The sequence below is a fragment of the Rhinoderma darwinii genome, chromosome 2, assembly GCF_050947455.1.
Source record: "Rhinoderma darwinii isolate aRhiDar2 chromosome 2, aRhiDar2.hap1, whole genome shotgun sequence".
NCBI classification, from domain to species: Eukaryota; Metazoa; Chordata; class Amphibia; order Anura; family Rhinodermatidae; genus Rhinoderma; species Rhinoderma darwinii.
In genome coordinates, this window is record NC_134688.1 from 301610880 (window position 1) to 301899237 (window position 288358).

Genomic DNA, 288358 nt, shown 5'->3' on the forward strand with positions numbered 1-288358 from the left:
CAATACAATGTCCCGCACAAGGGTACCTGGATAGTCCAGACAGTGGCCGCAGCTCTGGTACAGATGGAGATTGGTTCAGCAGGTAATGCCAAACGTGGCGGATGACACTGTTGCCGCAGGTTGCGCCAGACGTCCCGAATTCCTCCGGACGTAGCAGATTACACAGGACATGACGGATTCCTCCGGACGTGGCAGATGACACAGGACGTGGCGCATTCCTCCAGACGTGGCAGGTGACACAAGACATGACATGACTCCGACACTAATAGGCACAGGAACAAGAACAACACGGGATACAGGGACAGGTAACAAGGCACGGGCAACAACTGGAACGGGAAACACTAAGGGTCCATTTGCAAGACAGACTGGGAAAACTAACAACGCTCAGGCAAGGATCAGAAGGCCTAGAGCCTTCTTATAGACCAGGAAATCGTGGCAGTTGATGATGATGACGATTTCCTTTGTGCGCGCGCTGGCCCTTTAAGGCCAGGCACGAGTGTGCGCGCGCACCCTTCGGGACACAGCCGACCAGAGCGGAAGTAACCGCTGGCGTCTCCTAGGAAGGAGATGGGGATCCATGGCTGCGGGCGTCGGGAGGTGAGTAAACCCGACGGCCCGTGGCCATGGACGCTACACACACTGGACAAAACCACATCCATCCATACCGACTTACTGTTGTACAAACTCAAGAATTCCTCCCACACAGCCAAATCAGCCCGCACATCCGCAGACAAGTGAATCAAATGATGAGGAACTGCCACCCCCAGCGTAGCTGAGGTCAGCCGGCGACAGAACACTTGTACCCATGGGCATTATCCGGCACGCAAAATTCAACTTCCCTAACAGTGAATGCACCTGTCGAAGCTGTGCCTTACCAGCCCCCCACGCCTGAGCCACTGTACTCTATTCGGTCTGTATCAACAACAACACCCAAAAATGTCACCTCCATCTTCTCAGTGACAATGGGACCCCAAACAAACCCGCTACGCGCTCCATCGTATGTAAAAATATGGAGCAAATATTAGATCCCGTAGGACCCACAAACAAGAAATCGTGCAAGTAGTGAAGTACAGAACACCATCCTCCTGCTTCACTACCCACTCCAAGAAGGTGCTGAACATCTCGAAATATGCGCAAGAGATAGAACAGCCCATAGGAAGGCAACAGTCTACGTAAAATGCCACGTCCCAACAAAACAACGGAAAACTAGCCGGATGAACTGGTAGCAACCGAAACGCCGCTTCAATGTCGGTCTTAGCCAACAGGACCCCCTTACTAAATTTTCTAGCCCAATAAACCGTGGCATCAAACCACGTATAAGACACTGAACATAGCTCGGTGTCAATGCCATCATTAACCAACTCACCTGCTGGGTATGACAAGTGGTGAATGAGGCGAAATTTATTAGGTTCCTTCTTCGGAACGAGTCCCAATGGATAAACCCGCATATCCACCCAAGTGGAATCACGAAATGGGTCTGCTATTCTCCCGAGGTCAACTTCCTTAACAAAAATTCTGCCACCACCCCCAGCCTAGCCAGGGCCGAAGCCAGGATCCTATGAATAGATAATTTCCCCGTCTGTCGACACGGGATATGGAAACTTTCCATGAACACAGCCCGCAAGAAATCCGCCGCCGACCTATCTGGATACCTCCTTAGGTAAGGCAGCATCTCGGTTACTCTCCCTGGAGTCACTCCTCTTCTGCCCTTCCCTTTTCCCCGCTTAAAACATCTGGACAAGCTATGTGCGCCACCACAGCCGGAGCACTCATGCTTGTAACAGCATTCGGACAGGAACTTACAATGTCCTTTCTCGAACTGCCAACAACTGCCCTTTTGTGTCCCAGCCAAGGACCCCAAAGTTGAGGCACCCCTGGCTCCCCGCCGAACGTCGTCTGAAGGGAAGGGGGGGAGCCGCCGAGTCCCGCCATGATAACATATTCCTCCCAACTGCAGACCCGCCGGAGCAGGGCGTCTCCGGGTGGCTGTGGCTGAAAGGTGCCGTAGGGACTCCTTAAACGGTGCCGGACGCTGGGGGTAGCCCCAGGGCTGAGGCGTTCTCGCGACCTAGAACGACGAGCCTGAGCTTGGGTCCCTGGTTCTGCCACACAGTCCCCTGTAAATAATGCCACACAGCCCCCTGTAGATAATGCCACACACACCCCTTGTAGATAAAGCCACACACACCTCCTTGTAATTAGTGCCACAGCGCTACAGCTCCCTCCCTGTATATAGCACCATTGGGGCTCACTCTAGCATTTGGAATCCCCAGCCAGAGCGTTACCAACACTCTGGCTGGGGATTCTAGTCCCAGAGGAGCAGATGATGTCATTGTTCATATATGGACAGTGATGTCAGGGTCTCCTCTAGGAGAAGAATTTCTGGCCAGACCATCGGCAACGCTCTTGGGGATTCCGTTCCTAGACAGGGCTCTCTCTAGGAGTAGCATCCCCGGCCTGGAGGAGCCATGACGGCAGCATAAGTAAGCACCCGGCAGCCAAGTGAGCCCCCCAAAGAGCAGCGGGTGCTGATGCCGGCCCTGAGTCTGAGCCTCTGACTGACTGCTGAGGGCTTTATAGGGAAAAATTATACTGCAAGGGTTTGGGTCTGACTCTGACTGCTAAGTCCTGAGCAGTCATAGATGCTCAGATACCCCTCTTGCAGTATAATAACTACTGAGGGCTCTATGGGGGGTAATCCCCCCTATAGAGTCCTTTGCAGGCAGTGAGTTGCTCAGAACACTCAAACAGCCAACATGCTTAGACCCATCCCCCAATCCCTAGCGTCAGCCGGTGATTACTTTTTTTTAGTTAAAAACAGGCAGGAGGCTGAGCGCAGTGAGCGACAGTGCTCTAAAAATATGGAGAATGGCCCTAAAAGTTTACTGGGGGACCAGTCCGGGGGGCACATGCACCCCTGTCCAGCCCGCCCCTGATGGCAGTGTTAGCACCCGGCAGCTGAGTGGGCCCCCACAAGGGTAGTGGGCCCCGGCACTTGCCGTCGGCCCTGGTGTTAACTCTCTGTGTACAGATAATGTAGTATATGTTACCTGCAGTCCTATGAAACACCACAGATAACACACAGTGCTAATTCTCTGAGTGCAGAAAATGTAGTAGATGTTACCTGCAGTCCTATGTAACACCACAGATAATACACAGTGATAACTATTTAAGTACAGAAATTTAGTAGATGTTACCTGCAGTCCTATGTACACCACAGATAACACACAGGGATAACTCTCTGAGTACAGATAATGTAATAGATGTTACCTGCAGTCCTATGTAACACCACATATAACACAGTGATTACTCCCTGAGTACATGTTACCTGCAGTCCTATGTAACACCATAGATATCACACTTTGATAGCTATACTGTGAAGGATTTGCCTGACACAGCTTCTGTGTCGACGCCCGTGGTTAATCAGCCTGCATCTGTTCCTAGGTCTGCTAGTCTGCATTTGTCAGCTCATATCTATTCACTGGGACCTCAGTGAGCTTTATATGGCTGTGTGGTTACTATCTGGCAGTCTGTTATTAGGATGCTTTATGTGCCTCTGCACGACATTACTGAAGAAGAGATACAGTGTAATTTTACACAGGGGGGGGCGGACACTAGCCTTAACCTCATCGTGATGTCTTCTGTGCTGGTCAGAGGGGATGGCTAGCTACGTCCCTCCCCTCTGCGTACCTGATTCATTGGGAAATTTTAATGAACCCTGCACAATCGTGCAGTGAATATCTAACTGTTTGCTCTTTATTGTGCTGCTGGATACATGCAGTATGTAGTTTATTGAAAATACGAGAAGTTTTGATACGTGGGAACACACGGGGGGCAGACACATGTCTCGGCTCCGCCGCTATCTCTTCCTAATTGGCTGCCTCTAGCATTCGTCAGAGGGGAGGGGAGTTATGTCCCTCCCCATCACGCATTATTGGACAGAGGCATTACGTTCTTCCCATTGGCCATCGGTGATATTCACCGATTGGTTTGCCGTGGTGTCAATCAGGCCGTCCTGGGGGCCTGGCCGCAATGACGGCATGTGATTGGGTGGCCTGATTCTCCAGCTGTTCCTCCCGGACAGCTTAAAATAACTCTGTGTTTTCGGCGCGCTGCCAGTAAGCCCCTGAACCCCTGAGGACGCTGTATAGCACAGCGAAACATGTCGGTGGGGCTCTGATACCACCAATTTTTAATCTAATATGTGCCTCCGTTGCTCTCCACATATGTTAGGTGTTTGACTCGCTGGTCTGCAGCCACGAGCAACACTGAATACAATATACACACGTGGTTTAATGTGCACAGTCAGTTCTAACCTAAACGGAGGTGATGTTATTTATTTTAATCAATCAGCGTAGTCAGTCTTTTGCTCTATAGTAGCACAATAAAACTTATTTTTTTTTTGTTCATTTACCTAGTTATTGGCAGTTGGATTTAAAGGAATTATTCTGCTGGTAGCAGTTTTTTGTAAATATAGGTGTGCTAGAGTGACTCGATCTGCTACCACTCAGGCTGGTAGGCTGAGGAGTGGGAGAGCCTGGCCAGACGGTTCTAGCTCCCGCCCTTGGTCTACTTATACCTTCATTTGCTGCTTGTCCTTTACCTGTGATTCTCTTGTTTCCTGGCTCTGCTGTTCCTGCTGTTACCATTGACCTCTGCTTCATATTGAGCCTGGCTTGACTGTCTATTCTCCTGCTCTGCATTTGTTACCACGTACACTCCTGGTTTGACTCGGCTCGTCCACTTCCCTGTTGTTCACGGTGTTGCCGTGGGCAACTGCCCCACTTTCCTTTGCTTTTGTGTACCCTTGTCTTGTTTGTCTGTCGTTCACATATTGAGCGTAGGGACCGTCGCCCAATTGTACGCCGTCGCCTTGGACGGGCTGTGCAAGTAGGCAAGGACTGAGTGGCGGGTGGATTAGGGCTCACCTGTCTGTCTCCCTATCCTGACATTACATAATCACAGGCCCATATACCTTTTCTACCCTGGTCCCTGACACACTATGGACCCCCTTGAGGCCCTGGCTCAGCAAATGCAGGGTCTCTCCCTACAGGTCCAAGACCTGGCTCAGAGGTGCAACCAGCGTGATGCTACCCAGGTAGTGCCCTCCACCCCACCTCTTGAACCTCACCTCAAGTTGCCTGACCGGTTCTCAGTGGACCGGAAGACTTTTTTCTCCTTTCGGGAAAGTTGTAGGCTCTATTTCCGTTTAAGGCCCCACTCCTAAGGTTCTGAGAGCCAGCGAGTGGGTATAATTATGTCCCGGCTCCAGGACGGCCCCCAGGAATGGGCCTTCCCGTTGGCCCCTGACGCCCCTGAACTCTCTTCTGTTGACCTTTATTTTTCGGCTCTCGGACTCATCTATGACGAGACTGACAAGACTGCCTTTAGCGAGAGTCAGCTGGTGACCTTACGTCAGGGTAAGAGACCCGTTGAGGAGTACAGTTCTGACTTTAGGAAGTGGTGTGTAGCTTCTTGGTGGAATGACCCTGCCTTGAGGTGCCAGTTTAGATTGGGTCTGTCAAACGCTCTGAAAGACCTGTTAGTTAGTTATCCCTCTTCTGGCTCTCTAGATCAGGTTATGGCTTTAGCGGTACGTCTTAACCGACGTCTCAGGGAACGGCGACTTGAACGTTTTTGTGCATTCTCCTCTGGCTCCCCTATGATGTCCCCCGAGGTTCCGTTGCTTCGTTCTTCCACGGAGAAATCAGATGAACAAATGCAACTCGGGGCCTCCGTGTCTCCCCAAGAACGTAGAGAGTTCCGCAGGAAGAATTGTCTCTGCTTCTACTGTGGGGATAGCAAGCATCAAGTGAACGACTGTCCTAGACGTAAGAATAAGCAGCCGGAAAACTTCCGCGCCTAAGTGGCCATCGGGGAGGTCGCTTGGGCGCACAGGTATTTCCCGTATACATGAAAACTAATAAGATCTTGCTTCCCTTTCAGGTCTCTTTATACGGTAGGTCTGCCACCGCCAGTGCCTTCGTGGATTCAGGGTCTTCTGCTAATATTATGTCTGTGGAATTTGCTATGTCTCTAGACATGTCATTGATTGATTTGCCTAAACCTGTCCCGGTAGTGGGTATCGACTCCACCCCAATTGCTAATGGTTATTTTACGCAGCATACCTCTGTTTTTGAACTCATTGTGGGCTCCATTCATTCGGAGCAGTGTTCTGTGTTGGTGATGCAGGGATTATCGTCCGATTTGGTTTTAGGCCTTCATTGGTTGCAGATGCATAATCCCACGTGTAACTGGAATACCGGGGATCTTACTAAATGGGGTAATGAATGCATGACGTCCTATTTTTCTATTAATTTGCTTTCTCTCGCTGAGGAGGTGAACACTCTACCTGAGTTTATTCAGGATTTCGCTGATGTTTTTTCTAAAAAAGCTTCCGAGGAGTTACCTCCTCATAGAGAGTACGGTTGCGCTATCGATTTGGTACCAGGAGCTAAGATTCCTAAAGGTAGGATATTTAATCTCTCTTGTCCCGAACGTGAGGCCATGAGAGAATATATCCAGGAAAGCCTGGCCAATGGTTACATTCGTCCCTCTACTTCTCCGGTAGCTGCTGGCTTCTTCTTCGTAGGGAAGAAGGGTGGTGGTCTTAGGCCGTGCATCGATTACCGATACTTGAATAAGGTCACTGTAAGGAACCAATATCCCCTTCCTCTGATTCCTGATCTCTTCAATCAGGTTCAGGGGGCCCAATGGTTCTCTAAGTTTAATCTTCGGGGGGCTTACAACCTTATCCGAATCAGAGAAGGGGATCAGTGAAAGACTGAGTTTAACACGCGGGAAGGTCATTTCGAATACCTCGTAATGCCCTTTGGGTTGTGTAATGCTCCCGCGGTCTTCCAGAATTTCATAAATGAGATTTTAAGAGACTACCTGGGGTATTTCTTGTACTGTACCTTGATGATATACTTGTGTTTTCCAAGGACTGGTCCTCCCACATTGAGCATGTCACGAAGGTGCTCCAGGCCCTTCGGGAAAACAAACTCTTTGCTAAAACCGAAAAATGTGTGTTTCGGGTGCAGGAGATACCATTTTTGGTTCAAATCCTCACTCATAACTAATTCCGCATGGACCCTGCCAAGGTTCAGGCTGTGGCTGAATGGGTCTGACCTGCCTTGCTGAAGGCGTTACAGTGCTTCCTGGAGTTTGCTAATTATTACACGAGATTTATTGCTAACTTCTCGGTCATCGCTAAGCCTCTTACGGACCTTACTCGCAAAGGTGCCAATCTCCTCCACTGGCCTCCGGAGGCGGTCCAGGCTTTTGAGGTCCTTAAGAGGTGCTTTATCTCGGCCCCAGTGCTGATTCAGCCTAACCAAATGGAGCCGTTCATCGTGGAGGTTGACGCCTCCGAGGTGGGAGTGGGTGCTGTCTTGTCCCAGGGTACTAGGTTTCTCACCCATCTCCGTCCCTGTGCCTACTTCTCCAGGAAGTTCTCCCCCACTGAGAATAACTATGACGTTGGCAACCGCGAACTCTTAGCCATTAAATGGGCATTTGAAGAGTGGTGCCACTTCCTGGAGGGGGCTAGGCACCAGGTAACGGTCCTTACCGACCACAAGAATTTGGTTTTCTAGAATCTGCCTGGAGGTTAAACCCGAGACAAGCTCGATGGGCGTTGTTTTTTTTACTAGATTCAACTTTGTGGTCCCCTATAGGGCTGGGTCTAAAAATATTAAAGCTGATGCGCTGTCGCGTAGCTTCATGGCCAGCCCTCCTCCGGAGGAGGATCCTGCTTGTGTTTTGCCCCAGGTATAATCATATCCTCTATTGATTCTGACTTAGTCTCCGAAATTGCGGCTGATCAAGGATCAGCTCCCGAGAACCTTTCTGAGAACAAGCTATTTGTTCCCCTGCAATTCCGGCTAAGGTTGCTCAGGGAGAATCATGACTCTGCACTATCTGGTCATCCAGGCATCCTGGGTACCAAGCACCTCATTTCTAGAACCTATTGGTGGCCTGGGTTGCCTAAAGACGTTAAAGCCAACGTCGCCGCTTGTGAAATTTGTGCTAGGTCCAAGACTCCCAGGTCCCGACCAGTGGGCTTACTATGTTCTTTGCCCATTCCCCAGAGACCTTGGACCCATATCTCCATGGATTTTAACACCGATCTGCCTCCATCCCAAGGCAAGCCGGTGGTGTGGGTTGTAGTAGACCGCTTCAGTAAGATGTGCCACTTTGTGCCCCTCAAGAAACTACCCAATGCCAAGACGTTAGCTACCTTGTTTGTCAAACACATCCTGCGTCTCCATGGGGTTCCTGTCAATATTGTTTCTGACAGAGGGGTACAGTTTGTTTCATTGTTTTGGAGGGCTTTCTGTAAGAAGTTGGAGAGTTGGAGATTGATCTGTCCTTCTCCTAGGCCTTCCATCCTGAAACTAATGGCCAAACTGAGAGGACTAATCAGTCTCTAGAACAATATTTAAGGTGTTTTATCTCTGACTGCCAAGATGATTCGGTCTCCGTCATTCCCCTCGCCGAATTTTCCATCAGTAACCGGGTCAGTAACTCGTCAGGGGTCTCCCCCTTTTTCTGTAATTTTGGATTTAATCCACGGTTCTCCTCCGTTTCACCTGGTTGTTCCAACAATCCCAAGGTAGATGTCGTTCATCGGGAACTGTGCACAGTCTGGGCCCAGGTTCAGAAGAACCTTGAGGCGTCCCAGAGCATACAAAAGACTCAGGCAGATAAAAGATTTTCTGCTAACCCCTTGTTTGTGGTCGGGGATCTGGTGTGGCTCTCTTCAAAAAATTTGCGCCCAAAAGTTCCATCCAAAAAATTTGCTCCCCGGTATATAGGGCCGTACAAGGTCATTGAGGTCCTTAACCCTGTCTCCTTCCGGCTGGAGTTACCCCGTCTTTTCAAATACACAACGTGTTTCATGCCTCCCTCCTGAAACGCTGCTCCCCGTCCTTGGCTACCTCGAGGAAACCTCCGGTTCCTGTTCTTACCCCTGAAGGGGTAGAATTCGAGGTGGCCAAGATTGTGGACAGCAGGATGGTCGAAGGCTCCCTCCAGTACCTGGTCCATTGGAGAGGATACGGGCCTGAGGAGCGGACTTGGGTACCCGCCCGGGATGTTCATGCCGGGTTATTGCTCTGGAAGTTCCCTCTTCCGTTCCCCAACAAGCCAGGTCCACCTAGGAAGGGTCCAGTGGCCCCTCATAATAGGGGGGGGTACTGTGAAGGATTTGCCTGACACAGCTTCTGTGTCGACGCCCATGGTTAATCAGCCTGCATCTGTTCCTAGGTCTGCTAGAGTGACTCGATCTGCTACCACTCAGGCTGGTAGGCTGAGGAGTGGGAGAGCCTATCGCAGCCTGGCCAGACGGTTCTAGCTCCCGCCCTTGGTCTACTCATACCTTCATTTGCTGCTTGTCCTTTGCCTGTGATTCTCTCTTGTTTCCTGGCTCTGCTGTTCCTGCTGTTACCATTGACCTCTGCTTCATATTGACCCTGGCTTGACTGACTATTCTCCTGCTCTGCATTTGTTACCTTGTACACTCCTGGTTTGACTCGGCTCGTTCACTACTCTGTTGCTCACGGAGTCGCCGTGGGCAGCTGCCCCACATCCCTTGCTTTTGTGTTCCCTTGTCTTGCTTGTCTGTCGTGCACAGATTGAGCGTAGGGACCATCGCCCAGTTTTACGCCGTCGCCTAGGACGGGCTGTGCAAGTAGGCAGGGAATGAGTTGAGGGTAGATTAGGGCTCACCTGTCTGTCTCCCTATCCTGACATTACATATAATGTGTGTAAATATGCCCCAGTACTGCAAATTACAATCTGAGGTGTTTTATGTGGAGTTATGAGGTGAAGGTCACTGGTTGTTGTTGTTACTCATAAGTAAGAAGTACATGGCAGCAATGAGAGCCCTGAAATTATTTTACCTGGGTGTCTCTAGGTTTGAGAAAGATGCTGCCCACCACCTGTTATATCTGCAGGGGCAAAAGGTCCCATTAGGACAGTAAGTGACAATGCAACACAATTATGACCAATAAATGTACCGTGGCAGGAGAAGTTTGTATTATTGCTAACATTAGTAGGTTTAGCAGTAAAGAATGTTCATAATATAGATTAAGTGACTGATAGATTTGACAATGTTACAGACTATGTATTTGATCTTTTGATAGCTGCCCAAGGGGTCATGTGCATGTGCCAAGTAGTTGGCCCAGCCTGTTGGCATTATATAGACCTTTTTGGTATTATGCAGGTCAAGTATGGCATAGATAAAGCTAAGAGAATAAAGAAACACTTCAGGAAAAACTTTTGCAATGCTTTGCAGCAAAGGATAAGTGCGTACCTTACAAGTGAAATGAGTATGGGAAGGAATTTTGTTGACATGCCGGGGAGATAAGATGAAAAGGCTAGGTAAGCCCGCAAGGGGGGGATAATCCCTCTTTTAAGTACCAGGTTTGGATGAAAAATGTCCTTAAATAAACAAAATGTGGGAAATGTGAAAGTGATTAGAATATGTTTAAAAGATGACATTTTGCATAGACTCCATCTTGTATGGCTGGCGTCCATTTTTATATTGTTGGAATCCATATTGTGGCCTGAAGGAGCCATTTTGAGATTGATAAGCTTCAAGGGGCTCTATGTGGAGCAGTATGCATGGGGGCACTATCTACAAGGGGCTCTATGTGGGGCACTGTCTACAGGGGGCTCTATGTGGGGCACTGTCTACAGGGGACTGTATGTGGGGGGCTGTATGTGGGGTACTATCTACAGTGGGCTCTATGGGGGGGCACTATTTACAATAGGCACTGTGTGCACGTGGGATACAATGTATTGTGCTATTATATTTAGGGACGTAGTGTGTGGCACCATGAGAATTTTATCTTCGATTATAGTTGCGGAAATGTTTGAAAAGTAAGAAGCTGAAGACATCTGAGTGCCAAACAGCAGAAATGGACCATGGACGGGAGAAGTCAGCCTAGAGGTCTGGATCGGAAGGAGAAGAAAAAAGAAAAAGAACGTCAAGAATTGGAGAAGACGTCACCTGTGAGTCACTCAATGTAAATTTTTATTCGGCCTCTAATCAGTACTGTAGTCACTATATGATCTGCAGCAAGATGATCGGGGGTATGATTTACTTTTTTTTAAACAGTAACTCCCAGCAGTAGTTTTACACCGTACCAACTGATGGGGCAGGGGTTAAACTCAATTTGCAAATGATCTCTGTACTGAGCTGTATTTGTTCTGGTACTGTATATATGTAACATTTCATTGTAGTATCCAAATACTTTTATCCACTTGTACAAAATGAAATATCCCTGAAATACCCCTCGGTTACTTATTGATGTGGACTGAATTTGAGGGATAGGCTAGTCAAGAGTCATCTTTCAATACCTCTGTCAGCCAACACATGGCTTGGTAGAACTAATATAGTAGATACACATATATGTGAAGGCTGTAGGAAAAAGTTCGGAAGTGTCACATCAGGGGTTTTACATGATAATAAGGATTTTATCAATTGTAGATCGTCAGGCATTGTCTATATGGTTAGCTGCCTGTGCCCCCTAAATTATGTAGATAAAACCATCCGCTAGTTCATAAGACGTATTTTGGAACATGTAGGAAATGTGATAAGGGAAGAGGATACTCCAGTTGCAAAACATGTCTGGACTCATAATGGGGGGGAGGGGTATCCAAGATGCCTTAAATTTCAGGGCTTTGAGAGAATACATCCAACTATACGTAGGGGTGATTTTGATAAAAGAATCTCAATGGATCTTTAGGCTTAGAACAATTAGAACCGAATGGTCTAAATTAATCTCTTTCCTTTATGCCATTTATCTAAACCCTGGCCTATTATATTTTGGCCTCTGGTAGTGAGGTTAGGTAAATATTACTCTAGGGGCAGTGTCAGGCGAATTTATTATATCTATATCCACTCTGATATAACTTATATGCTCTACTGTGTGAAAACTAGGTTAGGTATATTGGATACTATTTTTATATATACGATACCTACACTGTGGAACATACTGGTTTACTCCCTCTAATATGGTCTGGATAATCTGTATATGGCCATTTTTTTAATTTATCTGGGACTGATTTATTTTATTTTGATATCAGTCTTCCCTTATCTTTATGGTCAATAAGATGTTTTGGAGGGGTGAGACAATTTTCTGGAGTTCTAATCCTAGGAACTGACTGAATATGATAACCTATATTCTTTTGACAGGGCTGGAGTATACACTCCTTATGTCATATAACTATGTTATGGGTTTCACTGGATAAATACCAATGGGAATTTTTTGGTTAGAGCCTAACCTTTAATGTGAGATTTATTTCACTTTTTAGCAATTTAAGATAATGATACAATTGTATCCATAAAGTTCGTTCACTAGTGCTTGCATTGACATATGTAATAAATTTGGATAGGACAAGGATGAGATTTAAATGGTTAATACCATCACACTCTAGTATTTATATTTTATTTTAGAATTTTCCTGGTTTTTATTTATTTTTATATTTTTATATATTTTTTTTTGCACAGAGATCTCTATAGCAGCAGTAGCTGAAATACAAGAGATTCATATAGAGGAACTCCTAGAGCAGCTGCTCATGTTGCATCAGTTCCTGGCACACACCTTGTGACAAGGAGGGTACCGGTCCCAACTTGGAACTAAAATATTTAAATATAATATTTATTTATTTTTATTTAAAAAAAATATATATATATATAAAAATATAAAAATATAAAAATAAATAAAAACCAGGAAAATTCTAAAATAAAATATAAATACTAGAGTGTGATGGTATTAACCATTTAAATCTCATCCTTGTCCTATCCGAATTTATTACATATGTCAATGTAAAGTGCGCAAGCACTAGTGAACGAACATTATGGATACAATTGTATCATTATCTTAAATTGCTAAAAAGTGAAATAAATCTCACAGTAAAGGTTAGGCTCTAACAAAAAAATTCCCATTGGTATTTATCCAGTGAAACACATATATTACTCAAAGGAAAAACCACGTATATTTACTATTGCACAGTGAATAATTTAATTAACTCTTAAAAGTGTGTATTACTTAACATGGCAGGCTTTCTATCAAGAGATATAAATACAGAACAATGGCTAACTGATGCAAGGGAGGTGTTTTCAGATAAGACTAGTTTAACTGTCACTAGTACCCCAACTCGAAAAACAGCATTCAATTTACTATCAAACACCTATAAGGACAACATTAGATCTTGGTGGGAGGTTCAGAGCCTAGAGAACTACATACAACATAATATAGTTTCAAAGGGTCTCAGAATCAACATTATCCCAGCCAGAAGAGCTAGGACACCTGAGCTATTAGAAAAATGGACAGCTGAAGCAACAGTGAGTTCCATACGCTTTATGCGAATTTTGCTGGAACAAGAAAATAAGACTCTGGAAAAATCGTCCTCATCCCTTAAGGAACAAATTGAGAAAATAAAAATTTTCAAAAATGACACAGCGTTTGAACATCAAGAAGCTCTGTTACAACAAACAATTGAGAAATTACAATCATCTATTAAAGGAACAGTGTCATCACAAATTATTTTTTTATATGTTAAAGATGTTAGTGCTTTATTAAAAACGTTTATATTCATTTGTGTGTTTGTGTTTTACTTTTTCTTATTTTTACACTTTTTCTTCCCTATGGGGGCTGCCATTTTTTGTTCCATTTCTGTGTGTGTCGATTAACGACACATACAGACATGGAATACGGCAGCCACAGTCCCATAGGGACTGCGAACGGCTCCCGTCCCATTGACTGCAGTGTACGGCGTCTGTGTGGGAACTGCGCATGCGCCGCTCCCACACAGTCCTATTCGAAATTGGCGCCGTCCGGCGCCATTTTCCTGTGGACCGGAAGTCGCGGCCGGACAGTAATATTACTACTTCCGGTCGCGGCTTCCGGATTTGTGCACTTGCACCAGCGGCAGCAAACGGAGCGGACGGGCCGGAGGGAGCCGCGGCGGCAGGAGCAGGTAAGAGATTTCAATGTATGTTCGTGTTTGTGTGTGTTTACTACTGTATGTAAACCTACTACACTGTGGGTTAGCTCAAAAAATGGCGACACACAGTGTAGGAGGTTACATCGTTCAAACCCCTCGTTTATCCCGGCACTAGCCAGGATAAAGGAGGGGGGGATGCTGAGAGCTCACTAGAGCGAGGGCTTTTAACCCAATGTTGCAATGCTGCAATTTTGGGAACAGCTCCATCTAGTGACCAAAAATGGGTAGTATTATAAATTAGAAATAATTTATAATATTACCTGGACTCGTGCAAAAAAATAAAAAAAATTTGAACAGTGTTTAATCACCCACACACTAAATGTTTAATTTTTAAAAAAAAAACATGTTTTTCTGGCAACACATTCCCTTTAAAGAGAGAAAACACTCTCAGTTCACAAGGGACCAAGAGGCTTTTAAAGAAAGCAGAGCCTACAACTTTAGTGGTCCTACACAAAAAACTGACTCTAACTCTGAAATATCATCCTCAGATATAGAGCCCTCTGACTCTGATGGGTCTGCCAAACAACAGTCAGGCTCAAGTTATAACAACTCCAGAATGGGACAAACCTATAGAGGATCACAACGTAATACAGGGCGACGATCTAGAAGGGGAAATCCTGGCAATAGGGATTTTTTAGGGACAAACTACCCCATAACCAATTACACACTACGGACCAGATCTACACAGCATTAAAAAGCGCTCCTATAGGGGGTGGAAAAGAGGGGGAAAGGCATAGTGACAAGATGCAGATCATTAATATCTCTCATAAAATCTTGACAGAGGAAGAAACTAGGTTACTAACTAAGGGACTAACGTATGTTCCCACCACTAGATTTAATACATTTGATTGGGTCAGAGACTTGAACTTATTTGCGAGAAAATTGAAATGGACCAAGTTCTACAAGAACCATGATCTACAACAATGTAGGGAACTAGGAATTGAGGAGACAGACTATTCCGATTTTCTGAATTTAATGGAACTATGGCAGGAAAGTGAGGGGACCCCGGGGGAAGGCCCTTTCACAAAACTTAGAAATAAGAGTACAAAATCGGCGCCGTTTGGAGAAACACATAATATTGATCTGTTTGTGCAATTGGTTACCAAAGAGATTGAACAACTGGGTTCTCCTATGGAAATAAACCAGTATAGGAGCAATTTAACATCTGAAGAGACAGCTACACTGCTGAGACTTGAAAGAGATAAGTCAATAATTCTGAAACCCGCAGACAAGGGGGAGAATCTAGTGATAATGGACGTGGTAACCTACAAGATGATGTGCCAACGCATATTAAATGACCAAGCAAATTATCGAAAGCTTAACGAAAACCCTTTGGCTGAAGACATAGAACAACTTAAGGTTATCTTACTTCAAGCGCTGAAAGACAAACTCATCAATAAATATGAATTTGAATTCATGAGTCCAAAATATCCACAGATTCCGACCTTTTACAGTGTGCCAAAAGTACATAAAGGCTTAAATCCCCTTAAAGGACGACCGATTGTCTCAGGGATAGACAGCTTATCCCAAAACATCAGTATTTATGTGGATAATATACTACGGGACTTTGTTATGGGTCTTCCCTCATATGTAAGAGACACCACGGACATCCTTAAGAGACTTGAGGGGATAGAGCTCCCAGCTGGAGCACTACTGGCAAGCCTGGATGTTGAGGCACTGTACAGCTCCAAACCCCATAAACAGGTATGTGGGGCTGTACGGAGCTTTCTCGAAACACGAGGCGTCCAATTCAAAGAGCATAATGAACTGGTCTTGACCCTATTGAACTTCGTCCTCACCAAAAACAATTTTTTATTTGGGGGACAACTCTTCCACCAGCTCAAATGTACGGCCATGGGCAGCCCATGTGCCCCCAGCTATGCTAACTTATATCTGGGCTGGTGGGAGGATCAGGTGGTCTTTGCAGAGAACATGGCATCATATACCTCGTCCATCATTCTGTGGGCAAGATTTATAGATGACGTGCTGATACTATGGGATGACTCTATCGACCGTTTTAATCAATTTGTCGACGACCTGAATGTGAACGACTTAGGCCTATATTTCACATCAGAGATAGGGGAAACGTCAATCAACTTTCTGGACATTACGGTGACTAAGAACACAATGGGAAACTTGACCACGAGCCTGTTCCGTAAACCTACGGCCACTAATAACCTACTCGCATGGGATAGCCATCACCCAGTACCTCTTAAAAGGGGGATCCCCAAAGGACAGTATTTAAGACTCAGGCGAAACTGTTCCAGCTTGGGGGACTTCATGGAGAAATCCCAACAACTTCGTAAAAGATTTGGGAGTAGAGGATACCCAGATAGGACATTGAGGGATGCTTATCATCATGCATTATCTGTGAACAGACCAAGCTTATTGGTCCCCAAATCAAAAGAGGTGGAGACACTCCCGCCAATTAGAATAGTAGGTACCTTTGACCACAGACATAGGGAGGTCAAAATCATCCTATGTAAATATTGGGGGATCTTAACGGCCGATCAAGATCTAAATAAAGTAGTACATTCCCATCCACTGATTACTTTCAGGAGGGGAAAAAATCTTCAAGACCGTTTGGTCCATAGTCATTTCAATGAACCTCGCTCCCAATCGACATGGCTCACTAATAGACCATTAGGCACCTTTAAATGCGGCGCCTGCAAGGCGTGCAGATATATCGCTAAAAGTAGCACATTCACCAGTGCAGCGACGGGAAAAATCTATGAAAATAGGGAATTTGCCAATTGCAGAACTAAGGGGGTAATCTACATGGCTACCTGTGCCTGTGAGCAAAACTATATAGGCAAAACCATTCGGGAATTTCGGAGGAGAATCTTGGACCACATCGGCAACATACGTAGGAAAGATGATACTTGCTTAGCAAGACATATGAGAGAAAAACATACAGATAAAGAAGATGAAATTATATTCAAAGTCAAAGAAGTGATCAGACCCTCTATTAGAGGAGGTAACCTAGACAGGTTACTTTTACAGAAGGAATGTAGATGGATTTATCGTTTGAAAACACTACATCCATATGGAATCAATGACTATATGTCATATGTAAGCTTTATCTAAATTTCAGCATAATACATGACATATAATTCCATATCCACCTTAAATACAATAAGATAAGGGACTATGTGCTACTAATAATATAATCCGATATCAGCATCAAAACACAAGGGATGTACTACTAATAATATGATTCGATATCTGCATCATAATACAGGTCAGATAGGGGACTATGTGCTATTAATAACATGATCTGACATCTACATCAAACATAACTAGAAAAGGGATGCGCTGATATATCACTGTATATCACTCCCTGAAATATATACTACACACACCCCCAGTGCATTGGAATATGCCATCTATTATATGTGCTGATAGCCTGACACACGCTATATATTACCCCATACTGTTATAACACATGCATTGGACAGACAGATTCAGACAGGTCTGGCATCACTCACTATGGATATAGTGAATCCTGGTGCTGTCCCTCTGCTCTAACGTGGAGGAACAGTCTGTACAGCACATTCCAGCAGCTTAGTGTGGAGAGACAGGGCATGCCCATTTCCAACAGGGCTGACTCTGGTACTCGGACCACGCCCCCTCATGACATGAAGGGAGGCTGCAAGGGTGCAGACCATTGATTGGCCAGCACAGCCAAACCCCCAAAAATCGGGGCGGGATTCCAGCAAAGACGTGATGCCAGTTTATTGGCTGAAGATAACAGTGAGCTCATGAGGAGGAGGGTACTCGGTCTTTAAAAGACAGAGCATTTTGCCACTGACTGTGGCTAGCAACTATGTCCACGTTTGATCATAGAATCAGTGCATTGTCTACAACCTCTGGAATGCCAGAGGGTCTAATCTATTAACTCTGTGAGCCCCTGATGAATTACTGCAGAGTTACTTATGAGTAAGGAAATGCGTAGGGCTAGATAACTACAGATAGGCAGGATTGGGCCTCATGCACACGACCGTGTTTTTGCGGCCGCAATTCCCCCGAAAATCCACTAGAGAATTGCGGCCCCATTCTTTTCTATGGGGCCGTGCACACGACCGTAGTTTTTGCGGTCCGTGCACGGCCCGGGAGCCCGGACCGCAGAAAAAACGGGCATGTCTTATTACGGCCCGGTTCTGCGGTCCGGGCTCATTGAAAACAATGGCCGCGGCCATGTGCATGTCCCGCGATTTGCGGGCGGCCTGTGGCTGACAGTCCTCTGACAGTCCGCAGCCGGCCGACCCGAAAATCACGGCCGTGCACACGGCTACGGTCGTGTGCATGAGGCCTTAGTGTTTTGCTAAACACGAGATCCTCACAGTGGAATCCACAGCAGCAGCAGCTAAAGCTGTATCAGCTACTGGCACGTACTGGGCTTGATAAAGCAGCTGATCTGCTAATAAGAGAGCTGCACAGAGATCTCTATAGCAGCAGTAGCTGAAATACAAGAGACTCATATAGAGGAATTCCTAGAGCAGCTGCTCATGTTGCATCAGTTCCTGGCACACACCTTGTGACAAGGAGGGTAGCGGTCCCAACTTGGAACTAAAATATTTAAATATAATATTTTTTTTATTTTATTTAAAAAAAAAATAAATATATAAAAATATATAAATGTATAAAAAACAGGAAAATTCTAAAATAAAATATAAATACTAGAGTGTGATGGTATTAACCATTTAAATCTCATCCTTGTCCTATCCGAATTTATTACATATGTCAATGTAAAGTGCGCAAGCACTAGTGAACGAACTTTATGGATACAATTGTATCATTATCTTAAATTGCTAAAAAGTGAAATAAATCTCACATTAAATGTTAGGCTCTAACCCAAAAATTCCCATTGGTATTTATCCAGTGAAACACATATATTACTCAAGGGAAAAACCACGTATATTTACTATTGCACGGTGAATAAAATAACTATGTTATGGGGTTAATATTTGAGTCTGATGGTCTGAGAGACTTATTGAGGATTGTACCCTTTGTGCATGATAATATCATTGAGTCGATGGTGATATGGTAGACATTGTATACCGGATGTAGACGAACGCTTTATTGACAGCGTAGATGTTATACAGAGTAGTCATTTGCTTGGGGTAGTTACCAGGGCAACAGCTGAGTCACCTGCGACACGTTGTATGATGTGCGCCGTGCCTGTGATCTCATTGGCTGGTGCAGGCGGTGGGAGGGAGACTCAACGTGCGTCATTGTAGGGAGGGCAGAGCTTAGCTCTTATATGTTCGGCGTTCTGGCCGCCGCGTACGTCTTTCATCATGGCCACCAGAGTTTGAATATCATAACTCTGGCGTTCTAATCAGTTTATGCTATAATACACTAATAACAGTCTCCTGATGTGCCAGTAGAATACACTGCAGGCGAAACGCGTTGAGACTTTATTCCTTGTTTCTGTCCATTAGAGACAATAATACATACAGTTAGGTCCAGAATTATTCAGACAGTGACACAATCTTCATGATTTGGTCTCTGCATTCCACCACATTGGAATTGAAATGAAACAACTGAGATGCAATTGAAGTGTAGACTTTCAGGTTTAATTCAAGGGGTTGAAAAAAACTATCCTGTGAAATGTTTAGGAATTGCAACCATTTTTCTACACAGCCTCCTCATTTCAGAGGCTCAAAAGTAATTGGACAAATTAACATTACCATAAATAAAATGCTTTTTTAAAATACTTTGTAGAGAATACTTTGCAGGTAATGCCTGCCTGAAGCCTGGAACCCATGGACATGACCAAACGCTGGGTTTCCTCCTTTGTGATGCTTTGCCAGGCCTTTATTGCAGCTGTCTTCATTTGTTGCTTGTTTGTGGGTCTTTCTGCCTTAAGTTATGTCTTAAGCAAGTGAATTGCATGTTCGATCGGGTTGAAATCTGCTGATTGACTTGGCCATAGCAGAGTATTCCACTTCTTTGCCTTAAAAAAACTCCTGGGTTGCTTTTGCAGTATCTTTTGGGTCATTGTCCATCTGTACTGTGAAGCGATGTCCAATCAACCTTGCTGCATTTTGTTGAATCTGAGCAGAAAGTATATCCCTGAACACTTCAGAATTCATCTGGCTGCTTCTGTCTTTAGTCACATCATCAATAAACACTAGTGACCCAGTGCCATTGGCAGCCATGCATGCCCATGCCATCACACTACCTCCACCATGTTATACAGAGGATGTGGTGTGCTTTGGGTCATGAGCCGTTCCAAGCCTTCGCCATACTTTCTTCCTCCCATCATTCTGGTACAGGTTGATCTTAGTTTCATCTGTCCAAAGAATGTGGTCTGGCTTCTTTAGATGTTGTTTGGCAAAGTCTAATCTGGCCTTTCTATTTTTGAGGCAGATTAATGGTTTGCACCTTGTGGTGAACCCTCTGTATTTGCTCTCATGAAGTCTTCTCTTTATGGTAGACTTAGAAACTGATACACCTACTTCCAGGAGAATGTTCTTCACTTGGGTAGATGTTGTGAAGGGGTTTTTCTTCACCATGGAAAGGATTTTGTGATCAACCACCACTGTTGTCTTCCGTGGACGTCCAGGCATTTTTGAGTTCACGAGATCACCAGTGCGCTATTTTTTTTTTTTTCAAGAATGTACCAAACTGTTGATTTGGCCACTCCTAAAATTTGTGCTATCTCTCTGATGGATTTCTTCATTTTTTTCAGCCTAACTATGGTCTGTTTTACTTGCATTGAGAGCTCCTTTGACCTCATGTTATGGGTTCACAGCAACAGCTTCCAAATGCAAATGTCACACCAGGAATCAACTCCAGATCTTTTACCTGCTTAATTGATGATGGATTAACGACGGAATAGCCCATGCAGCCCATTAAATAGCTTTTGAGAGGGGGCGTGGCCAGATGACCAAGCACATGGGCGCTTAAGACCTCAGCTCTTCACCTCGACCTCTCTGCATCTGGGCACAGCTGTCCTCACACGTATCCCATGGGGAAGAAAAGTGTCCAGAAACCCTCCTCACAACCTTCTGCATCTGTGGGAGGGTTTACTTCCATGGAGACTTACCTGCTGCTGCAGCGAGGAGTCCGCCCTTCGGCACCGATGTCTTCCCACTCGGCGGTGACTGCCCACCATGGCTCCCTACCACGTGACCTGCCTTCTGCACCGCAGACGGCGCAGACTCCATGCTGCGCTTGTCTCCGACGGCATCCACGTCCTCTCTGTCAGAGGATGAATCCTCCAGGCGCACTGCTACAAGAGCCAGGGCACGAGCATTGGCTCTCTCTGCGGGAACAGCAACCTTCCGTCCGGTGGGAGATGACATAGGAGGCCAGGTACACCTTGCTGCTACACCTCCTCCCCTGTCAGCCCATCCTAGTTTTCAGTCGCCATTACAGCCACGCCCAAATGATACTGAGAGGGACATGCCACTAGGCCCTGGTTCTCCTCCCCCCCTTATTGGCCACCATCCAATGGTCGGACTCGCAAGCTGATCTTGGGGCTACGCCATCATTGACCAGGTATATATATGGGGGGATGCATGGACTGCTCCGCCGCTGAACCAGACCCTTGACCCACTATTGCCCTGCCAACTGCCCTCTACACTACCTCCTTGGCTGAGTTTCCTCCATGACTTACCCACGAAGGTGAACTTTGACAATTTAGTGACTAGAGTCACCGAAACTTGTAAAGCTGAAATAGCGATGGTTTTCAAGGATCTCAAACAGCTCACTACCCAGGTAGATGACCTTGAAAAAGCTCATATTGATACTCGTCAGTACATCTCGCATCTTCAAGAAACTGTGCACATTCATGGGATGGAACTTAAAGACACTACCCGTCATCTAGAGGACTTGGACAATAGAGGCTGTAGAAACAAAATCAAATTCAGGGGCCCCCCAGAGGCGGCGGGAGACGAAGATCTGCGGATCACTCTGGAATCCATCTTTAATCTTGTTTTGGGGAACCTACCTCCCACCGTATAAAGTTAGACAGAGCACACCGTGCTCTTAGGCCTAAAGGGACTGCTGTTAACTCCAGAGATGTTATCTGCTGTGTTCCAAGGCCCACAGCCTACATGATTTCGAGTTTCATGGTGCCTCATTGCAGCTGTATCCTGATTTGTCTTGGATTACATTGAACAAATGCAGACATTTGCATCCACTCCTCACTCTGCTACGAAACTCGCAAATTTTATATCGCTGGGGCTTCCCATTTGCTCTAACTGCTCGGAGAAATAGTCATTCAGTGACCCTGAAATCATATGAGGACCTGCCTGCCTTCTGTGCTGATTTTGATATTCCTGTTCCAGATATCTCGGATTGGGAGATTGCTTCTTCGTCACCACCTCCTCCCCCCTGAATGGGTGTCAGGCCAGAGCAAACGACGACGTCCTCCTTCTGTGGGGTCCTCTGAACCATCCCCTGGATTGTCTCCTAAACGCTGACTCTCTTGCCTTGCAGAATGACGAGGCTGTTCTACCACTTTCTAGTAACCATGGGGTTAACTATTGGCTATTATACTTATTTTCTTTCAGGAGGACTTGAAACTCCTTTATTGTGTTTGATGCCCTGTCTAACCTTACTATCTTCTTTCACAGGTTGAGGTTTTTGTTGCTGAGATTTATTTTTTCCTTCTCATTTTATCAGTGTTTCATTGTGCTGTGCATCTGGTACCCCTCCCCACGGAGGAATTTTTTCTATTGTTCCCTCCACGACTGGAGGAGTATTGAATCTTTTGTTCTCTGGTGCTACGCAACCTATATTGTGTGGTTTTATTTTCTTCTTTTTTTTCCTCATCCAGGTACAGAGCCACCTGGTCCACGTGACGAGTGCATTTATCGTCTTCTCTGTGTGTCTAACTTTTTGTCTTGTTCTTGGTCCCGTCTCTACCCTACCCCTCTTGTGACCAATTCCTCTTCATCATCCCTTGAATATTGGTTCTCCAATTATACTGCTCGGCTGCACGTCAAACGTCTACTTCATCCTTCTCTGGATTTGCTCTTCCTTCCTGCTTGTGGAGTGTAGCTGGGTTGAGTACAGTTTTTTCCTTAATTCCTTACACATATTTTCGCCATGTTGAACTGTGTTACATTGAATGTTCGAGGCCTTAATTCCAATGCGAAGAGGCGTCTTGCACTTAATGAGCTCAGGACTCTGAAGGCTGATGTGGCATTCCTTCAGGATACCCACTTTGACGCTATGGGGTCATTTAATTTTGCCAGAAGATACTACCCAACAGCATACTCTGCCACTAATGCCCGAAAAGAGGCGGGCACTGCTATTTTACTATCCTCTACGTGCCCTCTGCAGATTAGCTCCTCCCAACTTGACCCTGAAGGTAAATATGTCATCTTTCAAGGGACACTCTGAGGGTCCCCGATCATCCTCTGTAATCTATACGCACCTAACACATTCCAAATTAGCTTCATTTCTAGACTACTCAATAGGTTAGCTAACATTCCCTCTGCAGCTCTTTTACTAGGGGAAGCTTCAATGTAATATTCTCTGACCATGTTGATCACCTTTCCCTGAGGGTATGTGCACACGATAGCAGGCATTTACATCTGAAATGACAGACTGTTTTTAGGAGAAAACAGCTGCCTCGTTTCAGCCGTAATTGCTCCTCCTCGCATTTTGCGAGGCTTCTCTGACAGCCGTAAATTTTGAGCTGTGCTTCATTGAGTTCAATGAAGAACTGCACTTCTTTTGACGAGGCCGTATTTTTACGCGTCGTCGTTTGACAGCTGTCAAACGACGACGCGTAAATGACAGATTGTCTGCACAGTACGTCGGCAAACCCATTCAAATGAATGGGCAGATGTTTGCCGACGTATTGTAGCCCTATTTTCATAATACGCCTCGTTTACATCTGAAAATAGGTTGTGTGAACCCAGCCTGACAGGTAAGCCCCCACACCCTAATCAATCCCGACTTTCTTCAGACTTCCGAAAACTCATACGTAGATTATCTTTATATGACCTTTGGCGGATTGACAATCCCACTGATAAGTCTTACTCCTTTTTCTCTCCGGTGCATGGCACTCATATGCGTATAGACTACCTCCATGCACTTTTGCGAGATTTTTGACGTCTTTCTGGGTATAAGATTAACACCAGTAAGACTGAGGCCCTTCCATTGCACATCTCCGCTGACTTCTTGCAAAGCCTACAGGCCAATTTTTCATTTCACTGGCAAACTCACTCCCTTAGCTATTTAGGGGTCCAGTTGACGCCCGCTTATCATTCACTGTATGCTTCCAATTTCCCTCCTTTGTACAGGAATATACATGGCTTGAAAGACAAATGGCTAAAATTACCTCTATCTCTCTTTGGCCGTATCTCTGCAGTCAAAATTACTGTGCTACCAAAATTGCTCTATTTATTTATTTTTATACATACATAAAAAATGGTTAAAAAACATATACAACCAATGATCTTTGCAATATATAGAGATAATCTGATCTTATCATAATCGTATACATATATATATATATATATATATATATATATATATACTTCTAAATATTATTCTTTTTATTTAAATACATAATCTCTTTAAAAATAAAATAATAATATATTATGCTAAACAAGCCTATTCACCACCTTTATAATTGGTTAGATTCCAAATATCATCCCATATCCATTATATTGATTTTTATTTATATTTTATTAGTTGTTTTATATTTTCTGTCTCTAATTTTCCACTTAGTCTGATCTGTGGCCAATCTCTAAACCCTCCAGAGCTTCAGTGAGCTGCACTAATCAGAACAATTGTGTTCTGCTGAGACAAGATCCCTTGATATGTGGAATCTAACCAATTATAAAGGTGGTGAATAGGCTTGTTTAGCATAATATATTATTATTTTATTTTTAAAGAGATTGTGTATTTAAATAAAAAGAATAATATTTAGAAGTGTATATATATGTATACGATTATGATGATAAGATCAGATTATCTCTATATATTACAGAGATCATTGGTTGTATATGTTTTTTAACCATTTTTTATGTATGTAAATTTCTATGAATTTAAATGTTATGCGGCTATATAAACTTAATCAGACACGTCACACATGCCCCAGAGGAAGCCGGAAGGGCAAAACCCAGGGTCGGGAGAGAGTGTTTGGCGTGCCGCCTAGAAATTTGAACGATTTTTACCTACCTTAATGCTTTTATTTCTTGTTACTTCTGTAAGTATGGATTAAACTTGGCGTGGAGCAATCTTTTTTCAGAGGGTGTTGCATTATGTGTCTTCCTATTTCCATCTATTAGAGACATAAGATCCTTTTCCTACCAGGAGTTCTTTGAATGTGGAGAGAGACGATAAGAAGCTCGGTGGGAGGGCAGATACAGACGGACGTTGCGTTTTTGCGCGCGCAAACAACGCTGCGTTTTGCGCGCGCAAAAACCATTTGACAGCTGCGTGTGTCATCCGTGTCTGATGCGCGGCTGCGTGATTTTCGCGCAGCCGCCATCATAGAGATGAGGCTAGTCGACGGCCGTCACTGTCCAAGGTGCTGAAAGAGCTAACTCTTTCAGCACCCTCGACAGTGAATGCCGAACACATCCTATCGAAAATGTATGCACAGAAGAAAGAGAAGGAGAATACGAGCCTATATATTAAAATATAACTTTATTGACATAAACATATAATATATTAAAAACAGATACACACAAAGGACTAAAGGACACTGTTACAATTACAGTAGAAAAAGACACTGGGGTCCAGTGCACGCTGTCAGACTGCACTAATAGCCGTTTATGGGTAAGAGATTTGTTTCTATCACTGAACTTCCTATAAACCTCTTTTGGGTTGTTCTTTAAGCTCTGTTTTGTGAGTCACTGCATAGTATACTAGTCCATCTTTGCACACTGTTTTGCCTTTGACCCTTTATTGTTAGGTTCAAGTACTGGTACTATGCATGCTAACATATGGCTGTATTTAGAGCTATATAGCACAACCTCAGTACTCATTTCTCTTGCTCGTTGGCATGATCATTACACAGTCTGAACATATGTGTCTTTTTCTACTGTAATTGTAACAGTGTCCTTTAGTCCTTTGTGTGTATCTGTTTTTAATATATTATATGTTTATGTCAATAAAGTTATATTTTAATATATAGGCTCGTATTCTCCTTCTCTTTCTTCTGTGCATAAATGTCTATATAGGAGTGCCTTTATTGTTACCTGGGGAGCATGCTTTACCGTATAGCAGCTAGCCCCTTCTTTTTTCATTGCTGTAGGAGCTTTTCTGTTTATACATCCTATCGAAAAACCTGTTGAAAAAAAAAGAAAAAGTTCGTACTTACCGAGAACTTCCCGGCCGTTGCCTTGGTGACGCGTCCTTGGTGACGCGTCCTTGGTGACGCGCCTCTCGACATCGGGCCCCACCTCCCTGGATGACGCGCCAGTCCATGTGACTGCTGCAGCCTGTGCTTGGCCTGTGATTGGCTGGAGCTGTCACTTGGACTGAATTGTCATCCCGGGAGGTCAGACTGGAGGAAGAAGCCGGGAGTTAGCGGTAAGTCAGAACTTCGTTTTTTTTTCTACAGGTTCATGTATATTGGGATCGGAAGTCACTGTCCATGGTGCTGAAACAGTTTAACTCTTTCAGCACCATGGACAGTGACTATCTCCTGACGTCGCGTACCGATAATTTTTTTGCCGGGTTCGGCCAAAACGAGTTTGGCCGAACCCGGTGAAGTTCGGTTCGCTTGTCCGGCTTCGCTCATCGCAAAGACACTCCGTTTGGATGGTCGGAAACAGAAAAGCACGTGGTGCTTTTCTGTTTACAGTCATCCTTTTGACAGCTGGTGCGCTGTTTCAGTCGGTTCGCATGGAAGTGCTTCCGTGCAACCTGCGTGGCTTTCACGCACCCATTGACTTCAATGGGTGCGTGATGCGCGAAATATGCAGAGTTATTGAACCTGTCGCGCTTTTTGCGCAGCAGGCAAACGCTGCGCCAAAAGCACGGACTGTCTGTACTGCCACATAGACTTGTATTGGTCCACGCGTGCCGCGTGAAAACCACGCGGCCCGCACGGACCAAATACACGCTCGTGTGAATCCCCCCGAACTACAAGGATAAGAATTACCATCCACAGCCTCATTGGATTGCGGATTGTCCACTGCATTTTTCTGGGACAGAGTGTACATACTGAATGATATTGGACTGTTACCAGTGCCGTCTGAGTGGTAAATTTACCTGTACTTTATATATGTCATTAAGGGTATTTGTTGGATCATACCCAATTTACTTTTGCCTGCTCCGGTCTCAGAGAGATATTGTGTTTGTATTTGAGCCAAGGGAAACCACCAGTATATTTTTTAGGGTACTTTCTATAGGGGTGGGCTATATGTGGGACACTATATACAGGGGTGGGTTACCTGTGGGGCACTAGCAACAGGGTGGCTATATGTAGTGCAGTTTACAGGGGTGGGCTATATGTGGGACACTCTATACAGGGGGAGCTATATGTGAGACACTATGTACCGAGGTGGGCTATACGTGGAACACTATCTATAGGGGAAGCTATATGTAGGGCAGCACGGTGGCTCAGTGGTTAGCACTATTGCCTTGCAGCTCTGGAGTCCATATGTGGGCACTATCTACAGGGGCTTCTATGTAGGACACTATCTACAGAGGCTCTATGGAGGTCACTATCTACAGTGGCTCTATGGGGGTCACTATCTACAGGGGGCTATGGGGGCACTATCTACAGGGGGCATGGTGTGTGTGTGTGACACAGTGTATGGTACTATTATAATCAGGGACACAGTGTATGGCGCTATTATAGTTAGAGGTGCAGTGTATGGTGCTTTATTATATTTAGAGGAGTTGAGAATTTTAACTTTGTTTATAGGTGCAGAAATGTTTTAAAAGTGAGAAGCTGAAGACATCTGAGCGGAAAACTGCAGAAATGGGTCATGGCCGGTAGAAATCCATCATAGATGTCTGGACCGGAGGGAGAAGAAAAGAACTGGAATCTGAGACGTCACCGGTGAGTCACTTAATGTAAATGTTTATTCTGCCTCTAATCAGCACTGTAGTCACTGTATGATCTGCAGCGAGATGATTATATGATTTTTTTTGTGAAACTGTATCTCACAACATATCCTCACCATTGTTTGGGCCATGCTTGGAGCTGCAGTTTTACGCCGTACAAACCTATACGGAAGGGGTTGCACTAACTTGAGCTGTATTTGTCCTGGTGTTGTATATATGTACTGATCTTTGTTCTGATGCTGTATGTAAGTACTGAGCTTGGTTCTGGTGCTGTATATACGTATGAGATTTGTTTTGGTTCTGTGTATATATGTACTGAGCTTGGTTCTGGGGATATATTTATGTATTGAGGTTGATTCTGGTGCTGTAGTTATGTACTGAGGTTGGTTCTGGTGCTGTATATATGTACTGAGCTTTGTTCTAGTGCTGTATATATGGTCTGAGCTTTGTTCTGGTGCTGTATATATGTCAGAGCTTGGTTCTAGTGCTGTATTTATGTACTGAGCTTGGTTGTGGTACTGTATATATGTCAGAACTTGGTTCTGGGTCTGTAGTTTATATAGGATATATTTATAATAACAAAATCGCAGGGCAGATGGAATTGTTCTCAAATTATTGTATATTTAATGGGAATCTGTCAGGTAGTTTTAATCCCTTGAACCACCACCATGTGGTAATACATGACCTGACAATATTTCCAAACATTCCCTTGTATGTTTTTTTTAGATGCAGCAAAATTCTTAAAATCCACTTTTAAAACGACGCACACTATATGCTAATTATTCATTAGAGTATCATGGGGCGGTGCCGCTATACTGAAGATTCACATAGTCCTGCCTCAAAACCCACCTTTCCATGTTCACTATACACAAGGGGGGGCTGTGTGGCACTATACACAAAGGGGGGATCTGTGTGGCACTATACACAAAGGGGGGGCTGTGTGGCACTATACACAAAGGGGGAGCTGTGTGGCACTATACACAAGGGAGAGCTGTGTGGCACTATACACAAGGGGGAGCTCTGTGGCACTATACACAAGGGGAAGCTGTGTGGCACTATACACACGGGGAGCTGTGTGGCACTATACACACGGGGAGCTGTGTGGCACTATACACAAGGGGGAGCTGTGTGGCACTATACACAAGGGGGAGCTGTGTGGCACTATACACATGGGGGAACCGTATGGCATTATTTACAAGGGGGAGGGCTGTGGCTCTATCTACAGGGAGCGGAGTGTGGCGGAATCTACAGGGGTCTGTGTGTGGCATTTTCTACTAAGGCGGGCTGTGCTGCACTTTCTAGTAAGGGAGGGTTGTGTGGCACTGTATACATGGGAGCTGTATAGTGCTATATACAGTGGGGGCTTTATAGCAATATCTATAAGGGGGCTGTATGGCACTATCTACATGGGGGAGGTGGGGGCGCTATCTACGAATGGGGTGTGACACGGTCTATAGGCGAGGCTATATAGCACTGTCTACAGGGGGGCTGTTTGGGACATTCTACAGGGGGCACTATTTATAAGGAGGGCTGCTTGTGGCACCCGGGGAGGGGACCTGGTCAAGAGTTTGCTATGGGGCCCAGTCTTTCCTAGTTATGCCCCTGGTTCCCAGTATGCAGTGGTTAATATCTTCCAAATATAGTCTAAGAAAGGACAGACGGTTAACTGGCAGTAGGGTCATGGGGGACCAAGATTAATATGCTACTGTAGTACAAATTTCTAAATAAATGAATGCTGGCTATGATAAAAAAAAGTGTCAGAGCAAACAGAACACTGTGGCTTGCTGCTTTTGGGGCTGTGTAGCTGCAGACCAGTCAGAGTTCCCATTCTGCCCAATGTCCACCACCGAAGGTATTAACACATTAACACATTATTTGCTAGTGAGCATGAGGACTGGACAATTGCACAATAGAAGGAAGTGGTCTGGTCCTTTTACATCATGTGGATGGCCGGGTGCGTGTGCATCGCTTACCTGGGGAACAGATACACCGTACAGGATGTACTTTGGGAAGAAGGCAAGTCGGTGTAACCAGTGTGATGCTCTGGCCAATGTTCTGCTGGGAAACCTTGGGTCCTGGCGTTCATGTGGATGTTACTTTGACACATACCACCTACCTAGACATTTTTGCAAACCAAGTACACCCCTTGCTGGCAACGGTATTCCCTAATGACAGTGGCCTTTTTCAGCAGATAATATGTCCATGGTAACAGACAGTCTGAACCTGCAGTCATATTCCCTTCCCATCCTGTACTTTATGCTAATCTTTAGTAGGGGACATCTGAAAGAGGGTATGGTTACGGGGTCAGACTACACAGGGTTTGTTTGTTTGTTACCATGGAGACTCATAGGTCTGCATAGGAGAGGCAGACACAAGACGATATGAAACTATTAACAAAAACAATTAACAAAGTGCTTTACTTTTAGACACATTGAAACAAGAAAACAAATGTGATTGCGAAGGTGTATATAGCTTAGAGATGATTTTATTAACACATATAAATATATATTATATATATATATGGGGTCAATACGAAGAACTAGCACATAATTTTTTTCCCCAAGGGCTTTACAAGGGACCAGGGAACATTCATTATGTGTGTAGAAGAGGCATTTCAGACATCAATATAGGAAATAGTTCTTTACACTTAGGCCTTATTCACACGGACGTGTCCGTTTTGCGCGCGCAAAAGCTCCATGTGTCATCAGCATATGGTGCGCGGCTGCGTGATTTTCGCGCAGCCGGCATCTTGATGACACTCTGGTTTATGTTTACAAACAGAGAAGCACGTGGTGCTTTTCTGTTTTCATTCATTTCTTTTACTACTGGAAAGCGCATCACGCGCAGCCGTGTGCCGAGCGTGATTTGCACGCACCCATCGACTTCAATGGGTGCGTGCTGAGCGAAACACGGCCAAATATAGGACATGTCATGAGTTTCACGCAGCGCACATACGCTGCGTGAAATTCACTGACAGTCTGAACGGCCCCATTCATTAACATAGGTCCATGAGACACGCGTGAAAATCACTCGCGTAGCACGGACATATAACACGTTCGTGTGAATAAGGCCTTAAAGTAGTTAAATTATGGAATGGCCTACCCCAAAAGGTAGTGATGGCAAATACTATGACAGAAATTAAAAAGGGCTGGATGCTTGCTTAATGACAAATGGCATTAAGGGTTATAAATAATTTAATAATGAATGATGTATAATTGATCGAAAGGTTGAACTTGACGGATCTGTGCCTTTTTTTTTTTAACCTAGGTAACTACGACTGTAGGTATAAAAAGGATTATTAGGTCACCCTCAAACCAACTTTTTTTTCCAAACTAAATAACCTCAATGTCTATGATTCCGGGTAATGCAGTCCACACAATTGATTTAGTACTATAGTTGCCTTTAGACTCTGTAGTTGCCTCTAGATTATGCAAAATCTTTCTTGTACAGTGTACACAACAAATAGGCTAGCTGCTACAGATAGACATTATGGAGGACAGCCTGTCCCATTTATGTTTCACGATAATATGGTGAGGCAGATGTAAAATTGTGTGACTTATTTTCCTATGTAATAAAAGTTGCAAGCAATCAGTGGCCGGCTCACCAGATTGATGGGGAGTTAAGGCCACCCTCATTTTCCTTATCGGTGGGGACCCCAGAGTTGGGATCCCCACTGATCAGACATTTATGGCTTGTAAATGAATTTGTTTGGTGATAAAACCCCTTTAATTCAATTTGTAACGACCATTCCATAATAAAACTGTGTTCATGAATCGTCCAGAAATATTCATTAGGAATGTGTCTTTTTGAAATATAATAAAACTAGTTTAATAAATAATATAAAATTGAAATATTTGAACAGATATATCTTTATTGCCCAAGTTCTAGCGTCCTTGTAACAGATAAGAATGCTGACTGAGCTGAAACAAACAAGCAAGTAATGTTGTGACAGATGCAGTATATGACTCATTCTCTGGCAGGAACAGTAATCTTGTTCAATCAGATGAACTGAAAAGGTTTTGTTTCTCTTGTAATCATTACATTCAGACTGTGCAGACTCATTTGCTCATTTCTGTGCAGTGTGTTAATGCCTTTTTGGTGGTCATATTCTGATTACAGTTATGATATGGTCATTGTTGTGGTTTCAGGAACACACTTGTGACCAGAGTATTGATATTGCAGTAATTATTGTCGTATATATATTTTAGGTAACTGCTTTACGGCACGTTTGACACGTCATATTTTTGCTAAAATGTGCTACTATTGTGACAAGACAAGTGGGTGGAGTTAGTAAAAATTGGGGTGGGGTCACCAATGCACAAGCAGATTTACTATACTCTATGCTAAAAATTGGTGTCAATTATAGCACAAATCTATGTTTGCTCATGACTGCGTTTTTGTTCAGGCTATTGATTTGTTTGGGTACGTGAACCTATTTATTTGGGTTACTGTGGTATAAAATGTGTGATTTGCTGAGATGAAGCCATCCCAGAAAAAGGCTTTACAGTACTCTGGGGTTGGCCCCATCCCGGTTTGAAATGTTTATGGCACTAAGGAATTTATATACACTATGGTTATTCTTCATAAATGATGATATTGGTTGTACATGGTTAAACTCTGTTACACTCTGATGCGTTTAGTTCCTTGGTCATTTATATCTATTATTTATGTAATGACAAGGGGTATTCGAATATGTGTCTAATTTGCAACTTTTCTTGAACTTTTTTATAATGGTAAATTCACTCTCGCCTATCCCCTTGTTTGTTATATGCACCATGACGGCGTCTCTTAATAAATTTGGTGCATTTTACTCCAGCGAAGTCTAGATTAACTCTGGCATATAAAACACTGGTCTAAGTAAATCTGCCCCTATAGGTTTTATGGACCTGTGTAACCATGTAACAGTACAGATATTAGAAGATACATATAATATGGGTCATTTAGCAGTTAAAAAGAAGTAACCATTCAAGAGAACAATATTTAAATATTTATCTGTGAATTTGCACTTAAAAACATGAAGACAATGCCTTTTGATAAGAAGACGGTGCGCATATGGGCTTATGGACAGGTGTTGTCGTGATAGGGAAAAAACACTTTATTTTATGCATTACACTGTAGTTTTTATAGAACAGTTTGAAAAGATTCCAGAATAGTAATGACTGCTTCAATATGAGGAATGTTCTTGAGGATGCATTCTGCAGTATGTATGAAACATTACAGAGGTAGGCCTCATGCACACAACCGTATTACACATCTGTGTTGTACAGTTCCATAATACGGCGACCATAGCCTGCCATGGGCCCACATTTTTAGGTGAAATTTATGAGAAACAAAATTGTGGTGTGTTCCATCTCATGCTGTATTTTTACAAAGGTTTTCTCCCCTAGAATCATTGCACCGCACCGTACAGGGGTAATTGCCTACTGCTCCACAATATGGAACCGTACGGACTGTCATACAGGTTTCGTACACATGGCATTGCTGTGTGCATGAGACCTTAGTGTCAGCAACCTGAGAAACAGTAAAAGGACAAAAGCTTGAACTTTTAGACTAACAGGTCCACAGCCACTTTGTTAAATACCACTGTGTAAGGCACATTTATTTCTCTTTAGGGTTTTTTTTCAGGGTGACCGTGATCACATAGGCAGCTCACAGTCTTATCATCATGGTTTAGGGGAAAGGCTACAATACTGAGATATATTTCATTCATTTGGTGGCAACTCTTCTGGATTACCAATAAGGTAAATCAAGAAGATATATATTATATTCACTTTAATCTATCAAAACAGTCATTTTCCATAAATGTATAAAATTATACAATCATTATGCGTATCAAATTGTACAATCATTGCTTGATGCAATAAAGAAAAAATAGCAATGCTATTACTTTCCTCTATATTTTCATATTCCACACTTGCACATGGTCACCATCTTTCTTTGAGAAGATGAATTGCCTTATGCTTCACAAGCCATTACAGTGCATGGAGAGAGTTAGAGGACTGTATGGTTCTTACCATATTTTATCCCCTAGGGATATGAAGTGGTGACAGAACTGACTGAAGTTGCTGAGCAATTCTTGGGTACAATTTTACAACTGAGAATTGCATTTGTCTATCTGAAGCAGCATATCCAGATATGGCATATATGAACATTTTATCTAGAATATTGCGTAGTTGGGTGCTGATCTGAGGGGAATTAACAGTCTTCTGCAGAATATGCTGTCCACAGTTGGTGGGCAGTAGAAAGAGGTGTCATGAGAGAAACGCCAATTCTGTGTCTGTTCAAATAAATATGCCAAGGTGATGACACAAGGGTGTGCATTACAGAGACGACATCCCTGCTTTCTACTAGTGGTGGACATGGTAATTTTTTGTTTTTACCTGCTTTCCAGAGTTCAGCATGTGGTGGTGTGGGCAGATAAATTACTTTCAGTAATCCAAGGTTGATGTTAAAACTGGTGACCAAGAACTTGAAAGGAAGGGGGTCCCAGTTTAACTACAACCTCCTTGAAATGATACTTGAATAGTATTTGAGGAGCTACACAATTTATTTTGAAGTTATATTAGGCATAATATTAGTCAGAGGACTACTCACTTCCCCAGCCACAATTGTGGACTGACTGTACTACAGTAGAACGATAAACAGAACAGGTATGATATGCTCATAAGGAACATCACCTGGAAGATTGATAAGGAAAGCCACTTAGGCTTCGTTCACATCTGCACCAGGATCCCGTTCCGACAGAGTTTTCCGTCAGAACGGGACCCTGACTGACACAAACGGAAACCATATGTTTCAATGGTGATGTATCTGGTGCCAATGGTTTCCGTTTATCTCCGTTGTGAATGGGTTCCGTCGTTTTGACAGAAACAATAGCGTAGTCGAAACCTTTGGTTTCCATTTGTGTCAGTCAGCGCTCCGTTCCGACGGAAAGCTCAGACGGAACGTTAGAACAGAGCCCTGATGCAGATGTGAACAAAGTCTTACTTTGGAAAATAAAGCACATTTGTTTTTTTCCAAAATAGGTGCAGGTAAAATCTATGTAATAAAGGGTTACCTCTTCCTCAAGCAAGCATATAGGATCAGCCCCCCATCATGGGTAACTAGAATTTGCAAAGAGCACACTGAATAGAGAGTCCAGGAAAGGGGCAAGGTTACCGGGACAAATAAGGATGAATGCACAGGCGAGAGTAGAGTGAATGAAACCTGTACGCGGGCACACAGAGTCTCTCTGGCTACGTATTATGGTTCATAGTGAAAAGGTTAGTGTGGTCATTAATTAATACATTCCCAGTTCAGCAGCTAAGGTTGAGTACTTCCACTTGAATTTATTCGATCTTTCAAATGTCTACATATCTACAGATAATCTTGCATCCTTTGCAATAATCCAATAATTTTGCATTTCTGTACTAGTCTGTAATAATAAAGAAACGAAGAGAAGATTATAAAAAGGGAAATTTATTAAAACAAGATACATCATAATAATTCACCTTTTATTCCCTGAGACTGTGACGAAAGGAAGTTACAAATTAGGTCTTACTTGTTGATCCAAGTAAAGAGTTGGTATTTAAAATAAAAAATGCCCCCATAGTTGACGTATAAAATCTAGAAAGTCTTTAAGAATTAACCCATAGATCTTATTGGGTTAAACGGAAATTGCTTTATTCACAAACATGAGTCCTCACGGCTGCAGTGATAGACATCATTCATACCATGTGCCCGAATGATGGTGAAACATACTCCAAAACATCTGTAAAGTCCTCAGCGATCAGGTGACGACAAGCGGCGCATCATAAATTGCAGGATCAGAACGACACCCAATGCCATGAGTACATATTTAATGCTGTTATTTGTTAGTGTAAGGACAGCATCCTGGTCAAAATAAGAATAGAATTTAAGAAAAAGATTAGGTATTAGACAATGATGCATAGCAATCTGTGTGGACTAAAACTTATTGAGCTTGGGGTAAATACTACATTACATATCCTCCTCCTCTGCTTGAGAACATGAAAAGTAACTTTTTTGCCATTTTTAAAGGGGTTGTCTGTTTTGAAAAGCCATTTTTATATACCCAATTAAAAGAATTCAGAATTATTACCCTCCAAACAAAAAAATCAATGTCCCCTTTAGTGTACACGAATTATAAAAATCCATTCAGAATTGAATCTTCATTGGATGAAATGCAGTAGTAAGTTAAAGACGGCAGTCTTTGAACAAAAAAATTAAAAGAGGTTGTTCCCTTTGGACAACCCCTTGTTAGAATACTGTTTTATCAAGTTCTATCAACTGTGTAAGTCTGATTGCAGTCGCTCATTTCAAATGGTCACGTTCAGCCAGTGGGAGCCGCTCTCCGCTCTGACCCGTAGAGGGTGTCCTGGACACAGAACCCCTGTCTATGATGCCCATATGCTCTAGTTGGTGGTATTGACTAAATATTACAATATTTTAATATCTGTCTGACCAATGGGAGTCCACACCATACACTAAGATGTTTTGTGTTTATTTAATAAGTACACTAAGAAACGTTTTTCCTCCTTAAACTTTCATGTCTTATAAACTTGATATCCAAAAAATAGAAATCTGGGACAGCATTCACGTGGCAGTAATGTAAGTGTTTATGAACACATCTCCAAGTAGAGTGAACATGCAACTTTTCAACTATCGCACGGGTCTTTGTCAGGCATACATATCATTCGGAAAGTGAAAATATTTAAAAGGATACCATATAAGTGACCATCAATATATGTATATAATATATAAGCTCCTTCCAGTAAAATGTCACTATGATCAAAAAAAAATCCTCCTATGTATCCTATAACAATGTGTAATACATTTATATTATAATATAAGCAATTATTAGTGCCCACCGGCCGGCGTCCTCTCGTGCCCACTGTGCATGCATGAATTGCCTGCCACTTCGAGATTCTGCGGCGCATCATGTAACTATCCTGTAACAGTACCTCCAAATTAAAGGCCAGTAGGAATAACGAGAACAGGATCATTCCCTGGTAAGCAAGGAGATGTTGTACACATCTCCATAACAACTCTCTATTATACGAATCCCTAAAAAGAGAATGGATATTCATGTGAATTATATAGGCTAGCGATTTGCATCTTTTTATTATAGGGATGATAAAATTACCAGATGTGTTGCCATGCGCACATCTTCTTGGCCCCCTCGAATGTAGGTCTTCTATGCATGTTGTGCCGGATGAGGGGAGGACACTCAAGCAGATTTTATGTCCTGTGAACGAGCTGATTTGCTCCATTTAAAACGGGTTAACGATCAGAATGTATGAGGATGAACTATTGTTATTACGATGGTTCGTCCCCAGACATTTGCATCTTGTCTGCAATTACATCCCCTGCTTACCTGGGGAGATGTGCTGGCGACAAGCGACCATTTTTTGGGTTGCATAAAAGATCCGATCAGCCAACAAACAACGGTTTGCATCTTTCATCAGCTAATCCGCTGCCCTGTTTGCATAGGACAATGACTGGGAATTAGCATTCGTACGTACGTTCATCAAATCATTGGCCTGTGTAAAAGGGTCTTTATGGAAAATTTTGATATGGATTCTTCTGCGACAAGCTTTAAGTATAGCCTTCATTCAACACATGACAATCTGAGATGTATTAAAGTTTGTACTTTGATTATTGAGGTTCTCTACCATTCCGGTTATCCGACTGGTGTTGGTCTGCATAGGATAGCCACCAATGACAATGTAGTATTTATATATTTGATTGCCTCTATATATATTGCGCTTGTAATTTTTAAATTCCTATGAAAAAAGATGCAAAACGCTAGCCTGTATAGTTCACATGAATATCCATTTTATTTTTAAGGACTCGTATAATACAAAGCGGTTATTGAGAAGTGTATAACGTCCCCATGGTTACCAGGGGATTATCCCTTTTGCCTGGTAATCTGGAGGTATTGTGCATGCACCACCCATGTGCCACAGAATCTCAAAGTGGTGGGCAATTACAAGTGCACAGTGGGCACAAGAGGATGCTGGTGCATGCACAGTAAGATTGGAGGTCCATGGTCTCGTCTTGCTATTGATCAGCAGCATCATATAAAGGTTTTTTGTAGTACACATTATCATCATAATGATATTTTATTAGGAGAAGCTTATATCTACACATGTATCGAGTGGTCAAAGTTAATTGATACCTTTTTAAATATTTACACTTTCCCTATGAAATGTATGCATGACAAAGACCCCTGCGTGGGTCGAAACCGTTGCATGTTCACTCTGTTTTGAGATGTGTTAATAAACACTTTTTTTTTTTGCCACATTCATGCTACCACAGATTTCTATTTCTGGGGGATGAAAGTCTGAAATTGGGATTTTTGGATATAATAAATCTTGCATCCTGACTATTACCTAGAGTTCGGTGGGTGCTTCTAGCATTTTCTGTATTTTCCATCCATTTTAAAGGAGAGTGATTGCACATGCATGACCACTTTTCTGCTGGGAATGAGGACTGGTATCCCCATTCTTGAGATTGGTGGGGCTTATTGTTCAGAACCCACCAATCAGACTTTTATGGCATTAGAAGTGTATAAAGTATATATCAAGTGAAAGTATATGGTGGGAATTATTGTGTTATATGAATTGAGACAGTACATAACACAGACGCTAAGATATTTGCAGCTGAATCTGTCTGTGTGGTTAATCTATCTGGTTCCTTTATTTTTATATTTTACTTCCAGTTTTGTAAAAAAAAAAACTTTTTTATTCACTTACCCAACCACCTTGTCTGGCTATCCACTGTGAAATGCTACTTTCCACTAGATATTTAGCAAGCCACTGAGCAATTTTCCTTAGAAATCCATGCTGTCCTTTTTTCCAAATGTAGACAGCCATCCGATAACCAAAACCAAGCAGGGTTAAAACACGTCCCCAGTTCACCTCAGTTTCAAAAACACTGAAAAAGAGGTTTGCAGTCATTACTTTATGAAGGGATATCGAAAGCATTTTTTTTAAAAAAGGGTTACATTTTAATCTTTGGATGAAAGTAATTTATTAAAAGGAAGCAAAATAAAATATTATATTTAGTTCTGGCAAATTTTCATAATCCCCCTCCTCTTCAAAAAAACAAACTAATTTACGCCGGCAGGAAATGTGCCAAATTTATTTAGAAGGGCACACCTTTTCACAAATTTGGCGCATCTTTGGCTGTTTGTGCAACAGAAATTCAAATCTAGTTCATAGCAAGTGTAGATTTGCGCCATAACTTGTGTCTTTGACTCTATCTTTAGGTTCCCAGCTCCCTTTTCTCACCACTTTTGGAAAATGGCACGAGAAGTAAAAAGTCTCAAATTTTAGCGCAACTATGGAATGCGCCAGAATGTGCAACTTTCTTACGCCAGAAAACTTTTTAATATATTTCCCCCAATGTTCATAAATGGACTTTGTAATTTGTTAATATTTACATAGATTCTCATAAACATGTTGCAGATTCATGGTCTTGGGTATTCAAACAAGTGTGACATACGAGGATACATGACTTTTAAAGGGTTGTCTAATTTAGAAAACCCAAAGAGGTGATAAAGAGCATCACTCACTCTGGAGGACCTGTCCTGTCCTTCATTACACAGACAACCCATTCATTTCACTGGGCACTGTGTAGTGCTTAATTTTCCCTTTGGCGGTGCTAAACACTTTCTGCCATGTTTCTTCACAGATTACAGCTGATCATTGCGGGTCCCAGCAGGGGGACACTTTGTGATCTGCTTATTTTCAAGGTACCCTTCTAACAAGTATGGACAACCGCTCTAATGTTTCGATGAAAACACTTTCTATTCTAATTTTAGTTCAGAGCAGTCACATAGGCGCCCTAGCCTAAAACTGACCTGTCAGTAAGAACATTTTGCCAGCAGACTATTATAGAACAGGAGGCCCAGCACTACTTTCTACATCCTTAATTTGCTGGGCTCATCAGCCTGCTCATACAAGGCTGTCAATCACTGACCGTCAGTTGGGAGGTGCCCAGTCTTAAGGAAGTGGGGGTGTCTCTGCTAAAGCTCACTCCTTGAACTCACTGCTTGAATCTGCAGTCCGTTTTACACTTCTGCTCTCTCATGTAATCATTGCAGTAGATCTTTATCGCTCTGCTTTGTTATAGATATTTTCCATATTAGCAAGGCAGCGTTCTTGTTTCCTAATCTATTTCATACATACCTTCCTCTTTCTCCTCTCCTTTTTACCACTATTTCTCTATTACCTGCAATGTCCCTGCATTTCTGACTCCATGTGTACTTTGCTCTATGCGATCTAATATTTGTTGCAAAAATCTTTAAATAACTAAAAAGCTGAATGTAAACGCTAATGCTGGGTTATCATGTCATGCAAAAAATGTATGTTTTGCCGCAAACTGCTGCATTTTGACCACTACATAGGAAACCAGCATTAGGCCAGAATCACACACACACAGTTTTGATGCAGTTTTTGGATACTGTTTTGAGCCAAAGGCAGTAGTGGATCCAAAAGGAAGGAAAGGTATAAATAAAACACTTTAAGCATCTCCTTTCTTTTGTGTACACTCCTGTGTTTGGCTAAAAAAAACCTGAGCCAAAAACGGCATAAAAATTGGGTGTGAGATTCTGGCCTTAGCGCATACATGCAACTTTTTAGTGCAAATTTTTTAGTGCAAATATTGCAAGATACTTGCAGCATAGTTCCAAGCCACAGGGTTTGCTGTGTGCATGAAGCCTTAGGCCCAGTTCACATGGCATTTTTGGGCATTGGTTTTGATGCGGAAACCGCATCAGAATAAAAAAAAAACAGCCTCCATTGATTACAATGGGAGATAGAGGCATTTCTTTCCCCGGGCGGTCTTTGACCCAATTCAGGAGTGGGGGAGGGTAAGTGCAAGCATACATACTGCTGGGGCCTTGCATCTAAACCTATCGTGTTTGATACTGACTGCTGGGGCCCTGTATCTAAGCCTATTATGTGTGATACAGTCTGCTGGGGCCCTGTATCTAAGCTTATCATGTATAATTTTGTCTGCTGAGCCGATGTATCTAATCCTATCATGTCTGATACCGTATGCTGAGCCACGGTATCTAAGCCTATCGTGTTATACTGTCTGCTGAGCTGCTGTATCTAATATTATCGCATGTGATACTGTTTGCTGAGCTGCAATATCTAAGCCTATTGTGTGATACTTTCTGCTGAGACAATGTGTCTAATCCTATCCAGTGGTGCAGCTATAGGGGTCGTAATCTTATATGTATTATATTGAAGACAACATATCTATATTTTTTTTTTTTTTTTTTTGGGGGGGGGGGCTGAGGAAACAAATATCTTGGGTCTTGTGCTTCTGATTTTTTTAAGACTCTAGCAACGCCTCTGGCTGCTAGGGCTGCATCGATGGCTCACTTGAGAGACCCATCGATGGAGCTGAAAGTTGCGGGTTGGCCGTGAAGAGAAATTCAGCTACGCCCCTGGAAGTGACGACTAGACATTGCCTTTGTAGAAGTGTCACCAAGATTTTAATGTACCTTATAAATGTTTAAAAAGCCTTTCCTTTCGCTGTCAGTTCTTCTGTGTGGACAGAATTACAAATTAAAACGGCTAATTGTTTTTCATTATGCAGTTGAATCAACACATTACTTTTGCTTGCAGTGTGCTATGCTAGTGTGTTTTTCTGTACAAACATTACTTACAGGAACAGTCCCCCCTGGGTTCTCTATAAATCAACTTCAATACTGTCACAATTAATCCAACTCTGCGCACAGCATGAAAATCAAAAAAATTCTGTACCACTGTGTTCTCATTCTTATTCTGAGGCAATGCTCACGGATATACCACCGCTGACTACATTCTCTTTGTAATTCTACCTTTCAGTGGTCTTAGTGTACTTCACATATAATACCTGGAGCCCTTACAAACAGCAAAGAGCATGTTCTTAAAACATGTCTGTATGAAGATACTTTTTTTTTTCTGTTAAGGGAAATTAGTGGCAAATATGTTATATTAAATAATTAAATAATCATTTTGCTTTTTACATGTAAATGAAAAACCTGGAAGACCAGCAGAAATAATAGTGAGGACAATGCATTTAAAACATTAAATAGGAGAACGCAAATAATGAAAGAAACAGGCAGACAATTTAGTAAGAAATTACCTGAAGATGAATGGAGAATTCTAGCCCATAATGTGGGCTGGGAGGCAGAAGAAAGAATAGAAAGGTTATGCAAGCACACTTAACCCTGATATAATTTACATCCATAACACAGACTACAAAATGCACAGTAAAGTATACTGAAAATAGTTCTAGCTACGTTTTATCTACTCATATTCCATAGATATATTTTAGTATAGGTACATAGACTGCTTACAAAATGCAAAGACGTGTCTGGTCCAACTAACGTGTGCTAGGTATTCCTTAAAAGATAAAATACCACATAAATATTACTCAGAAGTGCTAAAGTCTTGTACCAGTGACATGTCAAATGACATTGTTTATGTAGATGCACTTAGGGCTACCTGTAGTGTGCCGAGTCTTTCTGTTGCGTTAGGATGCAAAATAAATGATGGACTGTTCACCACTTATACAAAAACATTTAACTGGCACTTAGCACTAAAAATTTGTATCTTGTTGCTGGCTATGTACGTGGAGATTTTCTACATGATCAATGGCTCAAGCAACAGGACTAACATTTGAGTTTATTTGGATCTGCTGATTTGCAGAGATGTGTTTAATCCAGTCCACAATGCAGATTCACAACAAATTTTTGTTACCTGGAAGCAATTTTTTTGAAGATGTCGCAAGCATTTTCCATATTGGGGTTCAAGTCTTTAAGGAAATTATCAAAAGTTGTCTCATAGCGCTTATATATGTCATCACCAATCACAGCTAACTGCTTCCCCAAATTGTCCATTTCTCTGTGGAAAGGGAAAAACAGGAAAATTCATTTCTATGAAGGAAGGATTTTTTTGTTGTTGTTGTTGTTGCTCACAAACTAATGCCTGATAATTATTCCTGATTGATTTGTTACTTAAAGGGGTTGTCTCATGACATACACTGGTGGCATATCACTATGATTGTCATATATCATCAATGTCTGATCGGAGGTCTGCTCACTGTGACCCTTACTTTTAGCTCCAGGTTAGGAAGACAAGAAAAAAAAAAAAAAGTGGAGCTCCCTAGTGAAATATTGTGGCGTCAGGTCATGTAATGGTAAAAAAGGGATCAGCATGCACTAACCTGATGGAGTTGTGCTTCCAATAGGCACGACTCTTTGTGAGCTTTGGTTAGTGCAGCATGTCAAGCCGGCCGTGGCACCATCCAGAAGATTCTCATGTTCCTCTCTTTGAATTGGGGATTATACAGGATAAACACTAATAGTCTAGGGTGAGCTTTGACTCCCAACTTGGGCACTGATGGCTCTATTCAGAATTGATGTTCGTTGGAGCAAGTAGCAAGGCGATATGAAGGTAAAGTTTAAAAGTGATGAGTTATTGTAAAATAAACAGCAATGTGTTTCAATCCCACGCTCGGATCTTCATCAGGAATACCAAATACAATTACACAGTTTATTTTTAAACAAATAGGCGGGTTTAAGGTGAAAGTATACAAGTCTAATGTAATTTAGAAACAGCAGAATAGAATAGCTTTTTTACATTTTTTCGAGTAAAAATAAGAAAAATCTCTTTAAAAAAATCAGTGGTGGTTAAAAAAGTTCACTTGTATGTCACCGCACTATGTCTTATTGTGCAACAAATAGGTAAAAACGTTATAGGCTTTTTCTGTTGATAACTCCCGATATGGATCGCCGTCAGTTGAAGACAGAGTATTATAGTTGTATTGTGTTTTGCTATAGTTACTCATCCTTTTGCAACTACAGAAGCCAAGAGAATCGAAAAAGAGAAAATAAACGTGCCAGAAAGGTGAATGGGTGCGGATAACTCCATTAATGGAAAAGATTTTGTTGCAACGTTACTTATAGTGACTTATTTTTCCTGTGGTACCAGGGAGGGTGCGATGTTGAAAACATCAGGGGGACAGAATGGAACTATCTGGTTAACGTTGGTTTGCTCTTTTTATATCCCCTACCCTCATTTGCAAAAGGACAAGTAACTAAAGCAACACAATACAATTATGATACTCAAAGGCGATCCAGCTCAGGAGCTTTCAATAGAGAACGCCTATAACATTTTGACCTATTCATTGCATCATAGGACATAGCACAGTGACATAAAAGCAAACATTTTTTTAACTGAGTTTTTAAAGAGAATATAAGCAAATTATTTATTGATTGCACAATTTTTTTTTTTACTTAGAAAAAATGTAGAAAAGTTATGTTATCCTGTTCTTTTGAAATAGTGACATCAGGCATGTATACTCACCTTTCAACCTTAACCCGCTTTTCTCAATTACCCTCCATAACAGCACCACAGTAGGTAAGGGCTCCGCGTCTAATTTGGACAGGAAAACGAAAGTGTCATGGCGGCGCCCTGTTACTGCCGTCCGCATAGAATGGGCTACAGTTGCAGAGTTTCCAAGAGCAAGCAGAGGAGGAGTGAGCTACCGATTGGTAGTCATCATCACGCTAGTCCCGGTGATCCAGGTAAAAAGGTCACCCGGAAATGAGGCCTCATTCTCTCAGGTAGGACTGTTTGTATCACTCCTATCTTGCCCGCACCATGTTTGATTCTCAGAAGCCTGCCTCCAAGTCTATTATGGTGGAGCCTAGCGTGTTTCCCAACCCAGTAATTGCCACTATCTGTGGGCCGTAGCGGGATAGCAGCTGGCCAACAGAGTACCAAGTCAATATATAAATAGTCCAAGCACAAGGGTACCTGTAGTTTTTCAGACAGTAGCAATGGCTAGGCACAGATGGGACCTTGACAGCAGACGTGGTGTAACAAAGCAGGCGGAACCGGTGGCAGAGCACGACTCCAACTGGTTTAAGGCACAGGAACAAATAGAACCGTATACAGGGTACAGGTAGCAGGGCACGGGAAAGGATAGCAGTAAGGGACCATTTGCAAGACCAACATAGTCAAACACAACGCTCAGGCAATGAGCAAAGGCGCAGGGCCCTTCTCATAGTCCAGGATGATTATGGGCTAATTAACGATAATTCCCATGTGTGCTCGCTGGCCCTTTATGGCAGGGCACAAGCGTGTGCGCGCACCCTACAGGACACAGCGGACCGGAGGGGAAGTGAGTGCTGGCGTCTCCTGGGGATGAGAGGCAGGCCAGCGCTCACAGATCCATAGCTGCGGCCGCCGGGGTGTGAGTAATCCCGACGGTCCGCGGCCATGGACGCTACAGTAAATATTCTGGTTATGGGAATGTTTATATGGGGATTAGTTACCTAACTATTTCCCTCCTTATTGTTGTTTCAGTGTGAGACATCTAGGAAGCCTAAGAGAGAATCCCTATCTCATAAATGTGCCATAAGTCACAAAAAGCTACCATCTAATAACAAAAAAACCCTATGCCATTCCTGTACAGAGAATATCATCAGGGAGGAGCAACCATCATTTATGGAAGAGATTAAGGGAATGGTCAAGCAAGAAATCCAATCTTCTTTGGCCTCCTCTCAGGCATATTTTCCCTCTCAGCCCCCTCCCACACCTAAGAAAAGGAAAATTGTTGTAGAAAAGGATTCAGGGTCTGAAGGGGGTAGTTACCTTCCCTCTCTATCGGGTGATATCCTAGAGGAAGGAGAATTGCTAGCACCTTCTGCTTCCCAAAAACAAGTAAAGTATTACTTTTCAAATTAAAATATGCAAGAACTTCTTAATGCCGAAGGACGGATATATCCGTCCTCTGCAGCTGCTAGTTCGCGAAAGAGGATGGATATATCCGTCCTGTGATGGCGCGGGTACTGCCACTGTACCCACGCGATCAGCGGCAGGAGCACGGCTGTTATACACAGCCTGGCTCCTGCTGCAACTGCCGGAATCGTAGCGCGCTCCGATTCCAGCAGTTTAACCCATTAAATGCCGCTGTCAATAGTGACAGCGACATCTAATGTGTTTGACAGAGGGAGGGAGCTCCCTCTGTCACCCCATCGGCGCCCCCGCAAAGAAATCGCGGGTCGCCGTCGGGTTTCCATGGCAGCCGGGGGCCTAACAAAGACCCCCAGGTCTGCCTTCAGCAAATGCCTGTTAGGCCATGCCGGAGACATGGCCTAATAGATTGCCTGTTAGTTTTACACTGACAGGCAATAATGCTTTGATATACTAAGTATACCAAAGCATTATATATGCGATCAGCAGATCGCATAGTGAAGTCCCCTGGTGGGACTAAAAAAATAAAATGTAAATCAGTTAAATAAAGCTTGTGAAAAAATAAATTAAAAAATCAAAATCAAAATCAAAAATCAAAATCAAATAAAACGACTCTTTTTGCCCAAAAAGTGGTTTTATTTAGTAAAAATGTCAAAACAAATAACACATGCACATATATGGTATCCCCGCGATCATAACAACTTGAACAATAAAATGAACACATTAATTAAACCGCCGGATGAACGGTGTCCAAAAAAAACTAAAAAAACAACGGCAAAATTATCTCTTTTCTCCCATTCCCCCCATAAAAAATTAAATAAAAGTTAATCTATAAGTCCTATGTACGCCAAAATAGTACTAATGAAAACTACACATTGTCCCGCAAAAATCAAGCCCACATATGACCACATTGACGGAAAAAGAAAAAAATTACGGCTCTTGAAATGCGGCGATGAAAAAACAAGTAATTTTTTCCTAAAAGGCTTTTTATTGTGCAAACGTAGGAAAACATGTAAAACCTTTACATATTTGGTATCCCCGTAACCGTACCGACCCATAGAATAAAGGTAACATGTTATTTATGCTGCATAGTAAACGGCGTAAATTTATAACGTGAAAATTAATGCTGGAATAGCTGCTTATTTTCAATTCTCTCCTAAAATAAAGTTAATCAATATATTATAAGCATCTAAAAATGGTACAATTACAAAATACAACTCGTCCCGCAAAAAACAAGCCCTTATACGGCTATGTCGACGGAATAAAAAAAAAGTTACAACTCTTGGAATACGACCGTGAAAAAACTAAAAATAATCCTTGGTCATTAACGTGCAAAATGGCCTGGTTATTAAGGGGTTAATGCAGTGAGAAGCACTATGGGGGTAGAAGAGATATAAGAGACTCATACAATCTAGGACAAAAGATTTGCTGGACTAGGGGTAAAAAATAAACTATGTTATCCCATCCATGAAAATCTTCAAGCACTCATTGAAGATGAATGGAAATTTCATGAAAAACAGGTCTCTTGTCCAGCGGAAATAAAAGAAAGATTCCCACTGGATGAAGACACGTTGAAATGGATGGAAGTTTAAAAAAATTTACATCCAGGTTGCCAAAGTGGGGAAAAATACTATCTTACCCTTTGAAGATTCTACACAGCTAAAGGACCCACTAGATAGAAAGGCTGACAGCCTATTAAAGTCATGTGAAGCTTCTTCAGCCTTATTACAAGTAAATATAGGGGCGACCTGTGTTGCAAGATCCATCTATAGATGGTTAGATCAGTTAGACGTGCACCTAAGAGAAGGGACCCCTAGAGAGGACATAATCACTTCCATCCCGTTACTAGCTAAGGCAACAGGGTTTCTAGCTGACGCTTCAGCTGAATCCATCAGGATTGCTTTTAGAACAGAAGTACTTTCTAATACAACTAGGAGAGCCCTCTGGCTAAAAATATGGACAGGGGACCCTCTGTCAAAAACAAAATTATGCGCTATCCCTTTCCAAGGGGAATATGTGTTTGGGCCGGACCTACATGACATCTTGGAAAAGGCTTCCGATAAAAGGATAAAAGCAGTCCTATGGTCCCTTTCGTGGTCAGATAGAAAATTATAGAGGGAAAGGCAAAAACCTGCACCATTAAGTGCAAAATTTACCTTCGGCATTACCTGCGATTATCTGCGGTTTTGATGTACCAAATTACACATTGTGTGCATGTAGTTTTAGAAAGGTATGCAGCAGAATTTCTAATACATGTATATTAGAAAACGATGATTTCCTATTCTATAAATAAACAAGGGAAAAAATATAAAGCGGACAACCCCTTTGTAGAAATAAATCAGCACAGAATTTGACCTAAATATTACACTTTAAGGATTATACATTCAGGTCCAGAAGTAATTGTACAGTGACACAATTTTCATAATTTAACCTCGCCACCACAAACCAAGCAATCAAGAAGTGATTAAAGTGTAGACTTTCAGCTTCAACCCCTTAAAGAGGCTCTGTCACCACATTATAAGTGCCCTATCTCCTACATAATGAGATGGGCGCGATAATGTAGGTGACAGCAGTGCTTTTTATTTAGAAAAACTATTTTTACTACGTTATTAGCGATTTTAGCTTTATGCCAATTCGTTTCTTAATGAACAACTGGGCGTGTTTTTACTATTGACCAAGTGGGCGTTGTACAGATGAGTGTATGACGCGGACCATAGTAAAAATACGCCCAGTTGTCCATTAAGAAACTAATTAGCATAAAGCTAAAATCGCTAATAACGTAGTAAAAATCGTTTTTTGAAATAAAAAGCACTGCTGTCACCTACATTATAGCGCCGATCTCCTTATGTAGGAGACAGGGCACTTATAATGTGGTGACAGAGCCTCTTTAAGGACACAGCCTGTTTTAGCCTAAGGCCTTTTTCACACGCGCTAAAAAACCCAACGTGTAAACATGTCATATACGCTAGCGTTTCTTGTGAAGCCCTTTTTAAAATACAGACGTTCTTAATGCGTTTTCGGCGTGTTTTTTTTTTAATGCATTTAGTGCACACTTTCTGCTTCTAATTAGGACTCCCTTTGGCTATGGGGAAAAAAAAATTAAAATCTGATGTGTCAGTTTTTGTGGTAATAACTTTGGAACGCTTTTATTTTTTTTAAGCGATTCGGAGATTGTTTATTGTTTTCTCGTGATATATTATATTTTAGGTTACTGGTAAAATTTGGTCGATACATTCAGTGTTTGTGAAAAACACCAAAATTAATAGAAAATTTTAACCCCTTCGCGCACCCAGACGTGCAATTACGTCTAGGTGCGGGGGGGGGGGGTGATGTTTGGAACGGGCTCACGCGCTGAGTGCGCTCCATATGCTGCGGGTGTCGGCTATATTTTACAGCAGACACCCGGGACTAACAGCCTGGAGCAGCGATCGTGCTGTTCCTGGCTGTTTAACTCCTCAAATTCTGCGGTCAATCACGACCACAGCATCTAATGCATTGAAAAAAGAGGGAGTGGCCCCCTCCGACAGCTTATCGCTCCCCGCAGTGAGATCGGGGGGTGACTACGGTTGTTATGGCAGCCCAGGAGCCTAATGAAAGCCCCCAGGGCTGCCTTCACTCTGCCTCGGTCTGTAAAAATGCAGATTTACTGCAATACCTTAGTATTGCAGTATATTGTACTAGCGATCTAACGATCGCTGCTTCAAGTCCCCTAGGGGGGCTAATAAAGTGTGTAAAAAAAAAGTGAAAAAAAAGTTTTTCGTAGTGAAAGAAAATAAAAAATGAAGTTAAAAAAATCCTTTTCCCATTTTCGCCTAAAGTAATGTAAAAGATTAAAAAAAGTAAAAATTGGTATCTCTGCATCCGTAAAAGTCTGAACTATTACAATATAGCTTTATTTCATGCGCACGGCGAACGCCGTAAAATAATGGGAAACGCCAAAATCGTTTTTTGGTCAACTTCGCTCTCTACAAAAAAAAATGTAAGAAAAAAAGTGATCAAAAAGTTCTTCGTACCAAAAAATGGTACCGATAAAAACCACAGCACGTCCAGCAAAAAAAAAAAACCCTTAAAACCGCCCAATTGGTGAAAAAATAAAAACGTTATGGCTCCCAGAAAGTGGCGACACAAAACATTTTTTTTTTTAACAAGATGTTTATCAATAAAAGTAGTAAAAGAAACTATATAAATTTGGTATGAACGTAATCGTATTGAGCCACAGTATAAAGATAAGTTGTCGTTTTTACCGCACGGTGAAAGCCGTAAAAACGAAACCCAAAAAACATTTGAGGAATCGCAGTTTTTTCCAACTTCAACCCGCAAATAATTTTTTTTCAGTTTCCCAGCACATTATATGGAACTATAAATGTTACCAAAAGAAACTATAACTCCTCCTGCAAAAAATAAACCCTCATACCACTCTGTTGACGGAAAAATAAAAATAAAAAGTTATGGCTCTTGGAATTCGGGGAGTGAAAAACTAAAATTAAAAATCAAAAATTGGCTTCGTCCCGTAGGGGTTAAATGTATCTGCTTGTAAGGCAGATAATGTAGTAATAATTCACAAAATAGTTCCTAGTTAACATTTACCATAGGTCTACTTTATGTTGGCATATTTTTTTTTAAAAGTCCTTTTATTTTGCTAGGACGTTACAAGGCTTAGAACTTTAGCAGAAGTTTCTCACATTTTCAAGAAAATTTCCAAAACCTATTTTTTTAGGGACCAGCTAAGTTCTGAAGTGGCTTTAAGGGCCATATATAATTTTTAAAAAACAAAAACTTAAAGCACCCCTTAAAGTATTCAAAACAACATTTAGAAAGCTCCTCAACCCTTTAGGCATTTCACACGAATTATAGCAAAATGGAGGTGAAATTTACAAATGTAATTTTTTTTTTTGCAGAAATTTCATTTTAATAATTTTTTTTTCTGTAACACAGATTTTACCAGAGAAATGCCACTCAATATTTATTGCCCAGATTCTGTAGTTTTTAGCAATATCCCACACGTGGCCACAGAAGCAAAGGAGAATCTAGTGGATTTTTGGGCCTTATTTTTATTAGAATACATTTTTAGACACCATGTCAGGTTTGAAGAGGTCTTCTGGTGCCAAAATAGTGGAAACACCCCCAAAAAGGACACAATTTGGCAAACTACACACTCAAGGAATTTATAGAGTGGTATGAGGAGCATTTTAACCCCACAGGTGTTTTGCTGAATTTATTGAAATTAGGCCGTTAAAATGAAAATCTAATTTTTTTTCTAATAAAACATAGATATTTTTAATTTTTATAAAGAAAAAAAGGAGAAAAAGCACCCAAACATTTGAAAAGCAATTTCTCCCGATTATAGCAATACCCCATATTTTCAATAAGCAAAAAAAAAAAAAAAAAATTGGGCATGTATAAGGCAAAGACAATCAAATTGTGATATACTACACAAAAAAAATTTTTATTTGAAGCAAATTATACCACATATACATTTAAAAATAGCATAGACACGCTAAACACAATACTCCTTGGGGCTGCCACCTTCATAAGTGGTCACAATATAAACTCCCACAAAACTACCAATCCCCTCAACATTCGTAACCTTTACATGAAAAATGCAGAGAAATCCAAATGTTGCGTCCATCAGATGTGCATGTTACCAAGGAGGGGATAGGGGACAAAGTGCCCCATGCGTATTACCGTATTACCATGATTTGGCTTCCTCAGGGGTGATTAGTGATGTGGTGTATCACTGCTTTATAAAGAACTTGTATCAAGTAAAATAGGTATAAGCCGTGTGCTCAACTAGATGCAGTAAGGGTATGGTCACATGCAGTGTTTTCAGACGTAATTCGGGCGTTTTACACCTCGAATTACGCCTGAAAAAATGGCTCCATTACGCCTACAAACATCTAACCATTGCTTGCAATGGGTTTTACGGTGCTCTGTTCCCACAAGGTGTAATTTTACGCGTCACTGTCAAAATACGGCGCATAGAAAAGACGCCCGCGAAAAAGAAGTGCTTGTCACTTCTTGGGACGTTTTTGAAGCAGTTTTTCATTGACTCCATTGAAAAACAGCTCTAATAACGGCCGTAAAATACGCTGCGAAAAACGCGAATTGCTACAATAACGTCTGAAAATCCGCTGTTTTCGCCTGAAAACAGCTCAGTATTTTCAGAAGTTTTTGGTCACTGCGTGTGAACATACCCTTACCCTTCCTACCCGAGGCAGGGGCCATGAAGGCACTCAGAACGGCACCCTTCCATTGCAGTGCAACAGACGATCGGATCGGCGTCTGTCCATATGCAGTGTGCTGCAACAGCCAGTCCAGCCGCCGGAAATATACATAAAATGTAAATAACATACTGATAGGGAACTTAGATTGTGAGCCCCAATGGGGACAGTAAGTGTGGGCATTTGTACAGTTCTGCGGAAATATGTTGGCGCTATATAAGTAATAGAAATAAATAAATTAGTCCCAGTTAGGCCCTGTTCACACAAAGAAAAGATCTGCCTCAAAATTCCTTCAGGAATTTTGGGGCAGATTTTGACCTGCCTGCACTTTCCTGCCGCAGTTTTCGTGACATTTTTCGTCCACGGCTATTGAGCGCCCGCGGGAAAAAGCGCCAGGAAAAATGCTTCTTCTGCCTCCCTTTAATTTCAATGGGAGGTCAGAGACTGAACCGCGGGAAGAAAGAGCATGTCACTTTTTTTCCTTCAAGTAGCTAAAAGCGCGAATGGGAAAAAAAACGCCTATGTCGCTACCACTGCATGTATGGCCCCCTGTTGTACAATTTTTTTTTTTTATTATTTTCACTTTTTTATTTTTTATAAACATTCTGAGCGTCTGCATCCATTGCACTGCGCATATGCAGGGCGCCGCATCGCGTGTGAATGTTGTCCGCCCCGATGCATGCCCACTGCATATGGACAGGCGACGTTCTGAGTGCCTTCATCAGGCTAACCCTGGGAAGGAAAGTCAAGTGCGTCTAATTGAGCACACAGCTTATACCTATTTTACTTGATCCAAGTTCTTTATAAAGCAGTGATACACCACATCACTAAGCACTCCTGAGGAAGCCATATCGTGCCGATAAATGTGGGGCACTTTGTCCCCTTTCCCCTTCTTGGTAACATCGCTACACGCACATCTGATGGTTTGATGCAACATTTGGATTTATCTATGCATTTTTCATGTATTAGTTACGTATGTTATGGGGATTGGTGGTTTTGTGAGGGTTTATATTGCGACCACTTATCAGGGTAGCAGGCCCCAGGAATATTGTGTTTAGCATGTGTATGCGATTTTAAATATTTTGCATATGTGGTGTAATTTGCTTCAAATAAAATCTATTTTTGTGTAATATATCTTAATTTAATTGTTTTTGCCTTATACACACCCAACTGTTTTTTTTGCTTTTTAAACTGCTGTTTGGACACACTGCTGAGCTCAGAAGGGAAGGAGCACCATTGGTCTTTTGGAGTTCAAGTTTTGCTGAATTGGTTTCAGTGCCATGTCTCATTTGCATAGCCCCTGAGGGACCAAAATAGTGGAAACCCCCCAAAAGTGACCCCATGTGGCAAACTACACCCCTCAAGGAATTGATCTAGTGGTATAGTGAGCATTTTTAACCCACAGGTTTTTTACTGAATTTAGTGGATTTAGGCCGTGAAAAAAAATCAACATTTTTTCTGATAAAACGTAGACATTTTTACAAGGAATAAAAGGAGAAAAAAACACTGCAACACTTAAAAAGCAATTTCTCCCGAGTACGGCAAAACCCCATATGTGGTAAAGAACTGCCGTTTGGACAGACGGTAGGGCTCAGAATGGCAGGAGAGCTATTTGGAATGCTTGGTAGATTTTTGGGTCTCATGTCGCATTTGCAAAGTCCCTGAGGTACCAGTACAAGGGAAACCGTTTAAAAGTTACTCCATTTTGGAAACACCCTCAGGTCATTTATCTGGGGGTGTAGTGAGCATTTTGACCCCACAGGTATGTTTCTTTGATTTTATTAGAATAAGGCACTGAAAAAGAAAAATTTTATTTTTTCCAAAAATATGTAGTTCTAACTCCACATTTTTTTTCACAAAGGGAGATGGGAGAAGAACATCACACAATTGGTTTCTTTATTTCTCCCGAGTATGGCAATACCTCATAAGTGTCCCTAAACTGCTGTTTGACACATGGCAGAGCTCAACTTGGAAGAGCCACATTTGGCTTTTAGAGCGCAAATTTTGCTGGAATGGTTTTCGGGCATCATGTCGCATTTGCAGAGCTCCCGTAGGTACCAGAGTACAGTGGAAACTCCCGATAAATGACCCCATTTTGGAAACTACACCCCTCAAGGCATTTATAGTTTGCCTGGACATGTGACAATGCTTAGAAGTGAAAGAGAACTATGTGCATTTGAGGCCTATTTTAGTTATTTTTTGAGCACTGATCAATAATTGCAGGGCTCTGAGGTCAAATAGTAAAACAAACCCCCAAGTAGTGACCCCCATTTTAGAAACTGCACACCTCAAGGAATTTTTTAAGGGGTGTACTGAGCATTTTGACATCACTGGGTTTTTTTTTCTTTAGAAACTAGCTGTTACCTGGCTTCAGTCTATTTGTTTGTTGTTTGTGTGTGGTTAAAGAGACTCTGTCACCGCATTATAAGTGCCCTATCTCCTATATAAGGAGATGGGCGCTGTAATGTAGGTGACAGTAATGATTTTTATTTAAAAAACCGATCTTTTTTCACAACGTTAGGAGCGATTTTAGTTTATGCTAATGAGCTTTCTTAATGCCCAAGTGGGCGTACTTTTACTTTCGACCAAGTGGGCGTTGTACAGAGGAGTGCATGACGCTGACCAATTGGCATCATGCACTCCTCTCCATTCATTTACACTGCACTAGCGATATAGTTATATCACTATGTGCAGCCACATACACAAGCCCTAACATTACTACAGTGTCCTGATAATGAATACACATGACCATCCAGCCTGGACGTCATGTGTACTCAGAATCCTGACACTTCTGACTCTTTTCTGTGAGATTCCAGCAACGGATACGAAATCTCGCGAGATTACGAGGTAAACGAGATTTTGTATCCGTTGCTGTAAATCTCACAGAAAAGATTCAGAAGTGTCAGGATTCTGAGTACACATGACGTCCAGGCTGGATGGTCATGTGTATTCATTATCAGGACACTGTAGTAATGTTAGGGCTTGTGTATGAGGCTGCACATAGTGATATAACTATATCGCTAGTGCAGTGTAAATGAATGGAGAGAAGTGCATGATGCCGATTGGTCAGCGTCATGCACTCCTCTGTACAACGCCCACTTGGTCGAAAGTAAAAGTACGCCCACTTGGGCATTAAGAAAGCTCATTAGCATAAACTAAAATCGCTCCCAACGTTGTGAAAAAAGATCGTTTTTTTAAATAAAAAGCATAAGGCTGGGTTCACACGACCATGTTACGTCCGTAATGGATGGAACGTATTTCGGCCGGAAGACCCGGACCGAATACACTGCAGGGAGCCGGGCTCCTAGCATCATAGTTATGTACGATGCTAGGAGTCCCTGCCTCTCTGCAGGACAACTGTCCCGTACTGTAATCATGTTTTCAGTACGGGACAGTAGTTCCACGGAGAGGCAGGGACTCCTAGCATCGTACATAACTATGATGCTAGGAGCCCGGCCCCCTGCAGTGAGTTCGGTCCGGGTCTTCCGGCCGAAATACGTTCCGTCCATTACGGACGTAACATGGTCGTGTGAACCCAGCCTCACTGTCACCTACATTACAGCGCCCATCTCCTTATGTAGGAGATAGGGCACTTATAAAGAAGAGGCTGGACGCAGCTGCAGGCTTAAGGGAAGCCGACATGACCGTCCTGGTAGGGAAAGGGTTAATGTTACGAGGTCAGGGAAAGTTGAAGGAGCTGAAGGAGGGACGGGGAGGAGTTAAGGGGGGCGGGGGGGGCCGTTACTGTGCTTCCCGCTGTTTCTCGGCATTGAGCCGGAAGCAGCGGGAGGAGTAACACACAGTAAGCAAAGCTCCCCGTTGCCTGGCTCTTTAGTAATGGCAGAGGCCCTGATTTTAGAGCGGCTGCGTGCCGCTGCTGTGCACCACGGTCCCGGATGGCTGGAGGAGACCGTGGCTGCATTAACGCGGATCCCGGACGCCGTTTCGCCACGCCGGGCACGGCGTTCGGGGTCTGTTGTAAGGGACAGGCTCCCCTCCCCCGGCCCCCTTACGAGCATGGCTATGGCGGCGGGGGGGGAGTCGGCAACAACCGCTCCTGCGCTGGGCAGGCAGAGAGCGGTGCCAGGGGTGACGGCGATGCGGGCTGTGTCGACCCGTCCCTCTCGGCGGTCCCGACCTCCAGAGCGCCTTAGTCCGGAGGTAGTCCCGCGGACACGGCGTCGCAGAGGGAGCCCGATCCCGGACGCTGCAGGCCAGGCAGCTGGGAGGACCGCCCCTTCCCAGGCCCTGCGTCCTGGCAGGAATCCCAGGCCGCGACGGGGTCCGGCGGTAAGCAGGGAGTCGCAGGCTGGGCTCCCTGTCACCCCTCCCCCATCAGATGGAAGATGTCGAGAGCAAGGTACGGCCGCCCCGCATGGTGATGTTCCGGCCAGGGGGCAGGCTTCGTCAGGATCGTCTAGACGGACGACTAGATCTGCAGCGACATCGAGGCAACAGGTCCGGTCGGAAGTCTGGGTCCCGGCGGTCGGGCGGCAGGTTGCCGGCCCATCGGTCAGCGCGTCCTCATCCCCTTTCCGAAGATGTCGTTGGGAGGGACAGTCGTCGGCGAGAGAAGAACTGGAGGAAGGTGAACTGGACGTCTATCGTCGAGGTCAGGATGGTCCGGCTGACGGGAACACAGCGCCTGTGCAGCCCGGTGAGTGTATAACTCCATTATTGTCTTATCCAGCGATTTTTATGTCGGGTGTCGGCGGGGGGGCTGCTAGCATAGCATCGGGGGCCGGTAGTGGCGCGGGCGGACGCGACGGAGCGGGTTTGGCAGATTTAGTGGGTTGCTTACGGGAGCTGGTGGGGCGCCTTGATAGGGCCGCGGCGCCGGTAGTAACGGAAGTGTCCCCTGCGGTAGTTTGGGAAGGCCCCAGGGACGTGGGATCGTTGCAGGCGCGTCCTGTGGTGGCGGTTAGAGAGGCGGTCGCGGTGTCGGTGCAGACTGAGGCACAGAAGGACGGCGATCGAGTGCGCATGGACGATCGTGCTCGGGGGGAGGTGTATGTTTGTTTTGAGGGTCCGTTGGGGGCGCATTTAAAGCAGGAGGTGCGGGATCGGATCTGGAAAGATGAATACGTTGAAATTTTTTCTCTCTTGCCGCTGGCTAAATTCAATTTGGATAAGAGCAAGCGGGATGAGAGTAAAAAGGACGAGGAGGAACGGCGGCGGTATAGGCTTATCCCGCAGACGTTCGTTAATTGGTCGCAGGCGTTCGCCATATTGGCTAGTGTGATAGGGGAAAAGGCGCCGGAAAATTGTTCGGCGTTATTTTGTTATTTTGATGCTATTGGGGAGGCTCATAGGGCGTATGGGGGTCAGGCGTGGCTGCGATATGATGAGCAATTCCGTCAGCGGAAGGCGGTTCGGCCGGCGATTCGGTGGGACCAGAAGGATATTGCTCTCTGGTTACGGGTTACGGCTCCGGTTAGGCAGCCCGTTCCCGGGAGCGGTGGCCAGGGAGGCCAGTCTAGTCAGAGTGGACCAAGGGGCGGCGGAAAGGCGGGGTTTTGCTGGCAATTCAATGAAGGCCAGTGCAAGTTTGGGGCCACGTGCAAGTTCAAGCACGTGTGCTCCGAGTGTAATGGTGCATCACACGGGGCGGCAAAATGTCTGCGAAAAAAGAGGTCCGGGAACCAGCACGGGGCTGGTCAAGGGGGTGTCGCCGGTGAGGGTGGAAAGGATGGCCCTTTATCTAAATGAGTATCCGGATAGGGCGGCAGCTAGGTTGCTTTATGAAGGGTTTAGTGTTGGTTTTGTTATTCCTCCGCCTCCTTATGAGGTTCCGGTTACGGGGAGAAATTTAAAATCGGCTTACTTGCATGTGGAAGTCGTGTCGGAAAAGTTGTTAAAAGAAGTTTCGTTGGGGCGCATGTCGGGGCCATTTGTGGAGTCGCCGGTGAAAGATTTAGTTGTGTCCCCTTTGGGTATTGTCCCTAAACGCGAGCCCGGAAAGTTTCGTTTGATTCAACATTTATCGTATCTCAAAGGTTCGTCGGTAAATGACGGGATTGATCACGAGTTGTGCTCCGTAGTTTATACCTCATTCGATAAGGCGGTGGGGTTAGTGCGGGCTGCGGGTCCTGGGGCGCTGCTAGCAAAAACTGACATCGAGGCGGCGTTCAGGTTGTTGCCGGTCCATACAGAAAGCAACGGCTGTTGGGTTGTTTTTGGAATGGGGCCTTTTACGTGGATCAGTGCCTTCCGATGGGGTGTTCCCTTTCTTGTGCATACTTCGAGGCGTTTAGTAGCTTCGTGGAGTGGGTAAAGAGGGGAGTATCCGGGGTCGACTCGTTGATCCATTACTTAGATGATTTGTTATGCGTTGGCCCGGGGGGTTCGCCGGTTTGCGGTAATTTGCTTCATGCTCTACAGAAGGTGGCGAGGGATTTTGGGATTCCTTTGGCGCCGGAAAAAAAAAAAAAAAAAAAAAAAAAAAAAAAAAAAAAACGGAGGGCCCGGTAGCGACGATTTGTTTTTTGGGAATCGAAATAGACTCGGTGGCAATGGAGTGTCGTCTCCCGGCGGATAAGTTGGGTGCTTTGAGGCTGGAGGTTCAACGGGCTTGTAGAATGAAGAAAGTGACGCTGAGGGAGCTTCAGTCGCTGCTGGGGAAGTTGAATTTCGCCTGCCGGATTATGCCGATGGGGAGGGTGTTTGGTAGGAGGTTGGCGGCGGCAACGGTGGGAGTGCGTGCGCCGCATCATTTTGTGCGGCTCAAGGAGGAGTACCGTGCTGATCTTCAGGTTTGGAATGACTTCTTGGGCCAGTTCAATGGTCGCTCGCTATGGATGGCCCCAGCGCAGGATACGAGTGTTTTGAATATTTTCACGGATGCGGCTGGGGCGGGTGGTTTTGGAGCTTACGGGGGAGGTCCGTGGTGCGCAGGTCAATGGCCGGCTAGCTGGGTGTCCAGTGGACTCACGCGGAATCTGGCCCTGCTCGAGCTGTTTCCCATCGGGGTGGCGGCTACCATTTGGGGGGACAGGCTCAGGGATAAGAAGGTCCGTTTTTTACTGCGACAACATGGGGGTGGTGCTTGCCATTAATAACATCACGGCGTCCTTTCCTCCGGTAGTTCAATTGTTGCGACATTTAGTGTTGGTATGTTTGTCGTTGAACGCGTGGGTGGTGGCGGTGCATGTCCCGGGTGTACGGAATTGTATCGCTGATGCTCTTTCTCGCTCGCAGTGGGACCGGTTTCGGCAATTGGCACCGGGAGCGGAACGTCTCGGTTTGGCTTGTCCGCAGCATCTTTGGGATCTGGTCTCGGTCCTGTAGAACAATTGGTACAAAGGTCTTTGGCGCGCACGACGTGGAGTGCTTATGCTGCTTGTTGGAGGCAGTGGGAGGAGTGGGTAAGAGAGTTGGGTGACGTCAATACGGATAGAGACAGGTTGGTGGCACTTTTGTACTGGTTAGGGGACGCCTGGGAGGCGGGGTTTTCAGTGGCGAAGGTGAACCGGTTCATGTCTGCGGTGGCGTTTGGGTTTAAGTTGCGGGGCTTTCAGGATGTATCGAAGGAATTTCTGGTATCGCAGGCTTTGAAGGGGTTGCGCCCCGGGGTCGGTTATGTGCCCAGTAGAGTGCATGCGGGGTTTTACGCCAAACAGGGGGTCTCCAGATTTGCCTTTGTTACGTCATGTGGACGGGTCGTTTTTGTCCAGGTTTCAGTTTGGAGCTGTATTTAAAAAATGTTTGACGGCGGTTGGTGTCGCGGCAGGCTCATATTCATCTCATTCCTTCAGGATTGGCGCAGCAACAGAAGCGGGGCGCTGGGGGTTGGATGATGAGGGGGTGAGGCGTATTGGTCGTTGGGAGTCCAACAGGTTTAAGTCCTATGTCCGCCCCCATATGTTATGAATTTTGCTGTTAACGCTTTACAAATGTTATATGGTGGTGCCTAATTGTTTTTTCAGTTTCAGATTCGCCTCCGTGTTTGGTGTGGTTGATGGGTCATTCTTACGTGCACTGGGGGGCTTTGAGGGCGGACGTCCGCCCGAATGGTCGCCAGTTGCGCATTCCGCGACAGGATGCGGTTGTGCATTGGCTGGGTTTTAGAGGTATGTCGTGGAGCAGGGTGTTGGCGGAATTCCAGACATATGCTCGGCTTGATAGGGTTCCGGAGGTCTTAGTGTTGCACGTGGGTGGGAATGACTTAGGAGTCCGCCCCTTTCGTGAGTTGGTGCGGGATACCAAACATGATATGTTGTGTTTGTGGGTATCTTATCCCAAGTTGGTGATAGTGTGGTCGGACATAGTCCCAAGAAAGCATTGGCGGTTAGCTAGATCTGTGGAGAGAGTCAATAAGGCTCGCATTAAAGTTAATCGGGCGGTGTCCCGTTTTGTGGCAAAAAACGGGGGCATTTGCGTGAGGCATAGGGATTTGGAGTCAGGAGTGGGGAATTTCTGGAGGAGTGACGGGGTTCATCTGACCGAGGTTGGCATTGATCTTTGGAGCTTGGCGATAGCAGAAGGAATAGAAAGGGCGGTGGTGGTGTGGAGGAACTCACAGGCTTAAGGTGGTCAAGGCCTGTTTCGCTGTGGCGGGGGGAGTCCTTGAGGCCAGTCAGTACAAAATGGTGGGGGGGTCGCATCGGGGGTATGCGTCCCCCAAAAAAGGTACATGGTTGAAGACTTCATCGGGTGGTATCCCTTTGAAGTGGTCTTCTGGTAGAAGGTATATCACTTGAAGGCTTCATCGGGTGTTATCCCTTTGAAGTGGACTTCTAGTGGTCGGTATATCACTTGAGGGCTTCATCGGGTGTTATCCCCTTGAAGTGGACTTCTAGTGGTCGGTATATCACTGGAGGGCTTCATCGGGTGTTATCCCCTTGAAGTGGACTTCTAGTGGTTGGAGCCATCTGCAGAGGTGAACGGTGCTTCCGAGCTGGTTTACGGCTGGAGGTAATTGGTGGTTTGCAGATGGCTAATTCGGTGTGTTCTTTAAAAAGGACTATCTGAGGGGGCTTCAAGGACTTCCTCTGCTCGGGTTAATGTTATGACCCATGTTGGGTCATGTGAATTATTAGGAGGAATTCTCTGGTGGATTCCTAACTAGTTATCCGAATGTTTCGGATTTAAATTGTTTTTATAAAACTGTGAAATTAATAAACGGCTGCTGTGGCCATTTCACATCCAACCTCGGTGTCATGTGTCGTTACTAAATGGGGATGGGGGATAGTATGGTTTAAGGTTAACACACGACTCTACCTAGGCAGGTCAAGAAGAGGCTGGACGCAGCTGCAGGCTTAAGGGAAGCCGACATGACCGTCCTGGTAGGGAAAGGGTTAATGTTACGAGGTCAGGGAAAGTTGAAGGAGCTGAAGGAGGGACGGGGAGGAGTTAAGGGGGGCGGGGGGGGCCGTTACTGTGCTTCCCGCTGTTTCTCGGCATTGAGCCGGAAGCAGCGGGAGGAGTAACACACAGTAAGCAAAGCTCCCACCCTCCCACCCTTGTTTTGTTACTCTTTAGGTCTTATGTACGTCTGGCTATGAGCGTTGTGTTTTTATTTTGTGTGCTTATTTAACATGTTTTTCTTTTTTCCGGAGTAGGTTCTGTTGTCATGGCAGCTGGCGGGGGGAGTCCTTGAGGCCAGTCAGTACAAAATGGTGGGGGGGTCGCATCGGGGGTATGCGTCCCCCAAAAAAGGTACATGGTTGAAGACTTCATCGGGTGGTATCCCTTTGAAGTGGTCTTCTGGTAGAAGGTATATCACTTGAAGGCTTCATCGGGTGTTATCCCTTTGAAGTGGACTTCTAGTGGTCGGTATATCACTTGAGGGCTTCATCGGGTGTTATCCCCTTGAAGTGGACTTCTAGTGGTCGGTATATCACTGGAGGGCTTCATCGGGTGTTATCCCCTTGAAGTGGACTTCTAGTGGTTGGAGCCATCTGCAGAGGTGAACGGTGCTTCCGAGCTGGTTTACGGCTGGAGGTAATTGGTGGTTTGCAGATGGCTAATTCGGTGTGTTCTTTAAAAAGGACTATCTGAGGGGGCTTCAAGGACTTCCTCTGCTCGGGTTAATGTTATGACCCATGTTGGGTCATGTGAATTATTAGGAGGAATTCTCTGGTGGATTCCTAACTAGTTATCCGAATGTTTCGGATTTAAATTGTTTTTATAAAACTGTGAAATTAATAAACGGCTGCTGTGGCCATTTCACATCCAACCTCGGTGTCATGTGTCGTTACTAAATGGGGATGGGGGATAGTATGGTTTAAGGTTAACACACGACTCTACCTAGGCAGGTCATGTGGTGACAGAGTCTCTTTAAAAACTTTGTTGGCAGTGACGCATCTTGTCAGACTGGAGACGAGCTTGGGTCTGCTGGGGAGTCTCTACTGCTCGTCTGTCTCGCTGAGACTGCAGTCGTGCCTCAGTCTGCTGGGAAGTTTTAGCAGCTCGCTGTTGGCTGTGACTTTTTTTTGTCAGCCTGGAGACGAGCTTGGGTCTGTTGAGAGGCATCAGAAGCCCGGGCAGCAGCCATGCGCTTTGCTGCAGGAGCCTTTCATGCAAGTGCAGGGTCCCGTTTTGGAGCCATGACTGGTCTGAAAGGGTTTCATTTATGAGAATGCTGAAATCTAGTATAAGTACAATATAGTATAGATACAGTCCGTTCACGGTGGATTTTTATGGAAACCCGGTGTAAAACAAAAATGACTGGGTGGTTATGGGAACCTGGTGTAAAACTGTCAGTGAGGCTAAGAATGAAAAACCTACAAAATTCTATTGGCTAATACGGGTCATCTGATTTTATATGGAGGAGGACCCATATTTGCTGCAAATAATCACTATTTGGTGCCATATTTGCAATTTTCCACTGATATGCCATTTTAGTGCCAAATATGTGCCACTGCTGACAAATACCTCCAACTGTTAAGCTTGTTCTCCCAGGTATGGGTATACCATATATGTCAAAGTAAATTGCTGTTTGGGCACACTGTTGAGCTCAGAAGGGAACGAGCGCCATTTGGCTTTTGGAGCGCAGATTTTGCTTGGTAGTTGTTCTGTTTGGGGTATTACTGGTATTTCAGTTTATAATGTGGGGGATGTGTAATCTGTGCGTAGTACATCATGGCATAATAAGGTGGTATAATAATGCAGTAAATAAATATTAATCCACAGATATGTGGCCAGTGTCGCACTGACAAATGGTGCCCAGATTTATCCCCCTTTTGGAACACACTCTGCACCTTTTGTGTCGTCATATTGTGAGAGCCAGAACTTTTTAAACGTAGCTGTCTGAGGGATTATTTTTTGCGAGACATTCTGTAGTTTTTATTGGTACCATTTTGGGGTACATGTGACCTTTTCATCACTTTTTATTCCTTTTTTTGCCAAGCAAGGTGACCAAAAAACAATTACTCTTTTTTAATGCAGTGTTCACATTTGGATATAAAATGACATTTTTACTTTATTCTACTTGTCGTTACAATTACGACGATACCATATGTATATAGTTTTTTTTATGTTTTACAGTGTTTGCACTTTTTTATTAAATCATTTATTTTTTGTCTGAGAGCCATACGTTTTTTATTTTTCCGTTAAAACAGCTGTGGGAGGTCTTGTTTTTTGTGAGACAGGCTGTAGTTTTTATTTGTACAATTTTGGAATACATGTGACTTTTTTATCACTTTTTATTCTATGTTTTGGGAGGAGTGTTTTTTAATTCTATTTTCTTACAGTGTTTACCAAGAGGCAAAAAAAAGTGATATTTTTAAAGTTTGGGTCGTTATGGGCGTGGCGATACCAAACATGTGTACTTTTTTTTTTAATGTTCTTTACGGTAATAAAAGACTTATTATGGGAAAAAAGGTGGTTATTGTTTAAACTTGAAACTTATTTTTATACTTTTGTACATAATTTTTAGTTTATTTTTTAACTTTTCTTTCATGCCACTAGGGTATGAGGTATAAGTTATGAAGCCCTGATTGATATTCTAATACACTGCACTACCTATATAGTGTATTAGAGTTGTCAGAAATACACTGGCAGCAAGCCTATTAGGCTCCCCCTCCAGACCGGGCCTAAAAGGCTTCCGCACTTGGCAGACCAGGAGGCCATTATTAGACCTCTGATTGCCATAGCAACCATCGGCACCCCGTGATCGCGTCGCGGGGGTGCTGAACGGCTAGAAACCACCAAGATGAAGCGGTCGCTTTTGACCGCTGCATCTAAGGGGTTAAGCGGCTGAATTGGAGGCTAGCTCCAGGCCTCGCCTTACAGCAGGGTGCCAGCTGATGATGGCGTGGGCTCAGCTTCTGAGCTCGCTCCATCACTGCCACGTACAGTTACGTGCTGTTGCGTTAAGTACCTAACTGCAGCAACGTAACTGTATGTGGCATGTCATTAAGAAATTAATTCAAGGGGGTTTAGCAAAAATATAACATAAACCATTTAGAAATGACAGCCATTTTCTACATAGTCCCTCCATTTTTACAGTCTCAAAAGCAATTGGACAAAATAACAATTATAAATATGAGATTAACTTTAAATATTTGGATGCAAATCTTTGGCAGTCAAAGGGCCTCATTTATCAATACTGTTTAACTGATAAAATGGCCGTGTTGTCTATAGCAATGATTGCCTGAAGTCTGGAAACCATGGGCATCACCAAATGCGGAGTTTCCTCCCTTTCTGCCCTTAGTTTTTCTTTCAGTTAGGCTAGATTCACACGAACGTCGGAAACTCAGACGTGAAAAACGGGCCATTTTTTACGTCCGAGGTGCCCTCGTGCGGGTTCCGTTTCCACGGATCCTCAGACTTGAGTCTATGGAGGATTCTGTGAAAACATAACAAAATAGGACATGTTCTATTTTTCAACGGACTCTTCACATGGTCCGTTGAAACAACGGCCCTGTGAACGCCCCATTGAATTACATAGGTCGGTGTGACGGATGTTATTTTAACGCCCATAACACGGATGTCAAATACGCTTGTGTGAATAGGGCCTAAGCGAAAAGCATGCTCAATAGTGTTGAGGTCAGATGACTTACTCGGCCATTGAAGAATATTAAATGTCTTTGTCTTAAGGATGCAGCCTATTTTGGGTTTTCAAGACAGAGGGATTTCTTTCATTTTCTCATCGGAAACATTTCTAAAGCTATAATTTTCTTATTTTTCTGTCGACAAAGCGCTGTGATTTTATATATATATATATACCACTTCAGCTATTTCAGGCCTTCAGAATACAGCAATTTTGCTAGTTTTCTCATCACTGTTTTCATAACTTTTTCTTTTTTCCGTTGACGTTGCCGTATGAGGGCTTGTTTTTTGCGAGACAAGTTGTATACTTAATGGTGTTCTATTTTTTACGAGGCAAGGTAACCAGTTCTGGCATCGTTTTTTATTTTTATTTTATACAGTGTTCACTATGCATTATTAATGACATGTTAACTTTATTCTGCGGGTCAGTATGAATAAAATTGCTTTTATAAAAAGAACGTGTTGTTTCTTTCGCCATGTTCTGAGAATCCTAACTTTTGAATTTCCTCGTCAACGGATCTGTGCGTTTGCTTGGTTTTGCGGAACGAGTTGTATTTTTAATGGTATAATTGTGGTACATATTATGTATTAAAATACTTTTATTAGCTTTTTTTTTTGGGGGGGGGGACGTCTTTTTTTGTTTCGTTTTTTATGGTGTTCACGTGTGCTAAAAATTATATGTTAAATGTATTCTTATTTTTAAGTTTTACTGCTTTTGAACATTAAAAATTCATTTGTTTTTGTGTTGACACATTCTGAGAGCCCTAACTTTGTTTTCTTACCACCAAGAGAGCTGTATGAGGGCTTGGTTTTTGTGGAGCGCCGAAAGCTATGTAGGGCTGGTGCCAGAAGCAGATGGCTCTGACCACTGTACAGCGGCTGTGCTAGGTTACTGCAGCTCTGCTCCTATTCACTTGAATAGTAGCAGATTATATATTTATGTCCTATACTGATGACCTATCCTGTGGATAGGTCATCAGCAGTGGCGTAACTATCGCGGTAGCAGCTGTAGCGGGGCCCGCGGCTTGAGGGGGCCCGTGCCGCCAGCTGACACGCCACCCCCCAATATGCCCGGAGGCACTGCTAGCAGCCGTTATGGCCAGGGCATATTGGGGGGTGGCGTGTCAGCTGGCGGCACGGGCCCCCTCAAGCCGCGGGCCCCGCTACAGCTGCAAGCCGCGGGCCCAGACATCATGACTGTATAGGGCCCATCAGTAACTTCTGGGCCCTATACAGTCATGATGTCTGGGCCCCCCCCCTCCATTAACGGGGGTGGGCAACGGAAAGTGTGGCGCTCACGTTTGTACGTTATTCGCATTAAATGATTTTGGTGCTGATGTCAATTACAGTGAAGGAAACCATGGAGCCGGCAGTGACCGGTTCATGCTCCGGATTTTGATCTATTTAGCTAAAACGTATCCGACTGTATGGCATATAGTGGGATACGTCGCCTGGGGAATGGCCCAGGGGAAACTACTGAAGTCACTGTCCATGAACAGGGCTGGAGCCTTCTACTAGCGCTCGGCCCAGGGACTATGGCGCTGCTCCTGATGTCCATATACATAAAGTGACGTCCGAAGCTGCACAAAGCCTGAGTACACGGCCGGAGCGTCGGCAACATTCTGGCCAGGGATTCTGGCCCTGGAGAATCCCCTGATGTCACTTTACATATATGGACAGTGATGTCAGGAGCTCCCAGGGACAAAGTCCACGGATAGAGCACTTGTGATGCTGCCTGGGGACTCCGGAATAACAAAGTTTACTACGCCATTTCATCCTTCAAAAAGAAGCTAAACCGACATCCACCAGCCCGACGGAGGCTAAAAGGACATAATGGAGCCCTGTGAATTATCGTCTACGTTGTTTATACTGTAAGGTAGGAGATTTCCTGACTACACGATAAACTTAGGGCAACAATACGATGTGAAGGGGCCTTAAAGAGGCTCTGTCACCAGATTTTCCAACCCCTATCTCGTATTGCAGCAGATCGGCGCTGCAATGTAGATACCAGTAAGGTTGTTTTTTTCAAAAACAAGCATTTTTGGCCAAGTTATGAGCATTTTTATATTTATGCAAATGAGCCTTTCTTAAGTACAACTGGGAGTGTTTAAAGTTATGTCCAAGTGGGCGTGTATTGTGTGTGTACATCTGGGCGTTTTTACTTCTTTTACTAGCTGGGCGTTGTGAATGGAAGTGTATGATGCTGACGAATCAGCATCATCCACTTCTCTTCGTTAACACCCAGCTTCTGGCAGTTCACAGACACACAGCATGTCCTCGCTTATCCGACGCAATGAAGTTCCTGTGGGAGGAAGTGAGTGACGTCACAGCCTGATCTCGCGAGGACACGCTGTGTGTCTGTGCACTGCCAGAAGCTGGGTGGTAACGAAGAGAAGTGGATGAGCAAACACGAGTTTGCTTAAAAAACTTCTGAAAATCAGGAGCTGTTTTCCCTTGAATATCTCTGTATTTTCAGACTGTTTTTGCTAATTGTGTGAACATACCCTAAGGACTTATTCACACGACAGTGTCCCGCCGTTTTTCCCGGCCGGTGTGCATTAGTTTTGCATCCGTTCCGGGCCGGGCATATCTGGACAGTGACATCAGGGGCAACTCCTGAAGGGGAATCCCCATGTGGCCGGTGATTCCACTTCAGGAAAAGCCCCTGTCGTCTGTGTCCATTTATGGACACTGAACGTTACTGGCTTCTCCTGGTGTGGAATCCCCGGTCACAGAGTGTTTGGGGATTCTGCTTCAGGAGTTTCCCCTGATGTCACTGCCCAGATATGGACAGAGACATCAAGCGCTCTGTCCAGGAGCGGAATCCCCGAACACACAGGGATTCCACTCCTTCAGGGAGCTAAAGTGGGGCTAGCACATAGCAGAGCAGGGACGAAGCTACAGCAGTAGCAGCCGCAGCAGCTGCTAGCGGCGCCATCGGCCATGGTAGGTGTCGCCGCTAGCAGCCGCTATGGCTGCTATAGCTGTAGCGATGCCTGAACAAGCGCCAGGGCGGAAAGGAGGCTGATTCAATGGGCCAGGGCGATTTGGGAAGGGAGCCAGCGCAGCGCCCCCTTCCACCTGCTGTACACCCAAGCCCTGCCACAAAGTACCCCTGCACATAGCAGAGCAGGGACGTCGCTACAGCAGTACCCCCACAGTGTTAACCTCCAGCATAGAGCGCTTCTTCTGAATGAGATACACTCCTCCTCCTCACATGCACTCTGCGCTGTGAGGAGGAGAGAGCGAGCGACGGTAGACACGGCCATCACTCGGGACACATTCCGGTGATGGCCGTGTATTACCCGGCCCCATAGACTTCTATGGGAGCCGGGCGGCCGGGTAAACGGCCGAAAATAGGGCATGTCCCATTTTTTGACGGCCGGTTTTCCCGGCCCGTCCAAAAATTGGTCGTGTGAATAGTCCTTTAGGGGTCTATTGTTCCTACTGCAGCCGGGTGACGGCCGATTTATGAACGGCCGTCACCCGGCCGGGAAACCCTGTCGTGTGAATAAGGGCTAATAGGCATGCAGCTTATTTAAACCCTTCCCTCCTTAGCCTTTTTTTGGATTTTAACTTTTGTTTTTTCCTCTCCACCTTCCAAAAGCTATAATTTTTTTTACTTGAGGGCTTGTTTTTTGCGGTACAAGTTGTAGTTTTTCATGGCACCATTTATTGTACCGCATAATGTACTGGGAAGCTGAAAAAAAATTATTTGTGGGGTGAAATGCTGCACGTGCATAACGTTCTGACAAACCCCATTCACATGAGTTGGGGCTTATTCAGACTAACGTTTTACTCGTCCGTGTGAAGGACCTTTTTTTAATGGCCGTCACACGGCTGCATGTATTTCTATGGGGCTATTCACCTGGTCGTTGTTCTAACGGATCGTGTGAAGGGCCTGTAAAACAATAGGACATGTCCTATTTTTGTGCGTTTTCACGGATCCCTCAATAGACTCAAGTCTATGAGGGATGTGTGAAAACGGGTCCCGCACGGCTGCAAATCGGCCACAAAAAACGGCCGTTCTTCACGTCTGATTTCACACACGTTGGTCTGAATATCGGCTTAGACTTTATTCACACGAACGTGTCCATTTTGCACGCGCAAAAAACGCTGCATTTTGCCCGAGCAAAAGTTCAGTGTGGCGTCAGCATATGGTGCGCGGCTGCATGATTTTCGCACAGCCGGCATCATTATGACACTCTGTTTTGATGTTACAACACAGTAAAGAAGGGGGGGCTTTTATGTTTCCCTTCACTTCTTTACCTACTGTAGCGCGAATCACGCGCGTCACCCGGAAGTGCTTCCGTGTGCCGTGCACGATTTGCACGCACCCAATGACTTCAATGGGTGTGTGCTGCGCGAAACACGGGAAAGTATAGGACATGTCGTGAGTTTTACACAGCGCACACACGCTGCGTGAAATTCACTGACAGTCTGAACGGCCCCATTTACTAACATAAGTCCGTGCGACCTAATAAGTATCACGGACGTATAACACGTTCGTGTGAATAAGGCCTTATATTGTAATTTGTAGTGAATTTTCAGTGCGCAATCCGCACCAAAAATAGGAGGCAAGTAAGTGGCTTAGGCCTCATTTACACGAACGTATTATACGCGCGTGCGACGCGCGTGCTTTGCACGCATGTCGTACGCACCTATATTAGTCAATGGGGCAGTTTAGACGATGCGTGAATTGCGCTCAGCGCGTGTGCGCAGAAAAAAACTCACGACATGTTCTATAATCGTGCGTTTTTCGCGCACTCACGCACCCATTGAAGTCAATGGGTGCGTGAAAACCACGCATGCCGCACGGAAGCACTTCCGTGCGAACTGCGTGATTCGCGCAAGAGCTGTCAAACTCCTGAATGTAAACAGAAAAGCACCACGTGCTTTTCTGTTTACAAACATCCAAACGGAGTGTCAAATTCGAGATGAGCGCACCGAACTTCACCGGGTTCGGCCAAACTCGTTTTGACCGAAACCGGTAAAAAATGTTCGGGTACGCGACGTCAGGAGACAGTCACTGTCCACGGTGCTGAAAGCGTTAAACTGGTTCAGCACCATGGACAGTGACTTCCGCTCCGAAAATCCATGAACCTGTAAAAAAAAAAAAGACGTTCTGACTTACCGATAACTCCGGTCCGACCTCCCGGGATGACAGTTCAGTCAAAGTGACAGCTGCAGCCAATCACAGGCCAAGCACAGGCTGCAGCCAATCACAGGCCAAGCACAGGCTGCAGCCAATCACAGGCTGCAGCGGTCTCATGGACTGCGGCGTCATCCTGGGAGGTGGGGCCGGATGACAAGAGAGGGACGCGTCACCAAGGCAACGGCCGGGAGCCCGGACTGGGGGAAGCAGGAAGTTCTTGGGAAGTATGAAAGTCTTTTTTTATTCACAGGTTGGTGTATATTGTGTTCGGCATTCACTGTCGAGGGTGCTGAAAGAGTTACTGCCGATCAGTTAGCTCTTTCAGCACCTTGGACAGTGACGGGCGTCGACTAGCCTCATCTCTATGATGGCGGCTGCGCGAAAATCACGCAGCCGCGCATCATACACGGATGACACACGGAGCTGCCAAGTGCCTTTTGCGCGCGCAAAACGCAGCGTTTTTTGCGCGCGCAAAACGCACACGCTCGTGTAAATGAGGCCTTATTCAGATGTCCATGTTCGGTCTGTGATATAAGGACCGTGTATCGGCCATATTTCCCGGACCGACCACAGTTCAGGGAGCCAGGTTTCTAGCATCACAGTTATCTATGATCATAGTCCCTCCGTTCCCGTGGGAATACTGTCCCCGGTCCCGTACTGAAAGCATCATTACAGTATGGGACAGTATTCCCGCAGAGAGGCAGGGACTCCCAGCAACACTGATAACTATGATGCTAGGAGTCCGGCTCCATGAATTGTGGTCAGCCTGTGAGATACAGCCGATACACTCTCCGTATGTCACGGACCGAATGCGGCCGTCTGAATAAGGCCTTAGTCTAGTTACACAGTGCGGTGAAATCCCATTTTTTTGCCACAATTTTTGCAAAAACGTGACTTGACCGCACTGTGAGAATATAGCCTAACAGCACTTTTCATGTTTTGTATCTTTTTTTAATGCAATTTTCGTAATTGCGGCACAAATCACGCGGTTTTGCAGCGATTTTTATATAATTGCGGCAAAACTGCGCCATTTTTGCCGCGATTACGAAAATCGCGGCAAAAAACGCTAGGAAAACGAAAAAATACCAAAAAACTTTTTAACCAACTTTATACAATCTACAAATGGGGTAAGGGGGATGGGAAGCAGGATGGATAGGGGAACATACTCACCAGCCTGCAGGTCCGGTCGGCAGTGTAGAGGAGCTGGGGGGCGGGATCTCCATACGCAGCTTCAGCACATGCTGCATCTTCCCCGTCCAGTGAAGCTACAACAGGTATGCAGGGGCTGCCGCGAGTGTTGCTAGGGGAGTGTCGCTAGGGGAGTGTCGCTAGGGGAGTGTCGCTAGGGGGGGGGGGGTCGCTAAGGGGGGGGTCGCGGGCGTTGCGAGGGGGGGCCGTGAGCGTTGCGAGGGGGGCCTGTGAGCGTTGCGAGGGGGGGGCAACAGTCCGAGGGGGGGGGCGACGGCAGCCTGGCGGGCCCCTTTTCTTCATCCATGTGGCCGGGCCCCTGACGGGAGTACCAGTAATACCCCCCTGATGGCGGCCCTGGTTATGGCTGCTACAGCGGTAGCGCCGCTACTATGGGGCCAGCGCCGCCGAGCCTCCAACAAGTATGGGCCGGGGCGACACAGGCCCTCTCATGCCTGTAGGTGTCGCTAGCACCGGAGGGGGCCCCGGTGCTAGCAACATCCAAATACATGCATTAACACTGAATGGCCGGGCCCGACAATTCAGCGCCTTACAATGACGCTGATTGGCTAGCGGCGCAATCACGTAATCGCGGCCCTTTCCTGCTTGAAAGGCGCTGAGTGACGGGGCAAGTCATTCTGCCCCGCCAATCAGCATCATTGGACGACGCTCGTTCAGCTCCTGCAGACCCGCTCAGAAGAGAGCATGTCTGCATCGCCAGCGAACAGCGTGGGAACAGAATCATGTGAGTATGTCAAGTTTTGTTTTTTTTCTCTCATAAAACTGTGAGTGGCATTATATATAGTGGGGGCTCTATCTACAGGGGGGTCGTATATATGTGGGCCACTATATACAGGGGGGTCTATATGTGGGGATGTGGGCCACTATATACAGGGGGTCTATATGTGGGGATGTGGGACTCTATATACAGGGGGGTCTATATGTGGGGCACTATATACAGGGGGTGTCTATATGTGGGGATGTGGGCCACTATATACAGGGGGGTCTATATGTGGGGATGTGGGCCACTATATACAGGGGGGTCTATATGTGGGACACTATATGTGAGTCACTATACAGGGTTGGGCTATATGTTGAGCACTATATATAGGGGAGCTATTTTTAGTGCACTTTCTATAGGGGTGGGCTATATGTGGGACACTATATATAGGGGGAGCTATATGTGAGACTATCTGCAGAGGTGGGCTATACGTGGAGCACTGTCTATAGGAGAAGCTATATGTAGGGCAGCACGGTGGCTCAGTGGTTAGCACTATTGCCTTGCAGCTCTAGAGTCCATATGTGGGCACTATCTACAGAGGGCTGTATGTGGGACACTATCTACAGTGGCTTCTATGTAGGTCACTATCTACAGGGGGCTATGGGGGCACTATCTACAGGGGTCACGGTGTGTGCGTGTGGGACACAGTGTATGGCGCTATTATAGCTAAAGGTGCAGTGTATGGTGCTTTATGATATTTAGAGGTGTTGAGAATTTTAACTTCGTTTATAGGTGCAGAAATGTTTTAAAAGTGAGAAGCTGAAGACATCTGAGCAGAAAACTGCAGAAGTGGGTCATGGCCGGTAGAAATCCATCATAGATGTCTGGACCGGAAGGTGAAGAAAAAGAACTAGAATCTGAGACGTCACCGGTGAGTCACTTAATGTAAATGTTTATTCTGCCTCTAATCGGTATTGTAATCACTGTATGATCTGCAGCGAGATGATGAGTGGTATGATTTTTTGGGTGAAACAGCATCTCCCAGCATATCCTCACCATTGTTCGGGCCATGCTGGGAGCTGCAGTTTTACGTCGTACAAACCTATACGGCAGGGGTTGCACTAAATTGAGCTGTATTTGTTCTGGTGTTGTATATATGTAATGAGTTTTGTTCTGGTGCTGTATATATGTAATGAGCTTGGTTCTAGTGCTGTATATATGTACTGAGCTTTGTTCTGGTGCTGTATATATGTCAATGCTTGGTTCTAGTGCTGTATTTATGTACGGAGCTTGGTTCTAGTGCTGTATTTATGGACTGAGGTTGGTTCTAGTGCTGTATTTATGTACGGAGCTTGGTTGTGGTACTGTATTTATGTACTGAGCGTGGTTCTGGATCTGTATACTGTATATGTACTAAGCTTTGTTCTGGTGCTGTATATATGTACTGAGCTTGATTGTGGTGCTGTATATATGTCAGAGTTTGGTTCTGGATCTGTAGTTATATAGGATATATTTATAATAACAAAAATGCAGGGCATATGGAATTGTTCTCAATTCATTGTATATTTAATGGGAACCTGTCTGGTAGTTTTAACCCCTTGAACCGCTACCATGCGGTAATACATGACCTGACAATATTTCCAAACATTCCCTTGTATGTTTTTCTCAGATGCACCAAAATCCTTAAAATCCAGTTTTAAAACGGCGCACACTATATGCTAATTACTCATTAGAGGGTCATGGTGCGGTGCCACTATCCTGAAGAGTCACGTAGCCATATACAAAAGGGGGAGCGGTGTGGCACTATACACAAGGGGGCGCTGTGTGGCACTATTTACAAGGGGGAGGGCTGTGGCTCTATCTACAGGGGGCTGAGTGTGGCGTAATCTATGAGGGTCTGTGTGTGGCACTTTCTACTAAGGGGGGGGCTGTGCTGCAATTTCTACTAAGGGGGGCTGTGCTGCAATTTCTACTAAGGGGGGGCTGCGCTGCAATTTCTACTAAGGGGGGGGCTGTGTGGCACTATATACAAGGGAGGGGGGCTGTGTGTACTATATACAGTGGGAACTGTATAGCGCTATATACAGTGGAGGCTTTATGGCGATATCTACAGGGGGACTGTATAGCACTTTCTACAAGGGGGAGGTGGGAGCGCTATCTACAAATGGGGTGTGACACTGTCTATAGGTGGGGCTATATAGCACGGTCTACAGGGGGGCTGTATGGCACATTCTACAGGGGGCACGATTTATAAGGGGGGCTGCTTGTGGCACCCGTGGGGGGCCCGGTCAAGAGTTTGCTATGGGGCCTAGTCTTTCCTAGTTACGCCCCTGGTCGTCAGTATATAAAAATCGCCCCCAGCCTGGACAATTCCTTTAACTTTTATTAACTTTTTTTCCACCATAGTTTTTTTGCTTTTTAAATTTACAACGTTCACTGTGCAGTATAATTAAAGCGTTAGCTTTATGCTATAGATCAGTTCCATTACGGAGATACCAATTATGTATAGTTTTATTTATGTTTTACTACTTTTTCACAATAATAGCACATTTCTTAAAAAAAAAAAAAAAAAAAAAAGTTTTTACATTGCCACATTCTAAGAGCCATACAATTTTTATTTTTCGGCAATATTGCTGTACGTGGGATTGTTTTTTGCGGAAAAAGAAATTTTTTAATAGAACCATTTTTAGGTACATATTTATTGATTAACTTTTAAGAATTTTTTTTTTCTAGGGGGGGAGAGAGAGAGACAAAAAAAAAAAAAAGCAATTCGGCTATTGCTTGTTTTTTTTTACGCCGTTCATAGTTTGGTTTAAATAATGTGTTGACATTTATTATAAGAGTTGTTACGATCGCAGTAATATCATATATGTGTTTTGTTTTTATTTTTAACACATGCTAAATAAAACCGCTTTGGGAAAAAAGCATTTAAAATTATTTTTACTGTGAACACTTTTTTCCTAATAAATTTTATGAAACTTTAACTATTTTATTAGATTCACTAGAAAACTGCAAAGCGCGATCTATTGATCTCTTACATAATGCTTTGGTATACTCAGTATACCAAAGCATTATCGACTGTCCGTCTTAAACTAGCAGCCAATCTATTAGACCATGCCTTAAAGAGGCTCTGTCACCAGATTTTGCAACCCCTATCTGCTATTGCAGCAGATAGGCGCTGCAATGTAGATTACAGTAACGTTTTTATTTTTGTAGTTATGCAAATGAGGCTTGCAAAAGTCCAAGTGGGTGTGTTTAAAAGTAAAAGTCCAAGTGGGCGTGTATTAGGTGCGTACATCGGGGCGTTTTTAATACTTTTACTAGCTGGGCGCTCTGATGAGAAGTATCATCCACTTCTCTTCAGAACGCCCAGCTTCTGGCAGTGCAGACACAGCGTGTTCTCGAGAGATCACGCTGTGACGTCACTCACAGGTCCTGCATCATGTCAGACGAGCGAGGACACCGGCACCAGAGGCTACAGTTGATTCTGCAGCAGCATCAGCGTTTGCAGGTAAGTAGCTACATCGACTTACCTGCTAACGCCGATGCTGCTGCAGAATCAACTGAAGCCTCTGGTGCCGGTGTCCTCGCTCGTCTGACACGATGCAGGACCTGTGTACCAAATTGTTAATTTTCCACTCCTAACGTTTCTGCTATATCTCTGATAGGTTTAGGCTTCGTTCACATCTGCATCAGGGCTCCGTTCCGTCTGAACGGAGCCCTGACAGACACAAACGGAAACCATAGGTTTCCGTTTCCATCAACATTGATTTCAATGGTGACGGATCCGGTGCCAATGGTTTTCATTTATCTCCGTTGTGCAAAGGTTCCATCGTTTTGATGGAACCAATAGCGTAGTCGACTACGGAACGGGACCCTGGCACAGGTGTGAACGAAGCCTTATTTCATTTTTTCAGCCTAACGATGGTCTCCTGCACTTGTACGGACATGAACAACAACTAAATGCATATTTAACAGTTGAAATCCGCACCAGACATTTTATCGGCTTAATTTGTCATGAAATAAGAAGGGAACTGGCCACGCCCGGCAATGAAACTGCTTATCAGCCAATAGTCTGATTACTTTTGAATGTGTAAAAATGGAGGATGTATGTAGAAATGGCTATGATTCCTAAATGCTTAATGCAATATTTTTGTTAAACCCCTTGAATTTAAACTGAAAGTCTACATTTGAATGACATACTTATTGGTTGGGTTCAAATAAATTGTGGTGGTATACAGAGGCTAAATTATAAAAAATGTGTCACTCTCTGCATAATACTGGACCAGGCTGTATGACACTAACCTCTTACAGAATTTGCAAACTAGTAGTTAAATGGGTATTATAGCGGCTGTTTAAAGCATTGGGTTCAATTGAGTAGTGGTCAAGGTTGTGAGTGGCTCTTCTTTTTAAAGTCTACGGAGGTTACCATTACTGTAAAAGCTGAGCATGCAGCGCTTGCCTTATTCCATATCTCCCGTAGTCCACCTCCACTGTGGCCACCTCTCCATTGAAGCTGATGCTGTTTTGCTTTGGCAAACCGTGGTCAGGGGTTTTGGTGGGTAAAATAACTTTAATGTTGCAGCATATTATGCTTGATTTTATTATTTTCATTTGTAAATGCTAAATTGTTAGCAATTCTATACCAGACTGGTACCTGTCTCTTTGCCTTGCGTCTTCTATTTCATCACTAAGTGGTGCAGAATCCCCATTTTCATTCCTCATCTCAGTCATGTGAAATGTGTAACTAAGGAAAACAGCCTCTGCCTGCTGCTCTGTAGAACAAAAACGTAATAAAAAAAATATAAGCTTTCAGTTCAGGAACTGAACTACAAATAATGAAGAAATTAAAGAGTAGTCAACTTGCTTCAGGATATAGTTTACATTTTCGTAAAACAACAAGAGAATTAAACACGTATTCATACAATTTCTCCTCATTAAAAATCTGGTTGAGCTGGATTTAAAAATACAGGTCAAGTAGAAACATGGGAGGTTTGTATTAAAAGGGCTTGCAAATGTGTTTGTGTCTACATCTGATAGAACAGCCTGTGTTATGTTGTCCTGAAAAATGACAAAGTGATTAGTATTCACAGAGAAGATGACACACCAGTGCACATGTATACTGTATTATGTGTTCACCCAGCCATGGTTGTCTTCCTGCCTGCATGGTAAAAATTCACCACTCCCGGAAGAAGCTAATGCGAAACGTGCGTCGGAGGGTGAGGTCGTTTTGACACCACACACACACACACACACACACACACACACACACACACACATATGTATGGGTCAGTACAGTATACTGGCTTTTTGGTATTTCCTTTATGCCTCCATTTTTCATTTGTGGCTATCTATCCATGCAATATAGGTCCTATGTAGATTGTACAGGATATTTTCTATATTTCCACATCTGACATATATGTTCCCTTTACTTGTGCCAGGTACTTTACATTGTACTTACTTCCATACGTATATACTGATGTGTGTGTGATATCTAAAACCACCTCTTTGGGTTACCATTTTTACTTACGTCTTGTGTATGTGTGTCTTTTATATTGTGGGCGTTTTTCTAGCCTAAATTTTTGTAATAGAGCATTTTTGCATTTTTTAAGTACATATGCCTCATGGCTTTTTTTTGTATACCTTCCCATTAGTCTAATTGATGTATTTTGGGTTTCACAATACTTCATTACTTTATGGTTCTACCAAGGGATTTCTCTCTGGCATTGTAGGTTATTCTATGGAAAAGATACATCGGTTTATGTCACCAAATCTCAAAGTATTTTTGTCATCGAACCAGACATGTAGCCCACCCTGATCACCCAAAACATATAGAAAGTCATTTCAACACTTTATTTTAGTGTAAAATTACTGCGTTAAATATTCAGAAAATTAGAAACATTTTATTTTTTATACAATTGACACCTAATAAAAAAAAGAAATAAATATTATCATAAGTGATTATTTATAGAAGTGATATAAAAACAGCCCTATAGGTCACGGAAAAAAATACTAAAAAAATTCTGGCTGTCCAACACCAAAAAAAAAAGCCATGGCTAGGATAGAATACTTGTTTGAATGCTGATCCTGTCAGATTAAACCTTCCTTGGGATCAATAGGGGTAAAACAAAGTTGTATCAGTTCTCCCATCCCTTGGTTGGATTTGATGGAATTATGCATTTTTTCAACTGTGCTAACTATGTAAGGCTGATATACCACAATGTGCGCCAAATCGCTATAAAGGGGATGAATATTGTCGTTTAGGTTTTGTTCACACAGCACAGTTTGATGCAGCTTTTGATGGCTTTCAAGAGTGCATCCAGAAAGGAGGACATTTATAAAAGGAATATTTTGCTTCTTCTCATTTCTGGATCCACGTCTGGTTTACAGTTACATAAAATGTCATGAGGATACATCTCTTTGTGTATAAAATGTAGAAGTATATATGACTAATCTAGGCAAACATTTAAAATGCTTTAAATTTGCTATTTTTCCTACTGGGGATTTATTTTTAAACTATAGGCTTGTATAGTAGCACATGATACTTATTATCACTCACCACCACGACGACTTTGTAGATTTTCAGTTGTCGTAAACCTGTCTTTGAGGTTGACTCATCTCAGTGAAGGCCCATTACATGGGCCAATGATCGGGCAAACAAGCTCGTTTCCTATCATTGCCCTGTGTAAACAGGACAACGATCTGCATCGGATAATCTGTTCATTTATGAGGCATAAAATATTATCGTTGTCGGCAGCACAACTCCCTGTGTAAACACGGAGAAGTGCTGCCAACATGATGGAAATGTATGGGTATGAACGATCATAGTAACATTTACTCGTCCCCATACACAACCAATCATTGCTCCTTGTGAAAGGCGCAACCAGGTGCCAATCAACGAGCTGTATCGTTGATCAGCACTCGTTTTCATGGCCCATATTGACCCGTGTAATAGGACCTTAAAGAGGCTCTGTCACCAGATTTTGCAACCCCTATCTGCTATTGCAGCAGATCGGCGCTGCAATGTAGATTACAGTAACGTTTTTATTTTTAAAAAACAAACATTTTTGGCCAAGTTATGACCATTTTTGTATTCATGCAAATGAGGCTTGCAAAAGTACAACTGGGCGTGTTTAAAAGTAAAAGTACAACTGGGCGTGTATTATGTGCGTACATCGGGGCGTGTTTACTACTTTTACTAGCTGGGCGTTCTGATGAGAAGTATCATCCACTTCTCTACACAACGCCCAGCTTCTGGCAGTGCAGATCTGTGACGTCACTCACAGGTCCTGCATCGTGTCGGCACCAGAGGCTACAGTTGATTCTGCAGCAGCATCAGCGTTTGCAGGTAAGTAGCTACATCGACTTACCTGCAAACACCGATGCTGCTGCAGAATCATCTGTAGCCTCTGGTGCCGGCTCGTCTGACACGATACAGGACCTGTGAGTGACGTCACAGCGTGATCTCTCGAGAACACGCTGTGTCTGCACTGCCAGAAGCTGGGCGTTGTGAAGAGAAGTGGATGATACTTCTCGTCAGAAAGCCCAGCTAGTAAAAGAAGTAAAAACGCCCCGATGTACGCACATAATACACGCCCAGTTGTACTTTTACTTTTCAACATGCCCAGTTGTACTTTTGCAAGCCTCATTTGCATAAATACAAAAATGGCCATAACTTGGCCAAAAAGGCTCGTTTTTTAAAAATAAAAACGTTACTGTAATCTACATTGCAGCGCCGATCTGCTGCAATAGCAGATAGGGGCTGCAAAATCTGGTGACAGAGCCTCTTTAACAGAGATGATGTTCTTGATGTTGGGTGTCTATATTTATGCCTTCTCTGCAAAGGTCCTATTACACAGCCCGATATGGGCCGCTAAAACGAGCGCCGATCAACGAGACAGCTTGTTGATCGGTGCTCGTTTGCTCCTTTCACCGGAGCAATGATTGGTTATGTATGGGGACAAGTGATCATTACTACGATTGTTAGTTTCCATACATTTCCATCATGTCAGCATCTCACACAGTGAGATGTGCTGCTGACAGACAAAGATAATATTTGTTGCTGCATAAACTAGCAGATCAGCCGATGGAGGAGCGTTTACCCGATCATTGGCCCATGTAAAAGGGCCTTTAATTTTCATATTAACCTATGTTTTGATGGATGACTCACCATCTTTCTCAGCGACATCATTAGTGTGTTCTCCACCTCCAGTTGCCATGATTGACAGATGCAACTAGGGAAGGTTCAATATAGTCTAAGGATCCTGCAATACATAAGTCATGTAAGTCACAAATAAAAGTTGTGGATCTGAAAAAAAGCCTTGAGCTATAAACAGATGGCTGTAAATAGAATACAGTCTATTTTCAGTAAATGGAGAATTAACAAACAGGATTAAATTACTTTAAAGATACTGCAAGCTGCACTTAATACTACTATATGACAATTATTCTTTTTTTTATATGCTATTGGAACTAAACTATTCTCAAGAAGAAGTAATTCGAATAGTAAGGATATACAGATAAACCAAATTACCTGCTACTTCATCATCAGCAGAATACAGGTGTATTTGTTGGTAGCTTGCATGAAGTGACACAGACAATAACACTAATAATAAGATTGTATTAGCATATTGTCCAGATTGCAATTTCTTATAATATCTGCATGGAGTTTGTATGTTCTCCCTGAGTTTTCTTAGTTTCTTTCCACACTATAAGAAAGAATGGGTTCCTAATAAAATTGGCCCTAGTCCAGTGTCGGACTGGAGTACTTGGGCCCACCCATCAGATATATAGAAATAATGCGACCACTCTTAATTGTGTAGTAAAATATATGTAGTAAACCAAAGTCCAATATTACCGCCACCTAGTGACCATATAGTGGTAGATAACAGTCCTACACAAGCGCTCTGCAGACAATATAACTGAAAGGAGTTTTCCCATCTTAGACATTTATGGCATATCCATAGGAAATGGCAAAAATGTCTGATAGATAGGGTCCCACACCTATATCTAGAACTGGCAGCAGAATCCAGCTGGAGACCAGTGGGGAGAGGGTCACGCATGCGCGCAGCTCTCTCCATTCTGTTCAATGGGCGTTATGGGAAACAGCCGAGCAAAAGCAGTTTCCATGACAGCCATACAACAGAATAGGGAAAGTACACGTGACCCTCTCTCCACTCGTCTCCGCCTGGATTCTGCGGCCAGTTCTAGATATAGGTGCGGACCCCAGAGCTGGGACCCGCATCTATCAGACATTTTTTAGCATTTCCTATGGATATACCATAAATCTCTAATATGGGAAAACTCCTTTTCTTCTTCATCCGGCCCAGATTGCCCTAATGCCTTCTCCCAACTATGAATCGCCTCTGCAAAATTTGAAACACAAACATCTTTGGCTTCTCTCTTTTCTAGCACCTCCCCACCCTCTACAACAACCATTTATAGTACCCAGATGGAAATATTGGCCGCTCGGTGCCACACACTATAATAGTACCCCCTTTACGCCCCACAATAATAATAGTTCCACACACAGCCCCCTGTAGATACTGCTCCCTGTAGATATTACCATGCACTGCTCGCTGTAGAGAATACCACACACTGCTCCCTGTAGATATTGCCACACACTGCTGCCAGTAGATATTGCCACACACTGCTGCCAGTAGATATTGCCACACACTGCTCCCTGTAGATATTACCACGCACTGCTCCCTGAAGACATTACCACACACTGCTCCCTGCAGATAATACCACACACTGCTCGCTGTAGATAATACTACACACTGCTGCCTGTAGATATTGCCACACACGGCTCCCTGTAGATGTTGCCACACACTGCTCCCTGTAGATAATACCACACACTGCTCCCTGTAGATGGTGCCACACACAGCCCCCGCTGCATAGTGCCACACAGCCCTAACCCCTGTATAGTGCCACAAAGCCCTCCCCCAGTATAGTGCTACCCAGCCCTCCCCTGTATAGTGCCACACAGCTCTTCCCCCTGTATAGTGCCACACAGCCCTCCCCCGTATAGTGCCACACAGCCCTCCCCCTGTATATTGCCACACAGCCCTCACTAGTAGATTGTGCCACACAGCCCCTTCAGTAGATAGCATCACACAGTCCCCTCAGTAAATAGCATCACACAGCCCTCCCCCTTAGTAGATATTGCCACATAGCCCCCCAAGTAGATAGTGCCACACAACTCTGTCTGCTGTCTCTAACATCATGTCCTCTCCCTATCTGAAACTGAATCTTTCTAAAACTGAGCTCCTTGTGTTCCCACCATCTACTAACCTCCCTAAATCTGATGTCTCCATCTCAGTATGTGGCACTATCATAACTGCTAAGCAGCACGCCCGCTGTCTCTGGGTTATTTTTGACTCAGATCTTTCCTTTACTCCTCACAATCACTTTCACGCTCCTGTAATTTTCACCTCAAAAAAATCTCCAGAATCCGCTCTTTTCTTACTGAGGAAATTCTCATTGTTGCTCTGATTCACTCTTGTCTTGACTACTGTAACTCATTATTAGTCGGTCTTCCCCTCATTAAACTCTCCCCTCTCCAATCTATCGTGAATTCAGCAGCCAGGCTCCTCTTTATGACCAACCGCTTCACTAACGCCTCTACTCTGTGCCAGTCACTGCACTGGTTGCCCATCCCCTTCAGAATAAAATTCTAACTTATTACTCTCACCCACAAAGCTCTCCACAGTGCTGCACCTCCTTACCTCTCCTCCCTCATCTCTGTCTACCACCCTACTCTGGCTCTATGTTCTGCCAACGACCTTAGATTAAAATTCTCCATAATCCGAACCTCCCACTCCCGTCTCCATGATTTTTCTCGTGCTGCACAAATCCTCTGGAATGTGCTACCACAGACAATCAGATTAATTCCCAATATCCACAGTTTTAAACGTGTCCTGAAAACACATCTTTTTAGACAGGCCTATAACATTCCCTAATCGGATTCCTTCCCATGGCCCCCCTTTGAGATTAGTCATTAGAATAAGATTCCCTCACACTCCTTCTCTTCATGTCCGTCATACACGGATACTGGCAGGTGACCGGCTCATGCAGCTTTATGTGTACCACCCCATGTGTATACAAAAAATGGCTGGACCATTGTACAGAACAAACACTGTTACACTTTGTGTCTCCCTTATTTCCTCATAGATAGTAAGCTCTTGCGAGCAGGGTCCTCACTACTCGGTTTGAATTGTAAATGAGCTTTGTCACTATGTAATGTCTGATATTGTTTGTTTCATGTTCCCTCTAAATTGTAAAGTGCTGCGTAATATGTTGGCGCTATATAAATAAAGATTATTGTTATAACTCTTTGTATATAGCGTTATACAGCGCCCCCAAAAAACAATACTAAAATTGTACGTACCGAGCCTCGTTCCCGCGACGGACAGAGCAACAGGTGGAGTGCTCCACAGTCTCAGACAGCGTAGGCCAGCGTGATGCGATGATGTCATCACACCGGCCTGCGCAGAGACTCCGTCCCAGCATCTTATAGGCTGCAGGCCTAACATCGCCTGTAGCCTATAGTATTCATTTGTATCTGCGTCCGGAGTATGCAAATGCAAGTGAATCTGGCAGTCACTAGCACCGGAGCCCAGGGGCGTAACTAGGAAACGCTGGGCCCATAGCAAACTTTTGACCGGGACCCCCTTCCCTGGGTGCCACACACAGCCCGCCCTTGTAGATAGCGCCATACAGCCCACTCTTGTAGATTGTGTCATACAGCCCCCTGTAGACCGTACTATACAGACCCCCCTGTAGAGTGCTATACAGCCTCCCCATACAGCCCTCCTTGTAGACAGTGCTATACTTTAAAGTATCACAAAGAGGAAAAAACTATGCGGCGCACATCGGCAATATTTTCTTTGCTTTTAAGCCACGCCTCTAATCCCACCCAATCCCCGCTCATAAATACCCAGTTCAGAACACACAGTATCATGTTCCCATAGTGCCCCCATACAGTATAATATAATCATAGTTGCGACCATACATTATAATGCCCCCATATACTATACTGCCCCATAGATGCCCCATACAGTAAAGCCAAAAGAGATGCCCCCATACAGTATAATGCCCACACAGATGCTCCCATGCAGTACAATGCCCAAACCAATTCCCCATGCAGCATAATGCCCCCATAGCTGCCTCCACAGTATAATGCTCCCCATAGCTACACCACACACACCAGTATAATGCTCCCCATAGCTGCACCCCACACAGTATAATGCCCCCATAGCTGCCTCCACAGCATAATGCCCCATAGCAGCCCCCACAGCATAATGCCCTACACAGTATAATGCCCCCCATAGCTGCCTCCACAGTACAATGCCCCCATAGCTGTTCCCACACAGTATAATGCCTCACATAGCTGCCTCCACAGTATAATCCCCCCATAGCTGTCCCCAGAGTATAATGCTCCCCATACAGTATAATGCCCCCCATAGCTTTCCCCACAGTATAATGCCACCCATAGCTGTCCCCACAGTATTATGCCCCCATAGCTGTGCCCACAGCATAATGCCCCCCATAGCTGCCCCCACACAGTATAACGCCCCCATAGCTGTCCCCATAGTATAATGCCCCCCATAGCTGCCCCACAGTATAATGCACCCCATAGCTGCCCCCACACAGTATAATGCCCATCATATAGCAAAATGCTCCTATATCTGCCACCACATCAACTCCCCTTCCCTACCCTAAGAACGCAGACACTATTTAATGTGGCGTCGCTACCGCTGTACAGGCCATAGCCTCCGGGCATTGGGGGGGGGCCCTGTCCAGCTCGCGGCACAGGCCCCTCATGCTGCGGGCCCCGTAGCAGCTGCTATAGTTGGCAGGGGGCCCTAATGCCGGCCCTGCCTACAAAAGTAAGCAGCGAGGCAGGGAGAAAATGTCTCTCTGCTCCACTGCTGGATAAAAGCAGCTCGTTGTCTGGGCCCATCAGAGGATCCTCCTGTCCTCCGATGGGCCAGTCCGATGCTACCCTAGTCTGTGTGTGTCTAAAATAGGGGGAAAAATTGTGAGCCGCATTGTGATGACAATCTTTGTACAGCACTGCAGAATATATTGGTGCAATATAAAATAGCAGAAAATAAATAATTGGTCCGATTGCAATTTTTTTTTATATTACAGCCAGAGACCTAACTGAAAGGAGCAGTTAAACCATTAAGGCCGGATTTATACGAGCGTGTGCGTTTTGCGCGCACAAAAGGTACTTAACAGCTCCATGTGTCAGCCTCGTAGGATGCGTGGTTGCGTGATTTTCGCGCAGCCGCCATCATTATGACACTATGTTTGTATATTCATACTTTTTACTGCTGTTGCGCGAATCACGCGCGTCACACGGAAGTGCTTCTGTGTGCTGCGCATGATTTTCACGCACCCATTGACTTCAATGGGTGCGTGATGCGCGAACAACGCACAAATATCGGACATGTCGTGAGTTTTACGCAATGGACACGCTGCGTGAAACTCACGGACAGTCTGCACGGCCCCATAGACTAACATAGGTCCGTGCGAGGCGCGTGAAAGTCCATTGCACGGACGTATATCACGTTCGTCTAAATAAGCCCTAAGGATGTGGACTAGTTGGCAGGTTCAGGGCGCAGCCACATTTTTCAAATCCGAAATGTGTCACTTTATGTGGTAATAACTTTCGAATGCTTTTACCTATCCAAGCGATTCTTTGATTGTTTTCTCGTGACACATTGGACTTTATGTTACTGGTAAAATTTGGTCGATACATTCAGTATTTAATTGTGAAGAACACCAAAATTTAGCGAAAAATTTCAAATATTTGCATTTTTCTTAATTTAAATGTATCTGCTTGTATGACAAATAGTTATACCACACAAAATAGTTGCTTATTAATATTTCCCATATGTCTACTTTATATTGGCATAGTTTTTTGAACATCCTTTTACTTTTCTAGGACGTTACACGGCTTAGAACTTTAGCAGAAATGTATCATATTTTCAAGAAAATTTCAAAAGGCTATTTTCACAGGGACCACTTCAGTTGTGAAGTGGCTATGAGGGGCCCATACAATACAATCCCCCATAAAATCACCCCATTCTAAAAACTACACCCTCAAAGTATTCAAAACAGCATTTAAAAAGTTTAACCCTTTATTTGTTTTATAAAAATTAAATAAATTTGAAAAGTGAAACGAAATCCCGCGAGATTACGGAGCTAAACGAACTTTCGTTTCATTTGCCGGAATCTCACAAAAAAGATTCAGAAGTGTCAGGATTCTGAGTACACATGACGTCCAGGCTGGATGGTCATGTGTATTCATTATCAGGACACTGTAGTAATGTTAGGGTTTGTGTATGTAGCTGCACATAGTGATATAACTATATCGCTAGTGCAGTGTAAATGAATGGAGAGGAGTGCATGATGCCGATTGGTCAGCATCATGCACTCCTCTGTACAACGCCCACTTGGTCGAAAGTAAAAATACGCCCACTTGGGCATTAAGAAAGCTCATTAGCATAAACCAAAATCGCTCCTAACGTTGTGAAAATAGATCATTTTTTTAAAATAAAAAGCATTACTGTCACCTACATTACAGCGCCGATCTCCTTATGTAGGAGATAGGGCACTTATAATGTGGTGACAGAGTCTCTTTAATTTAAATTAGCCTCAGAACCACAATCTACAAAAGGTTGACCAGAAACACAATTATTATTAAACCATACATTAACAGGCAAAATTACTTTTTTAGAAAATGTGGGAAAAACCTGGACTGCCCAGGTCGCATTCCCGGGGACCATCTAGGCTCGGATGTTTTTCCGGAGCTGGACATTCTGCACACTTGGAACAGTTACGGAGTGTATGACCAGCATCTCCACAATGAAAACACAGCCCCTTGCGGTTCCGAAAAAGTCTCCGTTCTTGAGAAGACATAGTGGAGCCCAAGTGCATGGGCTCTTGTGCATCAGATGAAGGGCTCTCAGCGCAGGGAAGGGGAGCGGCCATCACAGATCTTTCATTTTTGAGCTCACATAGTCGTCGGACAAGATGCACTGCAAGGGTCATGGTATCCTCCAGAGTTAGGGGTGGAGGATAATTTATTAAGAGATCTTTCAAGGTTTCTAAAGGCCTCAGCGGTATTAACAACGGAGTGCAGCATCATTCCACTGTGAAGAAATGGACCATCGTCTAAACTCCGAACACTAATCCTCGACAGGACGCAGTCCTTGCTGGAGAGATAACAGCTTGGCCTCAGAGCCATGGCAGTGACATCTGGTTCTCCATAAATTAAACCCAGGGCCACAAAGAAGGTCTCCACAGAAAAAAATTCCGGGGTCAACAGTTCCAAATGAAAAGGTCTGAGGATCACCTTGCAAAAGTGAAATGACGATACCCACTCACTGTTGCTTAGTCGAAAATACAATTTACAAGTCTCTCGAAAACTAGCAAAGGACTTAAGATCACCAGGGAAACGATCAGGTAAGTTCACTTTAGGTTCCACCAGAGATGCGTCTGGGATGACTCATTGGGCCTGCACAGTTTCATGCGGTTGAATCCTAACAGCCAGACCTCATACCAGCTGAGTCAGATCATGTATTTGTTCCCCCAGGGCCTGCATACGTTCCATCTTGAAAAAATTATATAAATGGGCTTGTGATTATGATATGGAAATGCTGGGAGAGTGATTCCCCAAAGGCTGCTGGAGACTGCTGGGGAGAGAGCGTGCATATAAATCCGCAACCTCAAATCCGCCACCTCAAATCCGCCATAACTTTGATCGAGTCTAAGGCTATTCTATGATATTCACGAGAGCCCACCGTAAGGCGGGAGGGTTTTTGCTGCATAGAACAGAGGTTGCTTCAGCAGAGTTCAATGTTGGACAAGAGGTGCAATGCAGGCAAACCTAAAAAGGAAACCAGACAGCCAGAGGTTAAACAGAAAGTCCAAATCAATATGCAAGTGTATACCAGGTAAAGCAGAGGTCAGAGCCAGTCGGGAGCAAATAATCCAAATCAGCAAACAAAGGGTTAACGAGAGACAAGCCGAGGTCAGTATTCCAAGTCCAAAAGTCAGAGGTATGGGGTTGAGTCAGAAGCTTGATCAAGACACCTAAAAGGTAAGGAAAATCAGAAGCAAAGACTGAGTGAGAAGGACAGGTATAAATACTAAACCAATTCTGTCAGAAAGACAGAAAAGAGATAGGCTCAAGGAAAAACCAGAACAGTAGTCAGAGAGATCATTAAATGAATTAGTGTTTCCGAACACTACCTCCCTTTCTACGAGGGGCCACTGGACCCTTAAACCTCGGCCTAGGTTTTAATGGAAACTTTAAATAAAAGATCTTAACCAACCGACTAGCATGCACTGAATGGGCAGGAACCCAAGTTTGTTCTGGGCGTTTCCTAATATTAACGCAATGACATAATAGTACATCTCAGTTCGCGTTAACAGGCCAACACCCTTGACTTAACAGTACTGCAGTATGCGAGTACACTGCTAATATACATTCCGGTCCCTAATCTGGAACACCTCAATAAGTTTGCCAAGTTTGCGAAAGAAGGGAACATCAGTTCTCCTCTAGCAACCAGGAGAATGTCTGCTCCAATAAGGGGGGGGCCGGAGTATAGGAAAGGATAGTCAGGTTCTGCTAGCGGGAGACTTCATTATTAGGGGGACAGATAGGACAAAGACCAGGAATATCGAACAGTTTGCTGTCTTCCGGGTGCTCAGATTCGGCATATAGCGGATTGGGTTGACAGATTAAAGGGATGGGCTGGTTAAGACCCAGCCGTCATGTATACATTAGCACCAATGACAAAGTTAGAGGTAAGTGGAAGGTCCTAAAACATGATTTCAGGGCTCTGGGCAAGGACCTATTAGTGAGGTGAACAAGTGGCTAAAGAATTGTTGTAGGAAGGAGGCGGTTTGGGTTCTTGGAGAACGGAGACGACTTCCCTGTTGGCTACAGACTCTTTGATAGGGATGGGCTGCACCTAAATAGGGAGGGTGCAGCTGTGTTGGGAGAAAAGATGGCTAGAAGGTTGGAGGAGTTTTTAAACTAGAGAATGGGGGGGGGGCAATTACTGTATAGAAGGGGAGGACAGCCTAGCTAGTGAGCTGGGGCTTATAAATGAACATGGGGTGGAATAGAGGACTAGGTTAGAAAAGTTAAGAGGAATAAGAAGAAAAGGGATACAGATAAACATATAAAGTGCATGTATGCGAATGCCAGATTGAGAAATTAGAGTTGATAATGCTGGATGAGAATTGTGACATAGTGGATATAAGTGAGACATGGCTGGATGATAGCTATGACTGGGCTGTTAATATAAAGGGTTAAAGTCTGTGTAGAAATGATTGTACCAATAAGAAAGGGGGAAGGGTTTGCTTACAATTCCTGCCTAAAACCCAACCTGAATCAGTGATGAGGTCTATGAGGGAAATGATCATGTGGAAATAAGGGGAAGGAGAAAGAATAATAGAATACAGATAGGGATTTGTTACAAGTCTCCAAGTATAATGGAAGAAGCAGAAAATCAACTAATAAAGCAAAAAGATGAGGCAGCAAATCATAATGGAGTCATTATTATGGGGAACTTTTACAACCCTGATATAAAATGGGGGGGGGGGGGGCAGAATCTTGCAGGTCCAACAAAGGGAACAGGTTTTTGACAATAATTAAGGACAATTAATTTTCACAATTGATGCAGGACCCAACAAGAGAACAAGAGGGGGGACCCAACAATTAGACCTAATTTTAAGCAATAGGCCGGACAGAATACCAAAAGTACAGGTTGGGGTTCACCTAGGTAATAGTGACCACATCAGTTTTCATGTATCATTTAATAAGAAGTTTGGTAGAGGAGCTACAAAAACATTAAATTATTATTCAGAACTGCCGATTATCATGGGCTAAGGGATGACCTTAATGGCATAAACTGGTCCTGTGAAAAAAATTATATATATATATATATATATATATATATGTATATATTGTGAGGGTTTAGCATCAGGAGAGGTTGGTACAGCGGTTTCTTTGTAGCCAGAGACAGGGACACCGTGCATTAAAAGTCATAACAGGGCTTTGCCTGTGTTTTTATTCTTGTCAAAGAAACAGCCTCTTGTACAACAAGGCAAAATACAAAATAAATCCTGCTCGTCTGAGCACTAACTAAACAAGATATTATCTAACTATACCGAGTGCCTTCCTACCAGGCACTGGACACAAAGTAACACAGGTCTTTACTCACATAGAATACAGGCTACTCCAGCCTTAGTAGTCTCCAGTCTGAGTCAGGGGTGAGACTCCCACACACTGTGTCTGCACCTTTTTATACACAGGCTACAGGTGCAGCTAATTGAGCAGCAGCCTTGTCCTACAAACAGAGATGAACTAGGGATTGGGGAACCCGCCCTGCTCTTCTCCAATCCAACTCCAGGTCCTTTTTTCCGGCTTTTCCTTAAGCCGAGATTGGAAAACTAGAGCTTTCTATTGCAAGAACTACTCATTCCCTGGAGCCTAGGATACATATGACAGGATTCTAGGGGAAATATACCTTCCCTCAATGACTTTACCTGTCACTGTCTCACATACCCTCTTCCTCTGTTCGAGCCCGTGGGATCGGACACATTTAGCTACAAGGCAGTGTGTCTTAGACAAAGCGTCAGAATTGCCCTGCAGTTTTCCTGCTCTGTGTTCCACAGTATATTTGAAGTTCTGCAAAGTAAGAAACCACCGTGTAACTCTTGCATTTCTCTCTTTAGCTTGACACATCCACGTAAGAGGAGAGTGGTCTGTAACCAACCTAAACCAATAAATAATATCTCAGGGACTCAAGTGACCACTTAATTGCCAAGCACTCCCGTTCAACTATGCTATAGTTTTTCTCAGCCGGGGTAAGTTTTCTGCTCAAATAGGTCACAGGATGTTCCTCACCACCCACCTCTTGTGACAGAACTGCTCCGAGCCCCACATTAGAAGCATCAGTTTGGACAACAAACTCCTTTTTGAAGTCAGGAGTGACTAAGACTGGTTGGTTACACAGGGCCAGTTTCAACTCTTGAAAGGCGCTTTCAGCCTTCGTGTCCCACTTGACCATGACAGACTTACTTCCCTTGGTAAGATCTGTCAGGGGCGCTGCTGTGCTGGCAAAGTTTGGAATGAACCTGCGGTATTAACCTACAATTCCAAGAAAAGCTCTGACCTGTTTTTGGTTGAGGGCTGGGGCCAGTTTTGGATAGCCTCAACTTTGTTGACCTGTGGCTTTATCACCCCTCTCCCAATTATGTACCCCAGATACCGTGTTTCCTCCAAGCCTAAGGAACATTTCTTTGGGTTTGCTGTTAACCCCGCGGCTCTGAGGGAGTTTAGTACTGCTTGTACTTTTGGTAAGTGGCTTTCCCAGTCATCACTAAAGATTATAATGTCGTCCAGATATGCCGAAGCATACCGACGATGGGGTTTGAGGACTATGTCCATTAACCTTTGAAAGGTCGCTGGAGCCCCATGTAGCCCAAATGGTAAACAAATATATTGAAACAGACCATCCGGGGTGATGAACGCAGTTTTCTCTTTGGCGCCCTCCGTGAGGGGTACTTGCCAATAGCCTTTGGTTAAATCAAGTGTTGAAAAATACCTTGAATGGCCCAGTCTCTCTATTAACTCGTCAACTCTTGGCATTGGGTATGCGTCAAACTTTGATATCTCATTTAACTTGCGGAAGTCGTTAAAGAAACGCAATGACCCATCTGGTTTCGGAATCAATACAATGGGACTTGACCATTCACTTTTTGACTCTTCAATAATCCCAAGGTCTAGCATTTTCTTGACCTCCTCAGATATGGCTTGTCTACGAGCTTCATGGACTCTGTAGGGTTTCAAGTGGACCCGAACCTGAGGCTCGGTCACAATGTCATGTTTTATTATACTGGTCTGTCCTGGCAGTTCTGAAAATACGTCTGTGTTTCTCTGCAGAAACTCATTTGTCTCCTGTTTCTGTGGCTTTGCGAGGGATTCTGACAAATACACATCTGGGTTAGGACTATAGGGGGTCCTTACTGCCACGGGGGTCTCTCTTTCTTTCCATGGCTTAATTAAGTTTACATGGTATAACTGCACTGTCTTCCTTTTACCTGGTTGGTAAACTTTATAATTTACATCCCCCACCTTTTCAATTATCTCATACGGCCCTTGCCATCTAGCAAGAAATTTGCTTTCTACGGTTGGCACTAAGACCAACACTCGATCACCAGAGTTAAAATTTCTAACTTTAGCCGTTCGGTTATACACCCTGCTCTGAGCATCCTGAGCTTGCTCCAAGTGTTCCTTAACTATCGGCATGACTGCAGCGATTCGGTCTTGCATCAACGTGACATGCTCAATTACACTCCTATAAAAGGTGTGGACTCTTGCTCCCAGGTTTCCTTGGCTATGTCCAGGAGACCACGGGGTTGTCTGCCGTATACAAGTTCGAAAGGAGAAAACCCTGTGGATGATTGAGGAACTTCACGTACAGCGAACATCAAATAGGGCAGAAGACAGTCCCAATCCTTCCCATCCTTACTAACCACCCTCCTCAACATGCCTTTTAATGTCTTATTGAATCTTTCGACAAGACCATCAGTTTGAGGGTGATATATAGAGGTACGCAGGTGTTTAATTTTCAGCAGTTTACATAATTCCTTGGTGATTTTGGACATAAAGGGAGTTCCCTGATCGGTAAGGATTTCCTTAGGTAAACCAGTACGGGAAAACATGTAAAACAACTCTCTTGCAATGGCTTTTGAAGAGGAATTTCGCAAAGGGACTGCCTCAGGGTAGCGTGTGGCATAGTCCAATACCACTAGGATATATTGATGTCCTCTAGAGGATTTGACTAAAGGGCCGACCAGATCCAGAGCAATTCTTTCAAAAGGGATCCCAATGATAGGCAAAGGCATCAGCGGACTCCTAAAATGTGGCATAGGAGCCGTTATCTGACACTCCGGGCAGGACTCACAATACCTCTGAACTTCCGTATATACCCCCTGCCAGAAGAATCGTTGTAAGATACGCTCTCTGGTCTTTTCGCAACCTAGATGTCCACCCAGCACGTGTTTATGAGCCAGGTCCAACACTGTTCTACGATACGGTTGGGGTATCACCAGCTGTTCAACATCCTCCCCACGTACGTTATCTATCCGATACAGCAAATCCTGGTTAACCGCCATGTGTGGAAACACCTTATCAGCCCCTGGATGTTGAGGCACTCCATTTAATACCTTAGTATTTTCCCTGGCTTTTACCAATGTGGGATCGCTAAGTTGAGCGGTCCCAAAATTGTTACGTGATACATTTAACTCTGGTATCTCAGAAATTTCCTCCTGCTCATCTGTTTCGCCACCAAAAACAGACAGAGGAAATTTATCAGGCTCAGTGGTCACCCCTACTGCTGGCACCTCAGCATCTTCGTTAAAGGGTTCTGGGCTAATCACAGCGCACACATTAATACCATCATTAACATTTACAGTGGAGGTTACATCTTTCTTCCTCCACAAGTCCCAGAACACTGGGAAGTCTCTCCCCAGGATCACACTGTGCATCAGGGACTTGACCACACCCACTTCATGGCAAGCAGTTCCACAGGAAGTCTCTAGAGTGACCAAAGCGGTGGGGTATTCTTTAGTGTCCCCATGTATGCACAGGACCCCTATACTATGTCCGCTGAATGTTCCAGGGTCTATCAGGCTGGCATGCACCAGGGTAACCAGACTCCCAGAATCCAGCAAGGCACTCACAGTACACCCTTCCACTTTTACGACACACATTTGTTGCTCAGTCTCGTAAACAGTCTCAGCAGAAAAAACAGGACGTGCAAACAAGGATATTCGCCTTGCTGCATCACAGTCCATTGGCTCAGTAGTCCTCTCCACTGAGGCCTGAATTTGGTCTGGCAAATAGCGATTAATTTGCTGCTGTTCTTTTAAAGCCAGTCTGTGGGCTTCACCCAGCAGAATATTGGTTTCAGCCTGTGCACGCATGGCTTCCTCATGCACCATTCGCTGAGTCGCGCTGGCTTCTTGCAGAGCTGTGCTTATCTTCCCCTGGTTGATATTAGCCTGAATCAGCTGTTTAAGTATTTCATCCATTTTAACAGTCTCTTTTAGCCCTGTTGCCGCCTTCACCCAAAACATACACTTCCAAGCACTCTCGGGGAGAAAAAATTGTGTTGTTGCCCCTAGCAACGATTTTCCACTTTTTAGCAGCAAAAAGTCCTTTTAAATAGGTGTATGTCTCTTTAAGACCGCGCCCGCATCGGCCACCATATGTGAGGGTTTAGCATCAGGAGAGGTTGGTACAGCGGTTTCTTTGTAGCCAGAGACAGGGACACCGTGCATTAAAAGTCATAACAGGGCTTTGCCTGTGTTTTTATTCTTGTCAAAGAAACAGCCTCTTGTACAACAAGGCAAAATACAAAATAAATCCTGCTCGTCTGAGCACTAACTAAACAAGATATTATCTAACTATACCGAGTGCCTTCCTACCAGGCACTGGACACAAAGTAACACAGGTCTTTACTCACATAGAATACAGGCTACTCCAGCCTTAGTAGTCTCCAGTCTGAGTCAGGGGTGAGACTCCCACACACTGTGTCTGCACCTTTTTATACACAGGCTACAGGTGCAGCTAATTGAGCAGCAGCCTTGTCCTACAAACAGAGATGGACTAGGGATTGGGGAACCCGCCCTGCTCTTCTCCAATCCAACTCCAGGCCCTTTTTTCCGGCTTTTCCTTAAGCCGAGATTGGAAAACTAGAGCTTTCTATTGCAAGAACTACTCAATCCCTGGAGCCTAGGATACATATGACAGGATTCTAGGGGAAATATACCTTCCCTCAATGACTTTACCTGTCACTGTCTCACAATATATATATATATATATATATATATATATATATATATATATATACACACACAGTGAAGGAAATAAGTATTTGATCCCTTGCTGATTTTGTAAGTTTGCCCACTGTCAAAGACATGAACAGTCTAGAATTTTTAGGCTAGGTTAATTTTACCAGTGAGAGATTATATATATAAAAAAAAAAAACAAAAAAAACCAGAAAATCACATAGTCAAAATTATATATATTTATTTGCATTGTGCACAGAGAATTAAGTATTTGATCCCTTTGGCAAACAAATCTTAATACTTGGTGGCAAAACCCTTGTTGGCAAGCACAGCAGTCAGACGTTTTTTGTAGTTGATGAGGTTTGCACACATGTTAGATGGAATTTTGGCCCACTACTTTTTGCAGATCATCTGTAAATCATTAAGATTTCGAGGCTGTCGCTTGGCAACTCGGATCTTCAGCTCCCTCCATAAGTTTTCGATGGGATTAAGGTCTGGAGACTGGCTAGGCCACTCCATGACCTTAATGTGCTTCTTTTTGAGCCACTCCTTTGTTGCCTTGGCTGTATGTTTCGGGCCATTGTCGTGCTGGAAGACCCAGCCACGAGCCATTTTTAATGTCCTGGTGGAGGGAAGGAGGTTGTCACTCAGGATTTGACGGTACATGGCTCCATTAATTCTCCCATTGATGCGGTGAAGTAGTCCTGTGCCCTTAGCAGAGAAACACCCCCAAAACATAATGTTTCCACCTCCATGCTTGACAGTGGGGACGGTGTTCTTTGGGTCATAGGCAGCATTTCTCTTTCAAAAACGGCGAGTTGTGTTAATGCCAAGAGCTCAATTTTAGTCTCATCTGACCACAGCACCTTCTGCCAATCACTCTAAGAATCATCCAGATGTTCATTTGCAAACGTCAGACGGGCCTGTACATGTGCCTTCTTGAGCAGGGGGACCTTGCGGACACTGCAGGATTTTAATCCATTACGGCGTGTGTTACCAATGGTTTTCTTGGTGACTGTGGTCCCAGCTGCCTTGAGATCATTAACAAGTTCCCCCCATGTAGTTTTCGGCTGAGCTCTCACCTTCCTCAGGATCAAGGATACCCCACGAGGTGAGATTTTGCATGGAGCCCCAGATCGATGTCGATTGACAGTCATTTTGTATGTCTTCCATTTTCTTACTATTGCACCAACAGTTGTCTCCTTCTCACCCAGCGTCTTACTTATGGTTTTGTAGCCCATTCCAGCCTTGTGCAGGTCTATGATCTTGTCCCTGACATCCTTAGAAAGCTCTTTGGTCTTGCCCATGTTGTAGAGGTTAGAGTCAGACTGATTAATTGAGTCTGTGGACAGGAGTCTTTTATACAGGTGACCATGTAAGACAGCTGTCTTTAATGCAGGCACCAAGTTGATTTGGAGCGTGTAACTGGTCTGGAGGAGGCTGAACTCTTAATGGTTGGTAGGGGATCAAATACTTATTTCTCTGTGCACAATGCAAATAAATATATATAATTCTGACTATGTGATTTTCTTTTTTTATATATATATAATCTATCTCTCACTGGTAAAATTAACCTAGCCTAAAAATTCTAGACTGTTCATGACTTTGACAGTGGGCAAACTTACAAAATCAGCAAGGGATCAAATACTTATTTCCTTCACTGTATATATATATATATATATATATATATATATATATACACACACACACACCTTATTGGAATAAACAAGCTAGAAAAAGGATAGAAACGGTGTAATTAAATAAAACAGTGAGGGGGACAATAAATGATAAAACACAATAGAGGAGATGGACAAGATTGTTGTCTTTACTTGTGATTTACCTTGTAATGTGTCAGTAAAGGCCCTTTTACACCGGCCGACACTCGGCCGATGCAGCGAGCGCCGGTCAACGTGACATTATTGATCGGCGCTCGTTTGCTCCTGTCACACAGAGCTATGGATGGGGACGAGCGGTCGTTACTCCGATCACTCATCCCCATACATTATCATCATGTCGGCAGCGCATCTCCCTGTTTACCCAGGGAAAAGTGCTGCCGACAACGATAATATTTACGACCAGCAGATGATTGAGCATTTGCTCGTTCATCTGCTGATCATTCCCTTGTTTACATAGGGCAATTATCAGCAACGAGCGTTCTATGAACGCTCGTCTGCCCGATAATTGCCCAGTGTAAAAGCCCAGTAAGGTGTCGTTCACACCTACGTCAGGGTTCCGTTCAGGCATTCCGTCTGAGCTTTCCTTCAGAACGGAACCCTGACTGAAACAAACGGAAACCTATGGTTTCCGTTTGCATCACTACTGATTTCAATGGTGACGGATCCGGTGCAAACGGTTTCCATTTGTATCCATTGTGCAAGGGTTCTGTCATTTTGACGGAAGCAATACCGTAGTCAACATGTTCTTTCACACACTTTATGGCCAAAAGTGTATAAACCCCTGACAATCACACCTATATTAGCTTGCTAGACATCCCATTTTAAAACCATGGGCGTTAAATTGAGTTTACAGCTTAACAGTTTTAACAGCCTTCACCACCCTTCTGGGAAGGCTTTATCCAAGATTTTGGAGTGAGTGTGGGAATTTGTGCCCCTTCAGCCGAAAGATAATTTGTGACTTCATCAACTCAGCAAGCATGGAGAGAGAAAATTAACATTTACAAAAACAAAAAAAACTATATAGTTAAATAAACAGCGGAGGGAAGTAAAAAAAGATCCACAATTCATAATATACAGTTGGGTCCAGGAGTATTTGGATGAGACACAATCTTCATAGTAGCCTCAATCCAAATGGTGTGTAGAAGCAGCACAGTAGTTGGAATACAAATACAGGACGGTGCTAAGCCTTAGAGAGTTCTGACCATAAACTCTTCCAATAAATCCATGCACAAGTCCAAGGAGAAAAAAGAAGGAAAAAAGGCAGCACTTCAAATGAAATGAAGTTTTTCACCCAGTGTGTAGGCAACGTAATATATTCATTGCTTTAAAATGCCTTCAATGAAAAGGTGAAATGTTGCCTACATACTGGGTGAATAAAACATCTTTACATTTCATTTGGAGTGCTGCCATTTTTTTCTTGGTTTTTCCTCCTTGGACTTGTGCATGGATTCATACTAGCCTCTGTACACCAAACCACAATTTATCTGAAACAAAGCAATGAAGATGTAATTGAAGTTTAGACTTTCATCTCTAATTAAAGGGGTTTTACAAAAATATTACATTAACCGTTTAGGATTTACAGCCAAATTTTATATAGTCTCTCCATTTCCACAGGCTCAAAAGTTATTAGACAAAGTAACAATTATAAATTAAAGGTTCATTTTTAGTACCTGGATGAAAATCCTTTCTGGAAGCCCTGAACCCATGAACATCACCATGACTTTCCTCCCTTGAGATACTTTGCGATGCCTTTAATGCAGCCGCCTTCAGTTGTGGCTCGTTTGTCTTTCTGCCTTCAGTTAAATGAAAAGCATGCCCAATCGGGTTGAGGTCAGATGACCATTTATATATCTTAAGAAGTTCTTGAGTTGCTTTTGCGGTATGCTTTGGGTCATTATCCATTTGTGCTATGAAGCACCGTACTTATTTGTTTTTCAGTACTTGACTGAATCTGAGTAGAATGTTTAGTTTTATGAAGTTCAAAAATCATTCTGCTACTTTGATCCGCAGTAACATCATCAATAAACATCAGTGACCCAGGTTTGTTGACAGTCATACGTGCCAATGCCATAACACGGACTCTACCATGTTTGGTATGCTTCGGATCATAAGCTCTTCCTTTCCTCCTCCATACAGTTTACTTTCATTCTGGCACAAGTTTAAACTTGGTTTCATCTGTCCACAGAATCTTGTTCCAGAACTGGGCGTCTCTTTTTTTTTTTTAGATGTTTTCCAGCAAAGTCTAATCTGGCCTTTCTGTTCCCGAGTGCTACCAGTGGTTTCCATCTTGAGATAAACCCTCTGTATGTACATTCATGAAGGCGATTATACACTTTGACAAAGATACGTCTACCGACCTCTAGAATGTTCTAAACTTTAAAATGGATTATTGCAGTTTTTTTTCCTTGGTAAAGGAAAACTCCTTCACATCTTGCAAAGGTCTCCCATTGTCTTCCAGGCTTTTTGGTGTTGCTGAGCTCGTCAGTGCATTCCTTTTGTTTAGGAATGTACCAAATAGTTTATTTTCCACTCCTAACATTTCTGTTATCTCTGATACTGTATCTTCTGATAGGCTTGTCTTGTGTTTTTAGCCTAATGATGGCCTTCATCTGCACGGACACCTTTTTAGACCGCATATTGAGAGTTTCTATGAACAGCAACCAAACGTAAATTCAACACTTGGAATCAATTTCAGAAATTTTATCTGCTTAATTGGTCATTAAATAAATAGGAAATAGGCCACGCCCGGCCATGAAACTGCTTTATAGCCAATTGTCTGACTTCTTTTGAGTCTGTGAAAATGGAGGATATATGTAAAAAATGGCTATAATCCCTAAATGGCAATGTCATATATTTGTTAACCAGTTCAGGACCGGACTATTTTGAGCCTTCAGGATCAGACACCGTTTAGCCATTTTTAGCATGCGTTAGTTAAATGGCTATAACTTTTTTATTTTTTGTGCTAGCAACATGATTTTTGCGATGTTTTTTTCCGTAGACAATGCAGGTTTCTTTTTTATCATTTTTATACACATCCTTTTTGACATTTTTGAATTTTTAGGCTTAAAGTTTGAAAACAATACTAAAAAAATAAGCGGTTTTACTTTTCAGCTATTTTTTTGGGGTAATAACATAGTTTTACCCTAAACTATACCTTTTATTTGTGATAGTCATTGTCTACCATAAATTGTAATATATTACATGTCTATATTAGGGTAATTGGCTCAGGGCTAGCGTTACGACAATGATTGGCGGGGGGGCGACTTTTTTTGGGGTGGGTATTTTATGTGTATTTATTGTTCATTTTTTTGCACTTTACTTTTATTTTTTTATTACTATGGTCTGTCCGTCAAAGGTCAAAAAAGACCCTTGGGGGACTTTACATATTTTTTTTCTTTCTTTTACACCATCTTTTTCCACTGTAACTGGAGCTGCACAGGCTGCTGTAACCATGAGAGGGCTGATCTCCCCTGTAACTGGAGCTGTCCAGTTACAGGGGAGATCAGCCCTCTCATGGTTACTATTGTCACTAATAGGGCTGTGCTGGGTCTAGTAAGACCCAGCAGCAGTCTGCCACTAACGGCACCCAGCGATCATGTGACCAGTCACATGATCACCGGTACCAATAGACACAGCGGCGCGGCCGCTGCCTCTATTCCTATACACAGCGCTCATTGAGAGATCAGGGAAGACAGAAGCAGCTTCTATCTTCTCCTCAGGGTCCCCGGCAGTCACTGACTGCCGGAGACCCGTCATTCAGCTGCCCGATTGCTCGGGCAGCAAGTTAAATCCCGTGCTGTAAATAGTCTATGGCACGGGTTTAAAGACCCTGACCGCTGGCCGTAAATACACAGCCAGCGGTCGGGAACCAGTTAAACCCCCGTGGATTAAAGCTGAAAGTCTACACCTCCATCACATCTTCGTTGTTTTATTTCAAATCTATTGTGGTGGTGTACAGAGGCTGAATGCTGAAAATTGTGTCACTTTCCAAATACTTTCAGACCTAACTATATATTATAATAGGTACACTTTAATTTGTCACAGTCCTTCAATTTAAAATTATACAATTTGATTTGTTTAATCTGCCACAATTTGTGGCAATTTATCCATCTGTCACCTTATCTGTCATATTTCCGATTAGATTCTCCAATGCTTTTGCATAGGTAACCTTAGGCTGGGTTCACACGAGCACATTAACGTCCGTAATGGACGGACGTATTTCGGCAGGAAGTCCCAGACCGAACACAGTGCAGGGAGCCGGGCTCCTAGCATCATAGTTATGTACGATGCTAGGAGTCCCTGCCCCTCCGTGGAACTACTGTCCCGTACTGAAAACATGATTACAGTACGGGACAGTTGTCCTGCAGCGAGGCAGGGACTCCTAGCGTCGTACATAAGTATGATGCTAGGAGCCCGGCTCCCTGCACTTCATCCTTGTATTCAATATTTTCATAAATAAGTATAACTTTGAAAATGTAGAAAAATAATCTCGAAACCGATCTGTTCCTACTACTACCACCTTAAAACAATTGCGTTACTTAAAAAGAACACTGGTGTATAACTTTGTACAGTTTAGAAGTATAGCAGTAGACTACACACGATGGTAGTAGAATATGTCACAGATTTTATTCGTAAATGGAATGATTTTGGACTACAGGAGTAAAGTAAACGGTCTACATAACATTAATAGTGTCAAATATAGATTTAGAGTTATAAGACACAATAACTAGTTTTCCATTAGCAGTGATGCATGTAATTGATTTCCACCAAGCCATGTTCCGTTAGTAATCCATCATAGTTATGTTACAGCCACACCGTATAAAGATCTAATGATAGATCCATTATATCTAAGGTCCCCATAGAAATGTGTGCTCCACAGACATAAACCTATCAACATGAACAGACAAGCTTACAATAACCAATTATTGTTGAAGGTCTAAAGCAGATAAACCTGTTCTATATTGCTGAAGTCATTTCTTTTTATAAATTCAGATTTTATCTGCAAAAACAAAACAATGTATAGGATGCTACACCGTGCAGATGCAGAAAAAGTCAAAGGACACACACATATGAACAGTATTTGCAATATGGCAAAGTGCCAGGCCGTCAGTCGTCACATTCAAGTAGTAGGCATAGATTACAGGTTTTAATATTTAATAAACCTATTTAATTATGTAACAAGTTAGTAGAAATAACCTGCAAAAGGTGTTCTGAAAACAACAGTCATCTGAATTAACACACAGAATTTTTTTTTAGAAACAAGGACATTAGTCATCAATTCTTCATATGCTCATTGTTGCTCAATAATTCTAGAACAAAATGTAAACTGTAGTCACGGTTACATAAGGTAATTGTAGGATGAGTAATTCCTTGATAGAATTCTATTTCTCAGAATCAGTTCCTTTGCAAACAGGAGCTATTCCAACTTTAAGCCAACAGGGCTGCAGGAAATAAAAATACCCTGCAGGTTATGTTAGCAGAATACAAGCACTGTTTATACCGAGCCGTAGATATTCTGGGATATTAATTCCTTTTAGAGGTTGCGAGAAGTTCACCTATGTACTGCTGAAAAAGCCTGCAGGGGAGTGTTGGAATAATTGTTACCCCCAGTCCGGCAGAAATGTTATTGATATAGCTCCCACTTGTGGTGGGTGGGATTCCAATACTAACGTTATAAGGCTAGGTTTACACGTGGCAGAAATCTACCAATAATCCGCTTGCGGATTTCACGGCATATCCATGTCAAGATTGATTTTTCTGTGGAATTTGTTGCGGATTTCACCTCGGTCATTGAAAGGAGTGAAATCTGAAGTGAAAGTCTGCATCAGATATTCCCATAGTTAAAGGGAACCTGCCATCAGCATTTTACCTATTGAACTCTACTCACCCCTCGCTGGCTGCTGCTGGTAAAAGTTCATTGCCATCATCCCCTCTCCTAAACTCCTCCTCCAACCGTAAATAAGGGTCTGCAAACATATTGCGCCTTTTATGGTAATAGACTTTCTCATTCGTTCCACTTCTTATGCCTGCCCACCCCCAAAATCTGACCCGCCCTGAATGCCAAAATCTTGTCTGAGGTAGCACGCATGTGCTTGTCATGCATGGTCCGATACCTTTCCCTTTTCATCCTGGCCTCAAGTCTAGTTACTGCGCATGTGCCGCTATAGTGTCCCGTTGGGTGCATGCACTACAACAGGACATCAATCGGCAAGCATGGGATTTCGTGTGTGCTGGGGGGAGGCGAGGAGCAGTCAGTCAAAAATAAGGGAGGCGGGGTGTCATGTCCATGGCTGCGGGCCGTCAGGTTCACTCACCTCCTGACGGCCGCAGCCATGGATCGGCAAGCGCTCGCCCCAGTCTCCTCCTCAGGAGACGCCAGCACTCAGCTCGGCCGGGTCACGTAGGGTGCGCGCGCACGCTCGTGCCTGCTCTTACAGGACTTTAATGCTAATTAGCCCATGAGCACCCTGGACTATAAGAAGGGCCCAGCCCCTTCCTGAAATACCTGAGCGTTGTTTGTCGTATTCTAGTTTGTCTAAGCAAATGGTCTCCTAGTGTTTTCCAGTTCCCAGTGTTCCCTGTTCCTGTATCCCGTGCTATCCTGGTCAAGTACCGTGCTGAGCTGTAGTCGTGCTGTGCTGTATCTACGCCTGTCCTGCTACTCCACGCCTGACGCCTACCAGCTGCCTAGTCCCAGCCGAGCCTGCCTTGCTTCTATCCGAGCTGCCCAGGTACCCTATACGAACTATAGACTGTGACCTGCGCCCTGTTGGCCAGCTGCCATATCGTCAAGGCGATACGGCCCAGTGCGTCCACGAACCCAACGTGACACAGGGATACTTGAAGAATGTAGATATGACTCTTATGACTCTTATGCTCATTAGCATACGTGTGGGAATACTAAAAAGTGATGGAATACTAAAGGTAGAGAGCCTACTTAGATAATTATAGGTTACATAAAAATTATTTTTTTACTCACTTTCACCTGGTATTGCTGGTTTAATAGGTGAAATGCTGGTGACAGGTTCCATTTAAAGACACAGGCCCATCAAGTTCAACTTTTCAGCGTCTCTGCCTCTTTCTTGCTGAAGACGTCAGAAAATGCAGAATAATGACCATGCAGTCCTGCCAAGGACCGAGGCAAAGGAGGCTAAACCTAACTAATCTGTAACAGGCAACGGTTGAGACACTCGGAGCCCCGCCGGAGAACCTCTCCAGAATTCCAGTGCAGGACTGGGGCATGTAATCGGAGCCAAGGCAAACCCAGCAGCACGGGGTTGACGGCCTTGGGCAGGACAAAGAACGAGAGCAGCTCGGAGTGGAGTGCTCCCACTTGGAGCACCAGCGGCTTGGTCACAGCTATAACTGGGTCTGGCAGAGGTAGTCCATTGACCAATGCAACCATCAATGGCCTCTCAAGAGGGGTAGTGGGCAATTGAAGATCCACCAGGTCTCCACGAATGAAATTAGCAGAGTTCAGATACACAGAGACTCGGTGACTTTTCTCGCCGGACACTATGTCCATTCCTGTGACCAATCTAAACGAACGTCCGTCTTTACCCAAGGTTGTCTCTCCCACCAACCCTAGGCTCTAGCTCTTTTGGGGACACAGATGCACAAGATGGCCTCTGAGGCCACAATATAGACAGAGCCCCGAGCTGCGTGTGCGTTGTCTGTCCTGGGTAGATAGCTTAAACTGGTCCATCCTTACAGACTCCTTAGGAGGATCGGCATGTGAGGACAGCCGGGGTTGCTGCACAGTAGGGACCGGACTAGGGAGTCCTTTCTCCTGACGAGCTTCTAGGAGTCGTTCTTGAATCCTTATATCAATCCGGGCGGCCAGAAGGATGCGGTCATCCAGGGTAGATGGTAGATCTCGGGCGGCAGGCTCGTCCTTAATCCTAGGAGACCGTCCCTGCTAGAATGTAGCCACTAGGGCCTCATTGTTCCACAACAGTTCTCCCGCCACGGTGCGGAGGTGGATGGCATACTCGCCCACGGAGGAGTCACCTTGGCGTAGGTTCAGCAAGGAGGCGGCTGCAGACGAGACTCGTCCAGGCTCGTCAAACACCATGCGAAATGTCCGGAGGAACCCCTGGAAGTCACGGGTCTCTGGTCCTTGTCTCTCCCAGATAGGATATGCCCATGCAAGGGCCCTGCCAGTGAGGAGAGAGATGATTAAAGCGACCCTTGTGCCATCAGATGAGAATGCCCTTGCATACAGGCTGAGGTGGATCTGGCACTGGTTCAAAAATCCACAGCAGGTCCCTGCGTCTCCATCATAGCGGTCAGGGAGTGGCAAAGAAAATCGAGGATCAACACTGCCAGGAGGTGTAGTAGGAGGAACGGCAGCTAGCACCTCCTGCCGATGTGCGATAATGTTCGAGGCCAGGAAGAGTTGGTCCTATCGAGACCGGAGTTCTAGCATATCCGCCCGCATCTCTTGTGACGTCATCTTGGTCTTGGATCAACCAGTGGGGTCCATGGCCTGAGCGTACTGTCACGTTGGGTATGTGGACCCACTGGGCCGTACCGCCTTGACGGTATGGCAGCTGGCCAACAGGACGCAGGTCACAGTCTATAGTTCGTATAGTGTACCTGTGGCAGCCCGGACAGTAGTGAGACAGGCTCAGCTGGGACTAGGCAACAAGCAGTTGTCAGGCGTGGTGTAGCAGGACAGGCATGGTATACAGCACAGCACGACTTCAGCTCAGCTTGGCACTAAATCAGGATAGCACGGGATACAGGAACAGGAAGGGGGAACACTGGGAACTGGGAAACACCAGTAGACCATTTGCTTAGACAAACTTTGGGTACGACAACAACGCTCAGGCATGGGTGGAAGGGGCTGAGCCCTTTTTATAGTCCAGGGTACTCATGGGCTAATTTTGACATGAACTTCAGGTGCGCGGCCTACGGGACCCGGCCGGGAGAAGCGGAAGTGAGCGCTGGTGTCTCCTGAAGAGGAGATGGGGACCAGCGCTCACAGTTCCATGGCTGCGGGCGCCAGGAGGTGAGTGAACCTGATGGCCCGCAGCCATGATCATGACAATAGGGTACTTATAATATGGTGACAGAGCCTCTTTAATGAAATATTTATCAATGCTTCATATTACAAATGTATGTTTTTACTTTCTTTGGGGTAATAGTTGGATGAAACATGCTTTCACCTATTCCGTGTATATATATATATATATATATATATATATATATATATATATTCAGGATCTGCATCAGGCTCACAACACATGATTATCTCAGCAGGAGAGCACTTAGTCTATTTTTAAACCCTAAGGAAAGAAAGAAAACCAAATAACCGCACCAGGAAGTGCTTTTACTCTCAACAGTTTTCTAGACGCAGTTCAAGAATTATTGCCCGATAGCAAATCGGCCAAAACAAAATTGTTTAACATTTTGCCAATAATACTACTGTATTACATTTGTTATTTGCAAGTGATAATGTGTGAGCTAATGTGCATAGTTTCAGACTATATAAGGCTTCATGTCCTATGTCCTATGTGAGGTGCCCCCAAGTTGTTTGGTAAGGTGCAGCTGGCGAGGCAATATTGACAGAAATGATCACAAGCCTCTCTCTTGCCGCATAAATCCTGGGTTTAGACTTAATTTAGATTAAAATTTTATACTAGATTCAGAATAAAAGATAAACTAAGAATTATTTTCATACTTGGCATGAATATTTACCTTTTCTACGGTCATCATCCAGTGGAAAAGGTTGATAAGCTCTTCTCTATAGAGTATCCTGTTTGGGTCTTCAGGGTTATGTTTATGTCATTCATACATTGGGGCAGATTTACTAATGCGGTCTAACATTTAGACAGCGTAAACTTAGACCATGCAGTCAAAAGATCCACCAAATTTATCACAGCAGTGCACACTATATGATCAATTTGGCACATCTTGCTAGACACTTTTCACTTCCTTATACCAACTCTTGGTTTTCTTAGTTTACGTTTGGCGCACGTCGGTGCATACTAAGTCACACCCTTTTTTCCAAGCCACGCCAATTTTCTAGGCACTTGAAAAGTGTTTAGTGAGGCACAAACATCTGTTCTTCTTGATGCATTCGCTTCATAAAAAGTTGATGTGACATTATGAGCCAGAAATGCTCCACATTTTGGCGCATTTTACGACAAAGTCTAGGGCAATCACATTAGTAAATCTGCCCTTTTGGTCATATTTTGAACAGCTTATTTTGGTCAAGACTATTTTCCCTCATTTTGGTTTATGTTTTTTATCCATAGAAATATTGCTATGAGTAAGGGCATGTTTGCCTGGAATATTTAAGTGATCTTCTCTGATGGATTTTATCTGCTAAATAAATATTTTGTACCCAACTTACCTGCCCAATGCTGGATTTTTGTTTTCCTATACTTGTGTAGATTTTTTTTCTAGGTCTTTAAACTCTTAGCGCCAGAGACAGTTTTAGTATTTTTATTTTTTTTCATTTTTGTTTTTTCTGTCCCACCTTCCAAAAGCCATAACTTATTTTCTTTTTCTTTCGGCGTAAAAGGGCTTGTTTTTTTTGTTGGATGAGTTGTAGTTTTTAATTTAAAGTTTTTAATATAACGTACTGGAAAACTGAAAAAGAAACATCTTTGTGATGTGAATTGGAAAAAAAAAAATTCTCAATTTTTTGGGGGTTTCGCTGTTACGGAGTTCACTTTGTGTTAAAATGACATGTTAACTGTATTCTATGGATCAATCGATTATGGTGATACCAAATTTATATATTTTTTCTAATGTACTACTTTTAGCAAGAAAAAACTATTAGTCATAAAAAAAAAAATTGTGTCGCCATATTCTAAAACTCATAACTTTTTTTTGCAGGCCGAGCTATAGTTTTTATTGGTAAAATTTGGGGGTACATAGAGCTTTTTGATCACTTTTTATTCCTTTATTTTGTAAAGTGAAGTGACCAAAAAACAGCAATTTTGGAATTGTGAATTTTTTTTCCTATGGCATCCAGCAGGTTAAATAACGTGATATTGTAATATTTCAGACTTTTACGGACACAGCGATACCAATTAGATTTACTTTTTTACATCACTTTAGAGGAAAAATGGGAAAGAGGGTTTTTGAGCCTTTAAAAAATGACCTGTCAGTTCTTTTGGCATGGTTGTTTAAGTAAAGAATTGTATTGTGCTATTCCTGCCCCTGTCCTTCATTAGGCCCTGAGGTTGCCATGACAAACATCGGCATCCACTTCTTTTTATGGGGCGTCTTTTTACGTGCCATTTTTTGAAAATGAGGCATAACAAAAACACGATGTTTGAACAGAGCGCCGTATTTCCCATTGAAATCAATGGGCAGATGTTTGTAGGCGTTCTGCTTCCGATATTTCAGCCGTTTTTTGGGACGGTTACAGCCCGGAAAACGGCTGAAAATAGCCTGTGTGAACATACCCTTACACTTATGAATGAAAGAGCACAGGGTATAGTAGGATAATGTCAGGTAGCAGTTGCTGGGAATTGCATTTCAGTGCTGCTTATCCCTATTAGGCAACTTTCAAACAGGTGTATAGTGATGAGTGATTTAAGTCAGTTTTTGTGAGACAAAACCAAGAGTGGAATGTAAAAAGCGAGCCCCATCCTCTCAGGTTTTATCAGAAAAATTCATAGAAATCATATAAAAAAATGTTTTCCTTGCAAGATACCGTCTTGACCAGCCAAAATCACAATGCAAGCAGGGTTTTCTTTAGATTTCACCCATCACATTAGAATGGGTGAAATCTGTGGCATTTCTGTAGAAAAAAATCCACAGCAGACACACTATAAAGGAAATTATTAAACGTTCTATGCCAGTTTTCTGGCGTAGAAAAATCACAATTGTAGCAAAAGTTGCAATTTGCTCAGCTCACTGTTCTAGAGAAGTGGAAGGACGGGCCACCAAGAAAGTGGCATAATTTATAGCACAAATTTACTTCATCACACAGAAGAAGTAGATAACGTTTTCTAGCGAACAGATAGCCAAAGATCCGCCTAATTTATTAAGAGGTGTGCGCTTCTTAATAAATTAGACACATCTTTCTCTCTCTTTAGATTAAGACTGGCATATGAAATGCTAATCTTAATAAATTACCTCTGGTTTGCCAAAAGTCGGTGAACACCTGAAAATCACACCGAAGGCTTGTTGGGCATAGTGTTCTAAAATGTAGGCATTAAAGTGGAGTTGGCTACTTTTGCAGCTATAACAGCCTACACAACTCTTCTGGGAAGGCCTTCCACTAGATTCTGGAGTGTGTCTATGGCCATTTGTGCCCATTTAGAAAAAGAGTAAGTAGGTAATACTGTGGATTTTCAAAATCTGCAGAATACCTTCAGATCTACAACAACTTTTTGTACACAATAGTCCATGTTTTCTAATGCTGTCTGTTAGACAACGCAAACCTAAATTTGGTGCATTTTGCGCATACCTAGTCTATCACAGTGGTACATTGCCATGCCCATCACAGGACAGACAGCGGTAGCTCAGGGAGTTAAATGCACAGCTTAAGTCTTGGTGTAGAGGAGAAGGCTTTGGGTTTCTAGAGCACTTGGCTGACTTTTCATTGGGGTACAAACTGTATTCTGCAGAGGATTTGCACCTAAATTCTAGCTGGGGTGGCGGAGTATTTAAACTACGGCTGAGGAGGGGGGGGCAATGTAGAAAATAAAGGGGTAGTCAGGTTAGAGAGGGGTCAGACTATATTGGTGGGGGGAGAAACAGCCTGTGGGGAGAGGACTAGACAACAGGATAGGGAGTTCCTTTTGTTTCAATACAATGAAGATAAAAATGCCCAGATAATGTCAAATAATCAAATTTCTGATAATGAAAGTGAAAAACTGAAAGGAAAGTTAAAGGAACAGTGTCATCACAATTTTTTTTTTAATATGTTAAAGATGTTAGTGCTTTATTAAAAACGTTTATATTTATTTGTGTGTTTGTGTTTTACTTTTTCTTATTTTTACACTTTTTCTTCCCTATGGGGGCTGCCATTTTTTGTTCCATTTCTGTATGTGTCAATTAACGACACATACAGATATGGAATACGGCAGCCACAGTCCCATAGGGACTGCGAATGGGTCCCGTCCCATCCACTTGTGTGTACGCCGTCTGTGTGGGAACTGCACATGCGCCGCTCCCACACAGTCCAATTTGAAATTGGCGCCGTCCGGCGCCATTTTCCTGTGGACCGGAAGTCGCGGCCGGACAGTAATATTACTACTTCCGGTCGCGGCTTCCGGACTTTTGCACTTGGACCAGCGGCAGCAGACGGAGCGGACGGGCCGGAGGGAGCCGCGGCGGCAGGAGCAGGTAAGAGATTTCAATGTATGTTCGTGTTTGTGTACGTTTACTACTGTATGTAAACCTACTACACTGTGTGTTAGCTCAAAAAATGGCGACACACAGTGTAGGAGGTTAGACCGTTCAAACCCCTCGTTTATCCCGGCACTAGCCAGGATAAAGGAGGGGGTGATGCTGAGAGCTCACTAGAGCGAGGGCTTTTTACCCAATTTTGCAATGCTGCAATTTTGGGAATAGCTCCATCTAGTGACCAGCAATGGGAAATATTATAAATTAGAATTAATTTATAATATTTCCTGACTCGTGAAAAAAATAAAAAAAATTAGAACAATGTTTAATCACCTACACACTAAATGTTTAATTAAAAAAAAAAAAAACATGTTTTTCTGGCAACACATTCCCTTTAAAGTGTATGTTCACAAATGCCAGAAGTCTAGCAAACAAAATGGGGGAGCTGGAGGCCTTGGTACTGGCAGAACATATTGATATAGTTGGTGTTGCTGAAACATGGCTAGACTCTTCACATGACAGGGCTGTAAATCTACAACGTTTTACACTGTTTCGGAAAGATAGGACAAATAGGAAAGGCGGTGGTGTATGTCTGTATGTGAGAAGCGATATGAAGGTGAGTGCTGTTAATATATCAGTTAATATACTGAATTGGATGAATGTAGATATGGTGCAAGCTAAATAAAATAAAATAAAATGTACACAAGGCCCCGGGACCAGATGGGTTACACCCTAGAGTTCTTAAGGAGCTTAGTTCAGTTATTTCTGTCCCCCTCTTCATAATATTTAGAGATTCTCTAGTGACTGGTATAGTGCCAAGGGACTGGCGCAGGGCAAATGTGATGCCTATTTTCAAAAAGGGCTCTAGGTCTTCCCCAGGTAATTATAGACCAGTAGGCTTAACATCCAAAATGTTCGAGGGGCTATTGAGGGACTATATACAGGATTATGTGACAAAAAATAGTATTATTAGTGACAGCCAGCAAGGTTTTACTAAGGACAGGAGTTGTCAAACTAACTGGATATGTTTTTATGAAGAGGTGAGCAAAAGCCTAGACAGAGGGGCCGCTGTGGATATAGTGTTTTTAAACTTTGCAAAGGCAGGCATTTGACACTGTCCCTCATAGACGTCTAATGGGTAAATTAAGGACTATAGGTTTAGATAATATAGTTTGTAATTGGATTGAGAATTGGCTCAAGGACCATATCCAGAGAGTTGTGGTCACTGATTGCTACTCTGAATGGTCCCCGGTTATAAATGGTGCACCCCAGGGTTCAGTGCTGGGTCCACTATTATTCAACTTATGTAATAATGATATAGAGCAGGGTTCTCAAGCACGCGGCCCGCGGGCCGCATGCGGCCCCTGGGGCTGTCATCTTCGGCCCGCGGGACACAGAGCCGCTAGTATCGGCTCTGCTCCGAGACTCTGGAATTCCCTGACATCGCTGTCCACATATGAACAGCGATGTCTGGGGCTGTCTGGGACAGTGTATCAGGGTCTTCCCCATAGCGGAGTCCCGGGCAGAGCGCTAGTATAGGCTCTGCTCCGGGACGCTGCGGAATTCCCTGACATATCTGCCCATATATGGACAGTGTGTCAGGGTCTTCCCCAGAGCGGAGTCCCGGGCAGAGCGCTATTATCGGCTCTTCTCCGGGACTCTGGGGAAGCCTCTGACATCGCTGTCCATACATCGACAATGATATCAGGGGCTTCCCCAGAGCAGGAGTCCCAGTGATGTCAGGAGCACAGCTGGAGTCCCAGGAAGTGCCTACTAGTGCTCTGCCTGGGACTCCAGCTCTGGGCAAGCCCCTGACATCACTGGGGCAGCCTCTACAGAGGGCACTGGGGCAGCCTCTACAGAGGGCACTGGGGCAGCCTCTACAGAGGGCACTGGGGCAGCCTCTACAGAGGGCACTGTGGAATTATCTACAAGTGGGTGTGTGACAGTATCTGAAGAGGACACTTGCATTATCTAGGGGTGTGTTGCATTATCTACAGAGGGCACTGTGGCCTTATCTATAGAGGGCACTGTGGCCTTATCTACAGAGGGCACTGTGGCCTTATCTACAGAGGGCACTGTGGCCTTATCTACAGAGGGCACTGTGGCCTTATCTACAGAGGGCACTGTGGCCTTATCTACAGAGGGCACTGTGGCCTTATCTAGGGGTGTGTTGCATTATCCACAGAGGGCACTGCGGCAGCATCCACAGAGGGCACTGCGGCAGCATCCACAGAGGGCACTGCGGCACTATCTAAAAAGGGGCTGCCCAATCTTGACATGTGTGCTAACTGAGCCGCCGGACTGCATTTGGCGACACTTAAACTGGAAAGCTGGATTGTTGAAATAGTGTTATAGTAGTTCAAATAACTAATTGATTAACAATAATTTTGTATTGTATCAAATTTGAAAGTAATGCGGCCCGTCAACTTCCCATTTTTTCTATATGCGGCCCACTTACCCGGCAGAGTTTGAGACCCCTGATATAGAGGATGGGATTAATAGCACTATTTCTATTTTTTGCAGATGACACCAAGCTATGTAGTATAGTTCAGTCTATGGAAGATGTTCGTGAATTGCAAGCGGATTTAAACAAACTGAGTGTTTGGGCATCCAGTTGGCAAATTAAGTTTAATGTAGATAAATGTAAAGTTATGCATCTGGGTACCAACAACCTGCATGCATCATATGTCCCAGGGGGAGCTACACTGGGGGATTCACTTATTGAGAAGGATATGGGTGTACTTGTAAATCATAAACTATATAACAGCATGCAATGTCAATCAGCCGTTTCAAAGGCCAGCAAGATATTGTCGTGTATTAAAAGAGGCATTGACTCGCGGGACAGGGATGTAATATTACCACTTTACAAAGCATTAGTGAGGCCTCATCTAGAATATGCAGTTCAGTTCTGTGCTCCACTTCATAGAAAGGATGCCCTGGAGTTGGAAAAAATACAAAGAAGAGCAACAAAGCTAATAAGGGGCATGGAGAATCTAAGTTATGAGGAAAGATTAAAAGAACTAAACCTATTTAGCCTTGAAAAAAAGACGACTAAGGGGGGGACATGATTAACTTATATAAATATATGAATGCCACATACAAAAAATATTGTGAAATCCTGTTCCATGTAAAACCCCCTAAAAAAAACAAGGGGGCACTCCCTCCGTCGGGAGAAAAAAAGATTCAACCTGCAGAGGAGACAAGTCTTCTTTACTGTGAATTTATGGAATAGTCTACCGCAGGAGCTGGTCACAACAGGGACAGTAGGTGGCTTTAAAAAAGGCTTAGATAATTTCCTAGAACAAAAAAATATTAGCTCCTATGTGTAGAAATTTTTACCTTCACTTTTCCCATTCCTTGGTTGAACTTGATGGACATTTGTCTTTTTTCAACCGTACTATGTTGTCGCATGATAATTTTGGCACATCTTGCATGACCTGTTAGATGCTTTTGAATTGACTTATTTTACGCCAGAATTTTGTGCCAGTTTTTTTGTGCACATTGACATATTTAAGCAGTGCCCCCTTTCCCGGCAAACAACACCTAGTGAAAAAAAGTGTCTTTTGAGGTGTAAACATCAATTTGTGCCAAAATTAGGTACATTTTCCAAAACTTTTTAGGCCCAGACACAATAGTAAAATCTGCCCCAATGTTAATTGATTTTTAAAAGTTTCATTTACAATGTTAAACACATTTTGGTTGCAGAAAGCACGTAGGGGGCCATACACCTGCAGAACATAGGGGCTGACAACCCACTCCATAGCTCACAGGGCCCAAACAAATCATACCTTCCATAGCAACACTACACATGGTCCTGAACCTCTCACTCCTAGCTGCACAGACTGAGTGTATGTTCTCCAGTGGAAATACTGTAAAGGTGCCATTTTAATGTCTGCCCCCACGATCATTACTTCATTGCATATATTTTTAGTTCTAACAACCTTCAGAAACATTAACGAGTACCTTATGACAGTATCAGTCTGTGTAGGGATGGTATCGCCCAGTTGTCAATTTATTCACTTATTTCTAGGAGGAATAACCGAGAAACTGCACAATTCTAACAAACGGTGCTCCAGTATTATTGTTTCAAGGGGAAAACAAGTATAAATTAATGACCTTGTAGAGGGCTTTACAGAGTATAATTTCAATATCTAGGAAAGCTGGAGATGTGAGCAGAGAAATAGCAAATTAAGTTTAATGTGGATGAATGTAAGGTTATGCACTTGGGCCAGGAAACAAATGCTATAATTATGCATTAAATAGTAAAACACTGGATAAAACTGCTACTTAAAAAGACTTATGTGGACAGTTAACTTAACTTTAGCAACCAGTACCAGGCAGCTGCTGCCAAGGCAAATAAAATCATGGAATGCATCAACAGAGGCATAGATGCTCATGACAAGAACATAGTTTTTCCTCTATACAAATCACTAGTCAGACCACATATGAAATATTGTGTACAATTTTGGGCACCTGTGTATAAGAAGGACATAGCTGAACTAGAGTGGTGCACTCTAAAAACAGGGCAACCAAGGTAATTAAAGAAACGGGTGGATCGCAGTAACAAGAAAGGTTATCAAACTTGGGGTTATACAGTTTAGAAAAAAGGCAGCTTAGGGGCCTATTACAATGTACAAATATATAATTGGACAGTACGGAGATATTTCTAATGATCTTTTTACACCTAGGCCTGTTACCGTGACAAGGGGGCATCCTCTACGTCTAGAGGAAAGAAGGTTTTACCATAATCATAGACGGGGATTCCTTACTGTAAAACCAATGAGACTTTGGAAGAAATACCCCACAAGACCTGCTGTGTTAGAGACATTCTCTCATATAGATCTGCTTCCAACTCATCAACTTTAAAGAACGGACTGTACACTTGCTGCCTAATACATCCCACATTTTGACAGGCACCACTGTAACAAGATAATTATCTGACAGGTGTTATTCACTTCACCTGTCAGTTGATTACATTTTATAGCTGATTAACGTGTAAAATGTTATATATATATATATATATATATATATATATATACACTCATACATACACACACACACATATATACATACACACACACACACACACGAGAAAGTAAGAAACCTGTCACAATCTGTGGGTATGTGTCGTTTTTGGCCGACTGGAGATAGGGTGAGCAGCGCCCTCTAGCAGATGTCTCCCCTCCTCTAGGCCAGTAACTCACGATCCCCAATAGAGTAATTGCGCTCTGCGACAGAGAAAAGTCTAGAATAATAGCCACACACTACAGTCTTTCCTTTAAAGCTTCTCTGGAACAGAAGTGCACCTGCACCAACAGAGGAAGCGTCCACCTCCAACAAGAACTGTTGAGACACATCAGGATGATGGAGGATCAAGGCTGAAATTAAGTAATTGTTGAGGTTATTAAACGCCGATTCTGCCTCTGGAGTCCACATATTGGCATTCATACCTTTCTTGGTAAGGGTAGAGGTGGGAGCCATCAGTGATGAGAAATTTGGGATAAACTGCCGGTAGAAGTTAGCGAATCCCAAAAAACGCTGTATGGATCATAGACCCTGAGGATGTGGCTATTCCAGGACAGATTTGACTTTCTCAGGATCCATCTTGAGGCCCTGGTCCGAGATGATGTAGCACAGGAAGGGCAGGGAATTTTTTTCAAAAATGCACTTCTACAACTTAGCATACAGGCAATTCTCTTAGTCGCAACAGAACCTGGCGGACATGCCTCCGATGTGTTGTCGGATCTGGGGAGAAGATCAAAATGTCATCAAGATAGAAAACCACACAGACATAGAGGAGATCTCGGGAGATATTCACAAATTCTTGGAAGACCGCGAGAGCATTACACAGGCCGAAGGGCATCACCAGGTATTTATAGTTCCCGTCTCAAATGTTAAATGCCGTGTTCCACTCGTCACCTTGACGGATTCGGATCAAGTTGTAGGCCCCACGCAAGTCTAGTTTAGAGGAGATCCTGGCTCCTTGTATACAAATCACATAATTCAGAGATCAGTGGCAAAGGGTATTTATTTTTGACCGTGATCTGGTTGAGACCACGGTAGTCAATGCAAGGTCGAAGAGATCCAACTTTTTTCTTTACGAAAAAGAAACTGGCCCCGGCCGGGTAGGAGGATTTTCGTATGAAACCCCTCTCCAGATTCTCCTTGATATAGACCGACATGAGCGGAGTCTCTGGAGAGGAGAGGGCGTATACCAACCCACAGGGAGGTGTAGCGGTGCAGTGGAAGCATCTCATCCTCCTTCTTGCTGAAAACGTCTGCAAACTGCGCATAATAAGTGGGTAATCCCGTTAATGAATGAGACATAGGAGGCAGGACAGAATGGATTTGTAACAGGCAGCGGTGGAGACATTTGGAGCCCCATTGGAGAACTTCTCTGGAATTCCAGTCTAGGACTGGGACATGAAGCCGGAGCCAAGGCAGACCCAGCAACACAGGATTGACGGCTTTGGGCAAGATGAGGAATACAATTTGCTCAGAGTGAAGAGCTCCAACTTGGAGCCTCAGTGGCAAGGTCTCAGACAGGATCGGGGAAAGGAAGTCCATTCACCGAGGCAACAGCCAGTGGTGTTTTCAAGGGAATTGTCGGCAACTGGAGCTGATCCACTAGGTCCTGTTGGATTTAGTTTGCTGTGGACCAGGTAGGCAGAGACCCATTCTGTCTTCTCACCAGACACTATGGTCATGGGAATGGACAGTTTGGGAGAGAGTTTACTATTTAGACCTTTTCCACCTAGGGTTGTCTCTCCAACCAATCCTAGGAGCTGGAGTTTTTTGGCTTTTGGGGACACAGACGCACAAAATAGCCACTGAGGCCGCAATACAGACAGAGTCCCGAAATGTGTCTGCGTTGTTTCTCCTGAACAGACAACTTGAGACGGTCTACTTGCATATGCTCCTCTGGTGGAACAGCTGATGAGGGCAGTCGCGGTTGCTGGAATGTAGGAGCCAGCCTAGGAAATCTTCTGACTCGGCAAACCTCTTGAGACCGTTCCTGGATCCTCATGTCAATCCGGGTGGTTAGAAGAATGAGGGTCATCTAGGGTAGAAGGCAGATCTCGAGCGGCAAGCTCGTCTTTAATATTGGAGGACAGACCCTGCCAGAATGTAGCCACCAAGGCCTCGTTGTTCCAGGTCAGTTCTGCTGCCAGGGTATGGAACTGAATGGCGTACTCGCCCACGGAGGTGTCTCCCTGGCGGAGGGTCAGCAGGGATGCAGCTGCAGAAGAGACTCACCCAGGTTCCTCAAATACAGTGCGGAAAGTCTGTAGGAAAAAATGTAAGTCACAGGTCTCTGACCTTTCCAGATGGGGTTTGCCAGGGCCTTGCCAGTAAGAAGAGAGGCTATGAAGGCGATCCTTGTTTCATCAGAAGGAAATGCTCTGGCATGTAGACTGAAGTGTATCTGACATTGGTTCAGTAATCCCCTGCAGGTCCATGCGTCTCCATCGTAGCGAGGAGGTAGTGGCAGAGAAAATTGGGAATCGGTACTGCCAGGCGGTGTAGTTGGAGGAACAGCAGGAGCCATAGGTGCAGGTGCCGTGAAGGCTGCAGCTTGCGTATCCAGCCGATGTGCAATAGCGCTCACTGCCTGGAAGAGTTGGTCCTGTCGTGACCAAAGGTCTCGCATATCCGCCTGCATGACTTGTGATGTCGTCAAAGGCTTGGTTTTACCAGCGGGGTCCATGAGCGTACTGTCACTATCTGTGGGTATGTGGACCCACTAGGCCGCACCACCGTAGCGGAGTAAAAGCTGGCCAAACAACAGTGTACACAAATCTATACAAAGTCCAAGCACAAGGGTACCTTTAATAGTCCAGACAGTAGAAGCGGCTTAGGCACAGATGGTACTTTGACGGTAGGGGATGCAAAACGTGGCAGGAGGTACCAAGCGTGGCAGATGACACCAGACGTGGTGTACGAGAGCAGGTGGAGAAGATGGCACAACACGACTCCAACAATAGAGAGGGCACAGGAACAAATACAGCACGGGATACAGGATACAGGTAGCAGGGCATGTGAACACTGGGAACAGACTACGACTAAGGGACCATTTGCAAGACTAACATAGAAATACAAACAACGCTCAGGCAAGGAGTAAAAGGGCAGAACCCCTTTTAGAATCCAGAGTGATTAGGGCTAATTAATAACATTTTTCATGTGCGCGCACTGGCCCTTTGGGGCCGGGCACGAGCGGGCGCACCCTAGAGGCCACAGCAGAGCGGAGGTGAGTGCTGGCATCTCCTAGGAAGGAGATGCCGGATGGCACTCGGGAGTCTGCGGTCACGGCCGTCGGGGGTTGAGTAGGAACGACCGGCCGCGGACGTTACAAAACCCTTTGAAATTACCTGAATCTCTGCATTGATTACTAATAAAACATGGTCTGATTGTTATCCCAGTCACAATTATAAACAAACACAATCTAATTAACCCCTTAGTGTCTAAGCCTGTTTTGGCCTTGTGGACACAGCAGATTTTTGCAAATCTGACATGTGTCCTTTTAGGTGGTAATAACTCCAGAATGCTTTTGCCTATCCAAGCGATTCTGAGAATGTTTTCTCGTGAGATGTTGTACTTTATGATACTGAAAAAATTTCGTCGTTAAATTCAATACTTATTTGTCAAAAACACCAAAATTTAGAGAAAATTTGCAAAAATCTGCATTTTTCTAAATTGTAATGTATCTTCTTGTAAAACAGATCGTAATACCACACAAAATACTTACTAGTTTATATTTCCCATAGGTCTACTTTATGTTTGCATCGTTTTTTGAACATTCTTTTATTTTTCTAGGAAGTTACAAGGCTTAGAACTTTAGCTGCAATTTCTCGCATTTTCAAGAAAATTTCAAAAGGCTATCTTTTCAGGGACCAGTTCAGAAGTGGCTTTGAGGGCCTTATATATGAGAAACCCCCAATAAAACACACCATTTTAAAAACTGCACCACTAAAAGTATTCAAAACAGCATTCAGAAATTATTTTAACCCTCTAGGCATTTCACAGGAAATAAAGCTAGAGGTGAAATTTACAAATTTCAATTTTTTTTTACGAAATTCATTTGTAATACAGTTTTTCCTGTAACACAGAAGGTTTTACCAGAGAAATGCCACTCAATATTTATTTCCCAGATTCTGCAATTGTTAGAAATATCCCACATGTGGCCCTAGTGTGGTAATGGACTGAAGCACCGGCCTCAGAACCAAAGGAGCACCTGGTGGATTTTGGGGCCTCCTTTTTTTAGGAATATATTTTAGGCTCCATGTCAGGTTTGAGGAGGTCTTGTGGTGCCAAAACAGTGGAAACCCCCCAAAAGTGACCCCATTTTGGAAACTACACCCCTCAAGGAATTTTTTAAGAGGTATAGTTAGCATTTTTAGCCCACAGGTTTTTTGCTAAATTTATTGGAACTGGTCTGTGAAAATGAAAATCTACTTTTTTTCCTGAAAAAACATATGATGTTTTAGTTTTTACAAGGAATAAAGGAGAAAAAGCCCCCCAACATTTGTAAAGCAATGTCTCCCGATTACGGCAATACCCCATATGTGGTAATAAACTGCTGTTTGGACCCACGGCAGGGCTCAGAAGGGAGGGAGGGCCATTTGGATTTTGGAACGCAGATTTTGCTGGATTGGTTTTCGGTGCCATGTCATGTTTGCAAAGCACTGGAGGGACCATAACATTGGAAACTCCCCAAAAGTGACCCCATTTTGGAAACTACACCCCTCAAGGAATTTTTCTAGTGGTATAGTTAGCATTTTGACCCTACACGGTTTTTCCTGAATTTATGGGAATTATGCCGTGAAATTGAAAATCTACATTTTTTCTAATAATGTCATTTTAGCTCAGATTTTTTCATTTTTACAACAGATAAAGGAAAAAAAACACCCCAATATTTGTAAAGTAAACTCTTCTGAGCACAGCAATACCCCATATGTGGTAATAAACTGCTGTTTGGACACATGGCGGAAGTTAGAAAGGACGGAGCGCCATTTGACTTTTGGAGCTCAAGTTTTGCTGGAATGGTTTGCGGCCTCATGTCACATTTGCAAAGCCACTGAGGGGCCAAAATAGTGCAAACCCGGCAAAAGTGACCCCATTTGGGAAACTATACCCCTCGTGGAATTTATCTAGCGGTATAGTGAGCATTTTGACCCCAGTTTTTTTGCTGAATTATTGGGATTATGCAGTGAAAATGAAAATCTACATTCTTTCCACTAAAATGTTGAATTGTTTTCATTTTCACAAGGAATAAAGGAGAAAAAGCGCCCCAACAAATGTAAAGCAATTTCTCCTGAGTCTGGCAATACCCCATATGTGGTCATAAACTGCTGCTTGGATACACCGCAGGGCTCAGAATGGCAGGAGTGCTAGTTGGCATGTAGATTTTGGTTGATTGTTTTTTGGGCGCCATGTCGCATTTGCAGAGCCCCTGAGGTACCCGTACAGTAGAAACCCCTGAAAAGTGACTCCATTTTGGAAACTTTACCCCTCAGGGTAATCATCTAGGGGTGTACTGAGCATTTTGATCCCACAGGTGTTTCATAGATTGTATTAGAATGAGGCAGCGAAAATGAAAAATTATTTTTTTCCCCAAAAATATGTCGTTTTGCACCCATTTTTTTCCCACGAGGGGTAATAGGAGAAAAAATAACACATAATTTGTTACCCAATTTCTCCCGAGTACAGCAATACCCCATGTGTGGCCCTAAACTGCTGTTTGGGCACATGGCAGAGCTCAAAATGGAAGGAGTGCCGTTGGGCTTTTAGAGCGCAGATTTTGCTGGACTGGTGTACGGGCACCATGTCGCATTTGCAGAGCTCCCTTAGGTACCAGAGTAGAGTGTAAAACCATGAGAAGTGACCTCATTTGGTAAACTACACCAACAAGGCATTTATCATTTGCCTGGACATATGACAGGGTTTAGGAGTGAAAGGCGCATGTGAGGCCTATTTTGGCGATTTTCACAGCATTAGCCCATAATGGCAGAGCTCTGGGGTCAAATAGTAAAACAAACCCCCAAGTAGTGACCCCCATTTTGGAAACTGCACCCCTGAAGGCATTTTGACCACACAGGTTTTTTCTATTAGAAATGAATGCTCAGTGGATGGTGCAAAGTGAAACAGGTATGTGCCATTTTAGTGCACAATATTTTGTGCCCAGTTCGTGCCACTGAAGACAAATACCTCAAACTGTTAAGCGGGTTCTCCCGGGTATGGCGATGCCATATATGTGGACGTACACTGCTGGTTTGGCACGCTGCAGGGCTCAGAAGGGAGGGAGCACCATTTGGCTTTTGAAGCGTGGATTTTGCTCGCTAGTTGTGCTGCTTGGGGTATTACTGGTATTTCAGTTTATGATGTGGGGGTACATGTAATCTGTGCGGAGAACATCAGGTTATAATAAGAGGGTATAATATTTGGGTAAATAAATAATCCGCAGACATGTGGTCGCTGTCGCACTGATAAATGGCGCCCAATCTTATCCGCTTTTGGACACTCTGCACATTTTGCATCGCCATATTCTGAGAGACAGAACTTCTTTATTTTTTCTCCACCGGAGCTGGCTGAGGGCTTATTTGTTACGGTACAATCTGTAGATTTCATTGCTACCATGATAACTTTTTTATTTTTCCGTCAAAAAAACGGTGGGAGGGCTTGTTTTTAATGGTATAATTTTGGGGTACATGCAACTTTTAGATGCCTTTTTTTATTCTGTTTTGCGAGGGGTAGCGACTAACAAACAGCGATTCTGGAATAGTTTATTTAATTTTTTTACGGTGTTCACCGTACGGGTAAAATATGATCTTTTTATAGTTTGGGTCGTTACGGACACGGGGATACCACATATGTGTACTTTTTTAATGTTTTTTGGTTTTTCCTATAATAAAAGTACTTATTATAGGAAAAAAGGCTGTTATAGTGTCTTTTAACATGAAACTTATTTTTTTTTAACATTTTGACAACATTTTTATTAACATGTTTTAACTTTTTCTTTTGTCCCACTAGGGAACTTGAAGGCATGAAGCCCTGATCGCTATTCTAATACACGGCACTACCTACATAGTGCAGTGTATTAAAGCTGTCAGCTATTCACTGACAGCAAGCCTATTAGGCTTCGCCTTCCGGCGGGGCCTAATAGGCTTTCGTACTAGGAAGCGATTGTTAGGCTACGGTTGCCATAGCAACCATCGGAACACCTGCGGGTGCCGATGGTTGTCATTAGCAACCATAGGGTATGATCTAATCACTTAGATGCAGCCAAAGCTGCATCTAAGGGGTTAATAGGCCGGATTGGAGCCTAGCTCCGGTCCTGGCCATTAGGGCACGATGTTAGCTGTGACAAACAGCTGACACCCGCGCCCGTGGCAACCATCGTGGTTGCCGACAGGCTACAAGACACTTCGATGCATCGATCGCGTTGATCGATGCACCGAAGGGGTTAATAGGCCGGATCGGAGCCTAGCTCCAGTCCTGGCCGTTGCAGAGGGGCGTCGGACAGCTAATTACAGGAGGTGATACGTCATGGAGCTGTGATTGGTCAGTCTGCTTTGACTGACCAATCACAGCGATCGCCGGCAGGAGACCGCTGTGAATGGTCCCCTGCCATCTTAATGTGCCGATCAACTGTCATGAACAGTTGACGGCACAGTTCTGTCACCTTGTCCTTTGACAGGGTGACAGTTTTTAGCCAGGACGCACCGGTACGTCCCTGTGCCTTAAAGCACTTCAATGCAGGACATACCTGTGCGTCCTGGTGCGTTAAGGGGTTAAACTAGTAACACGCAAACACGTATGTCTTTTATTGAGCACATTGTAAAGTAAAGGCCTGTTCACACCAGCTTTGGTTTCCGTTCATGAGTTCCATTGCACCTTTCCGTTGGAGGAACCCATGGACAAAATGGCAAACGGAAACCATAGCTTCAGTTTATTACCTTTGATTGTAATGGTAATGCTTGTATTGCAAATAGTTTCCGTTTGTCTCCGTTCCGTAAGGTTTCCGTTTTTTGGGCGGAAACAATAGCGCAGCCGACTGTGCTATTGTTTCTGCCAAAACAACAGAAAGTTTGTGTTTCCCATTGAAATCAAAGGGAAGATATTAGCAGGCGTATTTTAAGGGCACGTTCAGACGTGGCAGAGTTTTTCCGCTGCAAATGTTGGTGCAGATTTGGGGCAATTACGCAATGAATCTGTACCACCATTTGCATATTTGACAGGTAATTCAGACATTGCAGAAAAGACAGCGGACTTGCCACAGATTTCAGGTTTTGCATCGCATAGGCTGAAATACGCAGTGAAGTTCCGCTTCTTTTTCGCAACAGACAGAGCATGCTGCGGACTGAAAATTCCGCACCACAGCCTATGGTCCACAGCTGAGTTTTCCACAACATCTGAACTAACTTGCCTAAAAATGTATTGAAACAAATGTAAAAAACGGCTGCTGGAGAATTCCACTGCGGACTGTCCGCAGTGGAATTCCACAGCAATTCCGACACGTGTGAATGTGCCCTAAGTGTATTATGGAGCATAATATGAGAACTTTACGCTCTGAAATACTCCTAAGAATAAGCCGTCTTAACACGCCCTAAGGACTCTTGCGCACCAAGTTTGTCAAGGTATACTTTTTTAGTGTAAACAAAACGTATCCTGATGTATTGCGCAAAAGCAAATGCCAAAGCCTGGCAGTTTAAGGCTTATTTCAAAGAAAAGTTTCTACAAGTTAAGGCCTTTTTACATGGGCCAATTCATAAATTCATAGAACGCTTGTTATCGATAATTTCCCTGTGTAAACAAAGCAGTGATCAGCAGTTGAACGAACAGATGCTCGTTCATGTGCTGATCGTATAGTTTTAAAAAAGAAAAAAATATTAAATCGCTGTTGTCAGCACATCTCCCTGTGTAAGCAGGAAGACGTGCTGCCGACATGATAATAGTGTATGGGGACGAGCGATCGGAGTAACGAGAATCGGCCCCATACATCGCTACTTGTGAAAGGAGCAAACGAGCGCCGATCAACAAGCGATGTCGTTGATCAGCGCTCGTTTACACGGCCCAGGACGGATGTAAGAAGACCTTAAGTTATGTTTTCTAAAGGTTTAAAAAAAACAAAAACATGGTGTGCATGGTGGCTTAAATCCCTTTCTCACTTTGTACTGAATTCAATTTGCTGGGAAATGTGGATAACCATGAGGGAGTGGTGACAGCCATATTAGTTGTTACCTAGCCTTCCTAGAAACAAATAAAGCTTAAAGAGGCTCTGTCACCAGATTTTGCAACCCCTATCTGCTATTGCAACATATAGGCGCTCCAATGTAGATTACAGTAACGTTTTTATTTTTTAAAAACGAGCATTTTTGGCCAAGTTATGACCATTTTTGTATTTATGCAAATGAGGCTTGCAAAAGTCCAAGTGGGCGTGTTTAAAGTAAAAGTCCAACTGGGCGTGTATTATGTGCGTACATCGGGGCATTTTTACTACTTTTACTAGCTGGGCGTTCTGACGAGAAGTATCATCCACTTCTCTTCAGAACGCCCATCTTCTGGCAGTGCAGATCTGTGACGTCACTCACTTCCTGCCCCAGGTCCTGCATCGTGTCGGCCACATCGGCACCAGAGGCTACAGTTGATTCTGCAGCAGCATCAGCGTTTGCAGGTAAGTAGCTACATCGACTTACCTGCAAACGCTGATGCTGCTGCAGAATCAACTGTAGCCTCTGGTGCCGATGTGTCCTCGCTCGTCCGACACGATGCAGGACCTGTGAGTGACGTCATAGCGTGATCTCTCGAGAACACGCTGTGTGTCTGCACTGCCAGAAGCTGGGCGTTCAGAAGAGAAGTGGATGATACTTCTCGTCAGAACGCCCAGCTAGTAAAAGTAGTAAAAACGCCCCGATGTACGCACATAATACACGCCCAGTTGGACTTTTACTTTAAACACGCCCACTTGGACTTTTGCAAGCCTCATTTGCATAAATACAAAAATGGTCATAACTTGGCCAAAAATGCTAGTTTTTTAAAAATAAAAACGTTACTGTAATCTACATTGCAGCGCCTATCTGCTGCAATAGCAGATAGGGGTTGCAAAATCTGGTGACAGAGCCTCTTTAAAGGCTGAGCTAACCTGCTCTGTGGCTTGAAAAAACAAGTGGGTTGTAGATCAAGTGGAGTTCCAAAAACCGGAGTTGAAAAGAGGAGTTAAAGCCCCAGTAAGTACTCTTCTACTTTTTCTTTTTGATTAACACCTGTTCGCTGTTTTTTTTTGTAACTTCGATAATGGATAGCAAGATTGAAGGTTTTCTTCAGTGCACAGTTTGCCATATGTATGCACGACTGGAGCCGGAGTTCCAGGGTCAATACCTCTGTGGCAGATGTGAGCATGTTGGTCACCTGGAAGCTCGTATTAGAGATCTGGAGGAGCAGAATGCAACACTGAGGAGGATAGACAATCTTGAGCTGAGCTTGCTGCTCACGGAGCATGCAGTTAGTGGGTTAGAACTGGAGGGTAAAGACATGGGTGAGCAGGATCAGGTAAGTAGCTGGGTTAATGTAGTTAGGGGCAGTAGAAAGGGGTCAAAGAAAAGAAAGGCCGATCCGGTTTCTGACATTCCAGGCAAAATTGCCAAGTTGGGTGATGATGCGAGGGTGTCAGTCTCAGAAATGGCAGCCCTAGTGTATACTGATCTCTCTAACAGCCGGGAGAACAGCCCATCTAGTAGTCGGTGGGATGGTAATGCAGGTAAGCCAAGACAATTGATAGTCGTAGGGGATTCTATAATCAGGAAGACGGATAGAATAATTTGTCGCCAAGACCACCTCAACCGAATGGTTTGCTGTCTCCCTGGTGCCAGGGTTCGGCATGTGGTGGAACGGGTGGACAAATTGCTGGGAGGGGCTGGTGATGATCCAGCTGTCGTGGTCCATGTCGGTACCAACGACAGAATAAATGGTAGGTGGAGGAGCCTTAAGAATAATTTTAAAGAACTAGGCTACAAGCTGAAGGGAAGGACCTCCAAAGTAGTATTCTCAGGAATACTGCCTGTGCCATGCGCATCACAGGAAAGACAGCGGGAGCTCAGGGAGTTAAATGCATGGCTGAAGTCTTGGTGTAGAGGAGAAGGATTTGGGTTCCTAGAGCACTGGGCTGACTTTTCATTGGGGTACAAACTGTATTCTGCAGATGATTTGCACCTAAATGGAAGGGGGTCCGCTGTGCTGGGGGAGAGAATTCTAGCTGGGGTGGCGGAGTATTTAAACTAGGGCTGAGGAGGGAGGTCAATGTAGAAAAAAAAGGGGTAGCCAGGTTAGAGAGGGGTCAGACTATATTGGTGGGGGGAGAAACAGAATGTGGGGAGAGGACTAGACAACAAGATAAGGAGATCCTTTCGTTACAAAACATCAGTGTAAATAAAAAGGCCCGATTAATGTCAAATCACATTTCTGATAATAAAAGTGAAAAACTCACAGGCAAGTTAAAGTGTATGTTCACAAATGCCAGAAGTCTAGCAAGCAAAATGCGGGAGCTGGAGGCCTTGATACTGGAAGAAAATATAGATATAGTTGGTGTTGCTGAAACATGGCTGGACTCTTCACATGACTGGGCTGTAAATCTACAGGGTTTTACACTTTTTCGGAAAGACAGGACAAATAGGAAAGGCGGTGGTGTATGTGAGAAATGATATGAAGGCGAGTGTGAAAGAGACAATAGTGGGTGAATACTGTGAGGAGGTTGAAACCTTGTGGGTGGAACTAGAAAGGGAGGTAAACACTGAAAAAATTACTTTTGGTGTAATCTATAGACCCCCCAATATAACTGAGGAGATGGAAGTTCAGCTATATAAACAGATGGAGCGGGCTGCACAGGCGGGTACTGTAGTGATAATGGGAGATTTTAATTTCCGGGATATTAATTGGTGTCATGGTTCGGCTTCAACTGCAAAGGGGAGACATTTCCTCAACCTGTTGCAGGAAAATTTTATGGGCCAGTTTGTGGAAGACCCGACTAGAGGTGAATCTCTGTTGGATCTGGTCATTTCTAATAATGCAGATCTTGTTGGGAATGTCAATGTTCGTGAAAACCTCGGTAACAGTGATCATAATATAGTTATATTTTACCTATACTGTAAAAAACAAACGCAGGCTGGGAGGGCAAAAACATTTAATTTTAAGAAAGCCAATTTCCCCAGGATGAGGGCTGCAATTCAGGATATGGACTGGGAAGAACTAATGTCAAATAATGGAACAAATGATAAATGGGAGATTTTCACATCTACTTTGAGTTATTATAGTGCAAAATTTATTCCTGTAGGTAACAAGTATAAACGACTCAAATTAAATCCCACATGGCTTACACCTTCTGTAAAAGGGGCAATACACGACAAAAAAAGGGCATTTAAAAAATACAAATCTGAGGGTACAGCTGTAGCCTTTGTAAAATATAAAGAGCTTAATAAAATCTGTAAAAATGTAATAAAATTACCAAAAATACAAAATGAAAGGCAGGTGGCCAAGGATAGTAAAACAAATCCCAAAAAATTCTTCAAGTATATAAATGCTAAAAAGCCAAGGTCTAAACATGTAGGACCCCTAGATAATGGTAATGGGGAGTTGATCACAGGGGATCAAGAGAAGGCAGAGTTACTAAATGGGTTCTTTAGCTCTGTATATACAACAGAAGAAAGAGCAGCTGATGTAGCCGGTGCCAGTGCTGTTAATATATCAGTTGATATACTGAATTGGATGAATGTAGATATGGTCCAAGCTAAATTAAATAAAATAAATGTGCACAAGGCCCCGGGACCAGATGGGTTACACCCTAGAATTCTTAAAGAGCTTAGTTCAGTTATTTCTGTCCCCCTTTTCATAATATTCAGAGATTCTCTAGTGACTGGTATAGTGCCAAGGGACTGGCACAGCGCAAATGTGGTGCCTATTTTCAAAAAGGGCTCTAGGTCTTCCCCGGGTAATTATAGACCAGTAAGCTTAACATCCATCGTGGGGAAAATGTTTGAGGGGCTATTGAGGGACTATATACAGGATTATGTGACAATAAATAGCATTATAACTGACAGCCAGCACGGTTTTACGAAGGACAGAAGTTGTCAAACTAACCTAATCTGTTTTTATGAAGAGGTGAGCAGAAGTCTAGACAGAGGGGCCGCTGTGGATTTAGTGTTTTTGGACTTTGCAAAGGCATTTGACACTGTCCCCCATAGACGCCTAATGGGTAAATTAAGGACTATAGGTTTAGAAAATATAGTTTGTAATTGGATTGAGAATTGGCTCAAGGACCGTATCCAGAGGGTTGTGGTCAATGATTCCTACTCTGAATGGTCCCCAGTTATAAGTGGTGTACCCCAGGGTTCAGTGCTGGGACCACTATTATTCAACTTATTTATTAATGATATAGAAGATGGGATTAATAGCACTATTTCTATTTTTGCAGATGACACCAAGCTATGTAATATAGTTCAGTCTATGGAAGATGTTCATGAATTGCAGGCAGATTTAAACAAACTAAGTGTTTGGGCGTCCACTTGGCAGATGAAGTTTAATGTAGATAAATGTAAAGTTATGCATCTGGGTACCAACAACCTGCATGCATCATATGTCCTAGGGGGAGCTACACTGGCGGATTCACTTGTTGAGAAGGATCTGGGTGTACTTGTAAATCATAAACTCAATAACAGCATGCAGTGTCAATCAGCTGCTTCAAAGGCCAGCAGGATATTGTCGTGTATTAAAAGAGGCATGGACTCACAGGAACAGGGATGTAATATTACCACTTTACAAAGCATTAGTGAGGCCTCATCTAGAATATGCAGTTCAGTTCTGGGCTCCAGTTCATAGAAAGGATGCCCTGGAGTTGGAAAAAATACAAAGAAGAGCAACGAAGCTAATTAGGGGCATGGAGAATTTAAGTTATGAGGAAAGATTGAAAGAATTAAACCTATTTAGCCTTGAAAAAAGACGACTAAGGGGGGACATGATTAACTTATATAAATATATTAATGGCACATACAAAAAATATGGTGAAATCCTGTTCCTTGTAAAACCCCCTCAAAAAACAAGGGGGCACTCCCTCCGTCTGGAGAAAAAAAGGTTCAAGCTGCAGAGGCAACAAGGCTTCTTTACCGTGAGAACTGTGAATCTATGGAATAGCCTACCGCAGGAGCTGGTCACAGCAGGGACAGTAGATGGCTTTAAAAAAGGGTTAGATAATTTCCTAGAACAAAAAAATATTAGCTCCTATGTGTAGAAATTTTTCCTTCCCTTTTCCCGTCCCTTGGTTGAACTTGATTGACATGTGTCTTTTTTCAGCCGTACTAACTAACTATGTAACCTTTGAACACTTTTAAAAAAAAATAAAACAATGTTTTATTGTGCTTTAAGCCATTTTGTAATTGTTTTTTAACCCCTTCCCAACATTTGCCGTAATTATACGTCATGGAAAGCTAGTGCTTCCCGCATTTTGCCGTATCAATACGACAAATGGTGGGCACCGGCTCAGAATTTTACAGCTGATGTCCGGCTGTAATGGCAGGGACCGAAATTAGCTTAGATCCCCGCCATTAACCTCTTAAATGCAGCGCTCAAACGTGATCGCTGTATTTAAGCGGTTTGCAGCTCATCGGAACCCCAGCAACCCTAATACTGGCCTAAAACTTCCAGCCTCCACCCGGCAGCGGGGCCTGAAAAGCTTCCGTAGCCGACGGCAAGATGGCGCCGGCTCAGGAGCTGAGCCGGCGTCATCAGATGTGGATGTCAGCTGTATGTTACAACTTGGCGACAGAAAAAATTACAAAAGTAATTTTATTGTGCAAAAAGTTGTAAAACATAAAAAGTTCTATAAATTAGGTATCGCCGGAATCGTACTGAGCCACAGAATAAAGTTAACATGTAGTTTTATAACGCATGGTGAACGCTGTATAAAAAAAAAAAAAAAAAAAAAAACTATGCCAGAATTGCAGTTTTTTGGTCCCTTGCCTCCCAAAGAAAAAGGATAAAAAGTGATCAAAAAGTCGCAAGTACCCCAAAATGGTACCAATAATAACTACAGCTCGTCCCTCAAAAAAACAGCCCACATACCACTAAGTCTATCAAAAAATTTAATAATTTAAGGCTTCCATAAGTCAGGAAATAAAAAATATGCAGTTGTGTCGGCCCGAGGGAAACATTTCTTCTGTTTCAAGAGGCGAATTATCAAGGCCCTAAAATTAGGGAACCAGGAAGAGTAGGGCCCAAACATCTGCTGGAAGCAGGACAACACTTCCCAACAAAATTCCCCAAACTGCAAAGGTGCAGAGTGTGGACCAAAAGGGGGATAAGGAAGGACCTTTATCAGTGCGACACCAGCCTGTGCAGAAAGGATTGAGCACAGCGTAACACACATCTATGGATTATTTTATTGTTTTTTTTTAACCCAATTATTATACCACCTGACTATGCCCCTGATGTACTCTGCCCGGTTTACATGTGCCCTCACATTATAAACGGAAACACCAGCAATATTCAAACAAATCTACTACCAAGCAAATCCACGCTACAAAAGCCATATGGTGTTCCCTACACTCTGAACCCTACAGTGTGCCCAAACAGCAGTTTACTTCCACATATATGGCATCGCTATACCCGGGAAAATCCTTTTAACAATTTTTTTGGGGGGTGTCTCCAGTGGCGCAAGCTGGGCACTACATATTTGCCACTGAAATAGCATATCTAGGGAAACATTTTAATTTTTACTTTGCACCATCCGCAGCGCAATAATTTATGGAAAAGACCTGTGTGGTGAAAATACTCACTACGCCCCTTAATAAATGCCTTGAGGGGTGCAGTTTCCAAAATGGGGTCACTTCTCAGGGTTTTTTTTTTATTATTTCACATCAGAGCTCTGCAATAGTGAACCAATACTTTGTAAATCGCCAAACTAGGCCTCAATTTTACATGGTACATTTTCACTCCTGAGCCCTGTCAAATGTCCAAGAAAAAAGAAGATTAGGGCCACATGTAGGGTGTTTCTAAAACCGGGAAACACAGATTAATAATTAGAGAGCTGTCTTGTTATGGTAGCACAAGCTGGGCACCACAGATTGGCACATCTATGGAAAAAATGCCATTTTCACTCTGCAACATCGAGTGCGCAGTAATTTCTGCAAAACACCTGCGGGGTTATCATGCTCACTACACCCCTAGGTGAATACCTTGAGGGGTGTCGTTTCCAAAATGTGGTCACATCTGGGGGGTTTACACTGCTTTGGTCCCACAGGGGCTTTGCAAATGTGACATAGCGCCCAGAAACCAATCCAGTAAAATCTGCACTATAAAAGCCAAATGGCACTCCTTCCCTTCTGAGCCCTACTGTGTGCCCAAAAAGCAGTTTATTACCAGATGTAGGGTATTGCCGTACTCGGGAGAAACTGCTTAACAAATTTTGCAGTGCTTTTTCTCCTTTAGTCTTTGTGGAAATGAAAAATAGCTAAACCTACATTTTCTTTGAAAAAATGTAGAGATTTTAATTATTACGGCCTAATTCCAATAATTTCTGCAAAAAACCTGTGGGGTCAAAACGCTCACTATACCCCTAGATAATTTTCTCAATGGGTGTAGTTTCCAAAATGGGGTCACTTGTGGGGGTGTTTCCACTGTTTTGTCACCTCAGGGCCTTTACAATTGCGACATGGCCTCCGCAAACCAATCCTGCTAAATTTGAGCACGAAAATCCAAAGAGCGCGCTTTCCCTTCTGAGCCCTGCCGTGCGTCCAAACAGCCGTTTATGACCACATGTGGGGTATTGTTTTACTCGGGAGAAATTGCTTTACTAATTTTGCAGTATTTTTTTCCTTTAGTCCTTGTGGAAATGAAAAAAAAATAGCTAAACCTACATTTTCTTTGAAAAAAACGTAAGATTTTCATTTTTATGGCCTACTTCCAATAATTTCTGCAATAAACCCGTGGGGTCAAAATGCTCACTATACCCCTAGATAATTTCCTTGAAGTGTGTAGTTTCCCAAATGGGGTAACTTTTGGGGGATTTCCACTGTTTTGGCACCGCAAGAGCCCTTCAAACCTGACATGGTGCCTAAAATATATTAAAAAGAAGGCCCCAAAATCCTCTAGGTGCTCTATTTTTCTGAGGCCTGTGCTTCAGTCTATTACCACACTAGGGCATGTGGGATATTTTCTAAATCTGCAGAACCTGGGCAATAAATATTGAGTTGCGTTTCTCTGGTAAAAGCTTCTGTGATAGTGCGTGTGAACATACCCTATTTACGGACACAATTCAGGCGTTTTACGCCTGGAATTACGACCGAAAATTGTGCTTGAAAGCGTCGGCAAACATCTGCCCATTCATTTGAATGGGTTTTACGATGTACTGTGCAGACGGTCATTTTTTTTACGCGCCGCTTTCAAAAGACGGCGCGTAAAAAAGATGCCCGCGTCAAAGAAGTGCATGTCACTTCTTGGGATGTAATTGGAGCCGTTTTACATTGACTCCATAGAAAAACAGCTCCAATTATGTCCGTAATGGACGCTGCGAAAAACGCCTGCACATGCCATTATGGCTGAAATTCAGGAGCTGTTTTCGCCTGAAAACAGCTCCGTAATTTCAGGCGTAACGTACGTGCACGTGTGAACATACCCTTCCAAAAAGATGGATTAAAAATGAATTTCTACAAGAAGAAATGAAATTTGTAAAACTTTCTAAATGATGTTTTGAATACTTTGAGGGGTGAAGACTTATTGGGGGTTTCTCTTAGGTAGGGCCCTCAAAGCCACTTCACAACTGAACTGGCCCCTGTAAAAATAGCCTTTTGACATTTGCTGCTAAAGTTCTAAGCCTTGTAAAGTCCTAGAAAAATAAAAAGATGTTCAAAAAACGATGACAACATAAAGTAGACATATGGGGAATGTTAATTAGTAACTATTTTATGTGGTATAACTGCCTGTCTTACAAGCAGATACATTTAAATTTTGAAAAATGCTAATTTTTGAAATTTTTCGCTAAATGTTGGTGTTTTTCACAATTAAATACTGAATGTATCGAGCAAATTTCAATGTGTCACGAGAAAACAATCTCAGAATCGTTTGGATAGGTAAAAGCATTCCGAAGTTATTTCCACATAAATTGAAACATGTCAGATTTGAAAAATGAGGCTCTGTCAGGAAGGTCAAAAGTGGCCAAATAGGGAAGGGGTTAATAAACCAATGTTTTACCTTTTCAGATACAGCTTTTATGTATCCCGGATACATAGAAGCTCTATCTTGCGCTCAAACCCAAATCCGACAGGTCAGCAGGACTGACGGCTTCAGTGACAGCGGGTCCTGCGTGATCCAGCTATAATCGATCACATCTAAGCGATGAACTTAGATGTGATCGAGAACAGGTGGATCCTGTGGGTCTCTCACCCGCTATCACAAAAGCCTACAGTCCAGCTGACCAGACATATTCGTTTTTGAGTGCAAAATACAGCTGCTATGTAAACCAATTAAAGTTGCTTAAAACACCATAATACATTGATTTATTTTTTATAAAAAAAAAAAAAATTGTTCAAAGGTTTACATAGCCTATAAGTTGAGTATACAATTTAGCTGTTTTGTTCGGCCATTATTCTTCCCAACTCCACTATAAACACATTTTGTCCATGACCTGCCTAGGTAGAGTCGTGTGTTAACCTTAAACCATACTATCCCCCACCCCCATTTAGTAACGACACATGACACCGAGGTTGGATGTGAAATGGCCACAGCAGCCGTTTATTAATTTCACAGTTTTATAAAAACAATTTAAATCCGAAACATTCGGATAACTAGTTAGGAATCCACCAGAGAATTCCTCCTAATAATTCACATGACCCAACATGGGTCAGAATCATAAATAACAATTAAACGTTAACATTAACCCGAGCAGAGGAAGTCCTTGAAGCCCCTTCAGATGTTCCTTTCAAGAACACACCGAATTAGCCATCTGCAAACCACTAATTACCTCCAGCCGTAAACCAGCTCGGAAGCACCGTTCACCTCTGCAGATGGCTCAAACCACTAGAAGTCCACTTCAAGGGGATAACACCCGATGAAGCCCTCAAGTGATATACCGACCACTAGAAGTCCACTTCAAAGGGATAACACCCGATGAAGCCTTCAAGTGACATACCTTCTACCAGAAGACCACTTCAAAGGGATAACACCCGATGAAGTCTTCAACCATGTACCTTTTTTGGGGGACGCATACCCCCGATGCGACCCCCCCACCATTTTGTACTGACTGGCCTCAAGGACTCCCCCCGCCAGCTGCCATGACAACAGAACCTACTCCGGAAAAAAGAAAAACATGTTAAATAAGCACACAAAATAAAACACAACGATCATAGACAGACGTACATAAGACCTAAGGAGTAACAAAACAAGGGTGGGAGGGTGGGAGCTTTGCTTACTGTGTGTTACTCCTCCCGCTGCTTCCGGCTCAATGCCGAGAAACAGCGGGAAGCGCAGTAACGGCCCCCCCCGCCCCCCTTAACTCCTCCCCGTCCCTCCTTCAGCTCCTTCAACTTTCCCTCACCTCGTAACATTAACCCTTTCCCTACCAGGACGGTCATGTCGGCTTCCCTTAAGCCTGCAGCTGCGTCCAGCCTCTTCTTGACCTGCCTAGGTAGAGTCGTGTGTTAACCTTAAACCATACTATCCCCCACCCCCATTTAGTAACGACACATGACACCGAGGTTGGATGTGAAATGGCCACAGCAGCCGTTTATTAATTTCACAGTTTTATAAAAACAATTTAAATCCGAAACATTCGGATAACTAGTTAGGAATCCACCAGAGAATTCCTCCTAATAATTCACATGACCCAACATGGGTCAGAATCATAAATAACAATTAAACGTTAACATTAACCCGAGCAGAGGAAGTCCTTGAAGCCCCTTCAGATGTTCCTTTCAAGAACACACCGAATTAGCCATCTGCAAACCACTAATTACCTCCAGCCGTAAACCAGCTCGGAAGCACCGTTCACCTCTGCAGATGGCTCCAACCACTAGAAGTCCACTTCAAAGGGATAACACCCGATGAAGCCCTCAAGTGATATACCGACCACTAGAAGTCCACTTCAAAGGGATAACACCCGATGAAGCCTTCAAGTGACATACCTTCTACCAGAAGACCACTTCAAAGGGATAACACCCGATGAAGTCTTCAACCATGTACCTTTTTTGGGGGACGCATACCCCCGATGCGACCCCCCCACCATTTTGTACTGACTGGCCTCAAGGACTCCCCCCGCCAGCTGCCATGACAACAGAACCTACTCCGGAAAAAAGAAAAACATGTTAAATAAGCACACAAAATAAAACACAACGATCATAGACAGACGTACATAAGACCTAAGGAGTAACAAAACAAGGGTGGGAGGGTGGGAGCTTTGCTTACTGTGTGTTACTCCTCCCGCTGCTTCCGGCTCAATGCCGAGAAACAGCGGGAAGCGCAGTAACGCCCCCCCCCGCCCCCCTTAACTCCTCCCCGTCCCTCCTTCAGCTCCTTCAACTTTCCCTCACCTCGTAACATTAACCCTTTCCCTACCAGGACGGTCATGTCGGCTTCCCTTAAGCCTGCAGCTGCGTCCAGCCTCTTCTTGACCTGCCTAGGTAGAGTCGTGTGTTAACCTTAAACCATACTATCCCCCACCCCCATTTAGTAACGACACATGACACCGAGGTTGGATGTGAAATGGCCACAGCAGCCGTTTATTAATTTCACAGTTTTATAAAAACAATTTAAATCCGAAACATTCGGATAACTAGTTAGGAATCCACCAGAGAATTCCTCCTAATAATTCACATGACCCAACATGGGTCAGAATCATAAATAACAATTAAACGTTAACATTAACCCGAGCAGAGGAAGTCCTTGAAGCCCCTTCAGATGTTCCTTTCAAGAACACACCGAATTAGCCATCTGCAAACCACTAATTACCTCCAGCCGTAAACCAGCTCGGAAGCACCGTTCACCTCTGCAGATGGCTCCAACCACTAGAAGTCCACTTCAAAGGGATAACACCCGATGAAGCCCTCAAGTGATATACCGACCACTAGAAGTCCACTTCAAAGGGATAACACCCGATGAAGCCTTCAAGTGACATACCTTCTACCAGAAGACCACTTCAAAGGGATAACACCCGATGAAGTCTTCAACCATGTACCTTTTTTGGGGGACGCATACCCCCGATGCGACCCCCCCACCATTTTGTACTGACTGGCCTCAAGGACTCCCCCCGCCACCGCGAAACAGGCCTTGACCACCTTAAGCCTGTGAGTTCCTCCACACCACCACCGCCCTTTCTATGCCTTCTGCTATAGCCAAGCTCCAAATATCAATGCCAACCTCGGTCAGATGAACCCCGTCACTCCTCCAGAAATTCCCCAATCCTGACTCCAAATCCCTATGCCTCACGCAAATGCCCCCGTTCTTCGCCACAAAACGGGACACCGCCCGGTTAACTTTTATCCGAGCCTTATTGACTCTCTCCACCGATCTAGCTAACCGCCAATGCTTCCTTGGGACTATGTCCGACCACACTACCACCAACTTGGGATAAGATACCCACAAACACAACAAATCATGTTTGATATCCCGCACCAACTCACGAAAAGGGCGGACTCCTAAGTCATTCCCACCCACGTGCAACACTAAAACCTCCGGAACCCTATCAAGCCGCACATATGTCTGGAATTCCGCCAACACCCTGTTCCACGACATACCTCTAAACCCCAGCCAATGCACAACCGCATCCTGTCGCGGAATGCGCAACTGGCGACCATCCGGGCGGACGTCCGCCCTCAAAGCCCCCCAGTGCACGTACGAATGACCCATCAACCACACCAGACAAGGAGGCGAATCTGAAACGGAAAACACAGTTAGGCACCACCATATAACATTTGCAAGCATAAACAACAAAATTACAACATATGGGGGCGGACATAGGACTTAAACCTTTTAGACTCCCAACGACCAATACGCCTCACCCCCTCATCATCCAACCCCCAGCGCCCTGCTTCCGTTGCTGCGCCAATCCGGAAGGAATGAGATGAATATGAGCCTGCCGCAACCCCAACCGCCGTCAAACATTTTTTAAAAACAGCTCCAAACTGAAACCTGGACAAGAACGACCCGTCCACATGACGTAACAAAGGCAAATCTGGAGACCCCCTGTTTTTTGTAAAACCCCGCATGCACTCTACTGGGCACATGACCGACCCCGGGAGAGCGAACAAAACTATCAGTTTTCCCTTCCCTAATTGGTCAGTTTTTGATCTACGCAACCATACCTCCAACCGATCTGCAAAGCAAACGACACCGGCCTTCTACTATCCGCCTCCACCCTACCTCTGCGCAACCCCTTCAAAGCCTGCGATACCAGAAATTCCTTCGATACATCCCGCAAGCCCCGCAACTTTAAGCCCAAACGCCACCGCGGATATAAACCGGTTCACCTTCGCTACTGAAAACCCCCCCTCCCAGGCATCCCCTAACCAATACAAAAGTGCCACCAACCTGTCTCTATCCGTATTGACATCACCCAACTCTCTTACCCACTCCTCCCACTGCCTCCAACAAGCAGCATAAGCCCTCCACGTCGTGCGCGCCAAAGACCTTTGTAACAGCTGCTCTACGGGACCGATACCAGATCCCATAGATGATCCGGACAAGCCAAACCGAGACGTTCCGCTCCCGGGGCCAATTGCCGAAACCGGTCCCACTGCGAGCGAGAAAGAGCATCAGCAACACAATTCCGTACACCCGGGACATGCACCGCCACCACCCACGCGTTCAACGACAAACACACCAACACTAAATGTCGCAACAATTGAACTACAGGAGGAGAGGACGCCGTGATGTTATTAATGGCAAGCACCACCCCCATGTTGTCGCAGTAAAAACGGACCTTCTTATCCCTGAGCCTGTCCCCCCAAATGGTAGCCGCCACCACGATGGGAAACAGCTCGAGCAGGGCCAGATTCCGCGTCAATCCACTGGACACCCAGCTAGCCGGCCATTGACCTGCGCACCACGGACCTCCCCCGTAAGCTCCAAAGCCACCCGCCCCAGCCGCATCCGTGAAAATATTCAGATCACTCGTATCCTGCGCTGGGGCCATCCATAGCGAGCGACCATTGTACTGGCCCAAGAAGTCATCCCAAACCTGAAGATCAGCTCGGTGCTCCTCCTTGAGCCTCACAAAATGATGCGGCGCCCGCACTCCCGCCGTTGCCGCCGCCAACCTTCTACCAAACACCCTCCCCATCGGCATAATCCGGCAGGCGAAATTCAACTTCCCCAGCAGCGACTGAAGCTCCCTCAGCGACATTTTCTTCCTTCTACAAGCCCGTCGCACCTCCAGCCTCAAAGCACCCAACTTATCCGCCGGGAGCCGACACTCCATTGCCACCGAGTCAATTTCGATTCCCAAGAAACAAATCGTCGCTACCGGGCCCTCCGTTTTTTCCGGCGCCAAAGGGATCCCAAAATCCCTCGCCACCTTCTGCAGGGCATGAAGCAAGTTACCGCAAACCGGCGAACCCCCCGGGCCAACGCACAAAAAATCATCTAAGTAATGGATCAACGAATCGACCCCGGATACTCCCCTCGTTACCCACTCCACGAAGCTACTAAACGCCTCGAAGTATGCACAAGAAAGAGAACACCCCATCGGAAGGCACCGATCCACGTAAAAGGCCCCATTCCAAAAACAACCCAACAGCCGTTGGCTTTCTGGATGCACCGGCAACAACCTGAACGCCGCCTCGATGTCGGTTTTTGCTAGCAGCGCCCCCGGACCCGCAGCCCGCACTAACCCCACCGCCTTATCGAATGAGGTATAAACTACGGAACACAACTCGTGATCAATCCCGTCATTTACCGACGAACCTTTGGGATACGATAAATGTTGAATCAAACGAAACTTTCCGGGCTCGCGTTTAGGGACAATACCCAAAGGGGACACAACTAAATCTTTCACCGGCGACTCCACAAATGGCCCCGACATGCGCCCCAACGAAACTTCTTTTAACAACTTTTCCGACACGACTTCCGCATGCAAGTAAGCCGATTTTAAATTTCTCCGCGTAACCGGAACCTCATAAGGAGGCGGAGGAATAACAAAACCAACACTAAACCCTTCATAAAGCAACTTAGCTGCCGCCCTATCCGGATACTCATTTAGATAAGGGGCCATCCTTTCCACCCTCACCGGCGACACCCCCTTGACCAGCCCCCTGCTGGTTCCCGGACCTCTTTTTTCGCAGACATTTTGCCGCCCCGTGTGATGCACCATTACACTCGGAGCACACGTGCTTGAACTTGCACGTGGCCCCAAACTTGCACTGGCCTTCCTTGAATTGCCAGCAAAACCCCGCCTTTCCCCCGCCGCTTGGTCCACTCTGACTAGACTGGCCTCCCTGGCCACCGCTCCCGGGAAAGGGCTGCCTAACCGGAGCCGTAACCCGTAACCAGAGAGCAATATCCTTCTGGTCCCACCGAATCGCCGGCCGAACCGCCTTCCGCTGACGGAATTGCTCATCATATCGCAGCCACGCCTGACCCCCATACGCCCTATGAGCCTCCCCAATAGCATCAAAATAACAAAATAACGCCGAACAATTTTCCGGCGCCTTTTCCCCTATCACACTAGCCAATATGGCGAACGCCTGCGACCAATTAACGAACGTCTGCGGGATAAGCCTATACCGCCGCCGTTCCTCCTCGTCCTTTTTACTCTCATCCCGCTTGCTCTTATCCAAATTGAATTTAGCCAGCGGCAAGAGAGAAAAAATTTCAACATATTCATCTTTCCAGATCCGATCACGCACCTCCTGCTTTAAATGCGCCCCCAACGGACCCTCAAAACAAACATACACCTCCCCCCGAGCACGATCGTCCATGCGCACTCGATCGCCGTCCTTCTGTGCCTCAGTCTGCACCGACACCGCGACCGCCTCTCTAACCGCCACCACAGGACGCGCCTGCAACGATCCCACGTCCCTGGGGCCTTCCCAAACTACCGCAGGGGACACTTCCGTTACTACCGGCGCCGCGGCCCTATCCAGGCGCCCCACCAGCTCCCGTAAGCAACCCACTAACTCTGCCATACCCGCTCCGTCGCGTCCGCCCGCGCCACTACCGGCCCCCGATGCTATGCTAGCAGCCCCCCCGCCGACACCCGACATAAAAATCGCTGGATAAGACAATAATGGAGTTATACACTCACCGGGCTGCACAGGCGCTGTGTTCCCGTCAGCCGGACCATCCTGACCTCGACGATAGACGTCCAGTTCACCTTCCTCCAGTTCTTCTCTCGCCGACGACTGTCCCTCCCAACGACATCTTCGAAAAGGGGATGAGGACGCGCTGACCGATGGGCCGGCAACCTGCCGCCCGACCGCCGGGACCCAGACTTCCGACCGGACCTGTTGCCTCGACGTCGCTGCAGATCTAGTCGTCCGTCTAGACGATCCTGACGAAGCCTGCCCCCTGGCCGGAACATCACCATGCGGGGCGGCCGTACCTTGCTCTCGACATCTTCCATCTGATGGGGGAGGGGTGACAGGGAGCCCAGCCTGCGACTCCCTGCTTACCGCCGGACCCCGTCGCGGCCTGGGATTCCTGCCAGGACGCAGGGCCTGGGAAGGGGCGGTCCTCCCAGCTGCCTGGCCTGCAGCGTCCGGGATCGGGCTCCCTCTGCGACGCCGTGTCCGCGGGACTACCTCCGGACTAAGGCGCTCTGGAGGTCGGGACCGCCGAGAGGGACGGGTCGACACAGCCTGCATCGCCGTCACCCCTGCCACCGCTCTCTGCCTGCCCAGCGCAGGAGCGGTTGTTGCCGACTCCCCCCCCGCCGCCATAGCCATGCTCGTAGGGGGGCCGGGGGAGGGGAGCCTGTCCCTTGCAACAGACCCCGAACGCCGTGCCCGACGTGGCGAAACGGCGTCCGGGATCCGCGTTAATGCAGCCACGGTCTCCTCCAGCCATCCGGGACCGTGGTGCACAGCAGCGGCGCGCAGCCGCTCTAAAATCAGGGCCTCTGCCATCACTAAAAAACCGGGCAACGGGGAGCTTTGCTTACTGTGTGTTACTCCTCCCGCTGCTTCCGGCTCAATGCCGAGAAACAGCGGGAAGCGCAGTAACGGCCCCCCCCGCCCCCCTTAACTCCTCCCCGTCCCTCCTTCAGCTCCTTCAACTTTCCCTCACCTCGTAACATTAACCCTTTCCCTACCAGGACGGTCATGTCGGCTTCCCTTAAGCCTGCAGCTGCGTCCAGCCTCTTCTGTCTGGGGCTCATTTCCTGAATGAATTAAGGACTGGGCATGTTAAAAGTAAGGAATCCCCCATACAAATTAGTCAGTCAATCCCATCTAAGGCCTGATTTACACGAGCGTGTGCATTTTGCGCACGCAAAAAACGCGGCGTTTTGCGTGCGCAAAATGCACTTAACAGCTGCGTGTGTCATCAGTGTATGATGCGCGGTTGCGTGATTTTCGCGCAGCCGCCATCATTATGACACTCCGTTTGGATGTTTGTAAACAGAAAAGCACGTGGTGCTTTTCTGTTTACATTCAGAGTTTGACAGCTGATGTGCGAATCAATGCTTCCGTGCCACCTGCGTGGTTTTCACGCACCCATTGACTTCAATGCGCAAAACCCACGGACTGTCTGAACTGTCCCATAGAGTAATATAGGTGCGTACGACACGCGTGAAAAGCACGTGCGTATATTAGGCTCGTGTAAATGATGCCTAAATCAGAGAGTTTGAATGACTTCTAACAGTATGACCTACTTAGGAAACTGCAGAATTAAGTGTTTAACAATTTTGCAGAGCACAACTCAAGAACTTATATTTAGGCCTTATTCACACGCAGGGACCTATGTTAGTGAATGGGGCCGTTCAGACAGTCCGTGATTTTCACGCAGCGTATGTCCGCTGCGTAAAACTCACGACATGTCCTGTACTTGGCCGTTTTTCACGCATCACGCACCCATTGAAGTCAATGGGTGCGTGAAAATCGCGCACGGCACACGGAAGCACTTCCGTGTGTCGCGCATGATTCGCGGAACAGTAGATAAAGAAATGAACGAAAAAATGAATTTTATTTTAAAAATTTATTTTTCTAAGCTTCAAAACCACGTGTTATAAGCATGTCATATGCGTGAAAATCACGCAGCCCCGCAGCAAACACTGATGACACACGGAACTGCAATGCGCAAAAAACGTAGCGTTTTTTTGCGCGCGCAAAATGCACACATTCGTGTGAATAAGGCTTTACTGGTGACGGCTCATGCACATGGCAATGCTGTGTATACGAACGCTGTATGGAGGTCCCGCCTAATGCAGATTCTGTGAAGCCCCATATTGTGTCTTATAAGTAATACTTCTACGAGAGACTACCTCTATAATTTGGCATGCAATGGAGTAGGCCATTTCTTTTTCACGTATTGATACAGAATCTATGAGAGGAAAACCTGAAGGCTACAGTATGGGCTTCCAGAATTCTTCTGCTTTCCTACAAGGACAATACATCATGCCACTCTCTGGAGGTCAATTATGATGACTGCAATTTATATACAAACTAATGCATTTACATTTAATTATATTTTTTTCTTTTAAAATAAGAGAAGAGAAACGTAGGGGAACATACAGTGTTTAAAAAAAAAATAGGCATTTTTTGAATGTAGCACATTTTTGATACAGTGCAGTCAAATACAGTATCCGTTATGCCATAATCTATCGTTTACTGAATTGTTACCTGACAGCGACAACAACTGGAAATCACCCTTGTAAGATTCTAAAAGGAAGTGGTCTGGAATGGAATGTGTGTGAGCAAGACCAAGTATACAGCCAGAGAAGGAGAACGCCAACAAACTGGAGAGGAAATGTCTCACCGGGGAGCACAATCTAAACCAACCACCCTGCACCATCCCCAGTAATATCAGATCCATTAGTTATTGCCAAGTTCACCTTCATTTACCCTTCCATCCTTCACATTTTTTATTGAATGTACAGATGTAGCCATCTTTATCTTGACTCTGATAACTTGCTGCAGCGTGATATCACACAACAAAAGCCATTGAAAAAGTTGAGATAAGAGATCCAGCCACTGTTTATTTAACGTGTTAAAAGTCAAGGTAAACACGGCTACATCTGTATACTAAACCTAAGGCCTCATTTACACGAGCGTAATATACGCGCGTGCGACGCGCGTGCTTTTCACGCGTGTCGTACGCACCTATATTACTCTATGGGGCAGTGCAGACGATGCGTGAATTTTGCGCAGCGCGAGTGCGTTGCGTAAAACTCACGACATGTTCTATAATCGTGCGTTTTTCGCGCATCACACACCCATTGAAGTCAATGGGTGCGTGAAAACCACCGTGCGAACTGCGTGATTCGCACAAGAGCTGTCAAACTGAATGTAAACAGAAAAGCACCACGTGCTTTTCTGTTTACAAACATCCGAACATGAGCGAACGGAACTTTACCGGGTTCGGCCGAACTCGTTTTGACCGAACCCGGCAGGAGACAGTCACTGTGCATGGTGCTGAAAGAGTTAAACTGGTTCAGCACCCTGGACAGTGACTTCCGATTCTAATATATGTGAACGTGTAAAAAAAAAAAGTTCTGACCGATAACTCCCGGCTTCTTCCTCCAGGCTGACCTCCCGGGATGACAATTCAGTCCAAGTGACAGCTGCAGCTAATCACAAGCCAAGCACAGGCTGCAGCGGTCACATGGACTGCCGCGTCATCCAGGGAGGTGGGGCCAGATGTCAAGAGAGGCGCATCACCAAGGACGCGTCACCAAGGACGCGTCACCAAGGCAACGGCCGGGAAGTTCTCGGTAAGTACGAACCTCTTTTTTTTTTAAACAGGTTACTCGATATGGTGATCGGAATGCACTGTCGAGGGTGCTGAAAGAGTTACTGCCGATCAGTTAACTCTTTCAGCACCATGGACAGTGACTGACGTCGACTAGCCTCATCTCTATGATGGCGGCTGCGCGAAAATCACGCAGCCGCGCATCATACACGGATGACACACGGAGCTGTCAAGTGCCTTTTGCGCATGCAAAACGCTGCGTTTTTTGCGCGCGCAAAACGCACACGCTCGTGTAAATAAGGCCTAAAAGTATATACATTTAATAAAAAAAGAAAAGCTAGTATGAATCACACCTTTGATTATTTGTCATTTCACTTGTTAGTTGCTTCTCCCATTGTAAAGCGCTGTGGAATATGTTGGCACTAAATAATCAAATATTAATATTATGATTGGGGCAGAAATTTTTCTAGTCTTCCTGTCAGTGACATAGTTATAATAACCTTTAAGTTTAGTGTCTCTTTACGTATTTACAAATGCAACAGCCAAAGATTTTCATTACTGTAAATGTTTTCCAAGAAAAGAATACGTGTCCATACTAATGCAGAAGCATATTTGAAATATTTCTCCAAGTAAACGGAGAGAGTCCATAATCCTGAGAAGTCCCTACCCTTGGCCACACTCATTACACTTATCAGTATCAATAACTATTAATCCGATCTGGAGGCGCTGTCGTTACTATAGTCATTGCATACTTGTAGGTTGCCACCAGCAATTGTGCTGTATGCAGATGTCTCCTGTTACACCGCAGCTGTATAAGCTTGTACTGGAAGTCATTCACATGTTGCAGTAATACACTCTACGGATATATAGGAAACCTCTACAGAAAGGAGCGGATCACTTTACAAGTTTCATTCGGATCACAAGACCACTGACACTTGTCCACATATTAAGCCCAAGTCACTCACCCTGAGGGTCCTTCCCTCCTTCCACTGGGCTGGCTGCTGGCACTAAGGCAGAAGGCAGAGTCTTGTAGATCTAGCTGTGACTCCTTCCTGGAGGATGGATAAGGGCTGGGCCCAGAATTAACTAGTTCAGGTCAGTGTCAGTGTGACAGCTGTACAGCTAGGAGTTTCTCTTACTGGAAATGGAACCTGTTTTCAGTCAATACCCTACTGCTGAAACATACTATGATCAGCACAGAAAGTGAAACAATAAAGTGACACAACAAAAGCATGACGGGAAGTCTGAACTAGACTTTGTAAACCTTTCAGCACATTTTAAAAAAAACAACGTATTAGAAGATTTTAATATCTTGCGCTGAAACCCGAATCCGTTAGGTCAGCTGGATTGACGCCTTCCGTGAGGGTATGTTCACACGCAGTTTTCAAACGTAATTCGGGCGTTTTACGCCTCGAATTACGCCTGAAAAAACGGCTCTATTACACCTACAAACATCTGCCTACGGTTTTCAATGGGTTTTACGGTGTTCTGTTCCCACAAGATGTTATTTTACGCGTCGCTGTCAAAATACGGCGTGTAAAAAGACGCCCGCGAAAAAGAAGTGCATGTCACTTCTTGGGACGTTTTTGGAGCCGTTTTTCATTGACTCCATTGAAAAACAGCTCCAATAACGTCCGTAAAATACGCCGCGAAAAACGTGAGTTGCTACAAAAACGTCTGAAAATCAGGAGCTGTTTTCGCCTGAAAACAGCTTCGTATTTTCTGACGTTTTTTGCTAAGGCGTGTGAGCATACCCTAAGGGCTTATTTAGACGAACGTGTAAAACGTCCGTGCAACGCACGTGATTTTCACGCGTGTCGCACGGACCTATGTTAGTCTATGGGGCCGTGCAGACAGTCTGTGATTTTTGCGCAGCGTGAGTCCGTTGCGTAAAACTCACGACATGTCCTATATTTCTGCGTTGTTCGCGCATCACGCACCCATTGAAGTCAATGGGTGCGTTAAAATCACGCGCACCACACGGATGCACTTCCGTGGGATGCGCGTGATTCGCACAACAGCAGTCAAAAGTATGTTTGCAAACAGAAAAGCACCACGTGCTTTTCAGTTTACAAACATCCAAACGGAGTGTCATAATGATGGCGGCTGCGCGAAAATCACGCATCCTATGTGATGACACACAGAGCTGTTAAGTGCCTTTTGCGCACGCAAAACACTGCGTTTTTTGCGTGCGCAAAACGCACACGCTCGTGTAAATCCTCCCAAACAGTCATAAAGTTAGACGTGATCGATAACAGGTGAATCCTACGTGTCACAGACACGCATGAACCGCATTCAGCGAATCCGTCAGTCCCGCTGACCTGACAGATTTGGGTTTGAGCGCAAGATACAGCTTAAATTTATCCAGGATACAAAGAAGCTATATCTGAAAAAGTAAAATATTTTTTTAATAAAAAAAACAATTAAAAAGTTGTCTAAAAACCTCTAATATGTTGTTTTGTAAAAAATAAATAATAAAATGTGCTCAAAATTTAGGCAAGTCAGGCCTGGGGACAATGGTGTGTAAAATGGCATCTGCCTGCACCCTGCACTAAGCACTGTATGCTGCCATGAAGTGGATAAACACATATTCCATGTAAATAGATGCCTTATTTAATGGTAGATTAATTTAGATTAATGCACAGTTACATTCTCAAAATGAATAGGTTATTTTTATCACGGAAAGTTATGGCATATCACTTTCAGATCCATTGGGGTCTGACTGCAGCCACGTCACTGTTTGGCTGGGTTCACACGAGCATGTTATGTCCGTAATGGACGGGACGTATTTCGGCCGCAAGTCCCGGACCGAACACAGTGCAGGGAGCCGGGCTCCTAGCATCATAGTTATGTACGATGCTAGGAGTCCCTGCCTCTCCATGGAACTACTGTTCCGTATTGAAAACATGATTACAGTACGGGACAGTTGTCCTGCAGCGAGGCAGGGACTCCTAGCATCGTACATAACTGATGCTAGGAGCCCGGCTACCTGCAGTGTGTTCGGTCCGGGACTTGCGGCCGAAATACGTTCCGTCCATTACGGACATAACATGCTCGTGTGAACCCAGCCTTTTCCCTGCAAATTGGTGCTCCCGGCCATGCTGTGTGCAGAAAAGTGTAGCATGGAACCATTCAAGTGAGTAAGTGATATGCCATCACTTACTGTGATGGGCATAACCTTTTTGGGTCCATTCAGACATTGTCGTTGAGGAGCGGTTAAAACCACGTTTTAAAAAACACTACTGCATAAAAAAAACATACCAAATTACGGTAAAAACACATGCGGCTTTTGGATGCGTTTTTTCTATACAGTTTTAACCGCACCTCAACCACCACGTCTAAATAGTTTATGTCTTTGTGATGTTTTCATTTATTTGCACCATGTTTTGTTTGCAAAAAGAATACTTTATTATTGTACAACACTTCTGAATTGAAGACATTGTCCATTTTTCCTTTTTATTCTTTGATCGACTAACTTAGTCTAGGTTCACTTCGCATTCGGCGATTACGATCGGCCGTTTCAATCAAAATGGTCTGCCGAACATATGCCCCAGACATATGCAACTGTGTTCCTATACAGTTGCATACATCTACCATTGACTGTTAGGGTATGTTCACACGTAGTCAACAAAAACGTCTGAAAATCCAGAGCTGTTTTCAAGGGAAAACAGACCCTGCTTTTCAGACGTTTTTTTACCAACTCGCATTTTTCGCGGAGTTTTCACGCCGCTTTCGCGGCGTTTTTTACGTCCGTTTTTGGAGCTGTTTTCATTGTAGTCTATGAGAAAACAGCTCCAAAAACGTCCAAAGAAGTGTCCTGCACTTCTTTTGATGAGGCTGTATTTTTACTCGTCGTCGTTTGACAGCTGTCAAACGACGACGCGTAAATAACAGGTCGTCTGCACAGTACGTCGGCAAACCCATTCAAATGAATGGGCAGATGTTTGCCGACGTATTGGAGCCGTATTTTCAGACGTAAAACGAGGCATAATACGCCTCGTATACGTCTGAAATTTGGCCGTGTGAACATACCCTTAGGGTATGTGCACACACACTAATTACGTCCGTGATTGACGGACGTATTTCGGCCGCAAGTCCCGGACCGAACACAGTGCAGGGAGCTGGGCTCCTAGCATCATAGTTATGTACGATGCTAGGAGTCTCTGCCTCGCTGCAGGACAACTGTCCCGTACTGTAATCATGTTTTCAGTACGGGACAGTAGTTCCACGGAGAGGCAGGGACTCCTAGCATCGTACATAAGTATGATGCTAGGAGCCCGGCTCCCTGCACTGAGTTCGGTCCGGAACTTGCGGCCGAAATACGTCCGTATATTACGGACGTAATTAGTGTGTGCACATACCCTTAAAATCGAGCTATAGCACAGGGTAACATTTTTTTTTTTTTTTTGCATACTGTTGTATTAAGAAGTGTACTTTTCAATACAATTGTGGCAAATTGTGGCATCATATTTTGGCATATGTTTGGCTATTGATATTGCCATATTTCTCGGCATATAAGACAAACATTCACTACTTTGTTTAAACAGGCATAGGCTGTCTGACAAATGTTGCACATGTTTAATAAGTTTGGTGTAACCTTATAACCGAAAAACTGTAAAGAAAACCAGCTAAAACAGAAGCTTTATAGTTTTTTTTACGTGTGTGTCTATTAAATTATATATCATGTGAAGAACTAAGGACACCCAATGTCAATTTTGCCGCAGGCAGAAGTAATTACAACTTCTGCCCCTCCCCCAGTGTCCTGTATAGGAGAAACTCCACAGGCTGTAAAAACATCAGCGGTCGGGCAGAGCTTGTATATAAAGGGTATGTGCACACACACTAATTACGTCCGTAATTTACGGACGTATTTCGGCCGCAAGTACCGGACCGAACATAGTGCAGGGAGCCGGGCTCCTAGCATCATAGTTATATACGATGCTAGGAGTCCCTGCCTCTCTGCAGGACAACTGTCCCGTACTGTAATCATGTTTTCAGTACGGGACAGTAGTTCCACGGAGAGGCAGGGGCTCCTAGCATCGTACATATGTATGATGCTAGGAGCCCGGCTCCCTGCACTGAGTTCGGTCCGGGACTTGCGGCCGAAATACGTCCGTCAATTACGGACGTAATTAGTGTGTGTGCACATACCCAAATAGTTTGTGTGTGTGTAGGGTGCTTGGCTGTAAATTCTGTGTAAGGGAGGGGAAATAAGTTATAAATTTTTGGTGGTGAGTTTTGCGTGTTACTTTGGTGTAAAGGATTGGGGCTTTTTACTACAGAAACAGGGTTGACAATTGTCCCTAAATATGCGCAGTCTTTTATATAAGGGAATTTTAGATAAGTGTCCAAATGCTTGTCAAGTTGTCATTTTTGCTGCACAATCCCACAAACAGTCAACGCAAGAGGTGGGGGTTTATGCTCACTTGAAAGAGGCACTTCTGCCCGTTTTGGGTGTGCTCCCTTCCTAGAACTGGAGCATGGCTTACAATGACTTGGGATTTAGGATTTAAAAGCATGTGGTCCGTAATAAGAAAATAGATGCGTCCATGATTTTTTTTTTTAAGCTGGGGTGTTTGTGTAGGCTATTGTGATGTTAATCATCTTCATTTTACAGTTTAGATCTGCTAATGTCTTCATATTAGCATTCTGATCTATAGACATACACTATTCATAGGGGCGGATTTAGGCATCATTTACACGAGCGTAATATACGCGCGTGCTTTTAACGCATGTCGTACGCACCTATATTAGGCTGTGGGGCAGTGCAGACAGTGCGTGAATTTTGTGCAGTGCGTTGCGTCAGGGGCGTAACTAGGAAAGACTGGGCCCCATAGCAAACTTTTGACTGGGGCCCCCCCTCCCCTGGGTGTCACACAACCCCCCCTTGTAGATAGTGCCTTTTTTACAGCCCCCCCTGTAGATAACGCCATACAGCCCCCTCTGTAGATAACGCCATACAGCCCCCTCTGTAGATGGCGCCATACAGTCCTTCCTGTAGATAACACCATACAGCCCCCTCTGTAGATATCTACAAAGGGGGCTGTATGGCGTTATCTACAGGGGGGGCTGTATGGCGTTATCTACAGGGGGGCTGTATATCGCCATCTACAGAGGGGGCTGTATGGCGGCATCTACAGAGGGGGCTGTATGGCGCCATCTACAGAGGGGGCTGTATGGCGCCATCTACAGAGGGGGCTGTATGGCGCCATCTACAGAGGGGGCTGTATGGCGCCATCTACAGAGGGGGCTGTATGGCGCCATCTACAGAGGGGGCTGTATGGCGCCATCTACAGAGGGGGCTGTATGGCGATATCTACAGAGGGGGCTATATGGCGTTATCTACAGGGGTGCTGTATGGCGCCATCTACAGAGGGGGCTGTATGGTGCCACCTACAGAGGGGGCTGTATGGCGTTATCTACAGGGGGGCTGTATGGCGCTATCTACAGGGGGCTGTATGGCGCTATCTACAGGGGGACTGTATGGCGTTATCTACAGAGGGGGCTGTATGGCGCTATCTACAGGGGGGCTGTATGGCGTTATCTACAGAGGGGGCTGTATGGCGTTATCTACAGGGGGTCTGTATGGCGTTATCTACAGGGGGGTTCTGTAGGGAACGCCATACAGCCCCCCCTTTAGGGAACGCCATACAGCCCCCCCCTGTAGGGAAGGCCATACAGCCCCCCCTGTAGGGAACGCCTTACAGCCCCCCCTGTAGGGAACGCCTTACAGCCCCCCTGTAGGGAACGCCATATAGCCCCTCCCTGTAGGGAACGCCATACAGCCCCCCCGTAGGAAATGCCATACAGCCCCCCCATGTAGGAAACGGCTTACAGCCCCCCCTGTAGGGAATGCCATACAGCCCCCTGTAGGGAATGCCATACAGCCCCCCCTGTAGGGAACGCCATACAGCCCCCCCTGTAGGGAACGCCATACAGCCCCCCCTGTAGGGAACGCCATAGAGCCCCCCCACCTGTAGGGAACGCCATACAGCCCCCCCTGTAGGGAACGCCATACAGCCCCCCCCCTGTAGGGAACGCTATAGACCCCCCCCCCTGTAGGGAACGCCATACAGCGTCTCCAACCCCCCAAAAAGATGCGACCTACAGTGTGAAAAGACATGTATCCCCTATCCACAGGACAGGGGATACATGCGTGATCACTGGCAGCGATAGGGAGAACGGGGGACTGAAAGTCCCCCAAGTTCTCCATGACTAACCTCTGACTTCCGGCGTCTGCGCAGCTCAATAAAAATTAAAGGAGCGCTGGTCACGCATGCGCACAAGCGCGACCGGCGCTCCATTCGTTTCTACGGAGCTGCCGACACAGACCCCGGAAGTCCGAGGTTTGTGATGGGGAACTTCAGGGGACTTTCAGTCCCCTGTTCTCCCTATCGCTGCCAGCGATGACACATGTATCCCCTATCCTGTGGATAGGGGATACTTGTCTTTTGTTTAATGGCAGAGTGGGGAGATACCTTCCTGCTCTGCCGTAGTGTTCAGTGGCATCCCGCTGTAGCAGCCATAGCGGCTGCTAGCGAAGCCTCCGGCCATGGTGGGAGCCCGTGCAGGCGGGCGACACGGGCCCCCTCATGCCGCGGGCCCCGTAGCAGCCGCTACGGCTGCTATAGTGGTAGTTACGCCACTGCGTTGCGTAAAACTCACGACATGTCCTTTCTTTGTGAGCTGTTCGCGCATCACGCACCCATTGAAGTCAATGGGTGCGTGAAAACCACGCAGGTCGCACGGAAGCACTTCCTTGCGAACTGCGTGATTCGCGCAACAGCTGTCAAACTCTGAATGTAAACAGAAAAGCACCACGTGCTTTTCTGTTTACAAACATCCAAACGGAGTGTCATAATGATGACAGCTGCACGAAAATCACGTAGCCGCGCATCATACACTGATGACACACGTAGCTGTTAAGTGCCTTTTGCGCACGCAAAACGCCGCATTTTTGCGTGCGCAAAACGCACACGCTCGTGTAAATCAGGCCTTACACAGACTGGCGTTTCATACGCTAGTCTCAGTATGAAGCCCGCAGCAGTAAAATGCAGCTAATTTTAAGGGGTGCATGTGTTCTGCTGTCCATGCTGGCATAGATTTTCACTATAACTTACGCCAGTTCCTGACATTAATTATAGTGAATGTGTTGGGCAGTGAGTGGCCCCACCCCCTCTGTTAAGCCAGACCCACTATTTGTTAAAGTGTCGGGAGCGGCATAAATGCGTCAGAAGTCACATTTATTTTGCGGAAATTGTGACTTTTGATGAATTTTCAATCTTAACCCCTTAGTGACCAGCCCATTTTAGGCCCTAATGACCAAGCTATTTTATTCGTTTTTCTATAGTCGCATTCAAAGAGCTATAACTTTTTTATTTTTTCGTCTACATAGCTGTATGAGGACTTGTTTTTTGCGGGATTAGTTGTACTTTTTAATAGCACCATTTTTGGGTACATATAATTTTTTTATTAACTTTTATTAACTTTTTTGGGGGGGATTATAAAAAAAACCTGAAATTCCACCATTGTTCTATGCGTTTTTAAATTGACGCCGTTCACTGTGCGGCGTAAATAACATGTTATCTTTATTCTATGGGTCAGTACGATTACGACGATACCACATATGTAGAGGTTTTTTATGTTTTACGACTTTTCCACAATAAAAACACTTTTGAACTAAAATTATTTGTTTTTGCATCGTCGCTTTCCAAGAGCCGTAACTTTTTTATTTTTCCATCAATGAAGTGATTTTTTGGGCTTGTTTTTTGCGGGACGAGACGTAGTTTTGATTGGTACTGTTTTGGGGTGCATGGGACTTATTTTTCCTTTTTATTATGACTTTTTTGGGGGGCAATGGAAAAAAATTGCAATTTCGCCATTGTTTTTTGCGGGTTTTTTTTTATGGTGTTCACCTTGCGGTTTAAATTACATATTAACTTTATTAATGGAGTCATTACGGTCGCGACGTACCATATATGTGTACTTTTATTTATTTTTTACACTTTTACTAAATAAAACCACTTTTTATGGAAAAAAATGGTTTTATTTATTTTTTTACTGTCATTTTTATTAATAATTTTTATTTCACATTTATTATTTAGTTCATTAGTCCCACTAGGGGACTTTACTGTGCGATCTTCAGATCGCTGCTATAATGTTTTGGTATACTTCGTATACCAGAGCATTATTGCCTCCCTCTGTAAACAAGTTAAATGCCGCGGTCGCTATTGACGGCGGCATTTAACGGGTTAAACGGCCGCGATCGAAGTAAACTTCGATCGCGAACGTTGGAGCAGGATCCCAGCTGTCATCAGACAGCTGAGCCCCGGCTCCAGCCTGCACGGGAGACCCGTGCAGGACTTAGACTAGGCTCACGTGAAAAGGCGTCAGCCTAGCCTAAGGCCCCTTAGTGACGAACGTGAAAAGGCGTATTGTTGGTCACTAAGGGGTTAATTCATTTTTGGCTCTCCATTTAATACTAATACTAATAATAATAATAATAATTTTTATTTATATAGTGCCAACATATTCCGCAGACTTTACAGTTCAGGGGGTACATTGTACAGACAATATCAGACATTACATATTGACCAAATTAATTTACAATTCAAACAAGAGGAGTGAGGAACCTGCTCGCAAGAGGTTACAATCTATGAGGAAATAAGGGAGACACAAAGTGTAAAATATGCTTAAAGAGGCTCTGTCACCAGATTTTGCAACCCCTATCTGCTATTGCAGCAGATAGGCGCTGCAATGTAGATTACAGTAACGTTTTTATTTTAAAAAAACGAGCATTTTTGGCCAAGTTATGACCATTTTTGTAGTTATGCAAATGAGGCTTGCAAAAGTCCAAGTGGGTGTGTTTAAAAGTACAAGTCCAAGTGGGTGTGTATTATGTGCGTACATCGGGGCGTTTTTAATACTTTCACTAGCTGGGCGCTCTGATGAGAAGTAACATCCTCTTCTCTTCAGAACGCCCAGCTTGTGACAGTGCAGATCTGTGACGTCACTCACAGGTCCTGCATCGTGACGGCCACATCGGCACCAGAGGCTACAGTTGATTCTGCAGCAGCATCAGCGTTTGCAGGTAAGTCGATCTTACCTGCAAACGCTGATGCTGCTGCAGAATCAACTGTAGCCTCTGCTGCCGATGTGGCCGTCACGATGCAGGACCTGTGAGTGACGTCACAGATCTGCACTGTCACAAGCTGGGCGTTCTGAAGAGAAGAGGATGTTACTTCTCATCAGAGCGCCCAGCTAGTGAAAGTATTAAAAACGCCCCGATGTACGCACATAATACACACCCACTTGGACTTGTACTTTTAAACACACCCACTTGGACTTTTGCAAGCCTCATTTGCATAATTACAAAAATGGTCATAACTTGGCCAAAAATGCTCGTTTTTTAAAAATAAAAACGTTACTGTAATCTACATTGCAGCGCCGATCTGCTGCAATAGCAGATAGGGGTTGCAAAATCTGGTGACAGAGCCTCTTTAAGTACAACGGTCCAGCCATCTTTTATACACATGGGGTAGTACACATAAAGCTGCATGAGCCGGTCACCAGCCAGTGTAAGTGTATGACCGACATGAAGTGTATTAGGGTGCAAGGAGTGTGGGGGATACTGCTGAATGAAGGGGCCTCATTACTAATGTAAAGTGGGCCCAGGGAAAGGAATTAGATTAGGGAATGTTATAGGCCTGTCTAAAACTATGAAAACTATGGAAGTTTTCAGGGCACGTCTAAAACTATGGAAGTTGGAAATTAATCTGGTTGTCTGAAGTAGCACATTCCAGAGGACTGGTGCAGCACGAGAAAAATCTTGGAGACGGGAGTGGGAGGTTTGGATTATGGCAGATGTTAATCTGAGGTAGTTGGCAAAACGCAGAGCGCGAGTAGGGTGGTAAACTGAGATGTAAGGTGGTGCAGCACTGTGGAGAGCTTTGTGGGTGAGAGTAATAAGTTTGAATTAAATTCTGAAGGGGATGGACAACCAGTGAAGTGACTGGCAGAGGGTAGAGGCATTGGTGTAGCGGTTGGCATGGCCGACCTTAGGTACGTGCGACCAGTGCGGTCGTACAGGGCGTCGCCCACCGCACTGTAAGCGGGGCACCACCAGGAGTGCATGCCCTGCGCCATGGCCACTACTCGGGGAGCCAGCGGGTCAGGTGCCACTCACTGCACCGACCTCATACTGGCTGCCTCGCGCCCAGGCCACCGCTCGTCCGCTCACCCTGTCCTGTGTCCTGAATAACGAGATAGGCGTGATGACATAATTCAGGATGCAAGACAGGGAGGAGACACCACGCTTCCTGTGCGCTTCCAGGGATGGTGGAGACACCGAGGGAACATTTTCTCCAGGGCGGCTCCAGTTCCAGCAGGAAGCGTTTGCCGGAAGCCCAGCAGGTAAGTCACTGACTGGACTTTGTTTGAATGGGGGAACTGATGGGGTTCTAAAGATGGCAATAATGGCAAATGAGTGATGCGCGGTGCCGTCATTTGACAATACGCATCATCACCATGCAGACATACTGGCGCTTCCGGTGATGGCGGCCGTTGCAACATGCGGCTAGAGCGTCGATTTACACATCGTGCACAGGTGTGTACCATTATTGCTGCCAGCCGTTTTGTATATATACTCCCCTTATTTTTAATATCGTCAGCCTCCTGACGAAGCCGGTCCCAGGCGAAACGCGCGTTGAGGCGTTCTGCCCTTGTGCCACATCTCATGACGTCCTGTCTCCCTACCATGTCTCTAGGTATGCTTAGCCATTTTTACCATTAGATTTTGCTGCTATTGCTGACATTGTGTCTATTTACTTATATAGGTTACACTTTATACCTTAATGTATTATTCTACACACACTCTGCAGCTGTTTTAGCGCTATTTGTGCTTGGCTTTTCCTATTTGTACATACATTACTCTCTACCATATTTTTGTATGGGGTTTATTGTATACAGGACGTTACATGTTGAGATGGGTTAGGTCTGTTAACCTCTTGGTATATTTATTGATATACCTGTTGCTGCTGCTCTCCATGTGACCATTTGTATTTTTATTATATTCTATGTGATACCATGTATTGTTTACTAATAAAGCTATATTCTTTTACAATACGTGGCTGGTATTTGTGCTATATCATTTATTGGGGTTTCTGTCCCCTTGCTCTTGTGCTTTTAGGTTTTTGCTACCAGTTTTTGGGGATCCCCTGTTTCTCTCTCTTTTGAGGCTGTTTTGTAGGTTTACAATAATGGCAAATGGACAGAGGATTCAGTGCCACCTTGGTGCCCATTTGCCACTTATTGCCCCTTTAGTGTCCTTCTATTCAGTGCCCCCTTGATGCCCATTTGCCATTTTGTTGCCCCTTTATTGTTCTTCTGTGACCAAAAGATGCTAAAGGCTACAGGGGCAGCAAATGGCTATCAAGGGGCCACCAAACAGAAGGACGATAAAGGGGCAATAAGTGGCAAATGGGCACCATGGTGGCACTGAAAGGCACTAAAGTGTTAATAAATGTCAAATGGGCACAGAATTCAGTGCCTACATAGTGCAAATTTACCATTTGTTGCCCTTTTAAACCCTGTTCAGATTACGTGAAAAGCTATGTACACCTTTGAAATTGTCTTTATTTTTTTTAAATAAAAATCAGTGTGTTTGTAACACACATCTGCTTCAGGGCTCAGTTCAGGCGCTCCATCTGAGCTTTCCGTCAGAACGGAGCCCTGACTGAAACAAACGGAAACCATAGGTTTCCGTTTGCATCACCATTGATTTCAATGGTGACGGATCCGCTGCAAATGGTTTGCGTTTGTGCAAGGGTACCGCCGTTTTGACGGAATCAAAATCGCAGTCGACTAAAGTATTGATTCAGTCAGGGTTCCGTTCTGATGGAAAGCTCAGATGGATTGCCTGAACGGAGCCCTGACGCACATGTGAACGGAGCCTTATTAAACTATTTTTACTTTTTGAGATAGAGCTGTTTTGTATTCTGTATACAGAGCAGCCGTGTCTAGCGCTGAGACCTTAATCCGTCAGGCCAGTGGGACTGACGAGTTCAGTGTTAGCGGGTCCTACGTGTCGACGGTTCATAACTTAGATGTGATCGATAACAGGTGGGTCCTGCGTGTCAGAGACACAGGACCTGCTGACACTGAACCCGTCAGTCCCACTGGCCTGACGGATTCAGGTCTCAGCGCTAGATACGGCTGCTCTGTATACAGAATACAAAGCAGCTGTATCTCAAAAAGTAAAAATTGTTTTTAATAAAACTTATTTATTTATAAAGTTTCACAAAACACACTGATTATTTAAAAAACAAAAAAAACGATTTCAAAGGTGGGGATAGCCTTTGAAGTGGTTGTCCGGAATACAAATTAAACATGAGGTTGAAACAGCAGGAGGAGTTCAAATAAAAAAATCTCTCTCCTCCCAGATGTTCCTGCGCTGGGTGCTCCCGTCAGATCAGTTCTCTGTTTGTATATAGCGGTGACATCATGTTGACCGTACACCACCACTGCAGCCTCTTAATAGCCTCAGCGGTGTTCAGATGAGACCAGTAATTAGCTGAGGTGGTGATGTACTGTCGATGTGATTTCACCACTGCAGTCACTCTGTGTACACACAAAACAGAGATGACAGAAGCCCCAGCGCAGGAACGTCTGGGAGGAGAGCGGTAAGTATCAGGGCCGGCTCCAGGTTTATGTGGGCCCTTGGGCGACACAAGACTTAGTAGGCCCCTTTGTGGGGGAACTCACGTCGGCAGTAAAATGGCAGAAAATGTCACTTTGTGCCCCCATATAGACGTTAGACCCTGTTTATGCCCCCATATAGAAGTTAGGCCCCCAGTTTGTGCCCCCATAAGTTTAGCACCCTTTGTAGATAGTGACACACAGCCCCCTCCCAGGTAGCGCCACACAGCCCCCCTCCCAGGTAGTGCCACACAGCCCCCCTCCCAGGTAGTGCCACACAGCCCCCCTGCCAGGTAGTGCCACACAGCCCCCCTCCCAGGTAGTGCCACACAGCCCCCCTTCCTGGTAGTGCCACACAGCGCCCCTCTCCAAGGTAGTGCCACACAGCCCCCACCTCCCAGGTAGTGCCACACAGCCTCCACCTCCCAGGAAGTGCCACACAGCCCCTCCTCCCATTTAGTGTCACACAGCCCCCCTCCCTGGTAGTTCCACATAGCCCCCCTCCCTGGTACAGCCACCCTCACTGTAGGTTGCGCCAGAGCATTATCGGCACTCTGGGTGGGGATTCCGCTTCAGGAGCAGCCCCTCACATCACTGTCATAGTCTCGGGCAGAGCACTACTACCACTCTGCTCCGGGACTCCTGCTCTGCTCCTGACATCACTGTCCATATATGGACAGTGATGCCGTGACAACAGCAGTGTCAGCACCTGGCGGCCGAGTGGGCCCCCCAAGGTTAGTGGGCGCCGGCCCTGGTAAGTATGGGCTGCTTTCTTATATGAAGCCCTCCACTCCTGCTGCCACAAAAGTTTAAACCCGGATAATAGCTTTAACCCCTTAGGACGCAGCCTGTTTTGGCCTTGTGGCACAGCCGATTTTTTCAAATCTGACATGTGTCACTTTATGTGGTAATAACTACGGAATGATTTTACCTATCCAAGCGATTCTGAGATTGTTTTCTCGTGACATATTGTACTTTATGATAGTGGAAAAATTTGGTCGATAAATTCAATATTTATTTGTGAAAAACACCAAAATTTTAAAAAATGTGCATTTTTCTAAATTTAAATGTATCTGCTTGTAAAACCAATAGTAATACCACACAAAATAGTGACTAGTTACCATTTCCCATATGTGTACTTTATATTTGCATCGTTTTTTGAACTTCCTTTTATTTTTCTAGGACGTTACAAGGCTTAGAACTTTAGCAGCAATTTCTCACATTTTCAAGAAAATTTCAAAAGGCTATTTTTACAGGGACCAGTTGAGTTCTGAACTGGTTTTGAGGGCCTTATATATTAGAATCCCCCAATAAATCACCCCATTTTAAAAACTGCACCCCTCAAAGTATTCAAAAGAGCATTCAGAAAGTATTTTAACCCTTTAGGCGTTTCACAGGAAATAAAGCAAAGTAGAGGGGAAATTTACAAATTTCTCTTTTTTTTGCCGAAATTCATTTGTAATAAAAAAAATTATATAACACAGAAGGTTTTACCAGAAAAATACAACTCAATATTTATTGCCCAGGTCCTGCAGTTTTTAGGAATAGCCCACATGTGGCCCTAGTGCGGTAATGGACTGAAACACCGGCCTCAGAAGCAAAGGAGCACCTACTGTATTTTGGGGCCTGCTTATTTTTAGATTATATTTTAGGCACCATGTCGAGTTTGAAGAGGTCTTGTGGTGCCAAAACAGTGGAAACTCCCCAAAAGTGACCCCGTTTTGGAAACTAGACCCCTCAAGGAATTTATCTAGGGGTATAGTTAGCACTTTGACACCACAGGTATTTTGCTCTATATATTGGAGTTAGTCTGTGAGAATGAAAATCTACTATTTTTCTGAAATAACATAGAGATTTTTAATATTTACAAGGAATAAAGAAGAAAATTCACCCCAACATTTGTAAAGTATCTTCTCCCGATTACGGAAATACCCCATAAGTGGTAATAAACTGCTGTTTGGACCCACGGCAGCGCTCAGAAGGGAGGGGGCGCAACTTGGATTTTGGAGCACAGATTTTGCTGGATTGGTTTTTAGTGCCATGTCGCGATTGCAACTCCCTGGAGGGAACAAAATAGTGCAAACACCCCAAAAGTGACCCCATTTGGGAAACTAGACCCCTCAAGGAACTTTTCTAGGTGTTTAGTAAGCATTTATACCACACAGGTCTTTTGCAGAATTTAGTAGAATTAGGCCGTGAAAATGAATATAAACATTATTGTCCACTAAAATGTTACATTTTTTCATTTTCACAAGGGATAAAGGAGAAAAGTCGCCCCAAATTTGTAACGCAATCTCTCCCGAGTACGACAATACCCACATGTGGTAATAATTTATTTTTTTAATAGAAATTAATTAACCTTTGCAGGACTGCTCCTTTTTTGCTTTTCCATTTTAGTTTTTCACTCCTCGCCTTCCAAACGCCATAACTTTTTTATTTTTCCATGAATTGAGCGGTGTGAGGGCTTATTTTTGGTAGGACGAGCTGTAGTTTTTATTGGTATCATTTTTTGGTAGATGCTAATTTTTGATCACTTTTTATTACATTTTATTTAGAGCTTTGGTGGCCAAAAACAGTGATTTTGGCGTTTTAAATTCTTTATTTCTTACGGCGTTCATAATGCGCTATAAATTACAATTTTACTTTATTCTGCGGGTCGGTACCATTACGGTGATACCATATGTATATAGTTTTTTTTATATTTTGCAGCGTTTGCACAATAAAATCACTTCTTTATAAAATTATTTATTTTCTATCACCATATTCTGAGAGCCGTGACTTTTTTATTTTTCAGTAAAAAAAGCGGTGTAAGGGCTTGTTTTTTGCAGGACAAGTTGTAGTTTTTGTTTGTACTATTTTCGGGTACATGCGACTTTTTGATCACTTTTTATTCTATATTTTGGGAGGGGTGGTGACCAAAAAATTGTGATTCTGGCATTGTTTTTAGTTTCTTTTTTTTGCGGCATTCACCGTGCGGTAAAAATAACATTATAGTTTTATAGATTGGGTCGTTACGAATGCGGTGATACCAAATAAGAGACTTATTATAGGAAAAATAAATCTTTTATTTTTACACTTCTGTAAAACATTTTTATTAACTTTTTTTTTATTTTTTCTTTACTTTTTACACTTTGTTTTTTGTTTATTAACTTTTCTTTTACTTTTTACACTTTCTTTTTTTACCTGCAGCTCTGATCGCTGCTAGAATACATTACACTACCTAGTCTATGGGGCCGTGCGGACATGTGCGTGATTTTTACTTAGCGTGAGTCCGCTGAAAAAAAGTCACGACATGTCCGTTCTTTCGGCGTTTTTCGCGCATCACACACCCATTGAAGTCAATGGGTGCGTGAAAACCACGCATGCCGCACGGAAGCACTACCGTGCGAACTGCGTGATTCGCGCAAGAGCTGTCAAACTCTGAATGTAAACAGAAAAGCACCACGTGCTTTTCTGTTTACAAACATCCAAACGGACCGAACCCGGCAAAAAAATTTCCGGTACGCGACGTCAGGAGATAGTCACTGTCCAGGGTGCTGAAAGAGTTAAACTGTTTCAGCACCCTGGACAGTGACTTCCGATCACAATATACATGAACGTGTAAAAAAAAAAGAAGTTCTGACTTACCGATAACTCCCTGCTTCTTCCTCCAGTCTGACCTCCCGGGATGACAATTCAGTCCAAGTGACAGCTCCAGCCAATCACAAGCCAAGCACAGGCTGCAGCGGTCACATGGACTGCCGCGTCATCCAGGGAGGTGGGGCCGGATGTCAAGAGAGGGATGCGTCACCAAGGCAACGGCCGGGAGGGAAGTTCTCGGTAAGTACAAACGTTTTTTTTTTTTTTAACAGGTTGCTCGATACTGTGATCGGAATTCACTGTCGAGGGTGCTGAAAGAGTTACTGACGATCAGTTAACTCTTTCAGCACCCTGGACAGTGACTATTTACTGACGTCGACTAGCCTCATCTCTATGATGGCGGCTGCGCGAAAATCACGCAGCCGCGCATCATACACTGATGACACACGGAGCTGTCAAGTGCTTTTTGCGCGCGCAAAATGCTGCGTTTTTGCGTCCGCAAAAACGCCACGCTCGTGTGAATCCAGCCTGACATTTAGTGTTAGGGATCTGCCAGGTACTACGTCTAGGTATACTCCTGGGAGTAATCAATCCACACCTGAGGCCAGACCTGTTAGACTGACACCGTCTCCCACCAACCAGGGTGGCAGGCTCAGGAGTGGGAGAGCCTATCGCGGCCTGGTCAGTCGGAGTTAGCTCTGCCCCCTGTCCTTTATTACCTGCCGTGTTCTCTTCCTCAGTGCTTGTAATTCTTCTGGATTCCTGGCCCCACTGCTGCTTGCTCCAGCCTGCTTCTGCCGTGCTTCTGCCTTGCTGCAGTTCCGCTTAACCTGCTTCGCTTTGCCCCTGGCTTGCTTCCTTCTCCGTGCTCACGTTGGTATACTCCACTTCATCCTGGTCCTGACTATTCATTCACCGCTCCGTTTCCTCGAAGCGTTCCGTGGGCTACTGCCCCTTCCCTTGCGTGTTCCCTGTTTGTTCTCCCGTGCACTTAGACAGCGTAGGGACCGCCGCCCAGTTGTACCCCGTCGCCTAGGGCGGGTCGTTGCAAGTAGGCAGGGACAGGGCGGTGGGTAGATTAGGGCGCACTTTCCCTTCACCTCCTTCCTGCCATTACATTTAGTCTACGAGGACCAGCCAGAGGCTGATCCTCATAGGCTTGCATACATGGCAGACGTTGTCTGGCCCCCGGGTTCCATCACAAGCATCAGCAGCCCCCACAATTGCATGGGGGCTGCTGATGTGGTACAAACCCCCTACCTGCGGAGATCGCAATCGAGCCCCGCATGTAATGGTTTAATTGCCTAAATCAGCGGCAATGAGCCGCTGATCGGCAGCTAGTGGAGTGTCAGCTGTCAGGGACAGCTGACCTCCCAGTTCCCGATGCACATTGTCACAGACACTGTCATCGACAGTGTGCATCGCGAACAGCAGTGACGTCCTGTCACTCTGACAGGAAGTCTATCAGGAGGCTGATCCTGATAGGCTTCCATACATGGCAGACACGGAGGCCATTACTTGGCCTCCGATCGCCATGCTAGCCATCTGCAAACCTCACAATTTCATTGTGAGGTCTGCCGATGAGCTAGAAACCCCTGAATGCGGTGATTGCAATCGATCACCGCAATCAAGGGGTTAATTACCGGAATCAGTGGAAATAAGCCGCTGATCGGCATACAGTGGAGTGTCAGCTGTCACCGGTTGCCGGTCGCTGACAGTGTGCACCGGGAACCACGCAGTAACTGTACGTCCCTGTGCCTTAAGACACTGGCCACAGGGACGTACAGTTGCGTCCTGGTGCGCCTAGGGGTTAACCTCTTAACACTATCTGTGTATGTATGGCGGATGTGCATTCCAACATTTTTGCATGTGCCACTGTGTGTTATCTGTGGTGTTACGTAGGACTGCAGGTAACACTAATACATTATCTGTAATCAGAGAGTTATCACTGTGTTATCTGTGGTGTTACGTAGCACTGCAGGTAACACTAATAAATTATCTGTACTCAGAGAGTTATCACTGTGTTATCTGTGGTGTTACATAGGACTGCCGGTAACACTAAGGCTGGGTTCACACGACCTATTTTCAGACGTAAACGAGACGTATTATGCCTCGTTTTACATCTGAAAATAGGGCTACAATACGTCGGCAAACATCTGCCCATTCATTTGAATGGGTTTGCCGACGTATTGTGCAGACGACCTTTAATTTACGCGTCGTCGTTTGACAGCTGTCAAACGACGACGCGTAAATTGACTGCCTCGGCAAAGAAGTGCAGGGCACTTCTTTGCAACGTAATTTGAGCTGTTCTTCATTGAACTCAATGAAGAGCAGCTCAAGATATACGAGCGTCACAGACGCCTCGTATATTACGAGGAGGAGCATTTACGGCTGAAACGACGCAGCTGTTTTCTTCTGAAAACAGGCTGTCATTTCAGCCGTAAATGACAGCTAGCGTGTGAACATACCCTAATACATTATCTGTACTCAGGGAATTATCACTGTGTGTTATCTGTGATGTTACATAGGACTGCAGGTAACATATACTACATTATCTGTACTCAGAGAGTTATCACTGTGTTATCTGTGGTATTACATAGGACTACAGGTAACATCCACTACATTATCTGTAATCAGAGAGTTATCACTGTGTTATCTGTGGTGTTACATAGGACTGCAGGTGACATCTACATTATCTGTAAGAGTTATCACTGTCTTATCTGCAGTGTTACGTAGGACTGCAGGTAACACTAATACATTATCTGTAATCAGTGAGCTATCACTGTGTTATCGGTGGTGTTACATAGGATTGCAGGTAACACTACTACATTATCTGTACTCAGAGATTTATCACTGTGTTATCTGTGGTGTTACATAGGACTGCAGCTAACTATCTGTTGTGTGTATATTTGTGCCTGTGTGGGTATATTTGGGCCTGTGTGTCCATATATTTACCTATATGTATCTGTATATGACCCATTATGTGTGTATACAAGCCTCGCGTGTGTTTGTTTGTATGTATATATATATATATATATATATATATATATATATAAAATGTATGTATACTTTCCTGTATGTCTAAACATGTGCCTCAATGTATGTATAGTATATATGTTCCAGTATGTCTGTGTCTATATATATATATATATATATATATGTATGTGATTAATTTTTTGGGTTTGTGGAGGGCGGCAATAGAGAATCCCGCACAGGGCGCCATCCAACCTAAGGCCAACGCTGGTTGGTCAGAAAGATGAGCCTGGCTGCTGCATTCAGGATAGATTGGAGAGGGGAGAGATTAGTGAGGGGAAGACCTATTAGTAATGAGTTACAGTAGTCAAGACGAGAGTGAATCAGAGCGACAATGAGAGTTTCCACAGTAAGAAAAGGGAGGATTCTGGAGATGTTTTTGAGGTGAAAATGACAGGAGCGTGAAAGTGTTTGAATGTGTAAAGAAAAGGAAAGATCTGAGTAAAAATAACCCCAAGACAGCGGGCGTGCTGCCTAGGAGTTATGGTAGTGCCACACAGTGAGATGGAGACATCAGGTTTAGGTAGGTTAGTAGATGGTGGGAAAACCAGGAGCTCAGTTTTAGAAAGATTCAGTTTCAGATAGAGAGGACATGATGTTAGAGACAGCGGATAGACACTCACTGGTGTTTTGAATTAGAGCAGGGGTGATGTATTTGTCCATTTTGTCATCTGTTAGTCGTCCTCCAAAAAATATATTTTTAGTTTCTCTTACACAGCACAGCGGGAGAAAATATACAGGTCTGTCACGTAGGGTGCGTGGACCCACTGGGCTGTACCGCCTTAACGGTATGGCAGCTGGCAGCTGGCCAACATGTCAAAGTCTATAGTTCATATAGGTGTACATGTGGTAGCTTCAGACAGTAGCGAGGCAGGCTCGGAAGGGACTTTGGCAGCAGGCGGACACCAGGCATGGTGTAACAGGACAGGCGTGGTTCTCTGCGCACGACTCCAACTCAATATGGCACTTGACCAGGATAGCACGGGATACAGGTTACAGGTAGGAGGAACGGGAAACACTGGGAACTGGAAGACACTTAGGAAACAATTTTCAGAGACAAACTAGGGTAACAACAACAAAGCTCAGGCAATGCCGGAAGGGGCAGAGCCCTTCTTATAGTCCAGGGTGCTAATTTGGTCTTTATTTCAGGTGCACCCCACGGGACACAGCAAAGCACAGCAAAGTGATCCATGGCTGCGGCCGTCAGGAGGTAAGCAAACCTGGTGGCCCGCGGCCATGGGCATGACAGTGTCACTGTCTTAAACTACACAACACACTGCTTTATTCTTACGTTCTGGGTAGTTTCTCCTGCACAGCAAACTTTGGCCCTCCTGTCATATTGGCTATGTTTTGGGGGATGCCGCTAATATATACCATTACATTACAGGTAGAAAAAAATGATAAAAAGTTAAAGCTGACATATGAGATTGAAAAAAAAAAAGGAACTTCTGTTCCCCAGTAATATTTACATTCCTAAAAAATTAATAGTGCTAAAAAACTTACAATAAATGCCTTCTTTTGATATACTTTATTAACCCCTTCCCGACCACCCACGTAAATTAACGGACTGCAGCACTGGTCCTTGTGCCTGTAGCTCATTAATCTACGTGTGCTCCTAACAGAGCACAAAGGCGGTCCCCGCAGCCCGGCATCTCCCAGTACAGGCTGCTACTAGCAGCCTTAGTACTGGGGGAAAACATCGGGTCGGATCACAACGGTGATCCGAACCGATTAACCCCTTAAATGCGGCAGTGAATAGCGATCGCTGCATTTAAGTTGTTATAGCAACTTCGGCACCCCGCTACATGGTTGCGGGGGGCGATTGTTGCGGGGGGGGGGGAGCGATTGCTAAGGCCCTAACAAAGGCTTCCGGTCTGCTATCTATGGAAGGCCAGAGACAGGACCTAATATGCCTCCTGTCAGTGTGAAAATGACAGGTATAATACCCTGCAATACATAAGTATTGCAGGGTATTATAACAACGATCTAACAATTGGATCTTCAAGTCCCTAGTGGGAAAAAAAAAAAAAGTTACAAAGAGTTACAAAAAAATTTACAAAAGTAAAATGTCAAGATAATAAAATTTAAATAATCGTCCCTTTTCCCTTATAAAGTCCTTTATTATTAGAAAAAATAAATAAACTATGCATAATTGGAATCGCCGCGTCCGTAATGCCGTGAGCTATAAAAATATATTGTCATTTATCCCGCACAGTGACCGGCATAAAAAAATAAATTAAAAAACTATACCGGAATCGCTATTTTTAGTCACTTCAGCTCGCAAAAAAATGCATAAATAGGGATCAAAAAGTCGCATGTACCAAAAAATTGTACCAATATAAAGTACAGTTTGATCCGCAAAAAACAAGCCCTCACACAGCTTTCCTGATGGAAAAATAAAAAAGTAGTGGCTCTTAGACTATGGCAACACAAAAAATAAAATAATTATTTTAAAACCGTGATTTTATCGTGCAAACCTATGGTATCACCGTAATCGCATCGACCCACAGAATAAATTAAATATGTCATTTATAGCGCAGGGTGAACGCCGTTAAAAAAACGAATAAAAAACAATAGCCGTTTTGACGGCCTAATTACACTAAATTCAGCAAAAAACCTGTGGGGTTAAAATGCTCACTATACCCCTTGATGAATTCCTTAAGGGGTGTAGTTTGCCAAATGGTGTCTTCTAGACCTCTTCAAACCTGACATGGTGCCTAAAATATATGCTAATAAAAAGGAGACCCCAAAATCCACTAGGTGCTCCTTTGCTTCTGAGGCCTGTGTTTCAGTCCATTAGCACACTGGGGCCACATGTGGGATATTTCTAAAAACTGCAGAATCCGGGTAATAAATATTGAGTTGCGTTTCTCTGGTAAAACCTTTTGTGTTACAGAAAAAAATTGATTAAACTGGATTTTCCGACAAAAAAAATAATTTGTAAATTTCCCCTCTACATTCCTTTAATTCCTGTGAAACACCTAAAGGGTTAAGAAATTTTCTAAATGCTGTATTGAATACTTTCAGGGGTGCAGTTTTTAAAATTGAGTGACTTTTGGGGGTTTCTAATATATAAAGCCCTCAAAGCTACTTCAGAACTGGTACCTATAAAAATAGGTTTTGGAAATTTTCTTGAAAATTTGAGAAATTGCTGCTAAAGTTCTAAGCCTTGTAACATCCTAGAAAAATAAAAGGATGTTCAAAAAACGATGCCAACATAAAGTAGACATATGGGAAATGTTAATTAGTAACTATTGTGTGTGGTATTACATAGTTACATAGTTACATAGTTACATAGTTAGTACGGCTGAAAAAAGACACATGTCCATCAAGTTCAACCAAGGGACGGGAGAAGGGAAGGAAAAATTTCTATACAGCGAATACTTTTTTGTTCTAGGAAATTATCTAACCCTTTTTTAAAGCCATCTACTGTCCCTGCTATGACCAGCTCCTGCGGTAGGCTATTCCATAGATTCACAGTTCTCACAGTAAAGAAGGCTTGTCGCCTCTGCAGGTTGAACCTTTTTTTCTCCAGACGGAGGGAGTGCCCCCTTGTTTTTTGAGGGGGTTTTACATGGAAGAGGATTTCACCATATTTTTTGTATGTGCCATTAATATATTTATATAAGTTAATCATGTCCCCCCTTAGTCGTCTTTTTTCAAGACTAAATAGGTTTAATTCTTTTAATCTTTCCTCATAACTTAAATTCTCCATGCCCCTAATTAGCTTCGTTGCTCTTCTTTGTATTTTTTCCAACTCCAGGGCATCCTTTCTATGAACTGGAGCCCAGAACTGAACTGCATATTCTAGATGAGGCCTCACTAATGCTTTGTAAAGTGGCAATATTACATCCCTGTCCCGTGAGTCCATGCCTCTTTTAATACACGACAATATCCTGCTGGCCTTTGAAGCAGCTGATTGACACTGCATGCTGTTATTTAGTTTATGATTTACAAGTACACCCAGATCCTTCTCAACAAGTGAATCCGCCAGTGTAGCTCCCCCTAGGACATATGATGCATGCAGGTTGTTGGTACCCAGATGCATAACTTTACATTTATCTACATTAAACTTCATCTGCCAAGTGGACGCCCAAACACTTAGTTTGTTTAAATCCGCTTGCAATTCATGAACATCTTCCATAGACTGAACTATATTACATAGCTTGGTGTCATCTGCAAAAATAGAAATAGTGCTATTAATCCCATCCTCTATATCATTAATAAATAAGTTGAATAATAGTGGTCCCAGCACTGAACCCTGGGGTACACCACTTATTACCGGGGACCATTTAGAGTAGGAATCATTGACCACAACTCTCTGGATACGGTCCTTGAGCCAATTCTCAATCCAATTACAAACTATATTTTCTAAACCTATAGTCCTTAATTTACCCATTAGGCGTCTATGGGGGACAGTGTCAAATGCCTTTGCAATTCCAAAAACACTAAATCCACAGCGGCCCCTCTGTCTAGGCTTCTGCTTACCTCTTCATAAAAACAGATTAGGTTAGTTTGACAACTTCTGTTCTTAGTAAAACCGTGCTGGCTGTCACTTATAATACAATTTTTTGTCACATAATCCTGTATATAGTCCCTCAATAGCCCCTCAAACATTTTCCCCACGATGGATGTTAAGCTTACTGGTCTATAATTACCCGGGGAAGACCTAGAGCCCTTTTTGAAAATAGGCACCACATTTGCCCTGCGCCAGTCCCTTGGCACTATACCAGTCACTAGAGATTCTCTGAATATTATGAAAAGGGGGACAGAAATAACTGAACTAAGCTCTTTAAGAATTCTAGGGTGTAACCCATCTGCTCCCGGGGCCTTGTGCACATTTATTTTATTTAATTTAGCTTGGACCATATCTACATTCATCCAATTCAGTATATCAACTGATATATTAACAGCACTGGCACCGGCTACATCAGCTGCTCTTTCTTCAGTTGTATATACAGAGCTAAAGAACCCATTTAGTAACTCTGCCTTCTCTTGATCCCCTGTGACCAACTCCCCATTACCATTATCTAGGGGTCCTACATGTTCAGACCTTGGCTTTTTAGCATTTATATACTTGAAGAATTTTTTGGGATTTGTTTTACTATCCTTGGCCACCTGCCTTTCATTTAGTATTTTTGCTAATTTTATTACATTTTTACAGATTTTATTAAGCTCTTTATATTTTACAAAGGCTACAGCTGTACCCTCAGATTTGTATTTTTTAAATGCCCTTTTTTTGTCATGTATTGCCCCTTTCACAGAAGGTGTTAGCCATGTGGGGTTTAATTTGAGTAGTTTATACTTGTTACCTATAGGAATAAATTTTGCACTATAATAACTCAAAGTAGATTTGAAAATCTCCCATTTATCATTTGTCCCATTATTTGACATTAGTTCTTCCCAGTCTATACCCTGAATTGCAGTCTTCATCCTGGGGAATTTGGCTTTCTTAAAATTAAATGTTTTTGCCCTCCCAGCCTGCGTTTGTTTTTTACATTATAGGTAAAATGTAACTATATTGTGATCACTGTTACCGAGGTTTTCACGAACATTGACATTCCCAACAAGATCTGCATTATTAGAAATGACCAGATCCAACAGAGCTTCACCTCTAGTCGGGTCTTCCACAAACTGGCCCATAAAATTTTCCTGCAACAGGTTGAGGAAATGTCTCCCCTTTGCAGTTGAAGCTGAACCATGACACCAATTAATATCCCGGAAATTAAAATCTCCCATTATCACTACAGTACCCGCCTGTGCAGCCCGCTCCATCTGTTTATATAGCTGACCTTCCATCTCCTCAGTTATATTGGGGGGTCTATAGATTACACCAAAAGTAATTTTTTCAGTGTTTATCTCCCTTTCTAGTTCCACCCACAAGGTTTCAACCTCCTCACAATCTTCACCCACTATTGTCTCTTTCACACTCGCCTTCATATAATTTCTCACATACAGACATACACCACCGCCTTTCCTATTTGTCCTGTCTTTCCGAAACAGTGTAAAACCCTGTAGATTTACAGCCCAGTCATGTGAAGACTCCAGCCATGTTTCAGCAACACCAACTATATCTATATTTTCTTCCAGTATCAAGGCCTCCAGCTCCCCCATTTTGCTTGCTAGACTTCTGCCATTTGTGAACATACACTTTAACTTGCCTGTCAGTTTTTCACTTTTATCAGAAATGTGATTTGACATTGTTTGGGCATTTTTATTTACTCTGCCGTTCTGTAACGAAAGGATCTCCTTATCTTGTTGCCTAGTCCTCTCCCCACATTCTGTTTCTCCCCCCACCAATATAGTCTGACCCCTCTCTAACCTGGCTACCCCTTTTTTTTTCTACATTGACCTCCCTCCTCAGCCCTAGTTTAAATACTCCGCCACCCCAGCTAGGATTCTCTCCCCCAGCACAGCGGACCCCCTTCCATTTAGGTGCAAATCATCTGCAGAATACAGTTTGTACCCCAATGAAAAGTCAGCCCAGTGCTCTAGGAACCCAAAGCTTTCTCCTCTACACCAAGACTTAAGCCATGCATTTAACTCCCTGAGCTCCCGCTGTCTTTCCTGTGATGCGCATGGCACAGGCAGTATTCCTGAGAATACAACCTTGGAGGTCCTTCCTTTCAGCTTGAAGCCTAGTTCTTTTAAATTATTCTTAAGGCTCCTCCACCTACAATTTATTCTGTCGTTGGTACCGACATGGACCACGACAGCTGGATCATCACCAGCCCCTCCCAGCAATTTGTCCACCCGTTCCACCACATGCCGAGCCCTGGCATCAGGGAGACAGCAAACCATTCGGTTGAGGTGGTCTTGGCGACAAATTATTCTATCCGTCTTCCTGATTATAGAATCCCCTACGACTATCAATTGTCTTGGCTTACCTGCATTACCATCCCGCCGATTACTAGATGGGCTGTTCTCCCGGCTGTTAGGGAGATCAGTATCCACTAGTGCTGCCATTTCTGAGACCGACACCCTCGCATCATCACCCAACTTGGCAATTTTGGTTGGAATGTCAGAAACCGGATCGGCCTTCCTTTTCTTTGACCCCTTTCTACTGCCCCTAACTACATTAACCCAGCTACTTACCTGATCTTGCTCACCCATGTCTTCACCCTCCAGTTCTAACCCACTAACTGCATGCTCCGTGAGCAGCATGCTTTGCTCAAGATTGTCTATCCTCCTCAGTGTTGTATTTTGCTCCTCCAGATCTCTAATACGAGCTTCCAGTTGACCAACATGCTCACATCTGCCACAGAGGTATTCACCCTGGAACTCCGGCTCCAGTCGTGCATACAAACGGCAAACAGTGCACTGAAGAAAACCTCCAATCTTGCTATCCATTATCCCAGTTACAAAAAAACAGCGAACAGTTGTTAATGTAAAAAGAAAAAGAAGAAGAGTACTTACTGGGGCTTAACTCCTCTTTTCAACTCCGGTTTTTGGAACTCCACTTGATATACAATCCACTTGTTTTTTCAAGCCCACAGAGCAGGCTCCACAGAGTACTGAGGCCTGATTTATACCACCTGGGACCAGCTAACCCCTCTCCCTAGTCAGCTGCTCAGCAGGAAGTAAGTTTGTCACACACAACACAGTAAGTCAATCCGGTTTTTGGAACTCCACTTGATATACAAACCACTTGTTTTTTCAAGCCCACAGAGTATTACTATTTGTCTTACAAACAGATACATTTAAATTTAGTAAAATGCTAATTTTTTGCTAATTTTCTCTAAAGTTTGGTGATTTTCACAAACAAATACTGAATTTATTGAGCAAATTTTTCCACTAGCATATAGTACAATATGTCACAAGAAAACAATCTCGTAATCGCTTGGATAGGTAAAAGCATTCCCAAGTTATTACCACATAAAGTGACACATGTCAGATTTGAAAAAATTGGCTGCGTCCACAAGGCCAAAACAGGCTCAGTCCTGAAGGGGTTAAATAAACATCACAAATTTGTAAATAACAGACATATGCGGTATCTCTATAACTGTAACAATCCAGTATAATACAGTGAACACATTTATGGTGATTGCTTTTTTCTGCTTATTCCCCCCCCCCCCCCTCCAAAGTTAAACGTTTACTTATTTGTATTACAAAACGTTGCTTTGTCAATAAAAAAAAAAAGTTATAGCTGTTTCAATGTGGAAAGGTAAAAACAAGAACAGTCTTCTAGCCATCATAAAAAAAATAGCAGCCAAATTTCCGGCAGTAAAAAGAAACATTGAAATATATACTCTGCAGTGCAAATCAGCAGCAATTTACAGTACAATACAAGTGAAAGAGGTTTTAAAAACCCCAACCATAAATGGCAGAAATCTGTGTTTGTGGCAGCGATCAGTGTAGGCTAATTCCTCAAGATAACCACAATGGATATTTAAAAAAAAAAACACCACAGCATTTTTTAAAATCAAAGTGACTTTGTTTAAATCCTGTTCACTTCATTGTAACATCTGACTAAGGCCAGGATCACACAAACACAGGGGCATATCCGACGGCCCGCAACTTTCAGCTGCATTGCTTGGTCTCCCTAGTGACCCAACGATGCAGCACTAGCAGCCAGGGGCATCACTAAGGTCATAAAATATCAGGGGAAATAGCCCCAATACATATGTCCGCCCCCAAAAAATATGTTTGTGCGTGTATATATATATATATATATATATATATATATATATATATATATATATATACACAAATCGAAAAATAAGCAGCAACTCCAAGATTCAAGTGAAAAAATGGGTACTTTATTGCCTGTGCGACATTTCAGCTCCGTCCACTGGAGCCTTTCTGGTTGAGGCAGGTATAAATAGACAGAGGGCGGGAGCTAGCTCCGTCTGGCCAGGCTGCGATAGGCTCTCCCACTCCTAAGCCTGCCAGCCTGAGTGGTGGAAGCTGGAGTCAGTCTCAGAGACATAGACTCAGGTGCCGACTGATTACCTATGGGCGTTAACCCCGAAGCTGTGCCTGGCAGATCCTTTACAACCAGAACAAAGCTCAGTACATAAATACAGCACTAGAACCAAGCTCAGTACATATATACATCCTCAAAACCAAGCTCCGTACATAAATACAGCACCAGAACAAAGCTCAGTACATATATACATCCCCAAAACAAAGCTCAGTACATACACTACCGTTCAAAAGTTTGGGGTCACCCAGACAATTTTGTGTTTTCCATGAAAACTCACACTTATATTTATCAAATGAGTTGCAAAATGACTAGAAAATATAATCAAGACATTGACAAGGTTAGAAATAATGATTTTTATTTGAAATAATAATTTTCTCCTTCAAACTTTGCTTTCGTCAAAGAATGCTCCATTTGCAGAAATTACAGCATTGCAGACCTTTGGCATTCTAGCTGTTAATTTGCTGAGGTAATCGGGAGAAATTTCACCCCATGCTTCCAGAAGCCCCTCCCACAAGTTGGATTGGCTTGATGGGCACTTCTTGCGTACCATACGGTCAAGCTGCTCTTACAACAGCGGTGCTAACATAATTGCACAAGGGTTTTCAAGTGTTTTCTAATCATCCATTAGCCTTCTAACACAGTTAGCAAACACAATGTACCATTAGAACACTGGAGTGATGGTTGCTGGAAATGGGCCTCTATACAACTATGTAGATATTGCATTAAAAACCAGACGTTTGCAGCTAGAATAGTCATTCAGCACATTAACAATGTATAGAGTGTATTTCTGATTAATTTAATGTTATCTTCATTGAAAAAAACTGCTTTTCTTTCAAAAATAAGGAAATTTCTAAGTGACCCTAAACTTTTGAACGGTAGTGTATATACATCCCCAGAACCAAGCTCAGTACATATATACAGCACCAGAACAAAGCTCATACATATATACAGCACCAGAACAAAGCTCAGTATTTAAATACAGCATCAGAACAAGACTCAGTACATATATACAGCCCCAGAACCAAGCTCAGTGTCACGTTGGGTAAAAGGACAAAGGAAAGTGATTCCACAGCACTGGACCACCAAGGGGTGCACGCCTCTACAGGACCTGGTCCACGGTCCTCAATATCGGACAACCAAGAAAAGACAAGGAGGCAGCACTTCCAAAACTATAACAGCCTTTAATCACCCATGCGACGTTTCAGTCCAACAGGTCCTTTCTCAAGCAGGACTGTTGGACTGAAACATCGCATGGGTGATTAAAGGCTGTTATAATTTTGGAAGTGCTGCCTCCTTGTCTATTCTACGTTCGGTAACAGGACACAGGTCACAGTCTATAATTTGTGTAGGTGTACCTGCGGTAGCTCATACAGTAGCAAGACAGGCTTGGCTGGGAATTAGACAGCAGGCAGGCATCAGGCGTGGTGAAGCAAGAGAGGCGTGCTACTCAGCGCAGCATGACTCCAACACAATACGGCACTTGACCAGGATAGCACGGGATGCAGGTTACAGGAAGCAGGAACAGGAAACACTAAGAACTGGAAAACACGTAGAAGACCATTTGCATAGACAGACTAGGGTAATGACAACAAAGCACAGGCAAGGCAGGAAGGGGCTGGGCCACGATTATAGTCCAGGGTGATCATGGGCTAATTTGGCACTTAAACTCAGGTGCGTGCACTGGCCCTTTAAGAACGGGCACGAGCGTGCGCTCGCACCCTACGGGACCCGTCTGAGAGAAGCGGAAGGGAGCGCTGGCATTTCCCAAGGAGGAGATGGGGCTAGCGATCACAGACCCATGGCTGCGGACGTCAGGATATGAGTGAGCCTGACGGCCCGCGGCCATGGGCATGACAGTATCCCCCCTCTTACTCCCCCTCATCTTGGGGCCATAGCGAGAGAGAAACATCTTCAGAAGGGTAGGAGCATTGAGGTTCTCCTCTGGATCCCAGGACCTTTCTTCAGGACAAAACCCCCTCCAATCCACCAAATAAAAGGTTCTTCCACCCACTCTCTTGGTGTCCATGATCTCCTTAACCTCAAAAGTATCTGTAGGTTTCAGAAGGGAGACATGGTGTAATGACGGGGTAGGGAGACAGACAGGTGAGCCCTAATCTACCCGCCACTCAGTCCCTGCCTACTTGCAATGGCCCGTCCTAGGCGACGGCGTACAACTGGGCGACGGTCCCTATGCTCAATAAGTGCACGACAGACAAACAGACAAGGGTACACAGAAGCTAAGGGAAATGGGGCAGTTGCCCATGGCAACACAGTGAGCAACAAGAGTAGTGAACGAGCCGAGTCAAACCAGGAGTGCACGAGGTATAAATCGAAGAGCAGGAGCGTAGTCAGTAAAGCCAGGGTCAAAAATGAAGCAAGGTCAATAATCATAGCAGGAGCAGCAGAGCCAGGAAACAGAAAAGAATCACAGGCAAAAGGAGGAGCAGGAAATGCAGGTATAAATAGACAGAGGGCGGGAGCTAGCTCCGTCTGGCCAGGCTGTGATAGGCTCTCCCACTCCTCAGCCTCCCAGCCTGACTGGTAGAAGATCGTGTCACTCTCTCAGATCTAGGAGCAGGTGCAGACTGATTACCCACGGGCGTCGACACAGAAGCTGTGTCTGGCAGATCCTTTACACATGGAAGGAGTTGGGGATCTTGAGGGTAGGAGTCAGCCGAAGTTTGTAGGAGACAGGGTTAATCTGTTGCAAAATGTCGAAGGGTCCGAGGAACCTGGGAGCAAACTTGTACGATGGCACCCTCAGCCGGATGTTCTTAGAAGACAGCCAGACCTTAGTGCCTGGAAGAAACTGGGGAGGCTCTCATCTTCTTGTGTCTGCCTTTCTTTTTATGCGGTCGACTGCCAGCAAAATAGATCGGGTCTGCTACCAGATTTGTAGAAAGTGCCTGAATGCAGAGTCAGCTGTAGGCACCTGGGACGTAGTGGAAACCGGGAGAGGTATTCGTGGGTGTTGGCCGTAGACAATGAAGAATGGGCTGGAGAGGGTGGACTCGCTAGTGTGGTTGTTGTAGGAGAACTCAGTCCAAGGAAGCAGCAGCACCCAGTCATAATGCTGCCTGGAGATAAAGTGTCGCAGATAGTTCTTCATAATCTGACTTATTCTCTCGACTTGACCATTGGACTGGGGATGGTAGGCTGAGGAAAAATCTAACTTCACACCGAGGAGTCCGCAGAGAGCTCATCAGAACTTTGATGTGAACTGAACCCCCGATCCGACACAATATGCAGAGGCAAGCCGTACAGACGGAAGATGTGTTGGATGAAGAGATTGGCCAGTCAGGAAGCAAAATGTAGGCCGTTTAGTGGAACAAATTGAGCCATCCTGGAGAATCGGTCCACCACCACCCAGACCATACTTCATCCAGCAGAGGGAGGCAGGTCCGTGACAAAGTCCATAGCTATATGTTGCCAGGGGGCATCGGGCACAGGCAGCTGCTGGAGCAGGCCAGCCGTTTTAGAGTGGGCAAATTTATTTGCTGCGCAAACCTTGCAGGAGGAGGCAAAGTCGGTGATGTCTTTGGGCAGCGTGGGACACCAGAACTGATGAGCAATCAGGTCTCGGGTCTTATGGGCACCCGCGTGACATGCCAGTTTGGAACTGTGTCCCCAGCGGAAGATTCTTCTTCTGTCTGCCAGACGCACAAAGGTCCTCCCCGGGGGAATGTCTCTAATTTGCAGAGGGTTGACCTAGATGATGCAGGATGGATCAATGATATTCTGTGGAGACTCCATAGTGTCTTCTATCTCAAACGACCTGGAAAAGGCATCGGCCCTCACATTCTTGTCAGCTGGACGGTATTGGAGCTCAAACTGGAATCGAGCAAAGAACAGCGACTCCCTGGCTTGACGGGGATTCAGTCGTTGGGCCGTTTGGAGATACGTGAGATTCTTGTGGTCCGTAAATATCAAGATGGGATGAACTGCACCCTCTAGTAGATGTCTCCACTCCTTCAGAGCCAATTTGATGGCCAGTAATTCCCGATCCCCAATCGAGTAGTTATATTCTGTGGAAGAGCAGAGTCTAGAGTAATAGCCACATACCATAGTTTTGCTCTTGGAACCTCTCTGGAACAGGAGTGCGCCAGCACCAACAGAGGAGGCGTCCACCTCCAAGGAGAACTGTCGAGACACATCTGGATGGAGTATAGAGGCTGATGTGAAGGCACTCTTCAGGCTATTAAATGAGGATTCTGCATCAGGAGTCCACACCTTGGCGTTCATGCCCTTCTTTTTGAGGGTAGAGATAGGAGATGTCAGGGAGGAGAAGTTTGGAATGAACTGTCTGTAGAAATTAGCGAATCCCAGAAAGCGCTGTATGGACCTCAAGCCTTGAGGGCGTGGCCATTCCAAGACAGCCTTTACCTTCTCAGGATCCATCTTGGGTCTCCGATCTGAGATGTTGTAGCCCAGGAAGGGTAGAGCATTTTTCTCAAACACGCACTTTTCCAACTTGGCGAACAGGCGATTCTCCCTTAACCGCAAAAAAAGTTGATGGACAGGTCTCTGATGAGTCATAGGATCTGGAGAAAAAATCAAGATGTCATCAAGATAGACCACAACACAAACATAGAGGAGGTCACGGAAGATGTCAATAACGAACTCTTGGAAGACCACGGGAGCATTACACAGGGCGAAGGGCATTACTATATATTCATAGTGTCCGTCACGGGTGTTATATGCCGTCTTCCATTCGTCACCCCGGTGAATCTGGATTAGGTTGTAAGACGCACACAGGTCTAGCTTCGAAAAAATCTTGGCTCCTCGTATGCAATCAAACAGTTCAGAAATCAATGGCAACTGATATCAATTTTTTACCGTGATCTGGTTGAGACCCCAGTAGTCGATGCAAGGATGCAGAGAAGCATCCTTTTTCTTAACAAAGAAGAACCCGGCTCCTGCCGGGAAAGAAGACTTCCGTATGAAGCCCCTCTCTAAGTTCTCCTTAACATAGGCGGACATGGACTGAATCTCTGGCAAGGAGAGAGGATATACCCTACCACGGGGAATGGATGTACCAGGAATCAGCTCCATAGGACAGTCATACGCCCGGTGTGGTTGCAGCGTCTCCGCCTCCTTCGTGCTTAAGACATCCGAGAACGTGGACTAATGACAAGGCAATCCTGCCAAGGACTGAGGCAGAGGAGGTTAAGTTTGGATCAGGCAGTGGTTGAGACACTCAGAACCCCACTGGAGAACCTCTCCAGAATTCCAGTCCAGGACCGGGGCATGTAGGCCTCTCCAGAGGGGTTGTGGGCAATTGGAGAAGATCCACCAGGTCTCTTCGAATGAAATTAGCAGCGGATCCAGAGTCCAGATAAGCAGAAACCCGGTGCATTTTTTCGCCGGACACTATGGTCACGGGAATGGACAATTTATACAAAAGTCCTTCTTCATCCAGGGTTGTCTCTCCCACCAACCCTAGGCTCTGGGGCTTTTGGGGGCACAGACGCACAAGATAGCCTCCGAGGCCGCAACATAAACAGAGTCCCGAAGTGCGTCTGCGTTGTCTCTCCTGGGTAGACAGCTTATACTGGTCCGTCCTCACAGACTCCTTAGGAGGATCAGCAACTGAGTAGAGCAGGGGTTGCTGCAAAGTAGGAACCGGGCTAGTGAGTCTTCCCTCCCGACGAGCTTCTTGAAACCGTTCTCAGATCCTTATATCAATCCGGGCGGCCAGAAGGATGAGGTTATCCAGGGTAGACGGTAGATCTCGGGCGGCAAGCTCATCCTTATTCTCAGGAAACAGTCCCTGACAGAATATAGCCACCAAGGCCTCATTGTTCCACGACAATTCTCCCGCCAGGGTGCGGAAGTGGATGGCGTACTCGCCCACGGATGTGTCTCCCTGGCGTAGGTTCAGCAAGGAGGCGGCTGCATACGAGACTCGTCCAGGCTCCTCAAACACCGTGCGAAATGTCCGTAGGAACCGCTGGAAGTCACGGGTCTCAGGTCCTTGTCTGTCCCAGATAGGGTTCGCTCATGCGAGGGCCCTGCCAGTGAGTAGAGAGGCAATAAAAGTGACCCTTGCACCATCAGTTGAAAATGCCCTTGCATACAGGCTTAAGTGGATCTGGCACTGGTTCAAAAATCCACGGCAGGTCTTCGCGTCTCCATCATAGCGGTGATGTAGCGGCAAAGAAAATTGGGGATCAGCACTGCCAGGAGGTGTAGCCGGGGTATCTGTACTGCCAGGATGTGTAGTAGGAGGAACGGCAGTTTGCACCTCCAGCTGATGTGCAATAATGTTCAATGCCATGGAGGAGTTGGTACTGTCGAGACCGGATGTCTAGCATATCCGCCCACATCTCTTGTGATGTCATCTTGGTTTTGGATCGACCAGCGGGGTCCATGGCCTGAGCTTACTGTCACGTTGGGTATGTGGACCCACTGGGCCGTACCACCTTGACGGTATGGCAGCTGGCCAATAGGACACAGGTCATTGTCTATAGTTCGTATAGGTGTACATGCGGTAGCTCATACAGTAGCAAGACAGGCTCGGCTGGGACTTAGGCAGCAGGCAGGCACCATGCGTGGTGAAGCAGGACAGGCATGGTACTCAGCACAGCATGACTCCAACTCAATACGGCACTTGACCAGGATAGCACGGGATACAGGTTACAGGTAGCAGGAACCGAAAACACTTAGGAGACCAATTGCATAGACAGCAGGGCCGCCATCAGGAATTTCAGGGCCCCCTACAGCTAAATTTTCGGGGCCCCCCTACCGTGGCACCGCCTGTTAACGGTACTCCGTCCAGCACTATATCATGGTACCCAGGGCCGCCATCAGGGGGGGGTATTAGGAGTACTGATGTGAGAGGCCCGGCCAAACCTAATTGAAAGGGGGGCCCGGCAAACTGCCGCGACTTGCCTTTGGTAGAAAAAAAACAGGCCCCTGCAATGGGGCCCGTTTTTTTCACCAAAAGAATGTCATGAGCTGCGGGCCCCCCTTTCAATTAGGTTTGGCCGGGCCTCTCACATCAGTACCCCTAATACCCCCCCTGATGGCGGCCCTGGGTAGCATGGGGGTCGTCATGGGGGCCGTCAAACACCGCCGCCCGTGCGACCGATCACGCGCACCCGCAAACTCCCACGCATGCGCACCGGCGACCGCCTGGAACCGCGCACCGAATTTTGAGGCAGATTTTGACCTGCCCACACTATCTTGCCGCGTTTTTTGCCTGCGGCGATTGAGGACAGCAGACAGAAAACGCAGCGAAAAATGCATTTTCTGCCTCCCATTGATTTCGATGGCAGGTCAGAGGCGGAACCGCGGCAAGAAAGGACGTGCTGCTTTTTCTTTTTTCCGCGACTGGCTCCCATTGATTTCAGATTAAATCAATGGGAGGCGGTTTTGGAAGTTGTTTGGTGCTGATTCTGACGCAGTGTCCGAGTCAATATCAAGGGCCAAAAACTCTGTGAACTGGGCCTTAGGGGAGATTCACACGAACGTTGCGTTTTTGCGCGCGCAAACAACGCGGCGTTTTGCGAGCGCAAAAACCATTTGACAGCTGCGTGTGTCATGCGTGTCTGATGCGCGGCTGCGTGATTTTCGCGCAGCCGGCATCATAGAGATGAGGCTTGTCGACGCCCGTCACTGTCCAAGGTGCTGAAAGAGCTAATTCTTTCAGCACCCTCGACAGTGAATGCCGAACACAACAGCGAAAAACCTGTAAAAAAAAAAGATAAAGTTCCTACTTACCGAGAACTTCCCGGCCGTTGCCTTGGTGACGCGTCCTTGGTGACGCGTCCTTGGTGACGCGCCTCTCTTGACATCGGGCCCCACCTCCCTGGATGACGCGGCAGTCCAAGTGACCGCTGCAGCCTGTGATTGGCTGCAGCCTGTGCTTGGCCTGTGATTGGCTGGAGCTGTCACTTGAACTGAAGTGTCATCCCGGGAGGTCGGACTGCAGGAAGGAGACAGGAGTAATCGGTAAGTTAGAACTTCGGTTTTTTTTACAGGTTCATGTATTTTGGGATCGCAAGTCACTGTCCATGGTGCTGAAACAGTTTAACTCTTTCAGCACCATGGACAGTGACTATCTCCTGACGTCGCGTACCGATAATTTTTTTGCCGGGATCGGCCAAAACGAGTTTGGCCGAACCCGGTGAAGTTCGGTACGCTTGTCCGGCTTCGCTCATCGCAAAGACACTCCGTTTGGATGTTCGGAAACAGAAAAGCACGTGGTGCTTTTCGGTTTTCATTCATCCTTTTCACTGCTGTTGCGCGAATCACGCTCGTCCCACGGAAGTGCTTCCGTGTGGTGCGCGTGATTTTCACGCACCCATTGACTTCAATGGGTGCGTGATGCGCGAAATACGCAGAGTTATTGAACCTGTCGCGCATTTTGCGCAGCAGACAAACGCTGCGCAAAAAGCACGGACTGTCTGTACTGCCCCATAGACTTGTATTGGTCCATGCGTGCCGCGTGAAAACCACGCGGCCCGCACGGACCAAATACACGCTCGTGTGAATCCCCCCTTATTGTTAGGGCTTATTCAGACGAACGTGTAATACATCCGTGCAACGCGCGTGATTTTCACGCGCCTCGCACGGACCTATGTTACTCTATGGTGCCATGCAGACTGTCAGTGATTTTCACTCGCCTCGCACGGACCTATGTTACTCTATGGTGCCATGCAGACTGTCAGTGATTTTCACTCGCCTCGCACGGACCTATGTTACTCTATGGGGCCGTGCAGACTGTCAGTGATTTTCACGCGCCTCGCACGGACCTATGTTACTGTATGGGGCCGTTCAGACTGTCAGTGATTTTCACGCAGCGTGTGTCCGTGTGTCCGCTGCGTAAAACTCACGACATGTCCGATATTTGTGCATTGTTCGCGCATCACGCACCCATTGAAGTCAGTGGGTGCGTGAAAATCACGCCCAGCACTTCCGCAGCCGTATAAACTATCATAAGTGTCATAATGATAGCGGCTGCGCGAAAATCACGCAGCCACGCATCATACGCTGCTGACACACGGAGCGGTTATGGACCTTTTGCAAGCGCAAAACGCCACGTTTTTGCGCGCGCAAAAAGCACACGCTTGTGTAAATCCGGCCTTAGGGTAGGAACACACTAAGCATGAACGCTGCGGATTTTATGCAACACATTTTATTGTGGAAAATCCGCAGCGTATCACAGTCGCAGCCAAGTGGATGAGATGTGAACAAATCTCATCCACACGCTGCAAAAATAATGGACCTGCAGTGTGGCTTTTGGCTTTTTAAGCCGCAGCATGTCAATATATGCTGTGGAATCGCTGCTCCTCTGTTGCGGAAATGCTGCGGTTCTGCCGCAGAAATCACACATGAGAAAAAAAAAAAAGGCACTTTTTAAAATTTATAAAAAAGTTTAGACTTGCCCCGGCCGTAGTCCTGGTGACGCGATCCTCTATTCTTAGCGCAGCTCGGCCTCCTGTCATGACGTTTCATCCCATGTGACTGCTGCAGGTCACATGGTCTACAGCGTCATCCCAGGAGGCGGGGCTACGTTCAGAAGAGAGAGATGCGTCACCAGGACTACGGCCGGGTAAGTCTAAACTTTTTTTTCCTGCAGGATTCCCGCAGCGGACGCGCCTCACGAAACCTGCGCCACTATTTGGTGCGGTTTTGCTGGCAGAATTCCCTGCGGCTACCGGGGCGGATAAGCTGTGTAGTTTTACTCAGCATATCCGCCTAGTGTGTCCCTTATGATGTCGCTCCTGGAGCTGCTGCCGGTCTCTAAATAGGCAGTTGGTCCAGTAGAATTTGGAATTATTTTTTTTTGTGAACCAGCTTAAAAAATACAAAACTTTTGTGTTAGGGCCTGTTCACATCACCGTTCGCTTCCGTTCCGTCTGAGGTTTCTGTCGGGTGAACCCCGCAACGGAAAGTGAAAGTGACAGCACAGCTTCCGTTTCAGTCACCATTGATCTCAATGGTGACGGAAACATCGCTAATGGTTTCCGTTCGTCACCATTCCGGCTGGTTTTCGGACGGAATCAATAGCGCAGTCGACTGCGCTAATGGTGATGGAAACGGAAGCTGTGCTGTCACTTTCACTTTCCGTTGCGGGGTTCACCCGACAGAAACCTCAGACGGAACCCCGGAGCGGAAGCGAACGGTGATGTGAACAGACCCTAACACAAAAGTTTTGTATTTTTTTAAGCTGGTTCCCAAAAAAAAATAATTCCAAATTCTACTGAACCAACTGCCTATTTAGAGACCGGCAGCAGCTCCAGGAGCGACATCATAAGGGACACACTAGGCGGATATGCTGAGTAAAACTCCACAGCTTATCCGCCCCGGTAGCTGCAGGGAATTCTGCCAGCAAAACCGCACCAAATAGTGGCGCAGGTTTGGTGAGGCATGTCCGCTGCGGGAATCCTGCAGGGAAAAAAAAGTTTAGACTTACCCCGGCCGTAGTCCTGGCGACGCATCTCTCTCTTCTGAACGTAGCCCCGCCTCCTGGGATGACGCTGTAGACCATGTGACCGCTGCAGCAGTCACATGGGATGAAACGTCATGACAGGAGGCCGAGCTGCGCTAAGAATAGAGGATTGCGTCACCAGGACTACGGCCGGGGCAAGTCTAAACTTTTTATCAATTTAAAAAAGTACCTTTTTTTTTTTCTCATTTGTGATTTTTGCGGCAGAACCGCAGCATTTCCGCAACAGAGGAGCAGCGATTCCACAGAATAAATTGACACGCTGCGGCTTAAAAAGCCAAAAGCCACACTGCAGGTCCATTATTTTTGCAGCGTGTGGATGAGATTTGTTCATATCTGACCCCCTCTGCTGCGACTGTAATACGCTGCGGATTATCCACAATAAAATGTGTTGCATAAAATCTGCAGTGTTCATGCCTAGTGTGTTCCTACCCTAAGGCCGGATTCACACAAGCGTGTGCTTTTTGCGCGCGCAAAAAACGTGGCATTTTGCGCATGCAAAAGGTCCATAACAGCTCCGTGTGTCAGCAGCGTATGATGCGCGGCTGCGTGATTTTCGCGCAGCCGCCATCATTATGACACTCTGTTTGTATGTTTGTAGCACGTGGTGCTTTTCTGTTTTCATTCATAGTTTATACTGCTGCGGAAGTGCTGGGCGGGATTTTCACCCACACATTGACTTCAATGGGTGCGTGATGCGCGAACAATGCACAAATATAGGACATGTCGTGAGTTTTACGCAGCGGACACACGGACACACGCTGCGTGAAAATCACTGACAGTCTGAACGGCCCCATAGAGTAACATAGGTCCGTGCCAGGCGCGTGAAAATCACGCACGTTGCACGGATGTATTACACGTTCGTCTGAATAAGCCCTAACAATAAGGCCCAGTTCACAGAGTTTTTGGGCCTTGATATTGACTCGGACACTGCGTCAGAATCAGCACCAAAAAACTTCGAAAACCGCCTCCCATTGATTTAATCTGAAATCAATGGGAGCCAGTTGCGGAAAAAAGAAAAAGCAGCACGTCCTTTCTTGCCGCGTTTCCGCCTCTGACCTCCCATCGAAATCAATGGGAGGCAGAAAATGCATTTTTCGCTGCGTTTTTTGTCTGCTGTCCTCAATCGCCGCGAGCAAAAAACGCAGCAAAAAAACGCGGCAAGATAGTGTGGGCAGGTCAAAATCTGCCTCAAAATTCTTTAAGGAATTTTGAGGCAGATTTTTTTTTGCCTGCAAAATACTGTGTGAACAGGGCCATACATAAACAGCACTTTGAGATAATTTACTCACCGTGTCAGAAGAGCTGCTCCCACTCAAGTCCTCTTCCGGCGATGTCTTCCAGGCGAGGTCTTCGGTCCAGACGTCCAGTCCTTCACCTCCAGCCAGGCTCCAGGTAAGTTTTGTCCATGTGTGTCCGCGGCGGGCGGTCTCCAGTGCGGGCGTTCGTGTGTGCGCGCTCGCGCGGGCGTTTCCTTGTGCGCGCGATCGGGTGCGCGCGCGCGGGCGGACTGTTTGACGGCCCCCCATGACGAGGGGAGGGGGCCCGCAGCAGCAGCAGCAGCAGCAGCTCACGACATTCTTTTGGTGAAAAAAACGGGCCCCATTACAGGGGCCCGTTTTTTCCTACCAAAAGAATGTTGCGGCAGTTGCCGGGCCTCCCTTTCAGTTAGGTTTGGCCGGGCCCCTCACACCACTACCCCTAATACCCCCCTGATGGCGGCCCTGATAGACAGACTAGGGTAACAACAACAAAGCTCAGGCAAGGCAGGAAGGAAGGGGATGGTCCCCTCTTATAGTCCAGGGTGCTCAAGCGCTAATTTCGCACTTAAACTCAGGTGTGCGCGCTGGCCCTTTAAGTGGCCACGACCCAGTTCTGCAGTTTTCCGCTCAGATGTCTGATGTCACTTCTCACTTTTAAAACATTTCTGCACCTATAAACGAAGTAAAAATTCTCAACACCTCTAAATATAATGAAGCACCATACACTACAGCACTAACTATAATCGCACCATATACTGTGTCCCTGATTATAATAGTACCATACACTGTGTCCCACACACACACCGTGCCCCCTATAGATAGTGCCCCCATAGCCCACTGTAGATAGTGACCCCCATAGAGCCTCTGTAGATAGAACCCTACATTGAAGCTCCTGTAGATAGTGCCCTACATACAGCCCTCTGTAGCTAGTGCCCACATATGGACTCCAGAGCTGCAAGGCAATAGTGCTAACCACTGAGCCACCATACTGCCCTACATATAGCTTCCCCTATAGATAGTGCTCCACATATAGCCCACCTCTGTAGATAGTGCCTCACATATAGCCCACCCCTGTAGAAAGTGCCCTACATATAGCCCCCTGTAGATAGTGCTCCACAGGTAACCCACCCCTGTATATAGTGTCCCACATATAGCCCACACCTGTAGATAGTGCCCTAAAAATAGCTTCCCCTATAGATAATGCTCCACATATAGCCCACCTCTGTAGATAGTGCCCTATATATAGCCCCCTGTAGATAGTGCCCCACAGGTAACCCACCCCTGTATATAGTTCCCCACATCCCCACATATAGACCCCCCTGTATACAGTGGCCCACATCACAACATATAGACACCCCCTGTAGATAATGCCACTCACAGTTTTATTAGAAAAAAAAACAAAAACGTTACATACTCACATGAACCCTTTCCCGCGCTGTCCGGTGGCAATGCAGATCTGCTCTTTTCTGAGCAAGTCGGCTGGAGCTGAACGACACGTCGTTCAAAGGCGCTAATTGGCAGGGCAGAATGACTTGCCCAGTCAATCAGCGTCTTTCAGGCACGGAAGCGACGTGATGACGTCATCGTGCCGATAGTGTATTTAAAAGGCGCTGATTGGTGGGGCAAGTGATTTTGCCCCGCCAATCAGCGTCATTGTAAGGCCCGGAACATGCCCGGCCATTCAGTGATAATGCATGTATTTGTACCTGCGTGCTATAGATGCAGGTACAATTACTGCAAGATGGGGTGGCTGTCGGTAGCATCGGGGCCCCCTCCGGAGCTAGCGATGCCCTTGGGCATTAGGGGGCCCGTGTCGCCTGGCCTATAAATGTTAGAGGCTCGTCGGCGCGTACCCCTAGTAGCGTCGCTACAGCTGCAGCAGCCATAACGGCTGCTAGTGGCGCCACCGGACATATGGGAGGCGTATCAGCTAGCTGCACGGGTCACATCAAACCGCTTGCCCCGTAGCAGGCGCTACTGCTGCTTCCTCTGTAGTTACACCATTGAAGATAAGACTACTGTCTGCTGGAGCCTTGTATCGAAGCCTATCATGTGGTAGGCTTAGATATAGGGCCTATCAGACAGGATCACACATGGGCCATGTATCTAAGCTTACCATGTGTGATTCTATCTGATGGGCCCTGTATCTAAGCCTACCACATGGTAGGCTTAAAGGGGTTGTCCAGTCCATAAAATTTGATGGCCTATCGTCGGGATAGGCTACCAATAGCTGATGGGTCAGCTTCCGACTCCTGGGATCCCCGAGAATCAGCTGCTTAGAAGGGGGTGCAGTGCTCGTACGAGCACTGCTTCCCCTTCATTTCCCTTACTTGGTCACAATGTGATTCATAGTGTGAGCAAGCGACTGGAATAAAGGGGAAGTAGCGCTCGTACGAGCGCTGCGGCCCCCTCAAATCAGCTGATTTACGGGTATCCCGGTAGTCGGACCCCAACCCATCAGCTCCAGCAGACAATAATATTAAACTTACTCTCCTCTTCGGCTGCAGCGGAGATCCTGACCCCATCCAGCGTTAGGATGTTGTGTGTGGCGCACAGCTTCGTGACGTCATGCGCTGCGCACAGGTTGTGACGTCATGACGCGAATAGACGGAACGAGGAGGGTAAGTGTATTGTCAGTCACTTTAGTAACAGTGGCCCGTATAGTTTATTACATAGGCCCCAGTTATTATAGTGACATTTTATAGATGTGGTGTGGGGTGCCGCGGGCCTCCCTGGCTTCGGGGCCCGGTCGCAATACAGCAACAGCTAAAATCCATGTAAAACAGTGAAAAGTAAGTAATTGTGACAAAATTATAACCGCTGTTTTAACATGCAGTTTTTGCCATGGTATTATTGATGCGCTAGTAGTGCTACAGGTATATGTGAGTTTTCCTGCATAGTCTATGGAGAGAAAAAAAATCTCTATTTTAACAACTGCAACACATTAAGACATTAAGGGCACGGCCAGACGTGGCGGAATTGCTGTGGAATTCCGCTGTGGACAGTCCGCAGTGGAATTCTCCAGCGGCCATTTTTTAGAGTTGCTTCAATACATTTTTAGGCAAGTTAGTTCAAACGTTGCAGAAAACCTCGGTGCGGATCATAGGCTGCGGTGCGGAATGTTCCCTCCGCAGCATGCACAGTCTGTTGCGGAGAAGAAGCGGAATTTAATTTGCGAATTTCAATGCAATGCAAAAACTGAAATCTGTGTGCAAGTCCACTGTCTTTTCTGCAACGTCTAAATTACCTGTCCAATATCCAAATGTTGGTGCAGATTCGTGGCCGTGTCCTAAAAGGTGGTTTTCCAGACCCAGAAAATTTTATTTCAATGCTATAAATGCATAAAATAAGCATCTGCGTTTGGCGTGTACTGCAGCTGGCGTATGCGCCATTTAACTTTATGGATTCATATTAGCTTTATTTTAGGTATATTCTAGAGGGCAGGTGCCCTCTGGGCATGCATTGCCTATTGGAATTTTCATGTATTTTACCTATTTGTGACTTAAAGAGGCTCTGTGTAAAGGATCTGCCAGGCACTACGTCTGTGGATACTCCCAGGATTAATCAATCGACACCTGAGGCCAGACCTCTTAGACTGACACCTGCTCCCACCAATCAGGGTGGCAGGCTCAGGAGTGGGAGAGCCTATCGCGGCCTGGTCAGTCGGAGTTAGCTCCGCCCCCTGTCCATTTATACCTGCCGTTTTCTCTTCCTCATTGCTTGTGATTCTTCCTGGTTTCCTGGCCCCACTGCTGCCTTGCTCCAGCCTGCTTCTGCCGTGCTTCAGCCTTGCTTCAGTTCCCGCTTATCCTGCTTCGCTCTGCCCCCGGCTTGCTTCCTGCTCCGTGCTCTGCGTTTGTATACTTCATTACATCCTAATCCTGACTGCTCGTTCACCACTCCGTTCCCTCACGGTGTTCCGTGGGCTACTGCCCCTTCCTTTGCTTGTTCCCTGTTTGTATCCCCTTGCACTTAGTCAGCGTAGGGACCGCCGCCAAGTTGTACCCCGTCGCCTAGGGCGGGTCGTTGCAAGTAGGCAGGGACAGGGCGGTGGGTAGATTAGGGCTCACTTGTTCCCTTCACCTCCTTCCGCCATTACATAATCACAAGCCCATACCTAGTCTACCATTTCTCCTACGCTGACGCTATCATGGACCCCCTTGAGACCCTGACCCAGCAGATGCAGGGCCTCTCCCTACAGGTCCAGGCCCTGGCTCAGAGGGTCAACCAGTCTGACGCTGCCATAGTAGTACCCCTCACCTCACCTCTAGAACCTGACCTCAAGTTACCTGACCGGTTCTCAGGGGACAGTAAGACTTTTCTCTCCTTCCGGGAGAGTTGCAGACTTTACTTCCGTCTAAGACCTCACTCCTCAGGTTCCGAGAACCAGCGGGTGGGAATCATTATATCCTGACTCCAGGAAGGGCCCCAAGAGTGGGCCTTCTCCTTGGCTCCTGACGCCCCTGAACTTTCCTCCGTTGATCGTTTTTTCTCTGCCCTTGGACTCATTTACGACGAGACTGACAGGACTGCCTTAGCCGAGAGTCAGCTGGTGACCTTACGTCAGGGTAGGAGACCTGTTGAGGAATACTGTTCTGATTTTAGAAAGTGGTGCGTAGCTTCTCGGTGGAACGACCCGGCCCTAAGGTGCCAGTTTAGGTTAGGATTATCTGACGCCCTGAAGGATCTGCTTGTTAGCTACCCCTCTTCTGACTCCCTAGACCAGGTTATGGCCCTAGCAGTACGACTTGACCGACGTCTCAGGGAACGTCAGCTTGAACGTTTCAGTGTTTTCCGCTCTGACTTCCCTGCGATCCCCCCCGAGGTCCCGTCTCCTCGCTCTTCCACAGAAGACTCGGAGGTACCTATGCAACTCGGGGCCTCCATGTCCCCTCGACAACGTAGAGAGTTCCACAGGAAGAATGGTCTCTGCTTCTATTGTGGGAATGACAAGCATCAACTGAACACCTGTCCCAGGCGCAAGAATAAGCAGCCGGAAAACTTCCGCGCCTAAGTGATCATCGGGGAGGTCACTTGGGCGCACAGGTATTTCCCGTTAATATGAAACGCAATAAAGTTTAGCTTCCATTTCAGGTCTCGTTTGCTGGCCAGTCTGCCACTGGCAGTGCCTTCGTGGATTCTGGCTCATCTGCTAATATCATGTCTGTGGAATTTGCTATGTCTCTAAAAATGCCTTTTATTGATTTGCCTTATCCTGTCCCGGTAGTGGGTATCGACTCCACTCCTCTTGCCAATGGTTATTTTACGCAGCATACTCCTGTTTTTGAACTCCTTGTTGGCTCCATGCATTTTGAGCAGTGCTCTGTACTGGTGATGCAGGGATTATCGTTCGATCTGGTATTAGGTCTTCCCTGGTTGCAGCTGCATAATCCCACGTTTGATTGGAATACTGGGGATCTCACCAAATGGGGTAGTGAATGCCTGACGTCATGTCTTTCGGTTAACTCTATTTCTCCCCGTGAGGAGGTAAACACGCTACCTGAGTTTGTTCAGGACTTCGCTGATGTATTTTTAAGGAGGCCTCCGAGGTGTTGCCCCCTCATAGAGATTACGATTGCGCCATCGATTTGGTACCAGGTGCTAAGCTTCCTAAGGGTAGGATATTTAATCTTTCATGTCCTGGACGTGAAGCCATGAGGGAGTATATCCAAGAATGCCTGGCCAAGGGTTTCATTCGCCCCTCGACTTCTCCTGTAGGTGCTGGCTTCTTCTTCGTGGGAAAGAAGGATGGTGGCCTTAGGCCGTGTATTGACTATTGGAACTTGAATAAGGTCACAGTAAGGAACCAGTATCCCCTTCCTTTGATTCCGGATCTTTTTAATCAGGTTCAGGGGGCCCAATGGTTCTCTAAGTTCGATCTACGGGGGCGTATAACCTTATCCGCATCAAAGAGGGGGATGAGTGGAAGACTGCGTTCAACACGCCCGAAGGTCATTTCGAATACCTGGTCATGCCCTTTGGGTTGTGTAATGCCCCTGCTGTCTTCCAGAATTTTATTCATGAAATTCTGAGAGAGTACCTGGGAAATTTTCTTGTAGTGTACCTCGATGACATACTGGTGTTTTCCAAGGACTGCTCCTCCCACGTGGAGCAAGTCAGGAAGGTCCTCCAGGTCCTCCGGGAAAATAATCTGTTTGCGAAAACCGAAAAATGTGTGTATGGGGTACAGGAGATACCATTTTTGGGTCAAATCCTCACTCCTCATGAATTCCGCATGGCCCCTGCCAAGGTTCAGGCTGTGGAGGAATGGGTCCAACCTGCCTCCCTGAAGGCGCTACAGTGTTTTTTGGGGTTCGCTAACTATTACAGGAGATTTATTGCCAACTTCTCGGTCGTCGCTAAGCCTCTTACGGACCTCACTCGCAAGGGTGCTGATGTCCTCCACTGGCCTCCTGAGGCCGTCCAGGCTTTTGAGACCCTCAAGAAGTGCTTTATCTCGGCCCCCGTGCTGGTTCAGCCCAACCAAAGGGAGCCATTTATTGTGGAGGTTGACACGTCCGAGGTGGGATTGGGGGCCGTCTTGTCCCAGGGTACCAGCTCCCTCACCCATCTCCGCCCCTGTGCTTACTTCTCTAGGAAGTTTTCGCCCACGGAGAGTAACTATGATATTGGCAACCACAAACTTTTAGCCATTAAATGGGCTTTTGAAGAGTGGCGTCACTTCCTGGAGGGGGCCAGACACCAGGTAACGGTCCTTACGAACCACAAGAATCTGGTTTATCTAGAATCTGCCCGGAGGCTTAATCCTAGACAAGCTCGATGGGCGCTATTCTTTACCAGATTTAACTTCTTGTTTAGGGCTGGGTCCAAAAATATTAAGGCTGATGCACTGTCACGTAGTTTTATGGCCAATCCTCCTTCTGAGAAGGATCCTGCTTGTATTTTACCCCCTGGTATAATCGTTTCTGCCACTGATTCTGATTTAGCCTCTGACATTGCGGCTGATCAAGGTTCAGCTCCCGGGAACCTCCCTGGGGACAAGCTGTTTGTCCCCCTGCAATACCGGCTAAGGGTACTCAGGGAAAACCATGACTCCGCACTATCTGGTCATCCTGGCATCTTGGGTACCAAACACCTCATTACCAGGAACTATTGGTGGCCTGGGTTGCCTAAGGACGTTAGGGCTTACGTCGCCGCTTGTGAGGTTTGTGCTAGGTCCAAGACCCCTAGGTCCCGACCTGCGGGCTTACTACGTTCTTTGCCCATTCCCCAGAGACCTTGGACCCATATCTCCATGGATTTTATCACCGATTTGCCTCCATCTCAGGGCAAGTCGGTGGTGTGGGTGGTAGTAGACCGCTTCAGCAAGATGTGCCACTTTGTGCCCCTTAAGAAACTACCTAACGCCAAGACGTTAGCTTCTTTGTTTGTTAAACACATTCTGCGTCTCCATGGGGCCCCAGTCAATATCGTTTCTGACAGAGGGGTACAATTTGTTTCCTTATTTTGGAGAGCTTTTTGTAAAAAGTTGGAGATTGATCTGTCCTTCTCCTCCGCCTTCCATCCCGAAACCAATGGCCAAACGGAAAGGACTAATCAATCCCTGGAACAATATTTAAGGTGTTTCATCTCTGACTGTCAATTTGATTGGGTCTCATTCCTTCCCCTCGCCGAATTTTCCCTGAATAACCGGGTCAGTAACTCGTCAGGGGTCTCCCCGTTTTTCTGTAATTTCAGGTTTAATCCACGGTTCTCCTCCGTTTCTCCTGGTTGTTCCAATAATCCCGAGGTAGAGGACGTTCATCGGGAACTGTGCACAGTCTGGGCCCAGGTTCAGAAGAACCTAGAGGCGTCCCAGAGCGTACAAAAGATTCAGGCTGATAGTAGACGTTCTGCTAACCCCCGGTTTGTCGTCGGGGATCTGGTGTGGTTGTCGTCTAGGAATTTGTGCCTTAAGGTCCCGTCCAGGAAGTTTGCCCCCCAATTTATTGGGCCTTATAAGGTCATTGAAGTCCTCAACCCTGTATCCTTCCGTCTGGAGCTGCCCCCATCCTTTCGCATACACAACGTCTTTCATGCCTCCCTCCTTAAACGCTGCTCCCCGTCCTGGTCCCCCTCGAGGAAACCTCCTGTTCCCGTTCTCACCCCTGAGGGGGTGGAATTCGAGGTGGCCAAGATCGTGGACAGTAGGATGGTCCAGGGCTCCCTCCAGTACCTGGTCCATTGGAGAGGATACGGGCCGGAGGAGAGGACTTGGGTACCTGCTCGAGATGTTCACGCTGGGGTATTGGTCAGGAGGTTCCACCTTCTCTTCCCCACTAAACCAGGTCCTCTTAGTAAGGGTCCGGTGGCCCCTCATAAAAGGGGGAGTACTGTAAAGGATCTGCCAGGCACTACGTCTGTGGATACTCCCAGGATTAATCAATCGACACCTGAGGCCAGACCTCTTAGACTGACACCTGCTCCCACCAATCAGGGTGGCAGGCTCAGGAGTGGGAGAGCCTATCGCGGCCTGGTCAGTCGGAGTTAGCTCCGCCCCCTGTCCATTTATACCTGCCGTTTTCTCTTCCTCATTGCTTGTGTTTCTTCCTGGTTTCCTGGCCCCACTGCTGCCTTGCTCCAGCCTGCTTCTGCCGTGTTTCAGCCTTGCTTCAGTTCCCGCTTGTCCTGCTTCGCTCTCCCCCCGGCTTGCTTCCTGCTCCGTGCTCTGCGTTTGTATACTTCATTACATCCTAATCCTGACTGCTCGTTCACCACTCCGTTCCCTCACGGTGTTCCGTGGGCTACTGCCCCTTCCTTTGCTTGTTCCCTGTTTGTATCCCCTTGCACTTAGTCAGCGTAGGGACCACCACCAAGTTGTACCCCGTCGACTAGGGCGGGTCGTTGCAAGTAGGCAGGGACAGGGCGGTGGGTAGATTAGGGCTCACTTGTTCCCTTCACCTCCTTCCGCCATTACACTCTGTCACCACATTATAAGTGGCCTATATTGTACATGATATGATCGGCGCTGTATTGTAGATTACAGTAATGTTTTTTATTTAGAAAAACAATAATTTTTGACGGAGTTATGACTTATATTAGCTTTATGCTAATGAGTTTCTCAATGGACAACTGGGCATGTTTTACTTTATGACCAAGTGGGCGTTGTACAGAGGAGTGTATGACGCTGACCAATCAGCGTCATACACTTCTCCCCATTCATTTACACTGCAGATAGCGATATAGCTATATCGCTATGTGCAGCCACATACACAAACACTAACATTACTGCAGTGTCCTGACAATGAATATACATTACCTCCAGCCAGGACGTGATGTGTATTCAGAATCCTGACCACTTCTCTGCACTTCTCTGTGAGTTACAGCATAGCAGGCGTAGTCTCGCGAGATTACGCTGTAAACTGTCATTTACAGCGAGATCTCGCTGTGCTGTGCTGTAGTCTCACAGAGACGCTACAGAAGTGGTCAGCCTCTTTAAAGAGGCTCTGTCACCAGATTTTGCAACCCCTATCTGCTATTGCAGCAGATAGGCGCTGCAATGTAGATTACAGTAACGTTTTTATTTTTAAAAAACGAGCATTTTTGGCCAAGTTATGACCATTTTTGTAGTTATGCAAATGAGGCTTGCAAAAGTCCAAGTGGGTGTGTTTAAAAGTAAAAGTCCAAGTGGGCGTGTATTAGGTGCGTACATCGGGGCGTTTTTAATACTTTTACTAGCTGGGCGCTCTGAAGAGAAGTAACATCCTCTTCTCTTCAGAACGCCCAGCTTCTGACAGTGCAGATCTGTGACGTCACTCACAGGTCCTGCATCGTGACGGCCACATCGGCACCAGAGGCTACAGTTGATTCTGCAGCAGCATCAGCGTTTGCAGGTAAGTCGATCTTACCTGCAAACGCTGATGCTGCTGCAGAATCAACTGTAGCCTCTGGTGCCGATGTGGCCGTCACGATGCAGGACCTGTGAGTGACGTCACAGATCTGCACTGTCAGAAGCTGGGCGTTCTGAAGAGAAGAGGATGTTACTTCTCTTCAGAGCGCCCAGCTAGTGAAAGTATTAAAAACGCCCCGATGTACGCACATAATACACACCCACTTGGACTTTTACTTTTAAACACACCCACTTGGACTTTTGCAAGCCTCATTTGCATAACTACAAAAATGGTCATAACTTGGCCAAAAATGCTCGTTTTTTAAAAATAAAAACGTTACTGTAATCTACATTGCAGCGCCTATCTGCTGCAATAGCAGATAGGGGTTGCAAAATCTGGTGACAGAGCCTCTTTAACAAGCGCAGAAGGGTCTGCACAAGCTCCGGATTTTCCTCCTGTCGCCTGCGTTGCGGGATCGACTTTGACTCTGAGCTTGGCATGAACGTCAGTTGGCGTCCACGACATCATAAACTTGCATTAAATTTCTATTACCTTATACCCTGGACCATGTGCAGGTGCACATTGTTATTTGATTGTTCAATACTGCGTAAACGCTGGACAATGTCTGGGACACCACCACATGTGCTAGCAAGTTGAAATTATAATTGTAATTATATTGTATATGTAGCAGTGCAGCTACTAAGGGTCAGGATTTGGGCCCAGAATTATATATTTAAAAGGAATGTTTCAAGAGAAAGTGTCCTTTCTCCTTTTTTATTAGGCAAGAAACCTGGAAAAGGGTCTGGGTTGCTGGAGTGGAAGAGAATAGTAAAAGTTCCACTCCATTTTTAGGACAGTCCAGGGTTTGGGCTGCCTTAGGAGTATCATTAGCTGCCAGCTGTGAGGACTCCTTTAAAGGCATGGTGTCGCCCCAAAAACATGTTTTTTTTTAAAAATTTAAACATTTAGTGTGTGGGTGATTAAACATTGTTCAAATTTTTTTTATTTTTTTCGCGAGTCAGGAAATATTATAAATTTTTTCAAATTTATAATACTACCCATTTTTGGTCACTAGATGGAGCTGTTTGGAGCTAGTTCCCAAAATTGCAGCATTGCAACATTGGGTTAAAAGCTATCGCTCTAGTGAGCTCTCAGCATCCCCCCCTCCTTTATCCTGGCTAGTGCCGGGATAAACGAGGGGTTTGAAAGGTTTAACCTCCTACACTGTGTGTCGCCATTTTTTGAGGTAACCCACAGTGTAGTAGGTTTACATGCAGTAGTAAACACACACAAACACTAACATACATTGAAATCGCTTACCTGCTCCTGCCGCCGCGGCCCGTCCGCTCCCTTTGCTGCCGCTGTTCCATGTGCACTTGTCCGGAAGCCGCGACCGGAAGTAGTAATATTACTGTCCAGCCGCGACTTCCGGTCCACAGGAAAATGGCGCCGGACGGCGCCAATTTCGAATAGGACTGTGTGGGAGCGGCGCATGCTCAGTTCCCACACAGACGCCGTACACGGCAGTCAATGGGACGGGAGACGTTCGCAGTCCCTATGGGACTGTGGCTGCCGTATTCCATGTCTGTGTGTGTCGTTAATCGACACACACAGAAATGGAACAAAAAATGGCAGCCCCCATAGGGAAGAAAAAGTGTGAAAATAAGAAACAGTAAAACACAAACGCACAAATGTAAATAAACGTTTATATTAAGGCACTAACATCTTTAACATATAAAAAAATTATTTGTGATGACACTGTTCCTTTAAGAAAGGTGTGATCTATTCACACAGGGCTCCCAGTCTGAGAAAGACAGGCATTGTCAGCCTGTGGGGAGAAGGCCTTTCACCCTGATAGCTAGGGAAGCTGTATGTTTAGTTAGAGGCTGGACGGCTTAGGGCTTATTTTGAACTTTTTTTGTAAAACTGCCTTTCATGTATGAAGACCATAAAGCTGGTTGCGGCCAGTTTTAAACCGAGTCCACTGTGTTGGAGTGAAAATTCTTAAGTGTGCCAACCATCTTACCCTGGAAATGGCGATCCTGTGAGCTAAGTTACCCCAAGTTGTCACATATTGCTTACATCTGCTATACTACATCATACCTCCCAACCGTCCCGATACCGGCGGGACAGTCCAATTTTCTCACCGCTGTCCCGCTGTCCCACCCGGTCTTCAAAATGTCCCGCTGGGCGCTGCATCAAAACAGCTGATCGCTGCTGACTGCAGCAGCGATCAGAAGAATGCAGGAGTCTTGCAGCGGTGTTCTCACTGGGATCGATGCCGGACCGGGAGTGGACCAGTCCAGTCACCTGACCTGTCATCTGACCTCACCGATCAGGTGACTGGACTGGTCCACTCCTGGGCTGGCATCGACACCAGTGAGAACGCCGCTGCAAGACTCCTGCCTTCTTCTGACGGTGAGTGAAAGCAGAGTGCATGTGAGGAGGAGGAGGGTCTTTTTTTTCACCCTGTAGGAGTCGAAATCCCCAATCCCCGGCCGGGGATTGGGGATTCCGCTACAGGAGAAGTGAGTGACTACACTGTCCATATTTGGACACAGCAACGTCACTCACTTCTGAAGCGGAATCCCCGACCCTATGGCCGGGGATTCCGCTACAGAAGAAGTGAGTGACTACACTGTCCATATATGGTTACAGTGACGTCACTCACTTCTGAAGCGGAATCCCCGACCCTGTGGCCGGGAATTCCTCTCCAGGAGAAGTCAGTGACTACACTGTCCATATATGGACATTGAAGTCAGTGACTTCTCCTGGAAGGGGGGGATGGGTGCAACTTCCAGGGGGCTGTGTGCCATTACATACAGGGAACTTGGTGGCATTACCTACAGGGAGCTGGGTGGCATTACCTACAGGGGACTGGGTGGCATTACCTGCCGGGGGCTGGGTGACATTACCTGCCGGGGGCTGGGTGGCATTACCTGCCAGGGGCTGGGTGGCATTTCCTGCAGAGGGCTGGGTGGCATTACATACAGGGGGCTGGGTGGCATTACCTGCCGGGGGCTGGGTGGCATTACCTGCCGACGGCTGGGTGGCATTACCTGCCAGGGGCTGGGTGGCATTACCTGCCGGGGGCTGGGTGGCATTACCTGCAGGGGGCTGGGTGGCATTACCTACAAGGGGCCGGGTGGCATTACCTACAGGGGGCTACAGACGGAAGTGTGTGGCAACAAATTTAAATGAAATTGATCCGATTTTAAAACGGACAGGGAAAAAAATGGATGCAAAACGGGTCAAAATCGGCCATTAAAAATGGCAACACGGCCCGGAACGGAATCGGAACAGATGCAAAACAGCCGTTTTTATCGGCCGACACTCGGACCCTATCGTGTGAATAAGGCCTAAGGGGCTGTGTCTTGCGCTACCTACATGGGGGCTGTGTCTGGAGCTATTTACAGGGGGGCTGTGTCTGGAACTATCTACAGGGGGGCTGTGTGTGGAGCTATCTACAGGGGGGACTGTGTATGGAGCTATCTACATGGGGCTGTATTTGGCGCTATCTACAGGGGGCTGTGTGTGGCGCTATGTACAGGGTGGCTGTATCTGGCGCTATGTACAGGGGGGCTGAATCTGGAGCTATCTACAGGGGGGCTGTGTGTGGAGCTATCTACAGGGGGCTGTGTGTGGAGCTATCTACAGGGGGGCTGTGTGTGGAGCTATCTACAGGGGGGCTGTGTGTGGAGCTATCTACAGGGGGGCTGTATCTGGCACTATGTACAGGGGGCTATGTGTGGAGCAATCTACATGGGGCTGTGTGTGTGGAGCTATGTACAGGGGGGCTGTGTGTGCAGCGATCTACAGGGGGACTCTGGTGGATGATATTTCCATTGACCAGTAGCAGAGTTACACAACTGGAAAAAAAAAATCCCCATCATGTAACTCTGCTACCTGTCAATTGAAAAGTCATCAACCAAAGGGTCTCCCTCTTGACTTTCATTGTTCTCAGCCTTTTGTCCTGCAGCTGCTGCCGCCGTGATGAGCAAATGTTATACCCAAGATAGGAAAAGTAACATAAAGACGATATAACCGGATCCATAATATCTGTGATATCCAGACAGTCTAGAGATCCGCAGTGAGAATGTGCGCGCGTTATTTGCAGAAGTATCTGGCCGCGATTTGATGTGTTGATGGCAGATATTGGGCGTGATTAGGGGGCGTGGCTTAAAATCTCCCTCTTTTCCAAATTCCAAAGTTCCTACATATATAATGGGACACCATACTCGTCCAACCTATACCCCTGAGGAAGTTAGACTTGGTCTGGTGATACGTGTGGGCCTACCCTTTTTTTTTTTAGTGTGTGTCCTCCTGCCAGACTTCGACCCATTGCCTGATTCTTATGATGTTTTAGGTATGTGCTACAAGGCATTGTATGTCACATTGCTCATTTTGTCTTTATGAATCGTCAGATTTATTGAAGTGGAATCCTTATTGGGGCTTCTCATATAGCCTGGCAGGGCTAATTCAGCTTGGGGTTCATACACACTTGATGGTATATCTTATTGTGGATCACTGTTTGTACTTTTGTATACAGAGCTTTTAGCTTGTCTGTTCATTTTTGGGGTCAATAAAAATGTTGTAACTGCTTTGATATATCTCCGGATATGCACATCGATTTTCTTGACCTACTCTTTCTGGGGTACTTATTATTGTTTTTTCAGGGTATAGATTGGGCACTCCTCATTAAGATAGTGTGCCTGCCCATTCCTGGCTCTCTTGCATAAGTGCAAAAAAAAAGGACACTTACTAATATACATTTAGTTCCAGTATTGTGCCAATGCCCCATATGGGAACGCAGTCCTGTAGTTCTTTCTACTTTGATGATGCGCTGACACATACCCATGTGATAAATAGCAGTCTCCCTCTTCCATGGTGTAGACGCGTAATCAAAGCATGTGACTACTAGGGGGCTGGCACAGTGACGACACAGAGGAAGTAAGCCAGCCCCCTTCTTCCTCAGCACTAACTCTGGGTGGCATTTCGTGGCGAATGCGCACTGTATTAGCGAGTGGGGTGGGGTGGGGATACAGGCCAAAAAAGAAAATTAGGGCATGACGGGAACTGTAGTTTTAGAACGCCTGGAAATTGCTTGTCCGGACTACCTGAAAGTTTTCTAAGCGGCTACATCAGAAGTGGTGAGTATTGCCTACATGTGATTTTGCGCAGGCAGAGTAGTTGTAGTAGTGTAGAAATGTGCTCATACATATTTATATTTGTGAGATATATTTTTTTTTGTTGGTCCCTGGATAACCCCTTTAAACTATGCATCCAGAACAGGTGGTGTATAGCAAAATTAGAGACTAATAAGTACAGAGCCATTTATTCCAACCTGCAAACAGTAGGTTTGGGCTTGTATGCAAGTTGGCATAAATTGCTCTGTACTCTTCAGGCTGTATTTATGTTATAAGCCAGTGGTGCTAGATGCATAGTTGGCCACTAAGGGCAAAAGGGAACAATTTGTCTTCACCCACTATCCCAGAATGAGGATTTATTTCCTTGTAGCGCAGATATGTGATATAAGTGAGCATGTAAATACCTTCTGTTCAACTTTATATTTACATGCGGTTGATTTGCTGCAGAAATTTCTATGACTGAAAATCAGTTCCCTTCATTTAAATGGGATTGTATTTTTAGCAAGCTTGTGGATTTCTACAAGTTCCATTCATATGAATGAGACAGGTGCAGAACTTTCTGCAACAAATCTGTCATTAGCGAATTAATCCTAAAGAAGGCCCTGTTGTGTTCCAAAGTGCTTGAGTAAAAGGGTGTTTTTGGTTCCTTTTGACCCTTCTCACCCTGACCTTGTATAAATAAAGCTTAACAAGAATAGGTACATCACCATTCTACGCAAACATTTTTCTATAATAGTAAAAACCTATGCAATTAAAGGGGTTTTCCAATCTTTAAAATTGTGTTGCGATGGTTTCACTGCAGTAAGATAATGTGCGGTCTGTAGCTGAAATGTCTCTGTAAGCCAGTCTCATCTCACATGACCATGTTCCTGGTGTTTATCTTCTTGTGTGACGTTCCGTACATTGAACATGTGGTTTTCTCCTTGGCCATGTTTAAAGTTCATGGTATACTAGACACTAGTGCGAACACCCTATTGTACAGAATCACATATGGCATCAACACCAATATAGAGAAGCAAACCAGGGAAGCCCCCTGCGAGGCGATGCAGCACTAGAAGCAATCGCAGGTGCTGCGTCATCAGTTCTGACTCTTCCTGTTCCTCTTTTGACACATACCAAGCATGATTTCAAAGTGTAAGAGGGGATGGTGGAACGTTATAGGGGTTATCCGGGACTTTTTAAAACTTTTAATGGTGTAAAAAAATAAACTATCCAATACTCACCATTGAAATGTCCCCTGCTCCAGCGCAGCGGCTCCGTTCCCCATTTCTCCGGTCGAGCAAGATCCTGCAGTGGGCATGTGCCATTCAGTGGTCATGTATCGCTGCAGTCAATCACTGGCCTCAGCCGTGATGTTGTCATGAATCGCACGTGAACACTGCAGGAGCTTCTGGGACTGACCATTCGGGGAACGGAGCCGCTGTGCTGGAGTGGGGATGGGGAGGCATTAGTTTATTATTTTATACCATTACCTGACCCAGGTGATGGGAGCGCTGCTGTGCAGGTAACAGCCGATCATCAATGGTGCTAAAGGTTGGACCCCCCACAGATCACAATGTTTTGTCATTACCATAGCGATCAATATAAAACTGCCACACATTGTGCCCTCTAAATACAAATGCCACACATTGAGCCCCCTAAATATAATACTGCTACACATTGTTCCCACTAAATATACTTCCACATGCTGTGCAAATAAATATAATGGTGGTGCACACTGTTCCGCTAAACATAATAGTGCCATACATTGTGCACCTTGAAAATAATAGCCCTACACACTATATCCCCTGAATATAATGCCACATGATGTTCCCCATTAAAATAGCACCACACACAATGCCCTATGAAGTGATTAATACCACACACAGTGTCTCATGAAAACCGTTCCATACGCCGACTGCCAAAGTAAAATATACTCGCCTGTTCCAGTTTCTGCACTGTCATCTAGTGATGCAGGCCTGGCGTCTTTCGTAATAGCGCTTCCTGCAGCACAGAGGATGTGTCTAATGACATCAGTGTCTGACTATTCAATTTACATTTTCCTATGGGTGATGCAGCAAGTATAAAAAAACTGTTTTTTAAAATTGATGGTTGGCGAGATCCTTAACCTGCTTAGAGAAAGTGCACTCCCCCCCCCCTTTCTTACAAGCTCCGGAGGGCCCATACTGAGCTGTATGACTGCAGCATATGTCATCAGCTTCTCTAACAGCAGCTCATTGGATCAATGAACTGATGAGACGTAAAGCAGCCGCCCAGTGGTCCTACTTTGGGGATAAATTATACCCCAGAGGAAGCAGAAAAAAAATATTTAAAAAAGTGCCGCCTCCTTTTTCCTGCCACCCTTGGGACCTGCTCTAGTGTGCTTTATTGTAAATATAGGATGTGGAGAAGAAAAGTTGCAGCATTCGGTACACGGTGCCTGACAGGTAAGTATTCAGCATACGCTGAATACTTACCTGTCAGGCGCCGTGTCCTGAATGCTGCAACTTTTCCTCTCCACATCTTGTGTTCGATCTCCCCGGGAACAGAATTTTCTCTCGTGGGATAGCAGCGGGTGGCAGCCGACGTCTATAACAATGTTCATCAATTCTCGTTTTCACGCTAAGCAATAGTGTTGTGCCTATCTCAGCACAACACTGCGAGGTGAGTGTACCAGCTCACCACTTTGCTTACACTGTCCCCCGTTCCTTACAATATTACCTTAGAGGAGCGCCGTTGTCCTCCTCTCTCCTTTTTCTTATTGTAAATATGGCCCTGGCTTTCTCCCCGTTTCTCCTTCCGTCACATATCACGTGCCTCTTATCTCCACTGTTCCCCACTCTCCCTGTCCCTTCCTGTCTCTGAAGGAATCATGTTTCAGATGCTTAAAAGCAGATCATGGAGTTGTCTCAGTAGCAGACAGTGAGTAATTACAGTACTACCTTACATCTTGTAATTGAGGAGCATGCAGGCAGCAGTGAATGTAGACAATGTCTGAGAGAGGAGAAAGGAATTGTGAACTGTAGTCTTTTACTTGGTAATCCTGCCCACAGCAAGCCCTCGTAAATAAAAACAAGTCATTGCTAAAGAAGCTGGCTGTTCACAGAGTGCTGTGAGGGGAAGGAAAAAGTGATCGAAAAAGGTGCACTAGCAACAGGGATAACCGCAGCCTTGAAAGATTGTCAAGATAAAAACATTCATGAATCTGGGGGAAATTCACAAGGAGTGGACTGCGGCTGGAGTCAGTGCTTCAAGAGCCACCACACACAGACGTATCCAGGACATGGGCTACAAATGTCGTATTCCCTGAGACAACGTCAGAAGCATCTTACCTGGGCTAAGGAGAAAAAGGACTGGTCTATTGCTCAGGGGTCCAAAGTCCTGTTTTCAGATGAAAGTAAATTATGCATTTCATTTGGAAATCAAGGTTGCAGAGTCTGGAGAAAGCGTGGAGAGGAACTCAATCCAAGTTGCTTGCGGTCCAGTGTGAAGTTTCCACAGTCAGTGATGGTTTGGGGAGCCATGTCATCTGCTGGTGTTGGTCCACTCTGTTATATGAAGTCCAGAGTCAACACAGTCGTCTACAAGGAGTTGGGAATTTTGAGGGTAGGAGGCAGCCGAAACTTATAGGAGACTGGGTTAATTTGATGCAGGATCTCAAAAGGTGAGAGGAACCTGGGAGCAAATTTGTATGAAGGCACTTTCAGACCGATATTCCTTGAGGACAGTCAGACTTTGGTACCCGGAAGATACTGTAGCGGCTCTCTTCTCCTTGTGTCCGGCCTTTCGCTTCATGCGATCAACCAACTGCCAGCAGAATAGAGGAACGGGTCTGTTGCCAGATTTGCAGAAAGTCCCAAATGCAGAGTCATCTGCGGGTACCTGAGATGTAGCTGACACAGGCAGAGGGATTCTAGGATGTTGACCGTACACGATGTAGAATGGTGTGGAAGTGGTGGACTCACTTGTGTGGTTGTTGTACGAGAATTTGGCCCATAGAAGAAGCTATACCCAGTCATCATGCTGCATGGAGATGAAGTGGCGTAGATAATTCTCCATGATCTGGTTAATCCTCTTGACTTGACCATTGGACTGGGGGTGATAGGCTGTGGTTAAATCCGATCTCACCTCCAGGAATTTACAGAGGGCTCTCCAGAATTTTGAGATGAATTGAACCCCCCCGATCCGATACGATGTGAAGGGGCAAGACATGCAAGCTAGAGATGTGCTTAATAAAGAGGTCTGCCAGTCGAGGAGCAGAAGGAAGGCCGGTCAGCGGGCTAAAATGTGCCATCTTCGAAAACCGGTCCACCACCACCCAGACAGTATTCCATCCTGCTGAGGGGGAAGGTCTGTCACAAAGTCCATCTCAATGTGCTGCCAAGGGGCATTGGGTACAGTCAGAGGTTGGAGCCGACCGGCAGGTTTGGAGTAAGCAACCTTGTTGGAAGCACACAAAGTACAGGAACAGACAAAGTACACTATCTTTGGGCAGCGTGGACCACCAGAAATGATGAGTTATCCGGTCTCGTGAACACCAGCGTGCCCAGCCAGTTTGGAGCTGTGTCCCCAGCGGAGAATTCTTCTACTGTCTGCCACCCGAACAAAAGTCCTCCCCGGAGGGATGTCTCTAACTTGCAAAGTATTGGCAGTGACAATGCAGGACGGGGCTATGATACTTTGAGGGGACTCCTCAGTTTCAAACTACCTGGACAGGGCATCGGCCCTCACATTTGTGTCAGTGGGACGGTAGTGGAGCAAAAATTGGAAACAGGTGAAGAACAGCGACCACCTGGCTTGACGGGGTTTAGTCTTTGAGCGGACTAGAGATAGGTGAGGTTCTTGTGGTCATTGTATATCAGGATGGGGTGGGCTGCGCCCTCAAGCAGATGTCTCCACTCCTCCAGAGCCAATTTGATGGCCAGTAGCTCCCGATCCCCAATAGAGTAGTTGCGCTCTGCAGGGGAAAAAAGTCTCGAGTAATAGCCACATACTACTGCCTTTCCTTTGGAGCTCCTATGGAACAGAAGTGCACCTACACCAACAGAAGAAGCATCCACCTCCAATGAGAACTGCTGAGACACGTCAGGGTGATGGAGGATCGAGGCTGAAGTGAATGCATTCTTGAGGCTATTGAATGTAGATTCTGCCTCTGGAGTCCTCACCTTGGCGTTCATACCTTTTTTGGTAAGGGTAGTCCTGTCAACGACTGAGACATGGGAAGCATAACAGGAAGAACCTGTATCAGGCACCGGTGGACATATTTGGAGCCCCATTGGAGAACCTCTCCGGAATTTAAGTCCGGGGCCGAAGCATGAAGCTGGAGCCAGGGCAGGCCCAGCAACACCAGATTGATGGCTTTGGGCAAAACAATAAAGGTAATCTGCTCAGTATGAACTGCTCCCACTTGGAGCTTTAGTGGCTTGGTCTCGGACACAATGGGGTCAGGCAGAGGAAGTCCATTCTAGGAGGCAACAACCAGGGGTGTCTCCATGAGAACCGTTGGCAACTGGAGCTGATCCACTAAGTCCTGTTGGATGAATTTTTCAGCGGGTCCGGAGTCCAGGTAGGCAGAGACCTGGTGCGTCTTCTCACCGGACACTATGGTCACGGGAATAGACCATGTGGGAGAGCGTTTATTTAATCCTTTTGCTTTTAGAGTTGCCTCTCCAATCAATCCTAGGCTCTGTTTTTTTAGGCATCTGGGGATACAGACACACAAAATGGCCTCCGAGGCTGCAATACAGTCCCAAAGCGTGTCTGAACTGTTTCTCCTGCACAGACAACTTGAGATGGTCTATTTGTGTAGGCTCCTCTGGTTAAACAGATGATGCGGGCAGCAGGGGTTGCTGGAATGTAGGAGCCAGCCTGGGTGATCTCCTGACCCGGTGAATCTCTTGAGACCGTTCATGGATCCTCATGTCAATCCGGGTGGCTAGCAGGATGAGGTCATCTAGGGTAGAGGGTAGATCTCGAGCGGCAAGCTTGTCTTTGATATCAGAGGAAAGACCTTGCCAGAATGTAGCCACTACTTGTTGTTCCAAATCCGCTCTACCGCCACGGTACAGAACTGAATGGTGTATTTGCCCACAGAGGTGTCTCTTTTGGCGAAGGGTCAACAGGAATGCAGCCGCTGAAGAGACTCACCCAGGTTCCTCAAATACAGTGTGGAAAGTCCGTAGGAAACACTGTAGGTCACGGGTCTCCAATCCCTGTCGTTCCCAGATGGAGTTCGCAGATGCCAGGGCCTTGTCAGTAAGGAGAGAAACTATAAATGTGACCCATGCGCCATCAGAAGGAAATGCACTGGCATGTAGAGTGAAGTGAATCTGACACTGATTAAAAAATCCCCTGCAGGTCCTCGCATCTCCATCGTAACGGGAAGGCAATGGCAGAGAGAATAGCTAATCTGTCCTGCCAGGAGGTTTAGTAGGAGGAGCAGCAGGAGCAATAGGAGCAGGGGACGGGAAGGTTGCAGCTTGCGTATCCACTCGATGCGCAATAATGTTCACCGCCTGGAGGAGTTGGTCCTATTGTGACCGATGGTCAAGCATCTCCGTCAGCATGGCTTGTGATGTCGTCGCGGTCCTGGGATTCTATTCTAACATTAAACCGTGACATCTTATATACACATCTAAAAAGGGTTACACAAATCAAGAGGAACCCTTGGTCACAGGAGAAAAGAGAGAACTTGATCCAGCACTGGTATATAAAAGGAATCAGAGTTCCAATTTATTGGTGTACAACTTTAAAATGATCAAAGTGCAAAAAAGGGGTCAATCGCATTCATCGTTCGCCTACGCGTTTCAGACACCTCTTGTGTCCTTGATCATGGCATGAGTGAAGGTCAATGCCGACTCCCAAAGTTTATATCCGGTATATCTGATCAAGACACATATCCTAGCACCTTTGATTCCCGGAAGTGAGGAACATGTAATACAACAATATATTATATAGCAACCATTTAACATGAGTGCATATATTTAAATATTTTATCATGTCAGAAACTCTGCCCTGCTTTCAAAGAGCCACGTTGTTTCTGTACTTTGATACATATACAATATAGCAATTGGTGGTGTTTGTAAATCTGTAGGGTTTAAAGCCGGATATAAACGGGTTGGGAGACAAGTAACAAACTGTACAACATGAAATAAAGGAATAGAAAAACTGTTTAAAATAAATATAAAATATTTTGAGAAACACAGAGATATTATCTCTATTTCTCAAACAAACAATTTGAAAGCAAAATGTAAATGTGTATAGAACGGAACTGTGTATTGGATTTCGTACATATTATTTGACAGCTATCTGTAATATATGCATTATTTAGTAGCATTTCATTTCCATGGTGTGATGTGCTATAGCTCTCAATGAATCCTAGAAGATCATTTAAAGTCACTAACGACTAATTTACGGAAACCGGTTAATTACAGTATAACCTGCATTCAGTTTATGGCATATAATAGATGATAAAGAACCCTTGGTCACTGTTTAATGTTTGCTCTTTCTTGGCCTGTCTAAGACACATGTCCTGTGTTGAAACATGTTGCCATATATTAAAATCCATAAATTTTCTCATTGCTATATAATTCTTACCAGCAGTGCTCTCTTTCATATCCAAACATTTTCTGATTTTTACAATATTTCCTGCTGCAGTCTCGTGCTTACGCTTTCTGGATCGGAGAGCTGCAGCTGGTTTTAACCTTACGTGCTTACATCAGTGTTGTTCCCTGACTTGTACAACCTCTATAGGTGAGCGCAATCACCACTGCCTTGCATTTTATTTATCCTACCCACCAGGTTTATCTTGCACCATGTGGCGCTGTGTATTCTTTTTTTCCCCTTAGGTTGCGGTCTTGGGTTGACCAGCGGGATCCATGGCCTGAGCGTACTGTCACGATCTGTGGGAGTGTGGACCCACTGGGCTGCACCGCCGTAGCGAGTTGGCAGCTGGCCAAACTAGTGTACCAAGTTAATATATATAGTCCAAGCACAAGGGTACCTGAGATAGTCCAGACAGTAGCAACGGCTAGGCACAGATGGGATCTTGACGGCAGGTGATGCAGATGAGACAGATGACACCAGATGTGGTTTAACACAGCAGACGTGGCAGAACTCTACTTCAACACTATAGCGGGCACAGGAACAACGGGAACAGGATAACACTAAGGGACCATTTGCAAGACTAACAGAGGAATATGAACAATGCTCAGGCAAGGTGTAAAAGGGCAGGGCCCTTCTTATAGTCCAGGGTGATCATGGGCTAATTACTGATGCTTTACATGAGCATGCGCGCGCACCTTACGGGACACAGACGAGTATAGTGGAAGTGAGCGCAGGCATCTCCTGGGGAGGAAATGCGGGACATTGCTCACCAGACCATGGCCGCGGCCGTCGAGGGGTGAATAATCCAGACGGTCCGCGGCCATGGATTTTACAGTATGCCCCTTCTTCTTGGAACCAGAGCGAGAGAGGAACTCCTTAATGAGGGTAGAGGCATTAAGGATCTTGAGGGGTGAGTAATCCCGATGGTCTGTGCTTGATTGGCCAGCAAACTCGCCTGATCTAAACCCCATAGAGAATCTTGGGGTATTGTCAAGAGGAAGATGAAAGACACCAGACCCAACAATGCAGACGAGCTTAAGGCGGCTATAAAAGCAACGAGGGCTTCCATAACACCTCAGCAGTGCCACAGGCTGATCGCCTACATGCCACGCTGCATTGATGCTGTAATTCATGCAAAAAAAACCCCGACCAAATATTGAGTGCATATACTGTGCATACTTTTCAGTAGGCCTACATTTCAGAATTAAAAATAAATTTTTGAAATTGGGCTTATATAATATTCAAATTTTCTGAGAGACTAAATTTTGGGTTTTTATTAACTCTTAGCCACAAACATCAACATTAAAATAAAAAAATGCTGGAAATTGATCACTCTGTGTGTAATGAATCTATACAATATGAGTTTCACCCATTGAATTACTGAAATAAATTAACTTTTTGATATTCCAATTCATTGGGAAGGACGTGTGTGCGTGTGTGTATGTGTCTGTTTGTGTGTGTGTGTATATATATATATATATATATATATATATAAAAATATATATATATCTTGTGAGACAGTGACAGGTAAAGTCATTGAGGGAAGGTACATTTCCCCTAGAATCCTGTCATATGTATCCTAGGCTCCAGGGAATGAGTAGTTCTTGCATAGAAAGCTCTAGCTTTCCAATCTCGGCTTAAGGAAAAGCCGGAAAAAGGGCCTGGAGTTGGATTGGAGAAGAGCAGGGCGGGTTCCCCAATCCCTAGTTCATCTCTGTTTGTAGAACAAGGCTGCTGCTCAATTAGCTGCACCTGTAGCCTGTGTATAAAAAGGTGCAGACACAGTGTGTGAGTCTCACCCCTGACTCAGACTGGAGACTACTAAGGCTGGAGTAGCCTGTATGCTATGTGAGTAAAGACCTGTGTTACTTTGTGTCCAGTGCCTGGTAGGAAGGCACTTGGTATAGTTAGATAATATCTTGTTTAGTTAGTGCTCAGACGAGCAGGATTTATTTTGTATTTTGCCTTGTTGTACAAGAGGCTGTTTCTTTGACAAGAATAAAAACACAGGCAAAGCCTGTTATGACTTTTAATGCACGGTGTCCCTGTCTCTGGCTACAAAGAAACCGCTGTACCAACCTCTCCTGATGCTAATCCCTCACACATGGTGGCCGATGCGGGCACGGTCCTAAAGAGACATACACCTATTTAAAAGGACTTTTTGCTGCTCCAAGTGGAAAATCGTTGCTAGGGGCAACAACACAATTTTTTCTCCCCGAGAGTGCTTGGAAGTGTATGTCTTGGGTAAAGGCGGCAACAGGGCTAAAAGAGACTGTTAAAATGGATGAAATACTTAAACAGCTGATTCAGGCTAATATCAACCAGGGGAAGATAAGCACAGCTCTGCAAGAAGCCAGCGCGACTCAGCGAATGGTGCATGAGGAAGCCATGCGTGCACAGGCTGAAACCAATATTCTGCTGGGTGAAGCCCACAGACTGGACTTAAAAGAACAGCAGCAAATTAATCGCTATTTGCAAGACCAAATTCAGGCCTCAGTGGAGAGGTCAGCGGGGCCTCATGGTTTGCGCCAAACCACTCGTGCAGCGGTACAGACATCTCTGCAGAAGATGACATCCACCGACGACGTTGAGGCCTATCTCATGGTGTTTGAGCGAGTGGCAGAACGAGAGAAGTTACCTTCAGATCAGTGGGCAGCAGTGGTGGCACCTTTCCTAACCGGAGAGCCGCAAAAGGCGTACTTTGATCTCAATGAGCAGGATGCCAAGGATTACTCCAAGCTGAAGGGTGAGATCCTTGCCCGTCTGGGTGTTAATATGAATGTGCGTGCTCGACGGGTGCACAACTGGACTTTCGTGGAACACCTACCTGCGCGATCACAAATGTATGATCTTGTCCACCTTGCAAGGAAATGGCTACAGCCAGAGGAATCAACCCCTGCGCAGCTCGTGGAGAGAGTGGTGCTTGACAAATACATCCGCTCCTTACCACCGAAGGTTCAGCGTTGGGTCGGTCAAGGAGATCCTACAGATGCGGAACAGCTGGTGAACCTGATTGAAAGGTTCTCAGGATCTACTCCAAGAAGTACCGCCTGGATGTTCTAACCCCAGGAACAGCAAGTCGTGCGGAGCACCCGGTAAGACTGTTCCATTTACTAGAGGGGTGAGAAATGTCTTTAAGGGAGGTGGCTCAGAAGGGGAGCAGACGGAGGGAAGAAATCCCACAGAGACACTGAAGGCCAGACCAGGGTCTCAAGTTGGGGACCGGGGCCGCATACAGTGCTGGCGGTGTTATGGACCTGGGCATATTGCTGCCAATTGTCCCCTGACTACTGAGCCAATGGAGTGTGATGCAGCAAGGCGAATATCCTTGTTTGCACGTCCTGTTTGTTCTGCTGAGACTGTTTACGAGACTGAGCAATAAATGTGTGTCGTAAAAGTGGAAGGGTGTACTGTGAGTGCCTTGCTGGATTCTGGGAGTCTGGTTACCCTGGTGCATGCCAGCCTGATAGACTCTGGAACATTCAGCGGACATAGTATAGGGGTCCTGTGCATACATGGGGACACTAAAGAATACCCCACCGCTTTGGTCACTTTAGAGACTTCCTGTGGAACCGCTTGCCATGAAGTGGGTGTGGTCAAGTCCCTGATGCACAGTGTGATCCTGGGGAGAGACTTCCCAGTGTTCTGGGACTTGTGCAGGAAGAAAGATGTAACCTCCACTGTAAATGTTAATGATGGTATTAATGTGTGCGCTGTGATTAGCCCAGAACCCTTTAACGAAGATGCTGAGGTGCCAGCAGTAGGGGTGACCACTGAGCCTGATAAATTTCCTCCGGCTGTTTTTGCTGGGGAAACAGATGAGCAGGAGGAAATTTCTGAGATACCAGAGTTAAATGTATCACGTAACAATTTTGGGACCGCTCAACTTAGTGATCCCACATTGGTAAAAGCCATTGCAAGAGAGTTGTTTTACATGTTTTCCCGTACTGGTTTACCTAAGGAAATCCTTACCGATCAGGGAACTCCCTTTATGTCCAAAATCACCAAGGAATTATGTAAACTTCTGAAAATTAAACACCTGCGTACCTCTATATATCACCCTCAAACTGATGGTCTTGTCGAAAGATTCAATAAGGATTGTTGAGGAGGGTGGTTAGTAAGGATGGGAAGGATTGGGACTGTCTTCTGCCCTATTTGATGTTCGCTGTACGTGAAGTTCCTCAATCATCCACAGGGTTTTCTCCTTTCGAACTTGTATACGGCAGACAACCCCGTGGTCTCCTTGACATAGCCAAGGAAACCTGGGAGCAAGAGTCCACACCTTATAGGAGTGTAATTGAGCATGTCACGTTGATGCAAGACCGAATTGCTGCGGTCATGCCGATAGTTAAGGAACACTTGGAGCAAGCTCAGGATGCTCAGAGCAGGGTGTATAATCGAACTGCTAAAGTTAGAAATTTTAACTCTGGTGATCGAGTTTTGGTCTTAGTGCCAACCGTAGAAAGCAAATTTCTTGCTAGATGGCAAGGGCCGTATGAGATAATTGAAAAGGTAGGGGATGTAAATTATAAAGTTTACCAACCAGGTAAAAGGAAGACAGTGCAGTTATACCATGTAAACTTAATTAAGCCATGGAAAGAAAGAGAGACCCTCGTGGCAGTAAGGACCCCCTATAGTCCTAACCCAGATGTGTATGTGTCAGAATCCCTCGCAAAGCCACAGAAACAGGTGACAAAAGAGTTTGTGCAGAGAAACACAGACATGTTTTCAGAACTGCCAGGACAGACCAGTACAATAAAACATGACATTGTGACCGAGCCTCAGGTTCGGGTCCACTTAAAACCCTACAGAGTCCCTGAAGCTCGTAGACAAGCCATATCTGAGGAGGTCAAGAAAATGCTAGACCTTGGGATTAAAGAGTCAAAAAGTGAATGGTCAAGTCCCATTGTATTGATTCCGAAACCAGATGGGTCATTGCGTTTCTGTAACGACTTCCGTAAGTTAAATGAGATGTCAAAGTTTGACGCATACCCAATGCCAAGAGTTGACGAGTTAATAGAGAGACTGGGCCATTCAAGGTATTTTTCAACACTTGATTTAACCAAAGGCTATTGGCAAGTACCCCTCACGGAGGGCGCCAAAGAGAAAACTGCGTTCATCACCCCGGATGGTCTGTTTCAATATATTTGTTTACCATTTGGGCTACATGGGGCTCCAGCGACCTTTCAAAGGTTAATGGACATAGTCCTCAAACCCCATCGTCGGTATGCTTCGGCATATCTGGACGACATTATAATCTTTAGTGATGACTGGGAAAGCCACTTACCAAAAGTACAAGCAGTACTAAACTCCCTCAGAGCCGCGGGGTTAACAGCAAACCCAAAGAAATGTTCCTTAGGCTTGGAGGAAGCACGATATCTGGGGTACATAATTGGGAGAGGGGTGATAAAGCCACAGGTCAACAAAGTTGAGGCTATCCAAAACTGGCCCCAGCCCTCAACTAAAAAGCAGGTCAGAGCTTTTCTAGGAATTGTATGTTATTACCGCAGGTTCATTCCAAACTTTGCCAGCACAGCAACGCCCCTGACAGATCTTACCAAGGGAAGTAAGTCTGTCATGGTCAAGTGGGACATGAAGGCTGAAAGCGCCTTTCAAGAGTTGAAACTGGCCCTGTGTAACCAACCAGTCTTAGTCACTCCTGACTTCAAAAAGGAGTTTGTTGTCCAAACTGATGCTTCTAATGTGGGGCTCGGAGCAGTTCTGTCACAAGAGGTGGGTGGTGAGGAACATCCTGTGACCTATTTGAGCAGAAAACTTACCCCGGCTGAGAAAAACTATAGCATAGTTGAACGGGAGTGCTTGGCAATTAAGTGGGCACTTGAGTCCCTGAGATATTATTTATTGGGTCGTCGGTTTAGGTTGGTTACAGACCACTCTCCTCTTACGTGGATGTGTCGAGCTAAAGAGAGAAATGCAAGAGTTACACGGTGGTTTCTTACTTTGCAGAACTTCAAATATACTGTGGAACACAGAGCAGGAAAACTGCAGGGCAATGCTGACGCTTTGTCTAGGACACACTGCCTTGTAGCTAAATGTGTCCGATCCCACGGGCTCGAACAGAGGAAGAGGGTATGTGAGACAGTGACAGGTAAAGTCATTGAGGGAAGGTACATTTCCCCTAGAATCCTGTCATATGTATCCTAGGCTCCAGGGAATGAGTAGTTCTTGCAATAGAAAGCTCTAGCTTTCCAATCTCGGCTTAAGGAAAAGCCGGAAAAAGGGCCTGGAGTTGGATTGGAGAAGAGCAGGGCGGGTTCCCCAATCCCTAGTCCATCTCTGTTTGTAGGACAAGGCTGCTGCTCAATTAGCTGCACCTGTAGCCTGTGTATAAAAAGGTGCAGACACAGTGTGTGAGTCTCACCCCTGACTCAGACTGGAGACTACTAAGGCTGGAGTAGCCTGTATTCTATGTGAGTAAAGACCTGTGTTACTTTGTGTCCAGTGCCTGCTACAAAGAAACCGCTGTACCAACCTCTCCTGATGCTAAACCCTCACAATATATATGGAAGGTCTTTAAACCTCCATAGAGCATGGCCAGGGTATTGATGCTCTCCTTCATTATCTTGTAGGATTTTTCCAACAAAACAAAAGTATTTATTAGAGCATTACTTGAGTTCATACTAAAAAAAAAATAGTTTTTGGTTGGTGACACATTTTATTTGCAGAAGAGGGGTACAGCCATGGGGTCCATTATGGCCCCCCCCCTTTGCAAACATAATGCAGCGGAATGAGGAGGACCTCGTCTATGTATCCCACCACTTCGGTCATGTTCTGCAGTGGTGGTGGTACATAGACTATGTCTTCCTCATCTGGACCGGTTCCATGGAGGAATTACAACTTTTTTACGTTTGTTTGAATGACGTGTCCGGGCATCATATAGTTACATAGTTTGTATGGTTGAAAAAAGACACATGTCCATCAAGTTCAACCAAGGGATGGGAAAAGGGAAGTAAAAAATTTCTACACATAGGAGCTAATATTTTTTTGTTCTAGGAAATTATCTAAGCATTTTTTAAAGCCATCTACTGTCCCTGCTGTGACCAGCTCCTGCGGTAGACTATTCCATAAATTCACAGTTCTCACAGTAAAGAAGGCTTGTCGCCTCTGCAGGTTGAACCTTTTTTTTTTCCAGACGGAGGGAGTGCCCCCTTGTTTTTTGAGGGGGTTTTACATGGAACAGGATTTCACCATATTTTTGTATGTGCCATTCATATATTTATATAAGTTAATCATGTCCCCCCTTATTCGTCTTTTTTCAAGGCTAAATAGGTTTAGTTCTTTTAATCTTTCCTCATAACTTAGATTCTCCATGCCTCCTATTAGCTTCGTTGCTCTTCTTTGTATTTATTCCAACTCCAGGGCATCCTTTCTATGAACTGGAGCCCAGAACTGAACTGCATATTCTAGATGAGGCCTCACTAATGCTTTGTAAAGTGGTAATATTACATCCCTGTCCCGTGAGTCCATGCTTCTTTTAATACACGACAATATCTTGCTGGCCCTTGAAGCAGCTGATTGACATTGCATGCTGTTATTTAGTTTATGATTTACAAGTACACCCAGATCCTTCTCAACAAGTGACTCCCCCAGTATAGCTCCCCCTAGGACATATGATGCATGCAGGTTGTTCGTACCCAGGTGTAGAACTTATTTATCTACATTAAAGAGGCTCTGTCACCAGATTATAAGAGCCCTATCTCCTACATAATCTGATCGGCGCTGGAATGTAGATAACAGCAGTGGTTTTTATTTTTAAAAACGATCATTTTTTAGCAAGTTATGAGCAATTTTAGATTTAGTTTCTTAATGCCCAACTGGGAGTGTTTTTACTTTTGACCAAGTGGGTGTTGTAAAGAAGTGTATGAGGCTGACCAATCAGTGACAAATCAGCATCATACACTTCTCATTGTTCCAGCCCAGCTTCTTTCACTGCATAATCTCACTGTGCTGTGGATCATGCTGGGCTGGAACAATGAGAAGTGCATGTGGCTGATTGGTCACTGATAGGTCAGCCTCATGCACTTCTTTACAACACCCACTTGGTCAAAAGTAAAAACACACCCAGTTGGGCATTAAGAAACTAAATCTAAAATTGCTCATAACTTGCTTAAAAATGATCGTTTTTCAAAATAAAAACCACTGCTGTGATCTACATTCCAGCGCCGATCAGATTATGTAGGAGATAGGGCTCTTATAATCTGGTGACAGAGCCTCTTTAAACTTCATTTGCCAAGTGGACGCCCAAACACTCAGTTTGTTTAAATCCGCTTGCAATTCACAAACATCTTCCATAGTCTGAACTATATTACATAGCTTGGTGTCATCTGCAAAAATAGAAATAGTGCTATTAATCCCATCCTCTATTTCATTAATAAATAAGTTGAATACTAGTGGTCCCAGCACTGAACCCTGTGGTACACCACTTATAACCGGGGACCATTCAGAGTAAGAATCATTTACCACACCTCTCTGGATACGGTCCTTGAGCCAATTCTCAATCCAATTACAAACTATACTTTCTAAACCTATAGTTCTTAATTTACCCATTAGACGTCTATGAGGGACAGTGTCAAATGCCTTTGCAAGTCCAAAAACACTATATCCACAGCGGCCCCTCTGTCTAGGCTTCAGCTCACCTCTTTATAAAAACAAATCAGGTTGGTTTGACAGCTTCTGTCCTTAGTAAAACCGTGCTGGCTGTCACTTATAATACTATTTATTGTCACATAATTCTTTATATAGTCCCTCAATAGCCGCTCAAACATTTTCCCCACGATGGATGTTAAGCTTACTGGTCTATAATTACCCGGGGAAGACCTAGAGCCCTTTTTGAAAATAGGCACCACATTTGCCCTGCGCCAGTCCCTTGGCACTATACCAGTCACTAGAGAATCTCTAAATATTATGAATAGAGATGAGCGAATCGGGACAACCGAAGCAGGTTTCGGTCCGAACATCCGGAAAAGTTCAGTTCGCAGCGTATCCGAACTTCACCGGGTCCGGCCGAACCCGTTTTGACCGAACCCGGTCAAAAATATTATACAAATCGGCAGCCACTTATCTCTATCAATCACTGATAGAGAAAAGAGGCTGCGGAATAAAAATAAAATAAAAAGCATTTCATACGTACCCGGTCGTTGTCTTGGTGACGAGTCCCTCTTCTTCCTCCAGTCCGACCTTCTTTTCTGACGCGGCAGCCTGTGATTGGCTGCAGAGGCCTCTGCAGCCTGTGATTGGCTGCAGAGGCCTCTGCAGCCTGTTATTGGCTGCAGCGGTCACATGGGCTGTATCGTCATCCAGGAAGGTCGGGCCGGATGTCGAGAGGGACGCGTCACCAAGGCAACGGCCAGGAGACCGGACTGGAGGAAGCAGAAAGTTCTCGGTAAGTATGAACGTCTTTTTTTTTTACAGGTTACTCTATATTGTGATTTGTAGTCACTGTCCAGGGTGCTGAAACAGTTACTGCCGATCAGTTAACTCTTTCAGCACCCTGGACAGTGACTATTTACTGACGTCGCCTAGCAACGCTGCCGTAATGACGGGTGCACACATGTAGCCACCCGTCATTATGGGTAATATATTTTATAATGGGAGCATGGCTCGGAAAAACGACCGGCTGCCCGTGGCCGGCCGTGCCCGGCCGTGCTCATCTCCTCAAATACTCTGTGCTGCCTTAAACTCTGTGGACAGGTCAGGATCCTGTTTCTTTCAAATGCTGCTGGGGAACCCGCTCGATCCACTATATAAGGCTGCGCTACAGTGCAGCATTTAAAAGAAACAGGATCCTGACCTGTCCATAGAGTTTAAGGCAGCACAGAGTATTTCAGGAGATGAGCGTGCAGATTCAGTGCTGCTGTGAACTCTGCTCTTACCATTACGTAGCTCAGTTGTACCTCTCCTCCACTCCTGTCCTCAATAACACCTTCAAATGATTGGCAAGTCACCACGTAATGGTAAGAGCAGAGTTCACAGCAGCACAGAGTATTTCAGGAGATGAGCGTGCGGATCTTGTGCGCGGTGGTGACTTGCCAATCATGTGAAGGTGTTATTGAGGACAGGAGTGGAGGAGAGGTAACAGACTGAGCTACGTAATGGTAAGAGCAGAGTTCACAGCAGCACAGAGTATTTCAGGAGATGAGCGTGCAGATTCAGTGCTGCTGTGAACTCTGCTCTTACCATTACGTAGCTCAGTTGTACCTCTCCTCCACTCCTGTCCTCAATAACACCTTCACATGATTGGCAAGTCACCATGTAATGGTAATAGCAGAGTTCACAGCAGCACAGAGTATTTCAGGAGATGAGCGTGCGGATCTTGTGCGGGGTTGTGACTTGCCAATCATGTGAAGGTGTTATTGAGGACAGGAGTGGAGGAGAGGTACAACTGAGCTACGTAATGGTAAGAGCAGAGTTCACAGCAGCACAAAATCTGCACGCTCCTCTCCTGAAATACTCTGTGCTGCTGTGAACTCTGCTCTTACCATTATGTAGCTCAGTCTGTTACCTCTCCTCCACTCCTGTCCTCAATAACACCTTCACATGATTGGCAAGTCACCACCCCGCACAAGATCCGCACGCTCATCTCCTGAAATACTCTGTGCTGCTGTAAACTGTGTGTGTGTGTGTAGATGTTTGTGTGTGTGTTTTTGTATATGTGTGTTTGTGTATATGTGTGTATATGGGTGTGTGTTTGTGTGTGTGTGTGTGTGTGTGTGTGTTTGTGTATATGTGTTTGTGTGTGTGTGTTTGTGTGTATATGTGTGTGTTTGTGTATATATGGGTCTGTTTGTGTACATGTGTTTGTGTATATGTGTGTGTTTGGGTATGTGTGTTTTTGTTTGTATATGTGTTTGTGTATATGTGTTAGTTCGTGTATATGTGTGTGTGTGTATATGTGTGTGTGTGTGTGTTTGTCTCTTTGTGTGTGTGTGTTTGTGTATATCTTGTTGTGTTTGTTTATAACTGTGTATACGTGTTTGTGTATGTGTTTGTGCATGTGTGTGTGTTTGTGTATATGTGTGTGTTTGTGTATATGTGTGTGTTTGTGTATATGTGTGTGTTTGTGTATATGTGTGTGTTTGTGTATATGTGTGTGTTTGTGTATATGTGTGTGTTTGGATATGTGTATTTTTGTTTGTATATGTGTGAGTATGTGTGTGTGTGTGTGTGTGTATCTTGTTGTGTTTGTGTATATATGTTTGTGTATGGTTGTTTGTTTGTGTGTGCGTGTATATATGTGTGTAGGTGAGTAGAAGTATTGGTATTGTTCACATTGATAACTGTTTTATTATGTTGTTGCAGATTTTGATGTACCGATTGGACTACCTATTCGATTCGTTGGACTACTGCGTAGATCTACGTTTTTTCAAATTTTAATAAAATGGTTAACGAGGGTTTTGTTGGGGATTTCTTATTTCAATAAAAAAGAATTGTCTTTGTGTTTTTTTTTTTACTTTATTAGTGCCTAGATAATGGCAGTTGGCTGATTGACAGCGTCCATTATTAAGGCGGTACTTAGTGTTAGCCGGTGCAGAGACTAGCACTAACCACCCATTATTACCCCGGTACCCACCACCACCAGGGGTGCCGGGAAGAGCTTGGTACGATCCAGTACCCGACCATCTGTTGTGATGGTCGGGTACTGGGGCGGCCGTAGGCTGGTATTATGAGGCTGGGAAGGGACAAAAACAGTGGACCTTCCCACCCTTGTAATGCTAGGCTGCTGCTGCTGTGTTGTATCGGGCTGGTTATAAAAATGGGAGGGTCCCCCACGTCGTTTTTTTTTTTTTAATTTAACAAATTTAACAATAGACGGGTCCCCCACATTTTTAATAACCAGCCATATACAAGGCCGCAGCAGTCTGGCATTACATGGGTGGGAAGGGCCACTGGTTTTGTCCATTCCCTGGCTAATAACACTGGCTGGTTATGATAAATTGGGTGGAACCCCATGTCTTTTTTTAAAAAAATTAAACATTAATAAATAATTTTAAAAAATGATGTGGGGTCCCCCCCACTTTTATAACCAGCCAGATACAACACAGTAGCAGCAGCCTAACATTACAAGGGTGGGAAGGTCCAGTGTTTTTGGCCCTTCCCAGCCTCATAATACCAGCCTGCGGTCGCCCCAGAGCCCGACCATCACAACAGATGGTCGGGTACTGGATCGTACCTGGCTCTTCCCGGCACCCCTGGTGGTGGTGGGTACCGGGGTAATAATGGTCGTTAGTGTTAGCCTCTGCACCGGCTAACACTAAGCCTCGCCTTAGTAATGGATGTTGTCACTCAGACAGCGGCCATTACTAAAGTGGTAGTAATAAAATTTGAAATGAAAAGACAAAGATATAGATAAAATATTTTATTGAAATAAAGCACCCCCGACACAACCCTCATTAACCATTTTATTGTAGAAAAAAAAAACGTCATCTAAGTAGTCCTCGAAACCGACGTAGTCCAAACACCAAACCTGTAAAAAAAAAAATAAAAAAAAAATGAAATAAAACATGTCGTAGGCTTAGATTCAGTTTAATGTGTGATACTGACTGTTATACCATGTATAGAAGCCTGCCGCGAAGTTGACTTAGATACAGGGCGCCAGCAGACAGTATCATACATGGCCATACAGACATATATACAAACAAACATACATGCAAACATACATACATACATATATACAAACATACATACATATATAGACGCACGCACATATATACATGCAAATATACATACATGCAAACATACACATATATACATACATACATGCAAACTATCATACATACATACATGCATGCACACACACATGAAAACATACATACATACATACCTACAAACAAACAAACATGCACAGATACATACAAGCATATATACAAGCATGCACAAATATACATGCCAACATACATACATGCCAACATACATACAAACATACATACATGCAAACATACATACATGCAAACATACATACATGCACATATATACATACATACATGCCAACATACATACATGCCAACATACATACATGCAAACATACAAACATGCAAACATACATACATGCACATGCATACATGCCAACATACATACATGCCAACATACATACATGCAAACATACATACATGCATGCAAACATACATACATGCACATATATACATACACACATGCCAACATACATACATGCAAACATACATACAAACATACATACATGCAAACATACATACATGCAAACATACATACATACATGCAAATATATACATGCAAATATACATACAAACATGCACATATATACATACATGCCAACATACATGCAAACATACATGCACATATATACATACATACATGACAACATACATACATACATGACAACATACATACATGCCAACATACATACATGCAAACATACATACATGCACATATATACATACATACATGCCAACATACATACATGCCAACATACATACATGCCAACATACATACATGCCAACATACATACATGCGCATACATACATGCCAACATACATACATGCCAACATACATACATGCAAACATACATACATGCAAACATACATACATGCACATATATACATACACACATGCCAACATACATACATGCAAACATACAAACATACATACATGCAAACATACATACATGCAAACATACATACATGCAAACATACATACATGCAAACATACATACATGCACATATATACATACACACATGCCAACATACATACATGCAAACATACATACAAACATACATGCATGCAAACATACATACATGCAAACATACATACATACATGCAAATATATACATGCAAATATACATACAAACATGCACATATATACATACATGCCAACATACATGCAAACATACATGCACATATATACATACATACATACATACATGACAACATACATACATACATACATGACAACATACATACATGCCAACATACATACATGCAAACATACATACATGCACATATATACATACATACATGCCAACATACATACATGCCAACATACATACATGCCAACATACATACATGCCAACATACATACATGCAAACATACAAACATACATACATGCACATACATACATACATGCCAACATACATACATGCCAACATACATACATGCAAACATACATACATGCAAACATACATACATGCACATATATACATACACACATGCCAACATACATACATGCAAACATACAAACATACATACATGCAAACATACATACATGCAAACATACATACATACATACATGCAAATATATACATGCAAATATACATACAAACATGCACATATATACATACATGCCAACATACATGCAAACATACATGCACATATATACATACATACATGACAACATACATACATGCCAACATACATACATGCCAACATACATACATGCAAAAAAAAATACATTATACGTTCATACTTACTTTCCTCCTGTCCGGCCTCCAGCGATGACGTTTCATCCATGTCGCCGCTGCAGCCTGTGATTGAAACGTCATCCCTGGAGGCCGGCTTTCTGACATCATCCTGACGTGCGTGACCGCCACTACAGCCTGTGATTGGCTGCAGTGGCGACATGGATGAAACGTCATAGCTGGAGCCCGGACAGGAGGAAAGTAAGTATGAACGTATTATTATTATTTTTTTATTACATTAAAATTGTATTTTCCGCGCGCCAAGCATGTACTGTCAAGGTTGCTGAAAGAGTTAGTGCAGCCCATTAACTCTATCTGTACCCTGGACAGTAGCATGCTCGGCGCACAGAAATTACAGGTTCGGTCCAAACTAGTTCGGTCCGAATCTAACTTTTTCAGGAAATTCGGCGAACTAGCCGAACCGAACTTTTGATAAGTTCGCTCATCTCTAATTATGAAGAGGGGGACAGAAATAACTGAACTAAGCTCCTTAAGAACTCTAGGGTGTAACCCATCTGGTCCCGGGGCCTTGTGTACATTTATTTAATTTAGCTTGCACCATATCTACATTCATCCAATTCAGTATATCAACTGATATATTAACAGCACTTGCACCAGCTACATCAGCTGCTCTTTCTTCTGTTGTATATACAGAGCTGAAGAACCCATTTAGTAACTCTGCCTTCTCTTGATCCCCTGTGACCAACTCCCCATTACCACTATCTAAGGGTCCTACATGTTCAGACCTTGGCTTTTTTGCATTTATATACTTGAATTTTTGGGGATTTGTTTTACTATCCTTGGACACCTGCCTTTCATTTTGTATTTTTGCTGATTTTATTACCTTTTTACAGATTTTATTAAGCTCTTTATATTTTCCAAACGCTACAGCTGTACCCTCAGATTTGTATTTTTCAAATGCCATTTTTTTGTCCTGGATTGCACTTTTTACAGAAGGTGTAAGCCATGTGGGATTTAATTTTAGTCATTTATACTTGTTACCTGTAGGAATAAATTTTGTACTATAAATACCCAAAGTAGATTTGAAAATCTCCCATTTAACATTTGTACCATTATTTGACATTAGTTCTTCCCAGTCTATATCCTGAATTGCAGCCCTCATCCTGGGGAAATTGTCCTTCTTAAAATTAAGTGTTTTTGCCCTCCCAGCCTGTGTTTGTTTTTTACAGTATATGTAAAATATAACTATATTATGATCACTGTTACCGAGGTTTTCACGAACATTGACGTTCCCAACAAGCTCTGCATTATTAGAAATGACTAGATCCAACAGAGCTTCACCTCTAGTCGGGTCTCCACAAACTGGCCCATAAAATTTTCCTGCAACAGGTTGAGGAAATGTCTCCCCTTTGCATTTGAAGCCGAACCATGACACCAATTAATATCCCGGTAATTAAAACCTCCCATTATCACTACACTACCAGCCTGTGCAGCCCACTCCATCTGTTTATATAGCTGACATTCTATCTCCTCAGTTATATTGGGTGGTCTATAGATTACACCAAAAGTAATTTTTTCAGTGTTTACCTCCCTTTGTAAATCCACCGACAAGGTTTCAATCCCCTCACAATCTTCACCCTCTAATGTCTCATTCACACTCACCTTCATATCGCTTCTCACATACAGACATACACCACCGCCTTTCCTATTCGCCCTGTCTTTCCGAAACAGTGTAAAACTCTGTAGATTTACAGCCCAATCATGTTAAGAGTCCAGCCATGTTTCAGCAACACCAACTATATCTATATTTCCTATGGCCCATTCCAGCTCTTCGGTTGAGTTTTTGGATACAAAGATTAATTTAAATGATGGTATTCTCACTACGGATATATTCTCTAAAAAGACAGATCGGAACAGTTTACTACATTATAACAGTGGTCATCCCAGGGCAATGGTTAGATCATTGCCATTTAGCCAACTACTCAGGCCTGATTTACACGAGCGTGTGCATTTTGCGCGCGCAAAAAACGCTGCGTTTTGCGCGCGCAAACAACGCTGCGTTTTGCGCACGCAAAATGCATTTGACAGCTCCGTCTGTCATCCGTGTATGATGTGCGGCTGCGTGATTTTCGCGCAGCCGCCATCATAGAGATGAGGCTAGTCGACGCCCGTTACTGTCCAAGGTGCTGAAAGAGCTAACTGATCGGCAGTAACTCTTTCAGCACCCTCGACAGTGAGTTCCGATCACAATATACAGCAACCTGTGAATAAAAAAAAGACGTTCATACTTACCATGAACTTCCTGCTTCCTCCAGGCCGGTTTCCCGGCCGTTGCCTTGGTGACGCGTCCCTCTCTTGTCATCCGGCCCCACCTCCCAGGATGACGCGGCAGTCCATGAGACCGCTGCAGCCTGTGATTGGCTGCAGGCTGTGCTTGGCCTGTGATTGGCTGCAGCTGTCACTTGGACTGAATTGTCATCCCGGGAGGTCGGACTGGAGGAAGAAGCCGGGAGTTATCGGTTAGTCAGAACCTCTTGTTTTTTTTACACGTATATGTATATTGTGATCGGAAGTCACTGTCCATGGTGCTGAACCAGTTTAACTCTTTCAGCACCGTGGACAGTGACTGTCTCCTGCCGTCGCGTACACGAACATTTTTTGCCGGGTTCGGTCAAAACGAGTTCGGCCGAACCCGGTGAAGTTCGGTGCGCTCATCTCTAATTTGACACTCCGTTTGGATGTTTGTAAACAGAAAAGCACGTGGTGCTTTTCTGTTTAAATTCATCCTTTTGACAGCTCTTGCGCGAATCACGCAGTTCGCACGGAAGTGCTTCCGTGCGGCATGCGTGGTTTTCACGCACCCATTGACTTCAATGGGTGCGTGATGCGCGAAAAACGCACGATTATAGAACATGTCGTGAGTTTTACGCAACGCACTCGCGCTGCGCAAAATTCACGCATCGTCTACACTGCCTCATAGACTAATATAGGTGCGTACGACACGCGTGAAAAGCACGCGCGTCGCACGCGCGTATATTACGCTCGTGTAAATGAGGCCTCAGGGTTAGAAGAATTGTAAGCAATGAAGACCAGTTTTCTTTGAGAGTATAAGAGATGTGCCAGAAATTCTCAAATAGAGGATACCCTAAAAAGATGCACTGTGTCAAAAGTAATCAGTCCCCTGTCAGAAAAGCTTTGAAACCTAGCACTTTGAGTGCTGTGTTTCTGTATACAGAAGCTACTTGTTCAATGTCCAAACTGTTATGATGACTTGTGACCATGTCACGTATTTACAAGACATAAGAGGCTGGGAGAAAAGCTGAAAAGACACAGCAAATGCAAATATTGGAAAAAGTGATCTAATAGACATTTACTAAAAATAATAATAAAACTATTGTTAAAAGTGGGTAAAATAGAATGCTAAAAATGATGCATCCTTATTTAAAAAAAATAAACACATTCACAAAACCTCCTGAAAATCTATTAAAAATAAACAAACTTGTACACAATAGCTCATATTGATAGGGTCATCAAAAATCCTGCATGACATAGACACATTTTGCATGTGTCCTATTTATCGGATAATGTGTCCATATCATACAGAATGTAGGTATCCTAAACATACATATTGCTCATGGGCCACATTTTTTAAAATGGAAATTAAGGGTGCTGTATAAAAACTGGTGAGCTGTGGGCCCCCCTCCTCTCCTTTTGGCCCCTGGGCAGTGCCCATATAATCTGCCTCCAGTCATTTAAATCAGAACCTTCTCTCTGTACTCAGAGAAAGCTCTAATTGGTAAAAGCAGCATACAGTCATACAGCTACAGGCTATTCATGTGTATCAGGAGCTGCTTTCTGACCAATGAGAGCTTTACTCAGTGCAGAAAGATGAGCAGTGTAGCTGTGGATCCAGCACTGAGGTGAGATTTAACACTTGCTAGAAGCTGCAGCTGCTTCTGTGTCTCTCCCTATCTTTCTCTCTCACTCTGTTCCTGCTCCATCCTCCCCCCTCACATCTCCATAGACTTTTATGGGCAGCTGTGACCTGATCGATCAGTGAGCTGTCTTGTCTTGAGGAGATGAAAAAAGCAGTAAATTCAGAGTAAGTAAACAGTTAGGAGGGGGAGGAGCCTGATAAGTTGAGAGAGGCATTTTTCAGAAAATCAATGGCAAGTCAAAGAAGGTCAAACTATCAGAGTAAAACAGGCAAATTAGCTATTTTTCTTTGGCTCTTTATATGCAAATTAGGATTTAATGATTTTGTTAAATGTAACTGCAATAAAATTGGCACAGACCTTCTTGCCAAAAGGCATACAGCACTAAATTGTGAAAATAAGAATCGGCATCCATGGGCAGATGTCTCACATGAGAACTCAGTCCTGCCAGCAGTGTCTCAGCTACAAAAATATTTATTTCCAGTGTGAAAACGGAAGAAGGTACTGCAACACATTGCAGAAAAGCTCTGTATGTAATAATAAATGCTTCTAACTGTTGATGTTAATGTAACATTCTGTATTAAATGTTTGAAACCACAAATACATTAATAGTCACCAAAGGATGATTCAAGTAATACCTATTTTTACAGCAGGATATGTAGTCAGGTCATTACGCTTCCTGTAAGGGCTCATGTACACGACCGTCTGTATTTTGCGATCCGTAAACAATGGATTCGCAAAACACAGATGTAATCCACGTGCTGTCCGTGGTTTCTATGTCGCAATACACTTGAATGGGTGAGACTAAGCCGTGAACAAGGACAGGAATAGGACCTGCTCTAAGTTTTGCAGCTCGGTCTCACAGCCCTCACACGTATCCGTGAAAACTACGGTTGTGTGCATAAGAATGAATGGGTCAGTGTGCTATCCGTTAAAAAAAAATAGATAGCACGCTGACAAAAACAACGTTCATGTGCATGAGCCCTAATGGTCATACTGCATATCGCTCTACACAAGATCAAAGTAGTCAGGGTCCTTGATTCCTCCAAAACAAGTAAAAAACTGCAAAAGCAAGTCAAATATTTATTAACACTTTAGTTAAACTGGGTTTAAAACATCTACACCAGTATGCAAAATGGCCAAATGGAGGGTCATGGAGTCACTATTAGCCTCCTGATGGTTGTATATGCGAGTGACACTGGGGATTTCAATATCCCAAAGAAATCTAATGTGCACAAGAGAAATCAATTACCAGCCCTCAAGCACCATGCAAAGATTTGAAAATATATTTATATAAAAATGTAGATAAACATAAACGGACAAAATATACAGAATTAAATGTATATCACACTTTTTATCAATAAAAACAATATATCAAATATGTATTAAGATTTTTTTCACTGATTTCACTGATTTACAAGGATTTCAAGTATAGTTATTAATTTCTAATATTGAAAATGAAAAAATTCAGTCTTATTGTTTTAGGAAATAATGGTTATACCATGCATCAGATAGCCAAGACAATTAGGATTTATTTTTTTCATACAAAAGTGTCCACCACTGTGGAAAAATTGTTGGGAGACCCAATGAAATACAGTAGATGTCATATTGAAACTAAAAAATAGAAGGAAAATAATAAAATAAGCAAGATACCAGACTTTACAGTGGATGACTGTAAAAGAGTATTATGGATTAATGAGTCTAAGTTCACTGCGTTTAGATAAAAGAGGAGAACATGTGAAAGGATGCTCGAAAACCAAGCCAGAAAAGGAAACAGGTGACGTGAAGACAATCGAAAGTGAAAAGGCAAATACATTGAACGTTGTCTACTTAACTGATCTAGAATTAGATGAGGACTGTGTCAATGCTCCATAAGGGGTTACGTTTCAGACTTACTGAAGCATTTGATCCGGTGAACTTTAAAATTGATTTATTTAAAGAAATACGTCATTTAAATTGACATAAGTTGTTTCAGCATACTGCAGGAAGAGAACGGTTTAGAAAGGAGGGTGACATACCATTATAGGCCCTTTGGGGTTCAATCTTGGTACTATCTTTGATGTCTTAGAATAACGGTGTATTGAACTGCTCACAGAATTATCAGGGGGCAAAGATTTCTCTTGTGAAAATGTATCTGTTGAGGTTAGGGAATTTACGGATGGGATCAAATCAGACTTTTCTCCTCCTTTACAACCAGGGTGCTCCCCTGATCTGTTTTCTGTTCAGGTCTTAATAGAGGTTAAAACTCATTTATTCATCATTAGCTGGAGGGAATTTATAGCTATTGAGTTACTTAAATCCAATGCCGTTATGCCAATAGTCATATATTGTGTGTCTCGTTCTGCAGTCACATACAGTGTGTTTTGGGTCACGCTCCAATCTCCGGTTGCTGTGTTAAGATTTTTATAAAGACATGGGTTTTCTGGTTTTCCATCCATGAAACATGTCCCAGGTATCCGCTAAGTAAGAAAGCCAAAATATATTCACATGTTAAGGGTGGGGAGCATGTAGGAGATGTATAGTTGACTGTATACTATTCATGTTCTATATTACTGGCCGCTGACAAAATCTATAAGGACATCCTGGGTACTATGCTTCCCTCAGAACTATTTATGTATCACTTTGTTCTTGCTGGGAATTGGCATTTGTACTAATTCTGTGCCGGTGTGTATATATCACTTGTTGTAAATAGCGTCATATAACCAGGTCACTGGTCTTGATTGTGAGCAGTAATTCCAGATGCCGGCAAATGTACTTCAGGTAAAGACTACAAATGGGATTTAGGAGGCGGTAACGAGCTAACTCAACATGTGTTTATATTTATAAGTTCTCTTACATTTACATGAATAGGAGATGAATTAAGTCTAAATCTCTACCTGTGACAAAGCTGCACTAGAAGGCAGCAATACGCGTGGAGAGAATTTCTATGCTGCAGTCTCTTTCGGGTCATGTACAGATGTAGCCAAGTCTCAACTATGATAACTTGCTGCAGTGTGATATCGCACAATAAAAGCCATTGAAAAAGTCAAGTTAAAGTTTCCTGACACTGTGTACATATTTAATGCGCAAAAAGTCAAGATACAGCCTTATACATTGCTCTTTTTATACATACATATATATATATTATTTCACCCATCCCATCTCCCTTTCTATTTACTGGGGATGAATATGGTGCTCTGATGTCACATTGGTTTTATATACATATCCTTTTTCCCTAATATCGCAATAAAGGGTTCATTTAGGTTTGTACCATAAATTGCACTTTATACATTTCTTTATCTCATTGTCTTTTAGGGTAGGTAAATTTCAGTACACTTACTTGTAAATCGCTGCTTATATGTTAGTAACTCTTGCCCTTATTGCACTATCCCCAGCTTTGTATAGTTACTATAGTGTCATATACAGTGATTTGTATTATTATGCTATTGTCTTAACCCCTCAATGATCGCCGATACGACTTTTCGCGGCGGTCATTAATGGGCTTTATTCTAGGTCGTTGCCTTTTCACGGCAGCCTAATCAACTACCTGCACAGGGCTCGGTTGTTGGATAACAGCCGCGCCCCTGCTCCAACGGTAGTGATCGAAGTTTACTTCGAATCGCGACAGTTTAACCCCTCAAATGCCGCTGTCATTAGCGACCGCTGCATTTAAATTGCTTACAGTGGGAGGGGGCTCCCTCTCGCACCCATCAACGGCTCGCAAATGCAATTGTGGGCCTCCGATGGGGTGTCATGGCAACCAGGGGCCTAATTAAGGGCACTAGGTCTGCCCGAGACACGTCCTAATAGATGCCTGTCAGTTTTACACTGACAGACAATAATGCTTTGGTATACGGAGTATACCAAAGCATTAGATTTGCGATCTAAAGAAGTCCCCTAGTGGAACGGAAAAAATAATTAACGTGAAATAAAAATTAATAAATAAATTAATAAAAGGTACACATAAAAAAATAAAACCATTTTTTCCCATAAAAAAAAAGGTTTTATTTAGTAAAGAGTAAAAATAAAATAAAACTATACATATATGGTATCCCCGCAATCATAATGACCCAAAAAATTAAGTTAGCATATTATTTAAATCGCAAGGTGAACGCTGTAAAAAGAAACCGCAAAAAACAATGGCAAAATTGCTATTTTTTTCCATCCCCTCCCCAAAAAAATAATAAAAGGTTAATCAATAAGTCCTATGTACCCCAAAATGGTAGCCATGAAGTACCGTTAAAAACAAGCCCTCATATGGCGACATTTACAGAAAGATAAAAAGGTTATGGCTCTTGGAATGCGACGATGCAAAATAAAATAATTTTAGTTCAAAAGAGTTTTTATTCTGCAAAAGTAGTAAAACATAAAAAAACTATGCGTATTTGGTATCGCCGTAATTGTACCGACCCATAGAATAAAGGTAGCATGTTATTTATGCTGCACGGTAAACGGCGTGAATGTAAAATGCATAGAATGATGGCTAAATTTCTGGGGTTTTTTATATCCACCTTAAAAAAATTCTATATACCCCAAAATGGTGCAATTGAAAAATACAACTCATCCTACAAAAAAGTCCTCATACAGCTATGTCTACGTTAAAATAAAAATGTTATAGCTCTTTGAATTTGACGATGGAAAAACTAAAAAAATAGCTTTGTCATTAGTGCCCAGAATGCATGCAGGGGAAAGGGGTTAATTATATTATTGTATTTGTCTTATTATCCTCGTGTGTTATCTGTATTAGTAAGCCATTAAAAAATATACTTCTGACCCATTTGTATTTTCTTATCATGGGTAAACTCTGCACTTGGCCCTGTGACATATTGCACATTGACCAGTCCCTTGTCTGGTTTTAGATGTTATTATGTATGCGTTGTATCGAATAATAAATATTGAATCTTTATCATATTGGGTGTGCACTTGTTTATAATGTGCTTCTTGTTCATTTGTGAATCTTAAGTCCAATGATCCTTTAGCTTGATAATTAAGCAAGCTCATAAAGGGGCAATGTTTTCTTAATGACAAAAGAATATTATGTAAAGGAAGCCGAAAGGTAGTTAAATGTTTCTTCCGCTTACCAAATTCTGGCTTACAATCCCATAACTAAATTTCAAAACCAGCTACAGCTACTTTGCAGAAGTGTAGAACAGGGGTTGATGCCTATTAAGATTTTTTTCGCGTTCAGATTTTTGGATAAATGTTACCACCTAAAGGCCAGTACAGCCATGAGTATGCCCATCGCATGTAAATCTGCAAATCACTTTTTGGCAGTATTTGAAAATTATTTCATAATTTTACTGGATTACGCTTACATTTGAAATTTTAGGCTATTCTTGAGATACATAGACGACGTGATTATTATTTGGTTAGGTTGTACAGTCAATTTACTGACTTCATCATGTATCCCTACAATTCATATACTATAAACATGAAATTCACCTCCAATTTTGTGATTTTTGAATGTATTTTGGGTGTATTGTTATGGTGATGAATGACCAGCTAGCCACTACCGCTTACCATAAATCTCCCTATTACACTATCAAAGTTCACACCTCGAACATATTAATAGGACAAACCCCTATAGCCAGTTTCTCTGATTAAAGAGATGTGATTTTCTTCCAATAAGCAACTGATCTGAAAACCTGTCTCCATCAGAGAGATTATAATCTTTGGTTGGCAAATGAGGCATTAGAAAAAGTTAGCCATTCAGAAATATTAAGTAAAAAGCACAAAAATAAAAATAGCAATATAAAGAAAGAGAAATGCTTTGCGTTTTGTTTTAAATATGGCCCCATTGACAGAGCTATTAAATGTCCATATTGAAATACTGGCATATGGTTGACAACGATTCAGACTTAAAAGCAATTGTCCATAAAAAAAAACTTTGATTTCCTATAAATGGAAGCGGAGGCTGAAAGATGTCCTAGTAGGAAATAGATTCTCTCAAACTAGGGCTGGATTAAGCTTGGAGGAGGCACCTGAGCAATAAATATGATGGGGGGCCCCCCATAAATATTTTTATTCTTTTAAATGTAACTGTAGCATACAAAAAGGCTAAATTCAAAATATAAAAAACAATGATATACATATTAAATAAACATAAATGGTATCGCCACATCCGTAAAAGTCTGAACTATTAAAATTATATCATTATTTAACCCGCACTGTGTACACCGTAGGAAAAAAGAATTTAAACGCCAGAATCGCTATTTTTTGGTCACCTCATCTCCGCCAAAATTTTTAATAAAAAATGATCAAAACCTAGCATAAACCCCAAAATGGTAGCATTAAAAACTACAGCTTATCCTGCGAAAAATAAGTCCTCATACCACTTAATCGACGGAAAAATAAAAAAGTTATGGCTCTCAGAAATTTGCGACACAAAATAAATAAAAATTTTTACACTTAGTTTTTCCTTGTAAAAGTACTAAAACATAGACAAAACCATATATATTTGGTATCACTGTAATCGTATTGACCCGTAGAATAAAGGTGACTTGTCTTAATTGCACAGTGAATTCCGTAAAAGCAAAACACAATGCAGCAATCGCTGTTTTTTTCATATTCTACCCCACATATAATTATTTTTTCAGTTTCCTAGTACATTATATGGCACAATAAATGGCGCTACGAAAAACTATAACTCGTTCCGCAAAAATCAAGCCCACATAGGACTATATCAACAAAAAATGTAAATGAAAATTTGAAAATTGTTTACGACGGGATTGAAGGAGTTGTCCTAGAAAGAATATTGTTTTTAATTAAATCAACACCCAGATCAATCAATGAAGAAATGTTTTTGTATTTAAACTTAATAAAAAACAGTTTATATCAAGTGAAATTCATCTAATAAGCTTAGTATAGCGCCACCTGCTCTTTCTAAACAATAGTCTTACTGTGTCCACCTTAGTAAATGTGCCATGGTAAACAAGCACATTATGATGAGCCGACATCTTCTCAGGGTATGTTCACACGCTAAACTAAAAACGTCTGTAAAATATGGAGCTGTTTTCACAGATTTTCAGCCGTTTTTTATGCATCAAGCGTTTTTTTATGAATTTTTTTATGGCTGTTTTTGGAGCTGTTTTTCTATTCAGACAATGAAAAACGGCTCCAAAAACGGCTCAAGAAGTGACATGCACTTTTTTTTATGGGGCGGGGTTTTCTCCAGCCTTTTGACAAACGGCACGTAAAAAAAACGCCCCGTGGGAGCGAAACGCCAGATGTTTGGAGGCGTTCATTCTCTGTATTTTCAGCCGTTTGTCGGGGTGTTTACTGCCCGAAAAATGGCTCAAAATAAGCCATGTGAACATACCCTAAGGGTATCTTCACATGCAAAGTCAAAAACGTCTGAAAATTACATAGCAGTGTTCAGAGAAAACAGCCTCTAAATTTTAATAGTTTTTGAAGCAGAAAATGTTTTTTGAGGCGTTTTTTTTATACTTTTTTAGAGCTGTTTTCTATTGACACTATGAAAAACAACTCCAAAAACGTCTCAAGATGTGATATGGTCTTTTTTTACAGGGCGTTTTTTTTATGCGCCGTTTTTTAAAAACACAGAGTATGAACATACCCTGAGGGACCATGCTGGAAGTGATGAGAGAGATACAGCGTCACGTGGTACGTGCGTGGTAAATGTCTAGCTGACACTACAGAAATGGAGCCTAAAAACTCATGGGCTCATAAGATATGAAAAAAATTAAAACTTTAAAAGTTTATGTATTGATTACTAATATTATAATGTCTCAGTGGCTACCATACTTAATGGAATAACCCATTTTAATGATCGTTTAGAGCACTCCTGAAACACTCTTCCTGACCATAGATTGAATTATTCCTTCAGGAATTTTCAGGCCGATTTTGTCTAGTCTGCACTCTCCTTGCCACGATTTTCGCTGCATTTTACTCTGCCTTTTTCGACTGTGGCAATTGAGCGGGATGACCGGAAAAAAATGTCTCAATCTCCCATTGAAATCAATCAATGGGAGGCGTTTTCGGCCATTTTTGCACGGTTTCCGACGTGCTTTCCACGTCAAACACAGCGCCAAAAAACTCAGTGTGAATAGGGCCGTACAGTTACTCCGTTCTCTCTAGAAAAGAAGCTGAATGATCAGTGTTCAGGTTCCTGTTATAGCCTGGACAACGCTGGAGCTGGAGAAGTTAGTCTCCGCTTCACTGGCCTCCACCAGGGATCCTAAAATGCACCCTTTAACTGACCTAGATCACCAGGAATCCTAAAATGAACCTAATTTACTTTCATGGATTACCAGGTAGACTGACCCCCCTTAACCCTTCACTGCCCTAGACCACAAGCTATACTGACAATAACCCATTCACTGCAATAGATTACCAGATATACTGACATTAACCCATTCACTTTCCTAGACAAGCAAGGTCTGCCCTAGACCTGCATGGTTCATAATGCTATTTATCCAGATGCTATGTGGTGGTGGATCCAACTGTTGTTCCGGCTTAGGCTCTGTTCACATCACGTCAGAGTCTTGCTGCGAAGGTATACTTTAACAGTATACCTCCAACGGAAGGCTCCGACATGCCATTATATAGGCATACAGTGGCATATGTCGTCCATACGATCCCAAATGAAAAAAAAAGTATTTCAAGTGCCACCCATGGGCCCCTGTGTAAGCACCGCTTCCTAGTAAGCCACAGGGTTTTAGGTTTATGGCCTACTAGAGGCCCCTGATGACACTGAGGACGTCAGCCTCAATGCCCGACGCAGGCAGCATGATGACGTCACTGCATCGCGTTGTCTGTGCTGGGCAGTAGGTAGAGGACACAGCCGCTCGTCATGAGAACAAGATTAGGTGAGTTTACTTTCTCTTAGTTTTATTCGCGCAAAGGGGCATTATTAATGGAAGAAGGTGGCCTAACTACTATATGGGGGCACATAATTATTATAGGGAAGCAGCTAACTACTATATGAGGGGCCTAACTACTAAATTAGGGCAATTGTCTACTATATGGGGGCACCCATAAACTAAATGGGCCACCTGTCTACTAAATGGGGCACCTGTCTACTATATGGGCCCCCATATAGCTAGCTACTATTTTGGGGCATAACTACTATATGGGGGCAGATAACTATTATATTGGGCAGCTACTATATAGGGGGCCTAACTACTAAATGGGGACAATTATCTGCTATATATCGGCACCTATCTACTATATAGGGGTACTTGTTTACTATATGGGGCCTATCTACTATATGAGGGCACCTAACTATAATATGGGGGTAGCCAGTAGTGGATTAAGTAGACCATAGGCCCTGAACTGTTACCCAAACTTGGGCCCCCCTTCTCCACAGCCGCCCTGTCGCACCGTAACTATTGTTAACACTACCTTTTTGTGCAAGCATTAATAAATGGGTGTTACGATTCCCCTTATCAAAGGGCTGTGTCTCTACATACTGACAGTCTCCAACCATCGCTGACAGTATCACACTGTGTAGGGACACATCCTCCGGACAGGGGAAATGGTTACACTCATTTGTCTATCAGTCCTGGACTGCACAAATATTTTTTGTGAAATGCAATTCCTATAATAAACATGTCAGGAGAGGTGACAGATTCTCTACAAATCTAGTGACTCACAGTTAACGACTTCTCAGATTCTAGCATTTTTTTTCCTCTTTTCTTCTCTATCTGGTCCAAACGTCATAACGACTTCTCCCGGCCATGACCCATTTCTGGAGAATTTGCCACTCCGATGTCTTCGGCTCCTCACTTTTCCAACATTTCCACACCTATAAATGAAGATAAAATGATCATGGTGCCACACACTGTGCCCCTAAATATAATAGCACCATACACAGCGCTCCTGAATATAATTTTATCAAACACCATAAAGTAAAGCACCACATACGCACAGCCCCTGTAGAGAGCGCCACACCCTCCCTTTGGATAGCGCCACACACACCCCTACAGTTAGCATCACACAAAGTCCCCTATAGATAGCGTCACACACAGCTCCGTGTAGTTAGCATCACACACATCCCCTATAGATAGCGTCACACATATCCACCTGTAGATAGCGCCATACACCACCCTGTAGATAGCGTCACACACAGCCCCCTGTAGATAGCGCCACAGACAGCCCCCTGTAAATAGCGCCACACACAGCCCCTTGTATATTGCACCACACACAGCCCCCTGTATATTGCACCACACACAGCCCCCGGTTGAAAGCACCACACACAGCCCCCTGTTGATAGCACCACACACAGACCCCTGTAGATAGCATCACACAGCCCCCTGTAAATAGCATCACACACAGCCTCCTGTACATAGCATCACACACAGCCCCCTGTAGACAGAATCACACACAGACCCCTGTAGTTAGCGCCACACAGACCCCCTGTAGGTAGCGCCACACAGACCCCCTCTTGTAGATAGTGCCACACAGCCCCCTGTAGATAGCACTATACAGCCCTCCGCCTCTTGTAAATAGCGCCACTCAGCCCCCCTTGTATATAGTACCACACAGTCCCCCTCTTGTAAATAGTTCCGCACAGCCCCCCTTGTATATAGTGCCACACAGCCCCTCTCCCTGGTATATAGTGCTACACAGCGCCCCCGTGTATATAGTGCCACACAGCCCCGCTTGCATATAGTGCTACACAGCAATCCCCCTTCTATATAGTGCTACACAGCAATCCCCCTTGTATACAGTGATACACAGCCCTCCGCCTTCTATATAGTGCTATACAGCAATCCCCCTTGTATATAGTGCCACACAGCGCCTCCACATCTTGTATATAGTGCTACACATCAGTCCCCCCCTTGTATAGTGCCACACAGCACTCCCCCCTTGTATATAGTGCCACACAGCGCTCCCCTTGTATATAGTGCCACACAGTACTCCCCCCTTGTATATAGTGTCACACAACGCTCCCCCGTTCTATATAGTGCTACACAGCACTCCCCCCTTGTACATAGTGCCACACATAGACCCCCTTGTATAAGGTGCTACAAAGTGCTCCCCCATGTATATAGTGTCACACAGCGCTCCCCTTGTATATAGTGCCACTCAGCGCACCCCCATGTATATAGTGTCACACAGCGCTTCCCCCCTTGTTTATAGTGTCACACAGCGCTGCCCCCTTGTATATAATTCTACACATCGCTCCCCCTGTATATAGTGCAACACAGTGCTTCCCCCTTGTTTATAGTGTCACACAGCCCTCCCCCTGTATATAGTGCCACACAGTGCTTCCCCCCTTGTATATAGTGTCACACAGTGCTTCCCCCCTTGTATATAGTGCCACACAGCCCCCCTCTTGTAAATAGTGCCGCACAGCCCCCTTGTATATAGTGCGACACAGACCTTCTCCCTTGTATATAGTGCTACACAGCCCTCCCCCTTGCATATAGTGCTACACAGTGCCCCCCTTGTAAATAGTGCTATACAGCACTCCCCCTTGTATATAGTGCTACACAGCGCCCCCTTGTATATAGTGCCACACAGCTCCCCTTGCATATAGTGCTACACAGCAATCCCCCATTCTATATAGTGCTACACATCACTCCCCCCTTGTATATAGTGCCACACAGCACTGCCCCCTAGTTTATAGTGTCACACAGCGTTCCCCTTTGTATATGGGGCCACACAGGACGCCCCCCTTGTATATAGTTTCACACAACGCTTCCCCCTTGTATATAGTGCTACACAGCACTCCCCCTTGTACATAGTGCCACACAGCGCCCCCCTTGTATAAGGTGCCAAAAAGTGCTCCCCCATGTATATAGTGTCACTCAGCGCACCCCCATGTATATAGTGCCACACAGCGCTTTCCCCCCTTGTTTATAGTGTCAAACAGTGCTCCCCTTTGTATATAGTTCTACACATCGCTCCCCCTGTATATAGTGCCAAACAGCGGTCCGCCCTTGTATATAGTGTCACACAGCGTTCCCCCTTGTATATAGGGCCACACAGTACTTCCCCCTTGTATATAGTTTCACACAACGCTTCCCCCTTGTATATAGTGCTACACAGCGCTCCCCCTTGTACATAGTGCCACACAGTGCCTCCCTTGTATAAGGTGCCACAAAGTGCTCCCCCATGTATATAGTGTCACACAGCGCGCCCACTTGTATATAGTGCCACTCAGCGCACCCCCATGCATATAGTGCCACACAGAGCTTCCCCCCTTGTTTATAGTGTCAAACAGCGCTCCCCCTTGTATATAGTTCTACACATCGCTCCCCCTGTATATAGTGCCACACAGCGCTTCCCCTCCTTGTTTATAGTGTCACACAGCCCTCCCCCTGTATATAGTGCCACACAGTGCTTCCCCCCCTTGTTTATAGTGCCACACAGCCCTACCCCTCTTGAAATAGCGCCACTCAGCCCCCCTTGTATATAGTGCCACACAGCCCCCTTATAAATAGTGCCACACAGCCCCCACTTGTATATAGTGCCACTCAGCGCACCCTCATGCATATAGTGCCACACAGAACTTCCCCCCTTGTTTATAGTGTCAAACAGCGCTCCCCCTTGTATATAGTTCTACACATCGCTCCCCCTGTATATAGTGCCACACAGCGCTTCCCCTCCTTGTTTATAGTGTCACACAGCCCTGCCCCTGTATATAGTGCCACACAGTGCTTCCCCCACTTGTTTATAGTGCAACACAGCCCTACCCCTCTTGAAATAGCGCCACTCAGCCCCCCTTGTATATAGTGCCACACAGCCCCCCTTGTATATAGTGCCACACAGCCCCCTTATAAATAGTGCCACACAGCCCCCCCCTTGTATATAGTGCCACACAGCCCTTCTCCCTTGTATATAGTGCTACAGAGCGCCCCCCTTTTATATAGTGCCACACAGCCCCCCTTGCATATAGTGCTACACAGCAATCCCCGCTTCTATATAGTGCTACACAGCAATCCCCCCTTGTATATAGTGATACACAGCGCTCCCCCTTCTATATAGTACTATACAGCAATCCCCCTCTTGTATATAGTGCCACACAGCGCCTCTACACCTTGTATATAGTGCTACACATCACTCCCCCCCTTGTATAGTGCCTCACAGCACTCCCCCCTTGTATATAGTGCCACACAGTGCTCCCCCTTGTATATAGTGCTATACATCGCTTCCCCTTGTATATAGTGCTATACATCGCTCCCCCTTGTATATAGTGCCACACAGTCCACCTCCTTCTATATAGTGCTACACATCGCTCCCCCTTGTATATAGTGCCACACAGCGCTTCCCCCCTTGTTTATAGTGTCACACAGCGCTCCCCCTTATATATAGTGCCACACAGTACTGTCCCCTTGTATATAGTTTCACACAACGCTCCCCTCTTGTATATAGTGCTACACAGTGCTCCCCCTTGTACATAGTGCCACACAGCGCCCCCCCCTTGTATAAGGTGCCACAAGATGCTCCCCATGTATATAGTTTCACACAGTGCTCCCTCTTGTATATAGGGCCACACAGCCCTCCCCCTGTATATAGTGCCACGCAGTGCTTCCCCCCTTGTTTATAGTGTCACACAGTGCTTCCCCCTTGTATATAGTGCCACACAACCCACCCCCTCTTGTAAATAGCACCACTCACCCCCCCCTTGTATATAGTGCCACACAGCCCTTCTCCCTTGTATATAGTGCTACACAGCGCTCCCCCTTGTATATAGTGCTACATAGTGCCCCCCCTTGTATATAGTGCTATACAGCACTCCCCCCTTGTATATAGTGCTACACAGCACCCCCCCTTGTATATAGTGCCACACAGCCCCCCTTGCATATAGTGCTACACAGCAATCCCTTCCTTCTATTTAGTGCTACACAGCAATCCCCCCTTGTATATAGTGATACACAGCGCTCCCCTTTCTATATAGTGCTATACAGCAATCCCCCCATGTATATAGTGCCACACAGCGCCTCCACACCTTGTATATAGTGCTACACATCACTCCCCCCCCCTTGTATAGTGCCACACAGCACTCCCCCTTGTATATAGTGCCACACAGGGCACCTCCTTGTATATAGTGCTACACATCTCTCCTCCCTTGTATATAGTGACACACAGTGCTACCCCCTTGTTTATAGTGTCACACAGTACTCCCCGTTGTATATAGTGCCACACAGTACTGCTATACAGCGCTCCCCCCTTGTACATAGTGCCACACAGCGCCCTCCTTGTATAAGGTGCCACAAAGTGCTCCCCATATAGTGTCAAACAGCGCTCCACCTTGTATATAGTGCCACTCAGCGCACCCCCCATGTATATAGTGCCACAAAGCGCTTCCCCCCTTGTTTGTAGTGTCACACAGCCCTCCCCCTGTATATAGTGCCACGCAGTGCTTCGCCCCTTTGTATATAGTGTCACACAGTGTTCCCCCCCTTGTATATAGTGCCACACAGCGCTCCCCCCTTGTATATAGTGCTACACAGCGCTCAACCCAAAAAAAATATTGTACTTACCTTGCCTTATTCCTGCGACGGACGGAGCGCTACACATCCTCCCGGCGGGATGCTTGCGCAGACCAGACCATGATCACGCCGGCCTGCGCAAGGAGTCTTCCTAACCCGTTACAGGCTGCAGACCTAACGTGGCCTGCAGCCTATAATATTCATTTGTATCTGCGTCCTGAGGACGCAGATACAAGTAAACGTGGGTGTCGCTAGCACAGGTTCCCCCTCCGGGGCTAGCAATGCCACGGGCATGAGGGGGTCAGTGCGGTTATGTGTAGTTCGGGTGAACCACCCTAATGATGATCCACCACTGCGTATACCACCAGTGTATGTGTCGTGCAGAGACACATAGACAGATGCTAATAAAGATGGCTGCCCCCACAAAAGTAAAAACATGAATAAATTACATTAGGGAAAATATTAAAATAATTAGAAAAAATAGGCCCTCAACTTAAAGGCTATGTACACCATTAAAAAAAACGATATACATATGGTATCACCGTAATCGTACCAACCAGCAGAATAAAGTAAAACGTATTTATTGCGCACGGTGAACGCTGTAAGAAATAAAGACTTTAAAACACCAAAATCTCTGTTTTTTTTTTGTCACCTTTGTTCTAAAAAAGATGTAATAAAAAGTGATCAGGAAGATGTATGTACCATAAAATGGTACCAATAGCTACAGCTCGTCCCACCAAAATTAAACCCTCACAGCGCTCAATCGACCAAAAAATAAAAAAGTTCTTGGAGTCAGAATGTGATGATACAAAACAGTTAATTTTTTTTAACAAATAGGCTTTTCTTAAAAGTAGTAAAATATAAAAAAAATATATATAAATTTGGTATCACCGTAATTCTATTGAAACACAGAATTAAACTAAAGTTGTCGTTTTTACCGCACTTAAAAACAAAACCCCAAAAACAATGGAGCAATCACAGTATTTTCCAATTACAGCCCGCAAATTATTTTTTATCAGTTTCCTTCCTAGTACATTTTATGGTACTTTAAATGGTGTTAATACAAACTACAACTCTTCCCGCAAAAAATAAGCCCTCACACCGCTCTATTGACGGAAAAATATGATGGCTCTTTAAAGGCGGGGAGTCAAAAACTAAAAAGCAAAAAATGGATCAGTCCTGAAAGGGTTAATTAATTTCTAATAAAAAAACATGTATGACCACATATGGGATATTGCTGTGCTCGGAAAAAATTGCATTACAAATGCTGGGGTGCTTTTCCTCTTTTATCCCTAGTGAAAACGAAAAAAAATTCAACATTTTAGTGGACAAAAATGTTGATATTCATTTTCACGGCCTAATTCCACTATATTCTACAAAAAACCTGTGGGGTCAAAATACTCACTATACCCCTAGAAAAATTCCTTGAGGGGTATAGTTTCCAAAATAGCGTCACTTTTGCGGCTTTTTCACTATTTTGGTCCCTCCGGGGCGTTGCAAACCCGACATGGCACTGAAAACCAATCCACCAAAATCTGCGCTCCAAAATCCAAAAGGCGCTCCTTCCCTTCTGAGACCTACAATGGGACCAAACAGCAGTTTATTACCATATATGGGGTATTGCCATAATCGGGAACAATTGCTTTACAAATGTTGGTGTGCTTTTTCTCCTTTATTTCTTGTCAAAATGAAAAAAAAATTATGTTTCCACAGAAAAAAAGGTAATTTTCATCTTCACAGACTAATTCCACTAAATTCTGCAAAAAAAAACTGCGTGGTCAAAATGCTAACTATACCCATAGAAAAATGCCTTGAGGGGTGTAGTTTCCAAAATGGGGTCACTTTTGGGGGGTTTCAACTGTTTAGGTACCACAAGACCTCTTCAAACCTGACATGGTGCCTAAAATATATTCCTAAAAAAGGGAGGCCCCAAAATTAACTAGGTGCACCTTTGCTTCTGAGGCCGGTGCTTCAGTCCATTAGGACAAACGGGCCACATGTTGGATATTTCTAAAAACTGCAGAATCTGGGCAATAAATATTGAGTTGTGTTTCTGTGGTAAAAACTTCTGTGTTACAGATTTTTTTTATTACAAATGAATTTCGGCAAAAAAACTGAAATTTGTAAATTTCACCTCTACTTTGCCTTAATTCCTGTGAAACGCCTAAAGGGTAAAAATACTTTCTGAATGTGGTTTTGAATACTTTGAGGGATGCAGTTTTCAAAATGGGGTGATTTATGGGGACTTTCTAATATAGAAGGCCCTCAAATCCACTTCAGAACTGAACTGGTCCCTGAAAAAATAGCCTTTTGAAACTTTCTTGAAAATATAAGAAATTGCTGCTAAAGTTCTAAGCCTTGTAACATCCTAGAAAAATAGAAGGATGTGAAAAAAAAACAATGCAAACAGTCTCAGAATCGCTTGGATAGGTAAAAGCATTCCAGAATTATTACCACATAAAGTGACACATGTCAGATTTGAAAAAATCATCTGTGTCCATGAGGCCAAAACAGGCTGTGTCCTGAAGGGGTTAAATAAGAAGCCGCATCTTTAAAAGATGGATGGCATCTAAAACAAATCCTCATCTTTGATAGTTTAAGTCTCCCTATTCCTCACGATCTTCCTTATATTGTCTCTAACGCTCTTAGAATATGGCGCTACACGTAGAGACTAAGGGGATCTATCTATGGATATAAAAATGACAGATTTTAAAATAAGTTATTTTCATCACTTAATACATAATTGGGATAGCACTTGGTGGGAATCAAAAGACATTTTATGCCTAGATAATCAGGATCACCATAATGGTTATCACTGCATTATGGTATAGATGACAAAGACTTCTTGAAACTTGCCCAAATTAAAAGTATCATTAATAGATATAAAATTGTTTAATTTATTAAACATAGTCAGAGGGATACAAATGGATCTGTACGGGACATTAAGTCTATAGCGCACTCGAATGGTTTATCTCTGATTTATAATAAATTAATATCTGGAAATATTAAAGGCAAATTTAAGTACATGCTACAATGGGAAAAAGATTTACAAAAAGAGTTTCCGTTGGATGAATGGCCAACTGCTATAAAATATACCTGTAAAAATACTAAATGTATAAATCATCTTGTAACACTTAAAACAAATCCACTTACGTATGGTCACGAAGGGTCTGTGGACCCACTGGGCCGTACTGCCTTGGCGGTAAGGCAGCTGGCCAAAAGGGAGCAGGTGAGAGTCTATAGTTCTACAGGTACCTGTGGCAGCTCAGACAGCAGCAGGGCAGGCTCGGCTGGGTCTAGGTAGCAGGCGGACGTCAAGCGAGGTGAAGCAGGTAGACGTGGATGAAGCACGGCACGACTTTGGCACAGCTCAGTGCTATACCAGGAATGTATGGATTGCTGGGAACAGCAACTGGAAACGGGTATAGGTACAGGGACAGGGACTGGAACAGGAAACACACTAGGAGGCCATCACATAGACAAACTATGGAACACAACAATGCTCAGGCATAGAACTAGGGGGCTGGACCCTTCTTATAGTCCAGGGTACTCACGGGTCAGAGTTCATCAACGAGGTGTGTTGCGTGCGCTGGCCCTTTAAGAGCGGACACGAGCATGCGCGCGCACCCTACGGGAACCGGCTGTGGTGATTGGATGCGAGCGCTGGCGTCTCCTGAGGAGGAGGCTGGGGCCAGCGCTGCCGACTCGTGGCTGCGGCTGTCAGGGGGAGGTTGGAGCTGACAGCCCGCAGCCACGGACATTACAGTATCCCCCCTCTTACGCCCCTTTTCTTGGGACCAGAGCGAGAGAGAAACTTCTTCAGAAGAGTAGGGACATTGAGATTCTCCTCTGACTCCCAGGTCCTCTCTTCAGGGCCAAACCCCCTCCAATCCACCAAATAAAAAGTCTTTCCTCTCACTCGCTTGACGTCCAAGATCTCCTTGATCTCAAAGATGCCCGAAGCTCCGCTGGAGGCAACCGCAGGGCCGGGAGTTTTGGAATAGCGGTTCAGGATCACTGGTTTCAGAAGGGAGACATGGAAGGAGTTGGGAATCCTGAGGGTAGGAGGCAGCTGTAGCTTGTAGGCGACAGGGTTGATCTGCTGCAGGACCTCGAATGGTCCGAGGAACCTGGGGGAAAATTTACATGACGGCACCCTGAGTCGGATATTCCTGGAGGACAGCAAGACCTTAGTGCCAAGATGAAACCGAGGAGGCTCCCTTCTCCTTGTGTCAGCCTTCCGTTTCATGCGGTCCACTGCCATTAGGATGGAGGATCGAGTCTGCTGCCAGATCTGCAAAAAGTCTCTAAACGTGGAGTCAGCTGCAGGTACCTCGGAAGTATCAGGCACCGGGAGAGGAATTCGTGGATGCTGGTCGTAGACTATGCAGAACGGTGTATTCCTAGTAGACTCGCTGGTGTGATTATTGTAGGAGAACTCCGCCCATGGGAGCAGCTGCACCTAGTCATCATGCTGCTTGGAGATGAAGTGGCTTAGGTAGTTCTCCAAAATCTGGTTGAACCTCTCAACCTGACCATTAGACTGAGGATAGTAGGTAGATGAAAAGTCAAACTTCACGCCAAGAAGTCCGCAGAGGGCTCTCTAGAACCTAGAGGTAAACTGAACCCCCCGATCAGACACAATATGCAGCGGAAAGCCGTGCAGGCAGAAGATGTGTTGAATAAATAACTTGGCCAAGTGAGGAGCAGCAGGAAGACCGGTCAGAGGAACGAAGTGGGCCATCTTCGAAAATCGGTCCACCACCACCCAGACAGCACTGCATCCAGCAGAGAGAGGCAGGTCCATGATAAAGTCCATAGCTATATGCTGCCAGGGAGCATTGGGCACAGGCAATGGCTGGAGTAGACCAGCAGGTCTGGAGTGGGTGGCCTTGTTGGCTGCACATACAGCACAGGAAGAAACGAAGTCCACAATATCCTTGGGCAGTGTGGGCCAACAGAAATGACGAGCAATCAAATCCTGGGTCTTATGTAACCCCGCGTGACCTGCCAGTCTAAAGGAGTGTCCCCAGTGGAGGATTCTTCCACGATCAGCCAGGCGCACAAAAGTCCTCCCTGGAGGAATGTCCCCAATTTGCAGGTGATTGACCAAGACAATGCAAGATGGATCAATAATGTTCTGTGGACTCTCTATGGTGTCTTCTGTCTCGAAAGACCTGGACAAGGCATTGGCCCTCACATTCTTGTCGGCCGGGCGATAATGAAGCTCAAACTGAAACCTTGCAGGATGTCTCCACTCCTCCAGAGTCAATTTGATGGCCAGTAACTCACGATCCCCAATCGAGTAGTTGCGTTCTACGGAAGAGTAGAGCTTGGAAAAGTATCCACATACCCTTGACTTGCCCTTGGGACCTCTCTGGAACAGGAGTGCACCAGCACCAACAGAGGATGCCTCCACCTCCAACGAGAACTGCAGAGACACATGCGGATGATGGAGGATAGAAGCTGACGTGAAGGCACTCTTCCGGCTATTGAATGCGGACTCTGCCTCGGGAGTCCACACCTTGGTGTTCGTACCCTTCTTAGTAAGGTTATAGATAGGAGAAGTCAGTGAGGAGAAGTTCGGAATAAACTGCCTGTAAAAATTAGCAAATCCCAAAAAGCGCGTATGGCCCTCAAGCCTTGAAGGCGTGGCCACTCCAGGACAGACTTTAGCTTTTCAGGATCAATCTCGGGACCACGATTCGAGACGATGTAGCCCAGGAAGGGTAGAGCATCCTTGTCAAATACGCACTTCTCCAACTTGGCGTACAGACTATTCTCCCTTAACCGTAGCAGAACTTGGCGGACATGTCTCTGATGCGTCATAGGAACTGGGGAGAAAATCAAGATGTCATCAAGGTAGACTACAACACAAACATAGAGGAGGTCACGGAAAATGTCATTCACAAACTCCTGGAAGACCGCGGGAGCATTGCACAGGCCAAAGGCCATTACTATATACTCATACTGTCCATCACGGTTGTTAAATGCAGTCTTCCATTCATCACCCTGGTGAATCTGGACTAGGTTGTAAGCCCCACGCAGGTCTAGTTTAGAAAAAAAATTTGCACCATGTATACGATCAAACAGTTCAGAGATCAGTGGCAATGGATATTTATTCTTCACCGTGATCTGGTTGAGACCACGGTAGTCGATACAAGGATGAAGAGAGCCATCTTTCTTTTTGACGAAGAAGAACCCGGCTCCTGCCGGGGAGGAAGACTTTCGTATGAAGCCCCTTTCTAAGTTATCATTCACATAGGAGGACATGGACAGAGTCTCTGGCAAGGAGAGAGGGTATACCCTACCACGGGGAAGAGATGCACCAGGAATCAGTTCAATAGGGCAGTTATACGCCCGATGTGGGGGCAATGTCTCCGCTTCCTTCTTGCTGAAGATGTCCGAAAAGACAGCATAATGACCCGGCAATCCTGCCAATGACCGAGGCAGCGAAGGCTGAGTCTAAGGAATCCGCACCAGGCATTGGCTCTGACACTCAGGGCCCCACTGGAGAACCTCTCCAGAATTCCAGTCCAGAACTGGGTCATGCAGTTGGAGCCAAGGCAGGCCCAGCAACACAGGGTTAACAGCTTTGGGCAGGACATAGAATGACAGCGGCTTGATCACAGCTATTACTGGGTCTGGCAGAGGTAGTCCATTCACTGAGGCAACTGTCAACGGACTCTCCAGAGGGGTGGTGGTTAATGGCAGAAGGTCCACCAGATCTCTGCGGATGAAATTAGCAGTGGATCCAGAGTCCAGATACACAGGGACCTGATGCGTTTTCTCGCCGGACACTATGGTCACAGGTATGGACAATTTAGACGGAAGTCCTTCTTTACCCAAGGTCATCACTCCAAGCAACCCTAGGTTTTGGGATTTTTGGGGGCACAGGCGCACAAGATGGCCATCGAGACCGCAATAAAGACAGAGTCCAGATGTCCGTCTGCGTTGTCTCTCGTGTAGATAACTTATACTGGTTCATTATCACCGACTTCTTGGGAGGATCGACATCTGAGGACAGCAGGGGTTGCTTTCAAAGTAGGGACCAGACTAGGAAGGGCTCCCTCCCGTTGAACCTCTTGGAGGCGTTCACGGATCCGTATATCAATCCGGGCAGACAGAAGGATGAGGTCATCCAGGGTAGATGGCAGATCCCGGGCGGCAAGTTCATCTTTAATTCTGGAAGATAGTCCATGCCAGAATGCAGCCACCAGGGCCTCATTGTTCCATAACAGCTCTCCCGCCAGGGTGCGGAAGTGGATGGCGTACTCACTCACGGAGGTGTCGCCTTGGCGCAGGTTAATTAAAGAGGTCGCTGCAGATGAGGCTCGTCCAGGTTCCTCAAACACCATGCGAAAAGTCCAGAGGAAGGCAGGGAAGTCACGGGTCTCTGGTCCTTGTCTCTCCCAGATAGGGTTCGCCCATGCAAGAGCCTTGCCAGTGAGGAAAGAGATGATAAAAGCGACCCTGGCATCATCAGACAAAAATGTCCTAGCATACAGGCTGAAGTGGATCTGGCATTGATTAAGAAAACCACGACAGGTACTTGCTTCTTCATCATAGCGGTCAGGAAGTGGCAAAGAAACACGTGGGTCAATACTGCAAAGAAGTATAGTCTGAGGATCAACATTACCAGGAGGTGTTGTAGGAGGAACGGCAGCTTGTGCCTCGTGCCGACGTGCAAGAATGTTCAACGCCTGGAGGAGTTGGTCCTGTCGAGACCCGAGGTCCAGCATATCCGCTTGGATCTTCTGTGACGTCGTCACAGTCTTAAATCGACCAGCAGGGTCCATGGCCTGAGCATACTGTCACGAAGGGTCTGTGGACCCACTGGGCCGTACCGCCTTGGTGGTAAGGCAGCTGGCCAACAGGGAGCAGTTGAGAGTCTATAGTTCTATAGGTACCTGTGGCAGCTCAGAAAGCAGTAGGGCGGGCTCGGCTGGGACTAGGTAGCAGGCAGACATCAGTCGAGGTGAAGAAGGTAGACGTGGATGAAGCACGGCACAACTTTGGCACAGCTCAGTGCTAGACCAGGAATGTATGCATTGCTAGGAACAGGAACTGGAAACAGGTATAGGTACAGGGACAGGGACTGGAACAGGAAACACACTAGGAGGCCATTACATAGACAAACTAGGGAACACAACAACGCTCAGGCACATAACTAGGGGGCTGGACCCCTCTTATAGTCCAGGGTACTCACGGGTCAAAGTTCATCAATGAGGTCCGGTGCGCACGCTGCCCCTTTAAGAGCGGGCACGAGCGTGCGTGCGCACACTAGGGGATCCGGCTGAGGTGAGTGGACGCGAGTGCTGGCGTCTCCTGAGGAGGAGGCTGGGGCCAGGGCTTGCCGACTCGTGGCTGCGGCTGTCATGGGGAGGTTGGAGCTGACAGCCCGCAGTCACGGACATTACACGTATATATTTACATACGAAGAAATTGGCCCAGTTCAACTCTAATAACGGGTTATGCTGGAGAGACTGTGGGATAATGGGTGATTTGTTACATATCTGGTGGGGGTATGGAAAATTAAAGACCTTTTGGTCCGAAGTTTCTGCTCTAATTAATCAAATTATTGTAAAAAGTGAAGAAATTCTTACAATAGAATAAGCTCTATTAAATATGAGAGTGAACCTAAACGCCAAAGAAAAGAGATGGGTCTGTTGCAGAATTTTAGATGCAGCACGAAATATAATTGCATTCAACTGGAAAACAAATAAAATTCCTTGTATTACTGAAGTAATAAATAAAGTAAATACATATTTTCAGTATGAGAAAGTTCTAGGATTAGATTGGGAGGTGGGAAAGTATTTATTCCAGGAAAGATGGATGCCTCGGATAAGAAATCAAAATTTTTAAACCGTATAGGTTGTTATTCTATTAAGTGGCTAGTCCTTCAACTTTTTCTCCAATTTCATTCTTTTTTCTTGTTAACTTTTTTTTTTTTTTATGTTACTTATATTGCTTTCTGGATGTAAGGCTATGTTCACACAGAGTTTTTTGCAGGCAGAAAATTCTGCTTTAAGATTATGTCTGGAATTTTGAGGCAGACTTTGATCTGCCTGCACGCCGTTTGCCGCATTTTTCGCGGCGGTTTTTGCCCGCAGCCATTGAGTGCCACGGGCAAAAAAACACAGCAAAATACACATTCTCTGCCTCCCATTGATGTCAATGGGTGGTCAGAGACGTTAACGCCCAAAGATAGGGCATGCCGCTTCTTTTTCACGCGAGACGGTTTTTCCAGTCACAGGAAAAATCCGCTTCCAACTCCCATTGATAACAATGGGAGGCATTTTCGGCCATTTTTATCGCGGTTTCCGCATCAAAAAACGTGTCAAAAAACGCTAAAGGCCCTAAAAAGCTTTGTTTACTATTATGAATTGTATATCTATAAATTTATTAACCCCTTAGTGACCAGCCCATTTTAGGCCCTAATGACCAAGCTATTTTATTCGTTTTTCTATAGTCGCATTCAAAGAGCTATAACGTTTTTATTTTTTGCGGGATTAGGACTTGTTTTTTGCGGGATTAGTTGTGCTTTTTAATAGCACCATTTTTGGGTACATATAATTTTTATATTAACTTTTATTAACCTTTTTGGGGGGGATTATAAAAAAAAACTGAAATTCCGCCATTGTTCTATGCGTTTTTAAATTGACGCCGTTCACTATGCGACGTAAATAACATGTTACCTTTATTCTATGAGTCGGTACGATTACGGCGATACCACATATGTAGAGGTTTTTTTATGTTTTACGACTTTTGCACAATAAAAACACTTTTGAACTAAAATTATTTGTTTTTGCATCGTCGCTTTCCAAGAGCCGTCATTTTTTTATTTTTCCATCAATGTAGTGATTTTTTGGGCTTGTTTTCTGCGGGACAAGACGTAGTTTTGAATGGTACTGTTTTGGGGTACATGGGACTTATTAATTCATTTTTATTATGACTTTTTTGGGGGGCAATGGAAAAAACTTGCAATTTCGCCATGGTTTTTTGCGTTTTTTTTTTACGGTGTTCACTTTGCGGTTTAAATTACATATTAACTATATTAATGGAGTCATTACGGTCGCGGCGATACCACATATGTGTACTTTTTTTTTTTTTTTTACACTTTTACTAAATAAAACCACTTTTTATGGAAAAAAATGGTTTTATTTATTTTTTTACTGTACTTTTTATTAATAATCTTTATTTCACTTTGATGACTTATTTTATTAGTCCCACTAGGGGACTTTACTGTGCGATATTCCGATCGCTGCTATAATGCTCTGGTATACCAGAGCATTATTGCCTGTCAGTGTAAATCTGACAGGCAATCTGTTAGGACGTGCCTCCGGCGCGTCCTAACAGGAATATGTCCAGGGCAGACCTGGGGGCTTTTATCAAGCCCCCGGCTGCCATGACACCCCATCGGAGACCCGCGATTTCATTCGCGGGCCGCCGATGGGTGACAGAGGGAGCACACTCCCTCTGTAAACAAAGTTAAATGCCGCGGTCGCTATTGACGGCGGCATTTAACGGGTTAAACGGCCGCGATCGAAGTAAACTTCGATCGCGGGCGTTGGAGCAGGAGCTCAGCTGTCATCAGACAGCAGAGCCCCGGCTCCTGCCTGCACGGGAGACCCGTGCAGGACTTAGACTAGGCTGACGTGAAAAGGCGTCAGCCTAGCCTAAAGCCCATTAGTGACTCACGTGAAAAGGCGTATTAGTGGTCACTAAGGGGTTAATAACAAAATGGTACCAATAAAAACGACAAGTTGTCCCGCAAAATAAGCCCTCATACAGCTGCATCTGTGGAAATAAAAAAGTTATGTTTCCTAAAACATGGTGAAAAAAGAGTTTTTACTGTGTAAAATTAGTAAAACAAAAGAAAACTATATAAATTTGGTATAGTCGCAATCATAACAACCCTCTGAATAAGGTTATTATGTTATTTATATCACATGGTAAACTACGTAAATTTAGGATGCAAAAAAGAGTGGAGAAATTGCTGGGGTTTTTTTCTATTCCCCCCCAAAAAAGTTAATCAATAAATGATATGTTCCCTAAAAAAAGTCCCAAATACAGCTATCTCGACGCAAAAATAAAAAAGTTATAGCTCTTTGAATGCAACAATGGAAAAAGATAAAAAATATCTTGGTCATTAAGGCCTAAAATAGGCTGGTCACTAAGAGGTTAAACGCCACAAACCAAAATCCAGCTGTCTTTAGTGCGTTTGCTTTTTTACTATAGACTTTAATATAACATCTAGCCGCACTAAAAAAAAAGGTGCCATCTTTGCATTTGATTCATTATTTACACAAAGTAGACACACACAATATATACATGCTTTTCACTGCTTTGATTTCAGTAGCTGTCACTGTTGTCCTTTGATTTATAATTATTACCATAATATTTTAATACTGTCATCTAAAACCATCCTGTATTTTTTCATGTAGTTCAATTTTTCCTATGTCAAATACCTGTCAGTCATTTGATACAATGTAATTCTTTATCTTTCCAACCGCTCCTTATTATCAATTTATTGACCTCCAGGTGGAGCTGTTTCACCACTAATTCAGAAGCGGAGACTGTATGGACACTGCAAACACTTGTACTATTATCATTTTTTAATTGTATTACTATTATTACTATAAGCATCATTGTATTATTCATTGTAATTTTCATAAGAATCAACATCATCATTATTATACTTTACTTATAAACACTCCAAAATAATGATTAAAAAATATGGGCAAAGCTTAACTTACAAAAAACAAAACAAAACCAAACAAAGCCATTGTCTGTGAAGATGTAAATAAAGTCTAAAAGGGAAAAATACATTTATTCAGTTATTCATTATGAGACTACAAATAGAGAGAAATGAATCTTACACATAGAGTCTGTGTCTATCAGCTGTAGGGGGATGGATGTTTATTCCTCTTACTTTCTATTCCCCAAAAAACATACTCTGAATTCCAGGAAAAATTTAGGGTGATCTGAAACTTCTCTATTTCCTAGAAGGAGAGAACCATCCCCCAAAGAATTTGTGTGCAAACTAGTCATAGTTTAAGTATTTGAGTCTCTTCATCCGAGTCCCAGGATGTACAGGAGGCCCTACACATAAAGAAAGAGAAGAGGAACACTCAAATAGTGTTTAAACACAAAACATTATGATGAGGTGACTTCTGTGGGGAAGGAAAACAGAAATCTTACCGACTAAGGAACAATCTTACTGTCAAGTAGTAAATCTGAAGTTTCTGTCCCCCCCCCACCTTCGCTAAGTGGAACACCTGACGCATGGACACTGGTCAAGCGATGAAATGGTACACCAGGCAGTCACTCATTTTGAAAGTCTTTGTTCTTTGGGTTTGGGACTGAGGTGCCAATCACCGAGTGATGTCTTATCTTCATCCTCCCCTTTCAACAGTGAGGCATTGCCGGGTTTGTGTCGTATACGATCAACTGGAGACTGCTCGCTGTCAGGAGATTTATTGGTATCCAATAGTTCCTTGAATAAGGCTTCCTCTGCTGAGTATAGAGAGGTGTAGAATGTTGATGTTCCATCTACCAAATGCACCCACAGTTGAGCAGGGTAGATCAATTTAAAGAAAATTCTACGATTAACCAGGTTTGTGCAAATTCTGCTGAAGCCCTTTCTTTTTTAGCCACCTCAGTGGAGTAGCCCTCAGAAAGACATACTCGAGCACCCCTGAATTCAAGTGAGTGCTTCCTCCAGCAAAATGCTTTCAGGATTTCAACCTTGTCATTGTAGCCCAGAAAACGCATAATTATTTAATTATTTGTCTTGGTAGGTTGCGCCTTTGTAAAGCCTCAGCATGCAATTTGGGTGGTTCTTTTGGTAAGTTGGGATCAGAGCCTATTCTGTGCACCCTCTCCACTCTGCAATAATGCTGTATTTACAGCACCGCCGGTAAATCCTCCTCAGAGTTTTTGTACATCCGCTGTTTTGATTGAGTCTGGAATGCCCATGATTCATTCATTACCCCATTTGGTAAGCTCCCCAGTATTCCAATCAAACGTGGGATTATGCAACTGCAACCAGGGAAGACCTAATACCAGATCAGACGATAATCCCTGCATCACCAGTACAGAGCACTGCTCCAAATGCATGGAGCCAACCAGGAGTTCAAAAACAGGAGTATGCTGAGTAAAATAACCATTAGCAAGGGGAGTTGAGTCGATACCTACTACAGGGATAGGATAAGGTAAATCAATAAAAGGCATCTTTAGAGACATAGCAAATTCCACAGACATGATATTAGCAGATGAGCCAGAATCCACGAAAGCACTGCCCGTGGCAGACCGGCCAGCAAACGAGACCTGAAAGGGAAGCAAAATTTTATTGCGTTTCACATTAACGGGAAATACCTGTGCGCCCAAGTGACCTCCCCGATGATCACTTAGGCGCGGAAGTTTTCCGGCTTCTTATTCTTGCGCCTGGGACAGGTGCTCAGTAGATGCTTGTTGTCCCCACAGTAGAAGCAGAGACCATTCATTCTGCGAAACTCCCTACATTGTCGAGGGGACATGGGGGCCCTGAGTTGCATAGGTACCTCCGAGCCCTCCGTGGAGGGGCGAGGAGACGGGACCTCGGGGGGGATCGCAGAAAAGTCAGAGGGGAGCACATTGAAGCGTTCAAGCTGACGTTCCCTGAGACGTCGGTCAAGTCGTACTGCTAGGGCCATAACCTGGTCAAGGGAGTCAGAAAAGGGGTAGCTAACCAGCAGATCCTTCAGGGCGTCAGATAATCCTAACCTAAACTGGCACCTTAGGGCCGGATCGTTCCACCGAGAAGCTACGCACCACTTTCTAAAATCAGAACAGTATTCCTCAACCGGTCTCCTACCCTGACGTAAGGTCACCAGCTGACTCTCGGCTAAAGCAGTCCTGTCAGTCTCGTCGTAAATGAGTCCGAGGGCAGAGAAAAAACGATCAACAGAGGAAAGTTCAGGGCCGTCAGGAGCCAAGGAGAAGGCCCACTCTTGGGGCCCTTCCTGGAGTCGGGATATGATGATACCCACCCGCTGGTTCTCGGAACCTGAGGAGTGGGGTTTTAGGCGGAAATACAGTCTGCAACTCTCCCGGAAGGAGATAAACGTCTTACGGTCCCCTGAGAACCGGTCAGGTAACTTGAGGTCGGTTTCTAGAGGTGAGGTGAGGGGTACTACTAAGGCAGCGTCACCCTGGTTGACCCTCTGGGCCAGGACCTGGACCTGTATGGAGAGGCCCTGCATCTGCTGGGTCAGGGTCTCAAGGGGGTCCATGATAGCGTCAGCGTAGGAGAAATGGTAGACTAGGTATAGGCTTGTAATTATGTAATGGCATAAAGGAGGTGAAGGGAAAGTGAGCCCTAATCTACCCACCGCCCTGTCCCTGCCTACTTGCAACGACTCGCCCTAGGCGACGGGGTACAACTTGGCGGCGGTCCCTACGCTGTCTAAGTGCACGGGAGAACAAACAGGGAACACGCAAGGGAAGCGGCAGTAGCCACGGAACGCCGCGAGGAAACGGAGCGGTGAATGAGTAGTTAGGACCAGGATGAAGTGGAGTATACCAAAGTGAGCACGGAGAAGGAAGCAAGCCAGGGGCAAAGCAAAGCAGGTTAAGCGGAACTGCAGCAAGGCAGAAGCACGGCAGAAGCAGACTGGAGCAAGCAGCAGTGAGGCCAGGAATCCAGAAGAATTACAAGCACTGAGGAAGAGAACACGGCAGGTAATAAAGGACAGGGGGCGGAGCTAACTCCGACTGACCAGGCCGCGATAGGCTCTCCCACTCCTGAGCCTGCCACCCTGGTTGGTGGGAGATGGTGTCAGTCGAACAGGTCTGGCCTCAGGTGTGGATTGATTAATCCCAGGAGTATACCTAGACGTAGTACCTGGCAGATCCCTAACACATTTCTTCTAGACTTTATTATAGCATCTTGGCAAAGATAAAAGCGTTACAGGGAGGACAGCAAGTTGTAGGTTACAGCCTGTTTCGCGCTGGAGATCGCGTTTCTTCTGACCTAGTACGTCATTGCTGGCGGCGTTCTTTTAAACTACCGTCAGCTGTAGCTACCATAGTAACGCGTGTAGCAACAGTGAACAGCTTCTGAGACACACCCCTTTATGTTAATTCATTTCAGAGAGGAAGAAACTTCATTTTCACTTATCTGAAAAGGATTCCAAAAATCACACCTTATCCTGACCTGAAGACCAATGAGAAACTGAGATTTCTATCACGGCTACGTCAGACATAAATAGCTAAGTGAGATTTTAACAATATAAGTTTGAATGGAACATTTTAATAATTGTCGGGTGGTGGGGCAAAGAACCGTATTCAATTAAATACAATATTATTAAATAGTGTTATCCTTACGTAACCATTTTTTTATATATAAGAATGGTTATGATATAGGAAGCCGTTCATTGTTCCTTTACAGAAAGCATAGTTCCACTGTTGTACACATAAGTGGAGGTAAAATATAACACGTATTTAATGTGTGACAAATTAAAAACAAAAACTGTAAGCACAAATGAAAAAATGATTATAAAAAGACTGCCATGTCATTTTTATCATTTAGACCGGCAGGTCTCATTGCATTGGCGCGTATAATCCATCCTGATTCTTTTCTCAATAATATCCCGTGTCTATCCCCCCCCCCCCATCTTCTGGAGTTGGGACATGTTCAATGCCTGCAAACCTCAGTAGACTAGAATCTCCACCGTGGACTTTATTCATATGAAGTTGTAACCTACAACTTGCTGTCCTCCCTGTAACGCTTTTATCTTTGCCAAGATGCTATAATAAAGTCTAGAAGAAATGCAAACGGGTGAGTGCCGCATTTTAATTTTCCTTACCTACATGATATTGCAAGACTGTCTCTTTTTATGCTGAGCACCGCCCGAAGTTTGCTTAACCAGGAAACTCTGACCCCATTTGCATCTATATACCTGTTCCATACTGTGAAGATAAAGAGTGGTGCCGACTTCCTTCTATCATGCCTGATTTATCCTATGTCAGTGTACATACTGTACAAATCTATGCTTATCCTATGGACTTTGGAAACACCATCTGCACATGACAAGTGTATATCGGTATAGTTGAAAGGCTATGTAAACCTTTGAAGACTTTTTTTATTTACTAAAACAATGTATTATAGTGTTTAGTGTGACTTTGTAATTGTTTTTTATTAAAAATTATTTTTACTTTATGAGATACAGCTTCTATGTATCCTGGATACATAGAAGCCATATCTTGCACAGAAAGCCAAATCTGTCAGGTCAGTGGGAGATACGAGATGTGATCGATAACAGGGGATCATGCGTGTCAGAGACATGCAGGACTTGCTGTCAACAAAGCCGATAGTCCCACTGACCTGACTGATTCGGGTTACAGGGCAAGATAAAGCTTCTATGTATCCAGGATACATTTAAGCTGTATCACATATAAGTAAAAATAATTTTTAATAAAACCAGTTACAAAGTTAAGCTAAACACTATAATACATTGCTTTAGTGAAAAAAACAAAAAACATCTTCAAAGGTCTACATAGCCTTTAAACTAAAAAATCAGTGTACATCTCAACAAACAAGTGTTAGTGATAGTGTCAAGGTCTGGAAGCAGAATCAGAGTTCAGTAGCTGAAATAATCTGGAAGGAGGGTGATAATAGCAAGAGTAATCAAGTTACAGTCCAGGTTTGGTACACAGATAAGTGGAAAACTTTTGTAGCGTAAGGCTGAGATGAGGTCAGAAAATAATCTATAAATTAGGAATACAGACAAGCAGCAACAGTTTGTAGCATAATGCAGAGAAGTGGTCAGGGAACAATACATGTTTGGTACACAAATAAGCAGCAACAGTAAGAGAAAGGCCCCCTGCACACATATCGGATTTGTTTCAGTTTTTCAAGCTGGATATCTGGGCATGAAATCAGCATGGGAAAACTGTTGCAGGCAAGCGAATGAGATTTTTAAAATATCATTAACATGCTGCTGAACATTTTTTGCACGGATATCAGAGCATGCTGCGGATTTTAAAACCTGCAGCGTGTTCATTCTGTTCTGGATGGTCACTGCGGATTTCACGCTTTGGCTACATACACACATAGCGTAAATGTTGTGGATTTTCAATCAGAAAATGTGGACGGCAAATCCACAGAAAAGCACAGTAGCAGAAAAGTGGATGAGATTTTAAAAACTGGAGGCAGGGAGCTCAAAATTCCGGCAAGGAAGAAGTGCAAGGGCAAGGTTTATAGGAAGCCAAAAAGGTGTGAGAATAATCAGTTAGTCAAGTCAAGGAATCTCAAGAGCCAAGAATTAAGAGATCCTAGACAATAGATTCAGCAGTGGAGCTGTCCAGCATAAACAGTAGCTCAATGAGAAGAGTTACTGGCAGAGACACAGGAGTTTCTGGATTTAAAGAGGCTCTGTCACCAGATTATAAGTGCCCTATCGCCTACATAATCTGATCGGCGCTGTAATGTAGATAACAACAGTGGTTTTTATTTTGAAAAACGATCATTTTTGAGAAAGTTATGAGCAATTTTAGATTTATGCTAATTAGTTTCTTAATGACCAACTGGGCGTGTTTTTACTTTTTACCAACTGGGCGTTGTAAAGAGAAGTGTATGACGCTGACCAATCAGCGTCATACACTCCTCATTGCTCCAGCCCATTGTTACAGTGTGATTGTGCAGTGAAAGAAGCTGGGCTGGAACAATGAGAAGTGTATGAATCTGATTGGTCACTGATTGGTCAGCGTCATACTCTTCTCTTTACAACGCCCAGTTGATAAAAAGTAAAAAGAAGCCCTGTTGTCTATTAAGAAACTAATTAGCATAAATCTAAAATTGCTCATAACTTGCTCAAAAATGATAGTTTTTCAAAATAAAACCATATTGTTATCTACATTACAGCGCCGATCACATTATGTAGGAGCTAGGGCACTTATAACCTGGTGACAGAGCCTCTTTAAAAGCATAAAAAAATGGCCATCATATTAAAAGACTTATTATGCCTAGATTTTGTTTTTGTATAGAGATGAAGGGCAATAATCACTACTTGGAAATTCCCTTCAAAGCCTAATTCCACCACAAATACTATTCTTTACCACACTAATAATCATCCCTGGCGCTGTGAACATTGCTACTTATTTTTCTACACATATGACATCAATCATTTTAAAAGGTATGTTATATCTTTTACATTAGTCACATATTGTTTTGTGCCTCAACTTAGGCTTTAAAGAGACTCTGTTACCACATTATAAGTGGTCTATTTCCTATATAAGGAGATCGGCGCTATAATGTAGATGACAGCAGTGCTTTTTATTTAGAAAAACGATTTATTTTTACCACGTTAGGAGCAATTTTAGCTTTATGCTAATTAGTTTCTTAATGCCCAAGTGGGCGTGTTTTTACTTTAGACCAAGTGGGCGTTGTACAGAGGAGTGTATGACACTGACCAATCAGCGTCATACACTTCTCTCCATTCATTTACTCAGCGCATCCTGCTAGATTACTATGTGCTGTCTTATACTGACATATTAACGTTACTGAAGTGTTTAGACAGTGAGTAGACATTCCTTCCAGCCAGGACGGGATGTCTATTCACAATCCCGGCACTTCGTTAACGTTTGTGTGGGATTTACAGCAGAGCAAAGCGTAATCTCGCTGTAACCTGACATTTACAGCGTGATCTCGCGAGATTACGCTTGCTCTGCTGTAAGTACCACAGGAACGTTAACGAATTGCCGGGATTGTGAATAGACATCCCGTCCTGGCTGGAAGGTATGTCTATTCACTGTCTAAACACTTCAGTAACTTTAATATGTCAGTATAAGACAGCACATATTGAACAACGCAGTGTCTCTATGCGCTGACTAAATGAATGGAGAGAAGTGCATGACGCTGATTGGTCAGCGTCACACACTCCTCTGTACAACGCCCACTTGGTCTAAAGTAAAAACACGCCCACTTGGGCATTAAGAAACTAATTAGCATAAAGCTAAAATCGCTCCTAACGTGGTAAAAATAGATTGTTTTTCTAAATAAAAAGCACTGCTGCCACCTACATTATAGCGCCCATCTCTTTATGTAGGAGATAGGCCACTTATAATGTGGTGACAGAGTCTCTTTAAGATAGGGTTCAAAAATTAGAAATGACTAAACAAATTCACCTGCTTCAGTTTCCATTGGTCATAGCTAGAAACAGCTTAGATGCTTTGCGAGGGTTATTTTAAAATGTATGGCTTGACAGTCACATTACATGATATTTTTGTTTGTAAATTCCATAAATCCTAACTAATCTTACAAGCCATAAACTGTTCACAGTCTTGCCTTACCTGCTACAAATCCATCACAGTTTAGACTACTAGACACTGTCCCTTTCATGCCATTTACTTAACTTTTCTTTCTCTTGCTTAAAAATGGCATTCCTACTAATCCCACATGTGCCGTTTCTAAATGTAAAACACTTTACAAGCATTTTAAAGACCTGATTACATATGCTTATTATTTAATTTCTAAGTTGTGTTCTCAGCAAAGCACACTCTGGAATGGCAACGGCACAGAATTTTCAACAGACCCAGTGATCATTCATCCCTGTGCTGTCATGATTCTCTATTCCCAAGACTAAATGGAGGATATTATTGCACTAAAATGTAAGTACTTCAGCATGTTGAGACTTCTACACTTTTGGTATGGTGTCTGATTTCCACTGCTTGACTGTGAAAAAGAAATTGTCATATAGAGGAAGGAAAAAAGTTATCCATGTAAGACTAGGCCGTGAACAACAAACATGCAAAGGAGTATTGGTGGCTTTTGTGTTAACATCAATGTTAACACGCCATAGTTTATTACATTAAATTATGAATTCATTGGTCCTGTTGCATTCATTTAGGTCTAAACAAGGGTCCTAATGATTAGTTATGAGAAGCCAAATAATAAACTGGGTCAGTAGGGTCAATTTATTAACTCCTTCAAAAATAATTTTTGCCAAAACATACAAAACAGCCCTTTTATGGAAAATGTTCAGGTATTTGCAAAATTAACGTGAGCTTGATCATTACAGCCACCCTTATTGCTAGGTGCAGAACATCAAGCATATAATCATGTAATCTCCAGTCATGTAATCTCAGAGAGGGCAATATACAGTTGCTGACTGTCTCGTTTTAGGCACCACGTGATCACTAAAGAAAGAAATCAATGTGGCCGCATTGCGACTTATGACCCCGACGCAACAGTCGCAAAAAAACAGTAGGTTTGGATTTCTTGCGACTTTCATGTCGCGGTTGTGGCAATCTGGTGAGTCCCAACACAACCGTATTTATTTTCATTACCTGCAATACAGACAGGGCGACACAGCGATCTTTGGCCGCGCGATATGTTTTGTGGCCAAAATAGCCATGTAGCCTTAGCCTCAATGTTATTGCATAAATAATATATCTCTTTTTTTTTCCCCCATTTTACATTATAGAAAATGCGATATAAAAAACCTACATCTAATTTTAATATGACACCTTTAGAGCCTGTTTCTTGATACTATTTTGTGGATGAGATGACACGAGCCCTGCAGCTGGAGCACCTAGGAACACTGGACACATGATCCAATATTTCACAACAAGGTATATTAAAAAAACTTTTGTGATATAGGCAATATAATTTAATTGAAAGATGAAAAAGTATTGAACCCCTTTAATTGCAATATCTCTGTTCTGAAATCATCCATATCTATATTCGATATCATGAGCACCAGTATCAGATGAAAAACTGTATATATTTTATTCATCTATGCAAGCTACAGCGTATTAAGTTGGTTTTTGTTTCCTTTAGTATGGAAATATCTGAATATACAGTATATTCCAAACTTTGAGTATTTATTTGAATCATAACATTGAAATAAAAAATAATTTGAATGTATTTGTTTTATTTCAATAAATACAGATATGTACTTATAAAATGATGCAACCAAAGTCCGTAAGCGAATGCTCTTTTTCATTTTAGTAGTTTTAGCCCTTTCTACCCCCAAATCAAGCATAACTTTTAACAGAAGCTTGATTTCAGAGCAGAATAGAATTAGTAAGGTGCATATGACACCAATATTACAGCTTTGTGAAGGAGCTGCAAATTTAGTGCCAATGACAGGATCAAATCCCATCCTGTGAAATCATACACACACACACATACACACACACAACAAAATATATCTGTCTATTCTTGGCCACTCTGAAAAGAACAACAATAATAATTGAAGCAGGGGTGGGATTAAAAATTTTAACAACAGGTTCCCTGTTTTGTGGACTAAGGCATACGTGCCGTTGGGGCGGGGTCACAGTGTTTTGAGGTGTATCGCGCAATAGAAAATGATTCTAATAATAAAGTAAAACAATTACGATATTCCAAATACCCCCTACATTAAAGTGGACTCTAAATAATGAAATTCCCTGTCCAGAATGTTTTAGTGTGGATTGCCACACGATGTATATAATTACATAAGCATAAAAACCTACCCACACATTTTTATTAAACTCACCCATTACGTATAGACCTATATGCGCACATTCAATATCCTAAGCATGCTCAGCCCATTTAGTTAGGCTGTCCACATGAGACGGGTGGAGGACAGTGTGGCGTGCACAGTAAGCCATAACGGATCTGGTAGCTAACGCACAGATAAGGTGCCAGGACCAAGCTCAATACATATATACTGCACCAGAACAAAGCTCAGTACATAAATACAACACCAGAACCAAGCTCAGTACATCTATACAACACCAGAACCAAGCTCAGTACATAAATACAACACTAGAACTAAGCTCAATACATATATACATCCCCAGAACCAATCTTAGTACCTAAATACAACACCAGAACCAAGCTCAGTACATATATACAGGACCATAACCAAGCTAGGAACTTATATACAGTACCAGAACAAAGCTCAGTACATATATACAGCACCAGAACAAAGCTCAGTACATATATACAGCACCAGAACAAAGCTCAGTACATATATACAGCACCAGAACTAAGTGCAGTACATCTATACAGCACCAGAACAAAGCTCAGTACATACATACAACACCAGAACAAAGCTCAGTACATATATACATAACCAGAACAAAGCTCAGTACATATATACAGCACCAAAACAAAGCTCAGTCTATATATATATATATATATATATGTTTTGGGCTTGGTTGTTCTGATATATATGTACTGAGCTTTGTTTTGGTGTTGTATACATGTACTGAGATTTGTTCAGGTGCTGTATATATGTACTTATGTAATGATGGGGGTAGGGAAATGGACAAGTGAGCCCTAATCTACCCACCACTCTGTCCCTGCCTACTTGCAACGACCCGCCCTAGGCGACGGGGTACAACTGGGCGGCGGTCCCTACGCTCAGTAAGTGCACGAGACAAACAGACAAGGGTACACAAAGCTAATGGAAATGGGGCAGTTGCCCACGGCAACACCGTGAGCAACAAGAGAGGTAAACGAGCCGAGTCAAACCAGGAGTGTACTTGGTACCAAACGCAGAGCAGGAGAGTAGTCAGTAAGCCAGGGTCAGTATGGAGCAGGATCAAATAGTATAAGCTGTAGCTGGGCCAGGAAACCACACGAGAAGAATCACAAGCAAAGGAGGAACAGGAAAGGCAGGTATAAATAGACAGAGGGCGGGAGCTAGCTCCGTCTGGCCAGGCTGCGATAGGCTCTCCCACTCTTAAGCCTGCCATCCTGAGTGGTGGAAGATGGAGTCAGTCTCAGAGACATAGACACAGGTGCAGACTGATTACCTATGGGCGTATCCACAGAAGTTGAGCCTGGCAGATCCTTTACAGTGCCCCCCCTTTTATGAGGGGCCACCGGACCCTTTCTAAGTGGACCTGGTTTATTGGGGAAACGAAGGTGGAACTTCCTGACCAATAACCCAGCGTGAACATCCCGGGCGGGTACCCAAGTCCTCTCCTCAGGCCCGGATCCTCTCCAAAGAACCAGGTACTGGAGGGAGCCTTGGACCATCTTGCTGTCCACAATCTTGGCCACCTCGAATTCCACCCCCTCAGGGGTAAGAACGGGAACAGGAGGTTTCCTCGAGGGAGCCAAGGACGGGGAGCAGCGTTTAAGGAGGGAGGCATGAAACACGTCGTGTATTCGAAAAGATGGGGGCAACTCCAGTCGGAAGGAGACAGGATTGAGGACTTCAATGCCCTTATACGGCCCAATAAACCGGGGAGCAAACTTCTTGGACGGGACCTTAAGGCGCAAGTTCCTAGACGATAACCGCACCAGATCCCTGACCATAAACAAGGGGTTAGCAGAACGTCTTCTATAAGCCTGAGTTTTTTGTACGCTCTGGGACGCCTCTAGGTTCTTCTGAACCTGGGCCCAGACTGTGCACAGTTCCCGATGAACAACCTCTACCTCGGGATTGTTGGAACTACCAGGTGAAATGGAGGAGAACCGTGGATTAAACCCAAAATTACAGAAAAAGGGGGAGACCCCTGACGAGTTACTGACCCGGTTATTAAGGGAAAATTCGGCGAGGGGAATGAATGAGACCCAATCATATTGACAGTCAGAGATAAAACACCTTAAATATTTTTCTAGAGATTGATTAGTCCTCTCGGTTTGGCCATTAGTTTCAGGATGGAGGGCAGAGGAGAAGGACAGATCAATCTCCAACTTTTTACAGAAGGCTCTCCAAAAAAATGAAACAAATTGTACCCCTCTGTCCGAAACAATATTGACAGGAACCCCATGGAGACGCAGGATGTGTTAGACAAACAAGGTAGCTAACGTCTTGGCATTGGGTAGTTTCTTGAGGGGCACAAAGTGGCACATTTTACTGAAGCGGTCTACTACAACCCACACCACCGACTTGCCTTGAGATGGAGGCAAATCGGTGATAAAATCCATGGAGATATGGGTCCAAGGTCTCTGGGGAATGGGCAAAGAACGTAGTAAGCCCGCTGGTCGGGACCTGGGAGTCTTGGACCTAGCACAAACCTCACAAGCGGCGACGTAGGCCTTAACGTCTTTAGGCAACCCAGGCCACCAATAGTTTCTGGCAATGAGGTGTTTAGTACCCAGGATGCCTGGATGACCAGATAGTGCGGAGTCATGATTTTCCCTAAGTACCCTTAGCCGGAATTGCAGGGGAACAAACAGCTTGTCCTCAGGAAGGTTCCCGGGAGCTGAACCTTGATCAGCCGCAATTTCAGAGACTAAATCAGAATCAATAGAAGAAATGATTATACCAGGAGGCAAAATACAAGCAGGATCTTCCTCCGAAGGAGGGCTGGCCATGAAGCTACGCGACAGTGCATCGGCCTTAATATTTTTAGACCCAGCCCTATAGGTGACCAAAAAGTTGAATCTGGTAAAAAATAACGCCCATCGAGCTTGTCTCGGGTTTAGCCTCTGGGCAGATTCTAGGAAAACCAGATTCTTGTGGTCGGTAAGGACCGTTACCTGGTGCCTAGCCCCCTCCAGGAAGTGGCGCCTCTCTTCAAATGCCAATTTAATGGCTAAGAGTTTGCGGTTGCCAATATCATAGTTACTCTCAGTGGGCGAAAACATCCTGGAAAAGTAGGCACAGGGACGGAGATGGGTGAGGGACCTGGTACCCTGGGACAAGACAGCCCCCACTCCCACCTCGGACACGTCAACCTCCATGATAAATGGCTCCATTTGGTTGGGCTGAACCAGCACCGGGGCCGAGATAAAGCACTTCTTAAGGACCTCAAAAGCCTGGACAGCCTCAGGAGGCCAGTGGAGGAGATCAGCACCTTTGCGAGTGAGGTCCGTAAGAGGCTTAGCGATGACCGAGAAGTTAGCAATAAATCTCCTGTAATAATTAGCGAACCCCAAGAAACACTGTAACGCCTTCAGGGAGGCAGGTTGGACCCATTCCGCCACAGCCTGAACCTTGGCGGGGTCCATGTGGAATTCATGAGGAGTGAGGATTTGACCCAAAAATGGTATCTCCTGTACCCCAAACACACATTTCTCGGTTTTCGCAAACAGTTTGTTTTCCCGAAGGACCTGGAGCACCTTCCTGACATGCTCAATGTGGGAGGACAAGTCCTTGGAAAACACCAGTATGTCATCAAGGTACACTACAAGAAATACACCCATGTAATCTCTTAAAATCTCATTTATGAAATTCTGGAAGACCGCAGGAGCATTACACAACCCAAAGGAGGTATTCGAAATTACCTTCGGGCGTGTTAAACTGAGTCTTCCACTCATCCCCCTCTTTGATGCGGATAAGGTTATACGCCCCCCGTAGATCAAACTTAGAGAACACCCTGAACCTGATTAAAGAGATCAGGAATCAAAGGAAGGGGATACTGGTTCCTTACAGTGACCTTATTCAAGTTACGGTAGTCAATGCATGGCCTAAGACCACCATCCTTCTTCCCTACGAAGAAGAAGCCAGCACCTACGGGAGAAGTAGAGGGGCGAATGTAACCCTTGGCCAGGCATTCCTGGATATACTCTCTCATGGCTTCACGTTCGGGACAAGAAAGACTAAATATCCTACCCTTAGGGAGCTTAGCTCCTGGTACCAATTCGATAGCGCAATCGTATTCTCTATGAGGAGGTAACACTTCGGAGGCCTCCTTAGAGAATACATCAGCGAAGTCCTGAACAAACTCAGGTAGCGTGTTCACCTCCTCAGGGGGAGAAATAGAATTAACAGAAAAACATGACGTCAAGCATTCATTACCCCATTTGGTAAGCTCCCCAGTATTCCAGTCAAACGTGGGATTATGCAACTGCAACCAGGGAAGGCATAAAACCAAATCGGACGATAATCCCTGCATCAACAGTACAGAGCACTGCTCCAAATGCATGGAGCCAACAAGGAGTTCAAAAACAGGGGTATGCTGTGTAAAATAACCATTAGCAAGAGGAGTGGAGTCGATACCCACTACCGGGACAGGTTTAGGCAAATCAATCAAAGGCATAGCTAGAGACATAGCAAATTCCACAGACATGATATTAGCAGAAGACCCTGAATCCACGAAGGCACTGCCGGTAGCAGACCTACCACCAAAAGAGACCTGAAAGGGAAGCAAGATTTTATTATGTTTCATATTTACGGGAAATACCTGTGCGCCCAAGTGACCTGCCCGATGATCACTTAGGCGCGGAAGTTTTCCGGCTGCTTATTCTTACGCCTAGGACAGGTGTTCACTTGATGCTTGTCATCCCCACAATAGAAGCAGAGACCATTCTTCCTGCGGAACTCTCTACGTTGTCGGGGGGACACGGAGGCCCCGAGTTGCATAGGTACCTCCGAGTCTTCCGTGGAAGAGCGAAGCAACGGGACCTCGGGAGGAATCATGGGGGAGTCAGAGGGGAGAACACAAAAACTTTCAAGTTGTCGTTCCCTGAGACGTCGGTCAAGTCGTACCGCTAAAGCCATAACCTGGTCTAGGGAGTCAGAGGAGGGATAGCTAACTAGCAGGTCTTTCAGGGCGTTCGACAGTCCCAACCTAAACTGGCACCTTAAGGCAGGGTCATTCCACCGAGAAGCTACGCACCACTTCCTAAAGTCAGAACAATACTCCTCAACAGGTCTCTTACACTGATGTAAGGTCACCAGCTGACTCTCGGCAAAGGCAGTCCTGTCAGTCTCGTCATAAATGAGTCCGAGAGCAGAAAAGAAACGATCAATGGAGGAAAGTTCAGGGGCGTCAGGAGCCAAGGAGAAGGCCCACTCTTGGGGCCCTTCCTGGAGCCGGGACATAATTATACCCACCCGCTGGCTCTCAGAACCTGAGGAGTGAGGCTTTAAGCGAAAGTAAAGCCTACAACTCTCCCGAAAGAAGAGAAAAGTCCTCCGTTCCCCTGAGAACCGGTCAGGCAACTTGAGGTGGGGTTCAAGAGGTGAGGTGAGGGGCACTACCATGTAGCGTCAGGCTGGTTGACCCTCTGAGCCAGGGCCTGGACCTGTAGGGAGAGACCCTGCATTTGCTGGGCCAGGGTCTCAAGGGGGTCCATAGTAGTGTCAGGGACCAGGGTAGACTAGGTATATGGGCTTGTGATTATGTAATGATGGGGGTAGGGAAACGGACAAGTGAGCCCTAATCTACCCGCCACTCTGTCCCTGCCTACTTGCAACGACCCGCCCTAGGCGACGGGGTACAACTGGGCGGCGGTCCCTACGTTCAGTAAGTGCACGAGACAAACAGACAAGGGTACACAAAGCTAAGGGAAATGGGGCAGTTGCCCACGGCAACACCGTGAGCAACAAGAGAGGTAAACGAGCCGAGTCAAACCAGGAGTGTACGAGGTACCAAACGCAGAGCAGGAGAGTAGTCAGTAAGCCAGGGTCAATATGAAGCAGGATCAAATAGTAGAAGCTGTAGCTGGGCCAGGAAACCACACGAGAAGAATCACAAGCAAAGGAGGAACAGGAAAGGCAGGTATAAATAGACAGAGGGCGGGAGCTAGCTCCGTCTGGCCAGGCTGCGATAGGCTCTCCCACTCCTAAGCCTGCCATCCTGAGTGGTGGAAGATGGAGTCAGTCTCAGAGACATAGACTCAGGTGCAGACTGATTACCTATGGGCGTATCCACAGAAGTTGAGCCTGGCAGATCCTTTACAACTGAGCTTGGTTCTGGGGCTGTATTTATGTACTGAGCTTGGTTCGGGGGCTCTATTTATGTACTGAGCTTGGTTCCGGTGCTGTATTTATGTACTAAGCTTTGTTGTGGTGCTGTATATATGTACTGAGCTTGGTTCTGGTGCTGTATTTATATGCGGAGCTTAGTTCTGGAGTTGTATATATGTTCTGAGCTTCTCTTTGGTGATGTATATATGTATTGAGCTTGGTTGTTATGACGAATATAACACCAAAACCAAGCTCAGTACATATATATACAGCACCCGAACCAATCTCAGTACATATATACAGCACCAGTACAAACATAGCTCAGTACAGAGATAATTTGCACATTTAGTTTAACCCCTGCCATATAAGTTTGTACGGCATAAAACTACAGCTCCAAGTATAGCCAGAACAATGGTAAGGTTAGGCTTGGAGTTGCTGTTTTTTGGTATGTGCTCCATCTAGCGATGACTATTTGCAATAGCAGGCACGTGCACACAAAAAAGCTTCCTTCCTGCTGAGCAGCTGACTAGGGGAGGGCTTAACTGGTCTCAGGTGGTATAAATTAGCCCTCTGGACTCTGGAGAGCCCGCTCTGGTGGGCTTGTTAAACAAGTGGTTTGTATATCAAGTGGAGTTACAAAACCGGATTGACTTGTTGTGTTGTGTGTGACAAAGTGGGGGCTATTGTATGTGATATATGAATTGAGTGCTTGCTAAAAGAAGTTTGCAAAACTGACACAATTGGCACAAGAGGCATTAAAGCGCCTGTAAGTACACTTCTTTTCTTTTACTTTAACAACTGTTCACTGTTTTTGTTTTTTTTGTAACTGGGATAATGGATAGCAGGATTGAAGGTTTTCTTCAGTGCACAGTTTGCCATATGTATGCATGACTGGAGCGTGAGTTCCAGGGTGAATATCTCTGTGGCAGATGTGAGCATGTTGGCCACCTGGAAGCTCACATTAACGATCTGGAGGAGCAGAATGCAACACTGAGGAAGATAGACAATCTTGAGCTGAGCTTGCTGCTCACGGAGCATGCAGTTAGTGGGTTAAAACTGGAGGGTGAAGACATGGGTGAGCAGGATCAGGCAAGTAGCTGGGTTAATGTAGTTAGGGGCAGTAGAATTCGGTCCAAGAAAAGGAAGGCCAATCCTGTTTCTGATATTCCAAGCAAAATTGACAAGTTGGGTGATGATGCGAGGGTGTCTGTCTCAGAAATGGCAGCCCTAGTGGATACTGATCTCCCTAACAGCCGGGAGAACAGCCCAGCTAGTAGTCGGTGGGATGGTAATGCAGGTAAGCCAAGACAATTGATAGTTGTAGGGGATTCTATAATCAGGAAGACGGATAGAATAATTTGTCGCCAAGACCGCCTCAACCGAATGGTTTGCTGTCTTCCTGGCCAGGGTTCGGCATGTGGTGGATCGGGTGGACAAATTGCTGTGAGGGGCTGGTGATGATCCAGCTGTTGTGGTCCATGTATGTACCAACGACAGAATAAATGGTAGGTGGAGGAGCCTTAAGAATAATTTTAAAGAACTAGGCTACAAGCTGAAGGGAAGGACCTCCAAGGTAGTATTCTCAGGAATACTGCCTGTGCCATGCGCATCACAGGAAAGACAGCGGGAGCTCAGGGAGTTAAATGCATGGCTTAAGTCTTGGTGTAGAGGAGAAGGCTTTGAGTTCATAGGAGTACAAACTGTATTCTGCAGATGATTTGCACCTAAATGGAAGGGGGTCCGCTGTGCTGGGGGAGAGAATTCTAGCTGGGGTGGTGGAGTATTTAAACTAGGGCTGAGGAGGGAGGTCAATGTAGAAAATAAAGGGGTAGTCAGGTTAGAGAGGGGTCAGACTTTATTGGTGGGGAGAGAAACAGACTGTGAGGAGAGGACTAGACAACAGGATAAGGAGATCCTTTTGTTACTAAACAGCAGTGTAAATAAAAATGACCAAATAATGTCAAATAATATCATTTATGATAATAAAAGTGAAAAACTGAAAGGCAAGTTAAAGTGTATGTTCACAAATGCCAGAAGTCTAGAAAGCAAAATGGGGGAGATGGACGCCTTGATACTGGAAGAAAATATAGATATAGTTGGTGTTGCTGAAACATGGCTAGACTCTTCACACGACTGGGCTGTAAATCTACAGGGTTTTAGACTTTTTTGGAAAGACAGGACAAATAGGAAAGGCGGTGGTGTATGTCTGTATGTGAGAAGTGATATGAAGGTGAGTGTGAATGAGACATTATAGGGTAAAGATTGTGAGGCGGTTGAAACCTTGTGGGTGGAAATACAAAGGGAGGTAAACACTGAAAAAAATAAGCCATAAGAAAGCCAATTTCCCCAGGATGAGGGCTGCAATTCAGCATATAGACTGGGAAGAACTAATGTTAAATAATGGGAAAAATGATAAATGGGAGATTTTCAAATCTACTTTGGGTAATTATAGTGCAAAATGTATTCCTATAGGTAACAAGTATAAACAACTAAAATTAAATCCCACATGGCTTACACCTTCTGTAAAAAGGGCAATACATGACAAAAAAGGGCATTTAAAAAATACAAATCTGAGGGTACAGCTGTAGCCTTTTTAAATTATAAAGAGCGTAAAAAAATCTGTAAAAATTTAATAAAATTAGCAAAAATACAAAATGAAAGACAGGTGGCCAAGGATAGTAAAACAAATCCCCAAAATTCTTCAACTATATAAATGCAAAAAAGCCAAGGTCTGAACATGTAGGACCCCTAGATAGTGGTAATGGGGAGTTGGTCACAGGGGATCAAGAGAAGGCAGAGTTACTAAATGGGTTCTTTAGCTCTGTATATACAACAGAAGGAAGAGCAGCTGATGTAGCTGGTGCCAGTGCTGTTAATATATCAGTTGATATACTGAATTGGATGAATGAAGATATGGTCCAAGCTAAGTTAAATAAAATAAATGTACACAAGGCCCCGGGACCAGATGGGATACACCTTAGAATTCTTAAAGAGCTTAGTTCAGTTATTTCTGTCCCCGTTTTCATAATATTCAGAGATTCTCTAGTGACTGGTATAGTGCCAAGGGACTGGCGCAGGGCAAATGTGGTGCCTATTTTCAAAAAGGGCTCTAGGTCTTCCCCGGGTAATTATACACCAGTAAGCTTAACATCCATTGTGGGGAAAATGTTCGAGGGGCTATTGAGGGACTATATACAGGATTATGTGACAAAAATGAGTATTACAAGTGACAGCCAGCACCGTTTTACTAAGAACAGAAGTTGTCAAACTAACCTGATCTGTTTTTATGAAGAGGTGAGCAGAAGCCTAGACAGAGGGGCCGCTGTGGATATAGTTTTTTTGGACTTTGCAAAGGCATTTGACACTGTCCCTCATAGACGTCTAATGGGTTTAATTTACCATAGGTTTAGAAAATATAGTTTGTAATTGGATTGAGAATTGGCTCAAGGACCGTATCCAGAGAGTTGTGGTAAATGATTCCTATTCTGAATGGTCCCCGGTTATAAGTGGTGTACCCCAGGGTTCAGTGCTGGGACCACTATTATTCAACTTATTTATTAATGATATAGAGGATGGGATTAATAGCACTATTTCTATTTTTGCAGATGACACCAAGCTATGTAATATAGTTCAGTCTATGGAAGATGTTCATGAATTGCAAGCGGATTTTAACAAACTAATTGTTTGGGCATCCAGTTGGCAAATTAAGTTTAATGTAGATAAATGTAAAGTTATGCATCTGGGTACCAACAACCTGCATGCATCATATGTCCTAGGGGAAGCTACACTGGGGGATTCACATGTTGAGAAGGATCTGGGTGTACTTGTAAATTTATAAACTAAATAACAGCATGCAGTGTCAATCAGCTGCTTCAAAGGCCAGCAGGATATTGTCGTGTATTAAAAGAGGCATGGACTCGCAGTACAGTGATGTAATATTGCCACTTTACAAAGCATTAGTGAGGCCTCATCTAGAATATGCAGTTCAGTTCTGGGCTCCAGTTCATAGAAAGGATGCCCTGGAGTTGGAAAAAATACAAAGAAGCTAATAAGGGGCATGGAGAATCTAAGTTATGAGGAAAGATTAAAAGAATTAAACCTATTTAGCTTTGAAAAAAGACAACTAAGTGGGGGACATGATTAATTTATATAAATATATTAATGGCACATACAAAAAATATGGTGAAATCCTGTTCCATGTAAAACCCCCTCAAAAAAAAAGGGGGCACTCCCTCCGTCTGGAGAAAAAAAGGTTAAACCTGCAGAGGCGACAAGCCTTCTTTACTGTGAGAACTGTGAATCTATGGAATTGTCTACCGCAGGAGCTGGTCACAGCAGGGATAGTAGATGGCTTTACGTTCTGTAGATAGGGCCTCCTGTTGCGTTCCCTGTAGATAGAGCCCCCTGTTGCGTTCCCTGTAGATAGAGCCCCCTTTGGCGGTCCCTGTAGATAGGGCCCCATGTGGTGTTCCCTGTAGATGGGGCCCTATCTATAGGGAACACCACATGGGGCCCTATCTACAGGGAGCGCCACCGGGGGCCCTATCTACTGGGACCGACACAGGGGCACATAGGGCTCTATCTACAGGGAACGCCACAAGGGGCTTAATCTACAGGAAATGCCACAGGGGGCCCTATCTACAGGAAACGCCACAGGGGGCTCTATCTAAAGGTAATGCCACAAGGGGCTCTAGCTACAGGAAACGCAACAGGGGGCTCTATCTACAGGGAACGCCACAGGAGGCTCTATCTACAGGGAACGCCACAGGGGGCTCTATCTACAGGGAACACCACAGGGGGCTCTATCCACGGAACGCCACAGGGGGACCTATATACAGGGGGCACTATACAGGTAACGCTACAGGGGGCGCTATACAGGGAGTATATAGTCCCCTGTAGTTAGTGTTCCCTATATAGTCCCATGTAGTTAGTGTTCCCTATAAAGTGCCACATAGTTAGTGTTCCCTATATAGTCCCATGTAGTTACTGTTCCCTATATAGTCCCCTGTAGTTACTGACCCCTATATAGTCCCCTGTAGTTACTGTTCTCTATATAGTCCCCTGTAGTTACTGTTCCCTATAGTCCCCTGTAGTTAGTGTCCCCTATATAGCTTCCTGTAGTTACTGTTCCCTATAGTCCCCTGTAGTTACTGTCCCCTATATAGTCCCCTGTAGTTACTGTTCCATATATAGTCCCCTGTTGTTAGTGTCCCCTATATAGTCCTCTGTAATTAGTCCCCTATATAATCCCCTGTAGTTACTGTTCCCTATATAGTCCCCTGTAGTTAGTTCCCTATATAGTATTCGGTAGTTCTTGTTCCCTGTTTAGTCCCCTATGTAGTGCCCTATAGTGCCCACAGTAGAAGGAAAAAAACACAGTTTCTTACTTGTCCCGTTGCCGCGCCATCCTCCAGCGACGTCAGTCCTCCTCCATCGGAACAATGCAGCGGTGCGATGACGTCATCGTCGTTGTCCGAACTGGACATGTCAAAAAAAGTTTTTCTTAGGTTTTAGTACTTTTGCACAATAAAAACATGCTTAATGGATAAAAGTCATTTTTGTGTCACTGCATACTGAGAGTCATAAGGGCTTGTTTTTTGGGAATGAGTTTCTTTTGGTCTTATTTTGTGGCACATATAATTTATTGATTAAGAATATATATTTTATGGGGGGAATGCAAAAAAAATAAAAAATTCTGCCATTATTTTTTTTTCCGTTAAAAATAACAAGTTAACTTTATTTAATGGGTTATTACTATTGCGGCGATACAAATATGTATTTTTGATAAGCCTGCCTAACCTTTCAGTTGACTTTTCAGAATAAGCTGTCAAATGTGTGTACATGAGGAATACTATTTCTGGCCATTATTAGGTCATTAGGAAATTACTATCAGGAGCTAGGCCTCAAGAGGGCAAAACGGATCTCATGTCTAACAACTAGTGCAGAGAGAATGTGGAGGTGTTAACCAATCAGATGTCTAGTTATTAGACATGAGGTCTATTTTGTCCACCTGAGGCCTAGCACCACATAGTAATTCCCTAATGACCTGCAGCCTATGTGGTCTGGACACAACCTAAGGAGAACCAGGAAAAACAAAGGGTCTATTCACGCAGTGCGGTTTTGCCGCGCAGCTATTTGTTTGGTGCCGTTTTTGGACGCGTGGCCAAAAACATGCCAAAACCGGGCTGTGTGAATACACCCAAATACAGAAAGAAAAGTGAGCCGACAAAGGGTGATTTTTGTAGTTTACACATTTCATTTATCCACTAGGAAAGAATTTGCCTGGATTGACCCATGGCCAGTAGGTCAAAAGATTGTACTACAGTATTAAATTACTTCTGTACGTTGTGCTCCTAGCACTAAATCCTTACTCTTCTGTACACTAAATCTACTGGGGGATGATGCTCTATGATGCACCATTGTTCCCATCTTTATGTATTTAAGCAAATTTTTCACTAATAAGATATATTGCAACTTTTCTTATATTTGCTTGTACTATTGATTTATGCAAAGTATGTTGAAAAGTTAGCAACCATTTAAATGGTCGATAAAAGGGTTTATTTTCTTTTTGTACGTGGAGATTTTTATTAAATAAAATTTTGTTTAACCTAATTTCTGTTTGGCGTCCGGCAGTCAATTACCTTACATATACATCAAGGTGTGCAAATGGGTTAATACAACTAACTAATCATCATCACAATTTAAAGGGGTTTTATTTTATTATTTAAAGTCACTAAATGGACGTAGAAGGATGACACATCACAGCAGCTACACTGTTTACACAACTTCAGTGTACCTCAATATAAAATTGGTATAGTATGGGCCCATAGCAAGCCATCATTGCTATATTACTGATCTGAACAACATAGATCTGTTATAGGGCCGTGTGCCTGATGGATGATATGACTACTAAACTACCAATGCTGTAGACAACAGTCTCGTCTTGATCCAGTACTGATGTGTGAAAAGATAATGCAAATGCCGGTTATTACAGTAGGATGATAAATTACTGCCTCCCACAAAGTTGGAATTGAGACTTGAACTCTATGGAAAGGCTCAGCCATGGACTTCCTTTTAAAAAAGACATACTTTATGACAAGACAAGTCACACAGTCCTGTAATCTGAAAACTCCTATGCTATCTATCTAATGTCTTATTTGTTTGACTAAACAAGAAAGTAATCAATTCATTTTGATTGAACCATTTGTTACTGTACATAATACAATTGACTTTATATAGTAACTTGTCTTTAATTCAGCATATTGATCCATATGAAGTACCACCTTGACAATTTGCAGTCTTCCAAAACCAGATTGGTAAATACATATTATATGCCCAATACGAAAGTTAGAACATGGTGATAGTCGTAGCATACTTTACTAGAGGACAAAAGCAGAACTTGATAGATTTTGGATTTGTGTTTACTTTAGCTGTCATTGGCAACAGCTATCTTGCTATTTGTGCTATGTTTTTTTTTACATTACTGTAGTTACAAGAATTATTAAACTTACAAATAAACTCTAACTAAACCAAAAATGGCATGAAAGGGTCCCTAAAATATAAATAGACAACCTATATGCGAGCAAAAAGGAACATAGCACCCAAAATAATTAGCAAAAACAGAAAATCTTTATTAGATACAAGTTAAATACAATACATAATATCAAATGAGAAACTGTTAAAAAAAAGAGCCATACACGGAGAGATAACCAGGCTAGGTAAGATGGTAAATACTTGGTGGTCTACAGAACAACCCATTGTCAGATGGCAATTAGGACTAGATATCCCCAGCTACAGCTGAGCAATATAAAGGAATAATATCAATTGTAATATATCCAGACTCTAGGAGTGCCCTATATGCAAAACGGAAATGATGTAACCAAAATGTAAATTACACTATTGTATATGTAGTAAAGAATAGATGTCAGAAAAACAGGGCATCGTGAATAGATGTACAAAAAGTGCACTATAACGTGCAATCATCTACGCATGCCAGTAGTAAGATGACATCCGGAAATGCTCACTAGCTATCTTCTAATAGCAATATACAATGATAGAAAAACACACCCTGGGACATGGTGGGGAATGGAAACCTTTACCAGGCTTAAAGCGAATCCTATACGTTTTGAGCCCTGAAAACTCCTAACAGATCTGTATATAAAAGGTGGGGAGAGTAGCGTAACCATACAGGTGGTGTAGGTCATTCAAGTTGCATGACCGAGAGATCAACATGCCGCCACGATCGCGAGTACTACAAGTGCCACAGAGGTGGATCCTTGATTTTAAAGTGTTCCAGCCTCTCCTCACTGAACGCTGTCAGCTCCCAGCTCTGTCAGCATTCAGTGAGAAGAGCCTGGAGCACTTGAACATCAAGGGACCGCCTTGGAGCACTTGTGAACAGAGTGCCGGAGGCATTAAAACGTCAATTTATTGGTCACGCAACTTGAATAACCAACACCACTAGTATAGATATACTACACTCCCCACCCTATATTTAGTGTTGTTAGCAGTTTGGAGGGCTCAAAACTGCTAAGAGATTCCCTTTAAATGCAGATACAGATTACATAACTTGTGCAAGTGTCCGCGCATTAACCCCTTTGTGCACCTGGACCTAACTGCAATGTACTGGTGCGGGAGGGGGGAAGTATGGAAGCTGCCAATGGTTGTCATGGCATGGCCTAATAAAGGCTCCCAGGCCTTCTTTCTGCCTCTGACAGGGCTTAACAGAAACCTGTAAAAATGAAAATACACAGCAATCTAACGATCGCTGGCTCAAATCCACAAGGGAGACTATTATAAAGTGTAAAACAAAAGTTTAATAAAGTTCTCAGTAGTGAAAAAAAATATTGAAAATTAAAAAGAAAACTTTTCCCATTTTACCTCTGAAATTATGTAAAAAAGACACTAAATTTGTATCGCCTCATCCGTAAAAATCGATAATTTATTACAATATAACATTATTTAACTCACATGTGAACGCCGGAAAAATAAAAATAAAACACCAAAATCGCAATTTTTTTGGTCACCGCAACTCTAAAATTTTTTTTAATAAAAGGTGATCAAAATTGAAATGTACTCAAAAATGATACCAATAAAAACTAAAGCTCGGCCTGCAAAATGTAAGACCTCACACTGCTTAATTGACGTTTTTACCAAGCAAAACCCAAAAAACAATGGCACAATCAAAGTATTTTCCCATTCGACCCCACAAAGATTTTTTTTTCACAGATTCCCAGTACATTATATGGTACTTTAAATAGTGCCAATAGAAACTACAACTCCTCCCGAAAACAATACCCCTTCACGCCACTGCATTGACAGAAAAATAAGAACGTTATGGCTCTTGGACACAGCACCTCTTGGCTCCGGCAGACAGTAAATGCAGCCACCGTTCAAAAACGGTAGCTCACAGTTTACTGGAATGAGCCTACAAAAAAATGGGTGAATTATGGCACAAAAAGTCATGAACTGTTATAAAAAGATTCACTTTATTAGGGGCTAGATGCAAAACACTTAAAAATGAGTCAAACAATGTAAAAAAAAAAGGCGTCAGCCTATGCAGGAGGTATAAAATAGAATCAAGGCATGTGTATGCATTACCTATAATGTATATTTCTAAATGGAAATACAGTTTATTGAAACAGTGATCATGAGGTGACAATATAGTCAAAAAAGTAGAAAACCATATCAAGGAGCCAATGCATGTATACAGTGTCAGTCAGACCGTAGGCATCATCACACAGCCAAATAACCACAGGGCTGGAAAAAACCAATGACATACAGAGGTGAACACATACCCATATTAATTCTCCTGCACAGGAAAATATGCCAGACCCGATGGACATTTCGGCTGATGCCTTTGTCCAGGGGCGGCGTCATCCCGTCGGGGGCCTCCCTTTTAAGGTCTAGATGACCAATCAGGCACCAGTCAGAGGATCTCGGATGAGGAGATACATATCGGCGTCATGTAGTGGGTACGAAGATGGACGCCGCCACAATTCCGATCCCGCGTCTTCCGAGTGGATATGACGCGGCGATGTCTGACATCACAGCCCACATCAACAACCGAGTAGAGACTTCGGACGAAAGGTGCATGGGCCACTCCCCCCACCACAAGCGCACTGTCCCTCTTCCAAGATATCTACCTATGTGACTACTTATACAGACATCAGTCAAACAACATCTGGGACATGCATATAGAGGAATGCAAAATACGGAACATGAATGGACAATTCCCAATGATATGAACAAACTCACTAGTAATGATGAGATATCTATATAGGTATGGAATACATACCTGTGCAAAACAAAGAAGTGAACGTGAGACACTAGTGACTAAACACAGGAAAAATGATAAAAGGCTATAAAAGGGCTTAAAGATTAAAAAGTGTGGTACAAGTCATAAGACGGTCAAATGAGGCTGATATCGTGCAAAAAGGGGGAAATAAAATAAAAGCGCTGTTAAATTTGTGGATGACATAGTCCTCACAAATGGACCATGTATAAATATAGATACTGAGAAGAACTAAATATGCAGTATAAATGGTGACATTCATATGTGGAAAAAAATTAGATATGAGCTGAATGATAAATATTGAAGAATATAGTTACCTAGTAATACTGTGATACTTTATAAATGGATGTAACACATAATAATGGTACAGATATCACAATAAGTGAAAGATGTCATAGCCATAGTGAAAAATAACACAAATGCCTGAATTAGATAATAACACAGATGTATACATAAATATATATACCATTAATCCTGAAATATACAGCTTTCAAACATTAGGGTTCGTAATAACATAGTTCATGATGCTTAGTATATATGTTTCCCACGCATTCCTCCAACGTCCAGTCCTCATACTGGTGTAAAGGGACTCCACGTCAGCAGTGACTAATAACATATCACCCTCAATACTGATGCCGTTGATCTTCTGTAAAAGGTCTGCTGTTTTAATGACGGGGTAGGGAGACAGACAGGTGAGCCCTAATCTACCCGCCACTCAGTCCCTACCTACTTGCACGGCCCGTCCTAGGCGACGGTGTACAACTGGGTGACGGTCCCTACGCTCAACATGTGCACGACAGACAAACAGACAAGGGTACACAGAAGCTAAGGGAAATGGGGCAATTGCCCACGGCAAGACCGTGAGCAACAAGAGTAGTGAATGAGCCGAGTCAAACCAGGAGAGTACGAGGTACCAAACGCAGAGCAGGAGCGTAGTCAGTAAAGCCAGGGTCAAAATGAAGCAAGGTCAATAATGATAGCAGGAGCAGCAGAGCCAGGAAACAGGAAAGAATCACAGGCAGAGACAAGCAGGAAATGAAGGTATAAATAGACCGAGGGGGAGACCCCTGACGAGTTACTGACCCGGTTATTAAGGGAAAATTCGGCGAGGGAAATGAAGGAGACCAAATCATATTGACAGTCAGAGATAAAACACCTTAAATATTGTTCTAGAGACTGATTAGTCCTCTCAGTTTGGCCATTAGTTTCAGGATGAAAGGCCGAGAAGAAGGACAGATCAATCTCCAACTTTTTATAGAAAGCTCTCCAAAACAATGAAACAAATTGTACCCCTCTGTTAGAAACTATATTGACAGGAACCCCATGGAGACGCAGGATGTGTTTGACAAACAAGGTAGCTAATGTCTTAGCATTGGGTAGTTTCTTGAGGGGCACAAAGTGGCACATCTTACTGAAGCGGTCTACTACAACCCAAACCACCGACTTGCCTTGAGATGGAGGCAGATCGGTGATAAAATCCATGGAGATATGGGTCCAAGGTCTCTGGGGAATAGGCAAAGAACATAGTAAGCCCGCTGGTCGGGACCTAGCACAAATTTCATAAGCGGCGACGTAGGCCTTAACGTCTTTAGGCAACCCAGGCCACCAATAGTTTCTGGTAATGAGGTGCTTGGTACCCAGGATGCCTGGATGGCCAGATAGTGCAGAGTCATGATTTTCCCTGAGTACCCTTAGCCGGAATTGCAGAGGAACAAACAGCTTGTTCTCAGGAAGGTTCCCGGGAGTTGAACCTTGATCAGCCGCAATTTCGGAGACTAAGTCAGAATCAACAGAGGAAATGATTATACCTGGGGGCAAAACACAAGCAGGATCTTCCTCCGAAGGAGGGCTGGCTATGAAGCTACGCGACAGTGCATCAGCTTTAATATTTTTAGACCCAGCCCTATAGGTGACCAAAAAGTTGAATCTAGTAAAAAACAACGCCCATCGAGCTTGTCTCGGGTTTAGCCTCCGGGCAGATTCTAGGAAAACCAGATTCTTGTGGTCGGTAAGGACCGTTACCTGGTGCCTAGCCCCCTCCAGGAAGTGGCACCACTCTTCAAATGCCCATTTAATGGCTAAGAGTTCGCGGTTGCCAATGTCATAGTTACTCTCAGTGGGCGAGAACTTCCTGGAGAAGTAGGCACAGGGACGGAGATGGGTGAGGGACCTGGTACCCTGGGACAAGACAGCACCCACTCCCACCTCGGATGTGTCAACCTCTACGATGAATGGCTCCATTTGTTTAGGCTGAATCAGCACTGGGGCCGAGATAAAGCGCTTCTTAAGGACCTCAAAAGCCTGGACCACCTCTGGAGGCCAGTGGAGGAGATCAGCACCTTTGCGAGTAAGATTCGTAAGAGGTTTAGCGATGACCGAGAAGTTAGCAATAAATCTACTGTAATAATTAGCAAACCCCAGGAAGCACTGTAATGCCTTCAGGGAGGCAGGTTGGACCCATTCAGCCACAGCCTGAGCCTTGGCTGGGTCCATGCGGAATTCATGAGGAGTGAGGATTTGACCCAAAAATGGTATCTCCTGCACCCCAAACACACATTTTTCGGTTTTAGCAAAGAGTTTGTTTTCCCGAAGGGCCTGGAGCACATTCCTGACATGTTGAATGTGGGAGGACCAGTCCTTGGAAAACACAAGTATGTCATCAAGGTACACTACAAGAAATACCCCCAGGTAGTCTCTTAAAATCTAATTTATGAAATTCTGGAAGACCGCGGGAGCATTACACAACCCAAAGGGCATGACGAGGTATTCGAAATGACCTTCGGGCATGTTAAACGCAGTCTTCCACTCATCCCCCTCTCTGATGCGGATAAGGTTATAAGCCCCCCAAAGATCAAACTTAGAGAACCATTGCGCCCCCTGAACCTGATTGAAGAGATCAGGAATCAAAGGAAGGGGATACTGGTTCCTTACAGTGACCTTATTCAAGTTTTGGTAATCAATGCACGGCCTAAGACCACCATCCTTCTTCCCTACGAAGAAGAAGACAGCACCTACTGGAGAAACAGAAAAAATGGGACATAGATATCATCAAAACCACAAAAAAGGCCATACTTACTAGGTAGGTGGGTGGGTGAAAACCCGTTCCCATCAGGACGCAGACGGGTCAAAGAATGCTGCAGAAGGAGTGTGCATTAAATAGTGATAGCCCCTCCCACTAGTCTTGAGGGGAGTGGCGAACTAAGTGCTCAAAGGTGTGCGATAAATGAGTGTCAGTGTAGTGCTAGGGTGTGAATGGATGGTAAAGAATAAATATGTATGTATGAAAGTGTCAGAACTGTGTAATAATGTAATAAAAATAAATAAATAAATAAATAAATGTGATGAATAGGGGTCAGTACTGTGAATAGTACATGGGGTGTCAGTACTATGTGTAATACGTGGAGGGATAATGTGCTGGTCGTCAGGCATGGCGTATCTTGCCGAATAACAGCCTATTTGTAACGCCGCTAGTGTTAGCTAAAGCGGGCTGCTCTGCATTCCAAACCAAACGCCAGCACATCATGCCCTCCCAGCATATAAGACCCGGCTGCGTCCTGAAAAAAAGTGTAGTATACGTAGTAAGAAATATCCATGAAACATGGGGTATTAGTTGTTATTTTGGCCAAAATACGCAAAGCTCGCAACCCAACGTCAAGGGTCCCCAGTGCCTTGCGAGTCCCTAACCAGAACTTTACGTTCCTAATTTAAAAACACAAACAGAAAAAATGGGACATAGATATCATCAAAACCACAAAAAAGGCCATACTTACTAGGTAGGTGGGTGGGTGAAAACCCGTTCCCATCAGGACGCAGACGGGTCAAAGAATGCTGCAGAAGGAGTGTGCATTAAATAGTGATAGCCCCTCCCACTAGTCTTGAGGGGAGTGGCGAACTAAGTGCTCAAAGGTGTGCGATAAATGAGTGTCAGTGTAGTGCTAGGGTGTGAATGGATGGTAAAAAATAAATATGTATGTATGAAAGTGTCAGAACTGTGTAATAATGTAATAAAAATAAATAAATAAATAAATAAATAAATAAATGTGATGAATAGGGGTCAGTACTGTGAATAGTACATGGGGTGTCAGTACTATGTGTAATACGTGGAGGGATAATGTGCTGGTCGTCAGGCATGGCGTATCTTGCCGAATAACAGCCTATTTGTAACGCCGCTAGTGTTAGCTAAAGCGGGCTGCTCTGCATTCCAAACCAAACGCCAGCACATCATGCCCTCCCAGCATATAAGACCCGGCTGCGTCCTGAAAAAAAGTGTAGTATACGTAGTAAGAAATATCCATGAAACATGGGGTATTAGTTGTTATTTTGGCCAAAATACGCAAAGCTCGCAACCCAACGTCAAGGGTCCCCAGTGCCTTGCGAGTCCCTAACCAGAACTTTACGTTCCTAATTTAAAAACACAAACAGAAAAAATGGGACATAGATATCATCAAAACCACAAAAAAGGCCATACTTACTAGGTAGGTGGGTGGGTGAAAACCCGTTCCCATCAGGACGCAGACGGGTCAAAGAATGCTGCAGAAGGAGTGTGCATTAAATAGTGATAGCCCCTCCCACTAGTCTTGAGGGGAGTGGCGAACTAAGTGCTCAAAGGTGTGCGATAAATGAGTGTCAGTGTAGTGCTAGGGTGTGAATGGATGGTAAAAAATAAATATGTATGTATGAAAGTGTCAGAACTGTGTAATAATGTAATAAAAATAAATAAATAAATAAATAAATGTGATGAATAGGGGTCAGTACTGTGAATAGTACATGGGGTGTCAGTACATTATTACACAGTTCTGACACTTTCATACATACATATTTATTTTTTACCATCCATTCACACCCTAGCACTACACTGACACTCATTTATCGCACACCTTTGAGCACTTAGTTCGCCACTCCCCTCAAGACTAGTGGGAGGGGCTATCACTATTTAATGCACACTCCTTCTGCAGCATTCTTTGACCCGTATGCGTCCTGATGGGAACGGGTTTTCACCCACCCACCTACCTAGTAAGTATGGCCTTTTTTGTGGTTTTGATGATATCTATGTCCCATTTTTTCTGTTTGTGTTTTTAAATTAGGAACGTAAAGTTCTGGTTAGGGACTCGCAAGGCACTGGGGACCCTTGACGTTGGGTTGCGAGCTTTGCGTATTTTGGCCAAAATAACAACTAATACCCCATGTTTCATGGATATTTCTTACTACGTATACTACACTTTTTTTCAGGACGCAGCCGGGTCTTATATGCTGGGAGGGCATGATGTGCTGGCGTTTGGTTTGGAATGCAGAGCAGCCCGCTTTAGCTAACACTAGCGGCGTTACAAATAGGCTGTTATTCGGCAAGATACGCCATGCCTGACGACCAGCACATTATCCCTCCACGTATTACACATAGTACTGACACCCCATGTACTATTCACAGTACTGACCCCTATTCATCACATTTATTTATTTATTTATTTATTTATTTATTTTTATTACATTATTACACAGTTCTGACACTTTCATACATACATATTTATTTTTTACCATCCATTCACACCCTAGCACTACACTGACACTCATTTATCGCACACCTTTGAGCACTTAGTTCGCCACTCCCCTCAAGACTAGTGGGAGGGGCTATCACTATTTAATGCACACTCCTTCTGCAGCATTCTTTGACCCGTCTGCGTCCTGATGGGAACGGGTTTTCACCCACCCACCTACCTAGTAAGTATGGCCTTTTTTGTGGTTTTGATGATATCTATGTCCCATTTTTTCTGTTTGTGTTTTTAAATTAGGAACGTAAAGTTCTGGTTAGGGACTCGCAAGGCACTGGGGACCCTTGACGTTGGGTTGCGAGCTTTGCGTATTTTGGCCAAAATAACAACTAATACCCCATGTTTCATGGATATTTCTTACTACGTATACTACACTTTTTTTCAGGACGCAGCCGGGTCTTATATGCTGGGAGGGCATGATGTGCTGGCGTTTGGTTTGGAATGCAGAGCAGCCCGCTTTAGCTAACACTAGCGGCGTTACAAATAGGCTGTTATTCGGCAAGATACGCCATGCCTGACGACCAGCACATTATCCCTCCACGTATTACACATAGTACTGACACCCCATGTACTATTCACAGTACTGACCCCTATTCATCACATTTATTTATTTATTTATTTATTTTTATTACATTATTACACAGTTCTGACACTTTCATACATACATATTTATTTTTTACCATCCATTCACACCCTAGCACTACACTGACACTCATTTATCGCACACCTTTGAGCACTTAGTTCGCCACTCCCCTCAAGACTAGTGGGAGGGGCTATCACTATTTAATGCACACTCCTTCTGCAGCATTCTTTGACCCGTCTGCGTCCTGATGGGAACGGGTTTTCACCCACCCACCTACCTAGTAAGTATGGCCTTTTTTGTGACCTACTGGAGAAGTAGAGGGGCGAATGTAACCGTTGGCCAGGCATTCCTGGATATACTCTCTCATGGCTTCACGTTCGGGACAAGATAGATTAAATATCCTACCCTTAGGGAGTTTAGCTCCTGGTACCAATTCGATAGCGCAATCGTATTCTCTATGAGGAGGTAACACTTCACTTTTTAGAAAAAAAATCAGCAAAGTCCTGAATAAACTCAGGTAGAGTGTTCACCTCCTCAGGGAGAGAAATAAAATGAACAGAAAAACATGACGTCATGCATTTATTACCCCATTTGGTAAGATCCGCAGTATTCCAGTTAAACGTGGGATTATGCATCTGCAACCAGGGAAGGCCTAAAACCAAATCTGACGATAATCCCTGCATCACCAGTACAGAGCACTGCTCCAAATGCATGGAGCCAACAAGGAGTTCAAAAACAGGGGTATGCTATGTAAAATAACCATTAGCAAGTGGAGTGGAGTCGATACCCACTACCGGGACAGGTTTAGGCAAATCAATAAATGGCATAGCTAGAGACATAGCAAATTCCACAGACATAATATTAGCAGAAGACCCTGAATCCACGAAGGCACTGCCAGTAGCAGACCTACCCTCAAAAGAGACCTAAAAGATAAAGCAAGATCTTATTAGGTTTCATATTTACGGGAAATACCTGTGCGCCCAAGTGACCTCCCCGATGGTCACTTAGGCGCGGAAGTTCTTCGGGCTGCTTATTATTACGCCTAGGACAGTTGTTACCTTGATGCTTGTCATCCCCACAGTAGAAGCAGAGACCATTCTTCCTGCGGAGCTCTCTACGTTGTTGGGGAGACACGGAGGCCCCGAGTTGCATGGGTTCATCCGAGTTTTCCGTGGAAGAACGAAGCAACGGAACCTCGGGAGCCATCATGGGGGAGCCAGAGGAGAAAGCACAAAAACGTTCAAGTCGTCGTTCCCTGAGACGTCGGTCAAGACGTACCGCTAAAGCCATAACCTGATCTAGAGAGTCAGAAGAGGGATAGCTAACTAACAGGTCTTTAAGGGCGTTCGACAGACCAAATCTAAACTGGCACCTCAAGGCAGGGTCATTCCACCGAGAAGCTACACACTACTTCCTCAAGTCAGAACAGTACTACTCAGCGGGTCTCTTACCCTGACGTAAGGTCATCAGCTGACTCTCGGCAAAGGCAGTCTTGTCAGTCTCGTCATATATAAGCCTGAGAGCAGAAAAAAAAAGATCAACAGAGGAAAGTTCAGGGGCGTCAGGAGCCAAGGAGAAGGCCCATTCTTGGGGCCCGTCCTGGAGCCGGGACAAAATTATACCCACTCGCTGGCTCTCAGAACCTGAGGAGTGGGGCCTTAGACGGAAATAGAGCCTACAATTCTCCCGAAAGGAGAAAAAAGTCTTCCGGTCCCCTGAGAACCGGTCAGACAACTTGAGATGGGGTTCAAGAGGTGAGGTGGGGTGCACTACCAGGGTAGCATCATGCTGGTTACCCCTCTGAGCCAGGGCTTGGACCTGTAGGGAGAGGTCCTGCATTTGCAGAGCCAGGGTCTCAAGGGGATCCATAGTTGTGTAAGGGACCAGGGTAGAAAAGGTATATGGGCCTGTGATTATGTAATGACGGGGTAGGGAGACATACAGGTGAGCCATAATCTACCCGCCACTCAGTCCCTGCCTACTTGCACGGCCCGTCCTAGGCGACGGCGTACAACTGGGCGACGGTCCCTACGCTCAATATGTGCACGACAGACAAACAGACAAGGGTACACAGAAGCTAAGGGAAATGAGGCAGTTGCCCACGGCAAGACCGTGAACAACAAGAGTGGTGAACAAGCCGAGTCAAACCAGGAGTGTACAAGGTACCAAACGCAGAGCAGGAGCGTAGTCAGTAAAGCCAGGGTCAAAATGAAGCAAGGTCAATAATGATAGCAGGAGCAGCAGAGCCAGGAAACAGGAAAGAATCACAGGCAGAGACAAGCAGGAAATGAAGGTATAAATAGACCGAGGGCGGGAGCTAGAACCGTCTGGCCAGGCTGTGATAGGTTCTCCCACTCCTGAGCCTACCAGCCTGAGTGGTAGCAGATCGAGTCACTCTATCAGACTTAGGAGCAGGTGCAGACTGATTAACCACGGGCGTCGACACCGAAGCTGTGTCTGGCAGATCCTTTACAGCTGTATCCCGGAAGTGTGATGGTAGGCTTTCAACCAGCCCTTTATGGTGGAAATCAATGAACTTGCATATTCTCTCAGTGATACTGCCCCTACCTGAGATTATTGGTCTTCCTGGAGGAACTGCCTTGTTTTTATGCACCTTCAGAAGTAAATATTACTGGGATATGGTTGGTTCCTCATTAGTCAGAGCTGCGCACAATTCTTTTGTGATAATATTATTTTGTACGGCTTGAAAAAAAACTGACCTTTAATCCATTATCTTCCTATAGGTTAGAACTACATCAGATACTCTCTCAAGTCATACGAAATAATATCATCACAAAGGAATTGTGCGCAGCCCTGACTAATGATGAACCAACCATACCCACGTAATATTGACTTCCGAAGGTGCATAAAAATGAAGCAGTTCCTCCAGGAAGAACAATAATCTCAGGTAGGGGCAGTATCACTGAGAGAATATGCAAGTTCATTGATATCCACCTTAAAGGGCTGGTTGAAAGCCTACTATCACACGTCCGCAATACAGAAGACCTTTTACAGAAGATCAACGCCATCAGTATTGAGGATGATATGTTATTAGTCACTGTTGACGTGGAGTCCCTTTACACCAGTACACGGCACACGAACGGAATTAATGCTGTTACCCACTTTCTTTCCATGGCCAATATAGGGACACCTTTGTGTGCTTTTGTGGTCAGGCTGCTTGAGTACATTCTGATGCATTATATTTTTGTTTTCAACCGGTCTTTCTACCTGCAGCTCCAGGGCACGGCTCTAGGGGCAGTCTGTGCACTTTCATATGCCAACCTTTTCCTGGGGCTATGGGAGAGAGACCTGTTGGCAGATGGTCAGGATGGTTTTATGGATCGAGTCCTTCTTTGGGCTCAGTACTTTGATGAAATCTTGATCATCTGGAAGGGCACACCATTGGATCTAGATTTGTTTATGATCAATTTGAATAGAAACAATCTTAATCTGAAGTTTACCTACAAATATATTAAACAACTAATTGATTTTCTTGATGTAAACCACACCAAGGATATACGTGGTTTCCTACAAAGTGATGTATATCGTAAAAAGAAATCTGTGAGCTCACTACTGCACTCCTCCTCTTCTCATCCTTCATAGACCATCCAGGCTGTCCCGATCGAACAATTTTTGAGGATTAGGAGGATTTGTTCTTCTGATACGCTTTTTGAGGAGCAACCAAAGGATTTAAAGAATAGTTTCCTCAGTTGTGGATATAGTAGGAGATCTATCAAGAAAGCATATCACAGAGCTAAATATACAATAAGAGAGGATCTCCTGTACCCGAAAAAAAACTGACACACAAACACAGATGAGATTTATAACCAACTATCATTCTAGGTGGCCACAAATGAGAGAGATCTTTAATTGGTATTGGCCGATCCTCTTAACCAATCCCACATTAGAAACCAGATATCCCAGTATCACAGCTAGAAGATCGAAAAATCTTAGGGACCACCTTGTTAGAATTCATTATGACTCCAAAAATGTAAAATATTCTTTCAGCACCAAGGGCCCTAAATGGGGGTTTAAGCCCTTGTGGACGTTGCATAGCATGTTCCAACATTGAAAATGCAACAAGCTTTTTGGATCCAACAGACACCAAAACTTTTACCATCCCACACCACATTACATGCACCACTAGAGCAGTCATATATTATGTCCATGCCCAAAAATGTATGTTCTTTTACTTTTACCTCGGAAAGGGCTGCCCCTTCTCTCTATCCTGCACTGATAGAGAGAAGGGGCTGCCGATTAGTGCAGTGCAATTT

The 288358-nt window shown here is 44.5% G+C and overlaps 1 protein-coding gene across 1 annotated transcript; it reads right to left on the reverse strand.

Moving 5' to 3' along the window:
• Nucleotides 1–35456: 35456 nt before the first annotated feature.
• On the reverse strand, nucleotides 35457–144893 carry BAK1 (BCL2 antagonist/killer 1). The gene is made up of 6 exons (XM_075850607.1): nucleotides 144770–144893; nucleotides 80225–80318; nucleotides 76712–76829; nucleotides 42774–42917; nucleotides 38769–38949; nucleotides 35457–35886 (listed from the first exon to the last, which is right to left on the reverse strand). The coding sequence occupies exons 2-6, from the start codon at nucleotides 80271–80273 to the stop codon at nucleotides 35776–35778; spliced, it is 603 nt and encodes a 200-aa protein (XP_075706722.1). The 5' UTR covers nucleotides 80274–80318; nucleotides 144770–144893; the 3' UTR covers nucleotides 35457–35775.
• Between the last annotated feature and the right edge of the window lie 143465 nt (nucleotides 144894–288358).

Bases quoted from the DNA above. Each gene is read 5' to 3' on its own strand.
- BAK1 (XM_075850607.1), bottom strand. From the start codon at position 80,273: ATGGCAACTGGAGGTGGAGAACACACTAATGATGTCGCTGAGAAAGAT. The intron at 38,950-42,773 runs GTAACAAAAATT...CCTCTTTTTCAG, and splicing joins TTCAAAAAAATTGCTTCCAG to TGTTTTTGAAACTGAGGTGA. The intron at 35,887-38,768 runs GTAAGTGAATAA...TATTTTGACCAG, and splicing joins TAGCCAGACAAGGTGGTTGG to GATGCTGTCCTTACACTAAC.